The sequence below is a fragment of the Parambassis ranga genome, chromosome 5 (assembly GCF_900634625.1).
Source record: "Parambassis ranga chromosome 5, fParRan2.1, whole genome shotgun sequence".
NCBI classification, from domain to species: domain Eukaryota; kingdom Metazoa; phylum Chordata; class Actinopteri; family Ambassidae; genus Parambassis; species Parambassis ranga.
Genome location: NC_041026.1, coordinates 8,749,361 through 9,037,718, shown reverse-complemented (window position 1 = coordinate 9,037,718; position 288,358 = coordinate 8,749,361). Strand labels below are relative to the sequence as shown.

Genomic DNA, 288,358 nt, shown 5'->3' with positions numbered 1-288,358 from the left:
GCCGGAGCTGCTGGCCAAGGTCGCTGACCCCGAGGCCGGACCAGAGAACACACCACGCGGTGTGGAGAAGGGGGTGAGGTCGGAGAGCAGGGCATCATGGTGGTGATGGTGGTCAGCGCAGCAATGATCCATATGAGAAGTATGAACCATGAACTGACTGTTGCTACACAGCAGGCTCGCTGCAGAGAAAATAAGAACTGAAGACAGAACTTGAGTCATTTTTACAGATAAAAACACATGCTTGTAATCCAGTGTCGTTTCCTCTCATTGATGACAGTCTGTCGGCTGTTTGTCCTCTTTACATCCTAAAAACAGCTGCAGTAAGTGTGAGGACGCTTCAGCAGCCTTCAACTAGCAGAACTTGTGGAGACTTCTATTATGAAGTAGAACACATAAATAACACAGTGTGCTCGTCACTTCAAATAAAAAACTCTTTTCTTCCAAATGAGAATAAAGCAACGTTCCAATAGGACTTAACAAAGACGCTTGAAATGTCTTTAAGTTGTTAAAGTTCGTGTCTGCTGCTGTTTCCAAGATCAAGAACAAACTACAACTTTTTCTTTTTGCCACTTTTTTAAATATATATTATAGGTGCCATATGAATAGACTGTGTTTATGGCCATTCCATTTCAGTCATTTATGATATTATTTAAAATGATTATATTATATGAATTTAATTTAGTCATATTTTGCACTATTGTTATTATTTATTTAAATTTATTTATTTAATAAATGTATTATTTATTATTATTTATACGGTCTATTAAGTATTCTATTAAGAAAATATTAAGAAAATGTTAGTTACAAAAAACAAAAAAGTAACTTTTAATAAACCAAGGGTTTATTAACTGAACTGCAAGCAGCAAATTATTTTGTTTGCTGGAACCTTATTATTTTTTTTAACTTTCGTTTAATAAATCTGAGAAAACAAACTTTGTGGAGGACACATCTTACTAACACGCGTCAGCCATAATGATGTTTTATTGGAAAACCTAAACATGTATATTATAGTAATAATACAAACTATGCTATACTTATAAGAACATTTAGGAATGATAAAGAAGAAGAATATAGGCTATGATCAATTATTATTTGTGATTTATAACAAATATTGACCTGTGATTTGAACCAAATTATAGTCTAACTGTTTAAATGTATAAAGCTGCGCAGTATTGTTTAACTCACCGTACTGTGTGGTTTCTGCACTTTGATACAGACTCTTCAGAGCTGCAGCTGAGCTGCTGGGTAAAGGGTCATCGTTGCTCCCAAGGACACCCGGACGGCGGCAGGTGACCACTGAAACTTTGATTCTCTTGTTGTAAAATGGTCTGTCTAACCACCAGGTCACCTCGCCACCATGCTCACAGAACACAGCAGGCTTTACAACACATCAATGGGAGCAACTGAGTGTGAAGGATGGACCTTGTAACAAGTAGGAGGGGGGGCTGCCTGTCGTCATGTGACTATCCAGGTAGCTGCATAAACGGCTTATAAGCTCTGTGATCAATACGTTTCTATTAAAGCACTTAGGACTGCCATCAGTTTGAATCTGGAGGTGCTCCCGTCAGCAGGAAGGGAGAGAGATGAGAGACGAAGAAAGGTGAAAGGACACAGACCACTAATGAGAATTGGCAGAAGGACCAACCCTCCAGCCAATCAATACCACTCTAAAGCAAAGCACTGTGCTCTGCGATCATATTCATCGATCTCGGATTGATAAATGTCAATATGAGCAAGGACAAGAAAAAAAAACAACAGAAAAATCACCTTTAAGAAACCTACAACACCCAGACCAAGGGTATTAGATATATCACCTTCTCAGCCCATTCTGACCAGGACAATGCAACATGAGGTCGATATATTCAGTCCTTGAAACTGGGGCCAACAATGTGACAGGAATGATTTTCCTTTAATGTCATATTCCTTTAATACTTAACATTAATTAATCAATTTTATGCCTAAATCAACTGTGATTAAAAAACCAAACCAAATGGCTCATGGCGTCAGGGAGACTTGAACCTCGGACTCCTGAGCAGCTCACGACTGGATGACATCAGCCAGTACCATCATACTGTATGTTCTCTTAATGTGAAATGTGGTTTGGCGCATATGAATAAATTGAATAAATTAAACTTTTCTTTCACTACTTCTTAAGATATAAAACACACTCTCACACATAAATGAATTTTTTAAATTTCATTTATTTTGTTTTATCTTTAACTTAATTTAATTTGATTTCATATTGTTTATAGGGATCAATTTGTCTTATCTCACTGGTGGGATGAAATGCAATGATTTCCTATGAGGATAAATAAAGTATTATGATTCTGATTTATCATTACAGGCCACTGAATGTACCTGGTTTAGCAAAAAGTTAAGTTAAAACAACATTAAACATATTTCATCAAGCTGCCTTTCCATACTCTTGGTTACCATGGTGATGCGTACCTGCACTTCATTCATTAGAACACAAGTAGAACTACCTGTATTTACATCTAACTAGTGATTAAAGTTATTTTTCAGCCAAATTTATATTAATGGTTCAGTCAGGCGGCCACCGTCGTCCTGCTCTTCCCATTCTGCCAACATGAGTGAACGCCGCCGCAGCAGCAGCAGTGTCCCCTTTAAGCAGAGACAGTAATGTGTAATATGGAGGTTGTAGCTTTCATGTGGGAGACTTACTGTAAGTCATCACAGTCCTACATTTCCTGTTTCTATTCATCTCAGCCATTACCTAAACCGTGTTTCTGACAAGCAGTCAGCCTGGTACCCCGCTTACAAAACGCTGCGTACTCCGCAGCGCTCTGCATACGTTTGTGCACAACATCTAAAAGCAGAAAATATAACCTTGTCATTACTTTTATCAGGGTGTAGGCCATTTCAATTTAAAAGACTTTGCAGTGTGAGAATCCTCTGATGCAAGAAGAGAAAAAAGCAGAGTGAGGAAGGGTTGATGCTGCGCTGTGCTTTCAGTTTGCTGTTTTTGTACCTGTCACTTTGCCCACTAGCTTTGACTTTATATCATGGGTTTTCATGCAGGAGTTTGCTAACATGATAACAAAAAGGCAGACAGGCAGCCAAAAAAAAAAAAAATATCAACAACACAGCTCCCCGAGTTTATTTATAAAATGTCTTCACAAACAAAGCTGCAATCATGCATTTTGTTTTTCCACACATAAAGGAGGACAATAATGACACATGTGAGTTCAACAGAGAGACATTACTGGTTTAATTTAACTGCTGCTAATCATCCTTACTGAGAATAATAATAAAATGATGAATGGGTTATTGTTCAACTGTTATTATACACTAATTAAATCTGGATAAAATTAGAGATTCAAGGTCGACCTGACATTAAAGCGGCAGTCTGTGGTCTGAAGTGTGATAAATTCAGATCGTTATGAATTGCAGATTTAACTGTAGCGGCCCCTAGTGGTCATTAATGATGAGCATCTTTGAAATGGTAGCCTGGCCAGCCATAACCTCTGAAATCCCTCACCTTTACCACCAGGTCCATCCTTGACTAGAGGCTGGGTGGGTACACCCTGGGCAGGTTACCAGTCACTGTGTCGCCCTACAGCCAGTTCCTAGTACAAATCTCTGTAGATTGCTAACACCCTGGATATTCAAGTTTTTGTAGCAAAACCGACAACATTCACTGGTATACCTACTCCACCACAAGTCTGCTGTTTATATAAAAAGCCCACAAAAACACACTTTTTAGTATGAACTGTCCCTTTAAATGTTTCTTATATAGGCCACATGGAAATGCAGAGTGTAGTTTGTCCTACACCTGAAAAAAAAAATCAGGCCTCCAACCTCAAAGCCTCTGAGAAACTCCACAGGAGACTTATTCTTACGAGACGGCTGTGCCACAGATTCGGTTCCGTGGTGAAACACCAGGTAAAGTGCTCTCCCGTTGTCGTCATCACAGAAACCATCACATGGGTTAGAACAAAGCCACAGGTTGCTTTCAGCTTCTGCAGCAATCAAACAATTGATCTAACATGCTGGCAGGGAGGCATCAAGAACAACACACTGTTCCAGCTGTCAGCTGCATGACTGGCTGTATCAGCCTCAGCCGGCCAGTCAAGCACAACATACAGTAATAGAAGCACAACAGGGGATACATGAAAAAGCGGCGCACGGCATCCATTCTAATGCTGACAGGGAGACTTCTCTGGCTGAACTTCATGTGCCGAAACTGATGCACAGGCTGTTTCATTGTCATGATGACACCAAGGAGCTATTCTTCTAAAGAAAAATCCCATCTCTCCACCAGACATCTATTACTAATGTATTATTGGGAGTCATTGGAAATGTGTGATCACCTGGAAGAGGGTGATTTTCCTTTTGCAGCCTTTCTTCTTTTTGAACAAGGTGAAGGAAATATACCATCAAAAACACATCATCTAACACCACCTGTAAAGACTGTCCATATAATTATAATCTTATATATTAAAAATCTGTACCTGTTATTGGACCAAAGCACACCCAATGACAGATGACACTGCTAGCTTTCAAGCTAACAGCTGCGACCTCTGTGAACACTTCTGCACAGCAGCGGCGTGCCTATCACAGAACCATCGAGTCCTGCATAAACCTCAAGTGGGACTTTTTCTGCCTTTATCTTGACAGCGACTTCAGAGAGTCTCACCATCGCCACGAGGTTGCCGAGGCAACCAGAAGACCGTCAAGAAAGTTTACTGGGATCACAAGGTAATCATACACATAGTTTCCTGTCATTTTTTTACTCAGCACATTTTTGAATAGATGGAAAATGGAGGAATGGTTCAGTAGCCAGCAGATCCCAACCGAATGCATTTCCTCAAGGTGAGTCGGTCAGTTGCGACTCTTCATAATGTTTAAGACAACTCTTCAATTTATGTTTAAGTATGAAAAGGTCAGCCAAAGACCATGTCCTTGATGGTGAAAAATCATCAAGAAACTCCCACCAGTCTTTTAGATTTGTAGCTTTTTTGATTAAAAAAATTACACTTAAATGTACTGATTATATTATTGACATTAGTATTGCCATAGAATAACTGTTGAGCCTCTTAAAAAGAACAAAATGATCGTCACTGTATGCCGTCATGGGTCTGGAGTGAGTGTTTGCATGAGAGAGAATGTACGGGGAAGAGGAAAACCTGTCTGCAGATAACATCTCATGTGTTTAGATATAGGGATTAAGTGTCATAATACAGCTGCAGCTGTTTAGGTTCAGGTCCTGCTTCTAAAGCTGCTTGTAAAAGTGACGAAGGGTTAACCTCGAGTGTCCCTCTCGCCTCCCCTGTACTTTCGGACTAGGGTTTGGAGGTTTTAACTCATATAAACCATCACATTCAAGATCCTATCCAAGCAGGAGGTTATTATACGTGGTGCTGGTAGCAAAAACACAGTCATGGCGATTGGCACAGGGCTGGTATTATCACAGGACTGCTGCATTTGGCAGAAAATGATCGGAAATTTGTAGGAGAAGTTTTACTTTACAATTGCAGACATGGCAGATTCAGGTAAGAAATGATCAGAGGGCCTCAGGTGAAACTATTCCTGTGCAAACAGGGCATAATATCATCATTTTAATCATTAAAATTAATGTCAATGTCAATGTTTAATTTCACTAATATGAAGAATCACATCTTTAAAAGTTTATTACAGTTTACACAGTATAAATACAAATAAATCCATAGCAAGTCACAGCATCATCATCATCTGACCTCAGGAATAACAGACATACACCTGACAGAGCTTAAAAACCAAGAGGCCGCACTGAGGCCTCCAAAATGTTTCTCTGAATTAACGTCAAATCAAACGTTACTACTGATCATCACCTTGACGTGAACAGATAAGTCCACCTGACAGGAAACAAACGTCTTTATCCACAAAGGCACCAAACAACAAGCCTCCTTTCAAAGAGTAAAACACACAGAGTGCTTTTTCCTCATGCAGAGTGCTGCCAGACGGTCTGCAGAGGCAGATCAAACCACTGTCACGTCCTGGCCACAGGGCGCGACCGCAGAAACAGCAGCAGCAGCCATAAAAACAGAGGTTGCAGGCCATACAATAGAGACACCCTATGAATTAATAATGGTTAAATCATCCTGTTTGCTCCTGATGGTGATAACCCGACTCTAAAGCCTCGGCACACAAATAACTGCAGCATAATTTCCAGGCGGAACGGAGAACGTTGAAGGCTGCCACAGCTGCCAGCTTCACACAGCCACAACACTCATTAAAAGGAGACGTGAGTGGGCATTAAAAATAGATCCAGGTAAAACAGTTCTAATGGTCACATTAAAAAAAATCTGTTAATGTGGCAGCAAAGACACCGGAGGTATTCTGAGCTATTGGTTCATGAAACATTCATTCCTTCTGCCTGGTGAGAAACACCAAGTGATCTCTCACAAGGCCCGTGTTTAATTGGATTACCATATTCAGAAAAGACTCGCTCATTTCTACCCAGCTGTAAACCTGCTGAGCTGACAATCAGACGCAGCACGACCCAAGAATACACTCACATCCTGACAGAGGCCGAGGCAGGAGCCCAGCTGAAAGGAGGATTCTAGTTTCAAACAGCCTTCATACTGTGTTTTTATGACAACTATTATTCTTAGCTCCTCTCATAAAACATAAAACAAAGCAGATAATCCTGGATTAAATGGCCATCACAGCTCAGGAGTCAGTAACCATTGACCTGCTCTGCTGTTTATATTTATTCACCTTATTTTGACTGCGGCGCTGTCATCTCTCTCTCTCATCAGCACCGTTTCCAGTGGCAACAGATGTTTCCAGCAAACAAGCTAATGCAACCTGACAAGGACTAACACCAGTCAGACAGCTGGTAGGTGCACATACAGCAGAGCCTCATATCTCCCAGCCGATGAGAAGCAAAAGCCTGTGCAGAATATATTTAGCAACAAGGAGCAGTGTAACTATTTTCTTTCCACATCAAGTATTGACGATTAGACTCCATCTCCGTCAATTTAGACCGAGTTTGCAGTGTTTGCAAACAAAAAAAAGCTTTGCGACATTCACTGAAGAACTCCCAGGTTCAATGACGAAGCAAAAAACCTGAGGTAGTGTCCAGGCAGTGTTGGCCTGCACAGTCCAAGGTGAAAATATATTGTGTGTATGAGTTGTGGAGCTGCTTTTTGTGTCATTATCACCATCGTTAGGAGCAGAAAACAGCCTGTCCTCAGAAAAATGTGACATGAGGCTGATATTTCAGTGCTTAAAGCTGGAAAATGTCATCATCATCATCATCGTGTGTTTATTAAAGGCTGGGCCATCACCAGAAATGGTTTAATGTGTTTTCAATGACTTTTGCATCTGCATCATTCCCATGATTGGATGACACCAATACTCATCAATATTCATCCATTCATCCTCTTAACATACTTAACCTACTACAAAAGCCTGTTTCACTTGTCAGTGGGCCCTGGACAGGCCACCAGCCTATCGCAGGGTGTACATAGGCAGATTAACGGAGTGTACAGTAGCTGAACCTAATGGATACAAGAAGGAAAGGAAATTATAAAATAACCTATTAAAGCTAGTACCATATTTTCCGGACTATAGGTCGCACCAGCCAAAAAATGCGTAATGAAGAAGAAAAAACCATAGATAAGTCGCACCGGAGTATTAGTCGCACCAGCGGACCAGCGTAAATCACTGTGTTTTTAGCGTAACGTTGTCTCTTGAATTCCTCTTAACCTAAGTGGTGCGGCTGCAGGGCATTGAGAGTTAGACACACGCATTTGAACAATTAGCTTCACCGCACAGAAATTCCTATAAACATCCTGTAAATGAGTCAAAGGCAGACTACTGTGCGCTCATATAGTCTGGAATTAGCGACCTGTTGGCCTATCAGCTCAGCTGCAAGCACGCGTTCCATGAACATGTGCGTCACCTATGCTTGGAATGCAAAGTGTGGACAAGCTGGAGGTGGAAGAGAGCCGTCAGGAGAGGGACAGAACAGCTACCATTATATCTGTAGTAGGACATATAAGGCGCACCTGAGTATAAGTCGCATACCCAGCCAAAGGATGAAAAAAAGTGCGACTTATAGTCCGGAAAATATGGTATGGTTTATCTATGGTTTGTCTTTGTATTTAGAACAAATATATCAAATATATGTTTTTATGAAACTAAGAACACCCAGGTTGTCAAATGCTGGATTTTTCCCCTATAGATAACAGTCATAATACAATATATTAAACATTGCTGTTATCCTCTGAGAAAGAACAAGCCAAAAAAAAAGAAAAAGAAAAATCATGCTAATCAACAGCAACAAGCTTTTGAGATTATATAATAATAGAGCAGCGTGGAGACTTCCAATTTCTAAAATAAAGCATTGCTTGCTCATCTGTCTTTATTCTCACAGGCCAGTTTTCTCATAAAAAGAGCTGAATTTCCTTTTATTATTTAATCTTTTCCTCACTGAGGACGCTCTTTAGAGAGAAAGAATACAGAAACAGATGAGCGTGCTCTCACATTCCCAGAGTGTATGCTTTAGTGGTTTAGATGAAGTCCGTGTCAGCACCATTCATCTGGCTGCCACAGTGTAAGAGCCCACCACTGACTGATCAATTGGAGTCCCTCAAGGAATCATACAGCCTTATAAGTGAAAGGCTACTGTAGTTATTAAATCCAGGGACAGCAGCGGCGCGGCAGCAGCAGCAGAGACTCAAAGCCTTCTGCAGAGAAACTGTTGTCTCGACACGGTTACTCATTCTCTAGACACATACTGAAAATGTAATAAGGGATGTTCAGAGAGACCATCAAAGAGCCATTACAGTCCTCTTCTCATCTCATATCATGTGATTTTCTGCCACTTTTAGCCTGTGACGCTGCATGTTCATCTCATCTTCAAGATCCAATATCAGCCATTTTTTCTTCTTCCTGTGACCCACAGCTAAATAAAAACAGTCACATTATGAAGTTTAGGATTGGGCACATGACATCCTTTTAAAATTTCTACTATTTCTACTCTTAATAAACTGGGTACTGAAGTCAGGACAGAACTGTTTACAATATATTTGTGGATGCCCTCATTCATCCAGGTCATAGTCATTTTCAAGAGTTTAAATCGAGGCAACTGGACTCAAGGATTGTTTTTTGAAGACGTTTCTCCACTCCCCCAAGTGGCTTCTTCAGTTCTGCTACTATTCTGGTTGGGAATCTGAGTTTTATGTGTTCAGGACCTCTGTGGGTGGATTTTACAGGAGCTCAAATGACTAAGATCCCTATAGTTGGTTAATGGTCAGTTAACGGCAACATGGGCAGAGCATCATGATTAACAGGAAGTCCTTCCTAGACTAGACCATCCTATTAAAGGTAGGGTAGGAGATTTTGAAAACTCGGTGAGAGTCAGCCAGATTTCCAAAGTAAACACACGCCCCTTTCTCTCTCACCCCGAAGTCACACCTCCCAATCACATGGACGCACATTACCTGAAGACGAGCTGCAGTCTGTGACTTCGGCCATCATGCACGTACCTCTCTGGTGCGCGCAGAGCAGGAAGAGAGTGACAACCAGCCAATACTCCGCGCAGGGTCCTTTAAATGACATCACAAATCTCCGTAGACTGGAAACCTAAGATGTTTGCCAGGGCTACACCACAGTGTGGGTCTAAATGTAAAGGTCCTTTAAGATAGAGACCTCATGGCTCTTTAATGTTGAGGGAAATCAATTAGTTCCATCTTTTGCTTTAGGCCTAAAAAATTAAGTAGCATTTTCAACTGTACTTAACCTTGACCAAAAGCTTTCATGACCGAAACACATCTTTAAAAACGTGACAGATGTGATGGAGAACATCTTAACATTACATTTTCAAAGTAATTATGATCATAATCTTTAAAATTCTGTGTATAATCATTCAGACGCGTGCATTAAAGATGCTAGCCCTCACCATCACTGTGCTGGGCTCCACGGAGACAGACAAAAGAGATCCTCTGCTACTGTCTCCAGTCTCTCATCTGACATGCACACATGCTGGTTATCTGTCAAGCTGATGTCATGTCTGCTCTAAACGGCTGCCATCTCCGCTCTCCAACTGGATTCCCATGTTTTTCATCTTGAGCAGATTCCACTGATGCCTTTCAGAGCTGAGTGACAGACACAGTGTCATGAAACACAGAGGACTGGTTCAACTAAAGAAAAGGGAGGGTGGGGGGGGGGGGGCAGGCCCCCAGTTAAACTGTACATTTCTGTATCTGTGACAGGGCCACAATGATCTGATCGGCAGACGGATCCATCTTTATTAGGAGGAGGAGACGACAGAAAGCAGAGCAACAAGTGCAGTCTGAAAATAAGAAGAACGGTTCACTTCAAATTATTCATAGCCGAGCATCAGAGATTATTCTCCTCTAAATCAAACTGTCATGTAATTACATTAATGCTGCTAACTGAGAGGTGTATTTAACCAGTTGCTCTAAATCAAACCTTGTCCTGGAAAACAATATTATCTCGTTAGTGGCGAGGCAGCCGGCAGCACTGCTCCCCCGCTGAATCGCGGGCCGCCTGAGGACACTATTAAAGGAGCATCTGACCCGTCCAGCCACTGACAGCTCAATATAAATGTTCCTCTTTTTTAATAGACCATCCTGCTGAAAAATATGTCGACAAACCTTTTAAAAAAGCCATTCCAGGAAACCTCCAACGGTCCCACCCATTACATTTTATGCTCCAGTCCGTTCACATAAACTTGATGCTCAGCCTCGGTTGCTGTTTTTTTATGGTCCGACGTGGACACTCGCTGCTGCACTTCATTCCTGGGGAGATGTGAGCCAGAAGGCGAAAGTCATGGAGCGCAGCCTGAAGATGGAGCGAAGCAATTGATAGACTGCATTTCAGAAGCTTATATTTCACTTGATTCAGTCAGTATCCAGCCTCTAGTGAATAACCAGCAGGCCATAGCATAGCATTACTTTCAAAGAAAAGAGGAAACTACCCAAGGCTGAAACGACAGACGGCTTTCTCTTCAACATCCACCCCAACGCCTGACTGCAAGATGAGCTTTCATAAATGCCTGGATTTATATTATCCATCTCCATGGAACGGAGGTTCCAGGGGACAGTTTTTAAGGCAAATGTGTTAAATTTACGATTGGCGGCTGCAAATCTGTAACGGTAAAGTATGGGAAATTAGCGTTAAGAGAGGTCATTAAACTTTCTCGACATGCTCTCAGACGTCTTGAAATAATAGCATATGCCGATTCAGAGACAGACGTTGAGCTGATGGAAAGCCTTCACGGGTCTTAATGACAGGAGAGATGCAACAAGCACGTCTCAGACAAAGAGTCCGTCAGAGGAATTTCAATGGATCAGAACAAAACAAAGTGTTTTCACCAAGAACTCATCTCAAAGTGGACAAAAACAAGCTTTTACAGCCTGCTTTAACTTCTGAAACAGTTCCCATGACGCTTTGTGAGTTAGTATAGTGGTTGGTTCTATGGTGGACAGCATGTCTCCACACAGATATAGATTATTGGACCAATAATGTGTCTCAGCCCCTTTCTAGTGATGACTGCTGCTCTTTAAATGAATTACCCTGACTTGACTTGATTACCAGCACACTGTAGAGATAATGGCATTCACTGAATCAATCATTTCATCTTCTTGTGATACAGTACCGTGATACCGTGAAGATCTACATGTTTGGCATCTCTCAGAGCCTTATTTATGACTCTTTGGCTTGAATTGACTTCACACTCAGCAGTGGGTCTTGCTCTTTGAAGTCTGTAATCCCCGTGCACCACAGGAAGCGCGCCGACATCAGGTTGTAAATATCAAATATGTTTGATAAGATAGGAGCGACTCAGATCAGTCAGTCAGCGAGTCAGTCACAGTGGCTGAGACAGAATCGAACATTTCAGATCTGCTTCCTCTCTGCCGTAATGTTGGTCTCTGATTTTAAGACGCACAGCTTATAGTTGTGTCATTTTAGGTAAGCACGTCACTCAAATTTAAAAGCCCTCTCTCGAAAATTTGAAGTCTTTAATGTGCTTTCTGGTTGCCGTTCTCTCGTCTCTCCATCTTGATTTGGCGATGCATGAAAACATCTCAGGCCCCTCTAAGTGCATCTGCACCTGTCTGCTTTCGTTTCCATCATGACTCAGATGTCCCTGCCTGCACCTGAAGCTATTAAAGTGCTATGATACACTCTGAAGACTGTACGTTTGTACACCTAAAAAAAAAGAAAGGAAAACATTTGTACAACATTTACTGCAGCACAGCTCACGTGTGAGTGCACTTTACCTGTCCTCTGTAATTTAGGATTTTATTATAAGGCTATGCGACTTCACTTTAAGCTGCTATATATTTTCACACAGAGAACATGCCACGTTGAACAGTGACAGTGTGTGACACTGAGCCTCCCCTTGGAGAACACGAAAATAACTCAAAGGTAATATGCTTACACAAGTCTTTCTTAAAGGGGTAAAAAGAACTTGACATCTTTGTAGAAGTCGCTGTCTTTAACCTCCAGAGGTGCGATCGTTGAGCATTTTGAAGGTGCCAAACCACAGAGAGATGAGTCCTCTTGATTCCTTTTAACAGAACACTGTAGGCCAGTGCAACAGTGTGACTCTTGAGCCATAAGATAAGATAAGATAAGATACGATACGATACGATACGATACGATACGATACGATACGATACGATACGATACGATACGACACGATACGACACGATACGTATCGATACGATACGATACGATACGATACGATAAGATAAGATAAGAAAAACAAAACAAGATTAGCTCACTGAAACAGGAAGTGGCAAAAGCTAAACAATGTCAGTGACAGGGCGCCTAGTCCAAAATAGCGTAATATTTTGCTAGCACTACCAAACCAACCAGTCACAGCAATCACAGCGCTTGCGGTCTGTGTCTCCTTGACGTGTAGTTACAATGTCTTGGTGGTACACCGTGGATTTGGTGCAGAAGTATAAATCAGCCTTTAGTCCACCAGCAGCCTCAGCACAGACAGTATAGGCACACATGGAATTTCCTGACTGACTTATTTTCTTCTACCGAACTGAGCAGATCATAATATTATGTGTATTTCCTTGTTCTAAGCTGTTCAACAAGCACATGAAATCATAAAGGATCCACACCATCTCTCCAATAGCCCTACATCTAACATGGCCTGCTCAGTTTCGGTCACCACTGACATAGAAACACAGAAACCACACTGCTGGCTCACCTTCTCTGCTCTGAGTACTCCCAGTGCTTGCTGTAGGCCATGATGGGGGCTCCACAGAGAATTATTATCAATGTACTGGTACACTCATACTGTCTGTATCCTGTTCTTAACTGTGGGGGCGTAAACGGTCACATTGCTCGTCAATATGGGCACAAGAGGACACACACACGTAATGCCTCCAATCATCATTACTGCGCACTCTGGGTGGCCCCGCACAGAGAGCTTCAGTCTCAACCACCAATCAACCTCCATGTCCTCACCTCGGCAACCATTCAGTGTAAAACTCTCCTCTGCTCTCACCCTTTCTCCGCTGCACTCCACTCTGAGTTAGGAGTGATTTGTTGCGCTTACACAGGTTAATCAGCTGGATCACAATGTGTGAAAGATCCACTGTTCGCTGTAGCATTAATTCGTGTAATTACAAATTAAAAAAGCAGTATTAGAGTTATGGGCGAGCAGCTATATCCCTTACTTCATTTAATATTATCAACACTATACCAACACATTAAGAACAATGTCTTTGAAAGCTGAACAGCAGCTCTATTCATCTTTATGAAAGAAGTAATTCTAAAGTTAATGTTATGGAGCAGTATGCATCAGACAGCCCTCCCTATAACACAGTCTGTGAAGCATTAAATCACCATCACAAACAAATTAATCACTTCAAAAACTCTTCAACACATTAAAATTTCAACACGCCACAGAAACCTTCTGATGAGGAGCCGAGCCGCGGACAGACCTGAAAGGGGACCGTACCTCCTCGTGCTTGGCTTCAGCCAAGCATAGACCATTAAGAGCAATACAATCGACTAACTTTAAAGGAGGTTGCTCTAATTGCTGGGTAAGGGCAGGCTTTTAGTTTGTAAGGCCCAATTACTGCCATGCTGTTAGCACTTCTTCGCTAATTGCATTCATCAGTTCAAATCGTTATCACCGGGTTCTCCTTCGATTTCTATCAAAATCTAAAAAAAAAAAAAAAAAAAAAAAAGTTCATTTCTCTGAGTTTCAGAATAGCTAGAGGTAACTCATAATGTGGCGAGGGATAATGGGTTTACATTTGAGCTGTAATTAGAGGGGGAATGGAGATGGAAGACTTCTGGCGTATATGATTCTGGCACAGTATAGGCACTTTGTGCTGCAGCGAAGCAGCGGGAGCTGCCGTGCCACTCGGCGACTTCTTGAAAACACACAGTTTTCTTCACTGATTTGATGCAGCCTGATACATATTAGTGATTCATGTCATTAACTGTGTTTGCTTTCTTCCTCGTAGTTTTGTCTCCCTCTCTCTCTCTCTCTCTCTCTCTCTCTCTTTGCCTGCAGACCTGCAGTCCGGCCCCTGATCATTCCCATGCTTGGGTCCAGGTTCTGGGTCTCTGTAAAGAACCTTGAGACAATTCTGATTGTAAAAAGCGCCATATAAATAAAACTGAATTGAACTGATGTGAGCTGACCTTAATGACATCACTACTATTATCACTAGTAATACTATAAAAACAATGTACTAATAGACACCAAGTTTGGGCAGCAGTGCCTCAGTGGTAGAGCAGGGTTGTCCAATAACCGGAAGGTTGGTGGTTCGATCCCAACTCCTCCCTAATCATTGTTGTGTGTCCTTGGGCAAGGCACTTTACCTGCATTGCCTCCAGTGCACTCACTGATGTGTGACACTCTTTGCTGGGCAGCCGTAAGCAACTTTCCTGATGGGATTATTAAAGTATTTCAAAATTTAAAAAAAAGATGGACACCATTTTTCTTCATCTTTATCTGATGTAAGTGAATCAATAGAAACCCTATTGTACCTATTATAACCGTTTATCTATATTGGGATGGGTTTTATGTGACTTCCTGCTTGCCTCATTCACAAAATTTTTGGCAATAACAATTTTTAGTAAGATACGTTGAGAATTTATTGTTCCTGATGGGAAAATTTAGTATTTCCCTACTGAGTTTTAGGATGGAAAATGTGTTGTAATTCAATGAGCTGCAAACAAAACACAAACTAAGAAAATATATTGGGCCTACATGGAAATAAAACTTGAGTCTCCTGGTGAAAAAGTTGTGTATGTGAGCGGATCCTCCATCACACCATCCAACCAGCGAATGCAAACTTTTGCACCCACTGTTATGCAACTAACACAATAACAAGAGCTGTTTGTGCCCCTTTCTACAGAGCATGAGGTCAGCATCAGTGAACTCAGTGTGCATACTGGGATTTTACAACAAACCTTTAAGCAAACTAACCCTTACACCTTTCCTTCAGCTTACAGATAAGGAAAGTGACCAGAATCCTCCAGTATGACCCAGGTTACATAAAACCAGATTTCCATTAAAACTTTATATCATAGTAATGTATAAAAATGTGATTTATTTTCCCCCCTTACATTACCCCGAGGCTCATGCATGAACTTTCCTGCATGTGTGTGAATAAAACTATTGATATTCTCTCTGCACATACACTGTCCCCTCTGCTCCCCTCTGTTGGCTACACAGCCGCACACACAGAGGATACATCCAAGGCCACACGCAGCCACTCACGGCTCATCTATACAGCTGCCATTCAGACGTGTATAGCAGAGGACGTTTGATGGTTTTCTAATCTCAGTAGCTGCCACTGGGAGATGGGACGAGCTGACCCCTGTCATCCCCACAGTGCATCTCAAACAGCCCCACATCTCCATCTCAATCTCACTCCACTTGCTTGCTCTCCGCCATTGTGTCGTCCACCTGCTCTCCAAATGTCAGGACGAATGCTCGGCAGTCGCTTCCAACCCAACCCCCCCCGCCTGCATGCGCATCCCCCAGGGTGAGGGTGACCTGCTCTGCAGTGGTTTGGTTTAATGTCATGCTATCTCTGGGCAAGGGTTCCACAATGACCTGCTGTGGGGAGCGTGCAGCAGGCTAACGCTATCACACAACAGAGCTCCAGATACATCTACTGCACCACAGAGCTCCTTACAGGCCAGTAAACTGGAAGAACCTGCATATACTGAAGAGCCTGATGAGAAATAATGAGGTAGAAAATGCACAGAGTCCGAGTCCACTTGACTGTATGACAGTTTGTCTCTTTATCTGAAATCCTCTGGCTTAATTCGTGTATAGCTCAACTGATAAATGAGGAACTAAGTGACCTGTGGAGCAGCCAGTAAAACCAATGGACTGTTTCTTCAGGCTCCTTTAATTGCTCACTTTAAGACTCCATTCTTCCTCTGCCGGTGATCGTGTGTTGGGATTGAAAATTCTAATATATAATATTAAAAAAATACATAATAAATATTTGTTTTATTTAAAAAAATCGGACAAAATATAGTAGAAAATTCAAAAATACACAAAAAAGAGACAAGAATCACATTAAACTGCTTTTTTAAAAATATTTTAACGGCAATTCTAATATATAATTATGCCAGTATTATAAAGATAATTGATATTTTATTCCTATTTTATTTGGTTTTCTGTAGTTCTTGCATGATAATGAGATGATCTCCATAAATTGCAGTCCAAGGCGTAGATGTTTAAGGTGTCACTGGAGCTGGATATGTTTCCAAATTTTGTCACCTGAGCCTAAACAGACAGCATCTGGAAACACAGGTAACGCGAAGTCCAACACAAAGTAGAACCACATGAACACAGCAAAGACTTTGTGATTTTTCAGCCTTCTCTGCTTTCTTTTCCATCTTTAAGCCTTAAAACATTAAAACACTAAGAAACCCTGCTGCTGCCTGACTCTCATCAGGACCCATCAAGCATGTAAAGTTCTACTCGTAGCCTTTTATCCCCTCCAGGCGGGCTCAGAAAAACAATTCCTAATGTATCAAGTAAGCATATTTTTGTTTTTATTTTCTATTAATGTGACACATCTTTATATATCATTTCTAAAAATGAATGTGAGCGGGACAGTGTGTGGAGAGAAAAACTTTCTTTTTGGATTTTGGCATTAATTTGGGCTCTGGAGAAAGAGTTTGTTCATGAAGTGAAATATAGAAAATGATGAGAAAAAAAAATAATTTGCATACAAAAAACTCCCCTGGAGCACGAAAATCAGCTTGAGAATGAGCCATTAGAGTGCATCACACAGTTTTTTTAAAGTCTCCACCATAAGCAAATATGGAAATATTCTACTCCATGCAAATGGGAGCCAGTGCACAGTTTCATCTTATTAATAAGGCAGCACGGCCCCTTGTGTGTGTGTGTGTGTGTGTGTGTGTGTGAATATATAACAGAAGCGTTAACCTGATCTCCAAAGTCATTCTGCTGAGCTATCCACAAGCGACGTGGTTTAATACTTTACATTTAAAAAAATCTAGCAGAGTTTACGACCTGTAAACAGCACTGCGTGGAGTGTTTTTACCCGGAGAAGAGGGAGCTGCTGCCATGTTGCATCACGCAGCCTCAGTAGGAAGTGTGTGTTTCACGCCTCTTTTCCTCTCTACCACATTTGCCCTCGCAGGCACTGACCAACAAACCGTGGAGAGCTTGATTGCTGTTTTTTAAATGAGACAGAGTGAGTTACTGTTGAGAAAAAAAGTGTCCAAGTATCTAAATAGCTGAGTAATGAGGCTCCCATTTGACCTGGTCACATCATCAGTCTAAATCCTATCGATGGGACCAAAACAAATTGTACAGCCGAAAGGTACTTGTTATCTCCAGACCACTCTCTGCTCTCTCCACACCCTCTCTTGTCCTTCCTCTCCCGCTCCACTCTTTCATGACTAGCTAATGAATGTAGATGGTGCTCTGGGGGGGGGGGGGTGCAGTGGTCTTATTACTGGGGTTATATGTGTGTGTGTGCTGTAAGCTCAGCGTGCTCCAGTCAGGCTACGGTGAAAGGTTCAATTGCTTTGGCAAAGCCCCCACCTCAATAAACAGAGGGGCTAAAGAGGTTTGTTTATTGGGCCCACCTTGGCTTGACCTCCTCCGTAGCTCAGGGACGGACTACGTGATTACAGAAGTGTCAGTGCAGTCTGGGGAGATCGGGGCCAGGCTACTTGTATCGGCCCTCTCTCTCTCTCTAGCTCTCCCAATAAATCAGAGGAATAAGTGCACAAACCACAAAAGAGCAGGACAAATGCAAAACCAAAGAGAGTGCGGCGTAAGCCTGAAGATTAAATGGTTTATCCAACATGTTTGCAGTCAAACAAGGGGGATTTGTTGCTCTGCTGTCGGTCTGAAGTGATGACATATATGCAGGAAATACTGGATGTAGAGATCAGACTGATTTGCCATTAAGAATAGAAAGAGGCAAAAACATGGACACAAATATGCACACATGGATCTACAAAAAGACAAAGAATAGGTAGCGTGCTGCATTAACAGCTGAGCTTCTATCCCTTCCAGCCATCCCGCATTCCTCCATCAGTCCTCACTGATGGTAAAACCACAAGACCTGACACGGCTTTCAGTTCATTTCAGAGGTGTCGATGAAAAAAAAAATGTGCTTTGTGCATGCTGACACTGGAAACAACTTGCTGTCCTCGCTGCTGCTACAAAGCTAGAAACATTGTTTTGAGTGAAATGTTTCTCACAGCCCGTCTCTGCCAGGCCTGAACACTTTAACTAGCAGGTTTTTTTAATGCAAAATCCAACTGCATTTAAAAAGCAGGCAAAACCTGAACTTAACAGCAGGTGAAAACACAACAGCTGCTGTTGTCAGGGGGACTTGACCTGCACTCAGACACCCGTCAAAGTCCACTGCATCGCCTCTTTCCTCAGACCTTTGTGACCGTATCAGCCCTATGATTGGATGATGTCAGCCAATATAATTATATGTTCAGCAGGTCCTTATGTTCCGTTAGCATAAACATAACCACGTGGCGTATCAACCAAATGTGTCGTGTGTTTTGTGAGGACTTGTTGCTGTCTTGATGTTGACATGTGTCTTTATCTTATACATATCTCTCTTTTTTATGTTCAGGGGTGTTTTATTTCCACTGAGGCTGCATCCCACAGCTGTACTCCAGAGCTTTAAATGTCGTGTTTTTCCTGAACTCTCCCTGTGGCTGTTTCATGCTGAATTTGCTTAAATTTATTTGCATATGTTTTTTTCTTTCTTCTTCTTTTTAAGAAAGACATAAATATTTGTGAAACATGTGCATTTGGGACACAGCAAATGCAACTTGAACAGGATGATGTCCTGTTATTATTATTATTATATGTGCACACCTGTCTGAGGAGTTTACATATATTAACTACAATTAATAACGACTAAAGAATTGCAATTAAATCCGCATCTTAAAACTGATGACGAACTTTTAATTGAATAGCTTGGTGAAATTATTTAGCCAGTTAATTCTGCCATCTCCTCTGCTCGGCATCCTGTTTTTAATCCACATCCAGCCACACAGGCCACCTGCTATAATCCATTTTCCTCAATATACCGTGTACCTTCTCCACACTGCTGTGGCCCTATTATCCGTTTGTGTTTGCAACTAACCGTTCCCCTCCAGCCACTGTGTGCTGTGTTTGTCCTAGGGTGGAATCAGGCTCATTATTTCAATGTGTAGTCACAGTTTCTACTGTTAAGGGCCCAGGGAACAGACCATCTCTCCATTAAGGAGAATCGCTTTGAAAGGTCTCGTCCTCTGCGCTGAACATGCCCACATACAAAGAGGCATGAACACGCTCAGTGGACTGTTACTGTTGTTTTTTTGTTTTTTTTTTACTTGCATGACTGATAAAGTGTTGAATTCTGATTGGCACAGCCTGACAGAGTGACTGCACTGAGGAAAGTTGAGCTAATCACATCAATTTCTTTTTTTAAAAAAGTCATTGAGGTGAAGTGTAGCCAGCGCATACCACTGACTGAAAGAACGGGCTGAGCACACTGTGACTGCTGTACCGATGTGTTAAGAAGGCAGCTCAAGTGTGGGGTTATGCTTCATCCAACACTGACTCCGAGTCAGTATTTCAGTACCTAATGCTGTCCTTTTTACTTTTTTATATAACAGTGTTCATACCTCAGGCTGGTAATGAACAGGTTACAGGTTGACATCACTGAAGGATCCTTAAATTTGATGTTATTCTGAGATAAATGTCATATGGTGTTACCACAGCCATATACTACTGCAGCTTTTCTGTAACAAAACAAGTGTTTTTATACATCTTATAAACAATAATGTTATCAGAAAACACAGCTTCCTATCAGTGAGGATTTGATGAACCAGTATGCAGCAGACTTCGGTTGTTCTGGGCATCTTGCCCAGCACAGTACCTCCTGGTGTGAATGTGTATTTCTGTGTTGTATGAATGAACAAATCCTCTATGATGCATTCAGATCATCGATGGCTGTAAACTATAAGACTATAAGGTGCTGCATACCTATGTGGCTTCTGTGTGATGCACTGGTCAGCTGTCCCCAGAGTGACACCATACAGACGGTCAGCAGCAGCGCCCTTCTGCACGTGCTCTGTAGGTCCCTCTCCTGCATTCTGGAAGAGATAACACACACATACACACACAAATCATTAGCAGTTAGTCATATTAGCATCACATGAACACTCAGGCAGGTCCAACTGGACTTGAGCCAACAAGCTCCCAAAGCTTTAGCTCAGCGGTCACAGGTGGTCAATTAGAGTAACTCCTAGAATCACAAAGCTTAGATCTGCAGGGTTTAAACTCGGCACCTTCGCTGCATTAAGGATTAGCTCCACACACACCAGGGCTGACCACTGGGCACCAAATGTGGCTACACACTGCCAGGAAATATAAACAAGAGCAAATATAACACACACAGAAAGCTCTGATTTAGATGGAGCAACTTCCTGAGAACATTCAGTGGAGGCTCCGTTGACCAATCAGGAGACACACATATTACACATTACTGTATCACAAATGAGAAGAGTAGTTACTTATGTGTGTTACAGTGAAAAAAAAAGAACCCAACACTATCAACAACACCCATCAATATATGTAATGTTGGATCATTTTCCTGAATAAACAAATGGCAAAGTGAAATATTTCTGTTCTATTTGTGTAACTGGTTTCTCTGAGACCTTGGCTGATGTCTTGGGTCATATTTATGCAGAAATTCAGACACTACTGTAAATGTATACTGTATGATTCAAATGCTCATCACTTTGAATTATAAGGTGATGATCAGTGTGAAAGCTGACCCGAGACAGATAGAGTTTTAGTGGTTCTGTGGATGAAATTTGACCCACACTGGATCCATGTTCAAACACTGGACCACTGAAACATCTCCCCTTAAGGAACTAAGAAACCCATTAAATGAGAGGCCTCATTAGCAACCAGGCTTATAGCTGCTATAGCCCATATTTGTCACAATTTGCAAATATGTTAGCCGTTAGCTCACCAAATACCACTGCAAACCCTCCATTGATTAGTAATCAGTAGCCTCTACACTCCCATGATATTCAGCCTCTGTTATCATCCAGACTTCTTTCTTAAGGTGACGTCAGGCTGAATTCCTGCTCATTAATGTATAATGTGCAGATTCCTCAGTACATTCTTGCAGACACATTCTGTAATAATGTTACAAATTACAAACATGGTAATTTATAACACCAATTTAAATTTGGAGCCAGAACAAATGGAGTGTTTCCGCTCTCGTCTCTCCCACTTGCTGTTCTGCTGCTACCTGGGAGGTGAGTAATGCTGTTTGTGTGGTCTGTCTTAATGGGCTCAGCTCAGTAATCTTCATGTACTTTCAGAGGACTGTTGTCCAGTAATACTCTCCATCTCCATCTGAGAGGCCCACGGAGAGCGAAGCAGGCAATCAGCGGCTCGTCCTGCTGCCAAGACAGCTCCCTCGTGAAAAAAGCGTCCACAAATCACAGCTCTGCTTTGAACTCTGTTCCAGTGCAGCCACTCAAATTAGTCAAATGCTTGGTTTCATGCAAAGAGATCAACTCTTGCTTATCTGGCAGAGGCTGGAATATGAGGGAGATGTTTTGCTGTGACTGTCTTTGTACTGACAGCCAGAGCTGGTGAGATGTTAACAGGACGATCTAATTCTGTACAGACTCAGACAGCTGACGCAATCAGGACGTTATGAGCACACACAGACTGTGAGAAAACACAGACACAGTGGCTGCAGCGTCGCCCACATATTCATCAGGGGACTATTGAAGCCTGGGATTTAGGTTTGTACACACTGCTGTCTGGCCAGGTGCTGAGACCAAATAATCCAGAGGGGCCAAGCAGCATCCTGCATGGCTGAGAAATGAAGCTCAAAACTGCAGTCCCAACCTCAGAATCACTGCAAACTCTATATAATATAAGCCATGTTCTTAATGACCACTGTCAAATGAATAATAGAAGTTCCTGTAACAGTTGGACTTTTCAATTTTAGTGTGCTTGATCAGTTCATTGCCTCAGGAGTCAGTTCTAGATAATCTATCATAATCTATCTGACACAGTTGGTCCAGCAGTTCAGGATGTCAGTGAAAATTCTGAGTTGTTCAAGAGTTGGAGGCCAAGGGAACCCAACTGGTTCCTTGAACACAACAGTCAACTCTTTGTAAAGAGTCTTGGACCTCCAGAAAGTGATCTATTAAACTAGCAACCCACTGAGGTCCCTGTAATTCACTGCTGCTCACTGTGTAACATTGTTGTCTCAGTTGTCTGCTGCTGTCATCAGAAAGTCCATTAGCAGATCTCACTGTGCAGCCCATGAACTCATCCTGAAGATCACCACTTTCTGGGTGTTTATGTTATTTTGATGATTCTGTCTTTTGGAACCAAGTGTCTTTAGAGGGACCTATTGGTCATTTAGAGTTTGGAGGCAAGATTTAGATTCTTCTAGAAGGTTTTAGGAGGAAATTGAAAATCTAAACATAGAAAACTCAACAATGTTCTGAAGGTCATTTGATGCATTTTCAGCAGCTTCCTCTGTGGCTACTGCAGGACGTTACAGTAAACAGACACACCGAGGTCACTATGATCTTTGACTTCATTCTGCAGGAGCTGACCAGGTAGCTGCACTGCAGCAGAGTTAGAAGACGCCTTTTCACCCGTCGTCCCACCGACACACACTGCCTCTTACGGCAGGCCACACATCGGGAGACATGATTAAAAACAGATTCTCCCCTTTGCTACAGTAAATTTGAAGCTCTGTGCCAGAGACGGTACTTCTAATGGACGCCTCCTCGACAGCTCCACCATAATTTCATGATCTTCTTCCACTTCTGTTAAGAAAACATTACACTCACATTAAATACCTCGCCTTCTGTCCTCACTTGTAGTTTTGCTTATTTGTGGTCACTGATAAAAAGAAACAAATAAAACTAGAAAACTGCTCTGAGAGCTGAACTTCAGAAATAATTGGAATCTGAGCACACACTGCTGTGCTTGCTGAGAATGTAATGTTTCTCAGTTAGTCTGTGACTGTATATATATATAATACATATTGGTAAACCTGAAAGGATGCCAGCTTTTTTTTCCAAATTAAAATCTACTTCAGCTTCTTATGCTGCTATTTCCATCTTGTGTTTGGGAGTGTGCAGGTGGCTTATTGGAGCTGGTTAACAGGGAAATTATTCCACCGGACTGATGTGACACTGAGACCAGGTGGCTCATCACAAAATGCCCTGAACAGGGTAAAACTATTTCAGACATAGGTTAAAGGAGATTCTTTACAAGATGGGAAACACACACACACACACTCACTTTGAGTGTGGTGATCAGTTTGGATGCTGCCGTGTCATGTTACGGCCGACATGTCGTCTCCAACATGTGCACCATCTGTGCCCTCTGATGAATTAACGTTGTAGTTCATTTATGACACAGTTCCAACCTGTCCAACTGTGTGTGTGTGTGTGTGTGTGTGTGTGTGTGTGCTCCCACAGTAGTTTCATTCTTCCTCTATAGGCTGACATCATTGCTAAGACCAGTTAACTTTGATGCCAAAACACATCCTTACACATGAATAGGTTACCGTAATTGCCACCTACAACAAACACAGCATATGGTCTAATATTTGGAGGCTGAACTTCACAGCATGCCTGGTTTACTGTTTATTTGAAAGTCTTTGTGATCTGTTGCAAACATTACTTCACTGTTGTTCACCTGCAGTTAGGTTTAAGCTGGAAAACTACTACATTTACAAAGCAACCCACAGAACAATGGGAGTCAATGGGTAGTATTTTTTGTAGTCTGTGTTTTAGCCGAGCTATATTTGCACTTAAACGTGAGGATTAGTATCCTGAAATACACACAGTAACAAAAAGGATTGTTAATGTCTGCAAAGCAGGAGAAGATCTACAAGTTTATCCAAGGGCTTCAAAGTTTCAAAAACTGGTGTGAGAGGTTTTATCAAGAAGTTCAAAGAAAGTCAAACACAACAAGACTGACAGAGACATGTGGAAGGTTCTGGAAAGAAAACTAGTGAGAGCCGAGAACAGCTGCAGAGACACTAGTGAAGGATTTAACCAGGTCTGGACCTGAAGAGTCAGAGAAGACCATCACTAGAGGAGCACAGGAAAGGACTGCCAGACTGCAGAGAAGACACCTCCAAAAAGACTGAAGTCTGCTAGAGACCACCTGGAGACAGAGCACACAGACTGAAGTCTGCTAGAGACCACCTGGAGACAGAGCACACAGACTAAAGTCTGCTAGAGACCACCTGGAGACAGAGCACACAGACTGAAGTCTGCTAGAGACCACCTGGAGACGGAGCACACAGACTTGAAATCATTTGGTCAGATGAAGCTAAACTAGAGCTCTGTGCTCACAGAGATGTTGTCTTCATGTGGAGAAATAAAAGGAGAGGCGTAGAACCCAAAGAACATGGTTCATGCAGTCAAACACGGCGGTGGCAGTATATAAATCTGACTAGAGACCAAAGACCAGGGTCAATGCCAAGAGACCATCAAACCCAGAACAAGAGATTCACCAAAGGACTTGCCTCTAATACAGACAACCCCCATTTTTACCCAATCAGGGCTCGTGGTTTTATCCTTTTTATTAACATACATCCTAAATGTATGACCCAGCTACAAACAGAGTGTGATTCATTTTGTTTGGTCTTTTCTATAAGGTCAGGAAAAAGTTTCTACATTTGAGTTTTTTCCCCCCTTAACCGTAAAAAGATGTTCTTTGAGTTTTGTGCAGAATAAAAAGAGACCATGTCTGCATGCAAACAATGAAGCACATTACACCAATAATCTGCTTGGTCTATCATTAAAGTAAGAGCCAAGTGTCTGTCAATTATTTCACTGAGAGCCTTCTGTATTAAAAGGTTCTGAACAATATGATTCATGCAAGAAAAGAACACAAGTCAATCATCAGCTGTGATTTTATCCACTTTGTTACATCAGGACAGCCATCAGAGAGTAAACAGATACTGTAACTTGCATGTGCGTGGCAGATTTTTGTGTTGCATAGCAACCGCAGTGAAACAGCACCGGTTGCAGCTTTTGATCTCCTGCTCTTTCTGTTATTAGTGACTCTCACTGCTGCTCATTGTGGAATAAAGCCATCTCCCTGATGGAAGCCTAATGGATAGACATAATGGACTCTCACGTAACACACACAATCTTCCACACAACAAACTTTCCCTCGAGCACCTACTGCGCCTTTGGTGCAGCAGTGAGTCAATGGGACCAATAAGACAGAGAAGTGTGTTTACAGCTGATACACGAGACAGAGCGGACGAGCTCGAGGTGGCTGCCGTGGTTAGGGGGCAAAACAAAAGCAGCCTTGTTGTTTATGTTAGGGCGTTTTTGTTTACCTCTTATCTAAATATGACACACAGTTGGTCGTGTACCAGTAGTCATGCCTTGGGGCAAGCCTTCTCTCAGTTACATAAACAGCAATTACTCTGGCACAGAAAACATGAATCTGCTGAAACATAGAAAACAGCACAGATGAATGAATGTTAACTCCAGAGGCTGCTGTATACAGACTACATATATTCTACCTGATGGCACACTGGACATCTGCAGCACACGTATGTTCTCATGTCAGCTCTGTTATACATCTCTCCATCATCAGCCCATCCTCAGGTAGTTAAAAATTGTGAAGCGTAGTGAAGTGAAGTGTTTTAAGATGATCTTCATCTAACTCTTTACCCTGTTTTTAATGGCTAACCTTAACCAGTAGACGAGTATCGATTCAACACTAAACTTACCTGTGAGTTAGGCGAGTACATGTACCCCTAACAGTCACAACATACCTCCTAACATACACGTTTGCAGCCCCATGAACAGATGACATCAGGCCATACAATCATATGTTCTGTTAGTATTAAATTAACCATGAGTCATATCAGGCAGATATTTGCAGCACAGTTACATTTATGCTAACAGAACACACAATTATATTACCTCACAGCATCTTATCAAGGTACTGATACAACCACCACCTCCTAGCACACTCCGTGTTAGGAGGTGGGCCTCATGGAACCAGCAAGGCAATGCTATCATGTTACCCTTTGTTATTTATAACAAGTCAAACCTTCATACTAGAGTGTCAGGTTCACATCCCCCTGACATCGTAGCCATCTTGTTTTCTCTTATGCTTTATGCATTAAAACACATGAAGTTATAGAGTTATAGAAGAAAAACCCTTCCATTCTGCTACCATGGCAACACCTCTAACCCCTATAAACACATAGAAATATGGCTAGAAATATACGCACACATGTTCGGTTTTAAAGGACTCATGTTAGGTTTTCCTTGGATGGACTAAGCCCAGCTGGACCAGGCTCCAGTCTCCCATAGCTCTCTGCAGGGTGAAGCAGGTGTGACCGATGAATACAGATGTATGGTTTTAATGCTGGGAGCAGCACTTCTCTATGTGCGGCAGCCACTTGACATTAGCTTACCTACAGAGGACTGAACTGCACAGAAAGCAGAAGATGGAGATGTAAAACACACATTGTCATTATTTTGGATTATTTTGTCATGACTCGCTGTTCTCTAGCTACAGGGTCTAAGAGAACCTCATCGAATGAGTGCTTATGGTAGTCTTTGTGGTGATAATTAATTCTTCTGCCATCTTCCCCTGCAGACATCTGACACGTATTCTGTTCCTTCTTTCACAAAAAAAACATCTCTCCTGATAATAATGATGAGTTGAAATGCAGAAAACAGACGATGCTGATCCAAAAGGCTGCCGCAACGACTGCTTAACAAAAGGATTGTAATGACAGGATAGGGGGGAAAGCGTGCTACTTAAATCCCTCAATGAATGGATTGAGGGAATGGACATTTCCATAAAGTGATGGAATTTGCTCCGAGCGTGTTTTTGTACCCACAAATCCCAAACAATCCTACAGATAACTGGGAAAAAAAAGGAAAAAGATTTGCACGTTATACAACTGACTGCCATGGGAGGATCACACAAGTGACGGATGAGCAGCAGCGACAGCTTTAACTCAGCAGGACTGATTACCTGACAAAATTATAACTTCTCAGGGAATAGTGAAGGCATGTAATCAAATGCACAATTAATGCTGCAGCATATGGCTCAGTCGGCGGTGAGGTGTGAGATGATGCAAGTGTGTACATACAAAAGCATCACGCACGGAACGCACGGAAGAGGACTTTCATCCAAATCGGAAATTAAACTTCAATAAGTTTAATTTAAAAAAATATGTTCACATGCAACTTCAGGCTCATTATACACCAAAAGGTGACACTGAAATATTTCAGATTCAGCCCAATCTGCCAGGTTAAATATTAATCAGATTATGACAGGCGTGGGCAATTATTATTTTTCTTTTTTGCAAGGGCCCCACAGAATTCCATTAAAAAGTAAAGGGCCACTGATTTTTATTTTAAATAAATAATGTCTACTCTACACAGGTGGTGTGAAGTTGAAGAAAACCATTAAAGTTAGAACTAATTTAAAAATTAAATAACGGAACGAACCCAAAGTTCGAAAGGTCGGGTGAGAAATGTGCTTTTTAGGAGCTGACGACAGTGAAATATGTGACTGCGGCACTGCAGTCACACCTGCGTGCACGCCGTGGAGTTTCTGAAAGTGCAGCGGTGTAATTAATGCTGTGCTTAACGTCTAAGTTTTGCTGCCTTTTATTAATTTTTGGTGGAATATTCGTTTGCAGGCTGCTACATGCAAGCTATATTCAGAATTGATCAAAGATTGTGCCTATTTCCACTGCAGGAACTTCCCAAGAGCAGGGCTCAATGCCGACTAGTTCCCCTTTTGGTACAACGCTGAGGTAAACAAGTGTTTACATTTTCAAAGGTTGAATGGACAATTGGACAAACAAGTCCAAGTCCAAGCAGTTAAGTCTTTTTTTTTTCTTCCTTTGCTACAGTGCAGGAATACAAACGCTGAAGGAGCCAATTATGGAGGCAGTTCCTGTAAACAAGCGCCAGCTACAGGTTCCTGGAAAAACACCCAGTGGCGATCAGCCAGTTCCTCATGGTTCTGTGCATCCATCCACTCTCTTAACCCACTTTATCCTGCACAGGGTCGCTGTCAGTGGGCAGCAGGCAGGTTTTCACAGGGCCACACAAAGACACACAACCAGTCACATCTGCACTCACAAACACATGCAGTTTAGAGACTACTGTGTTATACATGTGTGCATCTGTAGTGTAATGCAGACAGTAAACATTAGAGAACTCCAAAGTATATATGTTCTGTCTATATGATGTGACAATGACTGTATGGCAACTGTTCCTGTTGTGTTTTTCAACCAATCAATGAAACCCTGTCCCACTGTGCACCCCGAGGGCAGCAGCAACAGGGTCAGCTGAGAAGGCCTCCATTTTTCTGACCATGAATATGTGTCCCTGAATTACTTAGAGCTGGAAAAATGGACATTTACACATTCTGCTGTGTAAAAACACGATTTTCATACTTATTTCTGGATCAATAATTCAGTGTGACACACAGGCTCCCATTGTGCCCAATGCCGAAAGGAAAAAAAAACAGGGTTATGAAAAGCAGCAGTAAATTTAGCGAACGGGGGGGGGGCAGCCGTGTTCCAGCGTTTCTTCCCTGCGGGGCTTGGTGTGGTGTTATTTTGGAAGAGACGGACCAGGGGAGGCCGAGTACTTAGTTCCAGAAGCCAACATTAGGCTCAGACCTGTTGGAAAACATCCCCCGCGGGTGCAGAGGCAGAGGTCGTCTCAGTGTAGCTGGAGTCCTCTGACACAGTTGGCTAGTTCCTGTATCTCGCTCTGTCCCTCTCTATCTCTCTATCTCCTCCCGCTATCGTGGTTCAGCGAGGTCTGCTCGCTTCTGACTCATCCTGTGTCCTCACAGCATGTTCTGTGCCACCGGACACACGGCACGACGCAGCAGGGATCAGATAGCTGTCCTGCTGCATCATCGCACGGCGCGGGCCACGGTGGGATCACGGGAAGGAGCGACTCCTGCGAGTTTATGCTGTAAAGAGTTGCATAAGAACCAGCAAATGCTTTGTTTTCCCATTCAGTCACATTTTATGCAAATAACAGAGCAAACTGCACTCGGCTCACTGTACGTCTCCATCCAAGCATCACAATGAGGGCTGGGCGGAAATTTAAAAGGGAAAAATGAAATTCTTCACTTCTTTTACAGATTCATTCATATTTATGAGCCGCCATTCAGCCTGTTTTAATATGCAGCAGAGAGATGAACATGTCCTCCTGAAATGTCTTAAAGATTAAAGATGAAAACAGACGCTTTTATTTTCAAAGCATCCCGCTCGTCTCTTTATCTAACAACATAAACTTAGACACTTCTGACTGACTGATATCAGATGACTCATTAGGAGATAATGAGGTTTGTTCATGAGTTACGAGTTAAATACAGTTGTGGTCACCTCTGTATTCTTACTGGACAAAAACAGAATCACAATCACAATTGAATATTTTACATTAAAACAGCTGATGGGCTCCATCAGCTCTCTGATGTTCTGACCTGGCCTCTGTGTTTTTTTATATTCGCTGCACTTTGCACTGTGCTCTGCAGTTATGAGCTGCCAAATAACATCCACAGCAGACCTTCCTGTTTACAGAATGTGAAACAAGAGAATCCTGTAGGTCACTACCCCCCCCCCAAAAAAACAAAACAAACAACAACAAAAACAAAAAAACATAAGAATCCATGGCACACAGTGATTATTACTCAACTTCATACAGTTACTGAGGGGACTGTGGATTGTGGCCATTACATGTAATTAAATTATCTTCTAACAGCCAATTCAAGCTACTACTTTATATAAGATATGACAAAACTTTATTAATCCCGGAGTAAATTCTTTATATAATGATTTGTATATTTACATGTAATTGTAAAACAAAACAGAGATCAATAGATCAAATATTGATTCATGTATATACATGCCTGTCTTGATGTCTTGATTGTGTAAGATACAAGTAACTTTTAACAGATATATATGTATTCATATCTGCATATCATGTATTTATAATTAATTGCTCACTCATGGTAAATGCAAATTAAGGTTATTACATAACATTTTCCTCTTTTTAAGCCAACAGTCGGTCGACATAAAGTGTTTGATTTTTCAGCATAGAAGATTTTTTTTTTTACCAGCAGAGCTGCTACAGAATAATAACATGCAAAACCTGGTCGAAAATCAAAAACCAGATTATGGTGCTAATCCCAATCTGAGTTGCATTAATATTTGACTTATTTGTATTTAGTTTTTAAATGACTTTCCCTCAGTGCCACTGTTGCTACGTCTGATATTGAGTCAGTCACAAAATGCTGTTTGGGGTGTGTGTGTGTGTGTGTGTGTGAACTGTCGACTTAAATGAATATTCAAAACCGTGAAAAGTATTTTGACATAAACTGAATGTGTGAGCCAGCCATAAGCTGTAATAAGATCAAAGTAATGCTAAGTGGATCTTCAAGCTTTATTTCCACATTTCATCCAACAATGTGTCTGCTGAAGCAGAAAATTATTCTGCTGCTTTAAAGCAATATAAGTCACTCCAGAATAAACAGTATTCACTCGGGTCCTCATACTCGTACAATTAAGCTCCGGCGACTGACTGAGCAGATAAGAACTATCAAGAACTGAAGCCGGAGTAAAGTGAGTAATGATGGCAATAAACCAGCAGACCAGCAATCTCTGTGTGTGTGTGGCGTTAACACTTCTCTTCAACAATTTTCAGGATGAAGTGAAGTGAGAAATATTTCTATCAAATTTCCTCCTTCTACATGAAACTGTATATTAATATCACAAAGAGCACAATGCAGTCCTGATTGCTCTCTGCAGCACCATTCATCAAGAGCGCTGCACTTGCATGTCTCTTAATGCAAAGGCTGATGTATTTTATTAATGCAAAACCTATTTTATGTTATTATATTTCAGCTAATGGGGCCGTTTTTATTTAAAATGAGATCTGCAACAGACAATTTAGAAACAGCTCAGCATATTTGTAGAATATGTATATATATGTATAATATTTATTTAGGTATTTGAATACCTTTAACACTTATAATAACATAATCACATACTCATGCGACCCTGGTTTTCTTTCTGGATCAATAACTCTTAACGTCTGCTAACTCCTAACGTAGTGTCAATACTCTACTATGACCGCGTTCACACTGGGGAAATCAATCCGGCTAGAGACGTATCTGGATTTATCCAGATAGATCTCGAGCCACCTCTCGGAGGTGGATCTAGCCGGATTGGCTCAAATGTGGTTTAGGTCTGAACGCAAATGCGGCTAGCCAATCTGGCTAGCAACGCCATACTTCCGGGTTCACAGGGACAGTGTCCGGGTCGCGTACAAAAGCTGTAAACAACCATCGAACTACGACAGCTTTGACCTGAATTTATTTTCGACAGATTATTTTCGCTACAAAGGAATAAACTGCTTTTTGAACCCACCCACTCCCCCCCAAAAAAGAACAAGCGACACAGGACAAAAAAAACACATATGCACACATGGTCCTACCGCGCCCTGAACGGACTCTGTATATTACGAGGCGCCACCTAGCAGTTTGGAGGGTTGAGTGCAGACACAGTGATAGCCAGATTTGAAAATAGGTCTGAATGTATCCAGCTTAAAGGCTGGATTCCATCCTACTCTAGCTGGATTGACTTTCTCCGGTGTGAACGGGTATGTAGCCTGAAGCACGAGGCAGGTTGTTTAGTTGCCACACAATGGCTCAAACACACTGTGAAGCAGAGGTGGCAAAATTAAGCCAGTACTGCAGTTCCTCGAATGGCCACTTGAGGCCCTTCCGTCCAAAAGAGAGCAAATCCCCCACAGACCTCCCTGTTACCGTGCCTAAGCCTTAAAGGTATGCATAAGTGACCTACCTAGGACAGTAGGCAGGAGCCATTGCTGTGCATCTCCACTCATGCTCCACCTCTTTTTCCCATTTTTGTATTCGTCAGGATTTAGGCACAACTTTGAAGCGACATCCTCCTCAATATTGGTCTGCTCTGACCTATTCTGCACAATTGTTACAACTTGTCAGGTCAATTTGAGATAAAAAGAAATAGGATTGTAATAAAAGTTGGCAGACTAGCAAACGTGAGAGGGGACAGTCTCTCTCTCTCTCTCTGCATAAACGCTGACCAGGGTAATGGCTCTGGAATTCATCACAGATGAATCTGTTATGGGTTGTCGATAAGCAGCATGATGGCTCTCTGTTTGGAGCCGAGTCTGTTGTTCTCTGAGGCAGGATTTATCTGAACTGTTGTGTTCATGGCACAATTGTGCCAGAACTGAGCTTTCTAGGAAAACACACCCTTACTTCAGTCATAGTACCACTTAAATAATGAGTCCCCATGCTGCTGCTGCTGCTGCTGCTGCTGGACTCAGCCCTGCATCATAATAAGCATAAGGTCAAAAGAATAACTGGGAACTACTGTAGTGCACCTCATTAGCCCCCTTTAGGCCAGCAGAGTTGGTGCCAGGGACTCCAAAGGGCAGCTTTTCAGGACACCAGCCAGGATTCATGCAGCTCCAAGATGACACTTTTGCTCCACTACCTCTAAGTCCGACCAAATACCTCCGAAAGACTGCGATTTCCTGCCAAATGCATTATTTACACTGGAGCAATGCAGGGTTCCCATTCTATTTGCTTCAGCAGAAGCAGCTTTGCACGCATTCATGAATAATAAACATGCAGCACAACGCGTGGGAACGGGCAAAAGCAAGCATAAAGAGAAGCCCAGTCACACAGCAAGAAAGAGAACAAGCCTGCTTAATGTGGGCATGGTAAAACACCAGTGTCCGTGCATGTGCGCCATCCACGGGGAGCCAGATGACAAAATGCAGACAGGAAAAAAACATCCGGGGTGAGCAGATGAAAACACAAAATCTGCATCAGTGTTGGCATTTGGGCACAGCACCACTCTGCTAAACCGATCTAATCAAAGCCTGGCAGGCGGAAGAAAGCAGCTTCACATGGATATTTTATGTACTATAACCTACAATGAGAAGCTTTTACTGACACTCATGATGACATCTAGGCTGAAATGCACTGAGGCGCTGTCTATTCCATGTGTCCATGCAGCTGCCACTTACTTAATTCTTCCCTTTAAGCTGCTGATGAGGGTTCCACACAGACTGTCGTGACTGGTGCCATGAAAATGAACAAACCTTTGGAGTGGGATTAGACGTCAACCCCGACCCCTCACCAATCTAGTGAGGATTTGCAGAATGTTTGGATTCATTTTTCATAAGAGAGTAGTTAATAAAAGTTGTTCCAGCCGATAGCCCTGGGAGAGCAGTAGCCGTAATTGGATGTCTAACTGAGTCCTCTGACATGTTTGGACAGGCTAATTCTCAGAGCAATTTAGAACTTCAGTTTTACTCCATACAAAGCCTCGACTCGGTGTTCTCCCAGCAGTCACACGCCAACATTAGTCGCATGCTGCTTTGTACGTTTTTATTTTTGGGGGTTTGTGGAGGACTGTTATGTTTTTATTTAGGTCACAGATGAACAGAACAATCCAGTAATGCCAGGGATTTCTGCTTAATAAAACATAAAGGAACAAAGCAGCAGATATTCAAACAAAGGCTCATCTGAAGGCTCTCTGCTGTAAATACACAGCATAGACTTCAGTAGGTGTCTTTTCATGGGCGAGTAGAGACTGAACAAAGATCCTTTACCTGCCAGTAGCTCAACGTATTCACAGGAATGGTTTTCCTTCAAATCTGCGTTTAATGTTATGATTATGATGTTATGTTTAACCCTTTGCCCTGCAACTGAGTTACAACAGCTATATAATATGTGATAACCTGTTCTGACCACTCGTATGGGAGTGACAGATGTGACCATATTTGGAAGAGTGGGTGGAGCCTGCAGGTGCATCAAGTCTTAGCCTTTACTCTAAATGAGACCACAGTTAAACAACAATGACCAGTTATTAAATGTTTAATCAATGTGTGACTTCTTTTTGCAGCCAGTGGAGCTGCCCCCTGCTGGCCATGAGAAAGAATGCAGAATGGCCTACATTCACTTTGTTTGATTTTTGGTTTTAATCAATTTTATTCATATTTTGATACTTACCACTAAATCTTGCTGTGCTGGTTAAACCTCAAGTTTATATTTGCATATTTATCTATTTGCATTATATAGAAATAGCTCTGGATCATTGACGTGCTATTTATTTCTAGCTGCATGTCTATGTCTTCAGTCTATGTTTGTTATGTTCTTGTTTTCTGATTAGATATGAATGCAATTATCTGATATACACCAAATCGGATTCAGTCCAGCGATGATCTGACTGCTCCACGCAACCTACAAGTTTGGTTTTCACCGTCAGCATACAAAAGTGTCTGTTTACTTTGCTTTACGTATGTTTTCAGTCATGTTAAAATAAGCTTTCAAACTTTTCAAACCTTCCCTGCAGGGTCCTGTCTCATCTGGTGGATTTTACATGCACTTATTAACCACAAGAGGGAGGAGGGGAGAAGGGAAGGGGCGCAGCTATGTGTTCGTCACCTTTAAAATTTCACTAATACTTTTTTCTCTGGTAAGGAGGACAGGTTGGATTTTTTTAAGATGGAGTTTCTTCTTAGTGGAAATTATAGGAGACTGATGCTCTTCAACAGCCACATCTCACTCATCTGATATGAGGTCATGAGATTGTTTGTGACTGGTGCACATCACTGCCTCCGCTCCAGCCTCACAGAGAAGATGGATGCTGCAGGTGCAGAGGAATATTACTATTATTATCCAGCTGTAAAAATGGTCAGCGGTCTGGTTAAAAAGTTAAAATGGAGCAACCTTGAACATCCTGTTATAAATGAGCACGGAACAATCCATATTAAAAATGTATAAAGTGGTTTACCACAAGCTGGAGTATTTTTCTGCCTGATTAAAAGAAAACACTGCTCGAGCTTTGTGTCTGTGAGACAATAGGCAGCAATAACAAACTCTGTGTGAGGTTTTCCTCCACGGAGGAAGATCTGCAGCGTCTTGGCAGGGCCTGGTGTATTCTGGGAGAAGGAATAGCGAGGCAGAAGAGAGGAGCTAAAAGAATCCCTTTTCAAACTACAGCCAGTTTAATTTTTTGACAGGCCTGCTTAATTCCCTTTTAGAGTCCCTTCAAAAGATTTTGTTCTGTGCCGCTCCTTTGTGCCTCTCCAGCAGGGAGTCGTGTGATTGTGTTTCCCGGGCACACTTCAGCCTATTTATGCAAGCTAATTTAAAGTATAAATATGGCTGCTTTTTTATGTTTTTGTTTTTTTGGTGAGTGCACAGACAATTGAAAAGAGTTTACAGTTTATTTTTTTTTCACCTATATTCATTTGTGAGGCGAGGCTCCAGTGTCTCCACTGAGAGAGAGAACGCTGCATATAATTACACATTTCAATCAAATCCATAAGTTGCATTATATGAAGTGGAAATGAGTTCAAACTTTATTGCAGTAAACAACCAGGCCTTTTTAAGTCCCCTACATAAAACATGTTTGGGTTAAAGGAAACAATCAAGTCCAAACTAATATAATAATAATACGAAAACAACACGAAATAAAGATTCACAGCCTGTATAACATCTAGAATAAACACACTGTAAATAAACGCTGTTGAAGTTTGGGATCATTTTACTTCATATCTTGATCAGAAAAAGATGTCCACCTAACTAAAGTCGATTTAACGGTTTAACCCTTTCACTACTAGAATTACTAGCCTACTAGCCTTCTTTTTTTAAATGATTATTTTACCTGTTTTTCTTTTGACAGATGAAATATAACGTTTAAAAGCTAGCACTTATTTGTTATTATGTTATAAATGCTCAGAACAGTGTGTAATAACAAGAAAAGTAAAAACATGTATTTTTCATCAAATTTCTCAAACTATTTTACATCAACTCTCGAACGCTCCACAAAACACATGCAATTTGGTCATTACCGTAATGAATGTAATAGCAATCGAAAGAGCAGTTTCTCAGTTTTTAGAATCCATTTTCATTTTTTCAATAGTGCAAACATAACCAGAGCTACGGTAGTTTTAACAGTGCTTGTCAATTTCTGACACCGGCGACAGCTTCGTTTTAGGACGGTTAACAAACCCTCATCCTAGCAGCAGCAGCATTTCACATGCAAGTGCAAGTGCACATTGACAATTTTTAATGCTAACCTAACCCCTCACCCTACTGTGAGTGTAGTGCTGACTCACTAGCCTCGGACCTCTGTGTTCCTTTACACGCAACATGTATCGGAAAATAAAGGGTCTGAAATTCAAACTTCTCCTTTTACTGTAAACCTAAAATCATGCAAAACAAAAGATGAGTTCCCATGTTACATGGCAGTCAAACGACTGTGATGCTTTTTATGCACCACCACAACCATGTGTGAAAACTACATTTAACAGCGAGCGAAAACAGAACAGCCTGCGGTGTCAGGGAGACGCAAACCCTGGCCTTCTGGGTGAAAGTCCATCGGACTGCCTGTATCCCCACCATCACCAACCGACCCTCCTAACTTCTGCAACCATATCAGTCCAATTATAAGATCAAACGAGACTCAGGGGCCTGGCTTCTCAACATGGTAGCAAAGAAAAACGCAGCTTGTTGCAGACGTTACCCAGTGTTCTGGGTGAAAGTCTGGCTTCATGTCACATCCAACCTCAGCTAAGCAACAACACATATTGTTGTTTATATATGAGGAAATGTTTGTGATTAGCATTATTTATTAATGTTGTATTAACATAATAATTTCACCACATTTTAGAAGAGCAGCAGACATGAGCTGGCATCACAGCAGACCCTCTTTCACAGGTAACCTGCAGCTCACATGCCACCCTGCAGCGATGCAGAGTTCCCATCTGAGCACGCCAGCATGTTTTCACGGCAAGAGCCTAGAGGTTGTCCATATGGTGCACTTATTTGCGGTGTAAGGTGTGCGCTGACGTGGGTGGTAGTGACACATAAAGGCATGCAGTACTTACTTAAGACATCTGACTACATTTAATCTTAACCTACTGTTAATTTCATTTACAAATGTGCACTTTTCATCAGTTCAAAATGAATAAAAGATGGTTTTTTAATTAACCAACCACTCAGTGTGCTTCCTCAATCTCTCAGGAAGCATTAATAACATACTGTCCAGCTACACCAATGCATGATTTTAATAAAATCCACTCAGCAGCCCGCTGTGTTTGTGTGCATCTTCATGCAGTGGCTCCCTCCACTCTCCCTCACCACACTTTGCCTCGCCCTTTTCTTTCAGCTGCAGCACCACTTCACACAGTGGCTGTCAGTTTCCCTCTCCAAAGTATCTAAAAAGTGTGCATACCTTCTGTTCTGCTGCGCAAGAGAATGTGCTCTCAGCTTATCTTACAAACCCACTCGGGGGAATTGATTAATTCATCACTGCAAGCTGTTTTTAATTACAGTGTCAAATGATCTGTTAATGGACAAAGTGTAATCTATTACATCATTCTATATATAAGTGAGCGTTCTGCACCTCGGCCAACAATCCCTGGTCTCCAGTGGCCGGGGTCATGCAGGATTACCGATATATGAAACTATATTCGGAGGCATAAGCAACACTTAATTAGCTGCTCGCCGGCCTGCTCGCTTATCACTGTGTCAGTCTAATCCTACAGCTCACACACCGTTTGACACCAGTTTAAAAAAAAAAAAAAAACATTTAACGCCTTAAGCGCCAATCAGTCCAAAATAGAAAAATATAAAAAACATTCAAGGAAAATTAAATAGTGTGTTATTCAATTTATGAGCAGATGTTAATGCTCAGAATGAGAAAAGTATGCAGCCTTGACATTGTGGTAAAATAATTGGCAGCGCAGTTTCCAGCCTGCAAGGCGAGCTCAAGGCCCCGCGGTTGAAAAGTGCTTTCATTGCGCTTGGCCTGAAACGATAGCGCAGCACATATTATAATGGCATTCCACCTAACGTCAGGTGAATGTTGATATGTGCTGTGTTATCAGTTTCACCGAGACTCTTTGAAGGCTTTTTTTTTCCTCAGCTTCCGTAAATTAAAAATTAATCTCCAGATCAAGGACGGACAGCCGCTCCACAACATGTGTCTAGACAATCTTTTTTTTTTTTTATTATTCTTCTTTTGTTTATTTCGTACTTTTTTTTTTTGGTTTGAATTGGAAAGCAGACAGGGGTGGGGCACAAATGACACTTTCAATAAGAAAGATTTATGGATGCTATCTGACCCAGAAATGTGAGCAATCCAAGCTCTGCCTTGAGTGCTCCCCTCACAGGACTGAAAAGTTCTGTTTCATAAAATGTGTCTTTGTGATCACCGGTACGTCAAGCAGCCTTTAAAAATATCCAGGAAACCTGCCAGAGTTGTTGACGTGAATTATGCTCCTAAACTATCACGGGCACGGATATTACAGAAGCTGGCTTGTCGTCCCAAAAAACACGGTTTTCTTACAGTGTACGCAGTCTTGGAGGCCTCATTAGCATTGAGGATGAGATAAGACAACAGCTTCAATGACTCTGAGCTCTGAGCTCATGAACAAATACTAGCAGTCAACACTAACAGGAAGTGGTGAAATGGAAACATGTCATGTAAGGAGGAAGAGTAAGAGAGGAGTGTTTGTCAAACAGCATGCTCTCTGAGCATTAAAAGCCTCTCTGAGTGACAGCATGTCTCCCTAACATCCCTGCTTTTTGACCTGAGAGCTGAAGATGGCTCAGTGGGGGCTCCGGTGACAATCCACTAACCACCGCTCATTAAAATATTACCTTACACATCACCACCACTGTGAACAACTCTGTCCGTGCTGCACAACCTGATTTCCACTCTACTCCAGTTTCCCATCCCCTCTATCCCTTTTAACCACACTTAACACTCTTTTCCACTTAGACTTGCCCATATTCAGCGCGCTCCCCGGGGACCAGCCATGCACATACATAATGTTGAGGGAGGAGAAGGAGGAGGAAGAGGAGGAAGATGAGGAGGAGGAGGAGGGAGTGCACCAGCTATTAAACACAAAATCAGGAGGCCACTGTGCCTTAGATCCCTGCACAACTCCCACTAATTCCTCTAACTCACCGCTCTCAGAGCGCATCTGTCCGCCTGATGGTGGCGGCACAGAGGAGCAGCACTCTCCTGTTCAAACTGCTCGATTAAACACAGCTCTCAGCATTTTAGGAAAGGTCTGATTAGACCAACAGATGGGTTTTAGTGCAAAAGGAAGGTTTAATCCATCCAGTTTGCACACTGTTTACAGAGCAGAACTTACAGATGAGAGCAGGAGAGAGCGCAGGGGAAGGCTGGCTAATCTTAAGTAAACTTTCACATCCCCCTAATTGATTTATGTGCTGTTGTGTCTGGCTTCTTATTGACCAGATCGTTTCGGAGCAAACACTGTTTGGATTCACTCTGCAGTGGAAAAACAATCGTGGGGATGAAGTTACTATGCACAGTATATACTGTCTATAGGGTGAGTTCAAACTGGAATCTGCCAGCAGTTCTCTGGTGGCCTGAGGCCAGCAGCAAACAGGGCGCATGTAGCAACAGCTGTGGTCATTAGGTTAGCAGTAACAGGGAGCCCTGTGGTCAGTGCTCTCATGCTTTGTTTCCAAAGCTTGTTGCACATTATGACAAACTAGTAGTGGGTGATAAAGCAGAAATTCAGGTCAATACTGATGATAAACTTCTGACATTTTTTTAGTTCTTAGTTTGGACTGTGTCCCATCCACTAGCCTAGAAGATGCACGGTTTATGACCTATATCACAGCCAGCCACCAGGGGGCTATCCAGGTGTTTTGGCCTCACATTTGTGGAGCTGTTAACGGCGTCTATGTTTATACAGTCTTTGGTCACAGCCCAATGTTTGAATGACGAAGAGATCCTGCTCCAATTTGACTCCACCATCACCATTCTGAAGCACGCCAAGGCTCACACATGGACAACATACGGCCTGTGAGTCCTGATAACCGTGCTGCAGGGTGCACACAAACACAGGGGGAGGAGGGGGCCGACAAGTGTCAGCCATGATGAAGTCAATAGCGTGATATATTTCGATACGAACTGATACGACAAACACTTGTGGTAAGACTTTCCCATATATCTACGACAAACTGACCAGGACGACAAAATCACAGCCTGGTGAGCAACGAGTTAAAACAGTCTGTCTGTCTGAACCGATGGATCACAGTCATTTTGTGGTCTTATAAAAGCAGCATGGTAAAAAATGCTTTTTGAGCCCCTGAGCATCATATGATGAAATAAAGCAGCCTTGGCACTGCAGCCAGCGTCTTACTAACAACAACTATCGACATCTTTGCAGCAGAAGTTAGACTTTGCTTTATTGTTCTTATAATAATACCCTGCGATACAAAAACAACATCTATTATCTCCAAAGATCGACCCCTCACATGCCAACTCATCAACCCATCCAAGGGGCATCATCAGCTGCTGTCAGTGGCTACAAGGGCAGACCTCTGAGTAGGAACCATCTATTGTAATGCATTAAATAGTAATTAACCCTGGTTATGTGAGCCTGTGTATGCAACAAAATAAGAGGTCTGCCTTTTGAATAATACATCTTAACACAATGATTTTAGTTTTTCTGATTTTAACAAGCGAGTAAAAGTTGTACACCAGCACTGGGAGAATGTGGGAATGTGTTTTATTGTTTTCTCTTTTTTACTTGACTATTTTAATGCTCTCTCTTCAGTTTAGGGCTGCAACAAACAAGTATCTTGATACTTGGATACTTGCCGATTATTTTTGTGATTACTCGAGTACTCGGATCACGCGTAAACTTCATAGTTTTTCCATTGATACGGATGCATGAAGCAGCAGGTCGATACCTGCTTCGGCCCATGACCGCCTCCCTGCCAGGCGCCAAAACTCTGTGTGTCTGTGTGTGTGTGTGTGTGTGTCGCCTGCATCTCAAACCCGGGAGCACTTGCACCCAAAACACTGATCAACCCGCTACGCCACACGAGAATCATCCCCAATGACATCACTAAACGAGTCATCGAGTACTTTCAATTAGTTGTTGATGCATTTTGCCCTCAAATACTACTCAAGTACTCGAGTAATCATTGCATAATTTCTTTTAAGAAAGAGTGCGGCTTATTAATGACAACTTCCAGAGGTTGCTGGTTGATCTATAGGCCTCGTCTATTCATGAATCAACTCCAGAGGATATTCCAACACTGTTAGTATTTATGTATCCTCACTGTTTGATCACTGAGAGGCTGCATGTGGGGCTGTTTTCCTCTTACCGTTATGTACAATTACTGCAAACCTGCTGAGAAACTGGGAGGGCTATTTATTACTATTTTATTACAATCATATATGCACAGCTATAGGCTAGGAGTGATATTGATAATGGTCATTTAATGGGATGATAACATTAGCACAAGCCACAGAGTTTACCTCCACCTCACTGAAACTATCTTAGAGACAGATGATGTCTGTCTCATTTCACCTGGAATAATCAATAGACTCATGCAGGACATCTTATCATCTATGTTATGTGCTCACTGCATCAGACATGCTGTGAATGAACTGTCAGCCGTTAACATGATCAATAGCATGATAAATGACACAACGCTTCTCGCCTGAAAATTAAAAATTCATGCAGCAGGAACAACAGGAGCTGCGTGTGAGCGGTGACGCTTTCACAGGAGACTGGTGGCAGCCGATCGAAGCTGATGGGAAGTTAATAGAGGCTCACTTCTACATGTGTTTTTCAAATCGTCTTAATGATTGACGTTATTCTGAGAGAATGGTTGTAGATGCAGATGACACACGCCGCAGTCTCTGTCAGTGTTCTTCAGCACAATGCTTTAAGGAGTGAAAATAGATCCTTCTATTTATACTGACATTAGACCTGCACATTGTCTCGTATAATTTGTCGACACACCGCGGCTCAGATGCAGAATAAACCGGTCCCCCTCGCTCACAGAGCGTGAGTTCAGTTATTTTATATTTGCACTGTGATTAATTGGAGAAAAACTGAAGCCTTGGCTTTTTCTTTGGATTCCTCTTTGATCAACCTTCCATTGTTAGACTAAAATAGTCGTTGCAGTTTTATCACTTTTTTTTTTTATATCCAGGATTTTTTTTGGCCTGTGACTGTGCATGTTAATACTTTATTACAGCCTGTATGCTAAGTGGATTGTATAAGCTTGCTTAGCATAATCTGAGAGGTGTAAGCATATGAACCGCAGCATGCCAAAAACCACACACACACACACACACACACACACACACACACACACTAACAGACGGTAAACCCTTAGCTGATCCATGAGCTTACTAACCAATTAGTTGGTGTATTTTGTATTTTTTACTGTCTTCACAGTGGACACTTCCTTAAAATGTGTCCACACACATAACAGAAAGAAAGTGTGTTACTGTAGCTAGCTTGCAGTTTGACATGTTGCTGACTGCTTGTTTCTTTGCTCCTCCTCTTCTCTCATCCCCTTTATCCCCCTTGGTTGTATCTTCTGGCCTTTCCTTCTCCTCCTCCTCCTCCTCCTCCTTCCTCTACTGGCAGCTGTCTGTTCAGCTACCTGCATGCACAGTGTCACCTCTCACACAGGGATGTGTGTACTGTTGCACAGCTCACAAAAAATAAGCCTCTTTTCTGCACTACTGTTTCGCAGCGGAGGTGCAGATAGGAAAAGACGGAGGACCGCTGCGGGAATGACCCTTTTTTTCCCGCTGAGAATTAGCACGGATCAAGTAAATAATCTGCCTGCGTGAACATTTAATATGCACACCAGGGAAAAAAATAAGAAAAATCCACTGCAGATTGCCTCTCTTTGAAGAACATAGCATCCCAGCAATACTTGAAAATCTCAGCTTATTTTACATATGCATGTTTATGTAGCTTTTCTAGTATGGCCCCTGCATCCAGTTCTCAAGTGAAGCGTGCAATTACTTCCTCTCCAATAAGCCAATCACACAAACAACACTCCGCACTTCTGAGTATCACCTGAATAATAAAATTACACTTTGCATGACCCAAAACATGTTTGCATGTAAAAGCAAGCCGAATAACAGTAGTAATGCCTGAAAGTAACATGTTTTCATTGTCTGGCATAGTGATAAAGCCATTTCAGTGCATTAATCCTCATAATAAGAGTGACACTGTCCTTTAAATATCCATAAACCACAGGATGTCACAGCAGCACATCATCCACAGGAACCACTAGAACCAATCTGTATTCATTTACCAAAGGCAATCAAGTCAGCAGCTGGATTCCTGGCACGTTCACTGGTCATCTCTCAGTCATGAATCTGCTATTGACATCATCCTGCAACCTGAGCAGCTTGTCACACTGACTCATGCCCAGCTCTGTTTTGCTGCATTACAAACGACAACTGAAATGTGTCAGCTAACAGGCAGCCACACAAATATGACAAAAACAAAGAGAGCAGCTGTGACCGCGCTGATGCTCAGACGCAGGAGAAACTGACATTACGGCGGCACGGTGGAGTGATATGAGTCATTAAAGCTCCGCAAGACAACATATTTCTGTGTTCTTGTTTTGTAAAGCTGCGTTTGAAAATGTATGTTTTCATCAAATGTTTAATATATCTGCCATGTGTATGTATGGTGTTTGTGCAATATAAATGTCAACATTTTCATTAAAACAATAAAAAAGACTACTTCCATGTAGGCAGCTTATTATGACAGGTCGTATTCTGTGAAGCAGAGGAGCTGCTTCATATCAGTCACAGTGACAGTAACCAACAAGTCCAGGAATTTAATGGTTAATCAGTCAGTAACGGTCTGTATTCATCACTCTTCACCTTAAAAGATGTAAACATTTAAACGTTTGAAAAAAAAATGGAGTGCAGTTTCCCATGTGGCCTCTAGGGGGCTTGCTCTCAAAGTGAGTCAATCCCCATAGACCTCCATGTTAAAATGTCCAACTTTACAGCAGAAATAAACATGTTTACAGTCTCTATTGATGAGTTCTGTTTTTGTTACAGGGTATATTTTTGTGTAACTCACTGATCTAATAAAATTCTCGTCCCCTCGCTCCACCTCTTTGCCTGTATTAGGAGTTTAGGTGGACTAAGATGCTGCCAACATGCTCACTGAAACCTTGGCCTGGGTGATGCTTCATCTTTATCTTATATACAGTCTATGGTTTTGATCAGCCTATCCTCCTCCTCCTACCAGAAAAAAAGACATCGAGCACCCAGCTGTTGTTGGGTGGAATCAGCCGGAAAACAGTACAGGACTGCTCACCATGAGTAGCCAAGAAAACGGGTCAGTGCCTTGTTACAGATGGAAAGTTTGATCATTGATTAGTAACTGACGAGATGTCAAAGTGATTCCAGCTTGTAAATGGTTCCTTTATTTCTTTACCCTTCTGAGTCCTGTATTTGCCACAAATGGACATCAAAGCTTCGCCTCTGTACCACAGTCTGGCCAAAATACTGTATCTGTACCAAGGAGCACTGCCATGTCTGAAAAAATAATGCCATCACGCCATCTTTGAAGCAGTCTGCATGGTAGAGATGGAGAGGCATCATTGATGTCCTTCCCAAACATCCACCAACTTCCACGTCAAGCACACCCCTCCCTCAACTCTTTGCATAGCTTGGCTGCTCCAGTGACAACAACGTTACTTCCTCTTTTGTCAGCCAAAAATAACCAATTAAACACAAACATTAAAAAACACACAGATGAGTGTCATAAAGAATAATGAACAAGCCATAAACCATCTGAATTAACGTTTCGTTTTTTTTAGTTGCGTATATGTCCCATCCACTAACATGGAGGAGGCGGGGTTTATGACCAGTATTGCAGCCAGCCACCAGGGGGCAATCCAGATGTTTTGACCTCACTTTTTGGTATCTGTCATGTCATCCATCTCCATATGTAGACTTTGGTCTGTACTGGCAGTGTGCTACTTAACCCTCCTGGTGGGCTAATGGATTACAGGAACTGGTCTGGTACTAGAACATGTTTAGAGCCTTAGTCACACATTATTACCTAGCAGGATAAAGTGAGATGATGATATGTGCTCTGATTGAAAACCAAAGTGCACCTACAGCACACATGCACTGCTAAGTTGCGGCTTGTTGCTAAGGATACACAACTGCTGCTGCTGCAGTGGAGAATTAACATAGTTCAGTCAGCTATTAGTGATGAAGATTTAGACACCTTTATGAGTAGTTTGTCATCTTGCAGCTCATTTATTTACAAAGAGAAATTTCGTTTGCTGTTGACAGTGTCTCCAAAGGGAAAACTCAAAACAGTATATTCATGAATTAACGTGGAGACAGGATCAATCAGGTTTTGAGTGACACTGAACATATTCAACCACCTGCAACAGATCTGCACATGATCATATCTAAAAAGTGCAGTGTCCTCTAAAAACAACACATTTTGTGTGTTTGATCTTCAGCTGCACACACACACACACGGCTCACACACACAGAGGACAGAAATCTGCAGCCTCAGACATGCTGCAGGCATCTGGTGTGTGATGACATTTTTCTCACATATCTGCCTTCATCTCCTTCAACAAACATATTGCATCACATGAGCAGGAGAAACACACATATCAGAACAACACTGGCACTGTTATCAGATCAAGTCGGCCATCTTTTGACCAGGGAACCTGATTCGACATTCAAAATGGTGAATATTGATTTCTCTATTAGTGTCTGCATCTTTCTTTTCCCATTCTTGTCACAGGCGGTGATGGCTGCTCTCCTCCCCTTGTCAATGCAGCTGAAGCTTATGTTGCATTTAAGTGAGGTGGGATCAATCTGTCTAACAACAACATGACAGCTCAAAGAAGCAGGTTAGACGTGTTGATGGATTCAAGCCTGTGGAGGAGTTTGTCAAATGACAAACTGTGAATACAGTGTGACCAGAGGAAGGTGCTGCTCACAGTAACAAACCTGACACAATGACATGTACTGTACGTCCTCTGCTTTGTTCACATGTCTGGCTGCAGGAGGCAGCTGTTTGAGTGGCTCTAAACACTTAATGTAAACTTGCACAGCACTAAACTGCAGAAAGACAAAGGTAGTGACTAGTTGGTAAACATAAAGCAGCTGAACAGTCAGACACAGTTTGTTAGAACTGCTGCTGTATGGGGAAAAAAATCTACATTCTTTTGGAATTCGTTTTCTACCTCCAACATTGTTCACGTGCAGATTTTTGCCAGCTTGAAGCCTTCAGCCTTTGCTGGGGGGAAAAAAATACTTCATCTGGACTGAGACTGTCGATGGACTAACTTCCTGTGATATGAGTGTGAGAGTGGGAGGCTTTGACCTCAGCATCTTGGCAGCCTCAGCAATCTGAGACCACCTGACTACTGGATAATCCAAATAGGGGCAAAGAAGCAGGAAGCTTGTGATTTATTGCCCTTGCCCCACAGGATTAGCTTCAGCTTCAGCTTCACCATGGTCTGATTCACCCTCCATCACTTTACCAGCAGTTCTGGAAGCAGATCTGGACATTTCTGTGTCTTCTGGAGCCGCAGCTTTATTTTTTGCCACTGTACCTACACTGTACATTTTATTCATAAGGATTAACACACAAGCTACTGTTGTTTTCTTTCACTCCATTCACTCACACACACCCACACAGACGGCTCAGGCACACCACTCTTATAACCTCTTATATATAAGAGCAAGAAATAACAAGCAATTTGCTGTCTTTCAATAGTTATTATATGGCTGTCTATTAGATAACTTACTGTCAGTACATTCAAGTGAAACACAGACCTGGCTTATCCCATGTGTCAAAGCTCGACAGACATTTAGAGTAATGTTTAAATTACAGGAGGTCCCCAGGTAACGCTAATCCAGTGAAAGTACATAAGACACTCACACACCGTCGTGTCCAGAATACTACTAGTCCTGTGTTCTGTGCCATCATGGCTTTAGTTTGATATGTGCATCATGTCACTTCCATCCATCCTGGTTAATGTTTGTCAAGCTGGCTGGCACAAAAAAACATTAAACTACGTCAGCGTTTCACTGGAAAAAACACAAACCTCGAACTGAAATGCAGTAGTTTGAACTTCGTGCCTATCACAAGAAAAAGAACAAAGTAATAAACGGGGCTGTATTTTACATCATGTTGATATCGGGCAATGAGGACGAGACATCTGGTCCTGATCATGTAGCTGTTGCCAAAAGACCACAAAAGATAGTGAAGGAATAATACCATAAAATCTATTCGAGGTGGATCTAGCTGGATTGGCTCAAATGTGGCTCAGGTGTGAACGCAAATGTGGCTAGCGAATCCGGCTAGTGGCATGCTACTTCCGATTCACGGGGCGCGACACAGGACAAAAAAACGACGCATGCGCACACACGGTCCTACCACGGCCTGAACGGACTCTGTATATTACGAGGTGCCACCTAGTGGTTTGGAGGACAGCAAACACGCTGGATGAAGCCGGATTGAGTGCAGACACAAGTGTGTGCTAGCCAGATTTGAAAATAGGTCTGAACACATCAAGCTTAAAGGCTGTCTGGGCTCAATCCTACTCCAGCTGGAATGACTTTTTCCAGTGTGAATGGGGCCTAAATCTCAGTACGGTTTTTCAGAAACCAGCAGGTTGTGACCACAAGTGGGCGCCAGACACAGTGGGTTTTCTATTTCCAGTCAGGCTGGATGTTTCTCCAAGGGTTTGTCACCATATTTACATGGAAACTGTAATCTGTAATGTGATATTTCACCATCCGTTCATACATTTTCTTAAACAAGTTGTCTTTTTCAAGGTTTCCAGTCTATCACAGGGCTGCACAATTTCACAAATATAAACCTAAGAAAGCAAACGCGTAAAGGACACAGGGAGCAAAAGTCAGTTTGTGGTAGCAAAGCCATTTGCCGAGTAAACACAACACCTCAAATCGCTCCCTTTTATGTGCACAGTACAAACACGAATCCTGCAGTGAACACAAAAACAGCAGAAAAGGTGAAACAAGTCCTCTTCAACATACTGAGCAACACAAATGAGCAAAATATATAAAAGCATGTTGGAGGTCTGATAAATAGCATCGCTGTCCAAAGCTCTCAATTACACTGAATCACATCCTGTGTTATATCTCAGTTTCTTTCACTGACTGAGACTATTTCAAAGTCTCTCTCTCTCTCTCTCACAGACACACACGGCAAAACACACAAACACCCTGTTATCACCCAAACATGCTGATGAGTGACAAGACAAGTAGGCGGTGTTTTGAGTGCTGCTGGAGACAGTGTGAAGCCTCCTTACTAGACTGGTTAATGAATTGGCAGAAGCCCCCTGCGTCCGCTGCCAAACAGCAGAGAGTTATCAACAATACAACCCTGGCATCTGCTTCTCAGCCAGGAGCCCGTCCCTCCTTCACCCTGCTCTCTCTCTCTTTTTTTTATTCATCATCACTTTTTCACAATCTTGTTTTTTCTTCTGGAAAAGAAGCATGTCTCTAATTACCGCAGGGCTATTCATTACAAATGACACCCTCCACATTGCACTGCGGAGATTTTCTGAGTGTTGAAGAAAATGGGGTTTGCCTTCACACTGTGTTCTTCTGTGTTTATGAAAAGGGAGATAGAGGGGATGAAGGCTTTTTATCTTTTGACAAAACGCTATGCCGGGGCATGAATATCTGCTTTTATTGTCAGACTACCTTCTGTGTGAAGAATCTGTTAGAGGGACTTGGCTTTGCTTGAGAAAGTCTGATCTGTGGCAGTGAATCACCTGGAGGAGTCATTCATGATACAAGTGACATGAGAACGATTCATTATTGAAAATGAATCAAACCCAAAGGAAGCCTAACCTCTGCACCATCTGAACACTGCTGCATCTCTATTTCTGCTGCTGCTGCTGCTGCCCTGTGTTCCAGAGGTGGTGTCACACAGCGTGTCAAAGCTCTGCTTTAACATCTTGCCGTAATGTTTGATGTAATCAGACTTCCAGCTGACTAACTTCTGGACAGAAATATAATAAACATATTCAATCAGCCCCGCTGGAGCGCAGCATTTACCTCCTGCCAGTTAAGGCATAGTGAGTACAGCTGTTGACAAGGCTAATACTGCAATCACACAAGCAGCGGCGTGACGTGATTGTTTTGTCCCGGCTGTTTGCCTTTTAATGTTTCTGCATTCGGAATCAAAATTTGTTTTATTTTCCAACAAGATATATATGTTTGCAGCAGAGTTTAAGATTTCTTAACTCCCAACTTATAGCTTCCTATTAGCAGTGGTGGAATGTAACTAAGTATTTGTACTTTGTTACTGTACTTAAGTAAATTTGTATGTATTTATACTTTATTTAAGTAAAAATAATAGTGCATACTTTATACTTTTACTCCATTACATGTTGCAGCTGTTACCTGTACTTTCTACTCCACTACATTTCTACAGTGTTTGTAGTTACTTGTTACAGGTGATGAACACAGTGCTGGACTGATGTGAGGTCAGACTCTGCATGGAGCTGGTGTCACGCTGCCAGCTGTGTTTCTATAATGAGCCTCAGTCATGATGCCGGTGCTCTGGCTCAGTTAGCTAACTAGTTAGCTGCTGTCTGCTAACACAGGTCCATCCATTAATGTCTGATTAACATGAATCATAACATGAATCTACAGCAGGAATACTGACACAGTAAAAATGCTGAATGCCTGTTTGTTATCAGCAGCCTCTCTGTTCACTTGATGCCCACAGCCTGCCTCATGACACACAGACCTGTCCATAGCTGCTTCTGGACTGAACATGTACATTAACTACACATGGTCCATTTTAATTTGAGATGATTTCTTTGATTATTTTAACCTGTTCAGATCCTTTGCAATGGAAATCAATCATATATATTCGGTGCATGAGTACTTTTACTTTTAATACTTTTAAGTACATTTTAAAGTACTTAGGACTTTTACTTAAGTAGGATTGTTGATGTAGCACTTCTACTTTTACTTAAGCATATATTTTGCTGGGTAATTGTACTTTTACTTAAGTACCAAGCTTCAGTACTTCCTCCACCACTGCCTGTTTGATCTTTTGCCAGTTGACATTCATTCAGTCATCACAGAATCATTGGTTCGGCCTTCATCAGTTTGCACCCCTCTGTGGATTGTTGGTGCATACAAGACATCCTTCAAAAAAGATTTCCTGCACATGTTTCAGTGAGATGTAAAGATGGAGCCTCCTTGAAATGCAGCCTGTGTTTGGAGAGCATGAATAGAGGTCAATATTTCCCGGTCACCTATAGCGCCCACACCTTTGGTCAGTTTAAAGCAGTGAATGCAAAATGTGGGATGTTCCTTATCAAGGAGAGAAGCTGTCGAGCAGAGTCAGAGTTGAAGCAGAGTTACCCACTCGCACACAAAATGCAGAAAAGGTGCAAGGATCCAATTTGATGCAAATGTCTGACTTCCTTTAATAATGATTCTTGTTTCAATCAGATGATTCCTGACCAGAACAACGACACTTTGTGTCACAAATCCCAATATGAAAAAACACATTTTTTGATCAGGGTTGTTGATTTGTGTTTGTTTGGTCTTTTTGAGTCAAGTCCTGTTTTATTTTGAAAGCTCACTCACCTGATCAATCACTCATGACTTCACTTCCTGCCCTTGTAATTGCCTGTCCTGTTCAATTAAGTATCTATCTATCTTTAGCTACACACACACAGAGGCAGATTGGCATGCAAGCAAAAAACACTACAACTATCACTAGCGCATCTACGTTACCACTAACTATGCACATCACTTGCAATTGACCAGGATGCGACCGGGATGTGCTACCACTTCTGTGCAGAATGCTTGGATAATGCTTCTCGCAGTCTTTCGACATTATTTTGTGGGCAAATGTTTTACATGTATATCACACATGACATGTCTCCTGCATCTTCTAAACGTAACAGGGAAGTAAAAAAAAAGTTTATTTGCTGAAGTAAATTTCAATGACTTGTGGGAAGTGACAGGGATTTGTCAAATTTGAAGAAAAGTTACAACAAGGCAGAATTCATGGGGTATAGTAGAGTTGCAAAAAATTGCGAAATCCTGGAGGGTCTGATTTAGTCCCTGCACCACCTTTTGTGTCATAGCGGCCTAATACCCCGTTCACACTGGGGAAAAAAATCTGGCTAAAGCGGGATTCGGGTCTATCCAGATGTTTTTTTTCTAAGTCTGAACACCTCCAATCCAGCAGTATCCAGTTTGATTTCAATCCGGCTAGATCCACCCACAAGAGGTGGATCTAGCTAGATTGGCTCAAATGTGGCTCAGGTGTGAACGCAACTGTGGCTAGCGAATACGGCTAGCGGCATGCTACTTCCGGTTAGTGACATGCTACTTCCGGTTCACGGGGCACGACACAGGATAAAAAACGCACGACGCGTGCGCACACGCGGTCCTACCGCGGCCTGAACGGACTCTGTATATTACGAGGCGCCACCTAGTGGTTTGGAGGACAGCAAACACGCTGGATGAAGCCGGATTGAGTGCAGACACAAGTGTGTGCTAGCCAGATTTGAATATAGGTCTGAACGCATCCAGCTTAAAGGCTGTCTGGGCTCAATCCTACTCTAGCTGGAATGACTTTTTCCAGTGTGAACGGGGCCTTAGTCCCTGCACCACCTTTTGTGTCGTAGCAGCCTAGTTTCCTAGCATGTTTAGTGTTTTGACCTTTTGACCTGTTATCTATAGAAAAGCCTATCGTTTTGAATACCAGTAAATACCTAACACCATCTGCCTGAGCCCTGAGTTGTGCTTTCGAGTCCTCCTTTGTCTGTTCTTTAACATCTGCCACCTATCTTAGCATTTGTTTTATAGCAATAATTTAATAAGTATAACCAAGCCCTTCCCATTATTAGGCTTCACCTGGAGAATGGCTTGCTGTGGAGAAAGACATTACAAAGACGGCAACTGGTCTTGCCTGAAAAGTACAAAGCTCTCGCCCTGAAGCATCTCCATGACGAGATGGGCCATGTGGGAACCGAGAGGGTGGTTAACCTAGCCCGGGACCGATTCTACTGGCCCTACATGAAGAAAGAAATTGAAACATATGTAACCAGGAAGTGTCCATGTATAAAACAAAAGAAGCCTGTGTCGCATGTCAGAGCGCCGATGGGATCCATTACAACCACAGCACCTCTCGAGCTGGTGTCCATTGACTACCTACACCTGGAGCCTAGCGTGGGGGGTTTTGAGTATATCCTGGTAGTTGTCGACCACTTTACCCGGTTCGCCCAAGCTTATGCTACCCGCAATAAGTCAGGGAAAACCGCAGCGGAGAAGCTGTTCGATGACTTCATTCCGCGCTTTGGATATCCAAAGAAGCTCCATCATGACCAGGGGCGCGAATTTGAGAACAATTTGTTCAAAACTCTGGAACGACTCTCAGGAGTGGGACATTCCCGGACAACACCCTACCATCCTCAGTGTAATCCATCAGAGAGGTTCAATAGGACCCTTTTGCAACTACTTCGAACACTGGAAGGCAAAGAAAAACATAGATGGAAAGAGCACTTACCACACATGGTCCACGCCTACAATTGTACAAGACACGAGGCCACCGGGTATTCACCTTTCTATCTACTGTACGGTCGCCATCCTTGTCTGCCGGTAGACCTTTTATTTGGCCTGGGAACGGAGGAGGAAGTCACATCCCCAAGGGGATATGCAGAAAAGTGGGCAGCACGAATGAGGGAAGCTTACAAAGTTGCTGCTGAAAACAGCCGCCAGTCAAGTGCCAGGGGAAAGCAGTACTATGATCGGCATGTGAAAGGAGTGACTCTGTTGCCAGGTGACCGTGTACTAGTCCGCAACCTGGGTGAAAGAGGAGGCCCGGGAAAATTAAGATCTTACTGGGAGGACACTGTATACCGAGTCACAGAGCAACTAAACAATAGTCCTGTGTACAAAGTGTGCCCAGAAATGGGGCAAGGCCGAACTCGTACCCTGCACCGTAACCTGTTACACCTGGTAAATGACTTACCTGCCGACTTACCTGCATCATTTGACCCTGCAAAGAAAAAGAACTTACCTGAACCGCATCTACCATCCTCACAACCTAAGGAGAGACGAAGAAGGAAGGGAGGCTTTAACAGTCAACGTCAGAATGAACTGACTGTAAACAGTGAGTTATCAGAATCCGATGAGGACGAAGATGTCAGATGCTGGCTTCAAGTACCTGTATGGAGGGAACCCGCCAGTAACCCTCCACAATCCAGGCGAGAGCCAGGGAGGGACCCAGCCCATCCGCCCCTGCATGAGACGTTACATGAAGTGACAGAAGATCTAACATTTAACCCAAGGCTGGGAGATGAGGGAGAGGGGTTGGGGGTGGTGGGGTCACAAGAACAAGATAGGTCCGAATCGTCTGACTCACTCAGTAATCACCCAGATTTCAGGCCAAGTACAGTAACCTCGCAGACACCAGGTCACCACACACACGTTACACACTCAAGTCAGCCGGTTGTACAGTCAGATATGCCAGTGGGTCATGGTGCTATGGTCAGGAAATCCACACGCAGTGTAAAGCCTGCTCTAAGGTTGACTTATGAGACTCTCGGTGAACCTTCTTACCAGCCACAGGGTAGAGTTAATGTTATGAGTGTCAATGGGGTACATATGCCAGTATGGGGAACACAGCCACAATACAGCCCTTATCACTCTAGCTGCATTGCAGTACCATGCCAGTGGTTGCCTTGTACATCTTTTGTGCCTTATGATATGTCTGTAGGGGTATATTGAGTAGTGGAGAAAAGGGGGTGTAGCTCTATCTACCTGCAATGCCCGGAGTCATTCTTTTAATTGTTGGGGAGTGTGTGACGCCCACTAATGTGTGGTCACAGGTGGGGTATTATTATTTTTTTTATTATTTTAAGGCATACTTCTGTTTTCTGATTGTGATTTAAAATAATAGTTAAGGTTTCTGTGATCTGTAAACACAAGCCTGTTGTGCACTGTTTGAGCAGTAGGAGGCAGTACGAGATGGGCTCAGTGTCAGCGTGGCGTGTATACAGTGGAGGCGTCTACTTACCTTCATTGTATGCAGTGCAGCGAGGCAATGAGCATCACGTCTCTGTGTCTCTCCTCTTTCTTACTGTTTAACAGGTTTGTGAAGCTCAAAACTAGTCCAAGTAATAATGTTTGGGATGTTAACAAAACGTGTAAGGTTGCAGGCACGTATATTGTGTTGTAATGAAAGCCTTAGTTAAAGTTAACTGTGTTTTAAGCTAGCGCGAAGCTAGCGCTAGCGCAAAGCTAACAAGCTAGCAGTCTCTATGTAAGTGAGTTTAGACTCTGTGTTGTTATGAAGTTAATAGTTTAATATGAGCTCATGGTTTGAGTGTAGTCACCTTCAGTGTGGCTTATGTGTTGGCCATAAGGGGAGTATTTGTTTCTTTATGAGATGATATGCAGCTGTCATGTTGTTGATGTATGTGTATTTCCAGGTGACACACGCGCGCACACTGACTCACTCTGTTTATCTGAGCAAGTTGTGTTCATTATTTAGTGCTTATTAGCTTCTCCAGTGCCTACTATCAACCAGCAAGGTTAACTAAGAAATGTATTCTAAAGATGAGATGGTAATGTCAGAATCAGAATGGTGAATTGATAATTCATGGGAAAGTTTAGGAATATAAGAAAAACACAGTTTTACATTCATGTCATAGGGCATTTGTCATATAGCATAGTGATGCAAAGAAATGATAAGTCACTGGAATGTGTTTAATAAAGTCATTGTATGCAGTGCAGCGAGGCAATGAGCATCACGTCTCTGTGTCTCTCCTCTTTCTTACTGTTTAACAGGAATCAGACACAGGCATAATTATCAACTGTCAACATGGTCTGAGCCTCGGACCTGTAACAGTTTCTTGGGGGCCCGTCCGGGATTGACGCCATCAACACACGATGGGTTGTCAGTCCAGAGATCATTGAACCTGTGGACCACAAAGACATCAGAGCAGAGGGGTCATGCCGGTCCAGTACGTCTGTCTACAGTCAGAGTGAGGGATCCCGCATGTCCAGCGGTCCAGTACGTCTGTCTACAGTCAGAGTGAGGGATCCAGCGTGTCCAGCGGTCCAGTACGTCTGTCTACAGTCAGAGTGAGGGATCCAGCGTGTCCAGCGGTCCAGTACGTCTGCCTACAGCCAGAGAGGGGCTCGACATCTGTAGAGAATAGTCTTCTGCACATGTGGACCATGGCAACCAGTACAAGGAAGGAATTGGTTCGGTCCATTAAGAAGGGTCTACTGTGCCTTTCAGTGGACCAGATCTTTGAAGTTGCCGGACTGGTTTCAGTTTCCCGCCAAGGAGAACGAGCTAAGTGGGATAATCATGATGAAGATGAATGCTTTGACTATGTTTGTTCCTATATGTCTTCCACATCCCTCCTGGAGCTAGAAGATGAGGGGATGGCTCAGTTACTCAGTTTGAAAGATATAATTGATGAAATGATGAAATGTAATTCTGACCAGGCTAATAAAGCAGAGGAAAGGGCAGGTACTATGACTCATCCACAAGAAAATGTAACAGCTAAAACCACAAGCAACATTGACACCCGGGTTGAGGTCAGTGCCTTACCCAATAATGTGAATTACAATGCGGCAGCTTTGGAGCTACGTCAAAACAGTGGCCATAGTATCTCACCCCCTTCGCCTGCTGGTGACTATGCTGATTCTGATCAGTTAGCCCACACACCGGTGACCCGAGAGGTCCACTTAATGGCTGAACAGTCACATTCTCATAAGGGTGAGAGTCTACTGACCCTCAGAGATTTAGCACTGTTCAACAGAAAGGAGTTTAAAGTTCATGGTGGTCAGATTGGTGACAGTTCAGCAGATATTAGTTACAGTAACATCTGCAAACAGATAGATGAGGGGTTGAAAGAACAACACACAGAGCGCGAGGTAATTCGGGCGGTCATGCGGGTCATAAAGCCAGGTCACTTCAAAGACATGTTGATCAGTAAAGATGAGATGACAGTAACTGAGTTAAAGAGTTTCTTACGGTCTCACATGGGGGAGAAGGGCACAGCGGAGCTCTTTCAAGAACTTGTCTTAGCCAGACAGCTAGAAACTGAAACACCACAACAGTTCATATATAGAATGGTGGGGTTAAAACAGAGGGTTATCATCACCTCAAGACAGAGAGATGCAGACATTAAGTATGAAGCACATACAGTACAGAACGCATTCCTACGTTCAATTAGACAGGGGCTGAGTGACAAACATGAAGACATCAGGAGGGAATTAAAGCCGCTCCTCTCCGACCCATCAGTCACTGATGAAGCTCTACTGAGACAAGTCAACAAGACCACCAGCGAAGAGAGTGAGAGAAGGCAGCGCCTGGGTCGCAACACACGCACCAAAGCCATTTATGCCCAAAGTGGTGAGGTAAACTTAGAAAAACCAGTGAACACTAAAGAAGACTCTCATGGTAAGGGCAAAGAAGAAGAAATGCAGAAGCTGACAGCACAGGTACAAGCCCTGACACAAATGGTGGAGTCATTAAAACAATCAAAGCTGCAGCCAGAGGCACAAACTCAGAATCCCCATCAGCCATCATGTCACTGTGCCAGTACATATACAAAACAGCCACCACCGAGAAAGGCGAAACCATATGGCTGCCCATCCTGCATTGAGCATAAACGGCCAAACTGCCAGCATTGTTTCACATGTGGGGGAGAGGGGCACCGTGCAGTGGGGTGTTTAAAGAGACACAAGCCTGCGGGAAACCAGCAGCGGTCACAGACGAGGGACGACCTGTGACCAGCGACTCCACCCAGTCCCAGCCAAATGCCAGTGGCACACAGCAAACAGCACGCAGTCACTCTGACATCCCCCTCGCTTCGCCAGCTGATAACAAACCCACCTCTGAGGGAGTGGCAAAGTTAATTGGGAAAAAGTGTCTATTAAAATGTAATATGAATGGTTATGCCGTAACCGCTCTGTTTGATACAGGTGCCCAGGTCAGCCTGATAGACAGAGACTGGAGACAGAGATATCTACCCCATCAAGAGATCCACCCCTTGAATGAGCTGGTGGGGGATTGTGATCTCAAGGTCACGGCAGCCAATGGGGAAGCAATCCCCTATGATGGATGGGTGGAGGTGGTAGTCAACTTACCTGGGAATGAGAACCCAAACTACGCCATTAAGGTCCCATTCCTGGTGAGCCGAGTCGACCTGCCACGCCCACTGCTAGGCTTTAACGTCATCCAAGAGATCATCCTAAGTCAGGGAGATGAAACTGAAGCCCTTCCCATTATTTGCAACCTTCTTAAAGGGGCAATGCAGATTGATGCTGACCGAGTTGAAGCAGTGGTGAACTTCATCCAGACAGGGAGAAAGAATGATGAGTATGAGCAGGTGTCAGCGAAGGTAGGCTACCATGGCCGTGTAATCCACCCAGGTCAGACAGCCCACCTAAAGTTCCCAGTACCTGTCAGTTTCAACCAATCCCTCGCCCTCTTTGAAATCTGCCCTGATGATCCACAGCTGGAACAATTAGATATGGGTGATTGTCTGGTAAAAGTGCATCACACAGAGAGACCGTACGTTGAAATCCCGGACGAGCCCCCAAGAAACTGTTACAGGTCCGAGGCTCAGACCATGTTGACAGTTGATAATTATGCCTGTGTCTGATTCCTGTTAAACAGTAAGAAAGAGGAGAGACACAGAGACGTGATGCTCATTGCCTCGCTGCACTGCATACAATGACTTTATTAAACACATTCCAGTGACTTATCATTTCTTTGCATCACTATGCTATATGACAAATGCCCTATGACATGAATGTAAAACTGTGTTTTTCTTATATTCCTAAACTTTCCCATGAATTATCAATTCACCATTCTGATTCTGACATTACCATCTCATCTTTAGAATACATTTCTTAGTTAACCTTGCTGGTTGATAGTAGGCACTGGAGAAGCTAATAAGCACTAAATAATGAACACAACTTGCTCAGATAAACAGAGTGAGTCAGTGTGCGCGCGTGTGTCACCTGGAAATACACATACATCAACAACATGACAGCTGCATATCATCTCATAAAGAAACAAATACTCCCCTTATGGCCAACACATAAGCCACACTGAAGGTGACTACACTCAAACCATGAGCTCATATTAAACTATTAACTTCATAACAACACAGAGTCTAAACTCACTTACATAGAGACTGCTAGCTTGTTAGCTTTGCGCTAGCGCTAGCTTCGCGCTAGCTTAAAACACAGTTAACTTTAACTAAGGCTTTCATTACAACACAATATACGTGCCTGCAACCTTACACGTTTTGTTAACATCCCAAACATTATTACTTGGACTAGTTTTGAGCTTCACAAACCTGTTAAACAGTAAGAAAGAGGAGAGACACAGAGACGTGATGCTCATTGCCTCGCTGCACTGCATACAATGAAGGTAAGTAGACGCCTCCACTGTATACACGCCACGCTGACACTGAGCCCATCTCGTACTGCCTCCTACTGCTCAAACAGTGCACAACAGGCTTGTGTTTACAGATCACAGAAACCTTAACTATTATTTTAAATCACAATCAGAAAACAGAAGTATGCCTTAAAATAATAAAAAAAATAATAATACCCCACCTGTGACCACACATTAGTGGGCGTCACATCTGCATCCCCGATCAGTTCTCCTTCACTTCATTACTCAACTTTTCTGTATTAACATGACACCATAGAGGAAAAAGACTTAATCTTTAACAACAAGCTTGGTCAGCCAAATAAAATAATGGCATCAGTCAAACAAGCCGACATCGAGATGGGTCTCTATGGTTAGAATCTTCGCGTCTGATGGAGACAGAACACCTGGAATGATTATTATTATCCCTGTTAACGTGGTGCAGCTCCATCCGGCCTGGGCTCAACAGCTGTGTGAAGCTGATAATGATGGTTTTTAATTTGTGCGTTATTGTTTATTTACAGACATTTCTAACAGTGGAAATGCAGAAGTGAGGCACAGACACACACACAGCAGATGGTGACTGTGATTAAAACGAATGGAAAACCACATAAAACTATATAAGCTGTGTTTTCTTGCCTCCTCCAGCTGCAAAGATGACCTGCCATCACCTATCAGTGGCTGTAAAAAGCTCCTCACATGCATCATCATCATCTGTGGGTTCAGTGTTTGCTGGTTTACTTCTGAAAAACGGAGGTTACATGACATTTTGATATTTGAGGCTACAAACAGGTTTAAAAGCAGAAGAGCTGAAGTTATGTAACAACAACATTAAATATCAGAGAAGTCTCACAATCAAAGCGCAAAACAACCCCACCAATTTAACCCTTTATCACAGCCACACAGCCGCTGCCAGGTTCCTCCACTGGCCTATTAGTCCATAATGCAGAGCAATCACAAGACATGTGACATTTTTGTCCTTATTATGCTGCGCTTTTGCTCTCTCCTCCACCCACATGTACAACCCTCGGCTGAAAAGAACACCTTCATGACAGCAGTAAAGGTGTGATCTCAGCGCTCCAGCTCCTCTGCTGCACTCCAAAGACAGGCTGAGAAAATGTTCTGCACATCCACCAAAGTATCGACCGCACATTCCAGAAAGATGCCTTGAAGTTCAGGCAGCTGAAAAGAATAATGTGTACTAACCCTCTACTTGTTTGAATAACCTGCTTCAGGGTCATTAAATGTCAAGAATAAACTGTGTTCATTACTTTATGGTTAATAAAGTTCGTGTTGATGATTAAACATTTAGCACATGGGTCAAATCAAACACCTGCTATATCCTTTGCTACTTTATCCATGAGTCCACCACCAGCATAGACTGAAGCCTCTGTGATGCCACCCCACAGGTTTCACAGCAGGTCTGAGTCCCTGACGATGAGGCTTCCACTGACGCCATGTTGACAGCATCGTAGTCCATCTAAACTCTCAGTACAGGCGAAAAGGTGAAGCCGTGGTGGAGGCGGGAAGTGAGTCGGCCCTGGACTGTCGCATAATAAAGTGGCTACACCCAAACAAAACTTGTAGTTAAAATATAAAAAGTCTCCCTCTAGACAGTTGTCACATGTTTTTATTAAAGTCTGTGAGGACAGACTCAGAGCCAGCCCCAGAGGTCACAGAGGGAACTGCGGTTGTTGACACTTCCACATTCATTTCTCAGCCCATCAAATCGTGGTTCTGTGTAGCCAGGTGTTACCATCTGTGCACGGCCTGAGCCAGTCCTACTTCCAGCTCACTCCCACCCATGCTCATGGGTTTGCTTCAAATGCCCACTCTAATATTTTCTCATTTGCACCCTGTGGGTCAGGGAGAAACGATATTCCGATCCTGTCTATGCCGTGTACAGATGATCCTTCCATTAGAGATAGAACTTTACTTGGTTAGGTTTGGAAAAAAAAAATCATACTTTGGGTCTCGGTGAAGTCTGTAGGGAATAAAAACACCAGTAACGTAGCGTAGTCCTAAATATGAATTAGAAGCATTAGGATAATACATCCCTAAGTGCTCTATGTCAGTGCAGCGTTTGCGTCTTGCTCTATGTGTGTTTACAGTGCAGGGCTGGATGTTGCATCTGTTAATGCCAGATTAGCTGAGCTCCAGGTGACTAGATCCCTGAGACGAGCACCAGTGAAGAGTAAACACACTCCAGCAAAGACCCGAGGGCTCATGTGTGCTGCCTCTCAGTGAAGACGGGTGGGAGAAAAGCCGGAGGAGTGATACTGAAGAGGGCGCAGAGGGAGGCTGACTGAGCAAAGAGGTGGGGGAGCGAAGAAGCATGGGAGGTGAGGCAGAAAATGAAGAATTCAACAGAGGCAGGGAGGAGAGAGCCGAGGAGGATGGTGGAAATTTAAGGGGATGTGAGGGATGAAAGGGTGCAGGAGACAGGAGAGAAAGTATTTTAGAAACAACAGAGGAGACAAGGGAAAGAGATATAAACAGGAAATAAAGAACGAGAGACAGGAGAGGAGAAAAGATGCAGTAAAATGATCAATGTATGGCCCAAAGATCTATAGCGACAGACAGGGCGAACAGTAGGAGCTCAATTAGCCACGGTTCCTGCTGCTCTTCCCTCCGCCTGTGATTGGACAGCATGACTACATCACCTCCTACAGCAAACTAATTAATGTTTGTTTAGGGCGATAATTTCAAACAAAGTTACATTTTGCATCATTATTACACACAAAATTCCAAGCTGTTAGCGCATTGTAAACATTTGATTAAAATTAATTGAGCAGTGGGAAGTGCTGTCAGAACACGCAGCAGCAGAAGGCGCATAAGAAATCAGATGTTTTTAGAAAAAAAAGATCCTTCACAAACTCTGCTCGTGATCCCGCAGAGAACTGATGTCATTACAGGCTAATAATAGCAATAATTTAGCACACTTTCTCAACTGTTCACAACCACCTCTGCTTGATTTTCCCTGCAAAGCTTCAGCAAATACACACACATAAAACCACACACGGACAACTTATATTATAAATGGCAGTGTAGAGATAGCAGGCATCTGAGGCCGACGGGGGCCAGATCAATAAAGCTTTTGGATATTTTAAGAAAATGACTGAGGAGGAGGCACGCAGACAGCCCAGAGCTGCGGCACGGCTTCAGCGTTGTGTGTATTTAGAGAGCTATTCCTGAGGGGAAGGCAAAGAGCAGCAAAGCTCAAACAGAGCCACAGAGTCATTATTTTTAGTCCTGTTTGCTACGGGCTCGTTCGAAACGCCCTCTCTCTCCTCCCCGGGAATAAAATGCAGCAGCGTGAGAAGGAGAAGAAGAAATGGAACAGGCCCCGAGGAGAGCGCACGCTGGCGTACACATCATTATAGAATCAGACACACGCATAATTATGATCAGTCCGTTTCATTTGTTACAGCTCGGTTATGTCATTGTAGAGCTAGACGAAGAAGCGACTGCTGGATAATCACGTGCTGAATTGTTAGCTCATCTGACTAAAAGACATCGTCCACATCAAGCATTACACTTTGGCTCTTTGGTGCTGGTGGACGTTCACAGGTCATTAGAGAGGAGGAAAGGTCTGACACCATGCTGCTGTGGGATTTCAGCGCTGAACATGCTGCTTTATCATAGTGTGTGTGTGTGTGTGTGTGTGTGTGCACTGGAACAACACATGTATGTGCATTAGGGTGCCCGATTTCTCTGTGTGTGTGTGTGTGTGTGTTCCGCTGAAGCACAACAGACAGGAAGTCATTCTGGCGGTGCTAATACAGAACAAAGCAGAGCCAGAGATGACATCTATGATCTATCACACTCAGCCACCTGCTTCCCAAAAAGAAGGCCATTTAAATGCCACATCTGCTCCCGTGCTGCTGCTCCACCACCACCACCACCACCCGCCAACCTTAAAACACAAACCAATGCCAGGACTCAGTATTTCTTACATATGCAGTAAATGCACACACACACACAAGGGGAGAGCTGCTGCGGCTGAGTCCATTTGGAAAATGAAAAAAAATATATAGAATAACCTCATTTTTTGCTTCACAGTAACCCACATGGAGCCAAATGATGCATGTGCAGCTGTCGTGTGTGTTAGAAATGGAACGAGGATAACTTCAGAGGTCGCCATGTTTGCACTCACTGTGCACCAGAAGCCCATTGGTCACAGGGCACACGAAGTCCAACCAAATCCGACCAACTGCCTGTGTTTGGGTGGCTCACTGTGTGAACTCTATGCACTACACACTGCTGTGTGTGTGTGTTAAAGCAGCAAAAGATTCAAACAAAGAAAAAGAGGAGGGAGATACTGTTTGCATTTCTTTTTACATAACACAGCAGATCTACAGTGTTTTATAACGCCTGAGTGATGGACGCTGTGTATGTGCATCTCCAAAGCACCAGCTGTGCCTGTGTCAATGTCATTTTGAAAGTTGTCACACAGAGATAATATCACACATGCCTCTGCTTATCGTGAGGAGACACAAACATACAGCTCGCATATTTATATTTTTTACAAGGCGCATAGAAATTATGACACAGTCAAGCTGCTGCTGTACTGCACGCTGTAAACATGACATCACTTTACAGTATGTTGATGTTTTTTATAGCAGAAAGTAAAATAGCTCTGTCATCCTTTCATTCCTGCAGTGTTTGTTCTTTTATAATAGTTGTTGATCAAATATTATAAACTGCAACTACATTCAATGCACTGTTGTGTTTCATGTTTAAACATTTTTTTATTTCTTGGAATACCTGATGAAGATTTATGATATAAGTCGTGAGTTATGTATTAGTGGAAAGGTCACCGAGTCTCAAAGGAAAGAATTTTCTGGCCCTCTGGTTTTAGATTGTGGTTAATTAAGCCCTTAAATTGGCAGGAAAAGTCTGAAGGAAGCTGGTTCTTTCTTATGTGTCTTTGGCGTTCACTGGCAGACCATCCAATTGGAAAAATAATGTGCTTCTTTTTTATTATACTAATATTCAGTATTGGTAACAAAGTAATTAGTAAAAGACATATATACTGTATATTTTGTCATTTAACCTTTTGTGTGGGTCCTCGTCCTGCATGTTAAAAATGACTCGCCTTCACTTAACCCCTAAAATAAAGCAGCTACATGTTACATGAAGAAACATCCCCATCCTGGACAGGTGACCAGTCGATCACAGAGCCAACACAGACAGACAACCATTCACACTCGCACCTATAGGCAGTTTAGAGACACCTATTAACAGTCAAAGCACATCTTTAGAATGTGGGTGGAGGCCAGAGTACCCAGAAAAAACCCACGCAGGCCCCAAAAGATGTACCCACACGTGGAGGCGACGCAGACAGCGAGTGCTGCGATTGGCTGGGTTGGTAGCGGTTGCAACTGCGCTAATTCGGACAAGTGGCCTCTCTTACAGACCACTTCTACCTCCACTCACCTGTGCAATAACTGTTAATATGTATACTGTTTTTTGATTCTATCCTATTCTATATTGTATTGGTAGTTTATTTTATAATATCTTTTCTTAACTTATCCCTTGCTGTCTGTATCTGCTGTTGCAAAAATGCAATTTCCCCATTGTGGGACTAATAAAGGTTTCTTAATCTTAATCTTTTAAAGTTTGCTGTTGACCATGGAGGTGATTATGGACGACAAGGATATAAAAAAAAACTCTGGAGGAAGTGCTGGAGACTTTCAAGATGCCATTCATTGGAAGAAACCCGCCTCTACTCTAGCAGTGAAGCACCGCGAGAAAACCGAAGCAGTGGAGCGACACAGAAGTGTTCACGATGGCGCTGGGGCATCTATGGAGGTACGCCGTCGATTCAACACAGAAGTATAAACGAGGCTTCAGTGTGAGGCAACAGTGCTAACTGCTGCACACCACAAGGGTTAAAATGATCAATACCGGAGCTGTGATGTATAAAAGATACAAATATCTTACAGCAGCAGCACTGTGTGACCAGTGATATGACAGATCTCATAAATCAATGATCCTCCTTTGGATTCTCCTTCTTCTTCTTGCTGAACTGGATCAGAGTGTGGCGAGATCACTTTTCACCCCTGCTTGTTTAGTGAGGCAGGCTTAGCTTGAGGATTCACAGAGGAGGCTGCGTGGGCTTTTTTAATGAACTCCCTACTTCAGAGTGATGAATGGGTGTGTCTGAGCTCTGTGTCTGCTCCACCCCTTCAGAGGGCTCAACTACCGGGGCCCCCACGTAACCACAGGCTGCCAACGCTCCACACACATTTGAACGCTCATGTACACTTTTAATGAACAAACACAACAAACATGAAGACACTCACAAAAGAAGATAATCAGTGCAGCAGAGAACGTGGAAAAAAGATGAAAAGAGCACAAACATCACCCTGAAACACAAATAGCATCTGAGCACAATTAGCAGGACAAAACCAGTACTGTACATGCGTGCTGTGAGTACAGCAGTGTATCAGGGACGTGAGAAAAATAAGTAAGTACAGGAAGGAAGCGGGTGCATGGTAATATTCAAAGAAAAGGCCAACACACAGGCACACAAGGTAATACAGTGACATGGACATGCGTGATAATGCAGCAGGCTGATCTCATTGCTACTTCAGAGATAGTCCACAGTATCCTCATTATTCAAGTTTTTTTAAAGAAATGTCTTTTACAGCCTGCCCTCACGAGGAAAACAGAACATGAGTCAATATTTAAGTGTCTGAAAATGGAATGTGTGCGTGTTTCTCCGGCCGCATCTTTACATGCTAATGAGGGCAACGAATCACAGAGATGGTAGCCAAAAAATATGGCCATTTAATAATCTTATTATCCTATTTTTATTCTGTTTTTAATCACTAACCTTAGTGTTTTTTTCAAAAGATAAAACTTAATATAGGGTGAAAACCCACTTCTGACACATAACTTTGGGGACAACAGTGGCGCAGTGGTATAGCAGGGTTGTCTAGTAACCGGAAGGTTGGTGGTTGGTGGAAGGTTGGGATTAATACAGTATCTAAAATAAAAATAAAAAAAAAGTAAACAAAACAGCGCGTGGTGTCAGGGGGTTCGAACCACGGAGTCCGACTTGCAGCTGTATCAGTCCCATGATCGGTTGGCGCTGGGTAACGTGATCATATGTACCGTTATTGTATTGTAAAAAACTATTTGTTGCCACTTCGAGAGAAGGTGTTGGGCAATATCTTCTCTGTATTATTGTACTATTGAATGTAAGAAATTTACATGATTTTAAATCAGTTCTCCAATGAGCCAATAAAACATTTAAGACCACAACTGTCAATAATTTGTCCTGCGAGACAAACAAGATACAGAACAGAACAGAACTGTGGATCTTTCTACAGCAAATAAGCTAATGTCTAAATATCTGGGCATGTCCTGATGACAGCCTCTCTTCTAGCCTCTAGAAGAGAGGCCTCTACAAGTTTTTGAAGGGGCTCACTGGACCCTGATGTAGAGCGATATATAGAAGGAGGCCCTGCATTTATTAACCTTTATTTACCCTCTGATGACACCATATGTACAAAATGCCTGCAAGCAAGGATGAGCAAGAAGCGAACAAACTCCCAGCCGGCCTGAGTTTTTTTTTCCTAACAGATGGAAGAGACAGCTTCTATAACATATCAGAGTTCATTAGCAGGAAGCCAGACCCGTTTCATTTCCAGCCAGGATTTATTCTTCTCCTCACAGCAGCCAGGATGATGTCCTGTCAGATTCTTACTAGTTGTGTCATACAACACGCTCTTGGGGAAAGACCGTGCTCAATCTGTAGCCGAGCTCTTCTATGGCTTCACTCCAAAACTCTGAGGGAAAGAAAGAGGGGGGTGTGTGCCTTCAGAACTGTCCATGTAATGCAAATCTCCAAGTCCATGTCCAACTCTGTAGTCCCAGTGGTACCCATTGGGCCTTCGGGCCAAGATATGGCGTATCTTAATACAGAATCGCTGTCCGTCAAGTCTCACATCATTAATTCTGTGGAGGCTCCAAAAACTGTTAACTGTCAGACCATCGGCGCGGTCTCTCGCTCTCTCTCTCTCTCTTCTTATAGACCTCATTTGCAGATAATAGGCCATACAGAGGGGGAAAGTGCTCTTTCTAATTATCCCGAGGATTATGAGGTTTGAGTTGTTCCCACATGCTAATGCATAGATGGCAGCTGTGCATCTTTGCATAAGGAGGGGTATATTACCCTTCCATTTGGCCTCTGTTGCTGATGGCTTACAGCTGATCTTTGCACACCTCATTTGACAGCAAAGTAAAAGGCTGGAACGCTCTGCCTGTGACCATAATGAAGTTCTGAGATCTGATTAGGGCGCCAACACCAGAACTCACGCAGTTAATGGCAGAAATGAAAGATGGAATCAATCAATCCTCGTTTTTGAACATTGAAAGATGCTCATGAAGGTGATTTTACGGCAGTGCGTCTGACTCCATCTATGATTTAATAACAGATGGTGAAGTTTTACGACATCAGGATAATTCAGCAATGTGTGTTGTTGTACTCAAGGGGCTTTCTAATAGTCTGTAAACATCCCAGTTCATCATGCTGACACAGGCTCAACCACTCAGCAGCTATAAGCAGCTTAAAATGGGCCGATTTTTGTCATCTCCATCAGTTTACACATTATTTTTGAGAACTACACCAAAAACCATATGTGCATCTGTGGACACTGATCATCTATAAGCACATGAAGCAACTGTCCTTCATCTGACTGTTGTTGACTGACTGGCTTTTAAAATGGGGTCAGCCAGCTGTTCAGCCTGGTTTCATGGCCTGTAGTGATGAAGTCTCGCCCACTCTGGTTCACCACAATGGGACCATGTGGAATGGTCAGTGGTTACACAGTGTTTACTTTGAAAAGATAATAACATTATTAATATACTCAAGAAAATGTAAGTTGGTCATTAAAATGTGAGAAAATACTTAAGCAGATGCTATGCAGCGAAGATGCTCTGACATAATCTAAAACACCACTGACCTTTGGTATGTGCCCACAGACATTACAAATACAGAAGCATGAAGGATTCTGTTTTGAGTCCCCACAGGAGGCTCTGACTGTCGCCATGTTGGCAGAATCACACTAAACTCCCAATACAGGCAAAAAGGTGGCGCATGAGGCGGGGAGGTGGAGTCAGCACCCACCTGTCAACTCAAAGCAGTCACACCCACATTTTTAAAACTAAATGTAAATATTACATAAAAAACCCTTACAGTTGACATGTTTGTGCTGTAGAGATGGACATTTTAACATGAGGATCTATGGGGATTAACAGCACACTGTTGGAGCCAGCCCCTAGAGGCCACAGGGTGAACTGCACTTCCTCATGGGCCTCTCTTTTTTGTGTAGTTGGTGTAGTTCCCTGACTAGTATTTTATTATCTTTATGACAAAATGCAACTTTCATTATATGTTTAATCCATGATACATTCCAAACAGGATGGAGATAAAACTATGGACTTCTTTTTACAAAGCAGGGTCCCGTGTGGGGTGGGCCGCAGGAAGAAATAACTCTGCTGCTTTGATTGTGGCTACAGATGCCATTAAACGCAACTCTCGGCAAAAAATACCTGCAATGGCCGGCTGTCTGACTCACTGTGGCTGGATGGAAAGTCCTGCTAGAGGATAATAAGAAAAGAGGATCTATTTTCTGCAGTATGGTTTTATCTGACACTGAATGATAGTAATGAACACCTAGCACATATTCTGTGCACGATTCATATACTGAGAAGACACTTTACTGAGCACTGACTCTATATGCCACACAACGAAAATATAACTACAGCAGACACACACACACACACACACATACAACATCAGTCCAGGTTTGAGTAAATCAATAACATTCTCAGTCCTCATTAATTACAGCTGCTTTGCAGAGGTATACAGGATTTTAAATCACCCACATGTTCTTTATACAGTCCCCCAAACCCCACAGTAGACCTATTTATTTTCTTCGCTTTAATTCTGTATTTTCTTCTTGGCTCGCTTAGCTGCTACTTTGTCAGCGAATGTGGGAGACAAAATAATTGCCTCTATATTTCCTGAATTGATTTCTTGCAGAGTTCTAATACAGCGGTCAGGCTGGCACTCAGGCATCCATGACAGGCTCCCGTATTGCAGGCTTTGTATTTTCAGAAAAAAAGAAGACCCTTTTAAAAAAAAAAAAAAAAAATTGACAGCTCGTTATCAGGGTCAAGTGGTGGCGATCAAAACAATAATTTGAAAAAACAAAGATGGAGCACAAACTGTAGTGTAGTGTTAAGAGGACATTTAGTAGTTGAGTTTTTAAGGGCCTCCTGGGTCAAAGCCGATCTGCCATCCACCACTGCTGCTAGATCCAAATATCAACTTTGGCTAAGGAAAACGAATTCTTACACATATGCATGAAAAAATTGTGACAAATGTTCCCACCCCATCCATGAGGTTGATATTTCAGTCCTTGAAAATGAAACATGTCGTAATTGTGGTCAAAAATGGCAACCACAGAAGGGAGCATGTTTTCTTGTAAAAAAAAAAAAGCATTTCATGTTATAAATGTATGTTTTAAGATGATCTTTACCTAACTCCTTACCCTGTTTTAAAGGTAGGGTAAGGAGATTTAGAAAACTCAGTGAGAGTCAGCCAGATTTGGAAAGTAAACACACGCCCCTTTCTCTCGGAGCTCACCCCGAAGCCACGCCTCCCAATCACATGTTCAGCCTGGTTTCATGGCCTGTAGTGATGAAGTCTTGCCCACTCTGGTTCACCACAATGGGACAATGTGGAATGGTCAGCGGTTACACACATGGTGTTTACTTTGAAAAGATAATAAAATTATTAATATACTCAAGAAATTTTAAGTTGGTCATTAAAATGTGAGAAAATACTTAAGCAGATGCTATGCAGTGAAGATGCTCTGACATAATCTAAAACACCACTGACCTTTGGTATGTGCCCACAGACATTACAAATACAGAAGCATGAAGGATTCTGTTTTGAGTCTCCACAGGAGGCTCTGACTGTCGCCATGTTGGCAGAATCACACTAAACTCCCAATACAGGCAAAAAGGTGGAGCATGAGGCGTGGAGGTGGAGTCAGCACCCACCTGTCAACTCAAAGCAGTCACACCCACATTTTTAAAACTAAATGTAAATATTACATAAAAAACCCAATCACATGGACGCGCATTACCTGAAGACAAGTCTGTGGTCTGTGACTTCGGCCATCATGCACGTACCTCTCTGGTGTGCGCAGAGCAGGAAGAGAGTGACAACCAGCCAATACTCCGCGCAGGGTCCACCCAGAGGATTGGCTGATGTTTTTAGTGTTTTATAGCTTCCACAGATGATTCATATTCTTCGTTTTAATGTGAAACTGCCAAACTAATTGGTTGCTATCGGATTGTAAAGAGAAGTTACACTAATTTAACAAAACGTGCATCAGAATGAAATCACCTACCCTACCTTTAATGCCTAACCTTAAGTTTTTAATGCCAAATCTGAAGAGCAGCAGAAAATGGCAACAGTAACCCAATTCTAACCTGAGCAGGTTAACCTCTGTGAAATCTCTCGTCTCAGAGACACACGCAGCAGCCCACAACACAGGACCTCTGTCCTGTATTTACTTTGTTTGTTCCCATGACAGCTACATCCGACCAATACGCAGAGAGGACAGTGTCCTGTGGTTTGAGGTGACACATTTTGATGTGCTTGAGTTTTTCTCTGTGTGAAAACAGTCCCGTTTTGATCAAAGCAAACAACCGGAGGTGTGAAAGCCCCCTCAAACTCAGGTTGCAGACTTCTTCCACCTGCGAACAGCCTTCTCTGTTACCGACTTCATGTCATCCTGCCTGGACCAGAACTATACTGTACATGCACTTATCCACAGCAGGCCACACTGCAAATCACCTTCAAAGATGACCAGACATGTTGTAACCATGATGAGGTAATAAACATGAACTTGTATTATTTAAACTGGGAATGTTCACTGAAAGCAGGAGCCCCACCTTCAGGATTTATTTATTGATTTTTAAAGTCATTAAAAGACAAAGAGTAAACCCACAGCTGATGGCATAACAAAATAAGTCTTCACTAAGCATGTTCAGCTACAGAAATGATCAGGACTGAAGTTTATAAACTCCTGCTTTGCCTGCAGCCAGTTCCTTCTGACATCTACTCATGAGTAGAAACAACACTTGTCTTTCTTGTATGATGTTGCAGCTTTTAATTACTTAACTTTTCATCTAGTTTCTACCCTTCATGTTTTGGCTTGCCTGTGGTGAAAGTTCATTATAATGACCCCCTTTAAACCTCCCCTCTGGTAAAGTCTGCTCTTTAAATTAGGCAACAGCAGCGAAGGTAACCACTGCCCACATGCTGAGCTGGATGATGAAGAATATGGTGCCCATGCTAGGTTTAGGAGGACACCAGACAGGAGATGGAAGGGCATGAAAAGAGAAATATATATATGTTGTCCACTTACATTTGACCCCTGCGGTGTGGCCATGAACCCACTCTGCTTTCAGATCTAAAGCCTTGTCTAACACAGCCTTTCCTCCAGTGGGGTGAAGGCACCCTTTGAACCTTTTAAGCAAGGCTTCATGACATGACGCTTTCTGTGAAAACCCTTCACGCCCTCCGTGTGAGAAAGGGAAGAGACGACCATGTTGGATCAGCAGGAGAGGGACAGCGAGAGTGCATTAGACCTCTGGCGTCAACTGAGGCATCAATTAATGAGCAGCCTGGGAATGTGTCCATCCAGACACACTCTGTACCAAAGTGCCACAGGAGGGCAGGCCAGGGCCACAGCTGGCTGGGGGACATGAATAATTGAGGTCCCCATTTTAAATGTTTAAATGAATTAGGGCCAAGGGAAGAGGTGTTAAGAGATGTACAAGAGAGAGAATGGGAATTGAAGCAAAAAATATCTCCATTATGTCTCTAATCATGAAGCAGAAAGGTGCTCTGTGCCACAGCTAAAACATGGAAGCCATTAGTGGGGTGAAATTAGTACCTGTAAGCCCTGGTAGTGGCTACGGCAGTTTGACGGAGTGGGTGAAGGGCTTTGTTTTGGTCCAGAAGACAGATTTCTGTCAGGCAGAATTTGTAGATTTAATTACACTTCTTATTTAGACAGAATACAAACTCAGAGAAGCAGCAGTGAAGTCACAACAATCCATTAACAGTGAGTGCAACATCAAACATAAGGCAGCAAATCCTATCCAACACTTCCTCGTACACTGTAAACCCGAACAGTACTACCAACTCATAACTATTGCATGCAAAGTAAGTCAAAGTGGGCTAATTAGTTCACCTGACACTGAAACATTAAGTATTCGAACGAATAATTTCATTTTGATTTCACATGGCTTAGTAAGTGTAAGTGAACACTGTCACTTAACTTCAAACGTCTAAGTTAACAGTTGTACGTGCGAGGACGTGACGTCTGACGTCACTATACCCAACCGATCAGGGCACGTACCCAGAAAATTCAAGATGGCTGGATCGTAGCGGTGGATGCAACGAAACGAACAAAGGAGGAACAACAATAATATTCAGCGAAAAACCTGCACAACGGAACAACAGAACGCGGATTTTATCGCCGTGCTGTTGTAAAATTGTGTTATTATCTTTGTTTTGTGTTCTGGGACGCCGACTTCAGGATTTGAAAGTTTCGCGCGCGAACCGGTGAGTAACGTTACAAAAGTTTAGCAAAAGTTCACTAACTTGTATACAGTTATCTTTTGTTAAACGCTGTTTAACGATATTTATGTTTAAACTAAAGCTTAACCCTCATGCGTTGTTCGGGACATTTTTGTCCTCTGAGAGAAATTTTTCTGTTTATTTTGGCCATAACTTTGTCAATATGTGGACAAATTGAATCATTTTTCCTCAATAAGCTTAATTTTACATAAATTTTGTTAATATGATTTTAAAATTTTTCATAGGTCAACGGTACACTGTGGGCAAATTTTACCCCCTAATGTGTTGTTCGGGGACAAAAACGTCCCCTAACTTTAACGGTTTTAAAAATATATTAGATAAATATTTTTTTGAAATTTTTTTGCATAGACCTTTTAATTAACTTCAGTTCTAATCAACAGTAGTGAAAAAATCATTTTCCCCCAGGATTTTAACCCTTTAATCACCAATTTTATAAGGGGTGGTGCTGAAAATTGAAAAAAAAACACACAAAATGGCTCATTTTTAATAGAAAAGGTGAATGTGGACTGGATTCTTTTTAACCTTTATTATAGTCTTGGTCATGTCAAACATCAGTAAAAAAATTGACTTTATTGCATTATTAGTTTTTGCACAGCACTGGATTTTCTTTTTTTCTCCCATTTTGTCCCATAGACTTACATTATAAACACACTTTTTTTGACTGCACAGCCATGGCACTAAATAATCATGCATTCTTGATTGTTGGTGGTTTACCCTGTTGGTAGGAGGTAACATTTGTGATTTTTACAGTTAACAACTTAATTACCATATTAACCCTTTACCTGCAGGCCTGTGCTCATGTACTGTAGTTTCTGGCTTAAGTATATGGAGTTATAGGGAGTATTTTAGCACATAATTGTGTGTCTACACACTGTGTGTGTATGTTAGAGAGGAAGAGAGCCATTTGCACACTGTCAGGGAAGGAAAGTCAGGAAAATAAAGTTACTAAGTAAGTGAAGTGTACCTAATTCAGACGTACAACGGCAATGCATAAGCATGTAAAATGAAAACATCCAGGAGTTCTGGCGTCTGAAGTTGTGGATGGGTAAAATAGCTGTTTTTTTTTTTTTTTTAGCTTTCGGAAAACACGTCCTCCAGTAGAGTGACTTTACTTTTAGGTTAGTGTCTCAGTTGAGATCACTGAATTAGTCTAAGTGAGGTCTAAGTGCCCCTTTTCCGTGGTGTGTTGCGCTCCACACGACCATACGTACATGTGCATGTTACTAAATAGACACCATAGATAGATAACTTGATAACATAATAAATAATCATTGACTAACCAAATCTAATCTACAGTTTAGTCCCCTACTAAAATTAGTATTAAAAGTAGTTTAGTAAAGTAAAGTAAAGTAAATTTGTTGCAGCCCTAAAAGTAAGTGCCGGGCCCTTTGATGCTGAGAGGTTCAGACTAAACAAAACAAAAACACTAGTGGACTTGCATGCATCCTCCTGGTCATTTAATGGTGACAAGAGCAGCAAGCAGCATGAAGAGAGGATTCACCTGTGCATGAGTGAAGGATTCACTTGTGAACGAATGAAGGATTCGCTTGTGAACAAGTGACGGATCTACTTGTGCAGCCTTCACAGCTTCACAGCCTGGCCCTTCATAGAGCCAGGCTGCACAATCATTTCCAGAGATTGTGCACAAGTGAATCCTCTCTTCATGTTGCTTTCTGCTCTTCTCACCATCAAATGACCACAAGGTCACATGTAAGACCACTTGCCTTTTTGTTTTGTTTAGTCTGCACCTGTAGACATCAAAGGGCCACACGTGCATAGCAACACTTTCTTTGTTTTTGTTTACTATGAAGACTCTGTGGTTGTGTGTACTCACAGACAACAAGATCAGTGTGCAAATGGCTCTCTTCCTCTCTAACATACACACACAGTGTGTAGACACACAATTATGTGCTAAAATACTCCCTATAACTCCATATACAAGCCAGAAACTACACTACATGAGCACAGGCCTGCAGGTAAAGGGTTAATATGGTAATTAAGTTGTTAACTGTAAAAATCACAAATTTTACCTCCTACCAACAGGGTAAACCACCAACAATCAAGAATGCATGATTATGTAGTGCCATGGCTGTGCAGTCAAAAAAAGTGTGTTTATAATGTAAGTCTATGGGACAAAATGGGAGAAAAAAAGAAAATCCAGTGCTGTGCAAAAACTAATAATGCAATCAAGTCAATTTTTTTACTGATGTTTGACATGACCAAGACTGTAATAAAGGTTCAAAAGAATCCAGTCCACATTCACCTTTTCTATTAAAAATGAGCCATTTTGTGTGTTTTTTTTTCAATTTTCAGCACCACCCCTTATAAAATTGGTGATTAAAGGGTTAAAATCCTGGGGGAAAATGATTTTTTCACTACTGTTGATTAGAACTGAAGTTAATTAAAAGGTCTATGCAAAAAAATTTCAAAAAAATATTTATCTAATATATTTTTAAAACCGTTAAAGTTAGGGGACGTTTTTGTCCCCGAACAACACATTAGGGAGAAAAAAAGAAAATCCAGTGCTGTGCAAAAACTAATAATGCAATAAAGTCAATTTTTTTACTGATGTTTGACATGACCAAGACTGTAATAAAGGTTCAAAAGAATCCAGTCCACATTCACCTTTTCTATTAAAAATGAGCCATTTTGTGTTTTTTTTTCAATCTTCAGCACCACCCCTTATAAAATTGGTGATTAAAGGGTTAAAATCCTGGGGGAAAATGATTTTTTCACTACTGTTGATTAGAACTGAAGTTAATGAAAAGGTCTATGCAAAAAAAATTCAAAAATATATTTATCTAATATATTTTTAAAACCGTTAAAGTTAGGGGACGTTTTTGTCCCCGAACAACACATTAGGGAGAAAAAAAGAAAATCCAGTGCTGTGCAAAAACTAATAATGCAATAAAGTCAATTTTTTTACTGATGTTTGACATGACCAAGACTGTAATAAAGGTTCAAAAGAATCCAGTCCACATTCACCTTTTCTATTAAAAATGAGCCATTTTGTGTTTTTTTTTTTTCAATTTTCAGCACCACCCCTCATAAAATTGGTGATTAAAGGGTTAAAATCCTGGGGGAAAATGATTTTTTCACTACTGTTGATTAGAACTGAAGTTAATTAAAAGGTCTATGCAAAAAAATTTCAAAAAAATATTTATCTAATATATTTTTAAAACCGTTAAAGTTAGGGGACGTTTTTGTCCCCGAACAACACATTAGGGTAGTGTTTGCGAACAATGCATGAGGGTTAATTAGTGATTATCATCAGTGTTGCTGCTCCTCCCAGGTCGGTAACATTACTTACGACACACACGAGGAAAGAGCCGTTCTTTGACTTGAGAAATATTCAAATATTGTTGAAATGTTTTAATATAAACAGTTGCTGCATATGTAAAAGTTTACGTTTTATTCGGCATCAAAAAATCACATTATGTTGAGAACGGTCGTCTAACGCAGTTGCCCTCGCCAGTAAGGAATTGACAAAATAATACATATACAATAATATACGTTACACCTTAAGCATCATTAAATTGTGCTCTCTGTTATGTTAAGTGCCATAGAGCGGTTGGATATGAGAAGTTTGTAATTGTGACCAACCAACAGTATTGTTGAGTAAAGTATGTATTTAAAAAATTTGATTATGACGTTCATCATGATTTGGAAATAAATTTGTTCATTCTTTCCCTGCAGGATTTGTGGGACCTCTTCCGCCCCAGTTCAAGGAAAACATGGCTGAAACAATGTACAGCTTCAAGCCATATCCACATGACAAAGAAGTGGGTATGGCTGCTGAAGCTCTAGCAGCTCATCCATGCCTCAGAGAACATGGAAGTAAAAATGGATGGTATGGATGGAAGGTGGCCTTGAAGTTCAAGATGGGGAATTATCGCTCTAAGTTGGCCAGATCTGGTTGTGTGGAGGTCTCTGTCAATGCAGGCAAGAGGAGCCGTACCAACCCTGAAAATGATCATCCTCATTCCAAAATCAAAAGAGCGAGAAGAGCTGAGGTGAATTACCTGCCCAACTTTCCCTGGGGAGAGAATGAGGCAACTTTGGAGGAAATGAGAGTACAGATTGTACAAGAGACTGAAAAGACTGAGAGAGACCAGATGCTAATAGAAGCTCATGCACACAACCTTTGCTCTTCACCGCCAACAAATTGTTCAAGGAAGTCCACAGGTGAGGGAATTCCTGGAGTACTGGCCAGCATTGCGAAGGCAGTCACAGGTAAATATATAGTATGTTAAGTTAATAAAAGCAATTGATATTTAACATTTCATGTAGAAAATATTTGACAACTCCACATTGTTCTTACACCTAAATATTTATACGTGTACAGGTGTTTGCAGAATTCCATCGAATTACAAACGTACATCTACGCAACCAGTTTTACAGTGAACTTGACTGATACACACCAAAGCTAGTTTCGCTGTATCGACAGAAGTCCTCAAGGACAGGAAAGGGAGCAGAGGCACTGCGAGAGATGCTCAGAATTTATGACTTGGAGGTAAGTTTATGTTTGACTTTAACACGGGGACATTGTTGATCATATAATGTGTTGTCATTACAGATCACAAATATTTTTGATAGTAGTCGATTATCCTGCTGAATCATATATATAACTATTTTTAACATTGAAACACTGAAGCATTCCACTGCCTTACCAAGATATTTCTATAATTTGTCTTTTTTCTCAATCTAGGAAGAACGTGATATCAACAGCCGACACACTCTGGCTCTTCGTGCACTTCCAGTGTATCTCCGGGAGGATGACACTGAATTCTACAAAACCTGGAATGTAAGTATTCACTTTCACTTCACTCTTGCACACACAGACTGATCTCTCTGTTCTTGGCATGACTCTAGCTCATGTTGCTCTCTCCAGTACTCCTTAGGTTTTGTTGTTTGTTTAGTTGGTGTGAACTTGTTAACTACAAACAAGGATTGTGTGGCATCCTTCTGGATTTGTTGTTTTAATTGGTTTTCCTGTGTTTTGCAGGGTGAGGATGACATGGAGACAACTGACATACAGCTAGGGCTCTTCTCTGTGGTCCCTGACTCGACTGGTTCCATCATCCCTGATAACATATCCATTGTGATAGAGGATGAAGTTGTTATGAGCGAGATTCCCAGGTTGGCTGATGCATTTGTGGTGCTGCTTGGTTTAATCTATGCATTACACATGGATTATCCAAAGAAAATCACTCATACATTCACATTCATCCAGAAAGTGCTGATGTGCTTGGATGATAACAAACCTTTGAAACCATGCCTACTCTCCCTGACAAATGATTTGTTAAAAGAATAGAAAAGGTGAGAAATGCACACCTGCTGAGTGCAGGCATTCATGTCAGCAACATGCCAGGCTATGGCTGACAGCCATGTTCTGTTGTTCATTCTTAGATGTGTCTGATATTATAGACCAGTCCATTTAAATGTTGAAAGCACTTTTGCATATGCTGTTTAGAATGAGAGGTTCATTTTTTTATTTATTATGTTGTACTGCCTCCTCATTGATCAGTATGCCCTCATTGTTAACGGCAATTCAGTTATTTATTTATATTATAGTTTAATTCTGTTATTTGGTATGTTTTTCCTCTTTTGCATAAAAATTAGATGTTCATGCTGCTACTATGGGAACATTTGTTCATTCCCAATTATTTGAAATTGAAAACATACAAATGTTTACAATATTTCAGTTTTAGTAAGCCTGATATTTAAAAAAAAAAAAAAACATAAGAGTTGGTAATACCTTTTTAAAAGGTTTTAAGGTGCTGTTTTATACCTTAATAAATTTTTGGAATTTTGACAGAAACACTTTAGTCAAGAACCTTTTATTGCATGGATGATGTTTCTCTTGCACAATCATACATATATGGTTACAGTTCTACAGTTACATATACACAACTTTATCTGCACAATTTGCAGTTATTTTTTGGCATGCCTTTGGGGGGCAGAACCCCTTTTTAGCTGGACCCCTGGTCTATAGCAGCTATTTTGGTTTTGAGCATTACAAACATGTACGTTTTAAGTTTGCAAGTGGTAAATATTTTGAGTTCATTAAGGTATAATATTTTGAGTAGATACTATTGATATAATACATTGTGTACAGTAGATTTTTTCAAGTCCATATAATTTATTTTTATAAGTGTCATTAAATTAAATCATTAAAGTGTGAAGAAGACATAAATATTAAGTTAAGTGAATTAATAAAATGATATTGAACTCAGAATATAGATTAAGTTAACTGCACACATATTCTTCAAGTATTGTGTAACTCAAAAATTTTAGCAGAGTAACTCAAAAGTTTTTATGTAATCAGTTACATCAAAAATTTTGAGTTTACTGAACTTGTTCGGGTTTACAGTGTATACAAGACAGTGTTTCATTTATGCTAGATGGCCAAAACAGAATATATGGGCATAAGGGGTGATGGTAGCCTGGCCAGCCATTCTTTATTCTTCTTCTATTCTATACACTCCTTCTTTTGGACAGACATAAAACCAACCAGGGAAAAGAAGCATGTGATGTAGGAAGACAAATACGCCAGAAACGGCGTGCAGTGGAGTAGATACACCAGTGAGTGACTGTGGTTGGTTTTGCTATAAAAACCAGTTCTGCCGATCACGTGATCGGAAATCGGGCCCGATTATTTCAGACTCGATCGGAATCGGACTTTAGCTCCCGATCAGGACTATGATATATATTTATTAGGGCTGTCAAAGTTACCGCCTGCTGTGTAGGGGTATGACAGTTGCCTTTGGTGCGAGAGGTCCTGGGTTCAAGATCTCGATGAGCCGCTGTGTGCATGAAATGTCCTAGCTTGGGAAGGCTAAAGCATTTAAAGTCGACGGCGATGCGTTGCGGGTAGTTTGGCGAAGCAGCGCACATGTGGAAATCCACAGTTGATGCAACAGCGATGAACAGTCAGTGCAAAGCGCTCTGCACACACACACGTTTTGCTATTTGCCTTTGTAGAGAACCCTAAAAGTATCGGATTGGGACTCAGTATCTAATAATAATAATTGGTGCTAGTCTAATAAACTAATAATCTAATAAAGTCATGCTTTGAGATCATGTTAAAATGTTCTGTGGGGATCGCAATCACTTATTTAATCACTTTTACTTCTTGTTTATTTGTTCAACTATATACTGCTAATGCCTTGGCCTTAAGGCATTGCAGCAAAGCTTTGTGTCAAGTGTTTGTGTCTAAGTCTAACTGCAAACCAACATCAGCTGTCAGTCTCCTAGATTTGTACTGAAAACTCATGCTGGTCGCCCCTTACTCTAAAATGCTGTGGTTTTCTTTAATAACTGACTCGTGTGTAAAACATACCCTCAGCTATGTTAGTGTGACATCCCCTATTATAGTTCAGTGTTGATCAGATTGTAGAAAGGCACAGTGTGCGACACTACAGCAGCTGATATTTGTCCCTGCCAGTTGTCAGCAGGACGCAGAGAGTAAACAAAGCCCTACTGATTGGCAGCCGTTCCAGTCCACAGAATGCAGCAAAGTCGCCTCAAATTGGATGCAAAAACACAACACTTAGATTTCAATTTCTCCTCACAGATGGGAGCACCACGCACGCTGTTTGCGATTGTCTCCAGTACCTGAAACAAGGGAGTAAACAGTGATCAAATTGACACAGTCCCACAGAGGCTACGCACATGCATGGCGCTCTGGGACAAAACAAGACAGACAGGCAGCCAAAAAGGCGACATGAGAGGTGGTATCAGACTCCTTCGATGTGGGCGGCTTCCTCTGAGCTGCCAGGCACCGCTGTTTCTACTCTCCCTTTCATTTTCTCCTTCTCACCCTCTCTCACACTGAAGTCCAAAGCCCAAGAGAAATTAGTCACCCTGCTCGCTGTGGCGAGGGAGCTGCTGCATGCGCGTGTGATCGAGCCAGTGTGTGTTTGAAAGAGTGCAGGGAAGACGAAAGAGAGCAGAGAGAACAAAATAGTTTTTCATCCCAAGGCTTATAATTCCATTTTATATCTGAAAATTGATGCTGGTGTGGAAGAAACACATCACTCTAAGCATCAGAAATGTGCCGCAGTAACAAGAAAAAACTTCCCTCTGTTGTACAGATATAGCCCGGGCCACCAGACGAAGAACTGGGTAAGATAAGAGTGTTAAAGCCTGAATGTTCACACACAGACTTATACAGGTTTTGAACCCAGCATGCCAAAAAAGACCCCATCAAATTCAAAACATTACAAGTCCAAATTGTGTATAACCATGTTCATGGCTGCTTTAAGGCAGGTGGGGTATCAGAGTGTGAGCTGCAACCTGGTTTAGGACTCTAGGTCCTAGTCTTTCGGGTGACGTCAGCGTTGACAGTTTGTCTAAACTCACAATTGATCCAAATACAGGCAAAGACATGGAGTACAAGCCGGAGGTAAGGCGAGCAGAACGACGTGGAGGCAGAAAGCTCACCTGTCAGGCAAAGCAGCCACACTCTTATTCATGAGAAATGTGAAGTCTTTATACAATTAAAATGAGTTTTTATTCTGTTATTCCTGCAAAAAGTCAATTTTAACATGGACGTCTGTGGGGATTGACTCACTTTTGAAGTCAGCCTCCACAGGCTGTGAGGGGAACTGCAGTTTTAGACACATCTGTATTTGTCCAACTCATCTTAAAATAAGATTTGTTTCTTAAAAAAAGAGCAGCAGTGATCCTCCCTCAGCACGAGTTGGCGTCCCTTACTGCTGCTTAGTGACTACACCAGACTAAACCTGGGTTCCTGAGGAAGACACTGTGATCGTGAAAGAGCGAGCTCCCCCTCTGAGGCCTGGATGTAACTGTTATTATCTCCTGGTCCTGGAGAGGCAACCACCAGGAAAACCCCATCTGACCACGCTCCTGGTTTTCAGATTAAAATCTTTTACTAATCAAACTGCATCAGAATAATTACAAGTGAAATCTTCTGTCTGTATTTATACTGCAAGTACATTGTGCACATGACTGACTGACAGAGGAGGCGTGTGTGAACTGATAAAAAGAAGCATGAACGGCAGTTACCCTTGAGCTAATTCTGTCATGGTGAGAAGCCAATTTCTGTCTTTCATCTTCTACAGTAGATCAAAGTTTAGATGCTCTTTTCTGCACAATACATTTAAAGACATTTTGAAAATGGGAACCTGCTTTGAAGAGTCTTCAGTGCTGTATCAGATCCTAGAATCCAACCCAGCTCTGATTGTTTACGTGATGAAGAGCAGGAGGGCGAAAAAAAAAGGGGCCAAAAACATATGAGTTGAGCACAGAAGGCAACTGTTCAACTTTCAATTAAAAACAAAGGACCCTTTGTCTGTGAAGCACATGAAGAGACCTTTGACATTAATTGCCACTTTTATTGAGTCCGATTCATTTTAATCAAAATCACAACAGGGTTGCCATTTTCTTGCTTTCTCAACAAAGAAATAACAAGTGTAAAGAAATAAGAGGTCCATTTTTTAAAACGCCTTAATTGCAATTTCCAACACAAATTGCAGTCTAATGATTACAGGCACGAGGTGGAGCTTGACAGCAAAACCAGAAAAAAAACATATTACTGAGTACCCTCAGGCAGCACAAGAGATGGAAGGAGCCAGAAAAAAAATCTGCCAAGAAAAAAAAATGAGAGTTCCCTTACTCCCTGAGGAGCAGAGGTTTAGAAGTGGGGGCTTCTCAAAAAAAAATCTGCAATTCCCCGAACTTTTCTATGGGCAGATGGTTAAGGGCTCGGAGAATTGAGTCCTTAGCTGCTGTGTCGGGGAAAAAGGGTTGATGAGAATTCAGCACAATGGCACAATATTGAGAGTGAAAGCTGCCAAATACCGACTACCTCAAGGAAAGGCAACACAGGGGAGGAGAGGGGGGGCAGGAAAAGAAAGTCTGATGGTCAACAAAGCCAAAAACCATAGAAGAAGAAGAACAAGTACATTTCTCTGCCGCGGCTCTTCTGCTACACTTAAACCTCAGTATCCAAAACATCTGAAGAGTCAGCAGAGGACGTTCCAAAGCAGTGTGTTGGCGGTCGTCATCCAAGTACAACAAGCTGGGTAAAGAAAAATAAGATGATGTACACACACTCATAGATTTTTTTTTACAAGCTCGAGGTAAATGAAATATGATAAACATACTGGTCCGCCAAAGATGCTGGCCAACCACAGCTCAGCCTCAGTGTATAGAGTGAAAAATCCACCAATAAGCAAAAAGAAGCTAAATTAAAGCTGCAAGCAGCATTGCGGGCCCTCGCAGAACTTGCGATCCACGGGGCTATTGCTGTCTTCTCTCCTATGCTCTTGTCTCCTATACTCTCCTGTCCTATGCTCTCTTTTCCTCACATTTGCAGAGATGTACAACAAACACATGTTTACAACCAAACTTTCCTGCTACCAGTAGGTGGCGCTATGACCGTATCATCCTATTAGCATATATATCTGTTCAGACTCGGGTCCATAGCAGTACTGTAAGATTTTGTCCACATTGCATGAAGTATATGGGTAGTACTACATAGAATAGAGCAAGTTCCTTTGTAATGGCGAATGGTCAAATTTGAGGCCACGCCCCCACCACACGGTAATACTTTTGAAAGAGTTTTGGAATGCGTCTATTCCCTATGGTGTCCTGAGTGGACACAGTGATTTTCAGCTCAATTGTATGAAGTATGTGAGGCGTGAAAAGTTTTGAAGCAGGGTCACAAATAGGCAAAAAATGGCCACAAAAGTCAAAATGGCGGACCTCCTGTTGGGTTTGGAGGGGGGGTCCAAGAGACTTTTTTGTGCGTCTTGGGGTGATACACATGTGTGCTAATTTTCATGATCCTGTGTCAAACTGGCCAGCGGGGCTACGCGTTAGGGCAAAAAATACAGGGAGTTCCTTTGTAATGGCGAATGGTCAACTTTGAGGCCACGCCCCCACCACACCGTAATACTTTTGTAAGAGTTTTGGAATGCGTCTATTCTGTATCGTGTCCTGAGTGGACACAGTGATTTTCAGCTTGATTGGATGAAGTATGCGAGGCGTGAAAAGTTTTGTAGCAGGGTCATAAATCGCCAAAAATTAACAGAAATTTCAAAATGGCGGACTTCCTGTTGGGTTTGGAGGGGGGGTCCAAGAGACTTTTTTGTGCATCTTGGGGTGATAAACATGTGTGCCAATTTTCGTGACCCTACTCAAAACAGGCCACAGGGGCAGGCAGAAAAACCTATGAAAACACAACATTTTGTGTAGCCAGTAGGTGGCGCTCTGTCAAAGCCTCAATATTGTTGTATAGATGTGTTTAGGGTCAGACTCTGATCATACATGTGACATTTCGTACAGATCGGACAGAAAACGAAGAAGTTATAGCGACTTTCTGTGTCCTCAGAAATGGTCAAACTTTGAGGCCACGCCCCGGCCACACCGTCAGACTTTTGTAAGAGTTTTGGAATGCGTCAATTCCCTATGGTGTCCTGAGTGGACACGGCGAATTTCAGCTCAATCCGATGAAGTATGCGAGGCGTGAAAAGTTTGGCAGCAGGGTCACACATCGCCAAAAATGGCCACAAACCTTCAAATGGCGGACTTCCTGTTGGGTTTGGAGGGGGGGTCCAAGAGACTTTTTTGTGCGTCTTGAGGTGATACATATGTGTGCCAATTTTCATAATCCTGTGTCAAACCGGCCAGAGGGGCTACGCGTTGGGGGCGCTATAGAGCCATTTTTCTATGTGCATTTCAAAAGTCAGCAAATTTCAAAATTTTTAGGGCGAATGAATTTTTCTACCAAGTTTGGTGAGTTTTTGGGCATGTTAAGGCCCCCAAAAATGCGATCTAAGGGGGGGAAAGAAAAAAAAAAAAAAAAAAAATAATAATCCTAAGGGTTTCAATAGGGCTCTTGCACCATTCGGTGCTCGGGCCCTAATAAAAGGTGCAGTAGATACAGTGTAATGACATCGTTTGTCCAGCAGAGAGCACCCCACTTCTGCACAGTTCTGTCTGCAGCACAGGTGGCAGACAGTGAAATATATATATAATATAATCTTATAACAGCCTTCATGCAGCTAATGCTAATCAAACGGCTCACAACATCTCTTCAGAAATCTCTGTGATGTCACTCCATAGAGTCTACGATCACAACGACTGGCTATGTTAGCGAGGTTTCTAGGCACATTACCACACCTGTGTTCTGTCTAAATGATGCTATATGGACTCAGGTCTGATGACACTGGACACATCAAGCTCTAAAATCCAGCATCAGTTGTTCAGACAAAATATGGCGCCACAGTTCCTGCAAGATTAACTCAGCCCTTAAATATAGCGTCATGAGGTTCCAGACACCAGGATCAAAGTTTCAAGGCCTCCAGTAGGATGTTTCAAACCCGAATGCATGCATCATCGGAGTTGTGGTTGAAGAATACATTTTGCAGTGACATCATTGTAGTTTGCAGTTTGTACTAGAGTCAGATGAACATTCCTTGATGTGCTCCAGTGAGAGGTACAGCAACACACACACACACACACACACACTTTTAATCTAGAAAGACACATACATCACTCCCATAAATGTTCACCTCAGATGTACACACATTTTGTGTACCCCTCCTTCTATCTCGCACACACCCACAGCCAAACATGCAAGCAGCAAATCAGCATGAATCAGAGAGAGATGGAGTTGTGCCTCACAGTCTAATCTCTCAGGGGGAAAAAAAAAAAAGCAGCTCGCCGCACCGGCGAGGATCAGCCCGGGCGAGTGAGTGGGACACCGCTGGCTTCCCGAAAACCAATTTGTTTGTTTATTGTCTTGGTGTTTAGTCTGCAGTTACAGTTCATTTCAGCCAGCCCATCTTGGCCATGCTCCTTTAAATGGCATCTATAAAACATGGGACAAGCTCTCCTCGTGTCCTTCTCTTCTTCCTCCTCCTCCTCCTCCTCCTCCTCCGTACATGACGGAGCTGCACGCGAGCTTCACAATGCTGCATTTCATTTGCTACGGTTTGGTTTTGAATTCCCTTTAAACACCCGACGGATTCACCCCAGCAGCTCAAAGCTGGCGCTTTGAGAGGTGGAACAAACTGTGCTTTCTAAACACATTAGCCTACGAGCGTCGCTGAGCAGCGGATCCTGAGGTGCTGAAATCGGGTGTAATCATGTAGATAGATGGCTGACTTTTTATTGTTCTGCGAAACCAAATCTGCCGAGCTGGTGTTGAATACAGAGCATCGACAAATGATGCAATATACTGGATTTTATGGTTAACTCATGGAGCTGCTGTGCTATGTTCTCTGTGACAAGACCCTGGGCCTGCATGAATTAGGAAGGACTGCACAAACACACACACACACAAAGTGCACACGTATATAAAGTGTAAGAACTAGTGATATGTCTCATGCCTACAAACACAATCCAGGCTCTTATAATATGCCCTATTGATCTGACAGAGTGAACAGGAAGCTGGCGGAGAACACAAATACTGCCTGGGGTGGCTCCTTAAAACTAGAGACAAGCCTCTTATCCGTGGTGTTCTCTTCCTCTGGAAATCACCTGGTGGCTCATGCATATCAAGTACGCTCTCAAAGCCTCAGTCTGCGCTCTGCCTTCTTCAGGCGCTGCTGTTTGTTGCAACGTCTGTGTGATGATGGCTTAAAAAAAAAAAATGCCAGCCAATCTGTCTTTACCTCCGCATGCAGAACTACGGCACATTTTTCTCTCACCAAACGTTACAATATACTGTGTGGTATAACTTTTAAGTCTTTATCCCCATAACAAATTTTCACAACACAACCCCTGCAGAGCGGGCAAATCTTAATCAAGCTTCTAGTGTTACTGTCAAATGCAGTGGAACTGTCACAAGGATCCCATCTCCAGTAATCCCAGGGTGGCCTTTGCTCTGTCTGTCAGCAATACCAACCAATAACACTGCACAATAAAAACCCTCCAGAACAACAGTGGGCCGCAGGCAGCTTCAAGGGCTACTGACGGCAATCTATAAAACAATATAATGGGTTGCCTGTCAGCGAGTGTGAAAGGGAAGATCTACGCCTCCTCTGACTCTCTGAGGGGACTTCAATTAATCACTGCAGAATTGTATCACCGTGCAATAGGAGTGTAAGGTTATTACCATCCCCGTATTCCGCAGGATGAAATGCGATGATAGCACTAATTGAGAGGAAGAAAAAAAAAACAGCTGACCGCACAACACTTGTCAAAGGGATGAAGGGCAGATAAAGGGATGAGGTGAACAAGGAGACAGGAAGTGAGAGGGTGGCGTGGGTGGGGGTGATCATAGAGAGAAAGAACACTCACTGTGTGTGTGTGTGTATATAATCAGAAATACTTCATAAACAACAAGATAACAGCACAGCCGTTTCTCTTTGGTTGGAGTTGTGGGGAAGCACAAGTGGCCCCTGCTGTGAAATCAGCTCCAGGTAAAGCTGTGGAGCTCTGAGAGCCATGTTTAAATGTGGGGTTACCTGAGCCAAAGTAGAAGGGAGCTAAATAAATACAGACAGGTGACAGCTCTACTTATTTGTCTTTTGTTTTCAAAAATAAAACATATATTTGCACAGTCAAAAACATTTAGACCTCTTACAGGACACACTTCCCATTTTATCCATCTGCATTGACAGTCTGCCTGCAGCTACACCTGTCCTCCACCCTCAGTCACTATAGTTTCCAGCAGCAGCCCATTGGTGCCTCACAAGTTAATAAGTATTTATCATGGTGGAAACAATCAATAATTCAATCGATAAGCGTAGTTAATCACAGTTTGGCTGCTTCACGTTGTTTGTATTCAATCATTTGTTTTTCTGTTTGTGTCTTTTATTGAATACACAATAAGGAAACATGTCGTCCTACCTGTCGTTGTTCTGTCTTACTTAATTCCGGGAAACGTCCCCCTTCATTTATTCTCCATTGTCAACCACAAAAACCAGAGAGCTCTTCTTTACGGAATTGCCATTTCCTTGTCGCTTCAAGACGCCCCGGACAACACATAACCTGAAGGAAACACACTCACACACTGGTCTGATGTCAAAGCTCCCCGGGCGCGCAATCCTCCCTGAGCGCAAAACAAGTCTGAATCAGGGGGCTGCTGGATTCTTCAAAGTCTTCTAAAAGTTGCGGGTCCTCCGGCTCTGACTCACAACTTCCCCTCCGCCTGAGCGCCGCAGCAGCTGCACATCACGCCGGCCGCCCGCACACACTCTCTGGATTCAAGCATGGTGTGTGTGTCTGTGTGTGTGTGTGTCTTTTTTAACAATCCTCCTGCCGCATGCCGGTTGTTGCAGATGGGCACTAACGTCTTGGTGCAGTTAGAGAAATGGATTTGAGGTGTCCGAGTGATGAGGAGCTGGACTCAGCAGCAGCAGCAGCAGCAGCGTGTGTGTGTGATTGGAGACAGGTGGTGAGGCTGAGCTGAGCTGAGCTGGTGTTTCAGCGCCATCCAGCGGTGATCTGTGGAGATGACAGGAAGGCGCACCAAAAATACAGTGTAAGAAAAATCCCAGATTTCCTGTTCGTTCATGTTTGATCTGCTTTAAATACGCAGACACGCACAAACCACAAAGTTATTATGTAAGAGGCTTTGGGAGGAAGTGACTGAGTGTAGGAAACATGTTTAGGGACTGTATGAAAATGATTTGAGGTGAGAAGAATATATTTTATCTCATGATTTAAAGTTCTTTACTGCTTAATGCACTCCCTCGATTTTATTGTCCACACATAATAATACATCTTTCTCTATAAAAACCCTCATCAGCATGATTATTACTAGGGCTGTGTAAGAATCTGGCGATACAATACATATCACGATACACACGATACGATACGATACGATATACCCCGATACTGTAACAAAGACGATATATTGCGATTATGTGTCTGTGTGTGTGTATATGTATACACAGCTCTCGTATCTCGTTGTCGGTGTCAGCCATGTTCAGTGTCAACATTGAGCTGTGTAACAACGACCGCAAGACTAGAGAATAAACAGTTATCGCGTGGTGGCTTAAGCAGAGCTGCACCACAAAAGTAAGACGCTGGAATTAATGTTTGCTCAAATATATAATTAATAAAAAAATCGATTTGGCCACAACTTCAATCGATTCCAGTATCCCCAAATAAAATATCACGATATTTCACAAAATCGATTTTTTTACTACTATTTAAATTTTTTATCAGTAAAAATTAAAATATATATAACTTTAATATAATTATGTCTCTCAGCTGGCCTCGGGATTCCACCAGAAGTGTCCGGTGACAGGGAAGTCTGGGTGTCTCTGCCTAGACTGCTGCCCCCGCAACCCGGCCCCGGATAAGCGCGGTTTGAAGATGGATGGATGGAAAATGAAAATAGTCTTTTAAATTATTGCAAAAGTGCAACTATTCTATTAGTTTTTTCTCCTTCTGACACACTTTTTCCTGCAGTCATTGCCAAAATAAAGGAATAAATAATAGAACGATCACTAAATATTACTACTATTAACTGTCTGTATTAATAGGAAATCCATATTCATCTCCTGCTGCCATGCCACCCTGATTTCCTCTGTGTCTCATTTCTGAGTAAAAAGTCTGAATAAACGTTTGTTGCTGCTGACGCATGTGAGCGAGCAGCTCTAACCTATTTTTTCTGTAACAGACCGAAATAAATAGACTCACAGGGTAAGAGAAAACACTGAAGATCCTCCCCTCCTATCAGCAATAATAAAACATTACAAAATCCTCCTTCTTTCCTTATCTACACACTCCGCCCCCGCACACACACACACACACACACACACACACACACACACACACACACAATCCCTTCCTCTGAAGAGCCTGAATGTCACAACATGAGCTAAGCTCCACAACAACACATCTGTTTGTCTCCGTCTCCCTCCGCTCTCCTCCAGCATCGCTGACCAGTCTACGAAGTCTCCCCCTCTATAATTGCATTATCATCTCTCCATTTCTCAAGCAGTCTCTTCCGTCTGCGCCCCCTCCCCTTTTGAAAGGCAGGAATGAGTGGAATAATCAATACCAACCTTTGAAACGGCCTGTGGAGATGGGAGGGAAGCATTTGGATTTGGATTTGATTGATTTTGGGGCGGCCCTCAGAGAGTGTTATCATCATAAAGCTAAAGCCACACACACACACAGAAGCAGAATCAAAGGGCAGAACACACAAATCTCTGCAAAGTGACAACAACAACAAAAATGTCAGCACATCATCACTGACCAGGCTGAGCTGCATCACTTCATATGGAGAGGCTGCATCATCTGCATCATTTATAGAATATGATTCTCAAAGTCATCAAGTGTCTCTCACTCACACACACACACACACACACACTGAGAGAGGAGGTGACCTCATTAATCTTCGGTGCATTGTATAGACCTCTTCCTGTCACAGGCCTGACACTGTGGTTTGTGACACAGCCCTGCTCATTAAATCATATGACAGGATGAGGTCAGCTGAGAGCTAAGGTGTCTCAAGCTGGGTGTGAGCAGATAAAGCCGGCGGTGTGAGGCTTAACAATACAGTGTAATGTGGCAGCCGAGGTGAGTCAGGAGATGATCCCGGTTAGTGAGCATTCTGCAGCAGAAACATCTAATAGGAGTCTATGGGTTTGTTTGTGAGCTCACACACCCCAGAATGCACAGGTGTCATGTGATGTGGCACCATCAGAGAGCAAACCTTTTTGTTTGTTTTTGTTGTTTTTTTAAGGTCTTGTTACTGTAGCTGGCACCTTGCATAACACTCATGCTTGTCATGCTGTGATGACTTTCACTTCACACGTACATCAGCAGTCGCAGCTCCACATTGATTGTGGCGGTTCAGCTTAAAATAACAGCAACCTGCAGGGAGCGGCGCGAGCACTCTGCCTGAACCTTCCCCGGCTTTCACCTCAGAAGTGTGCTTGAAGACAGAGAGACGTCTACCAGAAAATTGCAGCGGGGAGAAATAGGAGGCATTATGGCCTCAGGAGTGGAGCTCTCCATCAATAATGCAGAGGAAGCAGCAGTTAATGCCCCCTTTAATTCAACAGGTCTGCAGACACTGCCGCGGTTATTCTTCCTCCGCTGCAGATGCTCCATGATGAGAGGCTGCTACATCAGGCTTTATGGCTTTGTGTGTGCGGCCACACTGCCAGGTCCTTCTCCCCTTCGACCTCAATCCTGTTTGCAGAGCCTTTAATGGGTTTTCATCGGGGGCCCCCCTGCTAATGGAGTTTCCAACTTTACCAACACTCTCCAGGTACCAGTGGGGAGCTGCAGCCACACAGAGAGAGAAAGCATGTCCACATAAAGTCAGAATATATGAGCTCGATTTCATGTGAACAGCCAGACAACGTCTTTTACAAACACAAACAGGGTCAGCAACACAGCAGAGCTGCTCTTACACTGTCATTGAATTTGAGGTCTCCATATATATTTATATATTGTTATTAAAAAATGCTATTTTGAAGCATTTTTATGGCAAGATCAGTGTGTTTTTTCAGCTCCAAACACATCTTTTGTCATTTTCTTTAGGATCTTCTTTAACTTTATAGATATAAAAACCTGCATTTGTTCAATAGCTTCCATGTTATGTGACTGAACTGTATTACCTCTAAAGGCTATTTCTTTTTTATATTAATATTGTGTATAATTTCCCCTATATTTATGGAAAAATACATTTGATTTATTTTTCATTGTAAATTTAGTAATGCCGCATGACTCCAAACCTCAGCTATAACTGTATTATTAAATTAAATTAAAATTAAATTAATTCTATTGTAATATAAACTTTTATACATAAGCAATTTATATATATTATATTATATTATATTATATTATATTATATTATATTATATTATATTATATTATATTATATTATATTATATTATATTATATTATATTATATTATATTATATTATATTGTTGAATAAACAGTTAAAAGATAATTGTATAAATGTACATAAAATGTCTCTGTAAGAATTTTTTTAGTCAGCACCTCCAGTTCTACCTCATAAACCGGTATAAGACGAAGCTGAAAAACAAACAGGTCTGTGCGTGCGTTTTGTCACTGAGTAAAATATGAGCCTCAGATGTCTTATTTTTCTTTTGTTTTGTTTTCCGTCTTGACAATCTGCATATCAAATGTCACCTTTTGCCACAAGCTTTACTAAACTGGGGCCGGTGTCTGCGCCGTCTCCAGCACACAGAATGCTTAAAGAAGCACAGAAACGAATCGTGCTGTCATCTCTCTGCCTGTGTTGGATTCAGAGCAGTCTGTCTCAGCAGCCTGTGTCAGAACAGGAGCAGGCCATTCATCAGGGGGGAGATTAAATCTTCATCCACTGTTACTGGATGTTGGGAGTGCTTCATCTTTGAGAGAGGAAATAAAAGTAAAGAAAAAAATATCCATTCTTTGAGCCAAAGGAAATCATTTCATTTCCTTTTATCACTTGCCAGCCTGTGGTGTTTGTACAGTTTACAACAAAGCTGCAACAAAACACGTCAATAAACTGTGATCAATTGAAGACACAAACATTCAGTCAGATTATATATGCAGATTAAACCTGATCAAAAAGACAATAAAATATCAAATGCAGCATCAGTTAAATATTTCATCTGATACTTTGGCTCCATCTACTGGATCGTACCAGTCAGTGCATCAGGCTTCTTAGTTCATTTGAACAAACAAACACACAGCTTTTATTTCTGTTATTTATGTTATTATGTGTTTTTATGTGTATTGTTTTATTTAATTTGTGTTTATAAGAAAGAAAAGAAAAACTTTTTTAAAGTAATACACATTTCTGGGGGGAAATTCTTAAACTTAAGACACATCTGATCATAAAGAGATAACATTTTGCATTTATTTTTGTAATTGATATAATTTTTGGATTTGAGCTGTTTTTTTAATGGGTGGTTCACTCAGCTTCTCTTTCAGGGGTCTGGCCTCCTCCTCCATCATTTAAAGGAGCTGCTGGGTGGTCTTCAGACTCTGGTCTTTGCGCCTCAGCTGGTCTTCCAGAGTGAGTACTCTGGTTTGATGTTCCTTCTGGCTCTGGATGATCTGGCTGTGTGTGTCTCTTGTTGCTGTCCCTCAGTTGTTGTTGGAGGGTGGTGTTTTCAGTCAGTTTGGAGTTCAGAGTCTCCTGCTTAGAGAGTCCTGAGCGCAGCTGACCGTTGTTTCCTGGTTCAGGAGCTGCACCTGGTCTTCCAGGTCTTGGAGCAGTGACTGCATGTTCTTCAGGCTGTCCTCTTTAGCCTGTAGCTTGCGCCTCCCTTGACCTTCCAGGGCCATCTTCTCTGCTGTCAGCTCGGTGAGTGCTTCAGTGTTTTGCAGCACGGCCTGTTGCAGACTATCTTCCATCTCTTTTTCCTTTGTGGAAAATTCACGGCTGAGCTGCTCACATTTGACAGCAAAGCGAGTCTCCCACTGAGCCTAAGCATGTTCTCAGCAGACACTTGGATGAACTTTGCTTTGGACTTGGTTCGGATCTTTTCATTGTCTCTGACCTGAAGACTGTTGGAGCAGGATGAACTCATTTTTCTGTTTTGCTCAGCATTCGTTGTCGGCTTTGACGGCGCTCCTGCAGCCAGTTTTCCTCCTTTTTGGCCATCTCCTCCTTTAGAGCGGCCAGTTCTGCGCTCAGGAAGGCATTTTTTTCTGTTTAGCAACTAGGTGAGTTGTTCTTTGGCTCTTCAGGAGTCTAGAAGTAATCATCTGACCCTGCTTCTCCATTTGGCTAAACGAATGATTTGTGGCAGTAAAGGCAAGGCAAGCTTTATTTATATAGCACCATTTATACACAAGGCAATTCAAAGTGCTTTACATAAGATAAAATCACAGAATAAAAACATTTTAAAAAAGTGACTGTTTGAGCAGACCTCAGGTTTTCAGGTAAAGCGCAGAACAACTGAATCCTGCTTCACTTTGTTTGGTCCTGACCCTGGGTACAACACAATATAAGAAACTCTCAACAGAGACACAAAGAGCTGGCATTGATTACTGATTGATTATCTTTCACATATCAAAAACACAATGGATGCAACACATGCCTATGTGTTGCATCCATTGATGATCTTAGGCGTGGATGGTTCATAGGGAACCAATAGGTCCAGGATGTATTTTGGTCCAAGACCATTCAGTGCTTTGTAAACCAAGAGTAAAGGTTTGAAAAAAGGTGGTGTGGTGGTGAAGTGATGTTGTGTTCTTGTGTTGTGATTAGAGTTGTGGTGTCTCTTCTCCTTGCCTCGAAAGGTTGTCACTGAACTCTGAATGCAGTGTGACCCTCAGACATGAGCTAAATGCTGCGATTTTCCATAGTACATTACTTATTTCTACAGTACATTTTTCTTTACTGTAGTTTTCCACAGTACATAATTAGTTATTGTGTTTTTTACAGCAACTCCTTAAATACTGTGTTTACACTGTATTTTACTGTAAAGTGTGCTACAGTAACTTACTGCACTGAAACACACGTTTCAGTAGATTTTTTTCTTTTACAGTGTTTTAAATGTAAATTATCACATGCATCAACATTAAAAGAAAAATATGCTGAACCCAGGAGTCACTTAGACACACTTGAGATTTCACTGAATATATTCAGGTAGCAAAGAAAACTCTTCCTCCTGGTAGAAGTGGGTCGATGGATGTTTTGCCTACACAGCTGGTTTTTAAAGGACCAAAACCAATCAGTGCTGCAGCACCAGCCTCAGTCCTTGAGCGCTTTCAGCTGAAGGATGGACTGTGACCTCAGATAAAAACAATTATGCAACACAATTACAGGCTGCTCTTCGTGTACCATTAGTGCTGCTCTTCTGCAGAAAATTGGACCAAAACAAGGACTCTTGTCTGATGCCAACCTCCTGCTCCCTTCTGCTCTGATTAACAGTGAAGGGTGGCAGCCTCACATGCTGACATCAGTGATCCATAAATACAGTTCAATTAAAAGAAAACGCAAGGCCAAGAACTGTGGGCTCACTCAAGACACAAGCTGAATATAGGCATGTGTTGCATCCATTGTGTTTTTGATATGTGAGAGATAATCAATCAGTAATCAATGCCAGCTCTGTGTGTCTCTGTTGAGAGTTTCTTATTCACAGATATTTGTGCAGCACAGTGCAGACACCACACTTTGTGTCCTTGGTGTTTTAGTGGTGGTAAAATGCTGAAAATGGCCTACTTTACTATTGATCTGCACTTTCTGATAAGGCACTCTTTATTGATCAACAATTATCTGGGTTTCTAGGACCTCCAGAAACGTGCCACTGTCTCTTTTTTAATCACTTTAGTCAGTGGAACATCTCATCTCTTGTTATCTAAAGTTTGTTAGCTTGTTTTTCCCTTTTGCCATGTTTGTGAGAATAAGCTGACTGATGTTCAGGTCTATTTACTTTATATGATGTTGCATTATTATACAAATGTAGCTCTTAGCGTAAGTTCAATCAGGAAGACTCTGTTTCCCATCATTCACCATTTATCCCTATCCGCTTCCTAATCTTTCTCCCTCTATCCCTCACTCCTCTGCTCCCCCTCTCTTCCGCTCTCTTAGTCAGGTGCTTAATAGAAAGCACCTCCCTCACCAATCAGCTGTCACTTTCCATCCCTCTCCTGACCAATCACAGCTTAGCATGAAATTTAAAAGTCTTCGTCTCTTCTCCAGCTGTCTTCTGATCGAACCCGGCAACCCTCCTCCACCCCAAGCACCACCAGATCCACGCCAGTAAGGCCTCCTATCTCCTGCCCTCCAGCTCTCCACCACCACCAGGTCTAGACCCCGGGGGGATCTTCTGATCCAGCGGCCTCTCCTCTTGCGTTTTCCCCCCTTTCCGGATGTGGTCTTCACGATGGGGTCTAGGACGCCAATGCACATTCAAACTTTGTACTTAATAAATCTTTCTCATTCAGTTCGCTGAGTCTCTCATGATTGAACTATAAACTCTATAAGAAGATTTTGCATGTGTAACTTTCAAGCGCGACCGAACAAATGCACCTTATTGGACAAAAAAGTGTCATTAATGAACCCTAAAACTGGACAGGTCTGTGTTTCATGAGGCAGGCTGTGGGCATCAAGTGAACAGAGAGGCTGCTAATAAAAACAGGCATTCAGCATTTTTACTGTGTCAGTGTTCCTGCTGTAGATTCATGTTGTGATTCATGTTAATCAGACATTAATGGCTGGACCTGTATTAGCAGACAGCAGCTAACTAGTTAGCTAACTGAGCCAGAGCACCGGCATCATGACTGAGGCTCATTATAGAAACACAGCTGGCAGCGTGACACCACCTCCATGCAGAGTCTGACCTCACATCAGTCCAGCACAGCTGCATGAACACAACTGTATTCATAAATGTACTTGTAACTACAGACATTTTAAAATGTTTACTACACTATGGGCTACTGTCTTAAATCACTTCCTGTCCTGCTGACTTCCACTTCTGCTGCTGTAACACTGAGAATTTCTCTCATCCTATGTTTCATCATAAGAGTCATCTTCTCAGGATGTGAACTCATCTTTTGGTTTCCTGTTTTAAAAAAAAAACGCCAGTATAAACACTGTGTGAACACCACACTTGGACTAAATTATTATTATTATTATTATTATTATTATTATTATTATTATTATTATTATTATTATTATTATTATTATGACAACATTAGCATGAAGTGTAACCTGTCTGGTATTGTTTGACTGAATGATAAACACAGAGGCCATCAGAGGGAAACAGAATGTGGAAGTCATGTCTCTAACAGTCCATGAAGGACAGATGTATAGTGTTCTGCCTCGATCCAGACCAAACCACGTGACCTGATGATTTTTAATTCATGGCTCATATTCTTAATAAAAAAGACACCAAACCCTGCTGTGTGGATTACTTTCAGTCCTTTGTTGTATTATAACCATGCATCCATTGGCTGCTTACGCTTCCGCTCTTGTTATTGGCTGGCTCTGATCAAATCAGACTAAATATTACGTGTATCTGTGAGTGGGTGCGTGTGACATTTCCACGGCTGGCTGCACATCCCTGTGAAGCCCTGCCTCCTCAGAGGAGAGATCCTCCTGCCGGATTAGAGGCAGTGTATTCTGTCTGAATGAGGAAAACGTCGCGCCTGCCGTTCTGAGCGCTGTCACATGGGGCCGAGGAGGAAAAAAACATCGCTTCCTGAAATGATCCTCGTCACTGGCTGTGTGTTGTTGTTTTCTCTAACGTGATCTCGATCTGCTTACACCGTCCGGATCTCTCTCTCTTTCTCCTTTTTTATTTTTTTATTGTACCGATGATGATCAGCAAAGTTAAAAACGCGATGTCCAATCTGGTGGGAGGGATGATGCCGCACGGACACCACCACCACCACCACCACCACAACCATCACTCAGGTGGCGGCCAGACCTGCGGATCGGACAGCCTGCCGCCTCGCTTCCCCTACGGCCGGCCGGATTTCTTGGACCTCACCCCGGAGCTCCTGCAGTACTCCACCGAGCACGCATCACGGCCGGTGCTCACGTTAAAGAGAGGCAGCAGGCTTCCCTGGCAGACGGGATACGCAGAGTGAGTGGATCAAACACACACACACACACACACACACACACACACACACCGTTCATTCATCTCTGTAATAATGCCACACAGGCCTGATGAGTCTCAGGCCCGCAGCTGCAGCCGCTCCGGGTCCACTGCAGCAGCCGGATGATGAAGGCTAACACGGCCCTTCGCTTCCCAGCAGAGTCTTCCTCAGTGCTCTTCCTCCTCTGCTGTAAATGATGGAGCTGTAATTAAACTTCCTATCAGGGTTTAATTTAACAAAGATGGCCACAGTGAAACAGGAAGTGTTTGCTCACTCATAAACAAAACCCCTGTGCATCTATCGATTGTAGTTTTCATATGTGAAAGATGGTCAATCAGTAATCAATGCCAGCTTGGTGTCTGTCCCTGTGTGTGTCTGCAGAGGCTCTTTCATTCACAGATATTCGTCCTCTCCTCCGGTCCTTTTATTCTGAAATACACCTGCAGTAGGCGACTCTCACAGGTGGAAACAATGCAGCACTGTTTCATTCACTCTATTGGTCAGAACGTGCTGCTGGTGTGAATCCTGCTGAAGGAAAAACACTCTCATCAGACATTCCACTCTCCCAGAGGACTGGGGGGGAGTTTATGAAGGACTGCATAGCTTCAGCCCAACAGTATGTGGACTATACCACTCCAGGCTGACCCAATATATGTGTGAGTGTGGATAAAGGCTGACTCATGCAGAAAAGTCTCAAGGGGACGGGGATGACAACTGTCTCAGAAGACTGACGGAGAGGTCAGATGAGGAGAAATGCAAACAGCGAGGAACTTTGCAGCGTCATCAGTGAGATTCATGTGTTGTAATCACAGCATTAGCAGTGCTGTTTACAGCACAGCATAATCAGCTGTCAGTGGTGCAGAGCGTAGAACCCCCCCCCCCCCCAAAACAAATCTGCACCCATCCATGTTAAAAGACTCAGTGTGAGCTGACGAGAGACTCAACACCTCTAAAATTACCACGGAGCCTCTGAACTGGTGACAGAGTCATGCTGACAATAGCTGATCTGGGATTGATTGGAGCAGATATTTATCACAGCTCTGCTTCACAGCTATCAGATGGTGTTAGATTAACTGTGATAAAAAAAACACTACACAGATTATTAAACTGTAAAAGAACACTCCAGATCAATGTGGCTGAATGTTAGAGGGAGGTTTATTTATCAGATCTGCTCTGCCTGGTGCGGTTTGCTCCTCTTTGTGCTACAGCTAGCAGGAACAATGATGGCAAACCGGCGCAGGTGGATGCTGTCCAGTTGGAGGCCGCCCTGCTGGCTCCTCCACTTTAGTATCACTTAATTAGTGTCTCCTCTTCATTGTGGTGGTGGTGGTGGTGAAGATTCATGCTCTCTGTTATGTTGGTTTGTTTGTGGCATCACAGTGATCAAGCAGCTTTTAAAGTGTACTGGTCTGCACCACTGTCACCTCATGGCTCGACTCTTCAGTACAAACGCTTACATGTTAGCTCCGCTAATTTGACTTATGACTATGAGTGGAATGCATGCATATGTGCCTTTACAACTATTTAATATGGAGGCACTCTTTTATAATGTTTTACACACGTTATAAATACTGGCATATATCTATAACCAGAGCCAGATATTGACCTGATGCACAGGTGACGCAGTGAAGAAGAATCAGACTGTCTTCTATATTGTGTTCTTATATCATAGGATTGTGTATTAGCAGGACGCTTGTTGTGTTGTTTTACATGTCAGACAGTGAGGGTTAGAGGCCAAGACAAGGGAAGGCGATCATTCAACTCCAATTAATGGTTTGAAGTTACATAGTGATGTGCAAGACTGAGAGGTTTCAACATGTTTGAGCCTCCTTGGACAAAATCAAGACATTTGAAGGTGAATAACAAACTGATACATAACCCTCACACAACCTGATCAGTGTCTAATTATCTCTTATATGACCCAGGTTTATGCTCTTTGATGCGCTCTGAACATAGATTACACTTCAAAGTCTGCTCTGTGTTGAGTAGCTGCCTGTTTCCAGTTCTACAGGCCATTTGTTTTGTGCCTCGTCTCGCCCTGCCAGCTTTCATTTCTTTGTTACACCTTGTGACGAGCAGCTTCCTCTCCCTGAAAAGGAATTCATAGTATGACTGGTCTGATTCGTACATGTTCCTCATGAAGACTGTACTTTTTTTTTTTATGTAACCGGGAGGGGGGGGGGGGGCTGCAGTGATTGTCACTCTGCCAGCTTCCACCTGGGGTAGCTTCATTCATCTTTCTCACATTTGAAATCAAACAGTCCGTTGTTGTGCTCTGAAATGTGTCATAAGCAGAGGGATTAGACACACACACACACACACACACCCAGGTACGCAGTTTTTTATTTTAACGTTGACCACAAAAAAAAAATACCCACAGCAGGGAGGAACGTACGAACATCCTCAGAGATACTCAGCGTTGCCACTGATCGGATTTCTGACGCAGCATCTCGTTGCCGAAACGCACACAGCTGATGATGACGTCTTCAGAGAGTCATTCGCATCTGATGTGTGATGTTAAAATACCCATCAGCCGCAACACCAGAATTCACTGGAACTCTCAACTTCCTCATTTGATCTTTCCTTGCATAATGGGGGGGGGGGCTCAAACTGAATGACATCAGCGCGGTTCTCGGTCACAGGTTTGGAAACATATGACTGAAAGACAGATTAAGTCAGACTATAGGGAGTCCTGGGCTCCTTCTTTAGAATGGCATCCTCCCACGCTGCAAACAGCATTGAGCTCATGTGACTGCTTTCAAAACAGAATCATTGCTGATTCTTTGCCGTGGGTGTGGGAGGTGTTACATGGGAAAGAGAAAACATTTACTTTTACATTCCAGACTCAAATGTACAAAAAAATCTAATCACTCCACTGGTATGATTTCAGCTACACACACACACACGCATAAAGTCAGCCTCCACTGGCTTATAGAACAGATTTATTTAATAGCAGCAAATAAAAATCCATGTGCTCTATATTTGTGTCCAACTTTTATATAAACCTCAAAGCTTCAGGCCAATTTTCTGCCTGCAGCGAGTCTTTACAGATAACACATGACCTCTGCAAAAAAAAAAAAAAAAGACAGAGCTGTTGCCTAACTCAGAGTGAAGCTATAGTAATACGCTCGGCAGGGCCAAAAAAATATTAAAAAAAAGGAAAAAATGGTTGCTGGCAGAACATTGTGCATTCGCTCTGATCATATTCCAGCACAGATGAAGAGCTGTTTCTCCCCAGCCCCTGCATCCACATCTCTTAAAAAAAAAAAAAAAAAATGTTCTGGCCTTGGCAGAAAGTTTAGACGACAATCAGACGATTTTAAATTCTTCCCTGTCATTAGTCCTAATGCAGGCAGGACAGTGCGGTGCCTGTCCACTGCTTTCAACTGATTAGAAAGTGAAAGGGCTTTTTCATAATCCAGATTTGGGCTGCCTCATATTTTGAGATATCAGAGCTTCTGAACCGGCCAGCATCCATTTTCTATAATGACTGTAATGAGCTGAATTATATGGAAATGGAGAGGTCACAAGTCTTATTTTGATCAGATTTTGGCTGTTTCTTGTGTTTTATTATTAAGTCTGTCCTCTTTTCTTTTCATTGCTGGCCTCTTTTTTTTTCATTTTTACTGCAGTTCTGATAAATTCCTAATCCCCTTCTCTGCAGGCGTTTCTGAGGGAATCTTAATGACAATACTTGAATTACTGGATTGCGCAATGGGCATTGTGGGGTATTATCCAGCTAATGTGGTATTTATCTATAATTGAAAGTGAAAACGTTACATAATGTGACAGCATGATGTCCAGGCTACAGCCTGTCAGAGCCAGTGGCAGCTTAGAAATACCATGTCAGAGTAATGGGTGCGTGTTGTTGCCAATATACTACAAATCACATACACTTAACACTGCAGACCATCATACACAATGTGTGTATGTGTGTATATATATATATATATATATATATATATATATATATATATATATATATATATATATATATGCTGGGTGTCCTTTCCCGACTCTTTAAGGCAGCCATTTTCTTAAATTTCACTTCAGTGCTGAATTAAATAGTTAGCTTCTGAGCTGCTCTAGCCAGTGTTTAAGACTAGCAATGAAGAAAACTCTCCCAACTCAGCTAAAGAGCCACAGGGTGACAGATCTGCTGATCGCTATTATTCCTCGACATTGATAGATAGATAAGTCAACCAATATGCATTGATTTCCAGCTAAAAATGATGCTCAGGGGAGTTTAGAAATGTTTATCCAGCAGAACCATAGACTGTACATTAGGGATGGATGACAAAATATTTTGCTTGCCAGCGTTGCCGTGTTGAAAAAAAAGAGCCAACAGTAAAAACACTTCCATCTTTAAACCGTTTATCCTGGGCCGGGTTGCAGGCACAGTAGTCTAAGCAGAGACACCCAGACTTCCCTCTCCCTAGGGACTCTTCTTCCAGCTCTTCCGGGGAAATCCTAAGGCATTCCCATGCAGGCCACCTGACAGGCATAGTCTCTCCACCGCATCCTTGGTCTGCCCCGGGGTCTCCTCCCGGTGGGACATGTCCGATGAACACAGATCAATGTGATAAAACTGTTCTGGGCGAGCTGTCCATCTTTATACACAGTCTATGAGCAGAATATACACCTGAGCAAGTTTGTACAAAACCCTAAATAAAAATTAAGGAATTATATCAGTATTATATCCAGATTCACTTCTCTCTCCTGTCTGCTGGTGTGTAAGGTAACTGTTTACCGTAACAACTTTGTAAGATATCACAGACTGTCAGTAAAATGTTTCCAGCTTGTTCCACTGGTCATAAATGGCAGATAATGGAGGTTTAAGAATGATCTCAAAAGTCTGCACTGCATAACTGTGCAATTACTTTAATCATGATGGATCAGATTTCAGCCGGAGCACATTTCAGGACTCTGCTAAGTGATTTTCTGAGTCAATAGGGGATTTGAAACCAGCGGCTGTAACTGCACACCACCATTTAGAATGTTGGACATTATAAAGTAACATGATATGCAGTGCTAAAGCATGCAGCAGTACTCGTGTGGTTGGAGTTGATATCTGCTGAGATGTGATGCACACACACGTGAAAAGTAACTTAAGTGTATTTTTGGAACAATTTTCCAGACTGTCCTGCAGCTTCATCCAGTCTGAACATCACTGGAGTTTCACTAAAGGCTCCTGCAGCATTCTCCAGGATAGATGATGCTGCTAGTGTCTGAAACAGTGCATTACTCTAAAGCCATTATCCTCCGCTGCCATTAGCTCATAATAAAAACACTTAATCCCTCCTGCAAGTTCCCTCTGGGACATGTCTGCATCCTGCTCCACTTTTTTTTTTTTTTTTTTACCTCGCTGGTCCACTCCCTCTCATTTTTCTGGCTGTTATTGTGTTTTCTTGTGGTTAGAGTGGCTGAGAACAAACACTATAAATCATCTGACTGCAGACTCACCTTTCTCCATCAGGGTGATCAATGCAGGGAAGAGCATGCTGAACGAGGACCAGGCCTCCTGCGAGAAAACGTTTGTGAAGAAGCCGAGCGGAAAGCACCGCAACTCCACTCTGCAGGAGGACAACGGGGTGAGTGAAGGGCAAACTGCTGCTATGATAAGTCCTGAAGGTGTCTAAGGGGAAAGTCACTGAAGGGTGATTAGAATTCTTATTATGTTGCCTGAAACACAACGTCCTCTTAGCAGCCATTGCCCTCCTCGTTCACTGTCTGTCTGTCACACACTAACAAACCAATCAGACTGATTGTTGTCTGGCAGGATGGATTGTCATGTGAGCTCATCATCTCACAAATCCAATGAGACGACCGGTTGTCTGCCATCAGCTGGCTGAGCTTTTAACACCTTTGAGCTTAGTGCATGGTTTTATTCTCCTTGTTATCACCAGCTTAATTTGTGGAGGCGTAATCTCTACACTTATCTACCTTAGCCTGATGTGCTAGATAGCACATCACACAGAAACATCTGGGAGGAAAAGGGCAGTGACATGATTGGATGAATCTGTATATTATTTAACCCTTTCACACTGGGAACACGCTGTGTCTGCACCTTGCACACTCAACTTCAACATGCAATAAAGCTGCAGCAGTCAGCTGAAACACAATAAGCCGTCACAAGCAACTTTAAAGTTGCCAATCATCGGTGGTTAACATGTTGTTCTGGGAAACGCTCACTCCCTCCTGTAACTTTAAACCATTGTTACACCTAAAACATTAGTTCCTCTTCTGTGGATCAGCCTGTGGGGAGCAGACTGATCTCAGAGCTCTTATGAAAGTGAAACACAGAAGATAACAGCCAACAGCAAGCTGGTAGAGCCTTTAGCATCGAAAAAGGCTTCACATATAATAATAAGTTTGCTGCATGTGATGCTTAAAGTAAATTGTTTTATAATGTTTATATACATGACAGGCTTTTCCCCCACAGTAATCTTCAGGTTAGGATATCTGTTATGAGGCTCACAACTCCTGCAAAGCCCACACACACACACACACACACACACAAGCTCGCATGCTGTGTAAATGAATGACATCATCCCTTTTTCTCCCTCCCCCACCAGACCATCAGAGGGGTAAGCAGATGTCTTGTGCCTGTTTATTTGTTAGTTAGTCAGGCACGCCAACTCGGCCTGTAAACATGCCTGCAAACACAAAGGTGGGCAACGCCTTTGTGTCGCACTACAGCAGATCTCACAGACTTTAGAAAATGCTCATGTATTTTCTAATCAGGATTGACTGCAGCTGTTCAGTATGACCTGGAAAAAAAACATATTGCTTAGCATTAAACATGTTAGCAGTGGCAGAGGCTGCAACCCTCGTGAATCTGTGCCTTCTGTTCAGAGTTGTAATCCCACGGAAGCTTTTTAAACCTGGAAGATGTTTATATATCTTAGTTTGTATTATTTTATACATCACTGCTCCTACTTTAAAGTTTATAACACACTTTTTTTTTATTATTTCTGTCCCTAGGATGGCACTGGACTCCCCCTCCATTTCTGGGGTGTGTTTGATGGACATGCAGGTTCTGGCGCCGCCATCATGGCCTCCAAGCTCCTTCACCTCCTGATCAGAGACCGACTTGGAGAAATTTGCCACCTCCTGGAGAACCCCAACAGTGCGCCCCCAATCTGCCTGGCTAAGAACGGCAGCCCATACCAGGCAGACTCAAAGAAGGGAGCCTCACAGGAAGCAGAGGACCCGGACGCCGTCACTGACTCCTCGGTGCGTTTTCACATGGAGAAAGTTGTTAGTCTGGAGAGCCTGGTGATGGGAGTCATCGAGACCGCCTTCAAACAGATGGTGAGCAGATGATCAATTACAAAATGCACGTGTGAAAGCAAGTAAACAGAGCTTTAAAACTTCTTCTTTGTGCACATGTGTGCTGCTTTGTTTTTGTAAACGGACCAAGCAAAGATGTCATTTCCACCTTTCCCTCAATATTTGTTGTGATGCCAGTGATGTCATATATTCATTTTTCAATAAAATGTCTTGGCTATTATCAGATAGATTGATTGGGTGCTGCAGAGACATTTATGGTTCCTAGAACCTGACACAGCAGATGGATTTGTGTCAGTTTGTGATTTAAGATCCTCCACAGAAGAGAGGCAGATGTTGACAAGATGCCCTCAACATAACTACGTTGTGTTTGGATCCTTTATTTCTTCCTGGTTCTGGCTCAAATCGGACAAATGATTCCTCTGTATAAGCTTGAACTGATCTCCTCTGATGCATTTTTCACTGTCTGGTTTAGATGATAATAAATGACCCACAGCCGAGGTAACATATTCTTCAAAGCCGCCTTGCTTCTCTTCATTAGTGCCACAGTTTTGTTTTGAATATGAATATGTATGCAGAACATAATTAAGTGTTCGAGAAGACGAGGGGCGAAGCGAGCTTTTAAACCGAGCCTTTTTGTTCTCGCTTTTTATTTCAGGACGACCTAATTGAAAAGGAGAAAGCTTCGTATGCCATCTCTGGTGGGTGTTGTGCCTTAGCTGCCCTTCATTTAATGGGGAAACTCTACGTAGCCAACGCTGGAGACAGCAGGTGAGAGAAATTAGGGTTTATCATAGAATCCTGTGCCACCAGGGTTTTTTTTTTCTAACATCTGACTCTCTTTCCTCTGCAGGGCCATAATCATACGAAATAATGAAGTCATCCCCATGACTAACGAATTCACACCTGAGTCAGAGAGGCAGCGGCTACAGTATCTGGTATTTTTAACTCTTATATCACACACAGCAGACACATTTGTGCATACTGGTGTTTTCATGTTGTGTGGGTGCAGAGGATGTGAAAAGAAGATGTTGAAGTGACTCCTGTATCACCCCGACAAATGGGCGATGATCGGCTGCCTGTTTTAGAGGCTGTTTGTAGCTGTGAGTCACGCAGTGGGTGGATGGTGTTTGCAGCTAAAACAGGGAGCTGCTTCTTGTCTTCAGTATACTGCACTGCAGGCCTTCTGTCACACAGGCAATCCTTTCGCCTCTTTTGTAAAAGAAACTGACTCGAGTCGTGCCTGGAGTGCAGCTCTTCATTCTCAACCTTTCTAATTCTGTGTGTGACTGCAGGGCTTCCTGAGGCCAGAGCTCCTGGGTAATGAGTTCACTCACATTGAGTTCCCTCGTAGGATCCAGCACAGTGAGCTGGGCAAGAAGATGCTCTACAGAGACCACACCATGACCGGCTGGTAAACCTATAGAGCTCCTTGTTAATCACATTACTGACACTTGATCACTCATAAGAATCTGCAAACTATAGGAACAATTTAGATAAAAAAGTTAATATATTCTGGCTTAGCACCCAGTTCACATTGTTATTATCAGATTAAAGCTATTCAGATTACTAAATTTAGAAGTCACACTTTTGGTGAATCTCAATTTCAAGTTACTTTAATCTGACAATTCTGAGAAAATGATTTGATTTTTGACCCTTTTTGTCCTTTTAACATCACTAATATGACTTCTCCAATCTCAAATTCCACATTAATTATGTTTTTCCTTATTATTCTCAGTTTAACGTCAGAATATTCTGCATTAACTTTTTTGCTTGTTGTTTTGTTGCAGGGCTTATAAAACCATTGTTGAAGATGATCTGAAATTCCCTCTGATATATGGAGAAGGGAAAAAGGTAATATATATATATATATATATATTTTATATGGGTTTAAATGTGGTGGTGCTGCCTCCTGTCTGTGTGTGCAGATTATTTTCATACACATCTTAATTGCATTTTAAATCATCTTCATATCTCCAGGTTATTTGCTATCTGCAGCATCTGCTCAGTCAAAGACCTGCTCTGTATTTTCATTATTTTCTGAAAGACCTTGGTCTTCACTTAATAATCCCTCATAAGTGGATTTTCGGAGAACTGAAGCACATCCCGGAGCAATAACCTACATTATGTTGTGTGTGTGTGTTTGTGTGTTTTATCCTCACTGAATGTGTGATTGTGTGTGTGTTGGTGATGTGTGTCAGGCTCGTGTCATGGCAACAATCGGAGTGACCCGCGGGCTGGGTGATCATGACCTGAAGGTGTACAACTCCAACATTTACATCAAGCCCTTCCTCTCTTGTGTCCCTGAGGTGAGTGTGAGGAGTCTAATGAGACCCTGCAGGTGCATGATGACACCCAGAACACCAGTGCTCCAGCACCTCTCTTTATACATTGTGTGTCAGTTGTTGTATGCCAAAAGTACCTCTAACAGCAAAATTACATTAGAATTGGTTCTCCACCATCACAGATGTAGAAGGAAGTTCATTAGCTGCAACTAGCATCACTGGCAACCAAATAAACATTAAGTGCAATATATAAGTGTGATAGCACTAGACCCTTGCTGTCTTTGCTGGGCAGCCTTAAGCAATTTCCCTGATGGGATTATTAAAGTATTTAAAAAAAAAAATCATGATGTATTGTGGGATAAATTGAGTGCACTATAAGGGGTTTAAAGATTAGTATGCACATTTAGAAAACACTACAAAATGGCAAACTTACTTTGTAGTGGTCTGAAGAGTTAGCTTACTAGCTGTACATAGCTTGGTGCTGTTGCATTGTATGTGTCTCAATTTGAAAAAGAATTTCTCATGCCATAATTTTGATGTTCTTTAAGCTTTCCATCATCAAATATTTTCAGTCGTCCAGGAGACTGGACTTGTTAGAGTTCCCTGAATCAGCTTTATCAGGTCTAACTGTTTTGGTAGGTCATACAGGTTTATATATTCGGTTTTAAGGGACATCTGTGAAACTCACATAACCCAAGCTGTTTAATGCAAAGCTGCAAAGAAAAGGGACACACTTTAGGACACTTTATAGACGGAGAGGACAAAAGGAGGCATGGAGGACATCTACATTAAAACCTTATGTCAGACATCATCTTTCTGCCACATACAGTGCATCTTTAAGTCACACCTGTCCAATGAAAACAATGGGTCCTTAACCAGTTTATCCACCACAGCCTAACAGTAGTCCCTGAGTCATTAGCCAGACTAAAGCTTTAACACCTTGACCTATGAGGTCCTCAACTACATACAAACCTGTATTCACCAAACAGAACTGATGAAGCTGCTGGGAGTCTTCAAGAAACTCTTAACAACAGCTGCCCGGCTTCAAGCTCTTGCATAAGCATTCCATCCTGTTCCATTTGACAGTGTAAAGCTGAACTGTAGGAGTGTGTGATAAGCTCTGAGACAGGAATTAGTCCAATGGTTTATTACAGCAAGTGATACTAAGAAGCAGGCACACCAAACCAGTCAGCCAAGGGTCAATACACCAACATCCAAAAAAAATCCACTCTGAGCAGGCAGGATCAGAGTCAAACAAACACACAGAGGCACCCTGAATGCATTTTAACCCTTTGTGCTTTTATCTTGTCAACACATTCTCCCACCAGTACACCACCACACAACGGAGCATTCCCTCAGATGATGATGAAGATTATCACTAAATCCTCTGATGGGATTAATGTGCACAATAATGTCCTCTGCATGCATGCACACCTCATCACAGGACTTCTCAGTTCTATATTATGGAGTTAAATAAACTTATGTACCATTTGCTGCTCACACACACGTCTGTGTTACAGGAATGCTGTCTGGCGTACATTCCTTCAGCTCTAGACACAGTGAACATAAATTCATCAATCATATTTCTCACAATGACAGGTGAAGGTTTATAACCAGGATGAACACAAACACGGCCCAGATGATGTGCTAGTCATGGGTACAGATGGACTGTGGGATGTAACGACGGACAGGGAAGTGGCAGATGCCGTGTCAGCCTACTTATCCTGCTGTGACCCCTCTGATCCAATGAGGTATGTGGTCTCCTAAATAATCCTTTAAATCAAAGGCTTTTGTTGTCACTGTGTGCTCTGTGCTTTTCATGGATAAAGTCTATAAGGCAGCATCACAAGCATGTTGTACCGGGATTGTCCACTAGGTGGTGCCAAATAAACAGTTGTTTGTATTATGTAAGGAGAGTATAAACAGAATTATTGTGGCATTTTAAGGAGTAATGTAAGGCAACGTGTTAAATGCTGCTGATGAGGCAGCCATGGTCTCTAGTGGTGCCGGAGGGCAGAATATATAGTTTTTTACAGAATGTTACTCGTGCAAACTCTCCATAGCATGAGTGGCTTTAACATCCATCGATGCTTCGATGTTTTGCTGCTCCTCCAAGCTTCCACGACCCTTCTCAGATTTGTCTGCCGCTCCTTTCAATTAAGCTATATGTAAAGTTGTTCCACCCCCTGCAGCTAGAACAGCAACATTGCTGGGTAGGTTGGGTGCTTTGTGGAGTGTGACTGTGTGTTTTGTGTAATTATAGAGTACACCTCACTAATGTAATGACTGTTTATGCTGTCTGCCCTCTGTGTGTGTTCCACAGATACACTCTGGCAGCGCAGGATCTGCTGATGCGGTCACGAGGAGTCCTGAAAGAGCGCGGTTGGCGGCTGCCCAACGATAGACTGGGCTCGGGCGATGACATCACTGTGTTTGTCATCCCACTGGCAGGGCCAGAGACAGAGACATGACGGGGTGTCGTAACAACCGCTATGACAGGGCCGACTCCTTTGGAGGGGGGGGGGGGGGGGGGGGGTTCTTCCCACGATCCCTCCAAGCTCCCTAAACCTTAAACCCTGCACCGATGGGATGCTGGGAGAAGAAAACACCTTCATCATTGTCATATGGAAAACTCGGGTCTGAGCAGCATCCTTATCGACCCGGTTCCCCCACACTTCAACTTCAACCCCAGATCAGTCTCCCATCTCTCTTCGGCTGGTCACAGTCATGCAACACAAGATTTTTAGTGACATCATAGTGTTTCTCCCAAACCTGCTGTTCGTGACAGTTGCCAGTGAGAATTAAATCCCTGTAAAAAAATGTTTATTCTGTTTATGTTCAAGGCCGGGCTGCCATTCAGACCTTTGAATGGAATGTTTCATGTCATGCCCTAAATGTGAGCCCCCTCTCCCCCCTAAAAAAAAAGAAAGCCTCGACAGTTTAACAGTCATATTGTAAGGGGAGGAGAATGTGTGGAAACCAAAGAGAAGTGGCACGAGGCTGGAAATCTGTAAAATAATGGTTGATAAGTTTCTGGTCTAAGGTAGAAGGAGTTAATTTAAAACAAAACTGGAACATTCATTTTTCATTATAGTCTCTTCCTACATTTGCACACACAGTCCATGAAGCTTATGGATCTATTTTTTTTTTTCGTACAAGGTGGCATCTTGGATCTCCAGAATGTCCACAGCAACAATGAAGTCATCATCAAAATGGTGACTGCTGCGTTGGAGTCCAGACACTTGTTCTGCATGGCAGCCGTCTTGGAGGATTTTAAAAGAGTGGAGCTGTTGTTGTTGTTGTTGTTGGAAGTGGTTTACCCAGGTCCATCTTTGTCCAGTGGTCATCCTGGTAGTTTTTCCAGGACGGGGAGTCATCATCATCATCATCTAGGCTCTCTGCGTGTTTCCTTTGAATTTAGCACGCCATGCTGTGAGCATGAAGCACCCCTCCTACTGTCGCCACCATGTCCATGTATAGACCTCCATGGGTGTTAAATCCTTGATCTGAGGTAGGACCCCTTACTGCATGTGCATGCAACAAGACTTTTAAAAAAACTCATGTCCTTCCGCCTTAGGCCACTAACTTATCAACTCCTTCTAAAAGAAATAAAAATCCTTAGATTGATGTCTGTACTTTGAAGTAGCGTGGAGGAAGGAAAAGTAGAGGAATGCACCTTTACAGCACCAGACCCAGAGTACACCGGCGGAGTCTGTGTCGCAGTGTTTCCTTTGATAATGCTGAATGAATGACGACACCTGAGGCACTTAAAGACTGTTGCACATGCTCCGTGGTAGCCTGTCGAGTTGTCATATCTTTTCATTGAATGTGCTCTTACGATGATGATTTACTTTATTTTAGCTTGTGTTCGGTAAAAAAAATATTAAGGATCATTTGTTCAATTTAATGACATATTTTCTTTTGTTAAACCCTCACAGAGGAGAAGGTAAATATTTCTCCACAGATGTCTCGGTATAGTAAGATGTGATAAACTTCACACGTATGCCTTATTAAAAGATGAAAGGGAATCGTTGCACTAAATTTGATCTTTGTAGAGGAGGCAAAAAAAAACATAGTACGCCCTTAAATGTACTGCATACCTCTTTTGTACCATTTTTGTTATGTCATGTTGTTATTTAGATTATCCATAAATATATATATATATATATATTTTTAAATATATCTTTGGTTGTTAAGCAGTACCAGAAGTTTTATTTTTATGTTTCTATCCATAACTGTTTGTTTTGACAGATCGGGTGTGAGCTACTAAAACATGTGTTGGAGGGATAATGTGTTACAGTTTAGAAATAAATCAGATTTTTTTCCCATTTTGCTGTAAATGTGTTGACTTACTCTTCCAGTACCAGTGTGTGTTTGTCAAAAGGATATTAGCCTTTTGTGCAAGGATCTGATGAGTCAGAATTATTACATTTAGAAATCCACTTTCTCCTATTAGTGTCAGTTTTAATATGATATAAATAGTGAGACAGAAATGGCAGTGAGTGACTGTTTATATATAAAGTGAAAGGTGTTTTTTTTTTCACTGCTGAGATCCACACCCATCCCTCCTGTTGCACGAGTGTTCTTGTACTACGGATGATGTCATCTTTGACCGGGGAGAGGAGGAGGGACCTGGGTGACTCCAGCGCCCGCAGTAACAGCGTCAAGCTCGTTAGAAGGAACCATAAAAACACCGGAAATGCGGACGTCGGTTTTCAAAATAAGAGTTGGTGTAGGCACACACATATATGAAACATTAAAAGTTACTAATAGTGCATTTAACGATGATGAGGTTTTTACTTTTCTAAACAAATAAATAAAAAAACATATATAATTAAAAAACGCTACTAAGAGTACATTAAAAATGATATTATTTCAACTTTAAATAAATTAAGCGGTGTACATGTGTTGTTATTCTCTCGCGTGCGAGTGTGCATGAAGGATTTTATTTTGAAATCCGTACCCGGAAGTGTGTGTCCGTTAGCCTAGCTTAGCTTGTCTCCGGTGTCGGTGGGAGGATCTTTGCTCGCCTGCCCCGTTTCTCAGCACCCTCTGTGTAAAATTAGCGAACACTGCAGCAAGAAGTGTGTGTGTGTGTGTCTGACACGACCAAGAAGAAAGAGCAAGCGGGGATTAATATTTATAAAACCCTCTCATCCGGCTGCTGACAGGTAATTACGAAACGTTAGCCGTAGTTTGACTTAATGTTTTTATTTGACACCAGTCGACAGTCTAATTATAGCTCACTTACTTGGGTGAAAGAACAAGGTGGTGGCTTGTCCTCGCACCAACAATCGCGTTTTCCCTCCTCAGGTGGTAGTTTAATCCCTGGCGGTGCGGTGATTTGTATTGTTGGTAGTTTGCAGGGTGTGTTTCCGTACTAACTGTTGATAGCCTCATTGTTGTTAGTTTAGAAGAAGTCACAGCAGGAGACGAGATCCGGTCGTTATGTACAGTGTGTCCAAGTACTGCGACCTCAATAAGCAACTCCGTATGGCAAATCTGCTAATGAGCCATTTCTATTCTTGGGAACACTTAATTTCCTCAATATTAAGACTCTCATCCTCTGTTTGAACCGCTAACAAGCTAATAAAACACATGTTTTAGGGGGACATTTGACAGCATGGGTGAGTTCTGCTGGCACAAGTTAGCGTGATAATGTTTTAAAAAGGTTTCTCTTAACAATAAACAGCATTATATTCTTCTAAAATATGTTGTGAAACCAACAAACCCCTGACACACGTGCAGACTGATCCATTTATTGATTTGTCTTGTGACGGAAAGTGATCGATTTTTAGTTAAAAACATTCTACTGAGGCTGATTTTTTTGTTTACATGCCATTATTGATAGATTTTTCCTTCTTTGAAATAGATTTAAAGTTAAGGTAATGTGGACTAATGTTGTGCTATGTAAAAACAAAAAGTTAAAATGATAAACATAAGCAGGTTTGATCATCTGGACCCGGTAAATGCATTCTAATGTAAAACAATCTAATTCAGATGTGATTCATTGTGTCAGTCATACTGAAAACTGTATACCTGGACATTTTCTGACAGTGCTGACAAATAATCAGTTGGGTGAGGAAATCTATGATCAAAATAAGCAGCCCCACCAGAAGAATAGATGTTTCTGGGTTCAGGAAAGCTGGTCCTCCCAGCCTGCTTGTTGTCCCTGTTTATCCACTCATGACCTGAGTTATTGAACAGAAGTGAGTCATGCGGCGTATCCGCTGCCTCTGTCTGTGAATTTGGTGGTCCTGCTTCCCCTCCGTCGGCTTCTGTTTTCCTCTGGTGTATTTTTAAAATCAGGGCCGCGGGACAGAGGGAGAGCAGGGTGCTGTGTTGGACTCCTCCCAGGTCATTGTGTTGAGATAAAAATATATGTTGGCATTTTGGGGATGTGGGCATGTTCAACTTGTTTCTGAGCATTGTTTGTATGCATGAACATGAAGCAACAGGCAGCAGCTACCTTACTTAGCTTAGCATAAAGACAGCAAACATGCCAACCTGACTGTAGTGAAGGTAACAATCCACCTACTAACATCCCTGAAGCTCACAGATGGAACCAATGTATTCATGTAAACAGACAACATTCGTGGATGTATGGTGGTTGTAAGCTGGACCATTTCTTGCAGTCATGGTTATGAGTAGACCTGAAAGTTAGCAGAGCCTTCTTTCACCACACTGTAGCCACATAAATCCTTGCACACATCTCGCTATATTCAGTTCTAAAAATGTATTCTCATAATTGTTCTCAAAAGAGTTTAGAAAGAGGTCATGCACTGTGTCATTTCTTCGGTTGGCTGACTGGCTCATTTGATCATTTCCATGGGTGTACCACACAACCATGACTCAGTGAGACCAGGGAGGTGGTGTGTTTGAAACATGTGCCCTAAGAATGCGAGCGGCTGACCTGACCCTCTGTGTATGTTCATCATGCTGTTGTGTAAGCTCAGCTCAGCACTCGCATTTCATTTTTATGGACTTCACTCTACTACAGGGTTATATCAGGAATCTCTGCATTTAATCTATTAAGGCGCTCTGTCTGTAATCACCAAATGCTCCTCCAGGCGATCTGTTGTGTGTTACCAGCTGTCAGATTTAGCCAGATAAGATGTTTTTACGTCCGAGTCAAGGTGGTGTAGACAGCTGGTGTTGTGCGCTCTCTGCAGTGTCTCAGCCGCAGCCTTTTGCCTCTACATGAACTTTGGCCCATTTCTCAGACTCACTCCACGAGGTGAGGCTAATTCTTGATTGCCCTCGGTTCTAAAGGTTTCTTTCGATTTAGCTTGTGCTTTATGAGTTGTAGCTGAAGTGCCAGAGGACTACTGTTCAACCATCCCCCAAAAGTACATTAAAGTCTTTTTTGTTGTGTATTTGTGTGTTGTTCTGCAGATTCTGTGTGAAACTCCAGCCTTACTCTTATTGCACTGTTATTTATGAAGTCTTTATCTTCATCCAGAGTTGGAATGAACTCCTTGACAACTCCTGTGTGTATTGGTAACAAAAAAAACCCCAGGAAATAACTTTTCAGCATTGATATCAGCTGATCTGTAACTCTTGGCTTCAGTATGTTAAAAAGAGGTGCAGCCCTGGGAAGCCTGTTAAACGAGCAAAACAGTTCTACTTGGACTCATTTCCTGTAATATGTTTGCAGGCCAAAAGAAGTCATCATTATCATCATCTCAGAAACAAGAGGCCTTTTATTAGTCGCATGTTTGTCTATGCTCAGCGTTGTTGTTGATATTAAACTCACATGAGGGCTGAGAGGCGGCTCTACCTCAGGGTCACGCACTGCTCTGCTCGAACTCTGCTCAGCTTGTTGCATAACTCCTGTCGGCCCATAAGCCTTCAGGAAACCTCCTTAGAGAAGCAGAGAGGTGGTGTGTTCATTAACCCGGGGCATTGCTCGAATAGTTGCAGGGAGTAATGGTGCTGTGCTTTGCTATCCACTTTAATGGTTATCAAGTGTTATGTATTCTGCCATGCATCTGTAGGGAAGCTGCTTCCCTCACAGTGTTGGTCTTTGACACCACATGCAGCTAAACCAGTTCATAAAAGTCAATTGACTCCTGCTAGTAAATGAGTTTACCTTCCAGTCTCTATAGTTTCACAAAACACAAGGCAACAGGTCAAGTAATCAGTAGGAAGCATCATGGAGGCCATTGACTTTACATTTTCCTAATGAAGACAAAATCTATTATGAAATCGTCTTATTATCAACAGTCGAACTTTAATAACCGAATCACTTTCTGATATTATTTGCAAGAAGTTTATCAACGTGATCAGGATCAAGTGCAGCTCTTTATTTGTTCACAATATTGTCTGCAGACAAGAACACGCGACTTTACCGTCCAATGTATAGAAACCAAAATACCTCCACACGCCGCTTCTCATGTGTGCCGTTGTGATTGTTGTGCTTTCCTCGTTATTATCCATTTAGCAAAAGTTGGCTTAATGTTGCCGATCTTTACTGCTGAGAGGCTGCAGGTAAAGAGGGCCACTATGATATGTCAATACGATAGTAGCGCCCTCTACCGGAATACAATGCACACTACTTCAAATGGTCTGACGTGCTTAAATCATACATTCAAATGGGCAATTACAGTTCGAATACGAACTTTTCACCCCTCGTTCGAACTCATGTTCGTATATCGAATAAAAACTGACAGCCTTACTACACAGAAGCTAGGAGCAAATGTTCGGAAGTGTTGTTTGATAAATGAATTTGTTTGCTCTACATCCCTCAGCTGATTAACTGTCTGTTCCAGCACCAGGTGACACTTGATTGTCTGTAAATAACCAAGCCTGTAAAAAACACTGTATTTAGACAGAATGTGTTTACTGATGAGAGCCCTCTCCAGCAGTGATAATTAAAGTCACTTCTCCGAGCCACAGCATGGTCTGCAACACAATCCCTGTGTTAAACCACAGTGTGTCATTCCACGTTGTTGCTTCTTACAGATTGAAAGAACTTGAAATGTGATAGTAGGTGAAATTTGTTACTTTTGGACAATTCACTTTTCCCCATTAAGTCAACTGACTGTCACTTTATTGTGCGTTGTATATTAACACAATATGAACACAAGTGGAAAGATCCCAAGAGTGGTGAACAGAATATTTTGCCAGATTCTTGCTACAAAAAATGATGCGTTCAGGTATTGTTGTGATGTCCAGGATAGATTCTTCAGGTTTGATAAAGGAAAAATCCCTGTTTACAGCTTAAAGCAGTCTGTAAAAAGGAGTCATAGTCTTCAGACCTGTGAAAACATGATGGAGGTTTGTTGCCCATGGGGTGTAAATACAATCCAGGAAGTCCCGGTTGAGTAACAGATCTGTAAACTTAAGGCTTTTTTCAAGACAAAACAATGGCAGCAGCTTTGTGAGAAAATACTTGACAAGTCTGGAAACAACTGTTGACTGTAGAAACTAGTACAAAGTGTTCCACATGCAGATTAGCCTCCATCGGAGGCATCCTATTGCATCCATAGTCTGTATATAAAAATGGATGGAGCCTCTGTGATGTTGGCCATAGCTTCCCTCATGAGCAGTTTGGAAACTCAGTCTGCTGGCTCTGTCCATGTTGGTACTCCACCAAATCCCCACTTAAAGGTAGGGTAGGAGATTTCATTCTGATGCACTTTTTGTTAAATTAGTGTAACTTCTCTTTACAATCTGATAGCAACCAATCAGCTCGGCAGTTTCCCATTAAAACGAAGAATATGAATCATCTGTGGAAGCTATAAAACACTAAAAACATCAGCCAATCCTCCGGGTGGACCCTGCGTGGAGTGTTGGCTGGTTGTCACTCTCTTCCTGCTCTGCGTGCACCAGAGAGGTACGTGCATGATGGCCGAAGTCACAGACCGCAGCTCGTCTTTAGGTAATGCGCGTCCATGTGATTGGGAGGCATGGCTTCGGGGTGAGCTCTGAGAGAGAGGGGCGTGTGTTTACTTTCAAAATCTGGCTGACTCTCACTGAGTTTTCAAAATGTCCTACCCTACCTTTAATCTAGAAATAAGAGGTGGAGTTGAGGTGAGTGAGTGACGCCTGGACATCTACTAACCATTGATACCACCCGCCTGTCACTTAAAGAAGTCAGACTCCTCTTCATGCATCACTTTAGGATTTAGACTAAACCGTATTACAATTTTTGGTTGAATGATAACACCATGCCTCAGATTCTTCACAGTTACAATTTGTTCTCATTCATAGTTTTATGAATATGTTCTTGCAGATATCTCTCACACCAGATAAATCTCAGCTGTGGTGTGTGGTGGTGATGGTTATAGATACTAATTCACATGTTTTGATGGTGTCAGGATGAACTCAGGCTATGATTTAAGAAAAAAAAAGGTGGGGAAGATGAAGGGACTCACTGAATCACGATAAACAGGTTTGCTGTGGATGACACACTAAAATCGGTTACTGGCAAACACCTGAACTTCCTCTTCAGTTGTCATTAGTATTCATTAGCATCTGAATTGAGGACATCAGTCATTGGCAGCCTGAGCACTCGACACAGGTTGTGACTGTATGGTATGATATTTCATGCGTAATTTCCTTTTGTCAATGTGTCAAGATGTTCGATCACTGCTGTCCAGTATCGCTGCCACCAAAGAAAAGCCATTGTGCAGCTCAGAGAGAGAGACAGGCTGTGTTGCTGTGCATGTATGTGTGAGTAAGCAGGCGTGTGTGCTTGCATGTGTTGCGTCGCCTCTGGCTGCTCTATTCGTGTCCCGGCACTACTGAGGCCTGTCCAAACAGAACTGCGGCCAAAAGCTCCTCCCCAGGCTCCACAGAACAGGAAGTGGACTGTTTTGTTTCACAGAGTCAGCCTCTGTGGCCTCGGTGCCGTTGTCTCCCACTTGTTTGGCAGTTTGAACCCATAATCTGTAGCAAAAGATGAAGCTCTGTGTGTCCAAAATCAGTCTGTGTTTAGCGTCCCTTAAATGACAAGCTCCTGTGTAATAAAAACGCAGATGATAATCCTCCTTGAGTATATTGAAGGTTGCCTACTTTTCTTTCAACACATATTAAACATGTGACAGCAGGGAGGATAATCCATCATCACTGGCTACAGCAGCCTGAATTTACATTTTGGCACCTCTTGGCAGGTATGACACAGCAACCAGAGGAGTGGGCAAAAAATATGATCACACCATGACCACAGTTTCCATAAGACAGAAGGAGTTACCGAGATGTTAATAAAACCGTCAACAAGTAAACGCCCAACATTTCCAGTGCTGGTTATGCCAAGTGCTAATATGCATGGAAACAGAGCTCTTTGCTGTGTTCAGGCTTCTTTCTGGGGTTTATGTAGTAACGCTACCCATTGATTCACAGCAGATTTGCAGGTGCAGTGTGTATAAATGTGTATAATTATTATCTTTATTAATGTTCTATTGGTTGAATAAAGCAATATTTTTAGGCTTCAGATTCTCACATGAGTATTTGCTCAGGAGGTTCTTTTTTGTGGCTTAGGTGTTGCACAAGCCTTTGAAGCTGAGGCAGCCTGGTTGTTTGTGAACGAGCACAGGCAGGATAAAGAGGGGGTTTTCTTGCTGTGGTGGTATAGATAGCAGCATTATGGTCTTTTTGTGAAAGGCGCTAATAATTGTTTTAGGAGTTTGCGCTAAGCTAACTGCCTGCAAGTAATGGTTTACCAGAGCTTTATTCAAGGGCTGTAAATAAAGATGGACGACCTTTAACATGGGTTTCTGAAGAGCGACGTGTGGGAGTCCGCCCAACACCTGCTTAATCCAAATATGTGGTAGAGAATGAGGTTAGCTAAGGTGGGCATTTGACTTTGTGTAAACAGGAAGCTCATTAACTATAAGAGTATTCCTTTCAGTCAGACCAGTGTTTTTTGTGTTTTTACCTTGACTCTACATGTTTCGACTGCTTCCTGCAGTCTTCCTCAGAAGTCACATGATGTTACCGGTGACGTGTCTGCCAGCTGATTTTATGCAGGTTGTGGTGCCATTCTCCCACTACTCCAGGAAGCTCATTAAGAAGAAAACCTCAAGCCCTAATACAATTAATGTAATGTTATATAACAAGTCATTTTAGGTGAAATCAGACTGCTGATCTACTCTTTGAGAGATGGGCAGACCAAGTGAAGACCTGAGAACTGGAGTGACGTGATCCACTTTGTCAATCCAGATCAGCTGCAACTGTCAAAGTGACTTTTAGTTTTAGACTTTTTACTTTTTTTTACAGGGAAGCCTGTAAAGACACTTAAAACAAGAGTTGTATAAAAATTAACCCCTCGTATAGTTGCCAGTACATGTAAAAAGTTGGACATTTTAACATAGAGGTCTGTGGTATTGACTTAATTCCAGCCTCCAGAGGCCACAGCTGAAACTGCAATTTTTGATTGATTAGGCTTTATTTATTATGCTGCTTTGATACAAATCAAGATTATCGTTAGGTCATTTGTGCATATTGAAAACATCTCTCAGCTCTGCATGGTGTTCAACAAGCCATCTAGAAGATCTGTTATAGTTGATCCAACAAACTCAGCCTCCGAGTTTTGAGATGACTTTTGATTAATGGTTCGATGCTGCTCATTGAACGCTGTGGTGTTGCCATGCATACATGCAGAGATTAAAAGGGGGCGTTGGGGCAGATCCGACTCGAAAGTTTTTCGCTCTGCAGCACTGAGAGATGAATTTCCCCTGATAAGTGGGTGCCCTCATGAAGCGCATTGCTGTCAAGACTGTCTGGCAGAAAGTGGATGAAGTGAGGAGCCAAATGACTATATGCACAGCTGCTTCCAGGCAGCAGGGCTCCAGCTCATCCATCAGCTACACTGCAAACTCATCCCCACACAGCCTACACACACATACCAGCTAAACCAGTGCTCTGCTCTGTGGATATTACAGAAATGTTTCATGGTTCAGTTCGTTTAGTGGAATGTGAAGGTGTCTCGATTTGGCTGATGTGTTGTTTTGTACAGCAGTACACATGCACAAGCAGTACTCTTGAAGAAGCAACTTGAGGAAGCATCAAAAGCAGAGTTGTTTTTGTGTGTGTGTGTGTTTTAGGACACTCCACCAGCTGCTCTAATTTCCTGTATGCTTGTTCTCCTCCACACATGTTGCAGAGGGAAACAAACAGGGCGGTGCAGGAGCCTGATAGCACATTCCTTCATGCCCTAGCTTGTCTCAACACCCCTCGTCTCTTTCTTTTTCTCCACTCATCCTCCTTCTCCTCTGTTCTTCATGTCGCTTTGTAGTCTCAATTTGGCATTTGGGGGGTGGGGGGGGATTCAAGATGCGAGACAGTGCAGATCAGAGAGCGTTCCCTCAGGTGTAATGTGATGCAGGACTGTCAGTCAAGACATGTCAAGAGTTGTCACTTTGGAACTTTGTGTTCTTGGATCGCTGCCATCCCGACAAATAATTAAAATATCAGCATGGTGTGTGACTGTGCTCAACATGAAATCTCCCTTAACAGCCCAAAAAAAAGTGTGCTTGTGCTTTTGTTTTTGATGATTTGTTGTTTAAGAACTTCTGGTTGTTGTCCCCACAGAAATGGCAGCCATTCGGAAGAAGCTGGTGATTGTTGGAGATGGAGCCTGCGGGAAAACATGTCTTCTCATTGTTTTCAGTAAAGACCAGTTTCCTGAGGTGTATGTCCCGACGGTGTTTGAGAACTACATCGCTGATATCGAGGTCGACGGAAAACAGGTTTGTACTGTTGACTCTAAATTAAGCAGCGAGGAAGTGTACAATGTCATTATGTACAATCTGAGTCATACGCTAACATAGTGTTTAAATGTGATGAACAAATACACCTGTTCACCAAGTCAATCCTAAGTTTTCATTCTCTCACACACACAGTTATTGATGTGATAAACATATTTAACATTGTGTGCTAACAGACAGGAGATATTGGTAAAGCCTCTTCCTCATTCCTGCCTCTCTGCACCCTCCCGCTATATTTTCACTGTTGACAAAGAGGCTGTTCTCCTCCAGGTGCAAAGTCAGTAGGATCTATGACAGTCCAAAGCCTGTGCAAGCTCTCATGAGTCCTTTAATGTGGCTGCATGTGGTTCAGTAATGGGTAAATGTCACTGACCATGTAAGAAATGGACACATTTAGTGGCTATCAGGTTCATAGAAAGGAGCACAGGTCTGAAATGGACTTGGCAGGTTCCACGTACAACCTGGTCCTTGTAGAAATCTATTAGTAAAACACTAGCCCACTGTGTTTTGCAACAGTTGGCACTGTTTTTCTAAACCCACTTTTCTAAACCCAAATCACAAAAACAATTGGACAGAACCCTAAAGTCACCTCACAGTACACAGCAGGTGTGCTAGTTAGCTTTACAACTTCACAGAGTACAGTGTGTTCTTCGGCCAGGCCAGCTACCTTACAGCTATAGACAGTGAGCTCGTTCTTAACATCTGCATCTCTATTTTTTGTGCTTTTGGACAAGTGCTCCACGCACAGACCTTCACAAGGGAGAGTCAACCCTGACGTGCTTAGTAACGGTTGCTAAGTTGTGACTGCAAACTTGCTGCTTACTAAACTGCACAGTTATAAAACCATTTTTTTTTTAAACAAAGTCCTGCTCCGGAGTGTAACGTCTTGAATCTGAATCATGGGGATCTGGACGACGGCGGTCGAGTCTGAGCCGCGTATGGCTTGTTATGTCAAAAGGGTTTTGTTCTCTTGATCTGACCATCGTTGCAGGATCACCACTTGGCAAAACAGGAAATGACTGTACTTCCCAGCTTCCTGTTCAGACAGGGAACAGGGATGTCTCCTGGCAATCCCCCTTCTTTCCCTCAGGACCCTCCTCCTGCTCTCGCCCGATAAACGTCTCTCATTTCCTGCCCTTGTCCTGGTTGTGTTTAGATGGAGGGAGGCAGAGAGGGAGGGGTTAACTGTTGTGTTCTGTACAGGAAATATAGAGTCAGGGATTCATGATGGACATCAGTCTAGGAGGGGATAATTTTGGAAATGATATGAGCGTCAAGTACTTAAGTGTCTCTCTAGAGGACGGCCGTCGCATAAGACCCAGCCTGTTATATAACCAGCTGGATTACATTTGTGTTCAGCCCCTAAATTTGAAGTTCTTCCTGTCTTAGGGCTATAAAACATCTTCCTTCTCTCACCCTCCATGGACTGGGCAGAGTCTATAAATAGCCATTTTTCCCTTTTCACTTTTCTTCTCCTCCCCAAAGTCTGCAGTGTAAAAACTAGTCCAGTGGGAACATAATGTTGCTCATGCAGTCTCTACAGTGTTCGGCCACCTCCCACCTTCTGCCTCTGCATTCCTCTATTTTGGGACTGATTCTTGTGCACACTGTGGGCATACCAGAATCTATTGTCATTCAGTGAAGTTTCAGTATTCAAAACTTCACAAAGTTTTTTTGTTTTTTTTCTTTTCCCTGAATCCAGTGAGTCAGCCGAAGTAGCCGACTCAAGTGTCTGCTAATGCCCGTACAGGGACAGAAGGTATCCGGTTTGATGCTCGCTAATCTCCCACTTTCCCTAATTGAATTAATCAGCTGTGTGATGGGATGAGGCCGGTCCCAAAGTTCATTTCCACAACATAACAGCAAAGCAACACAGCTAAAAACCAATCAAGTCATCATCGAGAAGCGCTTGTGGTCAGAGGAGGAAAGTTAAGTCGGCTTCCTCAGATTTGAGGCATCGGCCTTTGGGAAAATTACTCAGATGCACCACATACCTCGGGGTTCATACGTCAATGCCCAAATAGCTACAGCTCACAGTGGAAATGATGTCGTGGCTGGTTAGATGTTTGTGAAGTCATCTGGATCAGTGAGCACGATTATGTCAACTCTGGACAGAGAATTTTTAACGAGTTCTCATTTGTTACTGTGGTGATAATATACAGTAAAATTAGACATATTTGATTAACAATTGTACAATAAATGTGTTTTTTTTCCCCAGGTGGAGCTGGCACTGTGGGACACAGCAGGCCAGGAGGACTACGACAGGTTGAGGCCTCTCTCCTACCCCGACACAGATGTCATCCTCATGTGCTTCTCCATCGACAGCCCAGACAGCTTAGGTAAAGACCTGCAGTGACTTTTTCCCAGTCATTCATCCTAAATAGTACAAATCTGGTTTAAAAGGCAGTGACACTAAAGGCTGACAGCCCAGAGTAGTAATATGACGAATTACTTCTGCTGTGTAAAAGTGATATTTTGTCAACATATTCATCTATCTCATCACAAAATCCAGCTGAGTTAATGCCTGTCAGACAAACTGCTTGTTAAATGCCTTAATGGACGTGATGAGAAGCAGGATTAGAGCAGCTAAAAACATCTTTGCCTCAGGCAGCCTGCAGAGCAATCCATCATGAGAAGTGTTCTGTGCCATGACTCTGCACGGCTTGTCCCCTTTTTATAGTCGCCCCCTCCCACCTCCCTCTCTCTCACTCTCTTTCTCTCTCACTCGAGTATTTCAACTCATTTCTCGTCTCTTCTCCCGGGACAGAAAATATCCCAGAGAAGTGGACACCTGAGGTGAAACACTTCTGTCCCAATGTTCCTATCATCCTGGTGGGCAACAAGAAGGACCTGAGGAACGATGAGCACACAAGGAGAGAGCTGGCCAAGATGAAACAGGTACAGAAGCCTCTGAAGGTCAAAGAATGCTGCACTGATAATTCTCAAAGGCCTGGGCAGGATGTGTGCAGGGTTTGGTGCAGTTCCTGAGGTATAGGTTGATTGTTTAATGTCCTTAAGCACATATTTCTGACCTTTAAGGTAAAGTTAATTCTTCACCATTGCACAAATATTTGCTGTTTCTCGCATTCTTTGCTGTAGAATCCTCCATGACAGACAGCCTGAAGGAGCTGAGCTGACTCAGCTGATGTAACCTGAAATGGAGAATTCATTATTCTGCCATGTTTACTACATCACACTGCCAGCCTATAAACTGCAGCTTCAATTTCACAGTTCGTTTAGACTTTATGCTCAGGATCAGAATCAAGACAGAACAGAGATTCTTAAGGACTGCGTCCAGGACAAGTTTTAAAGAACAGAATGCTGATGCAGCTGCACCTTCAGGCCGTAAATATTGTGGTTCAGGAAGGCCAGAAGAAGATTTATCAGCTGCAGTATTGTCTAACGTATAAAACACCTCCAACCAGACAGAAAACAATGATTTACTCTCATCAAGGAGGTTTAATATAAGACATTAAATGAAGAGGGATAACGTCATGTAAACTGTGATACAGATATAAAGGGATGATCCAGAGCATCAGTGTAGGCATACATCATCATTTCAACCAAAAGGCAATAGCACAGAAACCAACAACAGCACAGTTGTATGCTGTTAGTGTGACCTCTTCAGTGCAATGCTGTCCATTGTCCATAACTTTAGAAATATGAGTGGCATAGGTTCTGATCCACATATAACTTATTTTAACCAAAATACCATTTAAAAACCCCTGATGTTAAGATTTATTTCTAAAAGTGTGAAAATACTGAAAATACTTCCATGTTTTAAAACTCATTCCTGTGGTTCAATTAAAAAAAACCACACACAAATGGATTCAAGAGGATGCAAGGCACTCTTGTTAAAACATTATTTTATTGTGCTATATTTGTCTCTCCCTAAGTGTTAACAACAATGACGGCCCAGTCATAAATTGACAGCCACATATTGGTTTAGTGTGTGACAGAATGGCACAGCATGCTGCTGTGGAACCATTCTGTCTGTCTCCAGGTCCAGCTGATAATAGGGACACGTTGACAAAGCTCTCCAGCTCTTTCAGACACCACTGTCAGCTTTTCCTTTCTGTCTGTAGAAATCAGGAACCGCTTGACAAAGAGGAGCACAAAGTCATCAGTTCAAGTGTTTGGGATTGTACACGGTCAGGCAGACGATGTAGGTGCAACATGTGGGGTAGTGAAGTAGAGAACTTCAGGTTCTGATTCAAGTATCAGCTTGTTCAGCCTGAAAAAATGCTGGTTTGAAGGAAACATTCTGTTCTTTTGGTCTTCTCTTTACTTCATTTATTAGACCAATAGTAGAATTGGTCCAAGAATTGGAAGCAAGGCAGTTGAACTTGATGCCAGTTCCAATGAACTGATGAAGCTGCTTGGAGGAGCATCTTCAAGAAACCTCCATCAAGTCCATCTTCTTTGCCTCAAACTCTTGAGTAACAATGACCTGGATGACTAACAGTCGCTGATCTATTCCTGCAGGAGCCAGTAAAGACAGAAGAGGGCAGAGACATGGCTGGTAGGATCAGTGCTTTCGGCTACCTGGAGTGCTCCGCTAAAACAAAAGACGGAGTGCGGGAAGTGTTCGAGATGGCCACCAGAGCGGCGCTGCAGGTGCGCAAACGCAAGAAGAGAAGCGGCTGCACGCTGCTGTGAGCGTTCCCGGGGGAGAAGGCAAACACCGTAACATCAACTGACCAACAGGAGACAAAACACACACACGATGAAAAGGACTTAACCTATTACCAAATGGATCTTTGTACTGTATCTCGCATTTCAAAACAACAGCAACAGGCAGGCAGACGAATCAAACCCTACTACAGGAAATGGACTTTGTCTATATTACAACAGCGGTTAGAAATTGATGTTCTTAATTGATTGATTGTTTCCAGAATCTGTCTTTACACATGGTTGATGTTTTCTTTTCTCCAACTTGTTTTTCTTCATATTTGTAATGTAATGAGGCTGTGGTAGGTGCACATATTTGTACGCAATATTGTTCTTCACGAGCTTGAGCGAGCAGCGTTCCTTCTTAGCTTGTATAAAGACTTCACGAGTAAACTCCATACAGTCCAGTTTCTTTTTATCACTGTAGCAGCTATGATAGAGAAATGAGAGTCGATATCTTTATGACCATAAGAGCCAGTGCCTTTTTTTTAAGTTTGTTCACCACCATCTACATCCTATGTTTGTCAGCCGGCTAGCATTTGAGCCGGGGACCTCTCATTTTACACAGTGTTGTCATTGTGAAACCTGAGTGAAGCCATAACTAAGGCTTTCAGTGCTGGTGACGACAACTCATCAAAGCACAACAAATGGCTGCTTGTGTCATATTTGTTGACATGGAACATCATCTTTCCCCTCTGCAGTCCACTCACATCGAGGACACAGACACAGGCTGCTGCTTTTGTAATGTGGTAAACAGTCAACAAAGGATTGAGCTTCCCATTCTGTGTAAGAATACTCACATGCACCCCTCATCGATGTTGGTAATCTGTGCAGTGGACCTTGAGTAGATGGGAGGGGAGGGAGAAGCAGCTAAATGAGACATAAGCCAATATGACTCAACTATGCACAATAGCTGTGAGGACCAACAGGGAGATGACACAGCTGAAACGGGAATCGCGCAGAGGCCGGGTGAAACCTTCCCCGTTTGTTTATTGTGAGTGACTGAGTCCAGCTCAGCTCGGTCACGCCCATTGTTGGAATCTGTGTGTTGGAACTGGTTAGCCAAGTAGTGGAAATCACGTCTTGTCTGTGCGTGTGGACATTTGTAGTCGGACAGCATTCTTTACGTGTTTGAGAGGAGTCGAGATGTGTGTGTGTGTGTGTGTGAGGAGTTTGTTTTTCCCTGGTGCCTTCTCTGTTCTGGTGTGCCTTTTTGTTGTTGCTCTCCCAGACCAGATAGACTGGCTGCTGCATGCCAACCTGAGATCAAAAAGATTTTAAGGCTTGTCTACTTTTCAATGGCTTGGAAGATATCCAGTTAGTTTGTGAAACACAGAGCCAGTCATAGTTCTTAATACACAGCTAAAATAACCAATAATCTTGACTTAAAACTAAATTACTTGGGCACCCGGTGATCAGAATACGATTTTATCTATGAATGCAGTCTCATCTTCATTGTTGTTATTATTAGCAGATGATGCCAGTTTATCTCATGCAGATTAGCATCTAGAGTGAATCATGGGGAAAATTACACACTTTGAGCATCACTGGGAAAACATCTGTGTTGCTGCCAAATGTTTGTTCAGAGAACAACTCTTAATAAGGAGGAAATTGGGCTTATTTCTCTATTTTTGTCTTGATCTTTTACAAAAACATTTGGTGTTTTATATAGCTTGAGTCAAAAGGAGTAAAAAGAAGACAGTAGGTTTCTCTCAGAGACCGTCTACTGGTCCTTCTTTTTGCTCATGTCTCCTCTTCTCAAAATAACAGCAGCTTGATATACAATGCTGAAAAAGGCCCAGCGACTACCCTCAGGCACACTCTTCACAGCATTCCTTTCTCTCCAGCCTGTGTTGCTCATTCTTGTTACTGTAAATGTCTCTTGTTTGCATGGAGGGTGGATTTAGAAATATGTGCGTGGGGATGGGGGAAAAAAAACACACACATTATCTTTGATGTTGCATGCAACCTTCTTACAACACCAGTGAAGGCACCAAAAACCTGCCAGCTGGTGAGGTCTGTATCTTATAACAAAAAGTTAATGCAAACTTAATAACCCCTCTGCTGGCCGAGCACATGCGGAGAGGCGTCGACTTTGTTTCAGAGAGGTCAGGGGTCAGGGGCTTTAATTACAGTCACACACAAGCACCATGTTGACGTTACCTCAGATTTTTAGAGGATGGATGGTAGATGCCCAACAACAAGCACAGACAGGAGTAAACGGGTTCATATTCAGATTTTTATCAATGAAAGCATCACCGCGTGGTGTTCATGGGCCTCGACAAGCTCGACACCGAGGAATTGTTCAGAATTACAAGTCAGCAAAGATAAGATTGGAAGGGGAGGGTGGGGGGTGTTTGAACATATCACTAAGAGCATGTACTATACTGCTGTTAATGTGTATGCAGATAATCAAAAGTTGTCCTGCATGAGAAAACCATAGGATCTTTATGTGCACATACACGAGCACTAACACACACATATAAACACACACACTTTTCTTTGGGAACAGCTTCTGCTCAGTGTTGTGTAACTTTTTCTTTCTTTCTCTGGAAGTATTTGAAATAACAACAGATCCAGATTTATATAAATACTCATTGTAATAAATGCTTTGTAAACAGGAAGTGTTGTAGTGAATGTTTGATCTGAAGTGAACATTGTTAATAAACTATTTTTGAGACAAGACAGAAGAGTTTACACCTGGTCAGTTCTTACAGAAACCGACAAGGTGAGGTGAGTCGAGGCATGAAGCGGCAGCAGGTTGTTCAAAAAGGAGTTTATTGTCATCAAAAAGCAATATTCATTTGACCTAAAAGGTGAAACCAGTGAAACAAACTGGACTGCTCTCCCTGAAAAGAATAACGTAATGTGCACATTGATTGAACGCTGCTCTTGAAAAATGTTCATAAAAAGGATGTGTTCATAATGCGTGCCAGAAAAACTAAGCTTTGTTATGATTATTTTAACGTATTAATATTATTATTATTATGAGGGTGTAGCAGCCACATCTGATGGAAAGGTCAGTGCTCGTTCTTCCATTCGGGGTCCACATACTGTTGGAGGGGGCTCTCCTCTGAAACACCTACAGCCAAAGCAGAAAGGCACAAAGGTGTAAGTGTCCACGAGAGGCGGTGCTGGCTGTAAACTACACCTATAACTATAGCTGTGAGCCTGTCCCAGCGTTCGAAGGGCAGAAAACAGTGGGATTGGAGAGGTTGCAAACAGACTAACCCATGCAGAGTCCACACAGAAAGCCAGATCTGACCCAGGAACCCTCCTGCTCTAAAGCAGGGCTGGGCAATTATTGTTTTGCGAGGGCCTCATAGACTTCCATAAGAAAAGCAAAGGGCCACATTTTTCAGAAATAATAATATAAATTGGAGACCACTGGCACAGTATCTACCTTTATATATATGCTCCTGTTACCTTTTCATCATTGTAAGAGTATTTTGCTGTCATTTACTGGTTACTCCTGTGTCCTCTGTGTGTGTGTCCATGTCTATTCTGAGTGTGTGATGGTTGTATATTGAAACACACACACATGATGTGAAGATATTTTTACAGAAGAAAACCATTAGAGTTAAAGTAAAAGTTAAAGTAGCAAATCCCAGAGTTCTGAAAGTCGGGCAAGATCTGTGCTGTTTAAGAGCAGATGGCGATGAAACATGTCGGCTGCAGCACCGCGGTAACATCTGAATGCGCCGTAGAGTTTCTGTTCACTTTACCGTACATTTCAGCATAGTCGCGCAGCATTTTTAAAGTGTAGACAGCGCGACCGTGTCTCTGATGCAGTACAGCAGCGTGGAAGAGTCAAGGTCTGGTCTAAGGCAACAGTGCTAACCACTGCACCATCATGCTGCCCATACTTTCATTATGAAGTCATCTGTACATCTTACTCACCTTGTCCAAACTGTAAACCCAAAGACTCGCTGTTTGCTGTGATATAAATCAAATCAACTCTGTGCTTACATTCGGGTTCAACGTTGATTTTCAGGGTGGCCAGTCTGGACACTATATCATCTTCTCCTTCTGCTTCTTTGAAATCAAATCCAGTATAGCCCTTCTGCTCCACACAGTAGTTGATGAACCTACAAGTAAAGAAATAACAAGATGGATTAAACATGTCTGGGAAGCCTTTAGAGCCCTGAAAGCTCCACCCTCTGCTGCTTACTTCTTCCAGGTGGGGTCCTTGTTGAGAATCACGGGGTTTCCCACCACAATGAGCAGGGACCTGGCTCTTGTCATGGCTACATTGAACCTCTATAAAAAAAATACAAACAAACGTAAGATGGAGCAGTTCATTTTATTTAACACTAAAAGAATGTCGTACCTTTTCGTTTGCTAGGAACCCAATGTTGAAGTCTTTGTCCATCTTGACGTAGTTGATGCTGCTGCGGACTGTCGACACCATGACGACCTTTCTCTCTTGTCCCTGAAACTCTTCCACAGAACCCACCTGATACCACAGCAATTACACAGAGCGAACACAATCCTCAGTATTTGACTTCCATGTGGACATTTTAAATGTCTTTTCTTTCATGTTTACAGCGGCGTTTCTAACCTTGAGCTCTTTCACGTCGCCCCATCGACTCAGCGCCGACACAGACTTCAGGGCTTTTTGGATTTTCTCAACCTGTTAGAAAAACGAATCATGTTACTGATGACTGATGACAGCTGAATCTAAACATTCAGTTTTTTGTTTTAAATGAACTCACTTGCTTTCTGTAGGGGGCGATTATGCCGATGTCTTTGGGAGCGAGTTTGGGGAGGCCCTTCTTTCCTTGCGTTTCCATCAGCTTGACGAGGTAGTCGACAAGAACTTCAATCTCAGACACGTTGAAGAAAGACGGACTGTTGGCCTCTCTCTCATCTTTCCCCATCACTCCGTGGAAGATCACTGGGAAGCCCTGAGGTGATGGAAAGAGATTTAACTTTATAATTATCTGAGTGATTCTTTCTCCTCTATCACTTAAATTTCTTGTTATTTATTATAGCATCTCTTTTTTTTTTTCATTTCGCTCCACGTTGTTTCCATTATAACATCTAATCTGTCCTAATTTCTTTTGTCTCAATTTAGCTTGTTTTCATTTATATAGCACTAATTATAGCACTAATTATAATTAAAAGGACACTCATGTCTGTTGGTTCGGAACTTACATAAGAACTTAGATTAACAAAAGTATGGAGTATCTCAGCTAATGCAACAAGTATCACTGACTGTGGGACTTGTGTACTGACGTGTGTTATTAGATTTATGGTGACTACATATTATATTACAGATTAAAAATCTCTGTGACCACACCGTTGTGGGAAGGTTTTCCCATCTGCAGAAAGCCTCGCGCTCCCATTGGTCGGCAAACACCTGCAGTTCATTCTCATAGAACAGCTCATTGGGGACTTTCAGGATGGCAGGATGAGACCTGAGAGCAGATGGAAAAGAAAAAAACAACAACACCAACAATGGGGTTGTCTCTACACAACACTGCAGCATGATGGAGGCAAAATGGAGGTCATAACTGAGAGACACACACCTGTAGTTGCGCAGCAGTTTGGTGACAAAACGAGTGTCAAAGTGTCCAGACTCTGATTTCTGATATAAAGCACTGTCTGTCATCAGCCTCTCCAGCAGAGAGAGTCCTGGAGAGCATCCACATCACATCATTACTGTCAATCTAGCACCGACATTGGTCATTCATATAATCCTAAACAACAGAACAACTAAAAACGAAAGGCCGTTAGATGTACACAGATAAGAAAACAATAACCTCAGACTTACCGAGTCCATGCTGTAAGGCGAGAGGAGATCGAAGGATTGGACCCAGCTGCTTGGGATCTCCTGCCAGCACCAGCAGACCCTTCTCTGGACTGAGCAGCCCTGTGGAACAAAGTAAACATTCAACCAGTCAGTAACACAAAGCATCAAAACGTTACCTGCTGCAACACTTGGACCTGGGAAAAATATGACCCGCAGACCGGTGTAGCCCATGTTGTTTTTGTGGGGTGCTCTCAAAATGCACATTTCCTGCTTAACCTTCAGTCATTTGGGATTTGGTTCTCTGTTTTTAACACTAATACACGACACAACTGAAGCATACAAAGACACAGACAGGGCCCGGAGCAGAGAGGAGAGGACAGAGAAGTTATCACAACAATGAAATTAGAGATTAATTCAAGTGTTAGTAGTGACTAATTTATAGTAAGTCCCCCTCTGTGGCCTAATGTGGCTCTGGCAAAAAAAAAAAAAAATTGCCCACCCCTGATCTATATGATTGATTTTGATCAAATGTAACAATATATTTATGAAAAGCAGTAAGTCATGACCACATCTGTCTATACTGAAGGAGGAGCCATATTTTTTTCCTCAATAATCATCAATATATAGATAACCTGATGAGGTTGCACCCTTGTATTCTGACCCTCGAACTAATTTCTATATGAAAACATGTAAGATATGTTGTCCATATATTGTCCATGCTAGAACATGCCATTTATTCTGGCTACAACAGACTCTTTATTAGGTCTCTGGCTGCCAGCGTCGCAGTAAAAAGCTCCAACAGCAACTGTAGAGTCTGACAGCCCCGCTGTATTTACAGCTAATTCTTCAGAGAGAGTATGCGATGTGTCAGAACTGACAGTATTTATCCTTTCAAAAATAATCCGACACAGAGTACCAAACACACAAAAAAAGCTTTAATTCTCAAGCAGACTGTAGTTCAGATGTTCCGTGTTTACCTGCAACAGCAATGATGCACTCTGGCTCCACAGCCTGGCCTCCTTCGTCCACAAACACGTGTGAAAAATGGCCGACTGGAATCCCTCCAGAGACAAGTCTAAAAATGCACACGCAGCAAAATCTTTACTATCAGTGCACGACGGTCCATCACAGAAAGATGAAATGGAGCCCACCTGCCAGCTGTGACCAGTGTTGTGACTATAATTCTGTATTTCATCAGAGTTTCTTTCTCTGGAAACACGAAGGCGTCTTGTTTCTCATCCCAGTTAGAGTATTTCTGAAAAAACAAATATATTTATGCACTTTATGAACAGTTTACTACAGTGCAGTGCACACCTGTTTTTTTTACCCAGGTTACCCAGGTGATGAACTTTGGGATAAACATTCAGGTGAGTGTGATTATGATCTCTGTGATCATGCAGAATCTGAACATGCGGGACTGTCTGTCTGACTTGCTGATAATATCTTTGCTTTTAGTTTCAGTTTTTTTTTTACTTAAACTCTGTCAACAGTCCACAACAACAACAGCAGCTGATGCTCACCAGATGGTCCTTAGGGACCGCGCGCGGGTCTCTGCTGCTGGCGTACATACGGTAAACCTGATGAGGATCCATGTGCACCCTGAGTCTCTCACAGAGCAGGTCGCACGCGCTGTTTGACGGCGCACAGGCGAGGATGTGGGCTAACGGATCTGTCCTGCTGACCTGACAACGCAAGCAACAAGAAAAATGCATCACTTCATTACATGACAGGCCTGTAAGTGAACACCTAATCCGGTTTTGTAAGGAGACACGGGATCCAGCTGCACCGCCAGCATGGGCCAGGCGGCGCAGCTGTTATCGCAATGTAGGAGAACAGCAGACTTGCACCTGGAGTCGAGAATACACTGTGACAAGGACACGGGACAAGGTCTGCCATGGTCCTCACAAAAACAGTTGAATCAGTCCACATGAACAGTTTTATGGAAGGTGAGTAATGCCAAAAGAATATGTGGGTTATATTGTATCCTACACATTAAATAGGGTATTGTAATTGTTTTAATTGTTGCCATTGTTGCTGACCAGTCAGAGCAGAAACAATTCTGCAGAAGGAGGGTGAGGAAACGTGTACAAATCAGCCTGCATATAACTGTGGATAAAGCATCTGTGACATCACCCATAGACTCATACTCATAGTAGTTTGATCAGATACACCCGACAGCTGTGTGGCTATGGCAACCAAAGCAAGTACACCAACAGCTTTTGGCAGATTCTGATTCATGTGTAGAATCTATTTGGCATATTTTAAAAAACATTATGTGGGAATTATAAAGATGTAACCAATACACCAGTTATCTGTTTTTTTGAAACTCTAGATTCATTTAGAAGAAGGCCGATTTAGAGTTTGTTTACATTTTGAATGTTTCATACCTGATTCATAGCTTCAACCAGAGTGATTGTCTTTCCAGTTCCAGGAGGCCCAAACACAAGGTGAGGGGCAGGCTTTGACGACCCGGCTACGATGCGTAGGACGGCTGCATGCTGCTCTGGGTTGTTTTCCACCTGACAGTTTAATATCCTGGTAAGCAATGTGGGAGCAGAATTTTAAATACAGTCTCAACAACTCATATTTACCCATATTCTAATTTATAGCATGAAATCAAAGAACACTACCGCCTCCTGTTGAGCGTGCTAAAGGCTGAGTTTAATCTTAAACCGTTTAAACTTCTCTAAGATTCAGTGCGTTGAACTCAGACCTGAGTTTAGGCATGGGAACAGTAGCCGCTGCAGCTCCAGATGGAAACAGCACGTCTCCAAGCTGATGTCTCACTGCCAAGTCCACCGCCCGATGCTGCAGCTTCAAAGGGAATCGGTTGATGGTAAACTCCACGTCAAACTTCATGTTGCTGATAAAAGTCTGCAGCAACCTGCCATGAATGAATAAAAAACCGTCAGTCCTTCAGTCTGGGCTTTTGAGTTGATGGGGTTTGTTATTTTTTTTGTACCTTTTTGAGAAGCCAAGCTTCACGCTATCCAGCTCCACTCTGTGAACGTATCCGGTGTACACAGTGACTGGCTGGACCGTGTCCTCAGATTTGGAGACCCTGAGACAGTCCCCTCGGAGTACAGATGGCCGATTCTCAGCGACACCAGGAACCTGTTAAATTAAAGTTTCTGTTTTAATAACTTCACCTGCCGATCATGATTCAGAAGCTCAGACGTTCATAGCAGCAGGAGGAGGAGACAGAGGGAGGGTTACACCTCCCCTGCTGATTCTTCACTTACTCTGAGCTTGAGGAGTTTCCTGTTGCCTGGGTCTTGGGTCATGACTTCATTGTGCATGTCATACTTCCTAATGTCCACCTCCATCTGTATCTCCTCCAGGTGTAGCAGCAGGTGAAATCGATGGGAGTAGATCTTCATCTGTAAGGGGCAGTTGAGAAGACTCCTGGATGTACAGCACAGATACAAACTAGCGTGTTAGAGTCAGATACTAAACTGACAACATGTGTAGCTAGTTGTAGGGAACGGGGACGTCCTCTCACTTTACTGATGCAAGTTTCTGCCGAGCAGTTGGAGAGAGGTACTCGGAGTCCTCCATCCTTCGTCTCGCCAGTTCTTTGAGGTAATAAGGGTACTTGTAGTCACCTAACTTCACTGCTGTCTTAAGATGTTGGACAACACAACTGCAGAGAACACAACAAATTCTAAATATTTACTTACTAACAAAACTACATTTGTTTAAAATGAATCTACAACCTACCTCTCAGGAGGCACCCCCTCCACCACCACAGTGTCAACAGGCTTATATGTGACCGCCTGAAATGGTTTATAAGGGGCCACAGGCCCCAGCTCCACAGCCAGAGCGGTCCTGGCTGTGGCTTCCATCTCCCTGACGATGCAGAAGGGCACCGAGCCGTGCACATCCGGGCAGAACTCAAAGTACATCGTGGCAGGGAAATATCCATAGTGGTTCAGCATGTAGCGAACCACAACGTCATAGCTCTCTCCTGCAGAGGGGAAATAAAAAGAAGATTACTGTGAGGATCATCTCTGGTTTCAGTGTGGAGGAGATGGAGGAGGAGTGTTTGATGTCGCACCAGGACACAGGAAAAGTGGACAGGCTCTAGTCACTCTGCGCTCATCCTCCAGAGAGAAGCAGTGCATCCTGTGCAGGGCAGTGTAGTAGGTGAAGTGGACGCAGTTTGTGCCTTTGTTAACAATGTGGAACTTGACCAGGAACGGCTCTCGCAGACGAGACATGGTGAACTGAACCTTTCCACCGATCGCAGCGGGGTCCGATGTGATCTCAATGCCCCCTTTGTCAGCTGTCAGCTCTTTCCTGAGAGGGTGTGGAGAAAAAAAAAACAGGATTATTATATGATGCTGTTATCTCAGATGATTTGGGGCCTTAGGGATACATTCAGATGAGCTCTCTGGGCATATTACAACCTTAATGAATGATATCAAATTATAACAGTGTGAATGGTCCCTCCTCCATAGCCTGAGCTGGTCTAGCCTCTGTTTAAATCCCGCCCTCAGTGCTCTACTCAAAGAGTTGGTGCTGCACTACGTGTATGGATGTGTGTCTGTGTGGCCCGACTAAGCGATGGTGTGAACATATGGGGATGAACCCGAGTGATGGAGCATTACACATGTGGATGAAATGAGGGTCTGCTCTGTTAAGAAGTCGTCAGCTCCTCGGTTTATGTTAAGTTAAGTTATTCGAGTTATGGAGCAGGTTATCTGTGGACATATTTGTTTCCAGGATACACCAGTTCCTGCTACATCAGTACATAATTAAACACAAATGAATTACACTGGTTATAAAGGTCATTTTACAACAGTGGCATTGCCCCTCTCAAACGGCCTGGGAGCAATTTTCCCTTTAAACTGCACTGTGTTGCCTTAATGCTGACACACACATCTCTTAATAAAGATAACCACTTGCTGCTGTGACACTGACACTGAAGACCACGTTGCTTACACTTTGTATATTATTTTACAGCTTTAATGAGTCGAATCAAGAAACAAGAGGAAGAGTGTAGGAGCTATTTTGCCAATTTGTTTATTTGAATAATTTGTTTATTTTTGGGTTCGTTTTGGGTATTAATTAGCATGTTTATTTAATGTAAATTCGTTATTGATTAGTTTAATTATTATTGTTACTTCCCGTCACTAGGGGGCACCAAGATTATTTAGGTAAGCACTAGACACAGGTAGACCAGCATGCACCTGGGTGGGCAAATGGGTTTTTTTACCAGCACAGGAGAGACAGCAGGGAAAAGTTTGTCTGGTTGTCTGCCTGAACATGGACAAAATAAACCTGCCATCAAAATGATTTTAAGAAAAGTTTTTCCTACCTGCGTAAACCAAACACCCACGGTGCACAGAAGTGATTTTTTTTAATAACTATTTTTATTTTTTTTTTTATTTTAGATACTGTATTAATCCCAGAGGGAAATTCTTTACGGCTGTGTCATACAATGACTAGCAAGGCGTGCCAGGCTAGGGTGAAGTGTCTTGCCCAAGAACACACAACAGTGACTAGGGAGGAGTTGGGATTGAACCACCCACCTTCCACTGCGCCACTGTTGTCCCCAACTAACAATGTTGGATGGCTTTAACAGTAATGTGACCCTTTGTCATATATTTACCTGTTCACCTTCAGCTTCTTAAGGATCTCTGCGGCCAGCTTCCTCTTGGGGGTCAGGACAGGGGTCAGGACAGGGGTCTCCTGGGTCGTGGAGGAGGAGGAGGAGGAGGATGAGGAGGATGCAGGCGTCTCAGAGCTGGCAGCATTCTGAGGCTGAGGGGCCCGGGGCCTCCTCCACTGGTCACAGTACACTCGGAACTATTAAAAAACAAAACCCCACAATGTTTCCTCATTTTCTGTATTTACTGGCAGTAGAAGCAAAACATGTCCAGGCTTATCTCGCCAACACAGATGTTCCTGAGAAATACTTCCACGTCACTTCTTACCTGAGGTCTGACATTTATGAAGACCTGCCCCTGTTTCATGTGGATTTTGTTGAATTTCAGTAGAGCATAGACAACAGCGGAAAAGGTGGGATCTTTTATTCCCTCTCTGTGAACATGGGACAAGAGAAGCAGAGGTGTTACACAAACACACACACACACAGACACACACACACGGTTCCTAGCAGCATACCTGCCCCTAAATTCATGGTTGTAGATGTTCTTAAGTTCCTTCTTGCTGGTCTTGGATCTTCGGTCTCCCAGAAAATCAATGAAGTCCAGTCCGGATTCGAGCGCGTCTACAATCGTCGGCATGTCGACGAGCTCCTACAGGCCGCTGCTGCTGCTGCTGCTGTGTGACCCGAACTGAGGAAGTTCATCTGCTGTCAACTACCAGCCCGTTTCCTGAACTACTAACGCGTCTGTCCACGAGACATTTATAACCACTTTTTTCCTCACTCGTGTGCATTAGTCACAGCATGTGTGAGTCACGCTTCTTGTTCATTTTTAACGTGTTATTCCCGTCAAAAAAGGACATATTTCACTATATTCCCGACTCCTCAACGCGTTTAGCGCAAAGCTGGAGCTGGTGAACGCTCGCCAATGGTCCCGGTCAGGGGGCGTCTGTAAATGCGCTGCGCCAATAAAAGCGAAAACACAGCGAACACAGGACCGAAACGAACAAGTTCAGCAGCGGAGTGTTTTCTCTGTAAATACATCACAAAGACACGAAGTTGTTGTTTTTGTCTCATATTTTAAGTAGCTTTTCACCCACTCCCACGCACACGTATTTGATGACACTCCCTTGTTGTTACATAATCACCAGATAAGCGCTGTGTGTCCGTTTTAAATTCATTAGTTTGATCGCTGCAAGGCAATTAAACTCTTGTTCTTCACCCTCTTTATTTCTTTATTTATATTTTTAAAAAAATATTAAGCAATTTATGCCATTTTTTTAAACATGGGAGTCTATGGAGAATCCTCCAAATCCACCTTCAACTTGGACATAACTACACTCCTGAAATCAGCCTGTCCAGTTCGGATCAACACTGATTGTGGATCAGGTTCAGCTGCTGTTGTGCAAATGGAACAGACAACAGGAGGAAATAAAAATTATCAAGACAAATCCTATAAAGCAGAGGTTCTGCAGGTGCTGACCACAGACCAGTTCTTCTGCATCCTTTCTGCCTGATGTTTGATCACTTTTGCATTTTGCCAGTGCTCTCACCCCTAGAGGCAGCATGAGGTGGTGTCTACAACCCACACAAGCTGTTCAGGTGGTGCAGCTCATCCAGGATGGCCCATCAATGAGAGCAGTGGCAAGAAGGTTTGCTGTGTCTGTCAGCACAGTGTCCAGAGCATGGAGGAGATACCAGGAGGTGTGGAGGGCAACAACCCAGCAGCAGGACCGCTACCTCCTCCAAGGCGAAACAGGAGGAGCACACTGCCAGTGCCCTGCAACATGACCTCCAGCAGGCCACTAATATGCATGTTTAAAAAAAACCTGTGTGTTTGTGTGTGCTGGTAACTTTTGTGTTGTTGGCTCCATTCATAACATGCCCTTGAACACTAACCCACTAACTGTGCATTCATCCACAGCACTACACTTCCCACAAACCCCCAACTGACGTAGGGGCTGCAACTGTGCTCCTGTTTTGGTTCTGACCTGTTCATTCTTTGTGTTTCCTTTCTGTTTGCATTTTTAAAGGGTACATAAATTTAGAGCATTAAAGCATTAATTAATGAATTTAACGTCAAGATTTTTCAAAAAACTGTCAAAATAAAAAAATCACATAAAAATGTGATAATAAAAATATTTGAATGATAAAATGTTTGTAATTAAATCATTAACAAAAGCCAGGAAGAAGAAGAAGCTGCAGCGCCCCCTGCTGTTCACAATAGTACTTATAACTTGAATATACTTATAACTTCCTTTGCCAGACATCATATTTTTTTTTTGCCACTGGGGAGCAGTATATTGTAGTGTATTATTTTGGATATAATATTATTTTATATTTTTTGTTTATATTGTTCATTTTTAATTTAATGTAATTTAATTATATCAAATTAAAATGTTAGGTTTTAATTTGACTATTATAGAAACACAGCTCGCAGCACGACACCACCTTCATGTCTGACCTCACATCAGTCCAGCACAGCTGTATGAACACAACTGTATTCATGAATGTACTTGTAACTACAGACATTGTTAAAATTTGTAGTGGAGTAGAAAGTACAGATAATAGCTGCAAAATGTAAAAATTATATAAAAAGTATAAAGTATGCACTATTATGTTTACTTAAGTAAAGTATAAAAAAGTACAGTAACGAAGTACAAATACTTACATTCCACCACTGTAATCAAATGTGTGACAAACTGCTGATGAACTGCCAATTCAGTATTTTATTACTTGCATTAAAGGACTTGATTAGGATTAAAAGGACTTGAAATGACTTGAAATTGCCAATATTGACTCGGGACTTGTCTGTCTTGACCCAGGAATTGATGACAAAGACTTGGGATTTACTTGTGACTTGCAAAACAGCGACTTGGCCCCATCTCTGCTACATCCTTGTAGTGTCTCTCTTGTCCCAAGTGCCACTTTGTAAAATAGATTATAAGTTAGTAGTTTTTGAAATGCAAGTGTCTTGTTTTTAAATGACTTTTCAGTGCTAATGCTTGTTTAAATGACAGTCTATTTCCAATACAAATGTTTCAATGCTATGCTTATTTTTAGTATCTATTTCCTTTTCACTGATTTAGCCCCTTAAAAGTGTGCTTTCTCTGCAACTATTAATGTTAAAGAGTACGGCAAAATTAACCTGTCACAAGTGTGACAGACCCTGTCCCTGCTTTCAGTTAAAATGACAAACATGATCTTAACAATGGGTCTCTTGTTTGTACAACTGTAGACTTCTGTGTTGATTTTTACACTAATTTTACAGAATTTGAATTAGTCAATGTTCTAAATGTTGTTTTTGTTTTGTTTTTATTTGTACTTAAGTTTACTTGCAGGTGCCCGTCTGTTTTAAGCATGCTGCAATGACCCTGCTGTCAATACTGTGTACATATGACAGATTAAATAGGGAAAGCCATAATGTTATACTTAACTAATTTGATCATATGTATATATTTAATGTTTAGCTGCTTTCATGGTCTTTCAGCTGCAGCTACAGTACATGAAAATAAATGAATGGTTCCATGTGTTGTATTATTAAAGTAATAAATAACCTCCTGCTGCAGCTGTTAGTTTTTTTATGAATTATGTTCAAACCTGTGGTTCAAACTGTCTGACCGCGTTTTAAATGGAAAGTGGGCGGGGCTCTATTTCAGTCTGTTGCCACGTTGAATCGTGTTATCGAGGCTCCATCGATGAACTCAGTCTGCTGAACCTCTTTCATGAAACAGGCTCCAGATACTGTAAATACAACAAGGTGCACAAGGCAGTATATTATAGCTTTAAGCTTTATTTTTAAATTAATTTGAAACCTTTATTAGTCCCACAATGGGGAAATTGCTTAAGGCAGCCCAGCAAAGAGCGCCATACACCAACTAGGGAGGAGTTGGGACCTTCCCGTTATTGGACAACCCTGCTCTACCACTGAGCCACTGCTGCCTGACGTAATTACTTTATTTAATTTAGCATGAAATAAATAATTTTGTTTCTTAATTAATGACTTTCATCAGTAACTAAATAATGACCTCTAATATCGGGATTGCAATTTTTATCACTTCAAACCATACGGGGCAATATTTATGTAATATGTTTAATGTTTTGATTTTTGTTATTTATAAAATGAGAAAGCTGAAGCCAGATTTACTGATAAACCTGCAGCTAGTAGCAAAAACTTTTTGCTAATATTCAAAAATAATTTCAGACTTTTTAAAAATATAACATTAAAACACTAGGAGCCATGCTGAACAGTCAAATATTTGATATATCACTGCCTAAGGCTCTATGTGCATGTTAAATAGATATGGTGGCCATTAGATGCTGCGTTTATACATTTGGATAATGCCACTGTCAAATGTGAGAGACAAAGACAGGTCTATACAGTGGACTGCAAAAAAATATCTGATCAAAGATTAGCTACTAACAAAATCCTCAAATAAACATCTGGAACAACTGCTTTGTTTGAAAAAAAAACCTACAGATGCACTGACAATAAGATTTGGTGCAGTCTTTTTATTTAATGAATAATAAATGTACAGTTTGTATAAAAAATATAGCACAAGCTAAAGGCAAACAGCTGGCAAGAGGACACCAATACTTTATCAGTCCAGGGTTAAAGGATCGCTCTACGACAGAGAGACATAAAAGAATGGAACTTCGAGAAGGAAGACAAAAAGCTGTTTCGGCATGCCTGCTGGTTACAACTGCAACCAGAGGAATGCATAAATATACATACACGGGATATTTGTTTGACTAGAAAATGTCGATGCTCTCGGGTCTCTCTCCGGACAGATAACGCTCCGAATTGCATACAGTACTTGTCCTCTCTTAATAAAAATAGCTATAGAGGTATTGGAAGCTCTCAAAGAATATTAGTCATGTTATACAGAAAGTGTACATTATTCGCTACGTGAAAAATCAAAGGTGTTTTGGGAGGATGAGCACTGAGGGATCAGAAACTTTGTGTGTATGTGAGAATTTGAATGGCAGAGTATCACCCAAACTTTCACAGTGTCACTGAAGGCATTATTTGATTAAAAAAAAAGAGTATACTGTTTACAGATGAGCAACGGTTAGACCACTCCATTCAAACCAAGGCATCCCTCTCTTAGTGCTCAAAGGAAACTGTTTGGATGTACAGTACGTTATGTTGCGCGAGCTTCAGCTTCTCACACACGATAACCCCAGCAGACTCCGCCCTCTAAGCGTTCTGCATCTCCTTGCCGATCTTGTAGCTGAGGATCTTGTTCCAGTCGATCTTGGTGCGAGTGACAGGGAGCTGTCTGCGTAAGGCTTTGAAGGTGGTGTCTGACATGGTCTGATAATTCTCACTGATGGCCACCTAGAAGAAAAAAAAAAGAGGAGCAGGAGTAATTAGGACCTGGGTGTACCTGTGTGAGTGTGTGGCAGCAGCAGGAGAGACTGGGAGCAGAGGACAGAGGGAGAAAAGCCAGAAAACAGAGTGCATAAGAAGAGGAGGCCAAAACCCACACCAACTGCCCAAAATCACCGCCACAGCATGGCTCAAAGGCACAGGAGAGTGGGTGCGACAACCTGAGTGCTCTTCGACAACCAAAAAGGAAAGTAATAATGCAGTGGATGTGCAAGTGGAGTGGTGGTGGCTTTCTAGGACATGTGAGAGGACTTTGTGTGGCCCCCCCAGAACCTTAGTTTGGATTTCCTTTGACATAGGCTGCTGAAATTTGATTTTTATGGAACTGAATCTCCTGGTCCAGTTTGGACTCTGCCTTAGTTTATAATTTTATTGATAAATTGAAAATAATAACTTGTTCACAGCATTTCTGAGTCCGTCTTTTTTGTTAAATTTGTTTGTAGTGTGGGTTAATTTGAATTTGGTAAGTTTCCTTTGGGCTCCCCGCAACGCTACAGTATGTTACTGTAGACACATGAGAGATAATAAACCCCCATGACACCCATGGGTTTTGGGACCCGGGAATGAACAGTAATTTTTCCCCTTCCCACTGAACATAAATGCAGGATATTGGTGGCTTGTTTCCCCAGTGATCTTCAAAAGAAATGGAAATAATGGTAAAACTGCAAAGTACTTTTGTACCCTGTGCTACTATGTTCCGAGCCTTGTGTTGTACATGGCGCACTTCTTCCATGAGTTCTATTCTTATAAAGGAGGTGATTCTTACAAACCTGGTATTCGTTCTCTGCATCCTCAATAATCTTCACAAACTCCTTGGCAGTCTGGGTCTCATTCTGTCAAACATCAGTAGGTTAATTAAAACTGAAAAGACATTCTTAACATTTAGAACTCCAGAGAAGTGAAAACACTTACAGACACCGTCAGTGATTCCTGTATATCTTTATGGCTGACCAGCTGCACGTTTCCATCCTCATAATAATGTACCTGAGATGAGCGGAGGAAATAAAAAAACTGGAGCAACGCACACCAATAACTCGAAACTAACCTCCCATTTATCAACGTACCTGTATTTTCAAAACTCCAACCACCTGTGCTGTAGACTGTGAGACACTGAACTTCCATTCAGACCGGCAACGACCATTCCTGGTAACAGACGTGAAGAACAGTAGGCTTGAAAACTGACCCAAACACATTAATACCTCTACACTGCACATAAAATGTCAGGTTGAATTTCATTAGGAAGTTTTAAAAAGAGATCATGATCCTCTTATATCAACTTACCAGAAATTTTTAGGCTCAAATTGATGGCCCTCGATACAAGCGATAATGGTCTGCTGGCCATCGATTGTCTTCCCGTAAACCTGAAGCAAATAAAGAAGGTGAGTGGGTGATTTACTGTGCTTCCATCTGAACATGGCAGCTACAGTGCAAACTTCTTACCGTGCAGATTCCACTGGGGTAGTGCTCCTTGACGTAGGCCCTGAGAGCAGAATCACAGGCGTCTCTCCATGACTTGAGAGTTGCCTCACCCTCGTGTGGTCGGGGGTCGCTGGCCTCCTTCCTCAGATGGTCGAACTTGAAGGAGATCTTGTTGTGAGGGTCAAAGAAGCGGCCATTACCAAGGTCTCCATGTTCTGTTATCAGAACCTGCAGGGACAAAAAGACAACAGAGACAAAGAAATGCTGTCACTGAGGAACTTCACCCAAGCAAGATAATACAGGACATGAGCTGAAAAAAAAGGCTTGCCTGATCATCATATCCGTCAATTTTGGCACGGGCGAACTGATCCATGTTGTACTGGGCGAAGGCACTACACCAAAGAAAATATAACCATCAGTTGGAGGCAAATGTATGACATTATTATTCAGCTTGATTGGAAGAAATGACAGCAGGAAACTCACTGAGCTGCCCCCTCTCTGAGAAGATTATCATTATTGAGCAGTAGACGCACATCTGAAAAACACAATAGGCATAAGATAAGAATCTCAAACACACCACGCAGGCAGGAGGCACAGAAAATGTCGCTCAGAAAAATGAAGCTCACCGTTGAAAACCTCGTTGAACTCTCCCGGAGGAGCGTGCATCACAAAATTAGCAGCAATGCGCACCTAGAAATAAACAAAACATTGCATCATTAATCTTAAAAAAAATTGTGATTAGCTGCTTTCTATTTATTAGAGTGGTGTCTTTGACAGGTGAAAACACTGCAAATACCCACTAGAGTGAGACAGAGAGCAGGACTAACTTTACTGGCTGCAGGCTTATTGGCTCTATTTCGGCCACTCCTTAGATGGCAGGCGGTGCATGACACCCGAGGGCTTTTCTTAGCAGCTAGTATGCATGTGTAAGCATGTGTGGCGTCAAAGCCAAAGAGTGAAGGGCCTGTGGCAGGTACTGCCGCTCTCAAAAGGTAACACCGTAAAAGGACTGTATCTCAGGCTGCACATATTAAAGTTTGCTGTGCATGCAAAGGTCACCATAACCTCCTTTTTTTCCTCATGAAAAATCTGTGACCTTCACAGCTTTGACCAGTTCCACATCCTAATGTCACTGCTACATTACAGCGTGGGTGAGCCAGCGATGCCGTCTGTCAGCCAGACGGGGTTATTAAAGCCTCCAGGCGCTGACCTACAAATGGGCTGTCCTGCTGAAAGGGCAGAGGGACGGGACAATACAATGAATAACCTGCTTTTGCTGCAGCTCCTCTTTTCAGAGCCCCAGAAAGCACTCACTGACTCTCCAACTTCAAAATTCAACCTTAATGTCAGGAGGCAGATTATTTATTATTAAAGTTACATTTCAAACATGCCTTGGTGTCAGACAGACTTACTGACACTTATTTTAATGGCTCACTGAGGTATTGCTGGGAGGTGTGCTGCTCTGTGCTGCCACACCAGCCACTTTAGGAATGCAAAGAGTTATTTTACAACATGTTGGAGCTTGATGCAAGCAGCAAACACCAGTCAATACGAGGCCAAGAGCACAGCAGGAGCACAGCATCTGTCAACCAAATCATACAAACATACAGCCACACTAATGCTGATCATATGTGTGACTATCTTACACTTGTGATGTTATCGACACCAGTTTAGAAAGAAAGCAAAGACAGGAAAAAAGTGGGTGTGGGTGGTGTTAGGCTACAGATGCTCTGTCATTATCCTTACTGTAAATGCAGGAAGTAGCTCTACTTCCCTCGATTTAGCATTAGCCAAGTATTACAAATTAATGCTAAATCAGACACCAACCACAGCTATATGCTTCAGTGGTTACTAATCAAAAGCTGACAGAAACATGCATATTAGATGATTTACTTGACGTATTTGTGAACACAAGAAACAAGCAAGGTTCAGCTCTGAGCTGTCAAATACAACTGCCCTGGTTTAGCTAGCTCCACCAGCAGACACCTAAAACGGCCCGCTGCGCTCTTCATGCTACAAGCTAACAATCTCATATACTACTGCTACAGTTCAGGAGTAAAGTTAGAAGGTAACAGAACAGTTAGAGTACGATTTGTGTTATTATAATACCTTCTCTTCATCGCCGAGCTCATCGAAATCTGCCATCTTGGCTCAATGAAGTGTTAACAAAGCGATGGTGGATGTTGCCAGATATGTGTGTGTGACTCCTCCCGACAGAGCGACGGCCCAATCCGGAAAACGACGCCGTGTGAGCGGTAAGGGGACAAAATGTTCCTGTTTCCCCGATAATAAAGTATTTACCGCTAACGAAGCAACAGGGGTGAAGGAAATAAACACATTTACAAATATTAAACAATTGTAAGTGGCACGCCTTGCATGAGACCAGACATTTATGTATTTATTTATATTGAGTAAATTATTCTTATATGTTTTGGAAGTTATCTTGACACATTAACTCAATACTACGCAAACATTTATTTTATTTTTTTTACATAGTAATATACAAATATTTTCAGCCACGTTTATTCAGCCACAAACTCTGGCTGGCAATACCCCAACCTGGCAACCCTCCTCGCTTCCAGCATAGGCCGTTGAACAGAATGATGACGAAGAAAGACGCGTTGGCATAAATACAAAGAACAGTGATAATATAGAACAAGAACAATAATTTACTACCTAAGATTCAGATAAATACAGCGCAAAGTTGTTTTTTTTTAAATAAAGGCTTATATATCAAACAGAAACAGACTGAAAAATAACAATTATGAAATACTGCTCTTGAAACTAGGCCTATTATATATTAAATATTGTTGATAATATACATTGTGAAAGTGAAAGAAGTCCAACAGCTTAATAAAGTAATTCGTCTTCAGATGTTTTATGTTACTCTGAGATGAGGAAGGTTATGAAGCTCCCCTCCATCGTGGAGGAGATCCTTGTAAACAGCAGAGGGCAACAATATGCTAGAGATGCGGTTAGTCTGCCTAAAACCAACGAAGAAGAAGCAGCGGAAGAGGAGCTCATTTCCTGCCAGCAACCGTAGCCGAAGTCAAGAAGAAGCTTTGTGGAAAGAAGCGGTCGTCCGTGTGGTTGATTAAAAACCGGGATAAAAGACTCACTGGAGGTAAATGAAAAGTTACCGCGTCGTTCTTAATTCAACTAGATCTGAAGTGAGTCGTTTATCAAAATGTAGCGAACAACAAAAAAACAGCGAAACATGCTCTTTTAGTTTAGCATCCCCAACTAGCTAGCTAGCTAGTTGCGTAGCTACGCCATGAACACGTAACTGTTATTAAACCAAGGATGGGGGTGTAAAATATGTGTGGTAATCTTAAATGTTGACATTTTTCCTAAAGGCAAATAAGCTGTGTTCTGTGTATGGCGCCCCTTTCGTTGCGACAGGCGCTGTGGATAGTATAGCTTCCTAGTCGATATCTAGTTGGCTAGCTTAACCTAGCTAGCATAACGCTACAACCTGTAGTGGCTTTTGAGTCGAATGTTTTGCCTGTTTATTGTTGTGTCCCATAAGTTAAGCAAAACAAAGCCGACAAAGAATAAACACTTTAGCTCACACAAGTCAGTTCCTCGTGCTATTTGAAATGTATGAATTGTAACAAACGTAATCGACGTAATAAGTAAATAATTAATCCTGTCTTGGTTCTAGTGACCTAAACATGTTTCAAAATCTAAGCATGTGTTGTTGCCTAGGGGTTTTGGCAACAACACATGCTTAGTTGATCCCCAGGAGGGGAAATGCATTCCAGAAAATATGTAAAATAGTAACTTATTCTTTCTTTTTTTTAGACTTTTCTAAATCATCTTGGGCAGTCAAGTTCAAGTGAAGGTATGTAACAGGCTGCTTCCTTAATATCATATTTAAATGACCCATAGTCTAGATATAATGCAACATAATCATGTCAGTTTGTACTCTACATCTCTGCATCGGCTCTAGAGATTTTCTTTTCTTGAAGTCATTTTATATTGTAGGATCTTTAAAACATGTATTTCTTGTAAGGACTCTCAAAAACATTTGCTTCATTTGGGGAAAAAAAGATGCGTTTGAATTTTGGCATTTTCCAAGCGACCGCAAGTCTGTGATTTAAATTCGATCAATGCGATTTTCCTCAAGACGGTGGCATCCATTTCAGGAGAAGACGATTGCATTTTGATTCAAACGAGTTGATGTGAGTGAAATGCCTCCTGCCTTACGGGGCATATTTTTGGATCGCGTGATTCCTAAACTTCGTGATGGAGCTTTTAACTTTTTATTTGTTTTGTTTCGTAGGAAATGTTTTGGGCTTCACTTGATCACCAATTTAAAATTATGCACAGTGGGGGAATTTGATGCATTTCCCATCAAGTTGTTGCTGCGCGTGTTTTGTTTCCGTATCTTCACCGATCTACGCATGGATATTTTGCATTTTGTCCAGAACAAAAATCGAAGTGAATGCTTCAATGCGTCAATACTTGTGTGCCCATGGTTTTTCAGTGATGAGCTCTATAATTCTTTGACATGGGAATTTGCCACCTGTAAAAATACCTGGACCCTATATTTCAAACAAACAAAATTTGAAATTTCTTAGTGGTTTAGAAATGTTTCAATTTCATTTTTCGTTTTCAAAGCAGCGAACCCGCTGAAAAAAGTTCTGCGCGCTGTCCAGTCAGATTTCAGAACAATTCTTTTGCGGTTCTAATATGAAATGCTGCTGTGTCGTGCGTATATATTAATGGCTACATGTTTAAAGAATTTAGCGCTGAAACAACATTTTTTTTTATTTTAAATTTGTTTTTCTGCACCATTCGACTCTCTGAACAACTGTGATTTTGATCTGCAACTTTTTTCCACTAAATTTCTTTATCCTTTCAAGGAATTTGGTTTTGATTCTTTTAACTCACTGACATGTTTCAGGATTGAGGACAATTTAAAGACACTTAATTGCGATCGAACCAAACCAAACCTGTTCAAGCAATTGTGACGCACGAAGACAGACATCAGTAATCCTTGGGATCTAATCATGTCTCGACGAAGAAGCCGTAGCCCTTCACCAGGGCGTTCACGCTCCTGCAGCAGTAGTGATCCTAAAGATCTGGAGAGAAGGATTTTTGTTGGGAATTTGCCAACCTCTGACATGGAAAAGAAGGATTTGGAAGACCTGTTCAGCCCGTATGGAAAAGTAGTCGGTCAGTAAACACAACTTAAGTGAAAACATCGCTCATTTCCATTCATTTGCAATTTAACCCAAGCAGGTTATCCCTGCATGTTATAGCTGTTCAAATATTTTACAATTCATGAAATGCAGCAGTGTTCCAACTGATATTTTTTTAAATGGATAATTAGATAGATATCTAAAATGTTCTTCAAAATAATCCAACATCTTTTCCACCTAAAATATTCCTCTTCCAGGCGTTTCCATGTTTCGCGGGTTTGGATTTGTACAATTTGAACGTGTTGAGGAAGCCGAAGCTGCAAAGGCGGCGCAAAAGGGTCGAATATATAAAGGTTATAAAATAGGTAAGCCTTAACTGCAGTGTGATTGAATGCCTACAAGGTGTACATTTGAAAGAGTGAGGGCTAGTTTGATGTGTTGACTGGCTTTAGGAATGCACAATGTATTTATGCTGATATTGGCCAACTTATTTTGACCTATTACATAATATGGACATATAGTTCCACAATTCCAGCTGCAGGTATTCTTCAATCTTATCAACAGAGGCAGTTCTGACAACCTGCACACTCTAGACAAGCCTGACCCTCTTTTACTTCCTCCAACATAATGGCATATTCATTGAGGACACACAAAGTATTAGTCAGTGTCAACTTATCTGGCCCTCAATGATGATCATTTTGGGCGATATCTACTGATATCATTGTGCATCCCTAATGGGCATAATGATAATGTTCTCGTACGTCTTTGGATTTGGTTATTAAAATGCAAATAAACTCTTTGAATGTTGGTACTGGTAGTTTTTGTAGATTAATGTTCTGTGTAGCTAGAGTAATTATAGTCCAATCGATTAACATTAGATGATGGAATATTCTGCATCTTGTGAATGACGTGATCTTAACAACCGTTAAAAAAAGAGTTTTATCTTTGCCAAAAACGTCCAGACTGTATAATTTAACCTACAACTTATACAAATAAACAAGTGTATTATTAAATTCTGGCAAAGCGTACATCTCTTGTTTTATTTGTAACCCCCAGTGTGGAATTTTCTTCAACACAGATTTGTGTCACTTAAAGTGGTACATGTCTGGTTTGGGGATTTCCTGAATGCCAAATGTCAGTGTGAAAATCTAACTTTGCACTTCCACGCTTTTCTAGTCCCTTATAAATTTTGAAGAGGAATTTCTCTTTCATCCGTAACTCAATTAGATGCATTTGGCAACACAATTTCCGTTTGGATTTTGCGCCCTTTGTGGATTTTTAAATTTGGATCCGGGCACTCCGTTTCATTTGGATCGACGAGTGTTTGGCGCCGCCTCTTCATTTTGCGCAGCATTAAGCTGAGCTACCTGTCACTGTTATGTTCAACGTTTGGATTGATTTATTTTCAGATGTAAATATGGCAGTGGAGCGACGACAAGCTAAACCTCAATCCCAGCAGAGCCCTCCAAGAAGGTAAAGTAACGTGAAATGGGTGTGAAGAACTACCATCGCACCAGAGGTGTCGGTAACAAAACAAAAAAGCGTATTTAACCTCTTTCTCCTGACCTGTAACTTTCAACAAAGGTGAAGTCTGCTTTGATGAAGGCTGACACACGGTTAGATGGGTTGTGATGGTTTGTGGAATGGTCAGTATTTCACTCATTGAAATAAAGAAAAGAGACATGGATGCCGTTAAGTGTCTTTGTCTCAAAGATTCTTCACTGTATGGCTTGGAAGCACCAGTGATTTTTACCTCGCATGTCTTCTGGTGCAACTTTCTGGTGGAAGTAAATGTAATGCTACTCTCACCCTGCCATAAGCAGGTTTATGTCCTTGCCTTAAATGTCCTACCTGAAACTGCTATAAACAGCTACATCAACGTTCCTGCTTTGTACCCATCCTTTTGGTCTTAAAACTGTCATGACTGAGTTTTATTGAACTTATGATGTTTACACCCGTGTTTTCTAGTTGGAGATGGGCCTAGCCCCTTCCTCTCCTTTAAAAATTATATTACATTTCTTGACCTTTTACTATAATGCGCATCCAAAACACAAAATGTATTATACTTATCTCAAAATGATCCACTTGCTTATTTTTTGTTGGACATAACGCGCAATATTCGGTGGAGTCCTGCAAGGGTCACATTGAGGAATTCATTTTGACTTCTTGCATTTTCTTTTAAAATGTGTTGGGACACGACGTGATGCTATCAATTCCATGTCCCTTCTAAATCAGTATGTACAGGAATATTGTACCTTTATCCCAAAACTGAGCTGGTCGGTTCACTGTTCGACACACACACGCCCGTTACAAATAAAGCCCCGTCTTACATATCCGAGGGTCTGCAAATGTGACGCAAAACAGATTCATAGCAACAAATGTGTTCTTTTTGGGGTGTGTTCTTCAACTTGAAACTCAATTTTGTGGCACATGAGCAAAGTTAATTACGAGCGGCAAGCAGATCAACATATGAACAGGTGGGTCTTGTGCTGAAAAAGCATCGTTTTGCTCGATATTCAAGGAATGAGTGAGGAGAAAAAAGGATCCTGCCTTAAACCGTACAGCACAAATTTAGTTCCGTTATAAAACTTTCAAAGAAGCTTATTTTTTCTGACCTTAGATTTAGTACTTGAAAATATGGCCTATTGACGTTTGAAAAGCGCTGGAGCTGAATGTGCAAAATAAACATCCTTGGAAGTTATGAATTTTTAAAGTAGGCTTTATATTTTTGATCAAACATGAAATGGCTCTCAGCCTAACATCACAAAGCACTGGACGTTTCTAGAGATCGTTTCTGGGACAAATCGCACTCGGGATTGAATTTGTGCTAGCTGCGTTGCAAACAAGGAAACTGCTTTCTTTTTGTACTTGGTTTTTTACTTTATTTTTTTTAACTGTTTATGAACTGTCCTCACTTGGATACTCTGTAGAATTTTAGACAGATAAAATTTTCTTGGTTCTTGGAGTAATTGATGACATCTCTCTCAGGGCCCCTTACGGAGAATCCCGGCCTCGGTCTCGGTCACCTGTTTATGCACGTGATGGGCGCGACGGACGGGATGGACGGGACCCTCGAGATGGTCGAGATGGGAGGGACTCGGGCAGAGAACCGAGGTCAAGTGCCCCCCCTCGTGACTCTGATTACCGGTACCGTAGCTCAGAGAGCAGAGACAAGGATATCAGAGCTGGCCCGCGGGATTCTGCATACAGGTGACGGCCACTCGGTCCATTTGCAGTTTGTCCAGAGTTAAGTGTTTTGGCTTTGTCTAAACCTGAAATGTTTCTGTCCTACAGAGATGAGTATGACAGATACTACCGTAGTGGCAGTGGTGCAGAGAGCTATTACAGGAGAAAGGAGGAGGCCTACAGGGATCCTTACCTAGATCCCTGGAATGGACGCCGTGAGCCAGAGGGTATGTGCGCTGTACATTTTCATCACTATTTGATTAAAAATATTGCAAAAAAGAAAGAAAATGTATCCTGAAAAATTCACCTCTACCCTTCACTGTAGATGATAGGGCTCGGCCAGAAGAGCGCCGGCGTAATGAACTGTATCGACAGTATTATGAAGAACTCCAGCGGCGTCACGACACAGACCGTCCTGTTGACTGCTCTGTAATTGTTGTCAACAAGGCACAAAAGTATGTCCACTCTCTGCTCTGCACACTGAACACTGATGAAGAGTGGGTAAATATACAACCAGTACATGGCATGTTTTTATTTCATATTGCTCCTGTGTGTGTGTGTGTGTGTCTGTGTTTGTGTGTCTGTGTCTGCCTGTACGTGTGCTTCAAAAACAACTGTAGGGAGTATGCAGAAACGGTTGGGCGGAAGGTCCGTGATTTGGGAATGGTGGTGGATCTGATTTTCCTCAACACAGAAGTGTCTCTAACCCAGGCGTTGGAGGATGTGGGCAGAGCACGCACCCCCTTCGCCATCATAATCACCCAGCAACACCAGGTCCACCGGTCCTGTACTGTCAACATCCTGTTTGGCACGCCTCAAGGTAATTCAACATGACAATGCGTACCAAGTAACAAAGTTTTCTAGTGCGCTCTGTTTTGTTTTCTTTTAAATTATACCATTCATGCTGTGCGTACTGTTGTAGAGCATCGAAACATGCCGATGCAGGACGCCATGATGTTGGTTGCCCACAATTATGACGCCTACAAAATTGAAACCCGTGAAAAAGAACGCGAGGAGATCGCCAGGAAGGCTGCCAAGATGGCAGACGATGTGTTACTTAGGGAAGCTGACCGAGAGAGCCACCCCATCTCAGTCCTCACCCCCATCACTCTCCTGTCTGAAAACAGGTATCTGACTTGGCTTCTTTACTTTATTAGAAGTGCTGTGTAACACCTTAAACCTGAAATTTTGCCTTGAGTCAATGTTGCGTCAATTTGTTTTAGGTTGCAAAATTGAAAGTTGAAAGTTGACTGTCACAGTTCTTATGTGTCATTGGACTGATGAATATGTGTGTTTGCGGGCAGATTTTTAACACCAGAAGAACTGGACAGTCTCATCGCTTATCTAAAAGACAAAAGAGCTCGTCTGGTACGAAGCACAGCAGATCCTCTTGGAGGTAAGAGTGTTTTTATGTCTCATCGTGGAATTTAAAGGACAATAAGGAAGCTGCCCTGTTTTTTGTTATAACGTGACCTCGTATCTGTACAGCTGTAGCCCACGTTGGAGCTCCACCAGCAGTACATCATGAGATTCCACCCTCAGCTGCAGGACTCGTGTCTTCATCTCTCTCTGCTCACACAGCCTCACAGTCTCACCTCGGCTTGTCCGGAGCTTCAAGCGTCTCAGCCAACCCCAGTCACCAGCAGGAGCTGCAGGCCAAAATCCTCAGTCTGTTTAACAGTGGCTCCGGGCCGTTGTCTGGTGGCTCCACCCTTACCTCTGTCACTGCTCAGTCGCATGCGTACAGCTCTCTCGCTCAGCCTTCTTCCTCAAACCCCAGCCGCCCAGTCATGTCAGGCCCTCCTGCAGCTGCGGCCGCAGCCCAGGGTTATGCGCCCCAGCCAGGCCGCATGGCGGTCGGACCAGCCGGTCAGAGACCCACTGCTGCTACATCAGGTATCAATTTTGACAACCCCAGTGTCCAGAAAGCTCTCGACACACTAATTCAGAGTGGACCAGCTCTCAATCACCTGGTGGGCAGTGCAGCGTCTCAGCAGCAACAGAGACAAGCCCCAAGCATGGGCCAGGCCCCGGCTCTTTCCATGTATCCCCGACACTACTGACCACTCTCCCTCTGCTAGACGTAGACATCACATCTTTTTTCTGTGCAGTGCTTTGTATGGGTAGACTGTAGGGATGTTTTGTAAAAGCTTTTAACCTTTTCTTTCCCCCAAAATATTGTGTTTAAATTTGATGACATGTTAAAACCACCTAACAGTCTATATTTTCAGTTTTTTTGCCTGGAAGAAGGCAGAATTATTGAGTCTTGACTAAATAAATTATACAAGGAGGGTATGAGCTTCCTGATGGATTTCTTAGTTCTTATCCAGCCAATATTTGTTTTGTTTTATAGTTTTGCACAGTGTCTTTTAATTTGTAAAACTGTCCTAATAAGACGTGAATAATTAAAGAAAAAAAAACAACTCGGACACAGTTGCTGTAATAAAATGGTATTGGTTTATTGCATTTTGTGCTGACAAATCTATAAAATGGAACGGGTATCGCCAGAAGCCATAGAGATAAGCATTTGAAATGCAAGATAAAACTACTTTTTCCTCTTTTTAAATGTACCATGAATCACAATAGAGAATAATACATGTCTTTTTTTATTTTAGAATATTTAACTTACACTGACACAAAAAATAAACACCTCCACACTAACTGTATTTGATTTATTTACACGTAGCCCCCTCCCACCCTCGCCCATAACCACCCCCGCCCCCAGCAGTTACAAGTGCACATGTACACACATACACACTCCCACAGAACTGAAAGGAACACACTACGGCTTTACCATAAGACTAGGTACAGTATCAAGGAAAAAATAATCAACGGTTCAGAATGAACTTTCATATTAGTGAAATCTGTGTGTCTTTGTGTGTATGCTGTATATATCATCTACATCCATTACATTTTTTTTTTCCAAGCATCCATACAAAATGTTTCCCACAACTCCAGTGGATTAAAAACAAATCTGGACGGTGCAATATTCCACTTCGGAAATTAAGTTTTAGAGGCTTAAAGAAAAGCACTTTGATTTAAGTAACATCTGTAGTAGGCTACCTTAGCTTAGCACAAAGAGTGAACACTGGCCAGGCCTAAACCAGTTCAAATTTTACACAACAACCAAAGTTTAAAGCCAACAAATGACTGTTTATTAAAAAACTCTGGTGTCAACTATTCCTTGGTTGGGACCTGAAACTTACTGAAGTCAAATTACAGTCTATAAATTATCCATCTGTTAATATTACACATTACAAAAAAGATACAACATGAGATCCTCTTAGGTGGGTTTTTGTATCTTTTCAATCTCCTTTAAATATTTTTAAAAGCCTACATAAGACTAGGTGAGGAAATATTTTCACACACTGACTAAAACCACAGCTGGTGACTGAAAACAGGTGAACTGTAGGCAGCAACAAAATCTCTTGTAATATTTCACCTTATTGAAACAATATTTTCACTTAACTGATATTAACTACAGTTTTCTAAGAACTATTATTTTGCATCTAATTCACTGGAGTACACATTTTCACACTCATCTGTGTAGTTAACTGAATATACTTTGGTAATCTGCAGATAAAGTTTAACACAATGAGAGAGGAACAGATCTACCATTAAAAAATAGAATCTTGTATTATATTTATCTCCGATACAATGATTGGCCAGTCCTAAGGAAAAAAAAAATAGCATACTACAAGAAAGAAAAGTTTCTAACTGATATAAACAAAATACTTTTATACCACAAACACCCAATATATTTTCAATACACCTTGTTCAGGGTAGTTGCATGCATGCACTGAGTTACACAACATAACTGGAGTGGGGCTCTGCTTGCACTGCACGGATAGCCACTTGAGTTTTTCCTCATCTGACTCCCAGAGAAGGAGGGTCGACTGTGAAATGTTAAGTGCACTCTGTCCGTCTTAAGAGGTCTGACTGACGGTACGATCTTGTTTCAGCTACAGACTGCGTGTGCCCTCTCTGCAGTAATCTGGGATTATAGTTGTTTTATGTTCCTCTGTTGGTTAACAGGACAGCCTCCTCAACCCGGTAACAGATGTGTTTCAGAGCCCTTTATATCCATTTAAGGATGGAGACTGAGTAATGATCACCGGCAGGTTTGTCTCATGCTACAGTTGTGCAGGCGAAGGATCTGATCTAAATCATGGATCAGAGGGGGAGGTGGTGGGGGCAAGGAGGAAGGGTAAGAGGGACGTGCTGGTTTCTGAAGTGGACTATCCTGCGCTGCCCAAGCAGAGCCGCAACCAGAATTGGAAGCGCGAGTTTTATATTCTTTGATCATTTTTCAGAATTATACTGCAATCACATTTAAAATACAGAGCTGGGGTGGATTTTGTGGCTGGGATGGGGGAGACCAGGGGAATCTGGGACAATGGGGTAGGGGTGAGGAGAGCAGATAGGGTGGGCAGGCGGGCGGGGTATTCTGGGAAGGCTCACCTCACAGATTTAGTGACAAGCACTATAAATTTAACAGTTACTATTATTCTTTTAAAGAAGTTTGGCAAGAGAAAGGAAATAATGTGATGCATGCTTAACTAGAACATCCAAGGAAATGCTCAGATGATGAGATGTAAACAGAATCAGCAGGTTGGTCTCTGAATGATCGCATTTCAATAACTGCAGGGATCATCTTTTTGTATTAAGTCTGAACTGTCAGACTGCCACAGCTGGTTGTAATACACTCTTGTGCCACCAGAGATCACTGTGGGATATATGAGTCAGGCTGGCTGTTGTTCGACCCAACCTCCCTCCCTCCCCTCCCACTCCTGCAGACTGATCCTGTCACAGAGTGGTCCCCCCTCAGTGTAAAGTGCTTTGCTGTCTCAGCCACGTTTGGGTTGGACACTTTCAGATCTTTATGGTCCTATAAGACCTGGTGACAAACATCTTGATGAAGCAAAAGACTGCTGACACCTCCAGGTAGTCAATAAATAAATAAATACATAAATAAATAAATAAAATAAACTGTGACAAAAATGAAAAAAATCATAATAAAAGTGAGGACAGTATTGCACATAATCTTACAAAACTCTAAGACTTTGTCCACAGTGATAGAACAGTGTACAACAAAAGACAACACTAGTTGGTTACAGTGTCTCTGACTTAAGTGATAAATATATTTACAAAGGTGAAATGACCATTCCTAAGGCCCGTCTAATCGCAAACTCAAAATCTCCTATTACGTTACATAAGACTACTTCAGCAAGATTGAAATATAACAAGTAACAATATAGTGAACTCATACTTTTTCTTATTTTTTTTGCAAAAGACTTGTTTTCAAGGTCTAACCGTGTTGCCTTCAGGTTCCTATCTCCTCCTAAACAACCACCACCACCACCACCACCTCGTCTCTGCACCTTGAACATGTAAGTCATCACTATAGAAACCACTAAAACAAATATTGCCACATAGTACCATGCAAACAGTAATTATAAAACATTTATAATTGGATAAATAAATTCATTTCCAATAAACGTCTCCAATAAACATGAGATATCTCTTTTTTCTTTTTGAAGAAATTGAAAAGGCTCAGTTGATGCAGGCAATGTTGTCAGAGACGATCCTTTAAATAACCGCGTTCTTCAAAAAAAAAAAAATACGGCGTGAGCGATAAACAACCCCCGAAAACATCTTTCGCAAAATAGGAGTGGCTGCTTGTTTTTAAGTATCACAGGTGTCAAAGGTAGGTGTGTTTTTAAAATTCTTTTTGCACATAGCAACATTTATCAAATGAACCAGAAATAATCATTCTGTTTTTTTTTTTTTTTATAACATTTTGGCAACATTTAAGAGAATTTTCTTCCGTTTAAAAAAGATAATATAAGGGTGGAGGATTTGACCCTTTAGTTGTAATATTGCATCAAGGTATTCAGTAATAGTTCTCTAATAATAAACAGTTAAAGATAACCCTGTCCAGACATCACAGGCCAAGTGTATACAGGTACAGCCTTGTCTTGTTAAGATAGCCGCCACCACCACCACCACCACTGATATGTATGTCTATACCCTTTTTCACTTTAATGTCTTTAATGTTGATTTCTCTATTTACAGTACAAATAAATCTATCAATACTAGCAGCATTCACAACATATGGTCCGACATTCAAGCAACACTAAAAACATTTAATACTGTTTTTTTAAATAGTTCTAGAAACTAATTTGTTTTGTTTCCCTATATTTGTATATAATGTATATTTATATATGTATATATATATATATATATATATATGTATATATATATATACATATATATACGTGTTTATTTATAAGTCATATTTCTACTACAAGTGCAAGTGACCAAAAACAGTTTCTTCAAGAAAGGAAGCAGGAACATAAAGTGACAGCTGTCCTTGGTCAGGAGTGAGATGGTTCTGGATCGTATATATAAGACTTACGAAATCTACATATACAAAATATATGTGTAAAAAAATAAATAACATGATCACATGAGTCCGGATTTCACCTATTGCACATTCCTTCCAAGATGCACTTCTTTTCAAACCTAATATATATATGTATATGTATATATATATATATATATATATATATATGATTTTGCTCACAAGTCATTCAGGACAGGGACGTGTGTGTGTGTGTGTGGCTCAAATCGTTTCCAATCTAGAGGATATAAAATCTTACTGGAGAGTCTACTGCATAGAGTTCATACTTGTGGACAACGTGAGTGTCAGAGCTACAGAAGCCATTGTCCTCTCTATTTATCTCAACTAGCCCCTATGGACGAATAATCAATAGATGTTCAACATGAACATTTATTCTTAGATCATCTATAAGGAGACTTTTCTTACCATCACTTCTTGTAGACACCTCAGAAAACTTTTGTTTCTTTGCTCTTTCTGATTTGAATCAACAGAATTTATATGGCACACTGAATGTATCTAAATTTGGCAAAACGATGATATAGCTGTGAATGACAGTCAGAATGATGATATACAACTATGTCATCAATATGTGTAACTTTTGTCTATAAACATAAATATTTGTTCTATAGATGAAAAAATAACATTTAGTACTTTTTTTTCCCCCTTGATGAAATCATCAAAGTTTCACTCGTTGCACAGTGGTGGACAGTGCATGTGCAGTGCTTTGTCGAGGTTACAATAACAGTTACCATAGTGACAGGAGCGTATGCCATCCAATAAATCCAATAAATAAATCCATTAATTAAATAAATACCTTTGTTTTTTTAAAGAAAAAAAAATGGAGCTGTCCCTCTGAGCGAAGGAACGTTTTTCTCTCCACTAGAAGCTTTGTTTTTTTTATAGTATGTCACAAAAATACTACACTCATACTGAACAACGCGTCAGAGCTTGTACATTATTTACAGTGAACCACACGAGGGTCGAGGGGTGCTGGCGATGATAATCTCTGCTCCAGAGTAGTTGGGGAAGGTGCGGGGGGGCGGGGCTTTGTACCGTCTCCCCACACCAGCCTTCTGCTTAGGAAACGCACTATTCACAGTTTAATCACGTGTCAATCTCTACAAACTAAGCTAGCCTTGTTATTTCTTTTTTTTTAAATTATTTGGCACTAACAGTGGCCACAGGGATAAACAGCCACTAAGAAATGAGTTGAAAGGAGGGCAGGTGGAGGGACAGTGATGGCAGTAACAGAACAGGTGGAGTATAAACACACACCGTTGCTAAGGTTAAAGATCATACCGCACGTTTGATCCACATGCCGTTTCAGTCCACTTCCAACGTCACAGTTCGTACTAAACGTTTTTCTACTCCGTCCTCCAGCTGGTGGTCCTGACCGTGGATAGCAGTGTCTTTATTTCTTTCTTTCTTCACATCAGACAGCAGGCTGGACCGCTGTGGGAGGCGTCTGATCACCACGAGAGAACTAAACGCACATTGAGCTCTCGTTCTTTCTATGCCACACTTGTCTTTGGAAGAAAAAAAAAAAAGTAAATCTGCAAAGATTAAAAACAAAGACAGACACACACAGACATGCATGTGCGCTCACACCTCAGCTAACGACCTGTGCCTACCACCATCTCCTCCTGACTGCGACTCAGTGTGAGTTACTACAGCAGATAACACACAAGCAAAGAAAAAAGTCTCTGTAAGAAGAAATCTAGAGCATCTAAAAGCCTACAATAGTCGTAGGTTATTGGATGAGAGTGAAAGTTTTGGTTGCTGAGCAGCGTGTGATTCTGCTCATTGGTCTGCTGGGGGTGGAGCTGACAGAGAGGTGCCGAGCTGAGCGTGAGAGGACTGTCAGAAATAAAGTGTAAAGGGCGATATGATAAAGAAGCAGCGTTGATGAGAGGGTGGGAGCACAGCTGACACAGGAGTGGGACAGAGGACGGAGAGGGGGAGGTGATGAGTGGGTGGGTGGGGGTGGGGATGGGGGAGAGGGACGCTGCTCTTTCAAGAGTAGATGGTGATGACCTCACGGCCGCCTCCGCGGACCAGGAGGACCCGGTTGAGGCCCTCAGTGAGAACCTCGAGGAACTCCATGTCTGAGAGAGAAAAGTTAAAGAAGCAAACACAGAACAGGATCTACAGCTGTCCGAACCTTCTTTGGGCAGTTTCTGGCAGAGCCACTGAGGCTCCATAAGCATCATCAGATCTCCCCACAGCCTTTCCCTGGGCTTTGGCTGACTCATTCAAGGACAGAGACAGTGTCTGCTTCTGGTCTTTGTGTTTGTGAAAGTTCAGCTGTTGCTACTAAAGTTTCATGCAAGGACGTCTCTCTGCCTTTCTGCAGCTCTGATTAATCTTATATCAGCTTCTCCACGCTGTCGGTTTGTGAAGCCACTGTACGTCTCAACACCAGGGAGGGGCTTTTATACCTATGACTCAGATGGCTCCCTGGTAGAAGCATACAGTAGAAGCATTCATTTGTTGATGCTTTATCAACAAATGAATGCTAATAGGACAAATATGCACCAGTGTCCTGTCAGTTGCTTGTAATCACATAAAAAGAGGCTTGATTTTCATGCACGGAAAAATAGCTAACTGTAGATACATTTGTTGAGTTGGTGCTGGCCGAACTGTGTTAGAATTTTTGCCTGATGGTTGGGCTATCAAACTGAACGAAAACAACAAGCTAAAAGGTGCTAAAATGGTCCACTTTGTTCCAATAGGTTTGCACCACACAGACACAGACCCCAGCTCAGTTTGAACCAGCAACCTTCTTGCTGTGAGGCCGCAGTGCTAACCACTGAACTACCAGGCTGCCCTACTGCCTGTTTAGCACCAGTAATCGTTGTTCTCTCCTAAAAGTAGTCCTAAAAAATCTTTTTTTTGTGAAGTAAACTGGAGATGTAGGATCATATTTTTTACCTCTACCTGGGACACAGAGAGTCATCAGGACCAGAGTGGCTCTGCTGTGTCAGATCTCATTACCTGTGCTCTGAGAGGAAGGCAGCGGCTGCCGCTGACATCCTCTCTCTTGTCCGGGTGAAGGATACAGTTTTCGTCACCTGTCCTGTTCCTGGGCGGCCCCGGCATGTTGAGGAGGACTAACTTGGCCTCTGAAGACTTTTTAATGATGACTTCATTCAGTCTGAGCGCTGTGTGCATGCGCCGCACGTTGGACTGGTTCCTGAGAGACAACAAAGGGACAGGAAAGGAGGTCAGACTCATCCAGACTGATTGAAGCTGATCAAGCTGACAGATGTTCATTCACACATTTGTAATGACCCTCATCTGCTCATGTGGCTGATTTGATCAGGATGAGTGAATGGACTGAATGAGGTTTATGGACGCTTCAGTACTTACAGGTTCTCCCACTCACTGCAGCATGGCAAGAAGAAAAACACAGCATCATCAGAACGAAGCTGTTCATGTTTAATAAATCTTACTTTTCATTCTGTAAAGAAGCCTAAGGTGCTTCTTGTGTTTTGAAGATTTCTTTGGCGCTCTCTTGTATTGAGGGAAAACAGCCTGAAGACTCAACGCTGTCAGAGCTATGAAGTTCACCTTTACAACTCTAAACACTGCAGAGCACTCACGGCTTCATGTTGAAGATGTCTTTGATGCCCTCTGGTGTGGCTGCTCCAGGAGGTTTGGCAGGCTCGCCGTCGCACTTCTCAGTCCAGGTCATCTGGACCTGCTCCCCGGGGCTTTGAGCCCCCTCGGGGGTCAGCGGGGTGGCTGGGGTAGCGGGGCTCGTCGGGGTGGTGTTGTCATGGATGAGCTGAACCTGGGCAGGGGGGGACACAGGGGAAGAGGCCGACTTTGACTATGAGACGAGAGGAATAGAGGACGGATGTGGATTTACATGTACATTACATGAGGTGGGAATGCAATGTAGAAATGCAGGTAAAGTCACAGAGAGCCACAGTGTTTGAGAGAAAGGGGAGGAAGAACAAGTGTGATTAAGGAGCCTCATGTTGCTGTCTGTACATTTATTTACCTGGCTGGTGTGTTAGTAACAGTGACTCCATATTATCATGGGCATTACCTTAAAATGAAAATGCTGCTGGAGAAGGATGACATTAGTCCATCATCTATGTTAAAATTTATTTTCACCTGGGCTGAAAGTTTGCATCATTGAGCATGTTGAGAAATCCTCTTTGTGAGAGTCACATTAATTGACAAGCAGTGCTGATGTCTAAACCTGGAGTCTGAAAAACTCAATCTGAACTTACTACAACCATTTGTTGTAGGCCTCCATGTGACATTCATTTGAGGCCTCCATCAGTACTTACTATACTTTCTCTTCATATACTCATATACTGGTATATTAAAGGTAGGGTAGGAGATTTCATTCTGATGCACTTTTTGTTAAATTAGTGTAACTTCTCTTTACAATCCGATAGCAACCGATTAGTTCGGCAGTTTCCCATTAAAACGAAGAATATGAATCATCTGTGGAAGCTAAAACGCTAAAAACATCAGCCAATCCTCCGGGTGGACCCTGCGCCCGGTATTGGCTGGTTGTCACTCTCTTCCTGCTCTGCGCGCACCAGAGAGGTACGTGCATGATGGCCGAAGTCACAGACCTCATCTTCAGGTAATGCGCGTCCATGTGATTGGGAGGCGTGGCTTCGGGGAGAGCTCCGAGAGAAAGGGGCGTGTGTTTACTTTCAAAATCTGGCTGACTCTCACTGAGTTTTCAAAATCTCCTACCGAACCTTTAACAGGGTTGTTTATGACTTATCAATGTTTACATGGTGCAACACCCATGACTGCTTGGTTTTATCTTATAACAGACTTTGCTTTTCTTTCTTGCTTTGACTTTACAAAATCAGCTTTACCCTCCAAACAGCTGTGCCGGACTGAAGAAGCTGATCTTACCTCTTCTTCAGGCTTTTCCTCCTTGCTGGCTGCAGGCGGCTCCTCAGTCACGCTCAGCTGGGTGGTCACGGCAGCTGGGTTCTTGCGGCGGATAGAACCTCGGGATGAATCAGTGATGCTCTGGATCTGTGATGAGACAAGTGAAGCAGAGAGGAGAAGTTCTTCTTTATTTTCATATTTTATGAGACGCAGGTCAGAACAGCAGATGATCTGCATGCATAGCATAACACTGAGATCAATATCTTCTATTCTCTCAGTCTGTCAAAACATCATCATGCTGTCATACACAACAGCACAGCACTTGCTATTGTGGCTGATATAGAGAGGATGAATATGGTGTCCCACTGCTCTAATTTAACCGTAGCTGTGCTTCTGTCCAGAGGGGCCTGTGTGTCATGCTTAAGTCAAGTCAAGTCAAATCAAGCCAAGCCACGGCAAGTCGGCCTGTCAAGTCATGTCAGGTCTACGAGTGCATCTTTGAGTGCATTTTCAAAAGAAAACTCCCTCAAACTTCCTTACCTCTCTCTCACGCTCGGTCTTGGTCAGATTGATCTGTTTCAGCATCTGCGACCGTTGTTCCATCACCAGAGTCTTCTCGTAAGTGTAGGCTGAGATGTCACCGTCATGCTACGAAGAAACAAACATGTTTTAATTCATGTGGTTCAAGTTAATTCATCGCCAAAAATCTTTCTCCAGTAATCATTCTGACACCCTGACACAGATGCAAGCACCAGCTGCTTCTTTTCTCCCAACAAAGAGGAAGTTTCACCTGGGGAAGTAAGAGGCTGTGTGTTTATACAACATGCTGACACTTTTCAGACAGCGCTTCCCTCCAAGACTTGTGGCACTTCGGTTGTACAAAGAAACAAAAACAAAACTGTCAAGCGCTGTGTTTTCCAGGTGGTTTCAGACACTTCTTTGACCTTGTAACAAGCAACTGCAGATGAAGCACACTGACTTCTTAACATACTGAATTTCATGCTGTCATTCACATTCTTTTTCCGATGATCACAGCAGTCATGCACCCTCATGCCTCCCTGCGTGTAAGCAATGCTAGCGGTGTTCACTGGAGCGTCTGGCCGCGCCCGAGGCATTGCTGGGTGTTCTCATTACTGCATGTAGTACCAGAACAGTAGATGATGATCATGACATAGCGGCACTTGCACAGCAACAGAAGCTGTACAAGTGCACAGAAACTCCTCCTGTGTTGTCCATGGTAAAATTAAAATCTCTGCAGCCTTAAAGGCAGGGTAGGAGATTTCATTCTGATGCACTTTTTGTTAAATTAGTTTAACTTCTCTTTACAATCCGATAGCAACCAATTAGTTCGGCAGTTTTGCATTAAAACGAAGAATATGAATCATCCGTGGAAGCTATAAAACCCTAAAAACATCAGCCAATCCTCCGGGTGGACCCTGTGCGGAGTATTGGCTGGTTGTCACTCTCTTCCTGCTCTACGCGCACCAGAGAGGTACGTGCATGAAGTCACACACTTCATCTTCAGGTAATGTGATCATGTGATTGGAGGCGTGGCTTCGGGGTGAGCTCCGAGAGAAAGGGGCATGTGTTTACTTTCAAAATCTGGCTGACTCTCACTGAGTTTTCAAAATCTCCTACCCTACCTTTAAATCATTTGACATGTTGATATGACTGCAAGCTGATCTGATGTAGGTAACACACTGATAATGGGTAAGTAGCACCTTACAACCAACACTATTCAGTTCTGATGTTTTGCACAAATCGGGTTTGCTTATCATGACAGTTGCATCGTCACATTGCATTGGATTTGCTTCTGACTTTAAAGAGAACGACACACATGTGCAAATCTGCATCACAAACAACAGCAAGTGTCATATATGTGCTGCCACTGCAGTTTAATGACGACACTCAGCACACACACATACAGGCAGTATGCTGCATGGATTCTGACTCACTCATGTTGCAAGGCCACAATTTAAATTTTGGACCACATAGATCAACATCATAGATTTTTTTTATTGGCATAGCGGTTGATGCAAACTCACCATTTCTACAACTTCCACCATAGCGTCAATGCGGAGATGATACAGGAATGTGGTCAGGTCCTTTTTCATCTGGATGCTGTTGTCGTCCATCTGAGCCACGGTGAAGATGCGCATCTTGCACTTCCTCCAAACCTGAGGAGAGAAAAGACATTAGGTGATGTGACGGGCAGTGGCAAATACACTTGTGTACTTGTCTTTGTGTGTTACAGAGCTGTACCTTGTGCTGGCGGAGGAGGAAGGGCAGCAGCATGAGCATGCCTCCATCATGGACGATCCACCACACGTCAATGTGACCCTCGGTGAAGCGTTCGCCGTTGGATGGGAAGGCCGAGATATTCTTTGGGACGAGCAGAGCCAGGTGAGCCGCGGTGGTTTCTCTGACCAGCTCTGCAGGACACACACAGAGAGAGAAGAGCTGTCAGCTGCACTGCATCTAGACACAGACTCTAACTGCTGGATTTATCAGCATATTTTGTATTTTTGTCAATATTTATATAGAGGTGTAAGTGTATTGTACATAGGTATGTTGCTGGTGAATAAATCTTCAACATTTCTACTTGAATTCTCTTTTTTACTCTACACAGGGGGGAGGCTGAATATCAGACGGAGCTACTCCAAAGCTGGAGCTGGGTGGGATCTGAGATGATCCAGCTGGACATACAAACAGTTTGAAACTGTCTGTTTTTAGATGAAGCTTGATGTCTTTGAGCCCTGTTCCAGTAGTCTACCAACTTTCATGCAGAGTCAAAGCTTTTGGTTTTTGGATGGAGTTATTTTCTTTCCCTGTAACTCACCGACAAAGTTTCTCCAGGTCTGGTGCTCGTCTCCTTGCTTCCAGTTGCGCGGCCAGGACACCAGCACGGCGTTATGTTTCAGGCCTCCCAGCCCGCTGGCCTGGAGCAGGTGGGATGTAGCATCACGCAGGTTTGAGGACACAGTCACCTGACAGAAGCCCTTCACTTTCTCGGTCTCCATCAGCTTACGCAGCGCCTATAATGGCATGAAAAAAAAAAAACATAGGTCAAATCAAACCAATTTCTAAAGCCTGTATCATAACTACACGCTCTGTGATGGTCTGATTGGCTGTTCTATTTCTATAGGGATGGAACACCACATACTTCACCCTTCTACCTGCTATAATTCATGTTACTGTTTCTGGTTGTAGTTATTTTCTGTCTCTTACATTATGCTGTCATTCTGAGTGATTCAGTGTCTTTCTGCTGCTGAAATGATGAATTATTCTGCGCAGCATTAAAATGTGAAAGCCTCCACACCTGCTCTGCACGCTGAGTCTGGTCGTAGTTCTCCAGGAAGGTTCCCTCTAGAGCTGTCCCGACAATGGTGAGGCCTTTTCCTGCCTTCATCTGGTTGGTCAGAGACAGCAGGCGAGGCTGCTCTACATTCTGCTCTGCATCCGTACTAACCAGCACCAACAGCTGTGGCCTGAAGAGAGAGTCGGGGGGGGGCCCAGAGGAGAGAAAGTGAAAATACAGGGCAGAAAGAAGCTCAGGAGCACAAGTAAGGCGAAATGGCCGAGTTGGCTGAGTAAAAGTCTTAACTGGGAGACAAAGACGGAGAAAAACAGCATGTAAGGTTGATGCGTTAGTATTATTTTATTTTTTTTATTTTAGTAATCCCAGAGGAATTTGTTTAAGGCTGCTGCCAAGCAGTGTCAATACAATGACTAGCAAGGCACACCACAGGCTAGGGTGAAGTGTCTTGCCCAAGAACACACAACAGTGACTAGGGAGGAGTTGGGATCGAACCACCAACCTTCCAGTTATTGGACAACCCTGCTATACCTCTGCGCCACTGCTGTCCCTATTAATTCATTAACTCGTTGGACCTCTGCGAGAATCATATTAACGCTCACAGACATGTTGTTAATCACTTTGGGTAATAATAATCATGACATAACAGCAGTGCAGAGTGTGTATCATACCTCCAGTTCTTGGTGTGTGGGGGTCCTTCCTCCAGCCGCATGAGAGCGTAACGTGCGGCGCTCAGAGACAGACCACGTATCCCGTCACCCCATTCCTTCTCCGCACTGTGACATACACACAATCAATATTTCAGTCATTAGTTTTGATTATTAAATGGATGGAGGAGCTGAAGGGGGTCTGAGACAACTCCTCTGTTTGTTTAACACTTTGTTTTAAAAGTCAAAGAGCCTGGTTAAAAGCAGGGATGTGTCAATCACACTTTTTTGCTGCTAATGTTTATCAGAGTCTGTAATATTGAATATCTGCCAGCCAATCTAAAAATAAAGCCCCACTCGGTGGAGCTAAAACGCCAATTTCCCTTTAAATCTGGGCGCTGCTGCTGCTGACTTGGAAACATCACACTCTTAATATACAGTACACACACACATACACATGCCAGCCAATCCAATCCCTCCTGGGGTTCTGCTGCACTCACCCTGCGAACTCGATATACTTGTAGATGGAGCCGGCAATTACCATGGCGACGATGGCATAGTACCAAGAGCAGAGGAACATAAGAGTGAGACACAAGCTCATCCCCAGGAAGGACAGAGCCCTGTAGAGACGGACAAGATGTGTTTAAAAACAGGTTTAAGAATACAAAAAAAAAAGCTGCTGTTTCTCTTTGCTGAACCAACCAGTGGTAGAACTTGAAGCGAGGTCTCCAGTTTGGAGTCCTCAGCAGCGTCTGGAGGGCACAGGCCAGGTTCACAAACATGTAGCACATCAAGAAGAACCTTCAGGACAGAAAGACAGAAACTCAGTTTTACAGCTCTTCTTATATACTGTGATATCATGAGTCCGGTGGGGGTGTTATGTTCATATCCATAGCATTGACTTTGGTGCTTTATCAACGAAGCAGAAAAAAACAGCAGACTCTCCTTTTGGCTGACGAGCTAAGCTCATAAAATCTGGCATTTGGATTATTTAAGAAATAGCAGGGGCACTGGCGGCTCTGAAATCTCCCACTGTTGGTTTTTATAAATAGCAATAAATCAAGAGACTTTGTTTCAGTCCTCACATGGAGAGGATGGGAGCCACTGCATCCAGGGAGGCAATGAGGATCCCGCTCTCGCAGATACAAGCTGTCAGCAGGAGGGACCACGTGGGTTCTCCGTTGGCCTTCCCGTGGCCGAAAATCTGCAACACAGAAAAAAAAACCACATTAGCACCACTGCTATGTGGTCATTTTGAGCCTCTGTATGTTAAATGATGTTATAAAACGGACCCGGAGGGCAGGCACGATGCCATCCTTGGCGATGGCCTGCAGGAGACGAGGAGCTCCTGTCAGACTCTGGAGGCCCGCCCCACAGGTGGAGAAGAAAGAGCCAATCACGATCACCCATGGTGACGGCCAAGCTAACGTGCCAATCACCAGGTTTCCGTGGACGCCCTCTCCGAACCTAAAGGAGATTCACAGAGTCAGAATCTTATTCGGTGTTCTAATAAATCAAATGGAGGCTGGACTTACTTGTCCCTGAGGACGACTCCCTCGATGCAGGCACCAAACAGAACCACACTGGACATGTCTGACAGTGTGGGGATCAGGAAAGAGACAGAGGTAGTGGTTTCACAGTGGAGGCTATTTGATATTTATCAAACCAGCTGGGATATTTTGTAAGCTGAGACCTGTTTATAAAGTGACAAGATTAGAAAAAATATAAACCTTTCCTGCTCAGGATGCACTTAATTATCCGATAAACGAATTATATCTGTATTGGCAATCAATTGATTTTGCTTGGAATGACATCTGAGAGATCAGCGACACTGTAACTAGTATCCTTCAGCTTTATTAACTTGTGGTTTGCACAGGCAGCCCAATGATGCGATTAGAAGTCCTAATCAAATTTGTGTGGATTCCAAGCTGATTACTCTGAGGAATACTGGAAGGTGTTCAAGATGGCTGCTGTAATCGCAGAGCGCCATAACTGTCTGGACAATAAATTTACAGCAGGAGACGTATTCTGATACAACATACCATTACCTAGGATTAGACCGGTATTGTAGCTGTGCTTTTAGAATTTAAAATGTTGACCTTTAATTATGAGGCTCCCTGCAGGCCACTTACTGTGTTTTTGCAGCAGCAGAACCATCATTTTAATGAGTTTACTTATAATATAAAAATGTGTAAGACCTGTCCTTTAGTCACACTGTCCTATCTAAACTCTAGATCCCTTTCAACTATCAGAACAAATGCATTATTCCGAAAAGTGTCGTTTCATTTTTCTGTCATTCTTATTTAGATTTTGGAGTTGAAGTTGGTGTGGCGCAGTGACACGGCAGTCTCCTGCAGAGGGCAGTATTGTGTGGATACAGACAGTGGAGGTGGTGGTGATGGCTGCGATAGTTCCAATGGGGATTGACTTCTGGGCATCACGCAGGTCTCCAGAGCGGTTGGATCCAGCCATGATCCCTGAGGAGAGCATAACAGTGGTAAACATTAGCACACACACACACACACACACACATGGTGCCACGAGCAGCAGAATGTCAGTTCATTCTGATGCACAAACACAACTCGGACACACACAGTGTACAGAAATGTAACACACAAACTATTATCGGTAAAAAAAGAAAAGAAAACAAAGAAGCTTCTCACCTGTCACAGACGGGAAGTAGATGCCAACCAGCAGTGTGAAGAAGCTGGTGATGTCGGCCAACACGTAGCGGTTACTGTTAGTCAGAGGGTCGTCCTGATCTTCAACGGACTCCATGTTTTTCCTGGCGAGCAGGTCCCCCTTCTCATAGTAGTTCCCAAACAGGTTTTCTGGATTAGTAGTAAAGAAAATGAAATGTATGTTGACAAGCAGATTCATTCATTTCAATTTCACACCCAAAAAACAAACCTTCTTTGTGAAACTAAGTTATTTTATACCGACTTTTAGACATCTATAAAATATGAAGTTTATCCTAATGCAGAAATAAAATGAGCTGTGTTTACACTGGTATGTAAAATCTGCCTCTGTAGAGGCGAAGAAGCAAAGAAGAGGAGAAGAGAGAGAAGAAGTTGGTCTTGTAACATGTAGTTAAAGTTATGAAAAGGTCTGTTCTAACCCAAACCAACTTTTTCAATCTAACCCGTCCATTTCGGTGCACAAATGGAGAATGGGAAATAAAGCCCATAAGCACTGACAGCATTTTGTCAGACTGGCAGCAGATGAAGAACCGACCTGCCAGGATTCCGCTGGTGACGCCGGGGATCCCCTGGATCTGAGACACGTTGTTGGCGACAAAGTATTTGTCACAAGTAGCGTTGAGGAAAGGTGAATCACAGAACATGCTCCACAGCTGGGTGGTCACCGTCCCATTAGCTGTCTCAATGGTCTTGGCACAAACGTCAAAGCTCTTCCAAACCAAAGTGCGGTTCCCCAAGATGCACACACTGCAGGGGGGGGGGGGGGGGGGGAAGCACGAAAATGTTGGTTAGTGTGTGTGTGTGAGAGAGAAATTTGCTCTATCTTTAGTAAAAACAATAAATCAAAAATTTTCATTTGATTATAAACACGAAAACACTCAGTCAAGGAACAGCTTTTGTTCTAAATTTCGAGAAGCTCCCCGGAGAGAATTGATTTAATGATTTTCTTTTGCAGGTCACGTCTAGACGTCTGGGTTTTAAAAAGTGGGATGACAAACAGGCTTCCAGGTTACACATGACTGTTCCTGCAGCTTCTTAATAACCATATTTCAGGGTGAAATGTGTTAGAACTGCATGCTGAAATAAAACCACTGATATGACCTTTACACAGCACAAATGAGCTCCATTTCAACCTGCAAGACAAGAACTTTTTGGACCTGGAAAAAATATGTTGATTATGATGGATTACAGAGTGTGTTAGGTCAAAGCAGTATCTCATTGTTATTCATTTAAACTTAGCAATTTAATGCTCCTCAAGCTTTAAGGTTAGTGCCTTTATCAGCTGTGTTTTGTGCATTCAATGGCTTCCACTTAGGCTACGTTCAGACTGCAGGCTAAAGTGACCCAAATCCGACCCAAATTTGCACGAATGTGACCTGTATCTAATATTGTCATGACAGTCTGAACAGCTCAGTTCCGATTTTTTTTTATATCCGACCTAGGCCACTTTCATATGTGGTCCCAAAATCAGATATGTATCCGATTTTTTGCAATGCGACCTCAGTCTGTACTGAGGTCGCCACAATTCTGTAGTAGTCTGTCGCCTTTCACTGACGCAAAAGTCGACAGACGTCACAATTCTGCGACACAGGAGAAGTCAGTGTCGCTAAAAGCAGTCACATCACTATATGCACACGCAGCTACTGCTCTCTTCCTTCTCAGCATTCTTCTTAATATTATTTGGTTGTAATCATGTCGGCTATGATCGGACATTAATGTAAACAAAGCCACGCAAGCACACATTGTGTGATGTCGTGTCCTCTTCTGCGCATGCGGGTCACTTTGGGGTCACGGTCCGTTCACACAGGAGCGCACAGGAGGTAGCAGTCGCATATTTTTGTAAACAACAAAAAATTGGATTTCACCAAAAAATCCGAACTGGGCATTAAGATTCTGCTTACGGGAAGATGGGAGGATCCACGGAGGTCTTGATGACCCCGGCGTAGACGGCCAGGATGGACAGAATGACGCAGGCCAGAAACACCAGGGCCAGCTTGTTGACGTACTTCACCCCGACAAACACCACTGTGGCCATGGAGGTCAACAGGATGGTCCCGTACACACGCATGTTGTTGAGCAGGGCGGCCTCCGCCTCTGCGCCCTCCAGGCCTTCCAGAGGAAAGATGGCCGCTTTGGGCACTATGTAGATCTGAAATAAAAAAAGGGTTAAATCATTGTTGTGTTTTACACCTTTTTGCATCCAGGGGGATTTTCACTTTTCTAGCCTTACAAACACGTGATGCTCACATTAAGAGTCCTCTACTGAAGCTCAAAGCAGCTCACATAATACTTGCTGCTATTTTAACTGAGCTTAATTAAAGAACTCCAGCACGGTATTAATATTCAAAAATTAACTGCCAATTATTACTACGGGTCAATCTAAGAATAGTCCCATCATATATAAAACGGTAAACCCCCTAATTAGCTCGTCAGTATCTGTCATCAGCTTTAGATGATTCATGGTGAGGCTGTTACATAAGCATGGGAATCTCTCTCTCTTTTTTTCAAACTCATCATTCAGTTTCCACACCAAACTGTTTAATCACCGTGAAAAGCAGCGAGAGAGGGACGGGCAGCGAGTCGCGGCTCGGTGCGGCCACTTGGCTGGAGAAGCTAAGAACAGCAGGCAAACAAATCTCCTGCTTCACTGTGAACTGTTCATGCTTCCTAAAAATAGCAGCATCAGTTTGTGTTCTTGGCTCGGGTGGAAGGATGAAACATATTCAAATCAGCCTTCTCCAGATCCGCTCCGTACAATTCTGCAGGGATTGTTATTTTACAATGGAAACTAAGCCAGCTTTGACCCAGAAGACAGAATTAACCTCCAGGCATGATCAAACTCTGCATATCCATTAGAGGCATCCAGAAGGAACAAACACACACACACTCGGGTTTGTTGATAAGACTGGACCAACGTGTTGAGAGCTGGTTCAAGGAATGGTCGTGTTTCTCTGCTGCTGTCTTGATCTCTCACTAATGCAGTATTTGCATAATTACCCAATGCTCCATGCAGCATTGGGGGGGGGGGGACTGCAGTGGAAGAAGTGTAGAATAAAATGCAGAGGAAGACGAGGAAGAGGAGGAAGGGAATGAAGATGGAGATGAAAGATTTTATCAACTGATCAGAATTCACGTTGAAGAGGAAACTGAGAGGAAAAAAATAGCTTCAAATCTCAGTGGGGGGGGGAATAAACTGAAGGGAAAGAAGTCACAAAAGCTGGTGGCTCGTTGTGCGATGCTACGTTTCATCTGCGTTAGGAGTGTAGTGTTTATTTTTATCTCCTTCTGCACTGACTGCAGGAATATCGTCCTGGATTTTTTCAGATTGGGGCTTATGTGTGTACAGTATGTGTTCATGTTTACTCTTTGACCAGGTTTACACTGGTCCTCAGACCTTTCATGAACCTGCAGTCGGTTTTAAACATGAACACACAACACTGCACTTTACACTGTAACATGTAATATCCATTACTGTCTTATTTATTTTCTCATCTTATGTGTGTCTTATTGCTTCTTTTAGAGTTTATCTAAATAAAACGTGTTTTATGTTTTGTTTTGTACATTACAAAAAAAATCTAATAATATATTTAATAAGGCCAGAGGGGACCATCTACAAAGTGAGCTGCTGAGAGCAAACTCCATAAGCCTTTGTTCAATTTACTCAGTTGCTGCCATCATTTCCTCCTGGGCTGTCGCTGGTCCAGGCCCCTGTGTGGGCTGCGCTACAGACCACCTCCAGGACTCCACAGAAGAATTGGAAAATACCAGCAGAAGGGCTCTGAATGAGCACAGCCTGTGGTTGTGGTACACAACAATACTGGTGTTAATCTGATATTTTCTGTCAGACACCTTCACTTTTGGTGCGCAGAGCAACACCCATTCCAATTAAGGCAGGCAGGGAAACACTCAGCTGCATTGACGGTTTAATCTGTCGATACAGCTTGCACAGAGGACTTTATCACTTCCATTGACTGCAATTCCAATGGTCTGACCGGACCTCCACATTAAATGTGTTAAATCTTCCTTTCTCATTGTACTTCTACCTTTTCAAATAAAAGAAAGATTATCCACGCTCCCAGCAGACACCAGACATTGATTTTAAGTACCTCTGTGCTGCTGGTTTGGTTTGGCTCCTCGCCTTTAATCATTGAACCTTTTCCAATATTGGCTCCAGATTTTCTTGGACCAGAGATGTTGGCCAAAACCTTTTATGTATAACCAACATAATTTAATCTAAAGCGGGAGGTTGTATTCACTGCTGCACTTGCAGCACAATGACACTAACTTCCTCATAGAGCTGTGAGTTTATCACCTTCACAAAAACAAACATGGCTGCTGTTCAACGATATGGCTATAGATCCAGAATCTGCTTCAGAATAAATGAAGTTTATGCAAAAAAAAAAATAAAACTCTGACAGATATTTCTTACCAGGAGGAGCTCAATGGCCCCCAGGATGTACATGGCTCCAGCGAAGGTGGTTCCCAGGTAGAAACAGATCCCCACTGCTCCCCCAAACTCAGGACCCAGCGAACGGGATATCATGTAGTAAGACCCTCCAGCTACACACAAACAAAGAAAAAGAAATGAAAATGAAAAGTGTGATTACGTTCATTCTTGTGTATTTGTGTATATACCAGCATGCAAATAAATTAACACAACATAAATAAATAGGCCTTAATCAGCACTTTGGAGCAGCATAAAGGCTGGTACCAGTTATAACAGAGACAGTTATAATTGGCGTACCGTTCCACATTCCTCCACAAGCCTGTAATTTGCTCTGACCCCTGCTGTATGCACACCAACTGGTAAGACGCAGGCCATCATTACTACGTAAACTCACATTATAAAATGCAGCCACACTGCACCCTGTGCACATGGATGCGTCACAAACGCACATTTCTGATTTTCATGGCAGCCATTTGGCTGCAGGTTTGTTTTTGTGTAAATAATGTTGTGTGACGGCGAGTTAAAGTGCACAAGATCCCAGACTAAAGCTCTTAATGTTTCTGGAGATATCAAGCTGCGCTGGGTGCAATGTGCCAAAAGTAATCAGTGAAAATAGAAATTCAGAAGCGGACAGTCTCAAACAGTGATGACTGTGTGGCGCCGTCGTCTGCTCACCCACCTGGCACTACTCCATTGGTAGCGATGGCACTCATCGAGATGGCAGTCAGCATGGTCTGCAGGGAGAGATAGAGGGAGGGGAGGCGACACGTTAGATCGTATTCACCACATTCTGGATATACTGCGAGTGTTGATTCTCACTTTGCCATCATTTACAGTTTGAAACCAAAATATGTAGCATGAAGCCGTAAATAATGGTCCTCCACATGTGACAAGCAACTTCTTAAGCTGAAACTGGAAACATCACAAACTGTGCTCAACTTAAGGCAGAGAAGCAGCAGCCTGCAGCAGGCTGAGGGTCAGTGGCCAAGACCACCTCAGCCTTCACAACATTCCATTGATTGACTGGTGCAGCACCACAAATACTTTGGTGCTAACTCACAACAAAACTTGCTTCGGCTGCAGCTTCAGCATCCTTCTTGACTTCATAGATTTCTTGACTGTAAGACTTTTCTGAGTTTTAAGCTCTTTGCTCTCCGTGTAGCTGTGTGGTTTCTTTTCTCCTCCTGTCACGCTGCCACTTTCATACTTTTATACTCTGAACTCAACTCAATTGATTAATTTGATATATTTATGATTATTATGTATTAATTTATATAGCACCTTTAAAAACACCATGCAGACTGTGTTGTATAAATGTATTTAGATAAATTCACAGCAGCAGCTAGGACATAAGGAGTTTAAAAACATTCGAAAATTATACAAAATTAGTAAGAATATAATATTAAGAAAAAAAATAAAAATGGAGTCAAAAATAATATAATAATAATATATAATAATATATAAATATAATATTTATACAATAATAATATACACACATCAACTATCTAAAGGGTGATTTAACTGAAGACACTGATTTTATGAGGATTAGTTTTCAGTCTTGAGTGAGAAACAACCAGTTAAAGTACCACAGTGTCCATCTTTCTGTGTTGACCTGCTATGCAAGTGACCCACTCTGTTTGTGAGCATGTACAAAGCAGCAGCTGATAACAGTAGCAGTAGTTAATGAATACAGAGCTTGTTCTGAGTTTACTGCAGTACAGCAGCGGGTAGATTCTTCATCTTCTATTAGCTCATGAAGGAATGAGTATCCAGCTAAGCCACAACAATGCCGACATAAAGCAGAATTTAAATCAAGCTTAACACAAAAACATGACGCCTCACAAGCTTCAAACAGGGAAGTGTTGTGATGTGTTGCGGAAGGATAAAGGTAGATGTTTTATATTTTTATAAGAGACTGTGAGGCCGAGACACAGATGAAATAAAGTTAACTATCTCCGGGTTATCAGGCTGCAGTTCACCTTGTCCCAGCATCAGCCCTGTGGTGTGTAACAATAAAGTCACCCTGCTTTCCGAGTTTATGTGAGGACAACAACAATTTACAGCTATGCTAAACGCTAACGCCGCCTGCTTGTTGATTAGATAAATAATATGCCACGAGGCCTGTCAGCAGCTGTCAGAGCACATTCAGACAACCAATGACAAATCTAATGGTATCCAAAACACCGTAAGAAATGTAAGGGCATGTTGGCATGCCAGCCCTGCAGAGGAACAGAGGGATGGACGCACGCACCGAGTGGAAGAACGGGCCGGCAAAATAAAACATGACAAAGTGGGAAGCAACGAGAAAGAGAGTGTGTTTGACAGCACCAAGACAGCATTAAGATTTCATTATTCCTTCAGACGCTATTGTTGAATTTCAGAGTGTCTTTTTTCATCATCAAGAGACAGGAAGAGAAGCACAAGGAGAAGTCAGCGCCTCTCCTTCAACAGATTCTACTTTCTTGCTTCATTATTGTATTTTTTGTCTGCTAACGTGACTAATGTCACCTGAGGGGCCCCGTGGACTGACGATGAGGAGTGAGTGGGGCTCTGTTCCCTCTCTAATCTGGTCATAATGAGGCCACAAGCTCGTCTCCCACCACAACAGATAAGACAGTAATTGTTTAAGTGTTTTATCTGATGTGGACGGCGGCCATGCAGAGGTAGCCGGTCGCATACCCAATGGCTGAACAACCACACAACTGTACAGGAAAGCCAGTAGACTGACGGATTAACACGCTGTACATATAATTCAATAACAGTGAAGTAAAAGCTTTGCTTGTGTCTTTAAACTGGTCATCCAGTTATACATCTGAGTGCACCATCATCACATGAATGCACCGAGATTCTAGCATGTGGTGAAAATGGTGACCTCTGACCTCCTCCTCTTCATCTTCATCTTCATCTTCATGGAGCATTAGTTGTTAAATTAGGTCAATATGGAAGGTGTTGGATGAGTTCAAGTTGACTTTTACCTCAGGCCACAAACTTATCAGTCACTTCTTGTACATAATTAGATAGCTACGTTGTTTTTTGTTTTGTTTTTGTTTTGTGGTTTAATGATTCAAAAACAGCCAGAGCTCACACTTTGTGTTACAAAGGCTCATTAACATTAGCCTGCAGCACAAAAAACAATGCTGCTCCCTTCTTTCTGTGTTTTCTGCTTTGAGCAGCTTGATGACGATGATGCTGCCCTTTTATCCCCTTTCTGGGACATGGAGCTCCTTTAGTGCATATTTAAGACCTTTTCACAGGCTCTTAATTTCAGCCAGTGCTCACGGAGCTAACCGTAATCAGCTGAAGAGATAGCTTAGGCTGATAAACTGAGTACAGCCATGACAGCTGTGATTTCAGCTGGCAATATCAGCAGTATTTGGCAAGAAATCAGAGGCCTGTCTTTGTCTACCTCTGTGAAATCCACGGTTATAAAGATGAAGAAGTTGGAGTGGTAAGTCTGCCGGTATTACTGCTGTCAGCTGCATCATGTGCAGTGTGGGAACACAAATCCTGACAGACGTATGGAGCAGAAACTAATTAGGGTGGTTGGGTCAAGCGAACGGTTGGGTTTTAACCTGCCAGGAGAACTTCCAGACACAACCTCTCATCGCTCATCATCGTGTCCTCTCAGATTGATATTCTCAACTCTATTCTCCACTTAAGTTCCTGATGGTTTGACTTATCCTGTCTGAAATGTCATGCTCCGGACACACAGGTACCAGATGAGTTTTTGTGTGTGTGTGGGTGTAAAATCCCCTTCGGTCATTTTACATTTACTTTTAGCAGCGACCTACTTTTTATTTCACATGACCCTGTGGGCATGGACAAGACAAGGGACAAGGACAAGGACATCAATCAGCGGCTGTCACAAAAACACGGATCACTCTGACCGTCCTGCAAAGTCACCACTGGTATCTGAAGGTCGTACTTTGATTGGCTGCAAATCTGCATGGATCACCACAACGAAGCTTTGATAGCGGACGGAGGAAGGAGGTGCACTAACAAAATGTACAAAGAAAACAACAGAGGTAGATGACTTTTGAAAGGTAGGGTAGGAGATTTTGAAAACTCAGTGGGAGTCAGCCAGATTTCAAAAGTAAACACACGCCCCTTTCTCTCGGAGCTCACCCCGAAGCCACGCCTCCCAATCACATGGACGCACATTACCTGAAGACGAGCTACGGTCTGTGACTTCGGCCATCATGCACGTACCTCTCTGGTGTGCGCAGAGCAGGAAGAGAGTGACAACCAGCCAATACTCCGCACAGGGTCCACCCGGAGGATTGGCTGATGTTTTTAGCGTTTTATAGCTTCCACAGATGATTCATATTCTTCGTTTTAATGCAAAACTGCCGAACTAATCGGTTGCTATCGGTTTGTAAAGAGAAGTTACACTAATTTAACAAAAAGTGCATCAGAATGATATTTCCTACCTTTAATGTGACTGGAAGCAATGTGCTGTGCGCAAAAACCTGGATATATTTGGACATGTCGCAGAACATGCGTGCGTATTTCTTGTCGCAACGGTAGCAAAAATAGCGACCAGGGAAGGGAGTGTGTTTATTGTTATGAATCTATGACCTTTACCTAACCACTCACATTGGTTTTTATTGCCTAACCTTAACCAATAGTTTCCAATGCCAACTCTAACCACAGATGGAAAACAAAACAAAGTAGCCATTAACTTAGCGGGCCAAAACCCTGACTATCATGACCAAATAATCCTTAATCTCACTTTGGGAAGCAATCTCTTTTAATCTTCTGTGTGTCAGTGTTGAAACGAACAGCTTGGACTGCTCTTTGGACCGGTTTTAGAAGCAGCAGGGTTCTGCTCCAGCAAGCAGGCATGTGCAACATCTTTTTTCCCACTGACCCAGAGCCTGTGGCCTGTTTTATCGTCCCACTTTCAGGGGATGAGGGTAACCTAAAACTGTGATGGCTTGTGTGATGTAGTGTTCGCTGTGCTCAGGTTTGCTAATGCAGTATTTCTCAGTCTGTACCTCTAAACTCACTCGTATCCACAGGCCCTGCAACCATGCCTGAAGTCCAGGATTATTCATCCACACGAGGTGCAGCTCCACACAGCTTACATATCAGACAAAAGGGACAATTTTCTTCAGAGGCAGCCAGAATGGGCAAAGCTTGAATAAATCCTAAGCCATCATGATTACAGCTAAACCTTGGTGAAAAAGCTCATTTTCAGTTTTTAAAGAAATGCCTGCTAGCTCAGAGACCCCCTAATGCTGACTGCAAAGGACACTTTGGGTCTGTTTCTTCCCAGAGCAACAGACAAACTCGGATTTGGCCTTTAGGGGACCTCTGAGCTGAGCAGAAATTGATTTTGACAGGAATGTGGCTTCTGCGCTGCCCTGAGAGCGTGCTTCATTAGCATACTTCATTACACAAAATGCAGAATAGTTTTGTCAAGTACAACTTCATCAATTCACATCCGATGGTACAGCAAAGGTCTATTTTCAGTCCGCTGTTTATCACATGAAGTCCCTGTGGATGGTACGCTGTGGAAGGCAACAGTGTCAGATGAAGGAGATGGAGGTGATTTTTACTTTCAGACTGATGGAAACTGAATGCAAAAGGACGAGATGCAGCTGCTTCAGAGAGAGAGAGAGCGGCGACGTGGCAAAGCAGGACAAAAATTGGATGGTAGGTGGAAAAGAGGGGAGACAAAAGAGAGGAGGAGGAGATGAGAGGAAATAATGAGACAGTAAAATGAAAAAAGGCTCGCAGAAATTGAAGGAGCGGAAGAGATGAGAGTAAAAAAAAATGAAAGAGATGAAGGGAGAAAAGCATCCTTAGCATTTAAATGAGTCACGACAGAGGGCAGAGCACCGTTCCCCTCGCTTGTAGCATTTGGATTCAAGGCCTGGAAGTAATGAGGAAGGCCAAACAACAGATGACTTTCCATCTAGAATATTACACCTCATTTTATCTTCTACTCTTACGCGGCACATGTTTGAACCAGCCTGCAGAATGCCATCTGCAGTTATATACTGACTGTTAAAATGGCCGCCTGTGTGTATAATTTCATGGTTAATGGTTTAATGTGTCAGTGCTGTTCCACACGGAGCCACGTTCTGCATATAATAATGATTCCTGGGCTCCTTGTTAATATTCTGTCACAGCGCTGCGTGACCAAACAAATGGACAGCTACAGATGTGCACAGCTGTGATTGAGCGTCTAATGAAAAGTGCGCTGTCAGTGATTCCCCGTCACGTGAATAAAACATAGGGGTCACACACCGCATATTACCGAGCTGTACGGCCGGCGTGTGTGATTCCTTTAGCACTTCAGGTCCCGTGGATTCCACTCAGGTGGAGGATGGCTGTGGACATGCATACACCAGTGAATATTTAAACTCTCACAAATACATCCTCCTCATCCTCTCTGCTTCACTGTTCCTGCCTCTCTCTCTCACACACACACACACACACAAGCAAACACACACACACTCTCATTTCTTATCAGTCACACCGAGCTCATTGCTGAGCCCCGGGGCGATAAGCCTGAGCGTGAACGGTGTGTGAGAAACCCCCACCTCTCTCCTCCTGAGCTCCTTACATAACACATAACCACCCAGACCTCCAGGGGTTGCCAGCAACACACACCAGAGGAGTGTGTTGTGTGTTTGCTTGTGTGTGTGTGTGTGAGGCAGGAACGGTGAGCAGAGAGGATGAGGAGGATGTATTTGTGAGAGTTTAAATATTCACTCTTACATGTACAGAAATTTTTGTGCTGATGCGTGTGTGTAAGCAGAAGAAATGGAGCAGAGGGAATCTGTGTGTGTGTGTGTGTGTGCATTTGCATGGCTTCCTGTTAAACTGTGTCTGAACTAGCTTTTATCTTTAAGGCTTTTTTTCTTTCACAGCTTTTCTAGCGTAAAAATAAAACACTGACTTTCCACATATTTGTTCTATTTTTAGAAATAAACATGTCAAATTAAAGTGAAATAAAAACTTCTAGACATTTTTTTAGATCTGTCCAAATGTATGTAACAAATAATGCATTTACATCATTTTCATACCCTGGTACATTACAGCCTAAATATGAAGCATAATCCGTACAAAACATGCTGCATTTCCTCAGTGTGCTCTTTCAAAGTGTCTCTACACACAGAGCAGCATGATTGAGAAGTTGTGTGTGTGTGTGTTTGTGTGTGTGTGTGTGTGTGTGCGCGCAGGCAACTTTGCCATGCTTAGAATTTGAGGGGGTTGTGCTATAAATACCCTCTGTGCTAGAGGAGAATCTAGGTTGCACAATCACACAGACGTACCAACATACAACCCTTCCACACCACACAGCGCAAATCACAGAAGACACACGCGGCTCTGACAGCTGGTAGACCACACAGTCTGAATTAAACTGTCTCACAGAATAAGACCGACAGTCTTCACACGACTGTCCAAATCCAGCTGAATCCCAGCAGAAAAACAAAGCTCAGACACACAGGACGCTGTGATGGTTCTAACTGGAACAGATACCATGTTAGGCCCTCAGTGAAGAGACACGGTCTACTGTATGTTCCCTGACAATCAAATGCATCAAACAAGTCAAACACTTTGTAGCAGCCCCTCAGATCCCTGACAGCGGTGGGACCGTGCCGGCTCTAATGTGACTCTCAAGGCCGCGACAAGGTGTCAGTCCAAAGTCACTGTGACTCGCGACAAGAGCGCCACGGTGCTGACATTAATGGGGAACCAGAGAACATCACAGCGTGTCACCATCCATTTTGTTCTTTTTACAGACGGAATGTGTGAGGTCTAGAAACGACGAGTGGAGCGTGGCAGCTCTGCAAACCTCCAAAAACAAAACCTGCTTCAGTTTTAATGCCTGCAGTCATATTAACATTACACTCAGGGCATAACCAGAAATCATAACCAGTCTGAAATACACTCTAAAGATGGACTGCCATGCTGGAAAGAAAAAAATATATATACTCATATTTGTTTAGAACGGAAAAAGTTAAAAGATGTTTGTTATGTTATAACAAGATATTTGCATGTTTTTACAACATTTAAACTGGTCATGTTATTACATCCCCTGTTATAACCACAGCTTCTTATAACAATATAGCCTACTATTTATTATAACATGACACTTTTATTGCCATAACACAATAACTATTTGTTAAATGTTGTAATAATGTCAAATTTCTCATTATAACATGAAAATATTGTTATAACAAAAACATATTGTTATAACAACAAACTTTGCACATTATAGTGAGACACTGATCCATGTTTTTTCTTTCTAGTCTGGCAGTTCAGCGTTTCCAAACCACAGCTAATTAAACTCTACCAATGTATAGTTCATATCATATTTAATAATTTACCCTTTATTTTACCAGGTAGGCCATTAAGAACACCTGAAGACGAGCTGCGGTCTGTGACCTTGGCCATCATGCACGTACCTCTCTGGTGCACAGAGCAGGAAGAGAGTGACAACCAGCCAATACTCCGCGCAGGGTCCACCCGGAGGATTGGCTGATGTTTTTAGCGCTTTATAGCTTCCACAGATGATTCATATTCTTGGTTTTAATGCGAAACTGCCGAACTAATCGGTTGCTATCGGATTGTAAAGAGAAGTTACACTAATTTAACAAAAAGTGCATCAGAATGAAATCTCCTACCCTAACTTTAAGTAATTAAAAAGTCAGTGCTAAAAGTAAGCTAACATAGTTTTTTGTTATGTATGTAACAAAGTGAGAATGGGCCTCATCCATGGATAAGGTTGACAATATGTTCCATTTCTTCAGTATTGATTAAAAAAACCTCCCATAATAAATAATGATAGCTGCTGCCCCGCTGTCACACCATGATGAGCTGATCCCACATCACCTTTTACTGCTGTAAATAGTCTATAAACATGAAGCGGCAGTTGTTTTCTGAAATGATTTAAATTTAAATAAAAGTACTTAAATGTGCCCAATTGCAACAGATTTGTGTCTTCATAAGGGCTTCACTTCAGGAATTAAGGTTGTTGAGGGGACTGAATTAAAAAGGAAGGTCAGTGTGTGCACATGCACGCTAAGATTCTTTATCCTGGTGTTGATTCAGGATTTGACTTTTACATAGCACAAGAGAATCAATACAGTGCTCTGTTAGCAGGTAACACAGGTGAAGTGAGTACAATACAAGCAGGTAGAGCACTCACTGTGGTACAGCACATGAAGACGATGATGAACGTTCCGATGACACCTCCGATTCCCACCAACCAGGTCATCCTGAGGAAGAGGATCACACCGAAGATGTTCTGGATGCACGGCAGGTAGACGCCCATCAGAGTGCCAAGCTGGGGAGCCTAGAGAAAAACAAAGGGTGAAGGAGGACGTTATTCTAAATCTTCTTCTTTATTTAAACACTTGCACTTCTATCAGACTGCTATCAGACGTGCACTAAATGGCTCCTGCTGCTACATTCTGGCGGACATGTTCGTCAATCAAAGTCCACACAGCAGCCGTGGATGCTCAGTGTGCAGATTTGCTGTTTATGAATAAAAAGAAGTAAAACGACACAAACACAGATGGCCATGCTGCCATTAAGGCAAAACAGACATTTACTTGAGGGATTCTTCGCTTTTAAAGGCCTGTGTTGTGAATATAATGGGGTGATTTGGGTTAAACGAGCTGCTGTTACCAATGTTTATTTATTGATTTATGGTAAACACATGTTTTTTGTGTGTTTTCTTCTTTATTCAGTGTTCAATATTTCAATATTCAATATTTACACATATTTATTAAAAGTGCCCCGTTTTAATAAAATATTTCTTATTTTGCTGTCTGTAAAGCCACTGCTGTTTTTTTGTTTACTGGCTTCACTCCAGTGAGGTCCCCTGAGTGGATCACCGGACAAAAAGGGTGAGACACACATTAGAATCAGCTTCAAGGTTCTTATTTCCTTTAACCTTCTTGCTGTGAATGCATATGCAGCTAACTGTTGCTGTGTGTCCGTCCTGTGTCTGCACCATCATGGTGGCATGAATTAAATCTGAAGGACACATCACCTGACCCTGAACATAATAGAGACACACTCATTTCCTGCTCAAGGACAGCTGGCTCAATGATGGGTAATTATGCCAATATCCAGCCATGACCCATTTTAACCACGTGAGAGCGCAGACCTCAACTGTCCCGTCCTTACGTGGCAAAAAAACACACAAACAATCTGCTGAAAGAGACAAAGACAGAATGAAGACACAGCAGAAAAGCTGCAGATTACGTCAATAAAAAAATATAAAAAACAAAAACATAGCTTTGAGATAAAAAATGTGGATTACAAGAGCCTCAGGGCTACTGAACCTATTACTAATATATTCATAAAGTGATGCAGTTTATTTGTGCTCTGCTGGACATTTCTCCAAATGCCTCCTAGCCTAAGCTGGACTCAGACTACAGGAGTGTTTGGCTGGTTTAGATCCTGACTGAAGCAGCACACAAAGGAGAAATCTGCTTTCACACTGTGTGAGGTTTTAGTCACAATTACAGAATAACAAGACCCCGTTCACACTGGGGAAATCAACCCGGCTAGAGCAGGATTCGTATCTGGATATATCTGGATAGTGTTTTTCTGAGTCTGAACAACACGAACCCGGATATATCCGGATAGACCTCGATCCACCTCCGAGAGGTCTCTGTCTCTGTATACTCTGTATATTATGAGGCGCCACCTAGTGGTTTGGAGGACAACAAACAAGCCGGGTTAGGCCGGATTGAGTGCGGACCATTGACAGTAAAAACTATGGACAGAGCTTCCGTGACGTCACCCGTTTGTTTCTGAAGAGCCGTTTTGAGTCTCAGTGGGAGGTTCCGGGACGTGATGACCGCCGCCATGTTGGCAGCGTCACGTCAATTAAAACTCCAAATATGGACAAAGAGGGGGAGCACGAGCGGGGTTTAGGGGGGCGGGCGATCGTGGGAGCAGGAAACTCACGCTGTAATACGGCAACTGTCTGTCACTCAAGCGGCAACGCCCATAATTAGGCGCAATTTTAAGTCCGAATACAATTGAAACGAGTGAGTTGTAAAAAAATTCACCCCCGTACAACTGACACTAGAAGAGAACCTATCATCTGAGACCACAGAGATTTTTTGTACCAGGCTGTAAACATATTCTTTTCTGCTGTGAAATCGGCCATTTTAACATGGGAGTCTATGGGAAATTACTCGCTTTTGGAGCCAACCCCCAGCTGTTGCGGCGTGAATTACAAGTTTTGACACTTCCGCATGGGCTTCCACTTTGAGCCCCGAAGGTTGCCGCTTGGTGCGGACACGCGTGTGTGATAGCCAGATTTGAAAATAGGTCTGAACGTATCCATCTGGATTCAATTCTACTCTAGCTGGATTGACTTTATCCAGTGTGAATGGGGCCTAAATGAGAGCCAGGAAAACATTATTTTTAATAAGGATTTTTACCCCCCAAAAAAGAGAATATTCAACAAGTCTCTGGACTGAGCACAAATTTGGAATTTCTTGGACCGTGTGGGTTCACAATCACTCAATTTAATTCATACAATCTAATGGTGCATTTCTCTCTAACTGTACTCAGCTCTACAAACACTGCCAGCAGATATAATGGTGATTAAATGTCTCTACTTTAGTGCAGATGTGCTTTGGAGAGAACTTTAAACGGTTCACTCCAGTGCTTATTAAATTTTCCATGACAGCATGGACTCTCTACAAGATGGAGGATTTTTTTTTTTTTTGCACCGGGAAGCGACAGCAGATGCAGAATTTATAAAGCAGACTTTTAATCAAATCATCCTGACAAGTGGCTGACATAAAGTGAATAATACTGAGCCTGATGCTGCGGTGTGTGTGGTTTGTTTGGAGGGGCTTGTTTTCCAGCATTAATAATGTTGTGTTTGCAGAGAGGAGAGGAGAGTGAGAGAGGCACAGAGCAAGTCCAAACAGGTCTCACAAATTTAATTATCTTCTAATTTCCTTTTGATGAAAAAAAACTCACACTCACAACTGCAATTAACAGCTGTGAGTGTGGAGCTTTGAAGGCCTCTGATATAGCCTCTAACCACCCTGTAGCTTCTATCGTATTGTGTCGTGTCTCTCACACTTTCGTAGGTATTAAAAAATATTAAAAAATATATTCAGTACATGTTGCTGACGAACAGCTGTATTAAATCCTGCGACACAGGCCTCTGCCACATTTTCTGTGTCCAGTTTGTCTTCCGTCAGGCTGAAAGGTAACCCGGACCGTCACCTTCTCTACAGCTTAATCCTCACAGCAGGGAATCTTTCAACCTTCAGCCTCACTGCGCTTTAATCAAAGATACACATCATGTCCTCCACGGGCTGCTTCAGGGAGCAGCTGAGAACAAACCTCATTCATCTCTGTCACATCTCCAACTATATGATAATGATGCGCACAGTTTGTCTGTTGTCTAAGGTATGTAAATCAGACTGTGAGTCAGTGTGGCTGTGCCCTTCAGTGTGTGGCAGGGAGGATTTTTCATGATCTGCATGTCAATGTTTTTATAATGTATGAATCTGTGCATGTAATATTTAGTGGATTTCTGGTCTGCTATATGTTGCTATAGAGAATAGCACCCCTACCAGACTGTAGGTGCACTGTTTATCCAGGCTATCCAATCAGGGATAATGTAGCCATGAGAAGACGGCTAAACATGGCTGAAACAGGCACACAGACCTTAATTAACTTAAGTTGCTCTGTTTACATTGCTATGCTCCATCCTGAGGCCAACTGTGTGTAAAATCTCTGCACACTCACAACCAAAAAAAAACAGCAGAGAAGCTTGTTGCAGATTGAAAACGTTTGTGTCAGGTCTGTTTTAATCATGATTAATGGAGGATAAAGGAAGAGAAAAAGCACTGGTCCAACCTTCCTTCTTCCTTTGGGCTCAGTGGTAGAACAGGGTTGTCCAATAATCGGAAGGTTGGCGGTTCGATCCCAGCTCTGCCCTAGTCATTGTTGTGTGTCCTTTACCCGCATTGCCTCCAGTGCACTCACTGGTGTATGAATGTGTATGAATGAATCGGCGGTGGTCGGAGAGGCCGTAGGTGCACCTTGGCAGCCACGTCTCCGCCAAACAACCATGTACATTTAGAAATCACCTTTTCTGTCATTTTGTATTTGATGACATGCTGTATCCTGGCGTCTCCTGCTTTCACCTCCAAAACTTTTTTTTTTTTTTTCTACTTCTCCTTTCCTCCCAGTAGCAGTGCTGTAATTAAAAAGTCAGAGTTTCCACTGGCAGGCCCTTCAGGGACTTGATGTGTAATATATACATTAGCAGTCAGGTGTTGCAGGCAGAAAGGTATCCCTGCCATCAGCACTTTGTTGTTAAAGCCAAAACTGCTGCCGCTGCACAAAGTGGGCTGAGGTCAGTTTGTAATAACAGGTAAGTTATTAAAGGAAAACCTGTGAGCATTAACATACTGTAGTACAGACAAAACACCTTGAAGAGGATGCAGCTTTCAACTCCTTTCAAGGTGGATGATTCTAGTAAAACATGTTGTGCGTCTGAAGTAAAAAAAAACAAGATATATATATATATATATATATTACTTACTACCCTTTACAGATCAAAACAGGAAAAAGAGTTGTCTGTGAAATAGTTGGAGCCATAATACCAACTTCTCAGACTGTTGATTGTTATCATAAATAGATAAGGAAAACGTATGCCTTTGTAAATTCTTTGAGGGACCCAGAAGTGATAACATCTCAGCAGAAAAGCTTAAAAAATAAGTGTGAATTTTGTCCTTTAATGTTTGTTTTTCTCTTAGAGGAGGGGCAGGTTTAAAGCACAGAGTGACGGAAAAAATAATGCAGATTATAGTAATCTGTCCTAAAAGGTGTGTAAATACGATTCAGCATTACAACAACAAAAAGGTGTTTATGCCCCACAACACTCCACAGGGGAGTAACAAAACCAAAGTAGGCACTAACCCTCTCCAGACTGCAAAATGTCATTTTCCCCGCCTGTTCCTCCACACAATGGAGAACCACAATCGCACAGACCTTCTATGTTGGCCCGCTGTATGAGAGTCTGTGGTAGCTCACAGCTGAGTGATAAATTATAATCCAGATTCAACAATAGACGGGTTTTGGAAAACAGTGTTTATCTGCTAGAAATCCTGGTTGTTACATAAGATGTACAGACATAGATAATACTGTGAGGGCTTAAACATAGTCTGAGGAGCTGACTGTGATAAAACACCTCTGCAGGTTTGGTAAAAAGCCACTAAAAATCTGGTGAACTAATGGACGCTTGTAATGACTTTATATTGAAAAATAGCTTAAGCAGATGGAGCGCTTGTGTCTGCGGTGAATCGATGACCCTGTGGGGAGAAAAAGCTGGACGTTTATTGAGAGAACCGCTTTTCTATTTTCATTCAATTGGTGTTTCATTAGTTCATTTGTGGACAGGGATTGCAGTCCCAACCAGACCGCCGTCTGCTCTAGTGGACACACACACACACACACACACACACACACACACACACACAGTATGAGTGTCTGTTTAATGGGCTGGGAGGCAGCAGTGTGATGATTTCCCTGGAGAGTGAGCCACCGTGAGCAAAGGGAACAATGACTGCTGCAGAGCCACAGGTAGGCCAGCGTGGCACCGCAGAACTAGGAAGGAACAGCTGCCCACCGACCCCCCTGGGAAGTGCAGTCGGCACGCCGAACGGATGGCTCAGGTGTGCTAGACACACAACAGGACCTTTCAATACATCTACTGTGGCACCTACTTCAGATTCTCTGCCGCCTGCTGCCCTACCACTTACCACAAGCTCCTCACCAGACTGGACCTCTGTGTCTCTGTGTGCAGCCACATCCATCAGGAGGACTTTATTCACATACAAAACTCCACATGGTTTCATTTGAAAAAAGAAAAGAAGATCCATCCTCAAGGCAAACTTAAGACAGCCACTCTCTTCTAGTGCAGGGCTGTAGGGGACTGGATCCATGCTGGTTGCCAGTCAATAGCAGGGGCCCACTTGTATACACACCTATGGCCAGATTCCCCAGTAAAGCTAACATGCACACCTTATTGTGTTGCCTCATCCAATAATTGGACTGATACAGCCACAAAAGTCAGTGTTAGGATGAAGGGCTGTAATTTCATACTGTAAGTTATAACTGTAAGTCCTTTTATTCCTTCTATGTTCTACATCACGCCTTTTATTTCAACCCTCCTTGAACATCTGAGGAAGCTGCTGAGGCCAGCAATCCTCTCCTGAGTTTGTGGAAGTGTAGAGTTAAAAAGGCAAGGTGGAAGCAGCTCTATATCCTCGGCTAGCCACAGGCGACAGAAAATGAAAAGAGAGGAGTAGTGAGGGGGACATACAGTGCATCACCACATCCGACTAGAGATGGAGGAGAGAGAAAAGGAAACGTCCAGGCCCTCAGGGGGCCGGGACAACCTGCCAACCTGCTTAGGATGACAAAACCAGTGTCATCTCTGAAGCCACTTCATACTTTACGTTTTTATGCATAGAAAATCCCTACATTTTTTAATAAGTCCTTGTCAGAGTGGCACCTTTTTCAAAGGTCTCTTGACTTATAGGATCACAGCAATGAATGCACGACTGAGGAGAGGAGAGGAGACAGAGGAGAGGAGAGGAGAGGAGAGGAGAGGAGAGGAGAGGAGAGGAGAGGAGAGGAGAGGAGAGGAGAGGAGAGGAGAGGAGAGGAGAGGAGAGGAGAGGAGAGGAGAGGAGAGGAGAGGAGAGGAGAGGAGAGTTTCATTACTTTCATTACTGGCAGAGACGGAGATGAGAAGTGGAGCGAGTGAGATCGGGGGAGGTGGGAGGCAGACTGGGAGCTTGTAACGCCATCTCCACGCTCTGCTGGCCAAACAGGAGCTGATAGGGCAAATGTGTTTCTGCTCAGGTGCATTGAATTATTAAACAGACAGCAAGAGAAGAGGCCAGCGAACATCAGCCTGGCTGACTGTGGCTGTGGATGAACCAGTCACTCTGTGGTCAGGTGTGTGTGAGTGTGTGTGTGTGCACGTGCATGTGTAAAAGCCTATGGTTATCTGTGAAACACTGAATGATGTAGTGAAATGTCCTCTGCGGCATTGAAGGCTCACCCCCTCAAAATAGCATCTACATGTGTTACTAGAATATTCTACACTAAAAGACTCCACAAAGCCTCATGTGTTACCGCCAGTTGTGAAACCTCTGTTCCATATCAGGCCTGAAAGACTCCTGATCCACTCATGCACATGTTCTGCTGGAAAGTAGAAACAGTGAATCTTTTTCCTTCTCATATTCAGGCCAGCAGGAGCCAAGCAGAAAGGAGGACAGGTGAGCTGCAAAGAGCATCTATAAATGTGCACTATGTAGCATTAAATCTAGCTCAGTTTGATCGTAGCTCTACTGACCAAAAAACAGGCAACGTTCTGCCCTAAAACCTGTAAAGAAATGCTTCATACAAGCAACAGGGTTTTAAGACTGGACTGTTTCTTTGAAATGATTTTTTTTGTACAAATAGTTTTTGACTATATTATTTATCATATAAAAATAATGCTGCTGAAATTAATGTTAGCAATTCTTGCTATATTTTTGAACAACTTAACAATAAAACCAGATAATATGTCAAGACGTGTTGCCAAACTATCCATCCTTCCACATTAAAAGCTCTCCTGATGTATCTATGAAGAAAAAATGATTAATCTCCTCAGTTTATCTTTTATATGTCACATCAGGGTTGTAGCACTCATTGATCGACACTAGAAACCAGCAAATGTGTAGGTAACAAGTGCTGTGGCGAACTACACGAGGAGACACTTCTTATGAGGAAGACGAGTACACACTTGCTCTGAAGGTGAGAGGGTGCAAAGGATGAACATGCTCGAGCAAGTAAAAGGACGTCACAAAGGTCTAACAGGAAGAGCAGCTACACTTCATACTGAGGAATGTGTTGATTATTTTTCTGTATGTCCACAGAATAAGATAAAAATATAGAGTAACCTGATGATCAACAAATGATGAGAATAAAAGTGTAATCATAGCTGGAGAGCTACAGCGTGGAACGACAGCCTCTGCTGAGCCTGTTCGCCTGGTGTCTTAGTTACTTAGTCCTGCTGTGCACATGTGCACGCCGCTGTAATAAATAACAGGAATTGACGTTAATCAGCATACATCCTTCAGGAGGCTGCTGATGGGAATACTGATCTGACACGCTGGTCTAATGAGAGGAGGGGGAGTCAGCGAGGGGGGGGGGGGTGAGGACGGAGCTAAGACCAGGGATCATAAAACACATCATAACACTGAATAAAGCCTGTAATCCTATGGACATCGTTTTTGGCCAGAGAACTCTGGAAAATTAGCTGAATAACAGTAAAGACGCTTATTGACTGTGTTTGTATTTAGTATTGCAGATATACATAATATAATTGAGCAAAGGCTTTTTTTATTGGAGGCACACAAACTAATTTTCCTTCTTTTCATGTCAAATAAATAATAAGAATTAAAGGACTCAGGATTTAGAGCAGCTAATAATTGCTGTTTTCCTCCGCACCACTAGAGTGTGCTGCATGGACGACATCAGTCACATTTGTCCCGTCTGGCTCCCTTTAAAGCAAAAACACGTTAAACTAACCCACGCTTTGTAGAAGGAGCTTTTGAAGTCTGCTGTCCTTGAAGCTGCTAAATACAGCCTTAAAAAATGAAATAATTCTAATGCATATTTAATGCATCAATTCATAAATACAGTGTGACATAATGAAAAGAGTTAAAAGAACATCTGGGAATGTTTTCTCCACTCAAACAATTAAACGTTTAAATTCTTGTTTTTCTCTGTCTCTTTCTCCTGCAGCAGATGGACTGATGGACCATCATTTGCTGCAACTTGTAACTCAACTTCCATTAATAATATGATTATTATGATTAAGCACCATCAGACTCTGACTGTGTAGTTTTTGTCAAATCTACTGAGGGGTTTTGTGTTTCAGAGGGTTTAAGTAGGCACTTTAACACATAAAAACTTGCCTTGCTATTATATCTGAAAAGCTTAAGTCAAAGAAAATCGCATTGGCATATTAGCTGCGACTTGTTTCCATCTTAACCTGTGTGACCTCCAGCCTGCTCCCTCATGTCACACGCCAGCCAAATCTCTAATCTTTGCTTTCAAACTGCGACAAAGAAAGCCTGCTGCCTCTCTCTCTCTCTCTCACAACTCACTCGCTCCCTGACTTCAGGGACCGATGATGAAGGAGATGGAGAGTGAGGAAGGGGGAGCGGAGCGAGAAATAGAGAAGGTGATAGGGGGAAAGAGGGAGAGAGAGAGAGAGAGAGAGAGAGAGGGGTCGCTGTGTGAGTGATAAAACGCCACAGGCAGCCTTAATGAAAAGCCTCTCGTGGCGATGGAGAGATTGCCTGTGGAATGGGCTGCTGATTGGAGAAGCAGCAGCTTGCTGTAGCATGCAGACTAATTAAAGTATCGAAGGGGTTGGGGTGACAGAGGGGGAGATTAGGCCTGCTCCCAGTGTTAGTTGAGCTAAGGAGAGCTGGACAAAATACACCTTACAGTTGGGACAAGTGGGAGGGCTGGGATGATGGTAACATGATACTGCACGGCTGTGAAGCCACGTTGAGCCTATGCTGAACTCCCATGTGTGCGCTGTTGTTGTCTAAAGCTCCATCAGAACATAACAGAAAGCAGCTTTAAAGCCAGTTTGAATGTTCGCTCACTCAAATCACATTCATTTTCAGGAACAGTGTTCCCATTACTCCAGACGGGGAACAGATCTCGCTGACAGCCACAACAATTTACTCCATAGCGTGTAGTTAGAATGAAAACTGTCCACAGTGAGGTCTGTGTTTTATCTTAATAAACAGAGACATTGTCTCTGGAAATAAAGGTTGCTGCTGATGCTTTTAGATGTAATTTGAACTGAAGGCAGAAATCTCAGACAGACATCTCCAAATGTCTGAGTAAATGAATCCAATATTGGATGGCTAGATACCAGTGGAAGCAGATTACTGCAGCACCATGTTGTTTTTTTTTTTGATAAACTGATCTTTCGTATTGCTACGAAAGTGCTACTTTGGACAATGACAAGAATAACTGCAGTGTAAGTGTCATGTTTAAAATGCCATTAGTTTAAATGTCAGAACTCTTCAGTCACTGGTGACAGTCAGCATTAGAAAATGTGGGGCATTTCTGGGCCTGAGTTGACGCACAGGTTTGTCTAAAAAGTAAAAATGTTAGTTCCACGATGACTGGAAGATAAGTTAAATGCATCTAATAGTGAGAAGAAGTTGGTCAAAATCTGCAGACTTTTCCCATTGGAGCCAATGACCTGCAGTCTCTTAAAGGGCTGAACCTATTTGACACAGATACAGGAAGTCTGCCTCCAGCAGCACTCTAGCAGTGTCCCAATTCTGGGGCTGCATCCTTAGAAGGACACATTTGCAGAGCAGTTGCATCACCCCAGCGTGACAAGACAAGAGTCCCACTTCACGGGTTGCTTCAAGAGCATCCCAGGTGGATCCTTCGCTGCCCAACATATCCCAGGATTCACTGGGTGGCAGCGCCAGCTGGACACTTGTTATGCACGTAAGCTTTTTATGTATCTATGACATACAGACCTCTGTGGACCACATCCGAAAAAAATCGAATCGTATCTGCTGAGCTGATGCACAATGGTGGGTGGTGCCTGTTAAAGCTGACCAATCAGAGCAGACATGGCTTCACCCCTTCTTCCTGTTTTATATCTTGAAACAAACTGCGTTCTGCAGCCGTTTCATTAACAAACTGCTTTGTTTATGCTGTATATGTACGCCTAGAAGTCGTATCTTTAAAATCTTTTCCACCTAAAGCTCCACTGTAAATCTGCTGGACTCATCTGGAGCCACAGCAGAGAAAGCAGACAGTGCATCAGTGATAGCAGGGACACTGGACTCATCATCATTGATCTGCTTCAAGGTGAAAAAGAAGAACACCTGAGCCAGGACAGGAGGGAAGGTGTGGACGAGCGTCTGACATATGAAGAGCAAATATATAGAGGAGACAAAATATCAGGCTGATTGGACACCTGGAAAGACAGAGGGGGTCAAAGGTCATGCAGAACGCTGTCAACCTGTCACCGCTGCAGCTTCTCCGTGTCTAAATGTGTTTCAGCTCACTCGGCCGGACTCTGCAGTCACCGGTGGACATGTTCACATGCGAATCATTATTTTTTTTTTTCCTCCAGTCTGTCACAGTAATATTAGAAAACTTCCTTCACTGTTTGCTTTTCCAGCTTTTGACTTTGCTGTGTCACTTCGTGCTGTGCTGCTAAAACCACATTTTTTCCCCACAGGATTAATAATGTGGCTGCCTGTCTGTCCATCAAAATGCTGAGAAACAACTCCTTCCTGCTGGCATCTCAACACCCAACAGCACAAAAATACCAGGGTATGATGAGGAAGGAACTCATTAGTGAGTGGCATTTAAGATGCAATCCTGCAACACGAGCAGGGGATTTATAATATCTACACGGAGTGATTGACAACTTCTAAACTAGTGGAGTTTCAGCGAGCCTCTTAACAAAACAAACCGTGTGATTAGAGATTCATTATGCAATCCAATGCAAACGTTAAGTGCAAATCTATTTTTGGTATTTGTCTGACCAAAATGGCAACAAGGAAACAGCAACAGCCCCTTCTAGCCGACTGAGACGTGTGCAATAAATAATGAAACGTAAATCCACGGGGCAGTGATTGATGTATGAACACTGCATCACACAGAGCGGGGAGTCAGACTGGTGTAAGGTGACCTCAGTAAGTTGTTTTAGGGAGAATTCTTTTTTCATCTTTGTGGAATAACATAGAAGCCATAGCTGCTATTTTTTTTTTAAACATATTTCCCTCCTGCTGCTGTGGTGCATCCCTTCTTTGTGGTCCCCTACATGTGGTGAGCCATTTTCTAGGCTAGTCTTTGACACGTCTTCACCATGCTCTCAGAAGGAGCGAGTGTTGCCACCATGTCTTCCAAAGGTGATAAGCCTCTGGGGAGACTGCACAAAGGTCGTCCATGTTTTTCAGACACTGCTGACTGACTAATAAAAAAAAAAAAAAACTAATTTATATTTATACTGAAGTCGTTGCTTTTGTGACACAGATCACCAAACTTCATAGTATAACAGATTCTGTTAGGGCAAGCGGCGCTCACAACGTGGCCGCTCATTGTGACAACAAATAAATCACAAATCGAAAAACAAAAAAAACAAAATAAAAGCTCTGATTTCTCATCAAAAATTCTAAAGAGTTTATATATATATATGGTGTATCCTCACTTTGTTTCCTTATAATGATAAAATACGTGACATTCATGTAATTGCATTTACCATATGATTATTAGGCACACTGATAATTACAGCCATATTTACATAAAACATTATCTGTCAACTCTATCTTATGTTATATGTTTTGTCTCAATATTGGCTGAAGAATTGCATTAAAAACATGACAAACGCAATCAGCATCAAGTAATAAGAAGCTATAGTGTCATCAAGTATGTCCACTAAATATGCTGATGATGTTTGAGTATTTATTATACTATCAGCACTTCAATAATCAATTTCATATCACAATAATATTCATACTGTCACATTGTGACATCCTTTCTATACTTGTGAAGCTTTTAAAGCACGTTTTAAAGTCATAATACTTTTGGGATTGACGTGCCCCCTGTGTGCATTCTGTTAAATACCTTGACGGGTTTCTTGCGTGATGACTCTGCCTCGTTGTTCTCGGCCTCCTCGTGCTCCTTGCTGCCTTGGGGCAGGTTGGAGTAGTTGGCCAGGCTGCTGAGAAGAGATGACACCATGGGGCTGGTGTCCATCTCCTCCTGCAGGGACACAGACAGACAGACAGACAGGAGAGCTGCAATCAGCATCATCATTCAGCCACTCAAATGAGCTCCATGACATCACAGGAGTGCTTGGTGGATCACATGAGGTAAAGGACTATTCCTCGTACTGCACTAGCGCCCCTTTCCTCACCATCTGGAGCAAAGAAAAAGTGCTCATACAATGAAATGTTTTTACTTGTTCAATCTAGAAATCCCGCTGAGAACACAACGTAAATACATTTGTGCAGCGCTGAGGCAAATTGCCTAGTTGAAGTTTTCTCCTGTAGCAGTGTGAGGTTTGCTTGCATTAACCTGAGGTTCCCACATGCCCTTCACGCAGTAATTACCCTCATTAATCGATGTCACAGCCCCTATTCAATCATTGAATTGCGAGAACGAGTGTATCCTGCTCCTTCCTAACACACCTGATTGTGTGTGTGTGTGTGCAGAGTATTGAATTGTACCTCAAACAAGGCCATGTTCTTGCCGTCATACTGCTGGCTCTTCTCTGCGGCAGCATCACTGCTGTTGATGAAGGGGCTGCTCTCCTTGGGGTTACTGTCGCCTGGAAGAAACACACACACACACCTACTTTTAGACTGGCCTGAAATAAAACAGAGCACAGCAGAGACAGCAGAGAGAAGAACGCAAACGCCATTCTTCATGTCAGTCTTTTTTTTGTAGGCTTAAAGCAACTTTAACGAACAAGCAGACTTTTGAAATGAGTGACTTTTTATTTATTTATTGTTTAAGTGAAGAAAGACACACAGACGGAGGGCTCCAAGTAAAGGCTGTGTGCCAGAAGAGGAGGGAAGGCTCGTCGCCTCCATAAAGCGCCCAAAGTAAGAAATGCAGAGAAACAGAACCATACCTAATGGACTGTGCATTCACAATATGTGCAGTGCTATATATTCCATATGGCCATGGGAAGAACGCAAACTGGAACATTTCAATCAGTTATTCACTACACTGATAAACAACGACATCGGAGGAAATGTTTTTTTTTTTTTTACCCTTAAAACACAGAGCGGTAGAAGCAGCGTGATGTTATTTAGGTGACAGCTTGCTGAAGGCATCATGAGAAGCATCTGTCCGCAAGTTCACAAACCCAGACACAAATCCTCAAAACAAACAGTACTGACAGGGCAGCCAGCCGCTCCTGGCAGATTTATCGATTCTCATTCTCAGAGATCATTGACAAGTGCATTGATTTCCAGTTGATGTATGAAAATGAATTACAAACATCGGGCGTTGTTCAGTCGATGTTTTTGCAGTGTGATTGCTCCGTTTGAAAAGCAGGCAGCTGTTACCAACTCAGCCAGATGTTGGTTTTGTCTCCAGTAATTGTCATCTTCAGACATTTAGAACTGAGCGCAAAAAATGTTTGAATTACACATAAATATTATAAGAAGAATACAGTTGTATGTCATGTTTCATGCTGTATTTAATTTTAATTTTTTGTCATGTCATGTTTGAGGTATCATCATGTAATAATGACAATATGACTCATTGGTCACTTAATGTGCAATTAGTAACCATTAGATGTCCCGATCCGATCACGTGATCGGAAATCGGGCCTGATCACGTGATTTCAGACTCGATCGGAATCGGACGTTACCTCCCGATCAGGACTCGGATATATATTTATTAGGGCTGTCAAAGTTACCGCCTTCTGTGCAGGGTGGCTCTGTGTCTTGTAGTGTAGTGGTATGACTGCTGCATGTGTGAAATGTCCTAGCTTGGGAAGGCTGAGGCATTTAAAGTTGGCGGGAATGTGTTGCGGGCAGTTTGGCGAAGCAGCGCACATGTGGAAATCCACAGTCGATGTGACAGCAATGAACAGTCAGCGTGAAGCGCTCTACACACACACGCACACACGAGTTTTGCCTAAATCGGATAGGGACTCGGACTCGAGGGCCAAAAAACCTGATCGGGACATCCCTAGGCTATATACATATATACTGTTGTCTACCTTAGATAAGAATATGTACAGGTATGAGCTCAGCTGATTAGCATCTGTATCTGTATGAGTAACTATGGCAACGGGTTTATCAATGCGTAATCTTGCCCTGATGCTTTAAATTAAAGCTAAAACATGTGACCTACGAAACACAAAACAGATCGGAAACAAAAGGCGACACTGTACCGCTGTTTCCTTTAGTTCAGACCATACCAACAGATCTGCAGTGTGTGAAAGTGTGTGTAACAGAAAACCCTTCAGGCTGCTCAAATGAACGATGTGCCACTTTCATCAATCAAACATTTGAAAGTGATCGACCTGTCAGACAAGCGACAGGTAACACCTCGCAAACAGAGGAATCATGATGAGTGTGACGAATCAGCAATATTAATTAGAAAAGTTTAAAGCCAGTGACCCCCCCGAAGCCTCATAGAAATTCTAAAGGAATACTGTCTGCTTCTCTACAAGTCAATATTTAGAGCCTTAACCTTTAATTTTCCTTAGTACTTGAACTGCTTCCTGACCAGACATTCGCTCTCGTCTCAAAATAATTAAATTCAGAATCACTTTATTCACCAAGTACACTGAAGGTCTCGGTGGCGAAGACAGCGCAGAGTAAACTGTCTTTTTTCGTGCCTTCCCCTTTGAGCATCTCTTGAGGGAGACAGCAGATTGCTCTCCCTCTGGCTCTCGGTCCTGTCTTGGACTGAACACTGCGAGACCGAGTTATTTATAGCCAGGATGGTGCAGCCATGTGCCATGACGTCGGGCCACGGCTAACAGCCGGCACACTGTTCGACAGAGACGGAGCAATAGGGCCACTCAGACGGGGACGCTGGGACCAAAAAAAAAAAAAAATGGGGTCTGTGCATGAAGATTCGGGCATGAACAGAGCACAGAAAGAAAAAAGCAGTAGAGAGGTTAACACAAAGAGGTGGAAAGCACCAGAATGAGGGTGTAGATGAGGAGAGGGAGAGAGACACAGATAGATAGGGCGCGAGTCAATGGTGACAGGGAGAGAGACACAGGTTCAGACAAAGAGGAGGCAGCCAGAGCTGAAATGGAAACCTGCAGAGGGAACAGAAAGAAACACACACACAGACACACACCGACACGCAACTCCGTCTACAAAAATGTAAAAAGCTTCTGCAGCACTTAAGGTTCAGCTCAGCTTGACCTGCAGGTTAAAACATACACAGCTGGTAAAAGGGAAGCCAGAGAGTCCCGCAGAGGGTTTTCAGAACACGTGGATTATTTAGCTGTTTTCTTCAGACTGTGCAAGGATGACACGACTCTGTGCATCACTTCATACAAATAATATTAGTGTTGTTGTACACGACAGAGATTAGACAGACCTCTGTGAACACAGATAAAGAGCTTAACAGAGAGCAGTGTGTACAGTTTACACTGCACGCACTGCTCACTGTACCTTATGTTATACATTTACATCTTTTTATCTTGATGTCATGATTCAAAGCGCCACAATCTGTAAACAATATTCTTAAAACAAAACGTCATCCAAGATTTTAAGGATTCTGGATTTGTCTGTCTGATTATTACGAATTTTTATAGGCTAATGGATTAAACAGTTACTTAAACATGTATGAATGTTGATGTGTAGTCTTCTATTAAAGTGCCTACAATGTAAAAAGTCTGAATAAGACGCCACTCTGAGGGACTTGAACTGACGGAATGAGTTTTTTATCAGCTGTATGTGATGAGTGCATGGCTGCACATGGATACTGCCTGTTTTTGCAAACCTGCATCAGTATGATCAGGTGTTAGCGAGCTGTGAGCCAAACAGCTGATGCACATTTACCACTGATGCTGAAACATGAATGAAACACCTGACAGTCAGCTGAGGCGACTGTGAGAACTCCTCACACCATGCAGCAATGCTTCGGTCTGCCAGATATAATCTATCATTATGCAACATGCACCTGTCGATGACGGCCAAAAAATGATGATGCACATTCCCCTCGTGCACACACACACATTTGTATATCTGCGAGGTAATGCCCCGAAGACAACTCCTTCATCCCGTCATTTATCCCTGCACGGCCCATTTCTCCTCATTGTCTAATAATTAAAAGTCCATCATCAAAGGAGTGATGGATGCCCTCTTTTTGGAAAGATGACAAAGCCCCAAAGAGTTTTCGCTCTGACTGCATCCCCCCAAACAGCTTATCCTTCCTCAATCTGATGGGATCTGTCCAACAATGGCTCTCACTATCAAAGCCTCTCCCTATCTATGGTCAAATCCAGAGCTTTACTGTTCACTAAGCATGTGATCGTCCTCCAAATCCTCCACCAAACAAAAACACCCAATCTGCTCCTCATGTTCTTATTGTTGACATGTTACAGTAACAGTACTCTGCACATTTACTGAAACTAAAACTAATTACTAACATCCACAGGAGGGAAATAAAGGAATGCGCTGCAATGGCGCCCCCTATAATGTATTAAATATTTTTAAGGGAAGCAGCAGCCTGACCACTTTTTAACTAAAGTTACAAAAATGATCTCAAACGTCAAGATGTACAAAAAAAAGCCTCTTATATCCTAAACCCAGCAAGCAGTCTGCCATTTTGAAATAGCTGCCACTGCACTTTAACAAACTCCTCCTGCAGAAAGCATCCGATCTACTTCAAATTTTCAACCTTCAAGACCTTGAAGATGAGAAGTTATCAAAAGCTCTTTGATCCATAGAACGCCATCGCTGCTCTAACCTTTCAAAGTCTGACATCTTGCCATAAAGCAGAGAGAAACTGTACAGCAGTTTGAAACCCTGTTGCATCTTTTAAGACCTTGATGATAAAGTTATCAAAAGTGTGGCTGTTCAATGTGAGGTTGCTTGTTTTTGCACACAACTAAAAACAAAATAATAACATCAAGTTTATACTGATATTATATAAAGAAACAGTGATTATTGATAAAGTTGGAATTTATAAATCCCATAAATAAGTGATGCATATTTAATATCACAGAAAAGTGTCTGTATTCCATCCTCAGTCTGTCTGCTGTGTTTTGTCTGTCAGTGTGAGCTCCACCAGGACTCAGGATGCGTCCTGTGTTTGAGTGTAAACAGAACTTTTAGTGTAAATGAGTGGAGGGCCCGGTTCACTGCTCTCACTCGGACCATTCACAGTTCTCCAAACGATCTTTGAACAAAGCCACCAAGGATTACTTGGTGAGAACTATTTGACTTTGTTTTATTGATCCTCCTTGTGCGGTGGTAAGTTGGTGACGGTCACAGTTATCGCTCTCTCTCTCTCTGCTGTGTCACGCTGCCATGCTGCTCTTTCTCTCTGAGGACTGACTTCAAGGGGAAAAACCAAAGAGCTGGATGTTGATGATGTTGATTATTGAGGAGCTGACTCAACTGAGGCTCTGGGACCACCTGTTGATTTGGTGTGTGTGTGTGTGTTGGTGCATATGCTTGGCTCAGGCCCCACTAATGGTGTTGTACAGCAGCAGAAGAGCGGATGCGGCCAATTAATCTTAGTCTGGGCAGAGATAGCTGGATTTCAGCCATTTTATGTGGAAATCAGGACACGCAGCGCTTCTGTGCTGAAGGAGAAATTAGGACTTTAAAATGCATCCAAAATTTATTCACAGCTACTTCACGTATGAAAGTAAACATAAACCATCTTTTTGGCTGTCAGTCAGCCTCACAGCGGAGTACACAGTGAGTGCATTAATTTGCATCCAGAAAGAAAATGTTACATCCGGTAGAAGAGTGAGTAAATTTAAAACGGAGTTAGTGGAACAGAAACAAACAATTAAAAAGAAAAGTTGGATTTTCTGGCTGTGTTCTCGCCATGGTGCACTGCCAAATCCAAGCAGGCCATGGGTTCACTCACTGATTCTCTGCATGTCATCACAGTAGCGCATTAATTCATGTCGACCAATCGATGCTATAGGTCTCTGTGTCTCAGCAGGGGGGGGGGGGGGGGGGGGGGGGGGCACTGGGTAGAGTCAGGTGAAGGATTAAGGTCACTGTAATCTAAAATTCCTGTCAAATCAGGATTGTCAGCGATTTAACATGTGCCCAAACAGAGCCATGTGCGACTCTGGATTTAAAAAAAAAAAAAATACAAGATGTCTAAATAGTGACCTACATGTAACCAATACTGATTTATTCAGATTAAGTTATGGACTTATTTTCTGTTTAAATGATTATTTATTCTATCAAATATCAGGAGAGACAATGCTCAAGGCATTTTAAAAACGGAACAAAAATATCCAAATATTATTATTTAGTACTTGGCAACAGTTATTTTTTTTTATCTTAACACATGGAAGATTAATTTAACAAAAACATCTATTTTTACTACGTTACGCATCACATTTAAATCTTCAAATATGTAAAATTAAAATGTGGATTTTAAATGATAATTTTCTTGGAATGACTACAGAAATGTGTAAAAATCTAATGAGATTAAGTGTGATATGAGTCAAAGATGATTAATGATGACATTAAATTATTGCCCAGCCTCAAAGCCAGAAATTGACTGTTTAAAACCACATGTATTATTTGACTTTATTCAGTTCTGACAGACCACGTTTGCCCGGCTATACGAGGTGATTATCGATCATGTTCTCTGTGCAAATGTAGACATCTATTTATAACAACGAAGGCAGGAATGAGTGAGAGGTGCCTCTTTGTTTTTATAAGTGATTTACACACTTTCAGACAAACACACATAATGTACAGAGTAAAAAAATAGCAGCAGCATATTGTTACATGACCGCATCTGCCCACACAGACAGTCATAAACAGATACACTCTCCTCCCTCCGCTCATGGCTCCACCACCACATCAGAGACACAACAGCCTTGTATAACGGGATCTCACGCTCTGCGTTTCCTCTCCCACTCTCTCCCCTAACTATCCGTCTTTATTCTTCGTCTCTGCTGCCCGTTTCCTCTGTTGATGCTGTCTTTTGGTCACATGTGTGTGGGAAACACTGTCTACGTAACAGCGCTCTGCTCCTCTCCGTGCTGCAGGACAGCACCTGTTCACTGATCAGTATTCAGTGTGGTGCTGCAGCTCTGTATGAATTTTAATGCAGTGCTGCCTCGCAGGCTACGACTTTGACACAGTCCCTTCTCCTCAGCTCCTCAACATCTCCAGCAGAGATCCTCGTTCCTGATTGGCCCCCGAACTGATGGTGAGCTGATTGGCTGAGAGCAGTGGGAGGCAGGAGGATGCCTGCATGTTCATGATGGTGTACACAGTAGTTCTTAGCATGTTGACCGGGGCCTCCTGCGCATGTCACTGTCTGATGTCTGTTGATAAATGGGTGGATTCGGTCCAGTCCCCCCGCCCCCCCGTAGCTCTGCACGTCAGGATTAATTCTTGTTAAATGGCAGGCCCCTGCAACGCCTTTCCAGCAGCACCCTTTCTATCTGGCATCAGGCATAGAGGGTGATGGTGCGCAGGAGGAGACTGACAGTCAAATACAGCTAAGCTATCCCTCCCTTATTTACTTGTTAGTCTCTGCTACTACCAGCCGGCCAAAGGAATATCCTGACGATGTGCACATGTTGCAACTGACTCAACCACGAAAGGCAGATTCTAATTTTTATTCACTGTAAATCATATTTCTTTCATAAGCTCTTATCTTTCTATGACATAATTTAATTTTTTCTTCTGCTTCTGTCTTCGCATAGCCATAACGTACTGTTCAATAATCTCCAGCCCTGATATACGATAGAGAAGAATCTCCTTCCATTTGACATGAAATCACAGATTACATAACATTCAGTACAGTGACTGAAGTGCTGTGGATTTCTATACATCAGATAGCAGGAAATAGAAAGCTGCCAGGCACAGTTAAAGTGGTTCAGACAACAGATGTGCTGCTGGGGACAAAAGACATTCTGGTTTCTGCAGGATGATCAGAAACATCAGCAATCTAAAATTAGTCTTACAGTCTAATAAACACAAAAGGACTCACTTTGTAATGATTCATTTAAATAAACACTGGCAATCATTAAAGTAACTTTTATGTATCTGTCTCCTACGTCAGCATCAGCCCTGATGAACAATAATCACTAGAACCACAATCTTTCCCTCAACCTGACAAAGACGTATTGCTTAAATAAACATTGTGTGAAACCAAAGAAGAAGGTTCTGTTAAGCAGCCAGTACGTCTTTTAGGTGAAGATATTAGAGAAATGTGGAGATTACACAGCATACCATCCCATCTATTTCTGCAGCTTAGGGACGTCTACTGACATTACACCAAACCACAAAGCATGATAAAAGTTTGTTGATGTGGCACTGACCAAGTGTCAATCTTTGAGAAGTTAGACTACGTTGGTCGTCCTATAGGTTATTATGCAATCAACAAGCAAAACAACACACTAAACAAGACCTAATGGGCAAATGTTCAGAGAACACACATACACAATCCTCTCCCTTGTCTTCATATGACTCCACTTCTCATTCAAAGTGCTGTAGCACAGGGGTGTTTAAACTTTTAAACCAAACATTACACCTGTCTGCTGTCATACCTCGGCTTGTTTGCCTGTCTAGCAGACTTACGCTGTTTGAAAGGTGTCAGGCAGGCAGCAGGCCCGCCTGCTATGAGGCGAAGCAAAAGACTAGCCAAGTAAAAAGCAGGCACGGTGAGCCGCGTTGGAGCCTGGCTATCAGACTTCCTCAGGTCATGGGCTGGCTATGGGAGTACAACCTGTGTCATGTCAGTCAGCGGATTGCCTCCTGCATGCATGAGAATGCCTGTGGGACTCACTTTAGCAGGTTGCCTATTGCTGCTGTAATTGGTGAGCCACAGAGCCTAACAGGGCTGCAGGGATGAAGGGAAAAAGATAAAAAAAAAAAAAAAAAAGAATCGCGTGGGTGGAGGTGAGGGAGTGAGAGCAGCGGGTAGGGAACAGGACTGAGTGGGAAGAGAGGTGAAGCTGGGTAGGATTATACACTGGTGAGGTAATTGGTTGAGGAGCAAAGGTGTCCCACACCTGCTATCTTTTTGCTTTTTTAGGAACAGCGTAGCCAGAAGAAAGACACATGGGCAAAGGAGCAGGGAGCTGGGAGGGAAGAGGACGTGGTGGGATGGGAGAAACGATAGCAGCTGGGAGACTGACATATTTTCATGAGGTCATGGATTAAAAATTCACCCCAACTTATCACATGCCAGGAAACCAATTTAACTCGGAAACATAATTTCCTCCTGGGCGCTCTGGTGCCAGGTCCGGACGTGGAGCCAAGCGCTATCACACTTTTATTACATTTGGCACATTTTTGGACAAGGGGCTTCTATAAGAGGGTTCAGCAGCCTGTGACAGGACGAGAGAGAGAGGCATCTTGGCTTGAGTCAGAATATGAGCGAGGGAGAGGGAAAAGACGAGGGAGAGGGATCCAATTCCCTGCAGCAGAGCCGTATAGATGGCAGCGATGGTTTATGTGATGGCTACGTCTGATCGAAGGTGACAGGGCTATCATCTCACCAGGTCTGCAGTATTCTGGCTCTTTGATGGAATGCTGGAGGTGTGAATGGAGGTGCAAATTAACACCTGAGAGTCTTCTCTGCTGACCAACACCCCTCCTGGCTACTGCCAAGTTCCCCATCTTCCCCATTCTTGACTTTGAACCGAGAGAGGAAGCAATAAATCCAATGCCCAGAGGACAGCAGGGGGAGGGTGCGTCCTCCTCTCCTTTCTCTGCACCTTCCCTCATTTATTTCATTCTCTGGTCTTCTGCTCTGCAGGTGTGATACCACATCCCTGTGGTCTCCTCTCTCACACACCTTTTTCCTTCCCACCTCTGTCTTTTCTGCCCTTATCCTCACCTCTCAAGTCTTTTTTCCGCTAAAACCTTTCTCTCCTCCAGAGAAATAACAAAGTCAACAGGCTAGGCAGTGGACACGGACACATACACACACACACCCAAAACACTCTCAGAGAGCAGTCTGGACAGAAAAAAACATTAAAATAAAGGAAGATGGAATAAGATGGAAAAGGATGAAAAACAAAACAGGGTTCATTTTCCATTTTGGTGATGAACTGACTCAAACTGAATCTAAAATCTGGCTATGTTAGTACATTACTGTTTAAATTCATCTCAGACCAACGTGTACATTTGAGGCATTTGTGGTTTCCAGTTGTTTAATGTGACATAATTATGGAGCTGTCTGGCTAATAATTCAAATCAACCAAGCGGCATGAAACCTTGGCTCAGTGTGCTGGGAAAACTTCCACAGCTCCAGATGGTTCGTCTGCCTCTGCTGGCCTCTAATGAAAAAAACAAACAAACTCAAAGCAGTGCAGCCATCAGGCTACAAGAGAGGTTGTAGCGACAATGGGACAAGTTTCCTGATGTTCCTTGGACCAAGCAACAGCAGCAGTTGGAGCTAAAACATCCTCGAACATCTGTGAACCACCACAATTAGTGCTTTATTGCAGAAGTGCCAACAAAACCGCAACAAACATCACAGCGCTTCATGAGAGGAGACAGAAACAGAGACTTATTATGTAACATGGCCAAAAATAACTTCAATGAAGCACTCCACCATCCTCTCTGAAAGTCAAAGCAGGCTGGCACGGCGGGGCGAGAGGCTGAGGGGGATAAATCTACAGCCAACTAATTTGCGAGGAACTAAGAGCATAAATTGAGCTGATCTGCAAGGCAACAACATCAACAAGCAGCGAGGGTCGTAAAAATCGTGCAGTCAATCACAGCCGCGTTCAGGCGTCAGACTGTTTGCCACGATAGAGGACTATGACACTGAGCACTGTGGCTTTGTTGCTGTTCACCCACCTGACAAGTTATTGTAAGTTTCAGACCGAGCCATATTGAAGTTTCATCAATAAATATCCGTCGCATTCATATCTGTCATTGCATTTTATTGCAAAAAAAAATCTGCTCCTGTCTGTGTTTGTACGACGGCGTATTAGGGCCAATGTAAGAAAAAAAAAATACTGACCCGGAAGAGGAGGGGGGGGCAATATTCTGAGATTTAAAGTCGTAAATTTACGAGAAAAAAAGTCGTAGATTTACGAGAAAAAAAGTCGTAAATTTGCATCCGTTTTTCATGGAATTATGTCGCGTTTCCATACATGCATACATGCACACGGTTTATGTGTACAGTTTACATATGTGTAAACTGGATAAAAAGCAACTGTTTAAAGTTTTTATCACGGTGTTAAGAGAGTTGTAGGCCTATATGCCTTATAATAGGAAGGCAGTGAGTACGTGTGTGCTTACCTGTGTGTGAGTGTGCAGGATACAGGACAGCGTGTTTGTGTAGGAGTGGAAGAGAAGATGACTTGTTAGCTTGAGAGAGGAGCGATTTATTAACAAGAAGTATATGTACAGCGTAAAGAATATGAGAACACAGCTGCCGCCCTGCAAGGAGAGGAAAGTGCTCTGGTACTCCAGCTGTTTGTGACGGTGGGGGTTAACCACGAGCACCGTAGCTCGTCCTCTGTGCTCCCTGACTATGGTCGGGAGGTTGAAGCAGGAAAGGTTATCCACGGTGCTATCTTCTTCACAGCATTGTCACAACTTGATGAGCTTTTCCACGGCGACCGTGACAGCAAGCAGCGTGTCTCCAGATTTGCGACTTTATAGCCTAATGTCAGAGAATATCTGAGGTCTTCCCGTAAATTTGCGAGTTTTTTTCTCGTAAATCTACGACTTTTTTTCTCGTAAATCTACGACTTTTTTTCTCGTAAATTTACGAGTTTTTTTCTCGTAAATCTACGACTTTTTTTCTCGTAAATTTACGACTTTAAATCTCAGAATATTGCCCCCCCCCTCCTCTTCCGGGTCAGTATTTTTTTTTCTTACATTGGCCCTAATACGCCGTCGTAGTGTTTGTCTGTCTAAAGGAACAGATAATATGATTGACACCTCTTATACATAAAAACAGTTCCTTAGTGCAGCTAAGTTCAGCTTCCGCCTGTGAGCCTCAAAGTACCTGACATTTTACTGAAATAAAAGGAGAGGGAACGTGAAAGAGCGAGAAGGGAGCGAGGGATCATCCATAATGAGCTGAGTTTATAGCCTATCAACTTCAACGGGGAGAAGTAATAGAGGGAAGATGGGCTGCAGACTGAAGCACTGCAGCAAGCAGACAGAGAGACGGACACAAACAAGAGAGGGCAGACAGACAGACGGAGCCACACACAAAGCAGGCGGGAGTCTTTTCCTTGAGTCTGGCTGGGGCAGATAAGACTACAGCATTCAGCGGTTTATCAGGTGCCTCAGTACAGGTGCATTACCTGGACGGCTCAGTGCAGACCCAGCCATTTACTGACAGCGTACACTATATATGAGTTGTGTGTGTGCCACACTTATGTGCTCATTTGCTCATTTATTTGTGCGTGTTTATATGTGTGACCGCTCTGCCCAGAGACCCACCACAAGGCCGAGGCTCCTCATGCGGATATTTCTAGTCTGTGGAAGATAAATAAATAATGGAACATTGGTTTGGATTCAGACAGAGATGAGAGCTTAAGAGCTTTTTTTACAGATGTGCCCTGGGAGACGGACAGAGAGAGAGGAGAAAGTGACATGGTGCAAACACGCACAATAAGGCTCCCCTGACCCCACAAGTTAAGGCGACATCTTTAAAGAGCACCCTGAATCATTGGACAGTTGAATATCATTGCTAAAAGAATGGCTTATTAAAATTCCAATGGGTGATAGTGATTTGCATTTTATATAATATTAACGCAGTACGTAGCCCGAAAATCTTTTCTTTTCTTTTTTTAACTTCAGACACTAAGCACAGGATCCCACAAAGAGCCACTCTTGAGAAAATGATGAGAGAGACGAGCAAATGAAACAGGAAGTTATAGCCAGCGAGCTCTGGGAGTTTATCTCTGCTCTCCTGTCTCCTTTGGTCTAGACAGATCTATTTTTTTAACTAAAAAAGGAAAAGGAAGTGGTAAAAGTGGGCCTCTAGGCAGAGGAGGGAAGTGAAGGTTCCCTGAGAATGATGATGCCCCTCTCTCTGCATCCCCCCCCCCCTCTGTAGACCATCGCCTGGCTGGTAGGAACTGCTGTTCACTTGAATGGAGTTTGTGTTTGTGTGTGTGTCAAACTGCGTCCTGGTGGGCCCACAGACTCACACAGACTGTGGCTTTTGTCTGCCTTTGATTACTGCTATGAATTATGCATCGCGCACCTCTCTGTTTGTGTGTCCGTGTGTGTGTCTGAGTGTGTGCGCGTGGAGCCGAGCCAGAGACTGCAGTGGTTGGTGACAGTGACTGATGCTGCTTTGCCCTTCTCAGATGCTTTCTCTCTCTCTCTCCCTCATACACACACACATATATAAAACCATGTATATTCACATAGGCCATACACTGGCACATGGCAGCTCAGAGTGACATATCTGTCCTTGCTTGCTCTTTCCTCTCCCATCTCTCATTAGCCCTCAGAGGTCTAAATGAATGAAGGTCGGCAGAGGACTTCCTGTGCATTACAGAACTCTACCATATCTATGGAAGAATCAATCAATGCATGACTTATTTTTAATCTATCAGCATCTGTAAATAGATTATTTTTAAGACATTTGAGAAATTTGATAATCTGAAACAGATTAAACTGCTTCAGAATGAGCTTGAGGGCATAGATGGAGAATCGATGAACACACACACGCACACACACACACACAGAGACAGAGATAGTTCAGTTTACAGATCCTGTGGTTTGGAAATAATCCCAGTGAGCTGCCAGCTTGTCAGGAAACAAATTGAGTCACTTAATAAAAACACTGTAATTGACAACCTGTTTGTATATTGTGTATTGGAGGAGTATGACAGTAAACTCAATATCTAATCTCAGCATAATTTACTAATAGCAACTAACATAAGTAACTCAGACCAAGAAAACCTGGCAGATAATCTGAATAGTGTCAGGTCTCTGCTCTGGTTCAGGTTTTCTTATTTTGAAAGTTTTATTTTGTAGTATTAACTCTCCTCTGGTTTAAGGTGTCTTGTCTGCCCTCTCCTCGTGTGTCACTCCTTCCACCGATTACCTGCCCCGCCCTAATGTGTCGCACCTGTGTCTCGTTGTCTTCCCTTCCCTCCTAGATTACCCCGAGCATTCAAGCCTTTGAGTATTGATACCAGTGTGTCCTTATCCCTCTTTAGTACTGTAGCCTGCGTGACTGATTTCCTGGTTTTTGATCCTAGCTGTTCCCAGGTTGGACTGTTCTTCTCTGTGCCGAACCTCTTTTTGCTACAACCGAATCTAGTCCTGCTTTTGAGTCTGCTCCACACCCCATTCCTGACGAATAGAGGCTGCACTTACTGGAAACATTCTGGTGGAGGATGGACAATGACAGCTGTGTAAAGCTAAAAAGTGGAAACATAACAAGACCATGTCAGACTAAAAGCACCCTTGCTAGCATGTGGTCCTTGAGGTCATCCTGCTTCTGCTTCCTCAGCACTGCTGTGCGTGTGAATTAGATATCAAGAGACCAGGGCTACATGCTTCCTCCTCGTCTGTCTGGACAATAAACTGGACTATGATAGTTTAGAGACATCTGTGTTTTTATAGTGTCACGGCTCATTCCACAAATGTACTCTCCTCATTTTGAAGCAGCTCTGAGCGGTGTGTTCACATCACTACTGTAAATGCGGGTGAAGTGGTGGATTGATTCTTGTAACATTGGTAATTTTTACATATAATTAAACCTTATATTAATTCCACACTGAACTGAATAGCCTCTGTATCACTAATCACACATATTTATAATTACAGCAGAGGACATTGTGTTAAAATTGAAGCAACAATGGTCGTGTTCTACCAAAGACACTTAGCATTAACATTATAAATTATGAAATTTCACATTTAAATATAGAAGCTACAGTGATGAGAAGAAAATATTAATTCCAACAAATTATGCACTTATTTTCATTTGAAATTATTTTAAACTAAGCTGTGTTAGAAGCTGTTCTGTGAGGAAAACAGAAACAAAAAGCAGGAAGCAGTTTTTTCCTCCCCGTCCATGAGAGAGACAGAGTTACGAGCAGGTGTAAACTCCTGACTACAGTCTGAATGCAGCACTTGGACGCAGCTCTCTGCTGGTCGTAATTTTATCAAGTGACCTTGTGGCTGTTTTATCACCACATCCATCCATCTTATCTGTCTCTTATCTCCTATTCTCACCCGGTTGGGCTGCACTGACGAATCGGACATTAGGGGGAGAGTCTGGAAGAACCCCTCATTCATGGCTGAGGAAATCCCCCAAGACAGCGGCTGCCGTGCACGCAGACGGATGAGTAAGGCAGGATGTTTTGAAATATGCAGTGGTTTATACAGGAGCTGTTTAGATGCAGCACAGTCATACCTCTTACTGACAAGCTAGCAGATGATGCATCCACCCAGCTGTCCTTTCCTTTCTGACTGCCTGACTCTGCCTTTTTGTACAGTATTCTGATTTCATTGCAAGGTACTCAGTAAAAAAAAAATATTCAAAAAGGGGGACAAGATTGGGGTTAAGGATAGCTTTGATAACTGCAGTGTTGTTACAGCTGTGAAAGGAAAATGGCTGCAGTAGTGTGAGAGATGGAGTGCAGGATACAAGCTCAGGGGAAAAGCCAGAACAGAGATAGAAATTGAGGAAGAGATCAACAAAGGGAATCCATTCAGTCCAGACATATGCTGCTATCGAGATCCATCCATCTCAGACACAATGCACCAGCCTCTTCAGCCCACACCACATTTACCGTGAATAAAAGAGACAGTCTTTGAGATACAGAGCTGTGAGGTGTCCCAGCAGCTCAGCGGGGGGACAGCACACACAATGCCGGGCCTCTCACTCTCTTATGGGATTGAACATCCTCCCCGCACCATCACACCATCTCCCATGGTTTCATTTTTCCAGTCTCAACAGGAGTGGGAACAAGGTTAGATAAGCAGCTTGAAACTTTTTGCACTACTTACAAAATAAATGTGAATTTCTGTCTGTCATTTTCACTTTTCCACATGTCCTGTGCACTGATTCCACTGATATAATGACTCTTTTAGCTCAGCTTTGTGGGGTTTGCAAACATACAGGATGAAACACATGAAGCACGGGTTGGGCCGCATATGTGAGCATCATTAGCAGTGAGGCAGAAGAGATTCAGCAAGCACAGTTAACAGTGTTGGCTGTTTTTTTAATAAGAAAATGCTGCCCTAATGTTCTCTCTCTCAAATTTGGAGTGAGTTTAGAGGCAAGGTAAGGCGAATCCTGGGAGAGGTAAATGTTACATAACTTTAAAAATCTGTCCTTAATTTCAACATTTCAGGAGCAAGCAAACTGCATTTGATCCTAATTTTGCACTCACTGAAGTGATGTTACTGTTAATTTAAAGGTAACATGAATACCAGAATATGATGACTAACATATTCTTCTATGAACCTTCTCCATGATGTTACTGCTTCAGTTTTCTTCACTGTGCTTAAGTTTAGACATGAAGAATACTGGTTAGGTTTAAGATAAGTTGATGATTTGGCTTCAGACACATTCAAAACCTGCTACAAATTTCTCCACCATTTTTTCTTTGCTATTTCACCACCAGGTTTACACTATACAATACAAGTACTTATATACAATATAAGTATGGCTACTGAAGTAAGATGAGTCAGTGTGGGATAGCTCTATTCTTCTTCTATTTTTCCAGGCATATCCAGACGTACTGACATCACCCAGCACCTCAGGAAAATGCTTCTGCATGCGAAAGGGCTGTAAGGTTGTATTATTAATTAGTACAATTTCAACTTTCAAATGCATCTTTTCATCAAGACACAGTTCCTTTTGCACAGTCTCCGTCTTCACCTTCTGGCCCATCCAAACCACAGATCAAACCCTGCACATGTCCCTCAGATGCCAAATAACAGCTGTTTTTTAAAAAGAGAAAATTCACACACAGACAAATGACACCGACTGCAGATGTTAATTCCAAGACTGACAAGTGTATAAACTGAACCCTGCTTGCTTTCAGATTGTAATTTAATGCCAAAAAGGGGACAAAATGAGAGCAGACAACATGATGATCAAAGCCTTTTCCTCTTGGCCACCTTTGTGACTGCTGCTCCTGGGGCTGCAGCAGCAGCAGTCAGCGGGCTGCTAATCTCCCTCTGTCCTCCCTGGTTGTGTGTATTGTCAAGCATTTGACAAGCCACCTCTGCCAGCTTCCAGCCTTCAGCTACAGGACTGGCACAGCCTCCCTTAGTGAGATATAATGGACTCCCACCACGAGGTAGTTAACCAAGCCGCCATTTTGGATCGTCCTGTTTGTGGGGACGACACAGCTTGTCTTTTGCACATCTGTTTGGTGCTTGTTCTGGAGGAACATTCAGTGACTTCCCATATATTTTATTTTGTGTTGTCCATCAGACTCACGGCAGGAAGTAAAATGTTTGCTGAGACTAATAATGGATTCTTCCTGTCGTCATTCATTGATCGGGCAAAATGAGGTGCTAAATATCTACACAGAATCAGGTTCTGGATGTCTTGATTCTTTCCTTTCTTTAACACTGGGAGTTTGTGTGGTGGGTTTAGCCGGTCAGTGACTTGTCATGGCTCTGCTGTGTTCCTTATGAATACGCAGCATCCAGCTGTGTGTGTGCTCTGTGTTTTGAATACTGAGTGCTATAAACTGTCTCACTGTAATAATAATGTGTGTCTGTGTGTGTGTGTGTGTGTCCTTGAGTCTGATTCTGAGTACAGATTGAGTTAGGTGGTGACTGATGGCACATCCATGCTTGGCTATCCACCGCACATCTTCTTAGGCCGTCTGAGTGATGGGAAGGAGACACACTCTGGCTGAATAAAACATGAGTTCAGACGTCCTGTCAGCAGACACAAGCGTGCGCTGGATGACATGACAGATGTGCACGTGTGACACATTAACGGCTTCTTCATGCGTTTACATTACATATAGTTAGAATTCCTTTTTACAACTTCAAAAATATGTCGTTTTTGCTCATTCAGGCATACATTCAGAATCTTTTCTTCATCACTTGGTTTGTCTGATACTTCCATATATACTCAAAGACTTTAACAAAAATTGGTTGTGTTGCCATGACAATATGGCTCAGATATCAATATTCTTTTACAGTGCTACGAACCTTACGAAACAGTGTAAAAACTACAAATAATAATATACAGTATATCCTGCATTATAAACAGAAATTAAATATACTTTATTTTTATAAAGTGATCACCTGCAAATTAAGAACCTGCCTCTGTTGATCTTCCTCTTATTGGGCCATTCATGTCACATGTACACTTGAAAACTGAGGGTTATCTGAATGGATGCAATCTGCAATCTCACCACTAGATGTCTCTAAACCTCTAACACTGTCCCTTTAACCTTCTATTTAGCATATTAAAATAAAGAATAAAATAAAAGTAACCAAATATGTTTAAGTAATGTTGCTGCTATATTCTGGTTTTATTTTGAGACCTTTATCATTTTGACATTTTGAAATGACACTGAAAGTGAAATCTAAAGTAATTAAATTAATGGTTCAGTACAGTTCAGAATGAACTGACAGAATTAGAACTGAAGAAGAGTCTGTGCGTTTAATTAGACGCACAGCACGGGACTGTATATAGACACAGTGCATGCAGAACATCACATAATTCAAATGTTCAAATGTTCCCGCAGCCGCATCGCCTCAGGAAAGAAAAATGCATTCACTGCTAGAAAAAATCCCATCAGTGCACACTCTTTAATGGACTAAGACAGCCTCCTCTATGTGGCACAGAGGTAAACATCACACACAGCTGAGTCACTTATGACTAACGTATGGTACAAAGTGTTCTGTCTTTAAGCTTAACCTTGTAACGTCCTCTCTCCAATATGTTTTCAAGGTCTAATCTGCTTGGTTGATTATGACCTGATCCTTTTCTTTGATTCTCACCCTGGCTTTCCTTGCATCTTTTCCATCATCCCCACTTCCTGTCTTTCATAACCAGCTGGTGGTCTCCTGTTGGTGGAATCTCACTGATGAGACCCTGGCTCTCACTGAGCTTTGGCAGATGTGCGACTGGTGTTAAGTACACTCCTCCTAAGTACACTTGAGCTTCACTTAAGTACATGTCTGACTGAAGCCTTCAAAGTGCAGGTTGACTGGGCCAACTGATTACTGCAAGGGCACTGACACCATGATCAAGCTGGCTCCTTCACAGAAATAAGATGGATACTTGGATGGATAATCAAGCTGTTTAAAACTTGAATCAAAAAGACAATCAATAGAATTAAAAGACTTATCAGGTTGTTATTTTAACATTGTTTTAGCCTAAAAAACAGATAGGATCAAATGTAGTTCTTGTGTAGTTCTAGTTCGTGAAGTCTTTGGGTCAGGGCAGGATTTTTGTTGTGTGAGAGGTTTGTTGCAGATGAGAGAAGACAACTTGTGTTGGCAGCCTAAGCAGGAAGACCCGGACCTTCTCCACTGAGGCATTCCCAGGTCAGCTGAGAGACTAACTCCATCCACCGTGTCCTAGGGCTGTGCCTCAGGGCCTCCTCCTGGTTGGACATGCACAGAACACTGCACCAGGGAGGCGCCCAGGAGGCATCCTAACCAGATGCCCAAACCACCTCAACATGGAGGAGCAGCGACTCTGAGCTCCACAGGGTGGCTGGTGTCTCTCTGCAGGGAGCGACCGGCATTTTGGCTGCTTGTATTTAAAATATCATTGTTTTGGTCACTATCTAAAGCTGGTGGCTAAAGATGAGGATAGGATCATAGCTCAAGATGTTCAGAAATATCAAGATTTAGTTACCATCAGAGTTTAGTTGAGATGAAAAAAGATTATTCATAAATTAATGTTCCTAAACCAAGTAAGATAAGCTTTATAAAGCAGCTTAACAATGTGTCCACATGCCATGACCACAGGCTCATTTAAACCCACGCTAAACTCATTTTTTTCTCAGAAAGTAGGCTCCTGATTCATCAATCATTAAATTAAGCAGAAATGAAATACAGACCCCTGGAGATCAGGCCCGCAGCTAATGATTACTGTCATCATTGATGAATCTGCTGACAATTTTCTTGATTAACAGATTAATTGTTTAGTCCACAATATGTCAGAAATGACATTCACAATTGCTGCCAATTCACGCCGATCCACTAACTGATTAATTGTCCCAGCTCAGCGATAAACAATATGAACAGATAAACATGTGCAGCATTATCATCCTGGGTCACGTTGTCCTTCAGACCTGACCACATTTAACTGGAGCGGCTTTTTAAACGGTGACATTAGACCTCACCGCCGAGGACACGGCCCTTTTTTTATTACAAACGCGTATGTGTGTGATGCTTGTTGCTTTCCCTGCTGCCTTTGAAGATGGATGTCGGTGAAATGCTAATTAGCCTGGGCCACGAGGCTGGACGCGTGCACAGTTCAAAGGCTGGCCCTGGTGCAGCCGAACCTCAAAGCAGCAGGCTGAATCTGTTATGCTCTGAGGCTCTTCAGCTACCGAAGGCCGATGCCTCAGCGGAGACACCCTCTCTACCCCTTACATTACATGCGTTGCACATCCAGTGTTGAGCATGTGGGCATGACGGACTGTATGTGTGTGTGTGTGTGTGTGTGTGTAGGGCTTCTGAGTGCATCTGCTTTTATAAGCATAGTAAAATGAGAGGCTCTTGTCCTCAGTGGCCGGGTATTGGAAGATACTTTAGTCTCCATGATGCTGCGGATTTGAAAGCTACACCGCTCGCTGTCTGTCTGTACGTGGTGCCCTTTTGAAAGCACTTTACTGTCAGTCGCTTCTAAAAAAATGTTCCTACTGAACCTTTCCTTCTTTTTAGAACTTGTTCTTAGCTGAAAGTGTTGGAGGGAGTGTCGGTCCCTTCGGTTTTGAAGCTGGCAGTGTGTGCACAGTTGGAATGAATGGCGATGGCTTGATGCTGCACTGCACTGCAGTAACTGCGTGTACGTGTGTGTGACTGTGTTGGGGGAGGTAACGATGTATGACAGGTAAAATAGAGGTCACTTCCTGAAGGAGGATAACAGAGGAGGATTCAGAGGGCACACACACACACACACACACACACACACACACACACACACACACACACACACACTTACAACTCTGCCTCCTCAGGTGATTTATGAAACGTGTCGGCTTTCCAAGTGTTTGCATTTGAGGAGGATTTTGATGTATCACCCTCGAATGGCCAGTTCCAACAAGTTACTGCTGGATGCATTTTCATTGCTCTTGACAAAATGCGTGTGTGTGTGTAGCAAAAGGGCGTGTAGTACCGGGGACTCTCAACATTAGACAGAGCTCGCTGTGTCATCAATCAGTGCTTAAGAATAATTACAGCAGTTTGCTTCTACTGATAGTTTACTGTCTGTAACCGTTTAGGAAAGTCACACCACTACACACAAACACACACACACACACACACACACACAGTAAAGCAGTAAGCATGTGTTTATGCTGCTGCACCCTGTGTCTGCACAATTTATCAAACACAAATTGGCAGAAATGACAAGTCCGCGACCAAAAGAAGACACACACACACAAGTAAAACTCTTAAATGTGGTAATAAAAGAGCTGACTGTGCTATTTGTGGCTCAGTCTTGTCCTGGTTTGGTGACTGAAGCAATAAGTGATGCTGGCATGATGAGACATCATTTCTAGTTTCATCTCAGAGCTTCGTTCCATCAGCAGAAAGGCTCTGTCCTCACTAGACACAATGAATATTTCATATCATAGATACCTGCTTTAACTGTCTAATTAAAAAGAAGTGTATCAACATATTGCCCCTTCCTTATATTACAAACTCCGACTGACGTTTCTGAAGTAAAAATAGACCGCGAAGGCTTTGCAACAACTCGAAGGCAGCAGCCTTAAAGAAGTACTACATCATTACAAAATAACATCAGTAGAGCTCTGCGTTTTGACTATCAGTAATACATGCTTATACTCTGCATTAATGAGGCAAGAGAGCAACCATTTTGTTGACAATATTTAAATTTAGTGCTGTGGACTGTCATGGATTTGAGATCCAGAAGGTTCATGGTGCTACGTGGTGTCAATGTACAGTACAACTTTTGGTATGCTAATCATTGTCAGTAATGATGTGGCCCCAGGTCCTGGTTTACCTTCTCCACCTGTCAAAGTTACCACCGTCTGCAAATTAAAGGTTCTTGACCTGCGAGAAGGTGCTTATCTGAAATCTAAGTTGGGAGGTTAAAACATTTTAAACCCTGAAACAAACCCAGACGGTGGTCGTTGACCTTTTTGGTTCCACTCTTCCACTAGTGGTTGTTAATCCAGATTGTTGGAGCACTTCAGAAAACCACCACCTCGGTACATCACACACTAACAAGCCACCCTGCTGCCATTAATACTCAGTCTAAGCTGAATTGTGCATCTGCAGATGAAATAGCACTGAACAAATGATTTCTTTATTTCAGTAAAATTGCTGAGTCCTTTTTTATGTAATCAGAGTATGCATGACTATATGTCTTCAGTAGGAACACATGAGCTTAGCACTAAGTACCACAGAAAGAGGCAGACAGCATTAAACACCTTTTTCTCGAGGTGCTTTGACCCTAAAGAATAACACAGACTACAGAACACTGGTCCTTTAACGGTAGATGCGTATCCTGCGGTGATAAGCATCTTGAAAAAGAGAAGGTGTTCCACTGATGTGTCAACAGTCCTTCACTCGTCACGATGTTTGGCAGAGATTCAACAGACTCAAGGCCAGAGATTAATCAGATGGACCAAAGACAGAAGAGGAGGGAAGTGAGGAGGACGGAGAATCTGTTGCCATGACACTTTTCAATCCATTGATAGATCACTCTGAAGGACTTACAGCACTGTGGTAGCTCTTCATAACAAACTCACACCTGGCAAGATACACTTTGTGCTCCATTTTTTTAATGTAACTAATCAACACGACATCATCAAAACTTCTCCCACTCCACTCATCTCTTCCTGCCCTCATCACCCTTCCCTGAATCCCCCCCCCCCCCTCACCCATCTACCTCCCCCCTGCTGTTAGCTGAGTGGGAGGGCTGGAGGACTGCACGCCCTCTGCATGGCAAACAGTTCAAGGCGAGGGAGGCGGTGAGACGCAGCCCTGATGTAAAGTGATTCCATTAGAGGGCGTTGACACTGGCATTAGAGGCTATTGACACGGCCACAGGTATTAATAACATAATGAGGGTGTTAAACTGTCACAGTATGCTTTGTTAACACAGCGTGTGTGCAATGTGCAAATGTTTGTGTGTGTGTTCTTAAAAGGTCTGTCCTGAGGATCATGTGTAGGCAGTGAAGACGATCCGAACAGACACAGTGACGGAATGATGCGGTATTATCTTTTAGGATCAGAGGTTGGTTTATCCTCTTGAAAAGAAAAATGCCTTGCTTCTTATCAAAACTCACAGCTGTGTGCGTAGCTGAGCTACAATAAGGTCACTGTTACAGATATGTGTCTGTGCTGTCCTGATGTCCGAGAGTAAGCAGTCTGACAATCAATCTTTACAACATTTTCTCTTCCTTAGTGCCCTTGACAAGGCTAAGCTCATCCGGAGAGAGAACAGTACATCATTTATTATCTCGGCTGACGTGTCTGTACCTCCAGCACCTCATTCTCTCATTATGCTTTAAAAAAAAAATCTGAATTCTTTCACTGAAGATCTTCTTGTAGCTTCAAGAGCTGCAAAGATCACGTTGAATTGAAAAGCTGAACAGAAAACAAACCAGATTCCTACCCAGCATTATGTAACACTCTGATGTTCAGAAGCAGAAAGTCAAACTGAATATCAGCTGATTTTATTTAATGTTTTTTTTCATAATACATCAGCAATGCATCCATCCACAGTCAAAGACATCTAATTATCTAACAAAGCCAGTTTCAGAGAGTTTGGCTGCTAATTCTGGTTGCTAATCAATTTCATATGTGAATTATTCTCTTCTGGCTGAAGTGGTACCTCTCTAAAAATAATGAGTCAGGGTCCCTCTCCAAAGTGGTGTAAATTGTAGGATTGTATGGAGATTTAATTACTGATGACAACTGGTTCCTCCTGGAAGAATGGTTCAGCTGTGGTTGGACATACTTACTAAAATTACACTGTTAGAATCTGTCGTCTAATATATTGTTTACATTCACTAATCTTGCTAATACTAATGTACGTTGCCGTGACAACCAACCATCATTCAGTCAAAATGTTGCTTAGGGACATAGGGACAAGCAAGCACCGTGACTTTGTCCAGATCAAGAAAAGTCAGAATAATTACAAATATGTTGTTATTGTTAACATTAAATTCTCTTGACCCCTGACCTCTGAGAACTATTTTTGTTATGCTCTCTTTGCTCAGCTATACAGTAGATGCCTGCGTTGTCACAGCAACCTGAGCTGGCATCAGAAATCATGGTAGTCCTTGTTACTATAATTGCACTGTGAAGCATATTAATGTGAAATAGTGAATTACTGCAGATAAAAAAAGCTTTTTGCTACAAAAATAAACATCATCAGCAATAAAAGCTAACCATTTATTACTCTGCATATATTATTTTCTTTTTTCTTTTTATCCAGTTTTGATGAGTCCTGCAGCAGCACGGCGTCGTGTTGTGGCTGTGAGTTCTCATTCAGTGGCTCGATTGCACAGAAAAAAAACACTTTCTAAGATTGCACACTGCTGTCTGCACAAATAGGAGAGGAATAACAATACTGCCTTTTTGGATGAGAGCGTCAGCTCGGTGTCTTGGTGCAGATTGGGTTTGCATATGCTAAGATTTCCTTTCATCTGCTTCACCATCACCTTTTATAGACACCATTCTCTCAACCTTTGTTCCCTCTGAATGCTGTTCTGTGCTGCAGTCTTGAATTTTATAACTGCTTTTCTCTCCCTTCGTGTCTCGTCTGCCTCATTTCCTCAGTTAGCTGCCATTTCTCCTCAGTCAGTCCTATTAGCGCTCCTCCTGCTATGCTGGCTCCTCCTTTGTTTTTCCCTTCTCATCTCACTCCTTTAACTTCTGCATCCTTCTTTGTCTTTAAACCTCCCTCTCCATCTCTCATGTTTGAATCCTTCCCCCTTCTCTCCCTTGTCTATGTCTTTTCTCTTTCCCTAGCTGTGAAGCTAATGTGACTGCAGTGTGACCTACTTAGCGGTGCTGCTGCGGCTGCTGCTGACTGGCATGGCTGAGAGTTGGCATAGTGATGCGGGCACCAAAAGAGACTCCCATGATGGGCACTGCCAACTCACCAACTCACCACGAGACACTGGAATACTGAGAATGACTCACCTTCTATCTGTGTATTTCTCTGACCTGTCTAAAAAGTGAAAGCAGAAGAAATTATAACCGCACTTCAAGAATTACATATCCTCCATTTTAGGTGTTAATATCAGACATATTAGTGCACAGACTGAAATACCTCTGCCAGTGGAATGGAGTCTATTTTGCAGATGCTTTCCAAGGTAATGCAGACCTATTACGTGTCGGCTGGTTTCCTAACGAGCTGACTCATTTCCAGAAATGAGTCTGTTTCATTTAGGGGTGTATATATATTCTTTGGGCATGTTGGCGTTTATGAAAATGAGAAACTGCTGGACCCATTTGTTTGTCCATCTGTAGGTAGCAGCCTTCATTGTCTGTTCAATCACACAGGCTATGTTTGCTAATGCAAGCTAAATGAACCACCACTGCTTCCGACGCCACAGAAACCACTTCTGACTGAGAAAAGGTTTAATAGAAACTTATGGCATAGGTACACACATACAGGAGAGGATGGAACACAAGTTGAAGCACCTCCACCTTATCTGAAGCACTGCTGACAATGGGCAACCTGGTGTTGTATTGTTTGCTTTGTACTAACCAGACACACAAAAGATTCAATGCAGCCAGAAACACCGAGCTTTTTTTATGATCATTTGAGAGCTGCTGTCTGTGAGTTGAGGTAGAACTTGTATGTGCTGGGTCTTTATATAACTTCATCTGACTCCATATAAAGGGGGGGGGGGTGTCCTACTCTGGGTGTAATTTGTGCAGAAATGGAGACTGTTCTCACCCTGGTGCACATGAACACCTGTTCTATTGCTGTTTTTAATGGCTAATAAGAAAAAAAAACTCATTAGTGGGGACAACAGCAGACCTGCCAAATATGCTGAACAAACTGAGGATGAGGGCAAGATAATCTGTTTGTAAGGAAAACATCTCTGGTTGGGGACAGAACCCCTTCGTTCAGTGTTTGTCCTGCTTGCTCCGACTTGCTTGAACAAACAGATCGATAAAAGACAGTTCAGTGTCAGAGTTAATCGTAGCATAAACACAGTTCAGACCTGAATTTAAAAAACTTTGCAGTAACTTCCGTGCACTCACTGTTTTTTTCTCTCGAGGCACCAAATTGTTTAAAATAAAAAAATAAAGACAATTTAAAAACTCGCCACTTTTTGACCTGGGTTTGTTTGTTTCTCTCAGCTCAGCAGGAATGCCTCAACAACACAAGGACGTGACGGTTCATCAGGAAAGGAAAAACAAAACACTCCACAACTGCTTTGTTCCTTCCCTGTATAATTCCTCCTCTTTGCTCATCAGCATATATACTGTATACATGCTGCCTGTAGAACAAAAACATGAATAACCTTCCTGCCTTCTCTGCCATTCACATGGACACACTGCACGATTCTTTACACACATCATTGTGGGGAAACCCAGGTGTTGTGTAAATGCACAGGAGACGTCGCTGAGCTGTGTTTTCTCAGCGCTGCTCTGTACCTGCACTTGTCAGTCACAGTCCATGCATCAACAGTCCAGGCTTTTCCCTGTATAAACCCAGAAATTACTGCAGACTGTGGAGTTTTTTGGGAGGATGTTTGTGCCCCCCCGTGTGTATGTACATGCATGTGTGTGTGTGTTTGTGTAAGGCTGTGTATGCATATGTATGTGGTGACAAATGCGGCTCCCCTGTGATAGAGTAGAGTGCATTTTTCTGTCACTTCCTGTTTGCGTTTGCTTTCTGGCAGGATTGTGTGACCTACTCCAGATGTTGTGCTAACGAGCTGGGACATTAGTGCCGCCTTGTCATACCATGTACATTAATTTAGGGTAACAAAGCTCTTTTTTTTTGTTTGTTTTTCCCTCCTGTTAACCAGACAGAGTTTTTATCTGCAGTTGCAGTTGGTGAAATCACCTGCACGCAGAGGCCTGTGCAATTTAGTGGAACAGCACAATACGCAAGAGGATCCAATCATCCTTCTACACAGCCAAGTCATTAGAAGCATTTTATGAAAACAACAGTGCATCTTTTCTCCCATAATTCTAATGATGCACAGTTCCGTGTAAATTTCTATGTGTATTAGGTAAATAGATGCATGACTGCACTGCACACAAAGAGCAGGGTGGAATGAGTACTTTTCATTTCACATTTTTGCATCAGTTGTTGAGAAAAGAGTGAAGAAAATCCAGCACATACACATAAATCAATGTGGACTGGCTACGCCTATAAGTGCATGCGATGTATGGATGATGAAGATTAGTCATAGATTTTCACTTTATATGCAGGACTGTAAGCAGATATCACTGAACAGAAATGCTGTGTTACGTGAGAGCAAAGTTATCATGCCTCAGTGCCCACAGCTCAGGCTTTACTCTCTGCACGCCCGCTTTCCTCATGCAGGACTGGCTGTCACTACCCATCTATACAGCCATTACACAGGACCCTGCACAGAGCTCTTTGTTTTCACTTTTGTGATTAAAACAGGCTAATTAGCATACCATTCAAAGCCTCCAAATGAAAGAAAGCTGTGGCAAATATGCATAGTTTAAATTTGCAATAACAGGTGTATGTGTGGCATATAACGGCTCCTTTCTTGATCTCAGCAGACATGTCCTATGACTCAAATGAAGGTGTTGTCAGGTCCTGTCAGACACCTCTGTAATTTGTCTGGAAGGATGGACAAATGATGACGGGCTGTACTGTAGATAAGGTGGGCCGAGAGACTTTCAAGCTCATGATCAATCATTAGCTTGGGACATGATAGACTCTGCAGGAGTGACGCTGCCACACACTGTCACACAGGTCTCTAAATTAAAAGCTCAAGCATTAGGAGATAATGATAGCGTGGGTCTTATTTTGCTGCAGATCTTCAGAGTTGGGACACTGATATTGTGCTATGTGCTACATCTTGTGTATGGGTATGAGTGTGTATGAAGATGAGAATAAAATGTGATGAGTGTCAGACTCTATTCATTGCTGTTGTGGAAAGCCGATGTTGCAGGTGTTAAAAACCTAGCAGCAGTCCTCTCTTAAAAAGAGTGATGGTAAGTCAGCCGCAGTGGTGAGGCATTTTAGGACAAAGGAAGGTTGGCGAGGGAGAGGCAAGAGTGAGAATTGATCAAAAACGGCAGGTGAAAAGGAATGTGAAGTCATGTTGCTATAGCAACAAGCCATGCAGCCGAGGATAAAGGCTGGAGTTGCATGCGGTTCCTTTTCTCTATCTCTCCCTCCTTTATCCTAGAAACACAAGCGGAGCTGCTGCTTGACCATCTGAGCAGCTTCCTTATGCTTTTGGTGAGCAGATAACATGTCAAGTATAATGTTCTTCTGACTGTGTCATTTCACATTTACTCATGACGGTGGAGGGAGCACTTTAATCCTGCTACAAGGCTTTTTACTCGCTGCCAAAGCCAGAGAGCTCGATCCATTCCAGGATGGATCACATGCTAACCTTCCCATTTGTATGCATGAGACAATGTTTTTGCCTATATCATTTCTAGAGGCAACTGCCTGCACCGTTGAATAATGGAGGCAGGAAGACTGCTGGTTGCTACAGCAGCAGTGAAGCTCAGAGAGCACTTTCACTGCGGCAATACGCACCCATTTATAACACTGATACTAATTCTAATATTGACACCTGCACTAGCACTATTACTGCTCGCAATAATAGTCTACTGTTTGAGCCCTGAGTGATTCTGGAGCCTACCAGAAGTCATCAACATTTAGATTTAGTAACCCCGGAGGCTGCAGAGATGTTTGCGTAACATTTTGTTTGATGCCATCTGTGTCCATATTTATGAGTTAAAAGAGAAGCAGTGAGGTTGCAGTAATGACAGACGCTGTGGGCTTCCTAATGAACAAGTATATGTTCAAAGACAACACTTAGCTGGACTGTCACCTAAGCATCAAAGTGTTAATGTATAGCCTTATGTGCTAAAACCCCAAATATGAATCTGATGGCCTCATTCAGTCAGACATGGTTTGGCCACCCATGTACCATTAGGCCTGTCAGGCCTTCAGGCCCAAACATACCAAACACAGATTATTATTCCCTATTGCTTCCTCCTCTGAAACAGAGGATGACAGCTGCCATAGAGGCAAAGTAACAAAGCCATGGGCATGCTTTTATAACTCTTTTTCTCTATTGCAAACAGGAAGCAGTCACTAATTCACTGACCCCCGATCAAGAAATACTCCAAAAAGGAACCCAGAAGCAGCACACCGACCCGAGCATGCCGCATAAACACCAACCTGTTTTTATTACTGAGGTAATTGACTAAGCTGACCTGGCAGCCATCTTGTTTAGAGACATCTGCTGAGGAATCCTTTGATGTGCCTGAGCAGTGATGGCAGCACCCCCCCACCATCCCATGAGCCCCTCTGTTTCTTTCTCCTCGCACACTGTGCTTCCCAACTATCAAAGGCTCCTTCGGTCCCTCCCTCTGCACCACCAATGATAATGAAATTAAGGGAATGTGTGACAAGCTGCAGCGATCATGTTCGAGAGGAGCCCAAACTGCGCCTGGCACTGAGGGGAAGAAGAAAAGGCAGGGGAGGCAGGCGATGAGCGCAGAAAACGTGGAGAGAGGCAAATTATTTCAGCCACAAACCAATCTCACGAGGATGAACACACTCATTTTCCCCTTTTTCATATAAAAACTGCACAATAATTAGTAACTGAAAAGAACTCCAACTAGGATTACTCTTAGTTGACTGGGCAGCACAGAGGTCTTGCGGCGAGGCCCAGCTGTGATAAAGTCTGAGCTGAGCTGCGCTATGCAAAAAAAGCAGCGGTCTGATGACCAATCTGGGAGGCAGCTGCGGAATAGGACAGATGAGGGGATTAGGACGTGTTGAGTTTAATATTCATCCTGGACAAAGATGACAGGGTGGGAAAGGAAGAGGACGATAGATAGCAAATGAGGAGGGATCAGCAGTGTGTAAGTCGAGGTCCAGGGATTACTGGATGGAGGTCACGGGAAGCTCTCGCTCTCACAGACGGAAGCATACATGAAGAAATCTCCTTCTTAGAGACGGACATGAAGAGTGGAGCAAATGGACTGAGGTCTGAGGGCAAAGACTTCACTTTACATCTATTGAAACATGAACAAATTGGAAAATCTAAAACACCCCTGGAGAAGGCTTTCTCTTCCAGGGAAAGAATGTATGTGGAAGCCATCAGCGGATGGATCATGAATTATAAGGCAAAATAAGTGAACATAAGGGCTTCTATTTTAGGAAGCTGGGGGCTTTTATGTCCCCTAGCGGAAGTCTAAGGATGCATTATTGAATATAATAGACCATAAAGACCAAAAGACCAGAATAAATATATTCATTGGAGAAGAAGAAAATGGCAGAAAGCATCACTGCCGTCATTTGAATTGCTTTACGTGTGTGGAAAGACAGCATTTGCTCAGATGAGAGAAATTCAAATATCTGGAGCTAAACATACTGCAACATACAACCAACTGCACAGACAAACAGCTGCTGAACATGTCTGCAAACTGAAATCTGCACACGAATATGGAGAGTTTGCCCTCTGCATGAGGCTCATGTCAAGAAAAAGCTGGTTCTAAACTGTAAGATGTTACATGTCATCCATTAACTCCATCTGCACCGCTTCGTCTCAAGTTGCTTGTTGGACTGTAGATAATGTTTTAGCCTGAACATCCACCAGAGGCCCTGTAACTCTGGCTAATGCCCCCAGAGGTTAAAGTCATCAGATGATAGCTGATGGGCTTCCAGATTGCCTGGCGATGAGCTGAAAGACGCCGCAGAGCGAAAGAAAAACTGCAGAATTTAGTCCAGTCTGCAAATGTCCTCTTTTCAGTTATATATATATATAAAAAAAATCTTAATTATTATAAGAAATAGTCCCTGAAAAGCCATTAACTGAAAGGTCAACTGATAAATCAGAGGTGCAAAAGGGGAGAGAGTCAAACGGTTAAATATCCTCTTATCCAAATTAAATGAAACTTCTATAAATTGGGACTCCTCAGAGAAAGGATATCCTGCTTTGCTAAACATGAAACATCAAACGCGGTGAGCGCCTTGAGAAATTCTCTGTATTTAGGCTGCGGCACACACAACACCGATCCCACGGCTCTCCAGTTAAGTTGCTCTATTTCCTGTGTGACAATAGCTAAATGGGTACCTATTGAGGGCCGAGATGGGACGCGGGGCAAGTGGCACCGCTCTCCGCCTCCTATGGAGGGGCTCGACTGACAGATGGTTTATTTCCATTTGCCAAGGATGCTGATAGGCTCCGTGGGCCGTGGCAAAATGGGAAATACTATTCATACGGGCATATCAGGCCCAGACACTCGCCTGACTGAGAGTTATGCAGACATGTCAACTAAGCTGTAAGAGAAAGAGAGAGAGACGGATAGACAGAAAGAGAGAGAGAGAGAGGTGTTGTAGCACTGTGAGTAAAGTGGGCTTTGCCAAAGGCGACAGTATACTTAGGGGAATGCTGTAAGAAATTCATACACACATAAATATTTGATTGTGAGATGATACCACATCTATACATACACTTAGCCGTGGACAGCAGCATGGTGGGCTGAGAGGCTGATTGATAGAATTATGCAAAAGATGCACCTGAAATATGAATGTAAGTGGATGCCAGTATTGTCGATTATTAAATGATGCTGAACTATTAGTGATAAGAAAAGACAGAGAGAAGTGTGTGTGTGTGCATTAAGTGCAGGTAATAATCAGAGAGGCTATTAACCAATAACAGGAATATCAATCAGTCTGTCTTCATCTTCTGTTTGATCCTTATAACAAAGACACCTTCATCAAATGATACCGTGACATGAAAGAGTCTGTGAGTACACACTACAGCTGTGAAGACATCAAACAAAATCTATGGAGACTATAAACTGTTACACAAATTGGACCTTTAGCTGATGATAGCTAATCAAGCTGAGTGTGTGTGTGTTTTATAGAATTAGCTGCCTACATTTTAGTTCTGGCTAAAGCATGGGGAGGGGTGGGGGTGGAGGGGAATTGGGATGGTGGGGGAACAGAGTGTCTTCGCTGTCTACAATGAATGACTATTTTCCCAAACAACTCCACTGATAGCCCTGCCATTGAAAATGTTCAAATTATAGTGTTGCTTCTTTGTGTCCCAGTCATAATGGCCCTAATCCAGTAATGTCCTTACACACTCATCTGTCACTTCAAGCAACAGATAACAAAAGAACTATACCATTAATTAATAATGCAATCTATAATCTGGCATACCTGCTCATTTAAATCCTCAATAAAAACGTTTGTTTCTCTTGAAAACACCTCGTGGCTGTTACAAGTGGAAAACAACACCAGCTGATGATAGAAGTGCTTCTGAGGCCCCCCCGCCGTTTCCTGCATTATAAACCTCGGAAAAAAGAAATTTCATTATGCTTCCACCCACATGCCCCCCCCCTTCCCCCCGCCTCCCAACCCTCCACCCCCAAAAGCTCAGCTGAACCATTTGCACTAAAAAAAAAAAACCCTAATGTCCTCTAATGACGCTCCGGGCACACTAATGGCCAGGAACTAACAGGAAACCTGGAAAGATGAAAACTTCATCACTACTCGTGGCCGTTCGCCATTAAAGCCAAAATTACAAACGGACGATTGGGTTTTAATGTGGTCACATTTGTAATTGGTGTCGGCCTTTATGGGGCAGTAGCATCTGGACAAAGCATGCTGTGACAGTGAATAGGAGGCACAGTGCCTGTAAGAGATCAGTCTTCATCAGTGGAAACATCCCTATCAATTTTGATCATTGTGATTAACAGAGAAGAGCCTAAAAAAAGATAAATCATCTTCTGCGTGTACAGATGCAGCTTGACCATTGCACATGCATCCTTTACATTATTTATGCTCTTCAGCTAGATGGGAAGAAGTTCCAAAATTTACATTTCTATGGCTGCCTTGGCCGGGTCACTCTTAAAAAAAAAAAGTATTAAAAAAAAGTATAGTATAGATCTAAATCAGCCGTTAAATCAGGATGTTCAGAGTCTACTTCAGCTTATTAGCATGAAAGGACACACTCGTGTGTTTATGAAGTGACCTGGCTGTACATGATAAAAAACTTTCAGGGTATAATGAAGAGAAGATGATTTGAATTTACCATTTTCGTCTTTTTATGACTTCCCCCTGAGAGTTTCCTCATTACTTTCACTTGTTCACCACTCCGTATCAGTAATTAATCAGTGAAAACTTTCTTCATCATCTAAGCTGCATCATTTGCATGATCATAACTTCAATATGTGCACTGAAGTAAGATTGGGGTGCTGCTGTGCCCATCTGCCTCATTAGTCGTTCCTGTCCACCCCAAACGTTATGTGATGTGTCCACTGCTGGCCAGAACCAGCATCCTGGCAATGAAGCGGACTCAGAGGGATTGATCCCCCGCACCTCCCCCACCACTTTGTGCCCCTCCCCCCACATCCCTACACTCGCCCAATTACAAGACCGTGCGTTTGATTTTCATCCAAGGCGTTTCTTGGTTCTACAGAAACCACTGCTGGCCAACCCCCCCACCCCCCCCGCGCCCACTCATATCCACCAATTAAGCTACTTACTAGTTTAACAATCCAGCAATCCCACAATACCATGCTCCAAAACAGAAGATCCTCCCACATGCCCGCACACACACTCTGCTCATACTGTACATCTATGGTCCCACCCCTCACACACACACACACGATAATGAGCTTCTCCCTGATGCTGGCAGGCTGACTCCTCCAGCCAATAAGAGCCACTTTCATTTATTTTTCCAATATTAGCATGCACAAGACGATGTATGAGAGTCGCAGGATACACACACACACACACGCTCGGTGCCAAATACACACGTGACAGCAAACTCATACTGTATAACAACTACTCTTAAGATGAAAGAGAGAAAAAAAACACAATGTTTCACAGTTGGCTGGTGGTTACCTAGGCAATTAAAAAATGGAGCTGAGAGGATGGTTTAGCCTGGAGATGGAGAGAGAGAGAGAGAGAGAGTGAGGAAGAGTGTGATGCAGAGGTAACGTGTGAGCTTGAAAAGAAAAAAAAAATGTGACTTCTCTCTGCGCTTTATGAAATGCAAATGATTTATTCACCAGGGAAATTCCCTGACTGAAATATTGTACGTACTTTCTGTATGAAGCTGAACATATCACAGCAACTGTTTACTTGCATGAAGCGATGAATGGCTGCACGGGCTGGATTCTTTTTGTCGTGTTTAACCTCAGTGTAAAGGGGGCATATTTAGCAAATATATGGAACGTTTCCAGCAGCCCAGACGGTAACCATGGCAATCCACATTACCTACTTGGTTATTTTTCTCTCTTGAGCCAAAGGAAAACAGCTTGATAAAATGGGATGAAGCCAGGCTTTGACCTACACACACACAGATGTCGTAACCGGGGTTTTATTTGGTCTCAAGAGACAGTCAATGCAACTCTGATCACCGCTCCAGTGTGTATCATGGTTCTGAATTCCAGTCCATACCACACACACACACACCAGCTTACACCCTGCAAATAGTTATAGGAGTGAGAACAAATCAATATGTGGCTTTTCATTATGGTTCCATCTCCTGGCACAGGTCAGTTCACAGTGATGTCAGATAGGGTGGAAATCGAGAGACTCATCAAGGACTTGGGTCTTTTCAATAACGAGCCTGAAGGAAAGCGAGGATTTGTCATCCCCCCCCCCCATGGGCACAGAGTGTGAGCTGTCAGCTTCTGATTTACTTTATCTGTGGTGCACACACACGCACACACACACACACACACACACACACACACACACACACACACACACACACACACACACACACTAGTGTACCTGACCTGCACTGTAAAACACAAGCATTCAGAGGAGGCTTGCTTCCTGCAGGAAAAAGTGTTAAATCATCAGTTTATAATGTCAAACTGTTTGTAATGTTTTGATGTTGTCATGATCCTCTGTATTTCCTACATTTCCCAGCATGCTTTCTGAGACGCATATTTCATTCCATCATTCACTTGTAAAACTGACTAGTCTGAACTGAATGATGTATTTCTGCCTCCTATATTTTTATATCCTAAGTCTTTTTTTTAAATATCGAACCATACTGTAAGTCATAATTTAATGGACAATGGATTAATGTTTATGTTTAGAACTTGTTATTAATTATGACATTGTGAAGAGAACAGGCTGCGGTTGTGAGAATGCATTTGAAAATGAACAGGGAAAGAAGGACTGGATGTCGAAGGCTAAAAAAAGGAAAGCTTTTAAAAAGCTACTTTAATGTTTTAGTCTTATTGATTGCCCCCTCTTTTCTAAATTCCCTTTACAGACAGTGATTTTATGTGGCACAGTAAGTAAGGGAGTCTCACTTTACTCTTATATATTAAAATTAAAATTACAGTTTTTACAATGCACGTACAGAATCCCCAATTTCCCGTATTCCAATTTTCATTTTACTGGTAAGAATGAAGATGAAGGTTCAGTGTTCAGCTCGGTCGAGCTTCTTTAAGCATGATTCATCTTTTTCCTTCATGTCCACTGACCTCCTCTTCCCCTCCATAAACCCGGCCATCTATTTCTCTCGGAGAGCATTCATCCATCTGAAATGTTTTACCTCAGAGAACCTTGGAGCCTGTGCCTCCTTCCTTTTTTAAGTTACATTACATTTACTTTTATAAAGTTAAAGAAATGCTCCTAATGAGTGTCTTCAGTACTTTTGAGACAAGAAAAAGGAAACATGACATGCAGAAGAACATGTAATAATGATGGCCTCATATTATGAGTGTGCATATGTGTGTGTGCCTCCTGTTTGTACATGCTTTTGTCTGAACAGTGAGTCAACAGCAAGCTTTGGGGAAGCAGAGCCCTTCATCACTGATTATACTCTCCTGCTTTTTAATTGACAAACCAATGAATGAGCATCCATCCATTATATCTGGACACCCACTGCTGATGGCAGCCATACTCTAATTAGCAAAAAAAACCCCATTCATTGTTACATATGCCATTGTATCCATGTTTCATTAATACCATCTTTATTAAATTCAATTAGGTGATACATAATTATGATCTATATTTGGACTTCAGGGCCATTCGAATGATGGTGGTTGGTACATTGATGGAAAATAGCTCTTATTTATATCCATGTGTGGCTGTGGCTCAGGTGGTAAAGTAGTTTTCAACCAACTATAAGGTTAGTCTGCATGCTGATGTGGTACCTAACTCAAAGATGATCCCAGTGGATGCACAATGTGTGTGTGTGTGTGTGCTTGTGTATGCTAAAAAGGAAAAAGTGAAGTAGTCAAAACTGCTTTGACGACCCTTCAGAAGGAAGAGAATGTAGCCTGATATGAGTTTTCCAGGGCTAGGGCATCCTGATGCTTCATCTGTTCTATACAAAGATTAGTCTGGTCTCTGTGGATTCAAGTTGGATTTCCAACAGACACAGAATTAAACTGCTCTGGAAACATTTGGACGTACTTACAACCAATCAGATAAACAAGGTATAGTGATGTAGGCAAAAGGACAACGAGACTAGTATGGTGAAATGCTTTGAAGACAAGCAGAAAGTCATCACATAAACCCTGACCTATTATAAATAAATGATTCCAGATCCATTTTACTGAAACAATTTTCACATAGTCTGGTGATAGGAACACAGCATAAAGCAAAAAAAAAAAAGAGCTGACAACTTGCAGCACAATATAAACTGGTCAATAGTACCTCTGCACAATATGGACTTTTTTCCTTCTCAAATACAGTAGAGTGTCTAATGAGGAATGCAGTGTGCAGCATTGTCCTCCAATGCAATTACGTTAGGTGACACAGCAATTAAGTATTGCCCTTGACCTATACAGTACAATACTGCAGGCTGACTGAACTATGTGTGTGTCTACCCATGTGGACATGATGCACTTAAGCCTACCTTACCCAAGTAACAAGTGCCTGTGGTTGTGTATTAGCCAGAAATCTCTCTCACTTACAGTGCATTTCTGCCTCCCCTCTCTCTCCCCATTCATAGTAGACAAGTTGCAGAGCGGGTAGACAGAGAATAATGACGTTGAGCGCGCACAACAACTGCTTCCCTAGGAGAAGGACCCCGGGGAGCATTTTGGAGTATTATGCAGTCAGCCATAACTAAAACATCATTACAACCCCATTCACAGCCCTGACCAAGAGTACGGACACGCCGGAGAGAGAGGGGATGGATCGTCTAATCAGCATCATCATTAATAATTGATAGATAGATCTATTGATAGATCGACAAACAGGTAGTTCTGCAGATGGAGTAATACATAAACAACAAGCCGTGTTTTGATGCGCTGGACAGGAATTATGTCTGTAGATTTGATCTACTTCATCTATAATTTACTGCATTTACAACACTGATGCCACTGCCCTGAGGCTGAAGGTTCCTGTAGTCCTAACTGCCTAAATGAGCAGCATCAAACTCACTGATTAAACACCAATAGTAACACAGCAGCGAAGGAGGTGACATCAAACAACGGCTAGTTAAGCATGCATGTCCCTGATATTCTCATAAATATCCATATGTAAGTCAAACATCGTTCTTGTCTTTGCTTTTGTGCCCTTTAAATTTCTCCGCAAGGCATTTTTACATTCATGTCATCTTGCATAAAAATAAGTAACAGTGTTTAAAATGTTTACCAAGTCTCTACAGAGCAGAACATGACCTACAGTAAGTGAAGTGAGCCGGCTATCAGCTGTCAGCTGCCCTGCTGAGACAATGACTTTGTCCGGGCAGAACTTATGAGCAATATTCAATTATGCACACATAACAAAAACCAGTCACTCATTAAAACACAGCGAATAAACCGAACCGACAGGTTAATAAGCAACTTGAATAAATAAATGGAAGAACTGCAGACAGTGACAAACATTTGGTGAAGGAGCTGAAATCACTTTTGCTTGCTAACAAGGCTGTAAGCAGTTGAACACTAACAGCTCCTTTTAACAGAGCACCATAAACAATGTGAGCTCCAGCAGTCTGAGCAAACACTGTTTACACTGCCTTATCATTGTAATGGTGACAGAATCAAAGGTTTTACACGATTTGGTAGCTGTAGTATATTTGTCAAAATACTGAAAATATCCAACCCACTAAAATTCAACACACCGCAGCATCTCTCTACACCTGCCAGAGAGGAAATGAACATCTCTTCAACCCCCTCCTTTTGCCATCCATCTCTCTGCATCACTTCATCTTCCAGACAGTAACAGCTTCCCCTCTCGCACTTCAAAAACAAGACATACTCGGCTGTTAAACCATCTCTTTGCTGCAAATGGATCACTAAAAAAACTTCACCTTCCCTCCACCTCTACACTGCTGCGAAGAAAGAACTCTGCAGATCATTAACAATATGGCGAGAGAGCAACATGACAACCTATGAATATGTAAATGTGTAAATGTGATTAACATGCATCCATTTCTCTTCGGTAATTTCCCTGACAGGTGTCCCTTTCATCTGTGCATGCTTATAAGGTGCACAAACACACAAACACCCACACCCTGATGCTGTATGTAACTCTTCCAGGCCTGTAACCCAGCCGTGTAATGAAGGCTGTAAATCAGCACCTTGGACAGCGCTACGCAGCCCTGAGAGAAGGCGGGGGTTTCAGCACCGGAGGGCAGTGGACAGCGACAGCCTCTGACATTCCTACTGTAGAGAGGCGAATCCTCCTCCACCGCCTCCCCTCCCTCCCTCCCTATGTGGAGTACTGATGACTAAACAGAGTTATTCAGGTTGTTGCACAGCTAGCTTAGCAGAGCTAATGAAAGTGTGTGTGTGAATGAGGTCCTATCCTTGGAGATGCTGCTGCTGCAGAGTGACAAAAAGAGAGAGAGAGAGGAATGTGTTTGGAGGAGGTGGTGAGGGACACTTATCCACCTATGTGGGCTCTGTGTATCTATGCAACAGATAAAAAAGAAGCAAATTAAAACCATGTGACACACACACATACACACTCAATCATGCATTATTTTGTGTGTCAAAACCCCACACAGATGCATTCACATACATGTACACCAGACGGTAAGTCAAACCGTTGTGGAAGGTGGAAGCACACAGAGACAGTGAGGCTCAAGTAATCGCATCAGCTTAACACTTGTGCATGTTGCTTTATGTCATGCTCGGTAACCTGGCCTTGATGGCTCCAATTTGTTGCACTTATAAACGGGGTCATGCTTCAAACCTGCCGCCGACCTCGTACAACTGCTGTCCATGGCTGTAAGAGTACCATTGTAATCCCCCCCAGTATGCCCCCCCCCCCCCAGAACACACACACACACACACTCACAAAAAGAGATGCCCGCATTAAGTTAAATATTCATGTTCCCAGCGCTGCTCTATTTTTATCATTAAGCCCTCACAGGTAGGAGAAGCAGGATAGTGACTGTTCTCTCATCCGCAACCTGTCTCTCCAGTGCGTCCCATAGAGCCCGGGACTAACAACAACAGGCACATTTGTTCCTAATGCAGAATGAGAGACATGAAAGAGTGAGCACGCAGCTGAGACAAATACAGAGAGGAAAAGGGGGAAAAAAGGAGGGCAAAGAGGTAGAGGGTGCTTGTCACTGGCACTTTGAAGAACAGGTTCAATTTTCACCAGGGCCTGAGAAGGTCTGCACTCTGATGCTACAAGAGCACTCACAACGCAGCTCTCTGCACAAACTGGCAGCCTACAGGTTCCCTCCTGAAAGCCTGCAGAGAGACTGAGGAGCAGGCTGATCGAAGGGATTGGATGAAGCACTGATTTTGACAGCTGGGGGCGACGGGATTAGCAGCAATGGTGGCTTGGTATCTGTAATTGTGATTGGCTGTGTGTGTATGTGTGCGTGTGTGTGTGCATAAATGCCCATACTGATCGTACCAAAGAGTGCCATATGTGGTGGGAATATTTATGTTGCTATGAAAAATGGATGGCTTGGATGGTTGGTGCACATGTATATGTATATTTGTATGTTTGTGTATTTGTAAAAATGTGTGTGTGTGTGTGTCTGTGTGTGTGTGTGTGTGCAGGCTGTAATGCCCTTATGCTCACTATCCATCGTATGGAGTGAGCCCATTACTATTCCTGTCACAACAGCCTTGCAGTAAGAGCAGCAGCAGTGGAAAGAAGCAGGCCGACCACTGTACAATGTTGCAATACACACACAAACTCATACACACACACACAAACAACTCCACTTAGGTTGTGTGTGTAAACCTAAATCATGCATGTTGTGTGTTTATTTCTGTGCCACATACACTTCCTCTCCCTCAGTGTGTGGGTTGATGTACAGTATCTGCATGTCTTGCATCGCCATGTGAACGTCCCTATTTAAGTCAATCTGCTCATGCGTTTGTGTAACTGCATGACACATCCCATCACTCACCCTGGCTTTGCGCTCCCCCGTCCCCCTCCTCTGTGTCGGTCAGGTTGTTAAGCATCCCGGCTCCTCTACGGTACTCTTCTACCGCTGCGGAGCGATGTCACCGATCGAGCTCTCGGCGGCTCTCCCTGTGCTCCACGCACTGTGATGCAGCCGCAGAAATTGCAGGGAAGCAGCGTAGAAAATATGCCAGCCGGATCCTCCTCACTTCTCTCTGCTCCTTGCTGCCCGTAGGATGCACGAAGAGAGGCAGCAGCAGAGAGAGAAGGATTTTTTTTTTCCCTCTGTAGATCCTCCTCTTGACGTCTTCTCTCCGCTGGCTTGTAAGCGTGACTCTCTCGCTCTCTCTCTGTTGCTCCCTCTCTCTCTCTCTCTCACTCACTCTTCACTCTCTGTGTTGCTCTCTCTCTCTCTCTCTCTCTCTCTCTCTCTCTCTCCAGGAGGAGGAGGAGGAGGAGGGAAGAGGGAAGCTGCAGGAGTTTGGTGGATGATGGAACGTCTCAAAGGTGCCCACTTGCTCTCTGTCCTTCCTTCTCTCCTTCTCTTTTTTCACTCCTGATCTCACCCACTACAAAAAAACACTCTCCCTCCCATGCTCACATGATGCTGCTCAGTCATTATAGCTTCAAAACTGATTGCATATTCAAGCAGTAGTGTGATTTCCTCTATATCTTTTTCTCTTCTCCCTCCCTGCCGCTTCTCAGCGCGCCTGTCAGACAGAGAGGTGATTGGAGAAGCAGAATTGATGCTGTTAGAAGAGCGAGCAGGCAGTAACCTCACTGCTCTGATGTTTTCTGTCCACAGAGGTGCATTATGCATCGGCTTCTCCTCCTGTCGACTTTGTAATAACCCGCCGCTCTCGCTCCCTACTTTAAAGTCAGATGCAAATAGATCCTCTGTTTCCTTCAAGGGTTGAACAAGCTCTATCAACATCATCTGTGTGCAGTTATGATAAACACAAAGAAGCTTGTACTCAGACGCACAGCGCCTCGGCAACTGGTTTTAGAGTCAATCACACAAAGAAATCGAAGTGTGGTTCAATATCTCTCACATTTAGTCCACCTGTACAGTGAGGAGCTGTTCTCTTCCAGCTGAGAGGAGCTGTGTGCCATATGGCTGGCTGCACAGCACTGAAGCCTCATCGTCAATTACAGCAGTCTCATTCCGATCCATGCAGATTCATTTTGATCTGGTATACTGTGTACTAAAAGCAGAAAATGTGTGTATTACAGAGACACCCTGCACGTGTGTGTGTGTTCCTGTGTGTGTTCTAGTAGTTACGATTCCTCACCAGAGATATGAAAGCAATTAATCTTGGTTTTAGTCATGGTAGCAGCGAAGCACAGAATAGATTTTAACAAAAAAAGAGAAGGGAGGAAGACGTAACTGTACGCTCGGCTCCAGTGAATAAATTTATTACCAATGTCTCAAACAAAACTGGTTTCGTCAAGGTACAATTACCTTGACAAATAACCAATACCTCAAAGCTTGGCAATACATTTCTTCACTGCACTGTGTGTACAGACACGTTTCTCTCTGTTTCATTAACACTCACATCACAACCAGCAGTGTGTTTATAACGACAAAAGACCTTCACAAAGACTCTGCATTCTGTTGGTTCAACTGTGACCTGACTTGTCTTTGTGCAATGTTAGGGACATGACGTCCGATTATTATCTTTGTCATTTTGATAAGGATGTAAACAGGGCATCCATGCATATTCTTAACAACACACAGGCACTGTTTGCTCTAACAGCCTCTGTATCATCAAATTTACAGCAAAGCAGTAACAATCCACACTAATGTTTACATCCAAATGTCACAGATGGTCCTCCTTTATCCAACAGTGATCAGTCTTTACTGCTGTCACTTTGATGGAAGGCTAGTAAATGGTTAACTTAATTGTGTGTGGTTACCAAGCATCTAATCAGGCAAACCAAGGACACAAACAGTCCAGTTTAACATTGATTTAGAGATCGGATGCTTGTTGTGTTTTGATATAAAAGCCCCATGAGGACAGGTATTGCAAGCTAGCAGAAGCTATAAACACTCATGAGGGATTCATGAGCGAAATGATTATGTCTCCCATCTTTTTTACACAGCTGGCTTAACCTTAGGTAGGAAAACTGAGGCACATAAGATGATCTGTTTAATCTGTGCTATGCCTATGCTGATGCTGCTGCTGCAGCTCTGCAATACTGCATCTTTGCTGCAGCTGTTTGTACACAGAATGTAATCAGCCGACACTACAACACACTCACTGCAGCCTCCATGCAGGCTCACATTTACCTCGGGTGGAATGAGGTTATCTTTGCCACTATTTGTGCAGGTTTAAATGCCACATCTTGGACACCAATTGAACCCTCTCTCTCTGTTCTCTGTTACTGTTCTCTCTGTGAGCTGGCTGACTACATCTAAACTTATTTTCAACAAAACCAGCTGATGTGAGCAAACCGACTGCCAAATCTCTGCAATTTTTTTGATTAACAAGAGAGGCAGTGAGCCAACTGTAAACTCGAGTAATTCCTTGTTTACATGGTTCAACAATATCAAGTTTTATTTGAGAATGCTGACCTTGAAATCTCCTAACACAGTAAATTCATTTGCATTTTCTAAATCAATCGCATTGAATAGAAAATCAAACCCTCGATGTAACAGCGCCTCCTCTGTGACTCATTAATAGTCCACAATACTAGTGAGGGTGGAGAAGGAAAAATTAAGAAACCTTTATTAGACCCACAATGGGGAAATTGCTTAAGGCTGCCCAGCAAAGAGCGCCATACACCAGTGAGTACACTGGAGGCTATGCGGGTAAAGTGCCTTGCCCAAGGACAACCCTGCTATACCACTGAGCCACTGCTGCCCACAAAAGCCAGTTACAGTAACAGTTACATTTACCATGTATAAAAAAAATAAAATAAAACATATATTAAATATATTAAGATGGATCAACCATCTGTGATGTCACCCAAAAGCTGTCCTGTAAAGCAGTTTTAAAGCCCACAATGGAGGCCCCTGCACTTAGGTAATACAAAAACAGGCAAAGGTAGCTCACCTGGTAGAACAGGCCCCACTTTAAATAGTCCTCAACCACAGCAGCCTGCAGCCCTGAGCTTCGTGTCACCCCTCTCTCTCAACTCCAGTCTCCACTTTTAACTATCCAGTAAAAGCACAAATGTCCAAAAAAGTAGAGTGTAAGTGGTGCTAAGGCAGGAGGGTGATAACTAGGCTGCCAGCTGTGATAGCAGCCATCTGCCATTCAAAGCTGCATAACCCTCAGTTGTCATGAATGAATGGGGGGGGCACCAGGCTGTAAACATGTTTTTCGGCTGTAAAAAGTCTGAAGTAGCCATTAAGGAAATTGAAGTTTTTGGTAATTCCACACTGAGCTCAGAGATCTTACCCAGACTGTACACACGCCGCTGGCCATTCAATATCTATATTCAAACCAGGTTAGTGCAAACAATAGTACAAAAACTGTAAAAATCCAATCGCAGCCAGTGTTTAAACTCAAAATGCATGACATTTACAACATCTAAAAAATGTATGTCATCTGACAACAGTATGTTGTTCTTGAAGGCAATTAGATGTAGGAATGCAAGAGGCCAGTGGCAGACAAGTGCTGAGTGCTGGCACAGCAGCTGTTTTTCCCCAAATAGAAGGTTTAGTTACACGTTTAAGCACTAGATGAAGATAAAAACTGTATTTTATCAAATGCATCCTTAAAAACAAAGTAATGTTATATCACTCTGCAGAACTTTGAGGTAAAACTTTTAAAAAAAACAGCTCAGATTCAATCACATCAGAGGTGATGTGATTAGCTTAAAGAGCGCCTCATATATAATCAAATTTCACTGTAATACTTAAAAAAAAAGGAAATTCATTGAGGCATCTGTGATGTCTTACAGAATAAGTGCACTCACATCGAAATCTGCCATCCACTTCAGCTTTGTCTCCTGTGTTCATCAATTCAAGCAGCCAGAAAGTCTAATTAATGCATTTCAAATTTTTCTCCGCAGCACTTTTCTGTGCATGTACTGCTGACTCACGCAGCCTTACTATTTCTTTAGAAGCATGACGTGCTGACAACTTAACAGTATCTTGTCTACAAACAGGGCCCTGTTATTGGATTAGTGCAAACCCTTTACAACGATCAGACACTGCCAAAAACTGTTCAGGGAGAAGCAGTGAAAACAATCGTGGATGCATGTAACACTACAAGGAGACTAAAATTGGAAGCCTTCTCCTTAGGTGCCCGTGTGTGTGCGAGTGTAAAAATACATGCACCGGAGCCTTGGGGTGTTGCAGTTAACATGCAAAGTTGTCAAAAATAAATCAGATTTTGATGCTAAGGTTCTGTGGTTTTTATTTTTAGTAGAATGTGATAAAGAGACAAGAGGGAAGCTGAGGAGGTATTGACAAATAAAAGGGTTTTAAAGTCTTGATGTATGAGTCACACGTTTCCCTGAAGTCGTTCTTGTGATCTGTGCCTGATTACATGCATCTGAGCTGGCATTCATGTGTGAATATACTAGTGTGCATGTGCAATTTAATCACATCTTCCTTAGAGGAGCACTCCTTCCAATTAATCACCTGTGAGAGTTCTATTTTCAAAAGGAGGTTTTTAAAACAGAAAGGCTTCATTTACATTTTCAAGGGTTCGACTGCAGGCTCGTTTAAACCTGATGATCTTTGAACTGAACAGGAATGGGACAGTCTTTACCGAGTAATGCTTTACTAAACAGGTCCCTGCTAAGGTCCGCGTTCCTCTAGAGCTTACTAATGAAGCACCAGACTTCGACACAACATTTTTAATGACGGCAGGCCATGGTCAAAAGAAATTCAATTATGTTTCTGAACAGGGCTCGCTGACCTTTAGTGACCATGTGCCATCAAAAGGATCAGAAGTGGAGAGAGGAGGAAGGGAGGTAAAAAAAAAAAAAGGAGGATGCTGGCCTTTAAGAGATACAAGGAGCGCATGGATATGAGCCAAGTCATAAATGGAAGAGGAGGAAGAGGAGAGGACTATGGCATGTATGGCATTTGGCAAAAACTGCCAGTCCTTTCAGCAGCAGGATTTAGTGTGCTCTGCTGCAAATGACAAAGAGCTAACCAAGAGCTGTACCATACACTTAATCTTACAGCATGTAATAAAGTACAGCTAGTACCTTATCTAAAAAACACTCAGAACAAAGGAGGCTTCAGTTTCAGTGTCATACTGATCTCAGTGTAGTAGAGAAGAAAATTAAAAAAAAAAAAAATCAAAAGCTTCTCAAGAGGCTACTACAAGTCTGTTGAGATTATGAATCCCAGATGAAGGCAGACTCAATCCCATCTCATCAGAGAGGGTCAGATATTATTTCCATCATGCTGGATAATCCCATAAATTTAAAGAAATAGACGCTATGAGACCATAAAACCCAAACTGTGCATGCGTTGTTAATGTCTGTTTGTTTCCCTCATCGACATGGCAACTACGTTTATCCACATAATGTGAGTTTATTATGAAAAGATGTGTTTTAACCAAGCGGCAACCTTTGGAGCTCAAACTTGAAGCCAATGCAGAGATGTCAAAACTTGTAGTTCACGCCGCAACTACTGGGGGCTGGCTCCAGAAGCGAGTCATTTCCTATAGACTCCCATGTTAAAATGGCCGACTTCACAGCATAAATAAACATGTTTAGAACCTGGTACAAAAAAACATTTTGGTCTCAAATGATAGGTTCCCTTCTAGTGTCAATTGTATGGGGGTACATTTTTTTACCACTCACTCATTTTAATTATATTAAAATTACACATAATCTTGTCGCTTCGTGCCCCCCCTCTTTGTCCATATTTGTAGTTTGGCAGACATGACGCTGCCACCATGGTGGCGGTCAGAGCGTCCCGGAGCCTCCCACCGAGCTTCCAAACGGCTCTTCAGAAACAAACAGATGATGTCACAGAAGTTCTGTCTATAGTTTTTATTCTATTTTATTAGTCAATTATTCTATGCTTGGTAGGCTGTGTACAGCACTTTGGCTGACCCTGTTGTCTTTTAAAAGGTGCTCTATAAATAAAGATGGATTGGATTGGGATTGGATTACTGTCAATGGTTTTAACCCAAAACAGGATCACTTCCTGGAGCTAACCAAAGCTGCTTCATGGCTCAGCTGGCTTTCTACAAACTTTACCAAAATAGTGCTCCACATTTCAAGCAGACAACCAGTTCCAACCTGCAGTTTCATCAGTAGCACCTCGTGTCGTAGTGTCTTGGACATCTGCCAGATTATTACAGTCTGCCTGATCACCTTCAGACGTTGACAAGGACATGAAGGCATTTTACAGCATCTGGCAGCCCAAAAAAAAAACAAAAAACACAAAGGCTTGCAGGTCTAAATCTTCAGTCACAGACACAAAAGACACAAAGACAAAACTAACCAAGGAAATTTTCAGGGAGCCTCAAACAGGATTCTCTGCCACTGCATCTCAAATGGACACCTGGAAGAGGCGTCAAAAGTTTTGAAATGAAACAGCATCCATAATATTCTCTTTGAATTCCCTCAGTGTCTGAAATTAAATTAAAAAATATTTTGAGTGAGAAAAGGCACTTACGCTTAAATTATGCAACACACAGCCTTTCTTTATCCGTCAAAGAATCCTGGCCAGAGAAGGCTCGTCAGCATCTGTGTTATACACATCAACACCACCAAAGGACGTCCAACAGGTCGATGTTTGTGTTACGCAAACACTGATATGATTTGGACATTTTCACACGTACGTGTGGAGTTGATAGTAAATGAATCAAAAACAGGCCTCATCTTTACAGGATGGTGACTGTGATAACTCCAACTGAAGCTGTATTGGGATAAATAATGTATTTTGGTTTTCTGACTGAGCCATTTTAGGAACACATTAAAATGACTTCCACTAACATAATGGAGGACTGATGTGTTACCGCAGAGCAAAAAAAAAAAAAAAAAACGGTTGGAGGATGCAGTTTGTTTGCACAATACTCAACCACTTCTGTTGATGAGTTCAGCTCCAGTAGATTTCCCGTGTGTCTTATTCTCTCTCTCAACTGTAAATCTGATCAGAGTCTGCTCCAAGTGCTGCCTGAAATCCTCCTACGGCAAACCAGAGGACAAATATGCTTCCACACACACACGCATGCACGCACGACTCCATAGTTGTGAAATTGTGTTAGGATGGGCTCAAGAACATTACATGGTAACTAGGTGAATTTAGCCCTGGTCTCCTGAGAGGTAATTTACAGTAGGAGGTGGACGATAATAGATGTTATTCATGAGAGGCTGGGAAGATTCCATCTACTGCTGTCCATCACATCACCTGGCACTGCCCAAATGAATAACAAGTTTACACCAACTGTGTAAATTCTCTTTATTGAATCGACCCGCTTTTTTAAAAATGTGTCCTTCACAAACAAATCTAATCATAGCTTTGCGTCCTGTGAAGGCAGACTCTGCTCTGACCGTCATTATGGAATATGAAAAATAGGGCAGAAATCAATTCAGCCTCTACGTGCGTTACATGCAGTTGGGATACGGTCATATGACATGATGTGTTTTTCAGAGCAGCCTCCATGTGTACGTGTCAGAGAAAACCCGCAGGCCTTGCAGAACCTCCAGGCTCTCAGAGGGGCTGTCAAGTAATTAATCTGAGAATAGCCTGGGTCAGTCCAGAGAAGCGAGCCCCCGCATCTGACAAAGCTTTGATTGTGAGACAGACATCCCAAGATGTGAGGGAGAGTCTTGTAGCCGTGGCAGGAAGGACGAGGAGATCAAAGTGGTTCGGTGATGTTCCGACACTGCAGAGCCGAGCTTTTGTTTGCTCTAAACATGTTTTATCTGATGAGGCCTGCCGGCCAATCTCAGAGCGTTGTCTTTCTAATCACCTAATCCTTTCACAGCAGCCGCTGGCTCAAAGAAAAGAAACCTGAAAAATACTGAAGTCATCAACACACGCTGTATATGCAGACTGAGGTAATGCCCTGTATGAAATGTGCAAACATAAACAACACATATGCAAATATGTATATAATGTAACGGCTCATTTTCATTCAAAAAGTCTCGGTGAAGGGTTCAGTTTTGAATGAAACTCTTTAATCACAAATAAAGTGAAAGCAGCTGATCGTTAAAAATAATGTTTGAAATAGGGCTGCAACGATTACTCGAGTACTCAAGTAATAGTCGAGGGCATAATGCATCGACAACTAATTTAGTACTCGATAACTCGTTAGTGACGTCATCGGGGATGATTCTCTCGTGGCGTAGCGGGATGATCAGCGTTTTGGGCACAAGAGGCCCCGAGTTTGAAACGCGGGTGAGCCGTACACACAGACACACACACACACACACAGACACACAGACACACAGACAGACACACACAGACACACACAGACAGACTTTTTTGTGAGATGGCGGACACAAATGCAGACTTAGCCGAAGGTGAACGCAAACTCAGTGTTTAATTCAAGCAAGCACAGGAGTTCAGTCCACGAGGGAGAGGTATCCAAAAAGGCAAAAAGCAGTAGTCAAATCCAATCCAAGTGACACACAAGAGCATCCATAACTTAAAAACACGTAGGGAAAATCACAAGACTACAAAACTTACTCAAAAACACGTAGGGAAAATCACAAGAGTGGAAAGGCTACTTGGACGGCTGTGTCGCATGGAAGACTCACAAAACCAACTGGCAACAAGAGGAAGGAAACACACAGGCTTTATACACAGGAGGGCGGGAGGACAATAGGACACAGGTGAAGCACATTAGGGCGGAGCAGGTAATCACAGGAGGGGGAAGGGAGCACACATGAGGAAGGGGAAGTCAAAACACCTGAAACACAAGGGAACTAGTGAAATACAAAATAAAACAGGAAGTGACTAGTAAAAGTAGAACTAATACAAACAGAAAATGAACTACAAAATAAAAGACCTGGCTGAAACCATGACAGCCGGACATGGCGGTCGAGGGCTGAAGCAGGTATCCACTTGCTGCTAGATGCCGCCGCATCTATGGAAAAACTATGGCATTTACACGTTATCCGAGAACTCGAGTAATCGCAAAAATAATCGGCGAGTATCCAAGGATCAAAATACTCATTTGTTGCAGCCCTAGTTTGAAATATGAATGTACAAGGTAAAGTAAACTGCATGAAGAAGTCACAGTCTGCACATAGCAGAGAAAGAGCTACAATCACTACAATCAACACTAAGACAATGCAACACTAAGACAAAATATTGGGGTCCAAAAACATTAAAACTACCAGAAAGACAGGAAATGCAGCCGATGGATCAATCAACCTGACATGCAGTGAGCTCGTGTCTCTCATTTAGCTAGAATGTGGCCGATTTAAAGTAAGAATAAGAAAGTGGTTTATTTAATGAACGTAATTTCCTGATTCATGAGGAGTGTTAATTAAAAAGGAAATTCACCCTGAAACATGAATGACTCAATGACGCATTTTATCTGACACCTAGTATTAATGACCAGACTCAAACTCACATCAGGTCCACACAAAGTTGAGAACAATAACTCAAACTTCAGGTCTGAAGCACAGGAGCAGCTGTTCCTGTGTGTGTGTATGTATTAAACACACATACACACATACTGCATGCGTCAATACTCAATAAAATGCATTTCACACAACTGTGTGTATTGTAGAACCATTTAGCTGCTGGATAATAGGTCAGCCATGCTGATATTTCAGCTGACTTTTCCTTAATGTAGATGGAGTACATTGGTGTCAGTGTATAATTACATAAGTAACAAGCTATCACAGAAATGCCAAACACAAGCTTGACATATTCTAAAAGTGATTTACTGCATGTCAAATTATTTAATAATAACTGCTACTGTGTCTGTCCAAAAAAAAGGCAAATCCTGAGCACCTCCTTTTAAACTCATTGTTATTCTGATTCCACTGCTCTTGAAGATATTGTGGCATATGTGTGTAGCTTATCAGCGAGTGTGTGTGTGTGTGTGAGTGTGTGAGGCAAGAGAGACTCTGACATCTTCCCACATTAAAAAGGTGAACCTGACAGAACTATTGAGCTGTGGCGGCAGACAGTCCACGCTGCAACCCCCTGAAATGTTAGATAAAGACGTAGCAGGAAGAAAAGCGGCGTCGAGATGCACCTCACAGGAAAGAAGAAGGAACACAATAGAGGATAAGATGCTCTGTAAGAGCCGAGATATGTTCCGAGTGCTGGCGGATTAGGTCTGCGGCACATGGAGGACAGTCACTGTCGCTGTCATCCATCCACCATCCACCCCACCGCCATCTTCCCATACATCCAGTAGCAGTGCATTAACTTGCCGTCTTTTTTTCTATTTATTCCATTTGAGCCACTGAAGAGGAGGAGGAGGAGGAGGAGCAGGAGGAAGAAAGATATGACCCAGTTTTATTTTCTCCAAAGGAAAGAGGATGGAGCAACAGAGAGAAGAAGAAGAAGACGAAGAGGAGGAGTGAGAAAGCATCGGCCTAAATGAGAACAGAAAGTAATGAGGGCTCATTTCCATGCATGGCTCGATGATCACCATGCTGGTGTAGTCAAACCAAGATACAGAGGGAATATTTACCCCTGAATACTGTTTACATACAAACTGAAACCCTCTACATCTGTATATGCAGACAAAAAAGAGTGCACCTGTATACACAGACCCAATGAAATGGCCCAATGGCGGAGCCACTTCAACAGCCCTCAAAGAGAGCACTGATAAGCAGGAACATGATGTAAAGAACACCAAGGTACTGGAGGCAAAATGCCTTCCCCGGAGCAACATACTAAAGGTTTTTGTAGGCTGCCTGTGTAAGCTGCTTTAGAGCACAGAACATCAGTTTACGTCAGAGTGGAGACACTTGACTGAGATGGGAAGGGGGCGATTTATCCAGTGTAACACAAATCAATGTTTGGTTCAGTCTTCACAGAAACATGATCAGAGGGATTATCCTCCGCAAGAAGCTGGCAGCTGTATGTGGTACATTTGAGGAAATAAAAACGTGTGGTCAAAAAAACAAATATATACACTACTAAAACAATTCCTCTTCCGCATGCCTGATGATGATGAGCTGCTAATTTGCTCCACACTCACAGGCAGACAGAAGAATGTGTTGTGTAACGCTGTAAACGCTCCTCTGCCTGCAGTGTTGAAGGAGAAAGGTTCTAAAGGGTTATTGTAGGCTTAAAGGTGTGTGTGGGCTTTGAGATTTTTATAGCCTTCAACTATGGCCAATTCTAATTTTACACACACTCCTACAAAAGAAACAGGCCCTCCTGGTCTAATGGCTGTTAGCATTTATATTTTAAACGATTAGGTTAGATCTTATTATTATCTTAAGTCTTAAGACTTATTTTTAGATGCAAAGATGCTGCTTTGTTAGACTGAAAACATGCACTGTGCATCGTAGGAGAATCGTGGAGATATCTTTGGTCGTGGCTCTAAAATGGTGGTCTTACGTCTCACTGTGAGGCAGGTTCCATGACGGCCGTTGTCGGTGTCTTGCGACCAAAGACAAGCTGAGATAAAATTCTAGCGGTGTCAGAAATTTAGGATGACTGACTCACAGTGTGACAGCTGCTACGACCTGTCACCCCGCATCCCCGTCTTTCTCCTTCTCACGTGATGAAGTAAGTAGTAACCTGTGATCGCCTGCGATTCAGTGAATGGTCATCGTACAATCTGCACGCATCAAACTTGACGTCGTACCAAAGTTGTTAAAGATAAGATTTACGTTGTGTAGTGTGTCATGCAATGGTCTTATAAGATCGCTACAAATCGCACACGCAATCGTGTAGAGAGGCCATTAGCCAGGAGGCTGGGCTTTGTGTCTGATATGTTCATTCATTTTCAGTCTGCGTAAGCACATGTTACATGGTATCCCATCTATAACAAGCTTCTCCACCTTTTTTTCGTCCTGCCCTGAATGAGAGATTTCACAGGGAGTTATTCACACATCCACAGGAAGACACTTGTTATACATATGTTTTATATATTTTTTTTATTTTGGATACTTCTACTCCCAGAGGAAAATTGATTTTAAGGCTGCTGCCAAGCAGTGTCATACAATGACAAGCGCCCCACACCAGTAAGTGCACTGGAGGCAGTGCGGGTAAAGTGTCTTGCCCAAGGACACACAACAATGACTAGGGAGGAGTTGGGATCGAACCACCAACCTTCCGGTTATTGGACAACCCTGTTATACCACTGAGCTGCCCCAAAATATCTACTATCTGTGATTTTTTTATAGTGAATGGTGCAGTTAAAGGTGGAAATAGGACTGCATCCATCTTTGAATGGAATGCACAAAGGCCATTAAAGTCTATGATTCTGCTAGTCTGGTTAGTAATTTCTTTTCTGTTCTATACAAAGAATGAGCTGGATTTCCAGGGAGCAGCCCTAACAGACACAGAATAAACTATCACTGGATGCCAGTTTTGGTATAAAAGCCTAAAAATTCAAGTTGTTAACAGCGATTCTGCAAAATAGTTTTGAACCAGGCAAGCTGCCATTATGACACATCACATAAAGCCTGGACAACTTTAGAGCTAATCACAAGACAAAAGTCCATAAAAGAAGGCGGAGAGGGTCGTTAATGACACAAACCCTTTCAATCTGGAACCTCCCTGTTACGTTCTTCTGCATTAAAACAAGCGTTTGGGTTAGGCATTAAAAACTACTGGTTAATATTAGACATTAAAATAAAGATGTTTGTAACACTACAAACACTACTTGTTTCCAAAGACTGGAAATATTGATCATATATAACGTTGATGTGACGATGGGTTGAATTCCGCTCTAACTCATCCCTATAATAGGCACTTTCTATGTAAAAAAAAAAAAAAGTAAAATAAACATATAATATAGCTCTGCACCTGATGAATGCACTCATACTTCATGAGAGGTTTGTATTACAAGGCACATGCACAGTATAAATAAAGGAGCTGTTGATTCTGCTTCGGGGATGAGAGAGCGTTGTTTGTTTGTTTTGTGTTACAAATAAATGTAAGCCAACCGCACATATTTAGCGGCCAGGTGTGAACTCTGCCTGGTTTGTAACGCACTATTTCTCATAAAGAGCCACGGGTTAGTGCGCTTTAAAAAGGCCGTCGTTTATCTGCTGTGCTCCGTGCAGCTGTACAAACTTATGGGGCATGCACAAACAGGTCAGAGATGATGAGAGGATGTGTTTTTACCTCATACAGATTAATTTTACTTTAACTCATTACATGTGTGACTAAAGCTGCAGCAGCTTTCTTAAAGATACTTGGACATGTTCGTGACCTTGTCCTTCATACTCCTCGTGTCTGTGTGTGCTTTAACTGGCAGCACAAAGGATAAGCGTTCCTCAGGTCACCTCATTATAGTTCCCACATTAAGCAAGCCGATGTCAATTTTATGCCACACTGACCTTTGTTTCTATTTCTGTCGGCTCTGCTACGGTGGACGCACAGTGTACACTAGTTGGCACTAAGCTGACATTTCCACCAAAAACACTCAGCTGGGAGATCAGTCAGGCTCTGAATGGGTAGTTATCAGAGTACAAAATGTTCTGCATGTAAGCCAGTCACACACACACACACACAGGCTATTTTCACCTCCTATCTGCGGACGTTTACAACCAGAGCGGCTGCATGATGTTGATAATTGGACAGGTACTCTGGCAAGCGTTCAGACTGCCTGCAAAAATCATCAGCAGCTGAATTGTTTGCAAATGGCTGAACACTAAGTATAAAGCAAACCACACAACATTGTCCCTGCATTCACACGTTTCTAAATGTGGTTTCAAGGAGTGTAAAAGAAAGAGCAAGTTGACAAGCACACCTGAGATGAGCACTGAGAGCAGCAGGCAGTTGTTTGGCTCGGCTCCTGTCCTTTCATTTCACATCAGCATCACATATTCTGCTATCTGTGGCCATGTTCTTCCAGATTTTTGGATTCTACACCCTGATGCGATCCAAGAAAAATCAGTCTGTATGTTTTATTAAAAAACATTGTTGCTTGTTTTTGTTACTTTATCTGTGTTTGGTTTATTTTTTTCATGACGGGTAACAAAATGAATTTTGTACACAAGTATTTTGTCACCGATGTGTGTTGGTATAGTCAGAAAACATGCATCGGTAATGGAACTGTGTTGTTGTCACAGTTTGCATTTGGTTTAAAGCTAATTACTTCTTCTGATTATTTCTCTTGCATTGCTAAGTTTCAGCACAAACTCAGACTTCTTTTAGCCCTTAGTTTTTCAGAGCCTGTAGCTTTAAATAATCTGAAGCTAGCCTTGTTGCTAGCGCCCTCATAATCAGCTAAAACCAAGGCAGGAGCGGTGATAGCAGCTGTATGTGTTCATACCAGCTGGAGGCAGAGCTTTCTGCTATAAACATGTTTATTTCTGTATATGGGGAATGACTTGCTTTTGGAATCAGCCCCTAGTGGCTGCTGTGTAAACTACATGTTTTCACACTTCTTCAAGTCTTAGCCTTAGGGTTATGCATTAAAAAACAATGGACGGGCTTAGGTAAAGATCATGGTTTGTCTTAAAACACAGAAATTCACAACATAAAGCACATTATACAAGAAAAACTCCTCTGTGGTTGCCGCTGTCGGTTGCCTTCATAACGAGGTTTCACCCCCCGTAAATGCATCGGGTGTTTGCGGCTGGAGAAATACACCCACGTGTTCTGTTTTCAAAGACCTCGTTTAACGCTTTCCTGGTGAGGTTCTGTGATGGATCTACACAAATTGAATTATGTTATGTTCAAACATACATTTTCCCCTTTTAAAATAAAAATATTAATATGACTATGTAAAAGGACTTTACTGCATCAGCGGAGCTGCAGTAATGACCAGAATCATTCTGCTGTGGAGCAACATGCCGCACAGTAAAGAGACCAGCGGGCTGAGGTAAAGTGTCTCATCTACTCTATAATTAACTGGTGATGGGAGTGGCCCACATCACTGGAGGGACACTCTGATTGGATCAATTGACACCTCTGGCTTGTGATAGGTGATAATGTCCTATTCTGAGTGGATAATGCAGAGGTAATCTGCCCTGTGGAGATCCCCATCGCTACCAAGGCCCCTCCAACCCCAACTCTGTTAACAACAGATAATAAGATTACAGCTCGGCCCGTGGCTGATAGAATTACCACTATATCAAGGAGGTAGATCATTTCAGGTTACAGCATGCCATCAGATCCAACTGAAGAAAGAGTCATGCTGACAGATTGTCACTTCCACTTTGCAGTTTAGAATGGAGGTCAGTCCATCATCTTTTCCTCATGAAACACAGCACTGTAAGAACAGTTCAGCTCGGAGCATTAAAAGTTGATAAAGATATCTGTAAAGTAAAATTTGCTTGAGACAATGTTGTTCCCTGTGAACAAAGGGAGACAGACATTTAAACTTCTTGGTAAAAAGACGGGGGCGAAATTTAAATGTGTAAAAACCCTCTGAAAATGCTTTTAAATATTGATTTTTTTGTTAGGCCTGATTAAAAAAAAAAAAAAAACATGCCGCCAGTGTTTCCATAAAAGGAAACAATCAGAGAAAAATCTATTGAGGTAATAATTGTCTGGGTTTTGAAATAACACACACTTATAGTTTGTGTGAAGCTAAAGTCTAAACATTAATGTAGTTCTCTGTGAGCTGTGGGAAGATCTGACACAAAATTTTGCTCCCTCATCCGTCATCTCTATTATATCTGTGCAGCCTGAGGCCATACATGCAGAATGGGGCTTTATTTCATTTTGTGGGACCAACAAACTCACAGAAAAATCAGACAATACTGCTGCTAAATAAGGAGTATAAGACATAAGAAAAACTAAAGTGAAGCTACAGACACTGAAGAGATTTGTCTGGTTCAGTGTATCCACAAATTAAAGGAAAAAAGGCAGCAGCAGGCTGTTGAGACAGAGATGCTTAAGTTCTTGCAGGCTGAGTGTAGATCCAGCCAGCTTGAAGTGAGAGAATGTCTGCTTCTGAATCTAAATGCTATAATCTTATCTGCCCACTGGAGCAGGAAGCAGAGAGGCACTAAATTCCTTCTGGTGATTGGCTCTGGCATCTTTGGAAGAGCTTCACTGACACAGACACACACAGTGGGTCCATCTCCAGCGTGTCTTACACACTCACCTGAGAGTTATTGGACAACCAGAACTGTGGAGAACGAATTTCTCTGGTTCTACACCTCTGACTTTGTGACTTAGAGAGACGATTTCAAGATAAGAAAACAGGATCTGTTTTCACTGCTGTATCTTGGGAAGCCATCATCTGTCTGAAAAGGGTTGTTTGGCTCGCTGGCTGGTCAGATGAACTGGATGAGTTTGTGTAAAGGCACATGCCTCACACTCAAGTCATAATGTCACATGCAGATAAAGTCAGAAATAGATAACATGAAGCTGTTTAGTATCAAAATCTATACTGCAAACATGCAACATAAGCATCATGCGTGGAGTCGGCTAGGAGAACTGTAGAAGTGAAAATGTTCTGGATGAAGTAGTCAAGTAAACACATGTACCACAAAAGTGCCAGATGTAAAAAGTTCTGATCCACATGAGCCGAGAAACTGACAGTCCTGATGTTAAACTATATTCTTCTACCAGAGGTAAAGTCAGACATACTTCTGTGAAATCAACCTGTCCGGTTAGAAAGCAACACTGAATGTGGATCAATTTCAGCTGCTGTTGTGCAAATGGAACAGACAACAGGAGGAAATAAGAGGCAATTATCAAGACAACCCCTATAAAGGAGAGGTTCTGACCACAGACCATTTCTCTGTTCTCATCCTTTCTGCCTGACGTTTTGCTCACTTTTGCATTTTTTCAGTGCTCTCACCCCTAGAGGTAGCATGAGGTGGTGTCTACAATCCACAGAAGTGGCTCAGGTAATGCAGCTCATCCAGGATGGCCCATCAATGAGAGCAGTGGCAAGAAGGTTTGCTGTGTCTATCAGCACAGTGTCCAGAGCATGGAGGAGATACCAGGAGACAGGCCAGTACACCAGGAGACGTGGAGGGGGCCGTAGGAGGGCAACAACCCAGCAGCAGGACCGCTACCTCCTCCACGGAGAAACAAGAGGAGCACTGCCAGAGCCCTGCAACATGACCGCCAGCAGGCCACTAATATGCATGTTTCTGCTCAAACTGTCAAAAAAAGACTCCATGAAGGTGGTATGAGGGCCCCGACGTCCACAAGTGGGGTTTGTGATTGGCATTTACCAGAGAACATCAAGATTGGCAGATTTGCCATTGGCGCCCTGTGCTCTTCACGGATGAGAGAAGGTTCACACTGAGCACATGTGACAGACGTGACAGAGTCGGGAGATGCCGTGAACATTCTACTGCTGCAACTTCCTCCAGCATGACCGGTTTGGCGGTTGAGCACAGCCCCCCATGTGCTAGCCAGAGGTACCCTGACTGTCATTAGGTACCGGGATGAGATCTTCAGACCCATTGTGAGAACATATGCTGGTGCAGTGGGACCTGGGTTCCTTCTGATGCATGACAATGATGTCATGCATCATGTGTCAGCAGTTCCTGCATGAAGAAGGCATTGATGCTATGGACTGGCCTGCCTGTTCCCAAGACCTGAATACAATTGAGCACATCTGGGACATCATGTCTCGTTCCATCCACCAACATCACGTTGCACCACAGACTTTCCAGGAGTTGACTGATGCTTTAATTCAGGTCTGGGAGGAGATCCCTCTGCCGCCTCATCAGGAGAAAAAAAAAAGTAATATCAGCTGTGAACTTTTTCAGAGCAGCGGCACGAGGAGTGAAAACACAGTGCAGACGTGAGGATTTTCACGAAGAATTTCGCTGGAACTCCCATGTTGATGCTTCAAATCTCCCCTGTGGTGTGAACACTAATGAGCGCTCTACTGTAGCCAAGCAGGGCTTCAACATAGTAAGAGGTACTAAACAACTTCAGTTTACTGTTGATCATTAAGCACTGTTCTCATTGCCAAGAAGTTGTCTGCAGATTTAGTTTTTTGTTTTCAGAGGAGTTGGATTGTTTGTGTATAATTACCAGAAAATATGTCTATGGTAACATAAAGTATAATTGTATAAATTTCTGCTCCTCTCTGCTGCACGAACCAGGTATTGTTTGTTATTTTTGTATTTTGACACAACACTGATTTACCGTACAGCATCGTGTAGCCGTTATCTGCCGCACAGTACTGTGGTTAGCTTCAAAAAAATTTACAACAGAGTGATTCATTATTCATAAATGGTTGATGCATCAACAAAATTTCACAACAAATGCAATATTTAGAGAGGATGAATGTTTCATGAGAGGTGGTGAAGATAATGTAACTGCAATATGAATGTTATGGCACTTTGTTTTACATGTGACTGATACTCGGGGGAACCACTGATCACTCCTTGGCCTTGCTTGTGAGCACTTACTGTCACAGGGTATTATCTATGTGTGTGTGTGTATCTTGTATGTCTAAATAGCACCGTGAATACCAAACAGCAGGAAGTGAAAGAGAAGAGGTCCGGACAAACAGAAAAAGACAGAGTAACTGAGCATCATTTCACCTTGTTATTACAAAGACACGGCATCACAGATCTGAAGGAGTAACAGAGAAGTAATGTCTTACTATAACTGAACCCCCAGTGTGAGTGTTACCCACCTCTAGCTAGCCGCCGCGTAGCTCATACGAGCTTTAAAGGAGGCCTCAAGGAGAACGGCAGCGACTCACGTAAACTTGATGTGAGTCAGAGTGGAAGTGACACAGTGAGGTCAGCCTGCACCCTGCGGCATCACCTGTTCCCACCTGACACACAAACTGGTGCAACCCAAGAAAACCAGCTGCTGAGTCAGCGGAGGGACGCAAGAGAGTGGAAATTTGAGGTTTGAGGCAGCGGACTGAGCTGACAGGTGATGGAAGCCAAATGAAGAGAAGTGTTAGGGAAGAGAGAAAAGACAAGAGGAATGAGCAGCTCCATGCTAAGGAAGAATTATAGACAGGAAGGTGGGGGGGGTGAAGACCGACTGGGAACGCAGCAGAAATAAAAGGAGATGATGTAATAGAAAAAAGTGTTAAAAGGGAAAAACACATCTGCCCCAAGAGCTCGTACCTTGTTATGTCAGCGGCTGTCACATACGGGAGGGTGTTTGTACTATGTGATGTAATTAAAAACTAAGCTCACGTTTGATGCTTTGTCTCTGATTTCTTTTTAAACTTCTGAGTATCATGGGCAGTATTTTAGGCAGTTCATGCTTTCACAGGAATCTTGGTCTTCATGGAGAACTGCAATTCTATGTATATCGGTGTATGTGTGTGTATCTGTGGTGCATACAGAGTTCTGTATTCAAGCCTTCACCTTCTTTTTTGACAGCATTCTTAATTAATATGAAAATCTAGATATTAACAGCCCACAGTATAGCCTAATCTTTCCCACTTAAACATAATAAATCACCTTGAGATCTGTGATAAGCAATAAGCTGTAAAATCAGATTGTGTAAGATGAAGGATGCGTCTTCTGCAGCTTCAAAATGAAAAAGGATTAGATAACATATGCTATTAACTGACCAGGGTCTACACACACACACACATTTAGTTTGTGCTATATGGTACTTGCAGCACTGTTAGATTAGGGCAACCAGGTATAAATGGTGTTTAAATATCAGGCCAATTTCTAAACCTCGGATTTACACCGGACGCGAAAGCACAGCGTGGCGCTTTATGGACGTAATACAACCGTCTGTCTCACAACATCAATTTACACCAGGAGCGTTTCAGAAGCATAGCGTTGTGTAGCGCTGCCTCCGCACTCTCGTGAGATTCACAAAGTCAGGTAGTAATCTGCCTGTTTCTCTGATGTTAATGTCCTCTCTATGTGTCAGGCAGGGTTACAGAACAGTTACTGAAAACTCAGTTTACTCCCTCAACACACAGGGCAGCTCCTCACCTTCCACTCTGAGAACAGCTGCTGCTTCTCTCCCCGCCTTTTCCTTTCTGATGTTGTCCTTATAAAAAGCAAGTTCTATCATATAAAATTCTGTTTCTCTACTTTTCAAACTGAATCTCTCCTCGTACATGGTTGTGGCTGTTTCTCTGTTGGTAGCGATGTTAAATCAGTGAGAGTTCAGTCTGACAGCGTTTTATTTTGAAAATCCACCAGAAACTCTTTTATTCTGTTGCCTGACTTCCTGTCTGCTCGATGAAGTTGGTGCTAATAGACGCGTGTTGGGTGCATAGAACTGTCGCGTATCACTCGCGGAGCAGCGCGCAGCCGTAAAGAATACAGTATCTAAAAAAAAAAAACTGCGCTGCAGTTATGCTACGCTTTCGCATCCGGTGTAAATCAGGGGTAAGGCTTCCCCTCGCTGCTACTACAACCCTGATAGGCTAAGTGGTTTAGGCAAACATAAAATGCAGCATGATGTTTGGACCAAGTGAGATAGGAGCTGGATTGAATGTGGTTTTTCACAGAAACACAGTGAGGCACTGAGGCATCACCTAATCCTGATGGAGCATCAACAATGTACCTGTACAAGGTAAAGGAAAGTTTGGCTTTATTCATGTTTTTTTGCCTAATCACCTTCATTTGGAAGCATCTGATTGGAAGAGTCTGGAAGTGCAGCAGTCTTCACCAGTTTCTATGTGTAAAATAGAAATGTTAGGGAATCAATAAAGCATAATACATGGCGGGGGTCAATCGGTGCTGTTTGGTTGGATGCACAATATAGATTAAGGGTCATGTGAGATTCTTGTTAAGGTGGCACACACAGGAGAATACACAATGTAATTCAAGATCAATAAAGACTGAAGTGACAATTGTGCTTGTGTCCTAACAAGCCTTTGGATCCGCAAACACTTTGACAATAAAACATCACTTGTTTTTTGGCGGGCCGACTGTTAATTACAGCTATTTATCAGCTCAGCGTGCACAATATACTTCTATTAATCTTCAGTGCTGGAGTGCACCCAGCTTCCATGTGAACACAATCACAAAGTGGAGAGAGAGAGAGAAAAAATGCACAATATGACAACAGGTTATGTTCCGCAGGGGCTCGGAAATAGCACAAATGTCTCTACCAGAGATTGTTTGGAGCTCTTATGGACGGTGAGATGATGTCACCTCATGGGTCTTATAAAATATTAACTGTGCTGCCTGGAGGGGAAATGGCTATGAATGGGGAAATAAACAAAACACTTGCAATCGCTGGAGACCGTGCAAAAAGAAGCACCTCATTGTCTCTGAGTGTTTCCGTGAGACTCAAACAGCGACCTGGTTCTCTGAGGCAGCACTGTTTATTCGATGAGGGGAAGGGAACTCATTGGAAATGAAATGACACGCCGTGCCCGAGGATACACTTTTATGTAGAATGCTGTGAAGGCCTGTCAGAGCGGGCGCCATGCTCAGTGTTTCACTACAAAAAAAAAAAATTACCAACACAGATATCCAGAGCCATAAACAGCCCCACAATCAGCTTTAATATGTATTCAAATGTAATATGAATGTGCATTAAAGCTTATCTCGCCCAGTGGCCTCAGTGATAAATATGAATGGAGAACCTGAGTGCAGGTGAAGCGTGTGGATGCATGTTATATTTGTGTGCACACGGTCAGCTTCCAGCATGTAAACAAGTGACTGCCTGATCTCTAATTATAAACAAAAAAAAGCACGCTCATTAGTTAGCAAGTAAACAAGAGAAGGGCAAGGAGGAGACGTCCAAACATATACAGCATGTTCTAGATTTAAGGAACCGCCTCAAAGTGAAGTCAGAGGAGCAGGCAGAAGAAAATATTAATGAATATTTCAATCAGCATAAAGCATGCGGAGGTAGGATCATGGTCGAAACTGATAGTAAGGCTGCGATTTATCCTCTACAGCAAAAATACGTAGAGGGGACAACAAGCAGTGTGTTTGTTTGTGTGTAGGTTTTGTGCCCATTTTTGTTCAAAAGAGAGAGAAAAAAAAACTTTTCAAAGGAGATTCTTTAAAGCCCAAAGCTGAACTTGAAGTCCTGCTGCTGCTGCTGCTGCTGAGCAGGACGGCTTTTTCAAAGAAGAGAACTGGGCTTTACAGAAACAGAAAAAGCACCAACACCTCTTCATTTTGGCTTTCTACTCTTTATTGTCATTCACAGGTCATATTTGTGTGTTTATTATAGCACAGGCTAAATATAACAACTGCCTTACTGTGTTATATTCAAGCCTACACACTTTACACCTTTACAAACTCTGAGCGGATGAGCACGTTATCTTTATATTACTCGTTATAATGCCTGATCTATAATCCAAAAATACGTATATATATTTTTAATTAGGGATGCACCGAAATGAAAAATTCTTGGCCAAAACCGAAAAAGAGGCCGAAAACCCAAACTCGGAAACAAGTATTATGCCAATTATTAGTACCATTGCATTTATGGCTATAACTGTGTACTAACCTCACTAAAATCAAGGCATTGCAAATGCACAACTTAATATTAATGTTTCAAAGAATAAAGCAAGTGAAAATATTTATTTAGCACATTCCAACAATGCACAATATAAAATAAAATATCTTAGCTTGACCCCACTTATGTTATATGTGCATCTTATTTAAATAGGGCCAGTGCATAAATAAACATTTTGTCAAATTAAAAAAATGTCCAGCAGAAAAATAAATCTGATGTCACATATACAGTAAATCAGAACAGAAAAGCCTGTCTATGATTTTTTGAGGCACTCTACTGCAGGATCTGACTGAACACATCAGACAGCGAGGGCGCGCTGTGCGCTTCTCTGTCTCCAAGCGGGTTCTACGCATCCACGCGGCCTGGATCATTTCTTGTGCGCGCTGCTTTATTCCCACAACTAAGTATGATCTTTATAACGCGGATGAATATCGTGATGAAGTGCAGAGAATCCGAGTAGTGCGGAGTGTACTTTTCATCGTTTTCACTCCGCGGCCTGTCTCTTTGCTTAGAAGACGCTGTAGTGCTGCGTTTAAAAGAATAACGTCAGCTGCAGATGCATCAGAGGAGCGGATCTCTTTAGTTAGCTGCTCAAATGGAGCAAGAAAAGACACCGCAGACATGCTGGAGCATCATCCCAACAACAGCCTGTTTCAAAACCGGTGGATCGGTGCATCCCTATTTTTAATGCATACCAAAGGTTAATCAATGATAGTTTGTTATTCCCCAACATGATCTTGTAAGCATGTCAGAAGTCTGTAATCAATGATCAATAAAAGTGGCCTCAATCTGTTCCGACCTTGACCTCCTCTACCTCTTTGAGGATCAAGATGACCCTCAGCAGTTTCTCACTTATACACACCTAGCAAATCAAAATTCAGTCCTACATATAGGAACAAAGAACCAGCAAGGAACCCAGACTGATGCTGATCGATTGTTTTTAAAACTTCGTCAGCAACATATTAACTAATCATTTCAATTTTACTATATAACTTTATTAACTTGTTTAAATATTATTGAAAGGCTTATTTAAAATCATATTAGTTTGAATAATGACAGCGTACCAACAACATGTTTGTTTACATGTTCTGTGTAACTACTGCTCGGCTTCATGCATCCTTACTTGTGGTTTTTAGAAGAACTAGAAGCACAGAATCAGTTGTTCCCTGGCACTTTAGACTATAGACAATGCTTTAAACAGCAACTTTAACACGAGTGCAGAGCTACTGTAAAAAAAACTACAGTATCCGGAGCTGTAGAAAGGCGTCGGAGCAGCCTTTACTTTAAAAGCAAACAGCTGAAAAACATCCCACCTCTCACCTCGCGTCTCTCTCTCTCTCTCTCTCTCTCTCTCTCCCTGGCTCTGCCACCGATACCCATGAACGTGCACAGTTGCTAGGAGACAGGAGAGTATTGTTGGAGAGAGTAGCACATCTGAACATCAACAACATTAATAACAAACATTGTTATTACTCACAGTTGTTTACCTATCCTGTTGTCTCTACTAAATGATATTAATAATTGAGGTAGTACTTTTCCAGCTAACCAGCTAGCATCACGCTAATAGATACAAATACAAAGTGACAATATACCAAATGTAAAGACTTGTGTCTTGACTATAATGGTGATGGGATGGTGTGACATGGCAGCGATGAAGCCGCAGTTTTTATGTTAATCCAAATGGTCCTCATCAGATCAATAAACTCCTCTAGCAAGAGGAGGAAGAGGAGGAAGAGGAGGACATTTTTCTTTAATTCAATGCATACTGTTCAACATTTGCAAAAGAACAAAAAATGAAATCTCTGGCATATTCTGCAAAAGATTGTGTCTGTATTAAAAAAAAACTCAAGATTTCTCTTTCAAACTTTACAATTCCCATTAACACTGAATGGACATCAACAGAAAAAGTGCATGATGTTCCCTTTGTGTGCGGAACATGTAGCCAATAAAAAATAAAGGAGATACACAGAGATAAAGACTGATGTGTGCAGCAGAGTATGTCAGTAACTCTGCTACACCAGCTCAGCAGGCGATGACTGCACTCTGAAGTGATGTGTAGTGAGTATTCCTGCGGGACCGGGGTAGACTAATATGAAAGATTGAAAGACATAAGAGAAAGTGGAAAGCAGAAGGTTAGTGGTGAGGAAACAGAAGTGGGGTTACAAAAAAAAAACAGGGATGGAGGGATGTAAATAGAAGGGAGGGGTCTCTGAGGTACCATCGGTGGGAGAAAGGGGGAAATAAGAGGGATGTAATCCCTGATCCAGATGGAGGGAGGCTTGTGGTGGAGGGCAGGGGATTGGGGCTCTCAGTTAATATGACACGGGCATGCTGGGTAAAAATAGCCCCGGGAAGCAGGGCAGGACTCCTCTATGATGAATAATACACAGAGGAGGAGGAGGGGTGGAGGGGGACACTGGTTTGCTTAGATAATAATATAATTAATTACAGGAAAATCTAGTTTCTTATTAACCACCCCGTCTCTGTGACAGTGACTAATGATGTTTAGTCCTTTTTAACACTTGTTTATACTAAAAAAAAATGTCAATATTTGAAGGGTCAAAACGCGCACAGAGTCATGAGAGAGCGCAGAAAGGAGAGCATTACAAGACCACTCGGGCTTTAGAGGAGTGAGAGGAGAAATGTGGAGCTTTTATCCCCACTGTATCCACAGAGACACAGGGATATGCAGTAAGCTCTTTCTCTCTATCAAATATTCACACAGGGGAGAAATGCATTGTATAACACAGATCCCCGCGGATCCGTCTAAGACACTTTGTACTGTGCATGAATACAGGTACATTTCGTTCTTTTAAATTCAACAGGCAGCAAACCTTATAAATTACATTTCGTGCCAGGAAAAAGAAAAAGCTCTCGGTACAACAAGCGTTACATCACATTACCAGGCGGTCATAAGCTACATTTTTTTAATGAAATACTGCAGAAAAAAAGCAGAGTAAACGTAGCTTAACGTAGCTTTGTGCATCACCTGGACTAATTTACAAACTCACATTCACTTTGCCGTTTGTTTTTTGTTAATCTGATTGGTTGGCGTTAATCCCGGTGTTGAACAGTTCATTCATCCAAAACACGCAGTTATACAAGCTAACGTTGTAATATTTCAGCAAAATCCATTTATTCCGCATGTTACGTTTAAATATTTGTTTTAAAAAACTGTTCACGTTCACTAAAATATATTAATATTCTCTTCTTCAACGCATCTGGGAAGCAATAAATTACATTCATGTGACCAATGGTCAAGAGTAGGCTGGGAATAGAGGTCCCATGGACAGGCAGCTGAGAAGAAAGGAGATGACAGGATAGGAAGGAAGGAATAAAAAAAAATGCCTTCAAATCTGTCCAGATTTTCTTTCTTTGCATCTTTCTTTTATAAACCACTGATGTAATTTCAGAAAACGAACCTTTACTTTGATCCCAAAGTCAAAGTCAAAATCAAAATTGTGCCTCGTCAGACTCCACGCACTCCAGTAAAAAAATAAATAAATAAATAACACTCCACAAACTGGGAAACCTAATCCATGTCAAAATCAACAATGGCAGTGTGTTTCAGCCTTTTTGATGAATGCTAGCAGCGACAGCTCTCGCGCTTTGTTTGAGCTTTACTTGTGGAAAATTGATTGCCACGAGCATTATGTTCCTGAATGAGTTTGTTTACCCTGTTCAGTTTACAAAAAATGATGGGGGAGATGTTGCAGCCACTCAGTTCTAAACTAATCATCCTTTCTCTTTATCACACCACAAAACAATGATGGAATTCCTCTCAGTGAAAAGGTAGACAAACCAGTAATAACATCTCTAATAAAAACAGTCAATTAAATGGAAGCTTAATGTATGTGGGTCTCGCATGGTGCTCTCGAGTGAATGTTCCTTTGAATGTGGTGTCTTGAGTTGAGATTATGAAGCACTTGAGGATAGACAGAATCCATATAGACTGCAAAATCATCACATTTTCGTCTTCCTTATTCTCTGTAACGTTCTGTGGCTTACATAAACTTTGAAGCACCGTGTGAATGTGTGTGTGTGCGTGTGTGTATACCCATGTGTACAACATGCGTGTAAGAGGGGAGGGAAATTGTGTGGTAGATCTACAACCAGAGGCTAAAAATATTCTCCTAAAGTGCTTGCCATCCTCTTTTTTTCCCCCCGCTGGAAGTGAAACCAACATTCAAATATTTAAATGACAATGCTGGTGTGACACTGAACCCTTTTAGCAGATTTATCAGCTCAAGTAGAAAGAAAGAAGGCAGCCAAAGTTAAAAGTTTAAACCAGTGAATAGAATAGCAAGAGAGAGAGAGAGAGGGATATAAGAGTGTGAAATTCAAAAAGCTATTTATTTGAAGTTCTGTTTAGTGGAGCATGCCCTGCACAAAAAAACATCATTACACAAATGTATAAAGCTTGTTTATCAAATCACAAATGCTACAAGGTGATGCCACCAGCTATGCTGCTGCTACTGTGGGCACAGCAGGAAGGGTCTGCTTTCAAAATACTTTGTTTTTGTTAAGGGGTTTAATGTGTGACTTGGCTAAACCTACATTCAGTAAGTAGATGAGACATGCAGGGAAGAGGGAACGGATGCACAAGCAGCAGGCTCCAGGGCTGAGAACTGAAGCCCTGTGTACAAAACCATGGCCTGGGGCCAATGAGTCAATCCCCACAGACCTCCATGTTCAACTTTATACCGAACGTAAACATGTTTACATCCATCCATCCATTTTCTTCCGTCTTATCTGGTGTTGGGTCACGGGGGGCAGCAGCCAAAGCAGGAAGACCAAGAACTCCCTCTCCCCAAGCTGACTCCTCCAGCTCATCTGGAGGATGTGAGGTGTTTCCAGTTTATAATCCCTCCAACGTGTTCTTGCTAATCCCTGAGGCCTGCACATGCTGGCAACACCTCACTAGTAGGGAGGCTTCCAGGGGGCTTTCCAGGGGGCATCCTAACCAGATACCACCTTAACTGGCTCAACATGGAAGAGCAGGGACTCTACACAGATCCCCTCCTGAGTGACCGAGCACACATCATATCTCTACCAAAAGCCATCCTGCAGAGGAAATTTGCATCGGCCACTTATATTCTATTCACAATCTCATGGGGTCAGTCACAACCCAAAGCTCGTGGCTATAGATGAGGATCGACCGGCGCTGACACCTGGAAAGATGGATCGGCATCCATTTGTAATCATATGAATCTTCAGCTTCATGCAAAACGTCTAGGCTAATACCAACAACGTTGAGTTCTTTGTCAGTAATTTAACTACAGAAAAATGTAAACCATTAAACCTAACATTTGCTGCCATGTTCATCATAATAATAGGAACATCAAACAGTCCTTAGGGCCCTATATCGCAGAATTATCGCGCTGTTTTCGTGTGTAAGAGGAACGTATGTCCGGGGAAAACTGCATGGAGGGAAGCTAATCCAGGTGGCACAAGAAGCCCCTTCCACAGACTGAGCCCCGCCCCTTTCAAAACACTGTAACCATGGTGAAGCGGCTGCATACAGCTCTGTCTTCGTCACCGAAAAAAAACTGTGAAACTCTGCGCCCCTCAGTACAGAGCCGAGCAGTTCCCGAACGACTTCTGTGAGCCACATGAACTGTTTTACAGATTCTATCAACACTCCGTCGACTGGAAACTTGAAGAACTTAAAGATACTAACTACTGTTTGGAGCTCCTCACAGACAGACAGACACTCACTGATCTCAACACAGAGGCTGTCAATCATGTATTTCAGTGGTGATGTCTCTGATCAGAGTCAGAATAACTTTATTTATCCCTGAGGGGAAATTATTTAAGACTGAGATTTGTCCCACAGTGGGAAAATGACGTTACTACTACTACTACAGACACAGTAGAATTAAAAGTAGGACAAGATAAAAAAAAACGATACAAGAGAATTAAAATAAGCACATATAACATATTAACAGTTATTGGACAGATGAGGTGAGTAGGTGGGAAACTTGTAGAGAGGGGAGCTCACAGGGACTAACTACAGCTGAAATAACTTGTTTAAGTTCCCCTTGAAGTTAAAATGTTTGGTTGTTTTATAATAAGTCAACTAAAGTTTCATCACTTGCTGCTTGTTTTTGATACTGTATGTTGCCATATTGTGGAAAACATCACCTCAATAAATGTAAGTTAGTTTCTATTCAATTTAGTCATTTACATTAAAAACACAACGTTTCTGGTAGTAAAATAAGCCCAAAAACTATACTGTGAAAAACAGATTTCCCCAAAATTTAAATGAAAAAGACTTTGGGAAAGAATAAAACAGATTTTATAGGGCCCTAAATCCTGTGTGTTATTATTATTTTCAGATTAGGATTATGATTAAGAAACCCTTTATTTATCCCACAATGGGGAAATTACATTGTTGCAACAGCAGTGCTGCAAGTCCGAGATTGGTGACCTGATCAGACTGTAATAAAGCATGTTAACTTCCCTCTCCTTTTGTGACATGTTTGCCTGCACTGTGTTAAAATGACCCTCAGTGGTTAGAGACCATCACATTCAATCAGACTGCACACACTAAATGAGACCCAATCACAGAGCCAAAGCTGATTGCTAAAGCACACAATGCACAATATAAAAAATATATATTATCATCATTTAATTGCACTACAGTAAAAACATCACATTAATAATAGCGTGCTGTGTCTGCTCTTTTATTCACTGCTCTAGTTTTGACCTTGAACTCTGCAGCTTTAGAAAGGTTGGACACAAAGAAAACAATTTCCCACAAAGCCAATAAAAGGTGTGATATCTACGCGAGCACAACACATCTGCTGGCTGCGACGTTGTACGCTGCACCACAAACATCTGTCAGGCTGAGCGGCGCTGCTGGTTAATCTGGCACTCTGTGAGAGATTTTAACGCCGGTGGCTTGGGCGCCAGCCGATGTGTCCCAAACAAGGGATTGGAAGTGTGGTGGTGTGCAGCGAGCAAAAAAAAAGAGAGTAGCTGATTGTAGTGCCATATTAGCTGACCCCAGATGTGTACTGAACATCAAATCCTCTGCAGTAATTCCACTCGCTGCTCCAAATACCAATCGAGGGCTGCTGGTTGCCATGGCAACGGCACTCCTGTCCAATATAGCAAGTAGTGGGTCTGCCAGTCTCTCCGTTTCTCTCTCTTGTCCTTTCTTTTCTCATCTTGCTTGCCGTTTTATCCTTGTGTCATATGTGTAAATAACAGCATGGATTCGCTGCAATGTTTTTTTCTGCTGCGTGTATAAATGAGTATGAGTGTGTGTGTGTGTGTGTGTGTGGATTGACTGGCCCCATGCTGATAGCCCATATTTATGGCCCTTTGCCTTTAATGCACTGTAAGCAGGGGTTGAGGGATTGTTTTTTCCATACGCCTGTGAGTCCTGCCGGCTCCGTTTATGTTTGATGTGATCCGACATGATGAAACATTAGCATTTGACTTTCAATCCCAATTTGCGGAGCTAGATTTGCGAGTAATCGGATATCTATTGACAGCTCTTACACTAAGCATGATCCGATTTTCGTCTAGGGAGCAGAGAGAGTTCAGCCTGACTCTTAGTATAAAATGTAGATTGACCATATGACCAAATAGGCTTCCTCTCCGTTACGTCTTTACACACAGCATACAATGCATGTCAGTGTATTTGCATCCATCCTGCATTCACATTTGTTTCACAGCCTCCTCCATTTACCAAATGTTTGTGCCTTTTCCATTCACTCAGTAATACTTCTCTGCCCAGATTCACCAGACTGCCCTTTTCCACTTGGCTGCCTGGCGGTTTGTGTGCCAGGCTGTGGTGCCCACTGCCAGAGCTTTGCCCTCTTCCAGTCCAATGCCCCTCTTTATGCTTCCTGTACATGCATGCTCCTCTCACCTTGCCCCCCCACAGCAGTCTATGGTAAAACTACACATAGGAAACAGTTTGACAAAGAAAGCGGGGATGACATCTGCTGCAGATGTGACATCTAGCATCATACTCCAAGACGTGCTCATAGTTTATAGTTGATGGCTGGGGCAGTCCTCACAGCTTAGACAGGATGACATCAGCTGTATGGTGCTTCATCTTTACAGGTGCACCGTGAACCCAGACAGGTTTAGTCACCTTCAGAGAGGAACAGTACCTTCTCACATTCAACAGTGAAATTATAACAACTTTACACAGTGTTCCTGTTCATGGTAAAATCTGAGCAAAAGCTGTTCCTAACATACATACATACATAGGCTTCATTTCTCAGATCAGGCGGTTACCACATTGAAATTGCTGTTCACCCAGCAGCCTCTAGGTTCTGGCACCAGAAGTGAGTCAATCCTCATAGACTCCCATGTTAAGATGGCCAACAGAAAAAAAACATGTTTACAGCCTGTTACAAAACAGTTTTGGTCTCTATTGAAAAGTTCAGCGTGAAAGCAATTTGAGTGAAAGGCATGTGCTAACTTATAGTGCGTGCTTCCTGCTTTAGCTCCACGTCCTTGCCTGTATTTGGAGTTTAGGTAGAATGAGCAATGGGTTTATATTCCCGCTGAGATTTAATGCCGGAGTTTCAGAAACGATGTCGGGCACTCTATACGTAGCTATATGCTCTCTATGGTTTTCGTTACATGCTGTATTAGCTCCTAACAAATTGTCTTGCACTCTCTGAAGGAGTTATGTATGTTTATCCTCCATCAGCAGTTAGCAGTAGGATGCTGCGATTACTAAACATGATATCAAAGGAAAACATAAAACACACACAAATCTGTGCCCCACAATAACACAACTGTAAATGTACTATTTCAAGTTACTGCCTCGAAACTATGACCATTCACCTGCAAAACAATAACATGAATAAAGCCCATATTTCAACATCTATTGACTGAACATCAGCCTTAGGTCATGCATAAACACAACACTGGCCAGCTCTTGCTTAGATCACCCAGTCCAGTGGGAATATCTGGCCAAGAAAACACAGCCATGTCTTAATCTGCTTTCACAGCTAAGCATATTTAGCGAACAGGATTACAAGCATGACCATCACAGCGCGCACGTGTCAGTGGAGAATATCAAATCAATGTTTGGTGGATGCATAAGCCTCTTATAGATGCACGAGGGAAAAACGCATATCAAATTATTTCGAGGTGTCAAAGTCAGGAGACGTTCAGAGATTTTAACAGCTCATTAATTACAGCATCAACTTATGCTTTCACTAATTAACTTGTGTTTGTTCAGGGGTGATAAACAGCCTGAGGAAGGAGATGGTGGAAGGACTGAAGCTTTAAATGTACCATACTCTACAGATGTGACACTAAAACCTGACTCTAACAAAGCAAGTATGTCTTAAATAAAAGATAATAAAAGCCAATATGAGCACAATCACATTGAGGCCAGCCAAAAGCGTACTTATAAGTTTATTTGTGTATCTTCTATGGTGAAAATTGTCTCTTTACAGAGACCTAGAGCCTGACCAAAGAGCAAGCACTTCAAGGCAAACAGTGGCAAGAAAAAAAAAAACTCCCCTTTAATGGGCAGAAAGGTGAAAGAAGATCAGAAATGTATTTGGGAGCGAGTCCACAGCGTGCTTTAAAAATCATTAAAATCAATTCTAAAACTAGCAACAAGCCAGAGTAGGGAGGCTGCTCTTTTTCTGCCTCTGGTGAGGAGTCTACCTGCTGCATTCAGGAAGAGGTTTTGTAAATTTTGTTGTGATAAGAACGAGGAGAGTAAGTTACAGTAGTCCAGACGGAGAGTAAACGAATGCATGAATAACAGTCTCAAGGTGTTCTGAGATTCTGCGGATTTGTTGGAAGCAGGACTGAACTACATCATCTTGTAAATGGAGGCAGTTTCTGCAGCTGCTGGGTACATTTATGCAATAAAAATTCCCAACATCGAGAGGCATGGGAGCATCCTGAGTCTGGTAAACAGACTCATAAACATTTAAAGTGAAATGTATCTGGTTGGAGATTACTATGCTGGATTTACATACACTGAACTATCCCTTGTATCTCTGAAGGTGCAGCTCTCAGTGTGACGTTGGAGCCGGGATCCTACACACAGGATGAGCCAGATACCACAGTAGTGAGATGAATCACTCTGATATTCTCCCACATCTCATTCGCAGCCAAGAAGAAGAAGCCAGAAATCACAAAAAAGGTCCAAAGAAAAGAGGAACTTCACTGAAGTGACATCCATGTTTTCCTTGATTTTAGGGGATTCGCCTTTTACACGCATCACTCAAATCAGTCCCAGCACAAAAACCTTCCACTGTAAAAAATGCACATCTATTTTAAATGGTTTCCTTGACTACACGGCATCCTAAGCACAGCCATTAATAGCAAATTGTGACGTTGACGCTGATTTCCTTCCCTGAGTAACAGAAAAGATGAGCAAAGAGAAGGAAAATGTGAGGCACTCTGCACGCTCGATTCTCTTAGAAGAATGAGAAAACAAAATGTTTGACCACAATATTGGGATTCAACAGTCCAATCCATAGCACAGGGGGATTAGGGCTGACAAGATCTTTAGCCAAGAAAAAAAAAGACCAGGCTTGTGTTGAGCTTTCTGAGGCATCAGTGAGGAAGCCATCAATGTCGACACAGTGGCGGCACCCATCCTATTGATGTTTGTGGTGTCAACCTGCCTTTGATGGAACATAATACTGAGTATGAGGTAGAACAAGTGGTTTTCTTTTCAGGAAGGCCAAAAAAAGTGATAAATACACTCACCTCCACACCTAACTCAATAGAAAGCAGTTTGGGGGTTCAATTGGTCTGGTTCAATTCAATTAGAGGTGTACACAAACAGCCTGGACAATTGCATTCAGTCTGAGCCTAATGCCGAAGGACAAGCCTCCACACACTTCAACGCCTCATCACTGCTTTGCCACTTAAAGGGAAGAAAAGGCAGGCAATTTTCCAGTGATACACACCTACACAGACAGTGAACAGTCACACATACAGAGGGAGAGAGTGAAGGATATGGAGGCCAAGGTAATGAAATGAGGAGTGGAGGAACAGTTACATCTGAAATAATGGTTTCATTAAATATACACATAGCCATCGAAGCTAACCGATGTTGAGGAGATTAATATAAAATGCAATAATATTGTGTTTCTCAGCCTACACTTCCATCAGAAGAGCAGGTTAACCAGAGTGGTCGTTTTGTTATGACTTTTAGACGGCTTCAAAAACCATTAGGACACTATGGGAGATTTGCAGGCAGCTATGCAACATTGCCCATCTATTACAGAGACAAAATCAATTTCAATTAAAACTCAACTCTGGCCAAGACAGGCCCCCGCTTCTAACCTGAGTGTTGGCTGGAGATGGCAGATGATGGCTTCAGCATAAGCTGCTGACGAGCACGACAGGCATGTTATCAATTTGGACCAGAAGTTAGCAAGCGACTGCACATGTTCGACATGGGGGAAAACAAATCAGTTTTAATTCAGTTTTTTTGTGTGTGTCTCTAGGTGCTTAGACCCAGAGTCTAACCCCCCCCGAGCAAACTCCACCGTTTATAGGAAGAAACCTGCATGCAAACACATGCATATGCATTATTTAATGCTCCAAAAAGATAAGGAGGCAAACTTTTCTCTGTAAATCCCCACTGATGTCATCTATTACTTTCAGATTACAGTCACCTTTGACAAGACAGGATGAACATGAATAATTCACATAAGGAAACAAGGCAGCAACATTACTACAACAACACAACTTTGCAGCCGATAATAAGTCTTTGTTATTAATTTCTGCACTGCAGCACTTAATGGGGCGCTCAGTCAGTGCACACATCATGTCACATGTCATTCAGCATACGTGTGTAATCCACGCAACTTTGACAGGCCATTATACGGTCTCCTAGGGAAGACAAACCCTGACCTTTCATGGCTGTGGGTGGCCATGTTGTCAAGCTTCTCTTGTCAAGCACACAGGATTCCCCACAACCTCCTCCCACTTGTACACACACACACACGTGAGGAGATTGCACAGTGCACACACACGCACAGACAGGCGCCTCCCAATCATGCAATCCCTTTCATTAATAAACTATGCCTGTGCCTGGAGAGGAGTTCATGCATGAAAGACAAAAGCATTATGTAACGCATGCACGGAATTCTAAATCACAGGCTTTGCTGCTGTGGGTTTTCACAAGTGGGAGTGCTAGCCTTAAATAGCATGGATGATAGCAAGGGATGCTTCACACTGGGTTTGCCTCGTCCTCCATGCCTGTGGCAGGAGTGGGTTAACAGGCTCCCAAAAGGCAAATCCCAGGAATAATAGATGTTGTGTACTGTTTTCCTAAAGAATTAATTTTTTTAGTAAAATATGACCTTTGCAGCTGAACATTAATCTAAGAATTCTTTGCTCTGCGTGGTCCTTTATTGCAGCCAGTTTAGTTGAAATCATGTTATATTATATTTTCTGTAGCTATAAACTACATTTCATTTCAAAGATCTCAGTCTTCAGTCTACACTAAACTCAAGGTTGAGTGCCAGCCATAAAATAACACATCCTCACAAAACATTTGGTCGATAATACATACCCCAGATCTGACACATGGTTATCTTGTAATCATGCTAAGGGTCCACATGGATGCACAGCAAAATGTCACATTTGATCAATAAAACAGAACATATGATCCACAAAACACTGCTCTAGTAAGCAGACTGGGGATGGGGAGGGGGGTATAGGCAGCATGGCAGACTATCATGCAGGAGTCTGTGGTTTCAGTCCCCTGACACCACACGCTGTTTCATTTTCACTGTCTTATGGCCTCTACACTGTGCGATTTTTATCAATCTTATAAGACCATTGCATGACACACTACACGACGTGAATCTAATAAACTTTGGTACGACGTCAAGTTTGATGCGTACAGATTGTACGACGACCATTTACTGAAGCGCAGGCGATCACAGGTTATGACGTATGCCAACATGCGAGGAGGACGAACACGTGGATGCGGAGTGAGAGGTCGTAGCAGCTGTCACACTGTGAGACCTGTCACCTACATTTCTGACACAGCTAGAATTTTATCTCAGCTTATCTTTGGTCGCAAGACGCTAACAATGGCCGTCATTGAACCTGTCTCACAGTGCAACGTAAGACCACATATTTAGAGCCACGACCAAAGATATCTCCACGATTCTCCTACGATGCTCGTCTTTCGTCTGGGACAGCCCAAAATCGCAGAGTGTAAACCGGGCATTGAAGTACGGTACTAGGCATCAGAGAGGGTAAGGGGATATGTAATTTAGTTTGCCTCAAAACACACCAACAACGCACGTTCAAGGACTGAAAATATCAACCTCATGTTCCTTGATGAGGACAAGCTGACATAAAATTATGGTTTTTGTTCTTCAGACCTGTTGATATTGAGCTCACTTATGTGACTTCAGTGTCGTCTGACTCCTCCTGTTCTCTTTTTCACTTGTTTTAAATCTAGCGTATTTTTCCAATTCTGATTAACACAGAAAATAACGGCAACAATGTGTCGATACGCCCTAAGTTAACAACATGCTGCATGTTAAGCTCTTAGTAATTTACAAATGTATTGAAGTCATACTGATTTCAATGTGTGAACTCAGATTGGTTACTCATACACCACCCTGTGGGCTACACCACAGTTAACAATGACTTCCATAACCACTGCTGAGCAGCTCTAATGGCACTACTGCTCTCCAGCTAGAAATACATAAACAGCCTCAACAGAGGGGGGTCCAGTCAGACTGGTGTAATAACATCAACACACAGAGAGGTGCCTTTGCTAATAAAAGCTGCAAAGAGCTTCGTATATTTATATTAAGTCTCACACAGACATCAGAGCACCACAGTGTCCATACATTTTCCAATATGCCAAGTAGAAATCAGCACAAGTGAAATGGGAAACATGTTACTCTGAAAAAGAAGTTAGTGAGTCATACCACAGAAAACAACCATCTATTACAAAAACAGATTTACTCTTCACAATATAGGGTACAATTACAGACAATTATGAGCCAGTTAAGTCTGCACTAAATTAGGGGAGAGAGGAATTAGAGTCTTGAACCACATTTTTTGCAAATAAACTACAAAGGACAACATATAATGACCTATTGTTTCATCATATAAAGGTTTTCACTGATAGCTCAGTAAAATACTTGAAGGATCCTTCGTCAAATATATGTTTAATCAGAAGCAGAATGAGCTGGATCGATGTGCTAAAGCACCTCCTGTGGTGTGCACTCAGGTGTGATAGATGACACAAACAGCCGATCTTACAAAAGTCTTGGCCTTCCCATCTCAGAAGTGTCTTTATTCCGTGGAAATCAGAAAGTAATCCATCACGAGAAACAGAAAAAGGTGGCTGCCTTGCAACTTATTTGAGAGGGTTTTTGAAGACTGTGATGTGTGTGCCTGTAGAAATGTGCAAGTCTTCCTAGTAAGAATTAGGGCAAAGGATGGTGTTTGTGCCTTTTATTGAAAGTGGTTTTGATATGGAAATGGTTGAGGATGCTGTTCGACTCATTCTCAAGGCTTTTGTCTCTCGCTCTCGATAAGCCTTGAGAGAGAACAAAAGTAAAAGAGATGGAGAATTGGGGCTAAAATAAGAGAAAAGAAAGTAGAAAGTGTGTGCGTGTGTGCACATGAGAGAGAGAGAGCGAGACGGAGAGAGAAAGAGAGACCTCGTTTGCCAAGGCTGTTGTGTCTCCAATGTGGTGGTGGAGCCACTGCAATGCACCAAAACCAAGGGGAGAGAGGGTGTAAGAGTGAGGGGGTGGGTAGAGAGAGAGAGAGAAAGATAGATAGAGAGAAGAGAGGAAGGAGAGAGGGGGAGAGACAGAGAGAGAGAGAGAGAGAGATGGGGTAACAGCTGTGGCAAAAAATGCATTATCAAAAGGCAGAAAGAGAACAAGAAGCATTGCATACGGATGGAGAGAACATAAGCAAACCTGTGAGTGTGAGAGAGAGTGTGTGTGAGAGAGAGGGGGGGGGTGCTCAATAAGGCTTTTTGCCATCCATCTAGCTTTAGCTTATGCTGCTGACAATGGTGTTGGGGGGTGGGGGGGTTAGACCATAATGGCTAAAGTCCAAGATGTATTTTCCTCCTTTCACCTGGTCATTCACAGACAGTCCTGATACCTGCTGCTACAACCAACACACACACACATCTGTACACTCTCTGACTGCACACGCACGAAATGCAGGCGGCGCAGTCTACCTATCATCCTCTCCACACACCATTAACAAAGCAAGCCAACCAAACATCCATTCACACACTAGTGATTTTTACCATCCATTCAGCAGGCCAGACAGGTAAAGTGGCCCCGAGCTGAATGAACACAACACAACGAGGGAGAGAGAGGGAGACAGAAGGGAGGTGTGTGTGTATGTGTGTGTGTGTGTGTATGTGTGTGTGTGTGTGTGTGGGAGAGAGAGAGAGAGAGAGAGAGAGAGAAATTTGGACACAAGCAAAAAAAGTGTGAAAATCCTACTTAAAAATGATTGAGAGGCGGCGTTAACTACCCATCGGGTGGACTTGTGATGAAGACAGATCATGCACACAGCAGAGTTGTAATATCTGCAGTTTACCTGGCTGACAACAAGCACACGGCGAGAAAACAAATGACTGCGGACGGAGAGGATCATCATGTGCTTTCTTCAAACACTCGTCATTACAGCAACTCCAGAAGCGCTCGGCTTTTGGCAGGCAGATAAAACGAAGGTCACGAAGACATGAAAAGGGAAGGTGAGAAAGCGAGGAAACAAAAGACAGGGAATAAAAGGGAGAGGATTAATGACATGTCATGACTCAATCCACTCTTAGAGCAACTGTGGGACTGATGCCAAAGATGGATAGTGGCCATGAGAACTAGGTTCAATCAGAAAAGGAATACATGGAGGGAAAGACAGGAGGGAGGTGATATGAGAACAAACCAAAGCTGCTGAGACAAATTAGGAGGTTGATAATAAATAAGAAAATTATTTTGTATTTTGGTGATTTGTTTTTTTTGTTTTTAAAGGAGCAGTGTCTGAGAGCATGAAGGTTCCTGGTTTGGACCTACTGCATGGCTGTGGCCTTTCTGGGTCTTCTGCAGGTGCTCTGGCTTCCTCACACATTCCAAAGACATGCATGGCAGGTTCATTGGCAGTAGGTTGAGTGTTAGCATGAAGTCTAAAAGTGTTCTTCTGTGTAAGCCTTGCAAATACACACTGACAACCTGTTGAGGGTGGACCCCACTTCTGGACCCAAAACAACCTGTTTAAAGAAACTCTTCAGTCAGATACTGCATTATACATAACTCTTCATAAGTCTTCATGAAGCCCCCTGGAAATCGCTGGAATCCACACAGACCAAACTAATGCTTTGTTTACTTTGTTTACTGTATACTGACATGGTCGATACATGTCGTCATGGTGCTCAATAAGTGCTGAAATCTGTATAAAACCGAGGTTACGTACCATCATCTATCCCTCATGTGACCTGATCTGTTCACAGCTTTAAACAGCCTTTATTTCACATTCACTGTCTTGTTTGTTGCACCTTAGCTTACCTTAAAGCTTGAAATTACATGTTTTCCCTTCATACAGTTCAGAGCACGTTATTGAAGATAGCCTGGCCTATCTTCAAGAGCTCTAAAGATCATAATTACAGTACGAGCTGAGCACACACGAACAACCCACCAAAGTGATAAACAGACAAGGCCAGTCGAGGCTGGTGAGTTGAGGAGATGTAACATTTATGAACTGGAGAGGGTGGAAGACGCATAAACAACTGATGGTAAACGTGACAAACTATTGTCTGTGTGATGGTGATTATCTGTGCATCTTTTATTCCAGTTTTAGCTCATATAAATGATTTAAAGTTTTTTAAAAAACAGTAGCTGTGTCACCTCTTGCGATGCTCTGTTCTATTTTTTGTCCAAACTAAATCAAGTAGCTTGGCGCTGCCTCAGTCTAAAAGAAGTCAACATATTTATTTATAAGGAGCACGGCATGTCAAGTCGCGTTAACATCTTTTTAACTCACATGTTAAGGTTTACAGAGCAGTACGACTTCAAGTAATTTCCAAACATCCAGTTGTCTTTAAGTGGACAGAGAAAGAAATCAGCCACACTACTACTGTGCTGCGTTATTGCTTGGCTGTTCAGGAGGTAGCTGCTCTAATGTTAAAACCCCTGCTCCTATTATCATGGCCTGCTGGTACATACAGAAATAAATAAAATCCTTTTGCTATAGCAGTGAGTGTGTGAGCATATGCATCTGTAAACCCCATGCATGTGTGTGTGTGTGTGTGTGTGTGCATATTAAGTGTGCATTCATGCTGCTGTTTGGGTTTTTGTTTATTGCTGCTATTCTCAGAAGCCTGATTTAAATAAAATCAATATATGAATAAATAAAAGCTCACTATATACACTATAATAGCATAAGTCAGAATTTAAAATGATTAAACAACTGGCAGAAACCTGCAGCAGCAGCAATATAATGCTCATTAGTGTGTTATACAGTCATATATATGCAGGACAGAAAAAAAATGCCTGCTTCTTTAGTATTAGAGTGTTTGGCTGCCTTCATTTCCTACAAATTATTTATTTTGTACATCACAGTTTGATCCTATTATCATTGAGGTTAATGAAGGATGTCTCTGCCATATACACATTATAAGAATTTCACAATATAAGGAGAAGAAAGGGCGGAAACATTGTTGTTGTTGTTGATTGTTACCGCAGTCATGTGGATGGTGGCACTGGAAAAGCTGGGTAAATTGAGGGTCACACTTTGTTTAATAGGAAATATAATGTATTATATTATGTGTGTGTGTGTGTGTGTGTGTATTTATGTGTGTGTGTCTGTATATATACATGCACATATTAAGATTAAGAAACCTTTATTAGTCCCACAATGGGGAAATTGCATGCACATATGTATGGATGGATTAACGTCACATACACTGAATGTAAACCTTAGCTAAAAATAAATATTGCTAAAACAACATTTACATACAGATGGATGCTCTGCAGTTGGATGCTGGTGATCGGGCCAAATGTCTGACTAACGTCTGCTCCACATACTTCTTACAAACAACTTGTAGTTCCTGAGTCTATTTGGAAACCCCACATGGGTCGATGTGTCCGCTGAACTGAAAAGCGTATTAATTGCTTTTTAATTGCTCTTGTGGCAATCATAATAAATGCAGTGTTGAACTGTAACAACAATAAGAAGTGTTAAGTGGAGCTGCCATTTGACTCCAGCCTGCTCTGCAGTCACCCTCTTGACATTGCACCACAACAGTGGCATGCATGGTAATGGTGATGGAGAGTGTGTGCCCCCGACTGGGTGCAGCGAGCTGACAGAAGCTTTGGACTGTGGAAATAACTGGGCTGTGGAACAGCTCCACTGAGGCACACACATCCCTCTCTGTCCTGCCTGCAGCAGCACTATGGCAACTAACCTGGTAGCCTGTCAGCCCAAAAAAAAAGAACAGTATTACAGTTCACATCAGAAAATTCAAAATAAGAGTGCATAATTAAAATTCAGATAGCCACTGGCAGAACTCTTACATCATATGTCTTCTTTTACAGTTCACCTTTTCAAAAACTCCAAAATATGCCCCGACACCCCGGCCAGACCCAAATTCTGAGCTAGCTAAAGAGAGAGAGACAGACATGGCGAACAGTGTGCCGCCGTCCTGAGGGACCAGAAGGCCTGGTATAATTCCTGAATACCAGCCCAGCCCCATGGGGATCCATGACCTGCATCTCTGGCCCGCTGCTCTCTGCCTCCATCGCCTCAGTGGATGGTGCATGTGCTGCTCTCCAAATCAGACCAAAATAACACACAAACACACACACACTCCAGCCTGTGCAGCTCTCACATTCTGCCAGAAGTGATTAATTCTGGCAACCTATGTTGGATAAATTATCATACTGACCTATTTACAATAATCTCGTCCCCAGTCATTGCTCCATTTAATATCTCAAAAAATCTAGATGACCAAGCATATTTTTTTTTACTGGGAATATAATGGTCAGCATTACAACAGTGTGTAGTGAGGTGAACCCTCGCTGGGTTCAGCTGTTAAATGTGAGCCGAGGAATCCTGAGAGACCTGATTGCTCACAGACCCCGATGGTGCCAAGCTGAGGGCTGATCCCAGAGGACTAATAAATAAATCCAGAATGATGAAATGAACTGCAACACCAGGATACGATGACGGTGACACATGCAATGCAAAAAAAAAATCAAATAGACAATACCGACAAAAAGCAAGACAGACGGAGGCTTAGACACAGAAACCCTGTGTTTCATCCTGTCAAACCGCGTGATGATTCCATTTGTGACTTGTCAGTGAAAACAACAAACCAGTTTTTATTGATCTTTTGAACAGCAAAAAAAAATGTCCATGATGTTTATATATAAAAAGCTTGTACAGTGTCAAACCAAAGATTAGTCTAATAACAGGGTGGCAATAAAAGTTCCTGTGTCAAATCATTTTTTTGGCATTTATTATTAAAAGGATCACTTCGTCTGCTTGGCTTTGGATCAGAAGGCCTGATGCACATCTGTAATGCTAACTACATTAATGCATGCATAAATAAGTGCAGGGATGATATGGATGAGGAGCGTGCAGCTATAGGAATCCAGAGGAGGGACGCTGAAGCTGGATGCTGACAGGGATCTTTTTGAAACCTTCCACAGAAGCTTTAGTCAAAAAGTACCAGCACCGAAATATTCAGAACATATATGCTAATTATGCTAATTATCTTGGTGTCTTACTAAATGTGCACACTATAGTGATGCAACAACACCAGGAAATATTCACATCCCATTTCACTGCACAGAAAATAATAATAAAAAAAAATCCCCCAAACATGTTTAAAAAACCGAGCCTGTCAGACTATGATCGGTGCAAGATATTTATGGTGGTGACGGCCAGGATGCAGAATGATAGAAATCTCGAGTGTTAAGATTGCAGATCAGGCTGTGCACAGCAGAAAAGAAGCCAAGTGACTCGATCTGTGGACCTGTGATGGATGTGCTTTTGTCAGAGTTGCGTGGCGGAGGAGAGAGCTCTACCTCTCCCTGCTGCTGCTCTGCTCCTCCTGTTCTTCCCGTGTTAGTGTCACTGCGGTCTGCCCTGCAGCCTGCCTGCATGTGAGGAGGATTTTGTCACTTTCCATCAAGTGGTCCCAAACCCCTACCACACACACACACACACCTCCCCCGTTTGCAAACGCAGTTACATAACAGCACGAGGATTTCTGGGCTAAGGAAGGTTTACACCCTCCCTCTCTCCTTGCTCATCTTCCTTTCTTCTCCCATCCTCACACACACACACACACACACAAAAGCACATCCCTCTTTCTCTTCACTTGCCAGATGCTTAACAAGCATTGTCCGTCACACGCAACGCAGACTGTTGTGTAATTCAGCAGGTTCCTGATCTCTCCCTCTTATATCAGGTTTTCTACCACACGATTAGCACTGAAGGAAATATACATGCATGCTGGTAGCTTTGATTAAGACAAAGGACAAAGCTGCCCCCTGTTGTCTGAGCAGAGAATTGCACATGTCAGTTTAACTGCAGAGCAATTAATCCCTCAAGCTCTGCCTTACAGTTAATATTCATTTTGAATGCCTTTGAAGGGAAATGACACACAGCATCTGTCATTTTTCTATACAAGGTGTCATTTATTCTGTGTTTTCCATTCACACCTACGCATTCAGCAGCAGTCCTCGGTCTGTCATTTTAAACAATACACAGGCCGCCCTCTGCTGTCTGCTCAATGTCACCACATTTTACAAACCACATGCCTGTGGGAGTCTCTGTGATCATTTGATTCAATTTAAACAGCTCCTCTGGAAAATTAGAGAGGGACTGGATGTACATAGGTAATGCTGCATGAGTTGTATTGATCCACAGTGTATTGATGGTTCCTCCTCTGACAGAAAAAGGAATAGCGGGGTGAGTGATGTCGCAGAAGCTATGGCATTTAATGGGCAGCTAAATTACAAATCAATGGCTCCTCCAAAGGGTAAACATTCCTACCATTTATTGGCATTACAGCAGGAGGAGGACAGGCGGCCGAGGAGATAAAGAAAGGCAAGTGAAAGGTCAAAGATGTTTCCCAGCTCTGCTGAAGCACGTTGTATACGACATACTGGAACACAGACTTAATATAAAAAATATTCAGCTTAGGTGTGACGTCAAATACTTCGAAGGCTAAACAACTTTTTCTTTTCCACTTTTTCGTGTAAAAGAGTTCGATCTAAATCTTGAGTTAAATGTTTTTTATCTCCAGCATTTCCTTTAAAGTTTAACAGCACCGGCAGGCAGGCATTAAATAGTAAAAAGTAATTACTCTTTTTCTTTTTTTTACTTACTGCATCTGTGATTCTTTTTATTCTGACAGCTTTAAATTGTTCATATTTATGTTTCTCCTGGATAAAGAGTGTGATCTACGATATTTTCTTGTGGAAAAAGAGTAATATGAAGCATCAAATGTCCACTTTTGGACGTGCACACAGTCTGAAGTAGAAAGACTATGCTGTAGGTTAACAAAGACCATATCCACCCATGGTAGCACCAGTGATCTGAGAGTTTAACGTTTTCTGAACCATCTTCACAGCAATATGACTCTTTGGTCTGATTTTTTTTTTACTGTCAGCTGATCCCTCCGGGATGGCTACACATCAAACCTACAGCATGTAGAGTGAAAATGAAGATGTCTTAGGTTAAAAGGATTAATCAGGTGCTATGAAAAACAATCCAAGCACACAATGCATGTATTCATGCGTTCCTTATCAGACCTGTAACTCACAGCCTCCTATGTTCACTGTAACCAGTACAGCTCTGGAGCTATGATTAGTGTGCCACCATAAATCTGAAGCCTGGCACTGCAGAAAAGAGCACCTTAAATCATCTGCTAGTTGGCCTAAGGTAAAACCTCCGTCATATATAATTCAAATCTAATTAAACTGATATGAGTCCTATGTTTATAGCACATTACAAGAGCTTATAATTAGAGGTGTGTCTGGAGCCCTGATTCACTATCACCTATCTACCGTCCTCAACAAGAAAACAACAGCTAAATGTTTACATCGATTGAAACAGCTACTGTTCACGTGGCTCTGCGCCCTCCTGTGGCCAGATGAAAAACGTGCAGGAGCCAAGAACAAACCAAACATGAACAATTCATAGAGAAAAACTGAACTTTGCAATGACAAAAACATGCCCATACACAAACGCAATGTTTGTCCATATATTAAAGATCCATATAGACACATAAGGTAAAAGATATGTGCAACAACACATAAACCCGACCATGATTTTTTTACCATGTTTTCCCATTTTACAATTTTTAATAACATTTGGGTAAGCATAACATTAAAAATTGAAATAAGTTTAGACTTAAGAAAAAGGGTTGTTAAAGCTTCTCAAAGAGAGCCAAACAGTGCAAAACAAGACTGGCAGAGGGAGGAAGAGAAACATTTGGAAGGCTCTGTAAAGACAACTCGTGAGAGATGTGTCTACAGCCCGGGACAAATGCAGAGACACTAGTGAAGACACTGGAACTGAAAAGACAATCACTAGTCCTGCACAGGAATGGACTGAGAGGTTACAGAACAACAACTTCACTTCTGCAGAAAAGACACCTGAAAACCAGACTGATGTCTTCTAGAGACAACTTGGAGACAGATCAGACAGACTGGAAGTCATTTGGTCAGATGAAACTGAACTAGAGCTCTTTGCTCACAGAAATGTTGTCGTCATGTGGCGAAGGAAAGAAAGGAAAGAAACACGGCGGTGGCAGTATAATGTTGTACAGCTGCTTCAGTGCATCTGCACAGCTTAGACTGGAATCATGAAAAAAAGAAGACTAAATATTTTGAAGCAGTCTGCAGCAGTCTCTGTCGTGGTTTTCTCCTCCAACGTCACAAAAACCTTCTCTCAATCTTCTTGTGAAAAATGACCGCCAGGAGAGCAAAGTCAATGTTACTGACTGACCTACACAAAGTCCTTAAAGCTGAATGAAAGTCTGTGGACTGGACTAAAGACCAGGGTCCCTGTCAGGAGACCATCAAATCTGGAGGAACTTGAGAGATTCACCCAAGAAGAAAGAGCTGGGACTCCTCAGGAGACCTGACTCAAACTTGTTGTGACTCCAAACAAACAAAAAGGACACACATTGACTATTAACATCAGGGTATTTATTTTCAGTGTACAAGATAAACTACGTACGTAATGTGTTCTACCCAAGTAAAACTAGTAGGGATGCCAATTTGTCTCCCACTGTAGGTAACATATGACAATATCAGTATGAGTGAAGACATTCAAGTACGTCACCATGAAATATGCCATCATATGTGACATCTTATAATAAGAAGTTTCCTAATTTAATATGAAAATAATCTGTAGATTGAGATGAATAGAAAAAAAGTTAAATACAAACTGCATTACTATAGCTGTTGTGAGTTTACAATGGTGAATAAAGCCCTGCATCATCCCTTCTCTTTAAATATTTATATCATGGATTTAAATGACAAAAGAGGTCTTGGATTCCTTTTTGTCGACAACAGATGGCAAATAACATCAAATACAATGTGGGGTTAAAAATACATGAAAACAATGTTTCTGTTCTCATGACAAGATGCGAGCTGTGATTACACAAGGATTTCCGAGGATGGACCGAAAAATCCTAATCTGGTGGCCACATTGTTCCTTTAACAGGAGGGCCTGAAACAGCCGCCACCCCACTATATTAAACCCAGAATAGCAGCCATCCACAATAGGCCTTTGTGCCTCGATATCTGTGCTCACTATCGGACTGCCACTCTATATCAAAGAGGATGTCTGTTATTTACATGGCATTCATTAAAGCTCAGGGCCAGAAAAGCCTGAATAAACACACAAACAACCCTCCAACTGCTCAGCCAACAGTCCATTATCACGGGGGAACAATAAGCCTCTGGCAGCTACTGCTAGATAACGAGATCAGACCAGTTGGAATAAATTTATAATAAAATATCTTAAAGGGGAAAGTCGGCTTTTTTCTATTAACAAACACACCATGAGCTCATAGTCAAAGCAAAGCTGAATGATGTTGAGAGGTGAACTAAATGACCACACACACACAGTGGTGTTAATAACTTGACCTCTCTTGGATCACTTTAGCTTGGTTAGTCATTGTCAAAGCTGTCGCTGCTGGTTAGCTCATGCTAACTACTGTTGGACCTCTGCACCAACCAACCCATCACATCTCTGTTAGGACAAGATGGTGCTATACATGTTGGGAAATGTTTAAACAGACTTAGGTGGGCTTACGCATCAAATATCTGTTTTATTCATTTATTTTCTGTGCTTGCTGCCATCTACTGTTTACTGACCCATTTAAGGTTGAATTTATGTCATGAATTGATGTTTTAGAAAACAAACATACTTTTTCCAGGCAATTAACTTGCCTTAAGAAATGACATCCCACAATTATGTGCTCATTTTGATGTCATACTAGTACCAGAAGGGTAACCAAAGGGTTAAATCTCAGTGTGTCACTGTGGCCCAGTGGGGGTTTTACCTGAATGATCCATGCTGAAACAGTAAATCTGTGGCTTCAGACGTGTGCAACCCCCACATCTTCCCCCTGGTTCACCAATAGCCCTCACAGGGATATGACAGAAACCCCCTGATATCTCCCATCCTGAACCACTTAAAACAGCACGTCACAAACTATTAAGCATATTTACCACAAGGACCTGAAGACTCTCATCCCTGTCATGTTACACCCACTCCATTGAAGAACAAACATCCTCCTAAAACGATGCTCCAGTCCAGTTTTGTAGCCTCTTGGATAATGACATCACGCTCTCGCCTCTGTTTACTGATACACATATACCTCAGCTGATAATCAGGCTCTGCTTTAATTACAAATCCTCCCCACAGCGGGGCTTACAGCTTTGCCCAAAGACGTTTTTTTTTCTGAACAGGAAACAATATTGCTAATAATTATACTTTGATACCTTGACTGTAACCTTCAAGCTTCAAATCATGCCTGCTGAGAAACATCGACCTCACCCTGAGCCCATCTGCAGCCCATCCCACTGAGCCCAACAGATCTAACCAAGATATATCTCTTTACACGCCCCGCAAGGTCAAGGGCAGCGAGGGCAGTTGGCAGCTAGACGACGATCTTATGTCCTGCCGCAGCCAGTCATCAGCAACTGCACTGACTGGCTGAGCCGACTGAGCTCACACCTCCCTCTGGATCAATAGAAACAGGATCATGGGTGCAGGCCAGGAGGGAAGATTTTAGAAAACACTCTGGTCCAACAGCTAAAAAGAGGAACAAGTCTGGAGGTAGATACTGGAATTATAACGTGGCAAGAAGGGAATACGGTAATTACATTGTCACAATCACATCGTCATTCCAGAATTAGACACACACAAACCCTCTGTGTGAGCCCAAATCACACACACATGATAAGATACTGGTATGTACATATTACAGCTGTCACGGTTCATTAATAATCATTAAGCTGCAGGAGTTGTGATTAACAAAACAAACCGAATTTATAGTAGCTGAAAGAAATGTTTTATAAACCGTATCTCTACATCTGGTTGTTTTCTAGCAACCAGTTCCAGCCATAAACCTAAAATAAAAAAGAAGGGGGAAAAAAAAGCTTGATTTCATAATGGTACTTGCTCAATCTGAAGTGTTTTTCACCTCATTGCAAGACCATTTGTGAGACAACTCTAGTGAAAATGTACTGCGTCGCCGTAGCAACCAGCAAAATGGATGCTGAGGCACCAGTCTCCACAAGAAATAGTATTTATACTGTAGTGAAGGGGAGGGACCGTCAGCGAGGTCCTCTCCATCTCCTCTTAGGAGAGAAACATAAGGAGGTGGTGAGATGCGTTCATTCTGACCACCGCACCGCTCACAGCCATCTTTCTGTCCAGAGGAATGATGGACACAATGTGGGGGCTTGTGAGTGGGCAAAAAAATGCTGCAGAGGCATTCCTCCATTCATTCACTTGTCTATGCTGGTGCTTTTTTTTAGGCATGAAAACTAGGTACGACCAGTGATGTCAAAGCAACCGGATGGTGAAGGGTGAATCAGAAGAACTTTCAGTACTTTGATTTTTTCCAAAGCTTTCAACAAATGACTAATTTAATACGTTGCAGCTAATCTAGAGCCCCAGCAAAGCCATTTAGGAGCCTGACCAATTAATATGAAATGTCATTAATGCAGCACAGTATGAAATGTATTGATTCATTTGCAGATAAATCAGTATTTGCACTTGACTGGAGCTGAATGATTGCACTTTTGTCTAATGCTAATCATCGGTAATGGTGCAGGCTTCCATTCCTGCACCGATGGGAATTTTCAGCGACCATTTGTTCTGTGCTGCTGCATTCGATTCACACAGTGACTGACAGGTGCTTGATTACTTCAATCAGGTCAGCTGGTGACAGGATTGAACCACGGTAGCACCGCTTTCCCAGAAGACCCCGCTGGGTCTGCTCAGAGGAACACTGGAGAAAATTGCCATTTTTTTTTCCTGTAGAGGTGAAAATAAGGAGGTTGGATCGACCGTGTTTGGTTCACTGGCGCTTATAGAAGAATACAGGGATTTCCCAAACACCAAAAAACTAAGCTGGGGTACAACTCCATCACAAAATCAGCCATTAAAGTGACAACAACTTGCAAGCTAATACCTATAAAATCTGCTAGCGCCACATTAAGATAGAAGCGTCTCCTTTTCATCACCGGTGTCCCAGGAGAACAAAAATGTGTCTTACAAACATATGGGTTGGTGAGTAGTGCCATAGACACACCTGTTAGCACTGTCAGCTACAGCAGTCTGCCCACTGCAAAATGTCACATTACACATTGCACCTGTGGTTATAGACTTAATTTCCTTTACAAAAGATGAACGTGCTACTTGCCAGATCTTACAAGTGTCTTGCTGGTAAGTCGAACATAATATTCTCCTATATTTATCCTTAGTGCCCTGATCCATCAAGCTTTAAAACTCTGCTTTCGGCAGGAGGGGGAGAAGGAGGGAGGAGTACAACCCGGCTGATACAACACATGTGCAATAATTCATCTGTACCATCTACGCTGGTGTGTAATGTTTGTCTAATAATTCCTCTTATCGTTTATTCTTTAATATTCTATTTTATACTAGCATCTTTTAGTGCTAAGCTTGCTCTTACTATCGGTGTATTGTTGCTGGACCTTCCCAAAGGGATTAATAAAGTATATTCTATTCGGTCAGAAAAATACCATTTTAGTGTCACAGTGTTTAGAGGCCGACATGCAGATGGTTCCAACAATTAGTTCAGAGTATGTTGGGTCTTGCTCACGTACGTTTTCATACAAAAACTCATTATTTGTTGCTCGCCTCCTGTCTAATATAACCAGCACTCACAAAGAGAACCATGTGACTTCCCTTAGATTATAAAGCGACTGATATTTAGCCTCATATAGCTTCACCTCCCTTCTGTAGTTTGGTTTGTAGTACTTTGTCTGTCCTTTGTTTAAATTGGATGAATTAATTAATCAAATGTTTGTATTAACAGTAATCTAATGAGCAGATTTAAATGAGTAGGATGAATGACATTTTTCTCTTTCTTGGCAGCATATGCCAAACTCTAATTTAAAAGGTGATAGCTAATAGGAGCCGCTGATTAATCCAGTGATTTATAATCCCATTATTCGTCTGCCAGACTATCAGAGAAAGTCCTTGGGTGCAGCCTGACTGTATCCTCATAAAAAAAATAATAATAAGTCCTCAGGTGAATGTGCTCCTGTCTGGCAGCAGACATTTAAACTGAGAAAGTAAAAATAAACATGTTTGAATGCATGATGTGGGAGTGGGTGCAACATTTAACAGACCATGTGAAAACAAACCACACAGCCCATGTTGTCTGTCAACACAGAGCATGCAGCCGTCACTATTCTGCACAGTGCACCTGTAAGGAGGAGCAGCAGCATCCTGGCTGCTTCCCTGTTATTGACCAGACTGTACACAAGCAGGCTGTTCAGAATTCCAGTCACACACACACACACACACACACACACACAAAATGTGGTGTCAGCTACAGCTAGCATTTAGCTCATAGCTAACAAACTGCGTGAAGTATGAATGAAGCCGGCTTCTCCTACCTTTCAGCACCACCACCACATCGTCCCCGGCAGCACACTCCCCCTCCGCTCCGCTGCTGGTCTGGGGCTCGTCTCCCTCAAACAGCTGGTTCACCTCCCCCTGGATGTCCGATGGGGGCCGGTCGCCGTCGCTCTTGGAGACGGTGAACCTTTGGCTCATGGTTGACGCCGGTGAGACAAGGCGGCGGGGCTTCTTGCCACGGCGCGGCGGGGTGACGCGGACGGACAAAGGCTCTCGAAAAATGCTCTCTCGCCTCTCCGTCTGTTGCAGTCCACCGTCACAGTCTGCTAAGTTTACCGAGCGACTATTACTCTGTCCTGCACGAACCTCCGGTCTTTGTCGGTAAATCAGATGTGTGATACCGAGCGGACCATCTCATCAACCGGTGTCTGCTCGCGGCCGCGCACCTGGGTCCTAAAGCCGAAATCTCAGGGTCTGTCTGTGGCGTCTTTTAAAGAAAACAAAAACACGTTTTTGTTAATCACACAAGACACTTTTTTGGACAAAGAAAATCAGCACGCTGACAGCTTCACTCGGCGTTATAAATTAATCTAATATGTTTCAGTGAAAGCAGCCGTCCACGCTCCTGACGGAGTCTGAGTCGGCGTTGCTAGGCAACCGCAGAATAAGCTAAAGATCAGTTGTCAGTCAGTGAAGCTCCATCCTCTGCGCTGAAGTTACACTGAATTAGCTGCAATCATCAAGTCTTTGAATGAGAATGAGAAGAAGAAATAACTATTTTTTTTACCATGGCTTAGTGTGAAGAAAAAAACATAATCCCTTACAAATCTTACAGTGGTGACCTGTAGTTTAGATGAATGGCAGAGTTAAATATCCACAATGTTGAAGGGAAACATCTTCAAGTAAGCTCTACATGTCCAGTTGCAGTGCTTTAAGTCTTTAAATGAAAATGTCCTGGAAGACTGAGAATCTTTATCAACAAGAGTTAAATACAGCAAGCATGACTGCAACTGTTATGGCTCCTTTGACACACACACACACACACACCGCACGGCGGATACAACTCGTAGTTTCCACACACTTTATTTCACAAAGACTTTCAGCTGAACTACCAGGTGAACTATCGGGTGAACTATCAGAAACTTTCAGAAACCTTCAGGTGAACTATCAGAAACTATCGGGTTGTAAATAACACACAAACACACCCAGTTATTAACGGCTAACATTTCGACTTCAACAATACATTCCAAAACTAATAATGCCCACTCACCGACACAGCGTACAAGTCCCGACGGGCAATCAGAAATAAAAAAAAAAACAAACGTTGCTATAGCTGCAATACAAAGTAACTGCGCATGCGCCGCAGTTGCGTCATTCATGTATACAACAGTCATAAACAACTATTACAGTCAAGCACATAACACAGTACCATAAACGTCCCACACCCACATTAAGATATAAAGTTTT

General features: G+C 42.5%; 7 protein-coding genes and 1 long non-coding RNA gene across 12 annotated transcripts in view; 4 read left to right on the top strand and 4 right to left on the bottom strand.

The window, feature by feature from the left end:
- Positions 1-87,626, bottom strand: part of tafa3a (TAFA chemokine like family member 3a) — a 101,311-nt gene extending 13,685 nt beyond the window's left edge. The window contains exons 1-2 of the mRNA XM_028406340.1: positions 87,431-87,626; positions 20,516-20,625 (exon numbers count right to left, since the gene is read on the bottom strand). Of these exons, the coding sequence (XP_028262141.1) occupies positions 20,516-20,624 (109 nt within the window). The 5' untranslated portion in view covers position 20,625; positions 87,431-87,626. The remainder of the gene's footprint in view (positions 1-20,515; positions 20,626-87,430) is intronic.
- LOC114436193 (uncharacterized) lies at positions 72,363-77,133 on the top strand. The gene is made up of 3 exons (XR_003670679.1): positions 72,363-72,565; positions 76,298-76,834; positions 76,947-77,133. It is a non-coding gene; the product is annotated as an uncharacterized LOC114436193 (long non-coding RNA).
- An 8,928-nt stretch (positions 87,627-96,554) lies between the features above and the next one.
- ppm1j (protein phosphatase, Mg2+/Mn2+ dependent, 1J) lies at positions 96,555-109,774 on the top strand. Its single transcript, XM_028406937.1, has 10 exons — positions 96,555-97,102; positions 102,595-102,709; positions 104,103-104,432; positions 105,067-105,179; positions 105,262-105,346; positions 105,704-105,822; positions 106,199-106,262; positions 106,610-106,717; positions 108,293-108,444; positions 109,017-109,774. The coding sequence occupies exons 1-10, from the start codon at positions 96,831-96,833 to the stop codon at positions 109,162-109,164; spliced, it is 1,506 nt and encodes a 501-aa protein (XP_028262738.1). The 5' UTR covers positions 96,555-96,830; the 3' UTR covers positions 109,165-109,774.
- Positions 109,775-111,713: 1,939 nt separating this feature from the next.
- LOC114435340 (rho-related GTP-binding protein RhoA-D) lies at positions 111,714-127,700 on the top strand. Its single transcript, XM_028404989.1, has 5 exons — positions 111,714-111,864; positions 120,230-120,387; positions 122,624-122,744; positions 123,173-123,303; positions 124,891-127,700. The coding sequence occupies exons 2-5, from the start codon at positions 120,232-120,234 to the stop codon at positions 125,062-125,064; spliced, it is 582 nt and encodes a 193-aa protein (XP_028260790.1). The 5' UTR covers positions 111,714-111,864; positions 120,230-120,231; the 3' UTR covers positions 125,065-127,700.
- A 135-nt stretch (positions 127,701-127,835) lies between these two features.
- Positions 127,836-137,386, bottom strand: mov10a (Mov10 RNA helicase a). The gene is made up of 22 exons (XM_028406952.1): positions 136,961-137,386; positions 136,771-136,876; positions 136,446-136,642; positions 134,889-135,130; positions 134,552-134,798; positions 134,334-134,474; positions 134,074-134,236; positions 133,794-133,945; positions 133,545-133,715; positions 133,219-133,366; positions 132,352-132,513; positions 131,983-132,086; positions 131,809-131,906; positions 130,853-130,951; positions 130,608-130,713; positions 130,379-130,496; positions 129,792-129,983; positions 129,638-129,709; positions 129,407-129,532; positions 129,248-129,336; positions 129,046-129,164; positions 127,836-128,158 (listed from the first exon to the last, which is right to left on the bottom strand). The coding sequence occupies exons 1-22, from the start codon at positions 137,080-137,082 to the stop codon at positions 128,097-128,099; spliced, it is 3,036 nt and encodes a 1,011-aa protein (XP_028262753.1). The 5' UTR covers positions 137,083-137,386; the 3' UTR covers positions 127,836-128,096.
- Positions 137,387-140,939: 3,553 nt separating this feature from the next.
- Positions 140,940-145,474, bottom strand: capza1a (capping actin protein of muscle Z-line subunit alpha 1a). Its single transcript, XM_028407198.1, has 10 exons — positions 145,363-145,474; positions 143,880-143,943; positions 143,737-143,788; positions 143,582-143,645; positions 143,275-143,481; positions 143,116-143,195; positions 142,899-142,977; positions 142,747-142,818; positions 142,605-142,667; positions 140,940-141,783 (listed from the first exon to the last, which is right to left on the bottom strand). The coding sequence occupies exons 1-10, from the start codon at positions 145,396-145,398 to the stop codon at positions 141,643-141,645; spliced, it is 858 nt and encodes a 285-aa protein (XP_028262999.1). The 5' UTR covers positions 145,399-145,474; the 3' UTR covers positions 140,940-141,642.
- A 766-nt stretch (positions 145,475-146,240) lies between these two features.
- On the top strand, positions 146,241-154,247 carry ncoa5 (nuclear receptor coactivator 5). Of its 3 annotated transcripts, none has more exons than XM_028406344.1 (12): positions 146,241-146,377; positions 147,058-147,097; positions 148,163-148,434; positions 148,658-148,765; positions 149,810-149,873; positions 151,389-151,610; positions 151,695-151,813; positions 151,912-152,041; positions 152,207-152,406; positions 152,509-152,713; positions 152,891-152,982; positions 153,075-154,247. In XM_028406344.1, the coding sequence occupies exons 3-12, from the start codon at positions 148,269-148,271 to the stop codon at positions 153,647-153,649; spliced, it is 1,881 nt and encodes a 626-aa protein (XP_028262145.1). In that variant the 5' UTR covers positions 146,241-146,377; positions 147,058-147,097; positions 148,163-148,268; the 3' UTR covers positions 153,650-154,247. The 3 variants fall into 3 exon arrangements, with proteins under 3 accessions (XP_028262145.1, XP_028262143.1, XP_028262146.1); XM_028406342.1 differs by having other exon boundaries at positions 152,204-152,406; XM_028406345.1 differs by lacking the exons at positions 148,163-148,434; positions 148,658-148,765 and having other exon boundaries at positions 152,204-152,406.
- Positions 154,248-157,184: 2,937 nt separating this feature from the next.
- On the bottom strand, positions 157,185-287,089 carry LOC114435587 (solute carrier family 12 member 5-like). 3 transcript variants are annotated; one of them, XM_028405378.1, is made up of 26 exons: positions 286,930-287,089; positions 196,266-196,366; positions 195,661-195,798; positions 183,134-183,280; positions 174,647-174,701; positions 173,950-174,080; positions 171,422-171,669; positions 170,056-170,267; positions 169,485-169,652; positions 169,200-169,298; positions 168,357-168,414; positions 168,114-168,288; positions 167,907-168,025; positions 167,524-167,622; positions 167,322-167,441; positions 166,846-166,950; positions 166,178-166,346; positions 165,698-165,893; positions 165,121-165,290; positions 164,904-165,035; positions 163,399-163,506; positions 162,880-163,005; positions 161,592-161,821; positions 161,359-161,373; positions 161,049-161,182; positions 157,185-160,094 (listed from the first exon to the last, which is right to left on the bottom strand). In XM_028405378.1, exons 1-26 carry the CDS (start codon positions 287,087-287,089, stop codon positions 160,003-160,005), a joined length of 3,507 nt encoding a protein of 1,168 aa, XP_028261179.1. In that variant the 3' UTR covers positions 157,185-160,002. The 3 variants fall into 3 exon arrangements, with proteins under 3 accessions (XP_028261179.1, XP_028261180.1, XP_028261181.1); XM_028405379.1 differs by having other exon boundaries at positions 161,592-161,782; XM_028405380.1 differs by lacking the exon at positions 286,930-287,089 and having other exon boundaries at positions 161,592-161,815; positions 196,266-196,295.
- Between the last annotated feature and the right edge of the window lie 1,269 nt (positions 287,090-288,358).

Excerpts from the sequence above, each read along its gene's own strand:
- ppm1j (XM_028406937.1), top strand. The coding sequence starts at position 96,831 with ATGATGATCAGCAAAGTTAAAAACGCGATGTCCAATCTGGTGGGAGGG. Across the intron at positions 105,180-105,261 it reads GCCAACGCTGGAGACAGCAG|GGCCATAATCATACGAAATA; the intron begins GTGAGAGAAATT and ends TTTCCTCTGCAG. Across the intron at positions 105,823-106,198 it reads GACCACACCATGACCGGCTG|GGCTTATAAAACCATTGTTG; the intron begins GTAAACCTATAG and ends GTTTTGTTGCAG.
- LOC114435340 (XM_028404989.1), top strand. The coding sequence starts at position 120,232 with ATGGCAGCCATTCGGAAGAAGCTGGTGATTGTTGGAGATGGAGCCTGC. Across the intron at positions 120,388-122,623 it reads TCGAGGTCGACGGAAAACAG|GTGGAGCTGGCACTGTGGGA; the intron begins GTTTGTACTGTT and ends TTTTTTCCCCAG. Across the intron at positions 123,304-124,890 it reads AGCTGGCCAAGATGAAACAG|GAGCCAGTAAAGACAGAAGA; the intron begins GTACAGAAGCCT and ends CTATTCCTGCAG.
- mov10a (XM_028406952.1), bottom strand. The coding sequence starts at position 137,082 with ATGCCGACGATTGTAGACGCGCTCGAATCCGGACTGGACTTCATTGAT. Across the intron at positions 130,497-130,607 it reads AAACTGCTGCGCAACTACAG|GTCTCATCCTGCCATCCTGA; the intron begins GTGTGTGTCTCT and ends ATCTGCTCTCAG. Across the intron at positions 129,984-130,378 it reads GGGAAAACCTTCCCACAACG|GGCTTCCCAGTGATCTTCCA; the intron begins GTGTGGTCACAG and ends CCATCACCTCAG.
- capza1a (XM_028407198.1), bottom strand. The coding sequence starts at position 145,398 with ATGGCAGATTTCGATGAGCTCGGCGATGAAGAGAAG. Across the intron at positions 143,646-143,736 it reads CTCAGAGAGGGGGCAGCTCA|TGCCTTCGCCCAGTACAACA; the intron begins GTGAGTTTCCTG and ends TCTTTGGTGTAG. Across the intron at positions 143,482-143,581 it reads TTGACGGATATGATGATCAG|GTTCTGATAACAGAACATGG; the intron begins GCAAGCCTTTTT and ends TTGTCCCTGCAG.
- ncoa5 (XM_028406342.1), top strand. The coding sequence starts at position 148,269 with ATGTCTCGACGAAGAAGCCGTAGCCCTTCACCAGGGCGTTCACGCTCC. Across the intron at positions 152,042-152,203 it reads GTTGTCAACAAGGCACAAAA|TAGGGAGTATGCAGAAACGG; the intron begins GTATGTCCACTC and ends CAAAAACAACTG. Across the intron at positions 152,714-152,890 it reads ACTCTCCTGTCTGAAAACAG|ATTTTTAACACCAGAAGAAC; the intron begins GTATCTGACTTG and ends GTTTGCGGGCAG.
- LOC114435587 (XM_028405378.1), bottom strand. The coding sequence starts at position 287,089 with ATGAGCCAAAGGTTCACCGTCTCCAAGAGCGACGGCGACCGGCCCCCA. Across the intron at positions 196,367-286,929 it reads TGTGGTGGTGGTGCTGAAAG|GCGACAGTAACCCCAAGGAG; the intron begins GTAGGAGAAGCC and ends TGTTTCTTCCAG. Across the intron at positions 165,291-165,697 it reads GACCTGGAGAAACTTTGTCG|AGCTGGTCAGAGAAACCACC; the intron begins GTGAGTTACAGG and ends TGTGTCCTGCAG.